The sequence below is a fragment of the Lagenorhynchus albirostris genome, chromosome 19 (genome assembly GCF_949774975.1).
Source record: "Lagenorhynchus albirostris chromosome 19, mLagAlb1.1, whole genome shotgun sequence".
In the NCBI taxonomy this organism is placed as follows: Eukaryota; Metazoa; Chordata; class Mammalia; order Artiodactyla; family Delphinidae; genus Lagenorhynchus; species Lagenorhynchus albirostris.
The window spans coordinates 3,519,345-3,728,193 of NC_083113.1; the positions used below are offsets into that span (position 1 = coordinate 3,519,345).

The 208,849-nt window shown below is 46.5% G+C and overlaps 3 protein-coding genes, 1 long non-coding RNA gene and 1 pseudogene across 5 annotated transcripts; 4 read left to right on the top strand and 1 right to left on the bottom strand.

The window, feature by feature from the left end:
- The first annotated feature begins 78,349 nt into the window (after positions 1 to 78,349).
- On the top strand, positions 78,350 to 199,047 carry ZIM2 (zinc finger imprinted 2). Its single transcript, XM_060130138.1, is given in 16 exon segments — positions 78,350 to 78,548; positions 81,991 to 82,061; positions 84,025 to 84,059; positions 84,593 to 84,722; positions 92,373 to 92,451; positions 93,054 to 93,116; positions 94,859 to 95,338; positions 95,858 to 95,941; positions 96,636 to 96,776; positions 96,859 to 96,968; positions 100,678 to 100,780; positions 101,504 to 101,596; positions 194,112 to 194,213; positions 196,139 to 196,309; positions 196,505 to 196,597; positions 198,191 to 199,047. Coding segments are annotated over 10 exon segments (2,148 nt in total). The 5' UTR covers positions 78,350 to 78,548; positions 81,991 to 82,061; positions 84,025 to 84,059; positions 84,593 to 84,722; positions 92,373 to 92,451; positions 93,054 to 93,116; positions 94,859 to 94,944.
- LOC132509303 (uncharacterized) lies at positions 102,023 to 109,570 on the top strand. The gene is made up of 2 exons (XR_009536950.1): positions 102,023 to 102,202; positions 109,063 to 109,570. It is a non-coding gene; the product is annotated as an uncharacterized LOC132509303 (long non-coding RNA).
- Positions 115,361 to 160,989, top strand: LOC132510018 (uncharacterized). 2 transcript variants are annotated; one of them, XM_060131678.1, is made up of 7 exons: positions 115,361 to 115,449; positions 150,655 to 150,744; positions 151,387 to 151,478; positions 154,489 to 154,594; positions 156,949 to 157,038; positions 159,013 to 159,104; positions 160,807 to 160,989. In XM_060131678.1, the coding sequence occupies exons 2-7, from the start codon at positions 150,675 to 150,677 to the stop codon at positions 160,987 to 160,989; spliced, it is 633 nt and encodes a 210-aa protein (XP_059987661.1). In that variant the 5' UTR covers positions 115,361 to 115,449; positions 150,655 to 150,674. The 2 variants fall into 2 exon arrangements, 1 of the variants encoding a protein (XP_059987661.1); XR_009537214.1 differs by lacking the exons at positions 150,655 to 150,744; positions 151,387 to 151,478; positions 154,489 to 154,594; ... (1 more) ...; positions 159,013 to 159,104; positions 160,807 to 160,989 and adding exons at positions 120,282 to 120,371; positions 121,005 to 121,096; positions 133,957 to 134,019 and having other exon boundaries at positions 115,392 to 115,449.
- LOC132509233 (uncharacterized) lies at positions 168,184 to 177,511 on the top strand. The gene is made up of 6 exons (XM_060129951.1): positions 168,184 to 168,253; positions 168,895 to 168,986; positions 171,404 to 171,509; positions 173,847 to 173,936; positions 176,117 to 176,208; positions 177,329 to 177,511. Exons 1-6 carry the CDS (start codon positions 168,184 to 168,186, stop codon positions 177,509 to 177,511), a joined length of 633 nt encoding a protein of 210 aa, XP_059985934.1.
- Positions 199,048 to 207,477: 8,430 nt separating the features above from the next.
- On the bottom strand, positions 207,478 to 208,447 carry LOC132510187 (olfactory receptor 2G6-like; annotated as a pseudogene).
- Between the last annotated feature and the right edge of the window lie 402 nt (positions 208,448 to 208,849).

The following is a 208,849-nucleotide window of genomic DNA, read 5'->3' on the forward strand; positions in this document are numbered from 1 at the left end:
TATATAGTAGGACCTTGTTGATCATCTGTTTTATATATTAGGGTGTACATGTTAATCCCAACCTTCTAATTTACCCCTCTCACCCCCTTTCCCCTTTGGTAACCATCAGTTTGTTTTCTATGTCTGTGGGTCTATTTCTGTTTTGTAAATAAGTTCATTTGTATCATTTTATTGAGTCTACATATAAGCGATATCATATATTTGTCTTTCTCCATCTGGCTTACTTCACTCAGTATGATCATCATTCAGAAGATCATCCATCGATCTTCTTTCTTTGAGTGTTTACAGCTCTTGGTTATTGTTTAGAGTTCTACCAGCCATAATTCAATTAACAAGGGCAGCTTTAAGGAGCGAATGTCTGCTGCAATCTGACGTCCACTCCAGGGATTTCTAACCTTCCGTGGATAGTTTTTTTCTACTAGCCTAATTAGATTTGTTGTTCCCTCTCTCAAGAAGCATATAGACGTGACAACTATATGCTGGCGTTTTTCTTAAACCCGTACATGTTTACCTCTAGAGCCTGGAAAATTCCAGCCTCGGAAGCTCTCTGCCTCTTCCACCGCTCTGTCCCCTCCCAACCCAGCCGGCAGTTTCCATGGCGACCGATAAGCCTGCCGCTGTAACTGCAGGTACGCAGAGAGAACAAAGCAGAGCTCCGGCTGATGATATTGCCTGGTGGGGGTATGGGGAAGAGTTCCGGAGGCCTGATGCTCACCATCCCCCAAGCTGTGGATCCTCCCAGACTCCCTCTGCAGAACCGATTTCGTTCCAGACCAAGTTTCTGGATTCCAGAGCAGCTTTTTTGTTTTTTTGACTTAACATTTTTTAAAAATTTCCATTGAGATAGAATTGAAATGTAACACTGTGTAGGTTTAAGACATGCAACATTTCGATTTGATACATTTATGGATTACAATAGGATCACCACTGTCCTGTTAACTACCACCTCTATCACATAGCATAATGATCATTTCTTTTCAGAGCAGTTTCTTTTTTTTTTTTTTGCTTTTTTGGTTTTTTGTTTTGTTTTGTTTTTTGTTTTTTTGGGTGAGCCATGCGGCTTGCAGAATCTTAGTTACCCGACCTGGGATCAAACCCTCGCCCCCTGCAGTGGAAGTGCTGAGTCCTAACCACTGGACCGCCAGGGAATTCCCTCAGAGCAGTTTCTTGTCGACTAAAAAATCCTAGCCATGTGAGAAAAGCATGATTTGGAGAATTTATTTCTCCTGGGGCAAAGGTGGGCGATGAATGGGGAGGATGGAGGGATAAATGAGGAGGATGAGTGAAATATGGACCAACTGTCATCTGTCTATACAATGGAGCATAGCCCCCTGGGCCACCAGCAGCAGCAGCATCTAGGAACTTGTTAGAAATCCAATTTTGGGGGCCCCTCCTCGGACTTTCATGGACCCACCAGTACATCTGATGCTCCCTCAAGCTTGAGAACCATTGGTCTGTACTACTGATGGACACCTATCGGGGTTGGTAATATTTTCCCTGTTATTATCCCATTAGTAATGAAAGACCTTAACATGGAGTTCACCGGTCTCTGGAGTTCTGTCCACATTAAGCCCAGGGATATTCACTCTCTGCACTCTCCCTGCCACACTCACATCTGCTTTCTGATGCCTCCAATTTCTTTCCATCCCAAACCTCCTGCTAAGCTCCTCATACACTCAAATGCCAGGGGCTGGGAGAAAGTGGGGGGGATGGGGAATGACTGCTTAGTGGGTTCAGGGTTTCCTTTTGGGGTAAATATCTTGGTTGTAGATAGAGGTGGTGGTTGTACAACATTGTGAAATCACCAGATACCACTGAATGGTTCTCTTTAAAATAGTTAATTTTATGGTATGTGAATTCCACCTCCAAAAAATTATAAAACACAACTTCAAACTCCACACATTTCATACTTGGGCACATCATTTACAAAACACCTAGCGGATCAGAAAGTCAGGTCATGATTCTCCTTCGACCAGTGCTGTCTAATAGAAATATAATTCAAGCTGTGTATATAAGTTAAAATTTTCTAGTACCCATGTTTTTGAGGAAAAAAAAAAGGAAGTTAAAATGAATGCTAGTAATATATTTTTTAAATATAAATTTATTTATTTATATTTTACTTTTGGCTGCGTTGGGTCTTCATTGCTGCACACGGGCTTTCTCTAGTTGCAGCCAGCGGGCACTACTCTTTGTTGCAGTGCGTGGACTTCTCATTGAGGTGGCTTCTCTTGTTGCAGAGTATGTGCTCTAGGCACTCGGGCTTCAGTAGTTGTGGCTAGCGGGCTCTAGAGCGCAGGCTCAGTAGTTGTGGCGCATGGGCTTAGTTGCTCCATGGCGTGTGGGATCTTCCCGGACCAGGGCTCAAACCCATGTCCCCTGCATTGGCAGGCGGATTCTTAACCACTGCGCCACCAGGGAAGTCCTAGTAATCTATTTTATTTCACTCACCATGCCTGAGAACTGTCCCTCATGTGTCCTCGAAAAAAACAGGAACATCAATGCTAACTTCACCTCTTCACAGCCCTGAAGCCAAATGCTCCCCAAATCTTGCTGACTCTGCCTCAGAAATACGGTTTTCACCAGCCCGCCCTATTTATCTCTCCATTAAGCGACTGCAGAAACAACCCTAACTGTTCTTCCTTCTCAAAGAAAATCTGGCCAAACCACCACCCGCTAGACTTTTCAGCTGATTCCTGTTGCTCTTAGGATAAACTCCACCCTCCTCAGAACAGTCTCCAAGCTATAGGGACCCCAGATTCTCTCTTTAGAGGAATTTGGGGGTACCAGCTATGTGGGAAGGGGCTCTGTGGAATTTTCCTCAAAGCTGGGTCCACGCAGAGTTCTGAATCATTAGACTCGACTCGTGGGCTGGGGCAACTTTTCCTGCAAAGTGTCACATAGTAAACATTTCAGGCTTTGGGGCCACATGATCTCTGACTCAACTACCACTCACCTCTGCCACTGGGGCATGAAAGCAGCCATGGACGATAGTAATAGATGGGTGTGGCCGTGTTCCAGTAGAACCTCACCATGGACACATCTTTCCATCTTCCCGATGGTCCCATCTCAGCCACACCTCCGTCCTCTCTCTCCTGCATCCCCAGCCATCTCTTCATTGGTTTCCTGCATCCACCATCCCTGGTCTTCAGTTTATGTTCCTCACAAGCATCAGAGTAGATACATCAATGGACACTTAGCTTGCATCCATGTCCTGGCTACTGTAAATAGTGCAGCAATGAACATTGGGGTGCATGTATCCTTTCGGATTATGTTTTTCTCAGGATATATGCCCAGGAGACAGATTGCTGGATCATATGGTAGTTCTCATTTTAGTTTTTTAAGGAACCTCCATACTGTTCTCCATAGTGGCTGTTACCAATTTACATTCCCACCAACAGTGTAGGAGGGTTCCTTTTTCTCCACACCCTCTCCAGCATTTATTGTTTGTAGATTTTTTTGATCATGGCCATTCTGACTGGTGTGAGGTGACATCTCATTGTAGTTTTGATTTGCATTTCTCTAATAATTAGCGATGTGGAACATCTTTTCATGTGCCTCTTGGCCATCTGCACGTCTTCTTTGGAGAAGTTGGAGTTTGGGACTGACATGTATAGAGTGCTATATTTAAAATAGATAAACAACAAGGGCCTACTGTATAGCACAGGGAACTCTGCTCAATATTCTGTAATAAACTAAATGGGAAAAGAATTTTAAAAATAATAGAAAAAAAATTATAGAGGTTCTTCAATGAGACTGAATTATATCATAAATTATAATAATAAACTGGAGAATCAAATGTCAAAAAAAAAGAGTAGATGTGTGAAAGGAAAATCGGATCATGTCCCCACAGAAGAACACCTCAACAGATGTCATTGCTCTTCAGATGCACACCCAGCTCTTTACGAGGAACTACAAATAGAGGGAACTCTGGAATTTCCACACAGAAGGGGCTTAAGGGGGGCAAGATTGGAGGTTGGGGGGCTCAGGGACCTGCCTTGCAGGGGTGTTTGCACAATGATGTTCGCTGTTACACAAGACGGCCCTTGGAAAGAAAGCAAACAACTCCTTTGAATGCATGTATTTAGGGATTTATAAAGTTAGGTACAGAGGAATAGGAGTGAAAATGTACACACTGTTAGAGTTATTATCCCAATGTTTATGTACCTTAGCTCAACAAACACACCTGGAAGTGGATTGCCGTTATGTGCCAACATTTACAACCATTATCCATAAGGAAAACAGTGGACCACGGGTCATCACGGGCATTTGGAAGAAACACTCAACGCATCTCAAAACAAGAACACAGGATTTTTCACCCCAGAAAGCCAGAGAAAACCCAGTTATGAACATGACCCAGGGATATAATCTATAAACAGATGGCTAATGTTAAGTATTTTTATGGTTTAGAAATGGACATCTCCAGAATACTGGGCATTTGTGCGGTTTCTGGGAAAACGGTTCCTGTCAAAACGGTTCCTGTCCTGAGTTGGATGTCGATGTATATGGAGCTTGGACTTGAGCCTGGCATTTGTAGGTCATTAATCAGGGGAAATTCCATGGTGGGTGGCTGCCCTGGCATTTTATTTGGCAACTGGGACCAAGCTGACATCCTAACGGCTAGTGTTCAGAGATGATTTGCTTTTTCTGAGAAATCATCACCTCCAACGGAACCCCCTTTTGTGTTCAGTTTTTGGTCCAGATCTTGCTTTTATTTATTTATTTATGGCTGCGTTGGGTCTTCATTGTTGCGCGCGGGCTTTCTCTAGTTGCGGTGAGCAGGGGCTACTCTTCATTGAGGTGCACAGTCTTCTCATTGCGGTGGCTTTTCTTGTTGTGGAGCATGGGCTCTAGGGGTGAGGGCTTCCGTAATTGCGGCACGTGGGCTCAGTAGTTGCGGCACGTGGGCTCAGTAGTTGCAGGGCACGGGCTTCGTTGCTCTGTGGCATGTGGAATCTTCCCAGACCAGTGCTCGAACCCGTGTCCCCTGCACTGGTAGGCAGATTCCTAACCACTGCACCACCAGGGAAGCCCCCAGATCTTGCTTTTAGCAACTGGTTCTTGAAGGACATGGCATGTATGTCTAAGCTGAGGATGGAAGGAAGTGTTTACAGCAGGTAAAGAACTCCTTTGCTCACCTCACCATGAGATAACGTAGGTGAATATGTATTCTTATAATTGTGGGATGGGGGAACGTCCCATTAAACTTAACAAAGAAGCCAGCGAATATAAAAGAAAATATTAATAAGTCTGTCTCCCCAAACTGAAAAATTAGAAATCGGGAAACTCCATCATGAATAAGACTTAATGAACAACTGAGCAAAAATGTCACAAAATATACATTCAAAGCATATCTATACAGGCACAAGGAACTCAGAGTGTGAAGAGGTCAAAAACGGGGGAGAAAGAACTTCAAAATAGAAGAAATGTAGGCAAAGGATATGGAGGGAGAGAAAGAGAAGAAGAAAGAGATGGAGAAGGAGAAGAAAGGAGAAGAAGGAGAAGAAATAGGAGGAGGAGATGGAGAAGGAAGGAGGGAAGAAAAGTCAAATGTTGAAAAACACCTCCTTACTTGGGACCCAAAACTGGACATCTAAACCAAAATGAGGTGTTGTTTACTCCCATCAAACTGAGAAAGATGAAAAAAGCAGCAACATTCAGGGTTGCTGAGATGTGGAGAAACAGAAAAAGCCTTAGGCTACTGGAGGGTGTGTGTGTGGTTGGCACAAGCCTTTCTGGAGAACATAGAGCAATAAGTATCAGAGTTAAGAACAGACAGAACTAAACACATACAAGCAAGCCCAGAACTACAAGAATATTTACAGTATGACATGTCTGTAGGGCACCGATGCAACATGAGGTCAAGAAAATTGGGGGCAAAAAGTATATATAACCACGCACAAGAACACTAAGTGTGAATATGAGGTAGTGTTTTACTGTCTGAAAAAGTAAGTGCCTTCCTTTAAAAATAGAATTTGTTTTTGAAGAACATTTAGTATCGTGATATATTTAATGGGAGAAAAATCAGGATATAAGCCTTTACCCAGAGCAGTCTCTCAACGTTCATGCTATTGACGTTGACTTCCAGATGATTCTTTGTGGGGGAGGGCTGTCCTGTGCATTATAGGCTGTTTAGCAGCATCCCTGGTCTCACCCGGCATATGCTAGTGGCACCCACCTCCCCAGTTGTGACAAGAAAAACGTCTCCAGACATTGCCAAGTGTCCTCTAGAGAAGCAAAGTCTCCCTTGCTTGAGAACCACCAATACAGACCCTAATCCCAATTTCGAGTCAAAATCATACATTCATCCATCCATTCTTTCTTTTATTCATTCACTTATACATAATCTAGAGCTGTCCAATAGAAATGTAGTGCAAGCTACATACATAATTTAAATTTTTCTAGTCGTCACATTTAAAAATGTAAAAAGAAACAGGTAAAAATAAATTTAATGGTTTATTTCATTGAAACCAACCTATTCAAGGTATGATCATTTCAACACGTGGCACTGGCCACATGTGGCTGGTGGCTCCCATATTGGACAGCACAGGATTACAAGTATTATTGAGCAGCTCTGTGCAACAAGAACTCTGTGAAACAGACGAATACAGTGGGGGGGGGAAGAAAGACAAGTTTACTGTGTTCCAGAAACTTCCATTTTAGTGGGAGAAACAGGCACAAAGAAACTACCACTTGACAATGCACTTTGACAATATATAGAAAGGTGAAAGAGTGCATTCCTACACGCACCTCAGTGTTCACAGCAGCACTATTCACAATAGCCAGGACATGGAAGTGAACTAAGTGCCCATCAACAGAAGAATGGACAAAGAAGATGTGGTACATGTATACACAATAGAATACTATTCAGCCGTAAAAAAGAATGAAATAACGTAATTTGCAGCAACATGGATGGATCTAGAGATTATCATACTAAGTGAAGTAGGTCAGACAGAGACAAATAGATGATATCACTTACACATGGAATCTAAAAAAATGATACAAATGAACTTACTTACAAAAGGGAAATAGACTCACAGACCTAGAAAACAAACTTACAGTTACCAAAAGGGGAAAGGTGGCGGGGGCGGGGGAGGGATAAATTAGGAGTTTGGGATTAACAGATACACACTACTATATATAAAATAGATAATCCACAAGGACCTACTCTATATAGCACGTGGAACTATACTCAATATTTTGTATATAACCTATTTGGGAAAAGAATCTAAAAAAGAATATATATATATATTTATATATATATGTAAATAGCTAAATCACTTTGCGGTACAACTGAAACTAACACAACATTGTAAATCAACTGTACTTGAATTAAAAATTAAGGACAACAACAACAAAAAGAGTGCATTCCCAACCCCCATCAGCAATTCCGCGCTGAGACCATTCCCTAGAGAAACTCCCCCCATTTAGGCAGGGTGACACGGAGAAGAGTGTTCATTGCAACGTACCCGAATTTGATAAATCTTATTTGAGTGTCACCTGTGTGACAGGTGTGGCCTGGGGACGTGCAGCCTCATTTGCAATACTGAAACCTAGAACCAATCTAAATGTCTTCACGAGGAAACTGGGCATATAAAAGAGGGTAAATCCATACACTGTCATGCTGTGATTCACCTTCAGGGAAGGGATAAGAGCTACACAACATAACGTCATCTTAAAATAAAAGGGGGCTTCCCTGGTTTCACAGTGGTTAAGAAACCACCTGCCAATGCAGGGGACACGGGTTCGAGGCCTGTCTGGGAAGATCCCACATACCGCGGAGCAACGAAGCCCGTGAGCCACAACTACTGAGCCTGCACTCTAGAGCCCATGAGCCACAACTACTGAGCCCGCGTGCTGCAACTACTGAAGCCTGTGTGACTATAGCCCGTGCTCCACAACAAGAGAAGCCACTGCAATGAGAAGCCCGCGTATTGTAACAAAGAGTAGCCTCCACTTGCCGCAACTAGAGAAAGCCTGCGCACAGCAACGAAGATCCAACACAGCCCAAAATAAATAAATTTATTTAAAAAATAAAATAAAAGGGAAGAAATTGGGAGATTGGGATTGACATATACACACTACTGATACCATGTATAAAATAGATAACTAATGAGAACCTACTGTATAACACAGGGAATTCTACTCAGTGCTCTGTGGTGACCTAAATGAGAAGGAAATCCAAAAAAGAGGGGATATATGTATTCGTATAGCTGATTCACTTTGGGGTACAGTAGAAACTAACACAATATTGTAAACCAACTACACCCCAATAAGAAATAAATAAATAAAAAGGAAGCGCATTAGGACCTATCTGCAGAACAAGGCCATGCACACAAGTGTGGGACATGGTAAATTACCACTTGTCATTTTTAGCAACAATACTTATTTACGTAGGAAGGATCTAAAAGCATGCACAGGAATGGCAGTTTCCAAATATGGTTGGTGGAGGGAGGTGGGTAGATTTCCAGGGGAGCACAAGGACCCTCAACTACATTTGTGTCAAATTTCTTTTTTTTTGAAATTTTGTTTAATTAGTGAATTAGCAAGACCTCACTTTTTTTTATAGTAAGAGCTTTTATTTATTTATTTACTTGCTTACTTAATTTGTTTTTTGGCCGCTCAGCATGCGGGATCTTAGTTCCCCAGCCAGGGATCGAACCCGCGCCCCCTGCAGTGGACTCGCGGAATGCTAACCACTGGACAGCCGTGGAAGTCCCTGGGTCCAATTTCTCTTTTAAAAGTGTTCAGAAGCAAATATGGGGAAATGTAAAGTTTTGATAAATCCGGGTGTTACATTTGTTATGTCATTCTCTGTATTTCTTCTGTGTGTTTGAGATGATAAGGGTAAATAATAGATAAAATGGTTTCAAGTTGTGGTGAGGATTATGCCAGAACCAAATCAGTATGTGAGGAAGCTCATCTAAGGAAGTTAGAGGCCCGGCCTTGGCGGTCAGGCAAAGCTGCTCTGATGGGATGAAAACTGGAGGAGAATGAGGGGCTGGTAGGCATTCTGAGTGCTCCAGGCAGAAGGAGCGGGGGGCAAAGAGTACTGGGCACTTAAGGAAATGAAAGAGAGGACCCGTGTAGCTGTACTTTCGTGAGGGGGGGAGAGAGCCAGAGGACATGTGGGTCACGGCAGTCTGGGTTTTACAAAAATGTAAAACAATACCTTGTTTTACAAAAAATAACACCACAATATCTCCCAGCCTACAGGATCCACTGCAGTGTGATGGTAACATTCTCCCCATCCAGATGTGTGGTCCACATGAAAAGATGCTCAACATCGCTAGTTATTAGAGCAATGCAAATCAAAACTTCACACCAGTCTGAATGGCCATGATGAAAAAACCCACAAAGAACAAATGCTGGAGAGGGTGTGGAGAAAAGGGAACCCTCTTACACTGTTGGTGGGAATATAAACTGGTACAGCCACTGTGGAGAACAGTATGGAGGTTTCTCAAAAAACTAAAAACAGAGTTACCATATGATCCAGCAATCCCACTCCTGGGCATATACCCAGAGAAAAACACGGTCCAAAAGGATACATGCACTCCATTGTTCACTGCAGTGCTGTTTACAATAGCCAAGACATGGAAGCAACCTAAATGTCCATCGACAGAAGAATGGATAAAGAAGACATGGTACATATATACAATGGAATATTACTCAGTAATAAAAGGAATGAAATAATGCCATTTGCAGCAACATGGATGGACCTAGAGATTGTCATACTGAGTGAAGTAAGTCAGACAGAGAAAGACAAATATCATATATCACTTATACAGGGAATCTAAAAAGAAATGATACAAATGAACTTATTTACAGAAGAGAAACAGACTCATGGACTTAAGAGAACAAACTTATGATTACCACAGGGGAAAGGTAGGGGGAAGGGATAGTTAGGGAGTTTGGGACTGAAATGTACACACTGATATACTTAAAATGGATAACCAACAAGGACCCAGTACCCTAAATGGGAAGGAAATCCAAAAAAGAGGGGATATACGTATATGTATAGCTGATTCACTTTGCTGTATGGTAGAAACTAACGCAACATTGTAAAGCAACTATACTCCAATAAAAATTAATTTTAGGGGCTTCCCTGGTGGCGCAGTGGTTGGGAGTCCGCCTGCCGATGCAGGGGACGCGGGTTCGTGCCCCGGTCTGGGAGGATCCCACATGCCGCGGAGCGGCTGGGCCCGTGAGCCATGGCCGCTGAGCCTGCGCATCCGGAGCCTGTGCTCCGCAACGGGGGAGGCCACAAAAGTGAGAGGCCCGCGTACAGCAAAAAAAAAAAAAAAAAAAAAAAATTAATTTTAAAAAAAGAATTAATCATAGGTTCCTGACTGGAGAAACTGGGTTTATGGCAGATAAATCAGATGCACTTTGATGTGGATGTGGGGTGGATTTGCAATTTTGGTTGGGGGGTGGTGAGGATGCAAGAGTTCCACTTTATAAGTGGTAGGTCTATGTATTACCTACACATTGCAGCAAAATGAATTCCCCAAAACTTGGTGGTTTGGAACAGTAAAGTTTCTGTGGGTCGGTCAAAGATGCCTCGTGAGACTGCGGTTATCAGACGGCTTGACGGGCTGGGGGATCTGCTTCCAAGGTGGCTTGCCCCCTGGCAAGGTAGCGCTCACTCCGGGAGGGAAAGCTCCGCTCCTGTCCACCTGGGCTTCTTCCTGGATCTGCGTGCGTGTCCTCATGAGATGGCGGCTGGCTTCCTTCAGAGCAAGTGCTCCAGGAAGCCAAAGCAGATGCGGCTGAGCACTTTACGTCCCAGCCCCAGAAGTCATGCACTGTTGCTTTCACAGGATCCCACGGTCCCAAAGATCAGGGAGGAGGAGACCACATGAGCACAGGAATGCAGAGGGCAAGGCTATTCGGGGACCACCTTGGAGGCGGGCCACTGCAGCTTCACACCCTTGACAGAAATCAGAATGTCAAGTCGGTGAGTGGATAGGTGAGATGAGGGAGCATGTAGGATGTCAAAATGGGAAGACGGGGCATATGGGTGGCACACAGAGCCGCAGGGCCAAATGAAATCCCATGAGGAGAGGATGTGGAGGGTCCAGGACACAGCCCTTCAGAGAGGTCAGGTCAAGCAGAAGGAACCAGCCCAGGTCCATGAGCAAGGAGGTCCAAGTGAAACGGAGCAGGACCCTATGGTCCTTCCCATCCCCCCATGTCCTCAGCCTGCCTTTTGCGTGTGAAAAAACTTAAGCCAAAGAATAAGTTTAATCAGAGAAGTGAGAAAACGCAGAAACAAAGGAAAACAGACGGAGACCAAATAATAATAGTTTAGTCATTAAGCAAAGTCAAGGACCTTTAGCCCCTCCCCAAGGGCTATAGATAATATTCTGAGCCATATCCTGCGAGTTGTCTTATAGATACTGAAACCCCACCAGGTAGAAGAAGTTAATTATATGATGACCAGACTGTGGCCATGACATAAGCTGCCATTCCAAGAATTTGCCTCAAAGAAAACGGAAACAAACCGGCAGCCAGAATAAAGCAAATTTCCTTTCCACCAACCTGGCCTCTTTATTGGCTTTTGAGCAGTGAGCGGCCTGACGCCACTTTAGGTTACACAAGGAGCTGGGAGGATGATGAGGAAGGGGTCACAGAAGAAAGATGTAAAGAGTTCTCTAACCACAGCGGGTGGTGAGGTTTTTCCAACACTGAGAAGCTGAGTAGGGCGAGGGCAGGGAACTTGCAGCTGGATTTAGCAACAGGGGGTGCTGGGCGGTGGGATAGCAAGCAGGAGGGAATGGGCGGGGCGGGGCGGGTGGTGGGAGAGCTTGCCTCCAGGAGTTGCCCATGAGTGGCTACAAGGCGGGCAGAGATGGGAAGGCAGAGCCAGAGGCCTCCCAGGGGCAAAGCTGTTTTCCGGGCGGGAGTCACAGCGCCCCAAAGTAACACTCAGACCTGACCAGGGCCGTGCAGCGTGAGGTTCCAGCCGGCAGCTGTGGGGACCCCTGCTGCGCTGAGACGGGAGGAACGCTGGGGTGAGGGTGGGGGCTGGGGAGGGTGGAGATGGCGGGTGGAGCAGGACGGCTGCGCCAGGGGAGCTTGTTTTCACAAGCCTCCTCTCTCCTTCCCAGCTTAGCCCGCTCAGTGCCCCTGCCCCTCCCCCCGCCACCCCAGAGAGGGAGGAGTGGCAGCTGGGGCGAGGACGTAGCCTCAGGGAGCCCCGCTAAGCCCCTCCACAGCTCCACACCCGAAGACAGGAGGGCTCCGGGCCTGCCGCTCCCCTGTCCTCAGCTCACCGGGATCTGTGACCCCTCATCCGCCCAGACGCCAGCCTCTCTTCTCCTGAAGGCGACAGCAGCCCTGCTTCTGCCCTCCCCTGTACCCCACTCATGGGAGCAGCAGGCTTCTGAAGGGAAGCTGGACCAGGAGGTCCCCATTGCTTTAGGGCTGAGAACATCCTCTTTCCCGAGGCCTACAGGGCCCTGCGTGACACACCTGCGAAGTGCTCTGCCCCAGAGCACGCACAGACACGGGCACACAAACACACACAGAGACACACACACACAAACACACCCAGACACGGACATGCAGACACAACAGAGACGCACACACACACACACACACACACACACTCAAACACACACAGACAGGGACACACAGACACAGAGACACACATAGACACGGACATGCAAACACACATGGAGACACACACACAAACACACACAGACACGGACATGCAAACACACACAGAGACACACACAGACACGGACGTGCAAACACACACAGAGACACACACACACAAACACACCCAGACACGGACATGCAGACACAACAGAGATGCATACAGACACACACACACACAGACACACACAGACAGGGACACACAAACACACACAGAGACAGACACAGACATGCAAACACACACAGAGACACACACACAAACACACAGAGACACGGACACACAAATATACACAGACACGGACATGCAGACACAACAGAGATGCACACAGACACACACAAACACACACAGTGACACACAAACACACATAGACACACAGACACGGACATGCAGACACAACAGAGACACACACACACACACAGGGATACACAAACACACACAGAGACACACACAGATACAGACATGCAAACACACAGAGACACACACACACAAACACACACAGACACAGACATACAAACACACACAGAGACACACACAGACACAGACATGCAAACACACATAGAGACACACAGACACACACACACAGAAACACACACAGTGACACACAGAAACACATACACACACACACACACACACACACACACATCCCTGCCTCCTTCTCAGCACTCAAGCCTCACCCCAGAGGTCAGTCACAGCCCAGAGAGACCATCCCTGACCCCACACCCATGCCCCACCCCCACCTCAGCCACTGTGTCATTTCCTTCACTGTTCTCATCACTGTCTTAAATCCCATTCCTCACGACTACACCGTTATCCTTGACCTTCTCCATTGAAAGTTCTGCTTCGTGGGGCTGGGGCCCTTCTCTGTCTTGTTCACTGTTGTATCCACAGCCAGTACAAAGTAGGTACTCAGTTAGCAAATAAACTGGGGCATGCCTCAGTTTACCCCCAAATAATACCCCCAAATAAACGGGTATTACCTCTCAGAACCTAACCCAATTAATTTTCGGGTCCTAGTTTTCACAGACAAGGTGTGTGTTTATGCGTGTGTGTGTGTTCCTCATTTCTCTCTCTCACTAAAAAGTAAACACCCAAAATAATTGAAAACAGGTGTTCAAACAAAAAATTGGTCCATGCACACTCGCGGCAGCATTATCCACGATAACCAAAAGGTGGAAACAACCCATATGTCCCTCAACGGATGAATGCATGAACAAAATGTGGTCTATCCACACAATGGGATATTATTCAGCCATATAAAGTAATGAAGTTCTGACACACGTTACAACGTGGATGAACCTCAAAAGCATCACATTAAGTCCGAAAAGAAGCCAGTCCCAAAGGATGCCATATTGTATGAAACCATTTGTACGTAAGGTCCAGAACTGGCCAACCCACAGAGACAGAAAGTGAATTGGTGGCTGCCGAGGGCGGGAGGGTATAGAAGGATAAGCGGTGACAGCTAAAGGTATGGAGTTTCTCTTTTTAGCAATGACAGTGTTCTAAAATGCATTCTGGTGGGAGTTCCCTAGCGGTCCAGTGGTTAGGACTTGGCACGTTCACTGCCGAGGGCCCGGGTTCGGTCCCTGGTCTGGGAGCTAAGATTCCACAAGCCGCGCGGAGAGGCCAAAAATAAAAATTAAAAAAATTTTAAAAAACGGATTCTGGTGATGGCTGCACAGCTCTGTGAATCTACTAAAAACCACTGAATTGTTCTCCCACGAACATCAACTCTATCTCCCCCTGGAAGTACTTCAAACCCATAAAACAGTAGGAAACCTTACGTAGGCAAGGAGGCTGTGAACTTGGAGTTCTCACACACCGTGGTGAGTGTTACAAGTTGGGCTATTTCCTCTAACTTTTTAGAGAAAATCCCAATTCTATAGCGATATCCCCCCATAGCAAACCCCTCCCCCCCAAAAAAAACTCCACAGGATTTCTTTTTCTGAGGAGAAAATGTAACAGAAGTCAGAAGTCAGAGCAGGGCTTTCCAAAAGAAATATAATGCCAACCCCACATCTAAATTTTAAATTTTCTAGTAGTTACATGTTTTAAAAAAGTAAAAGTAGGGAATTCCCTTGTGGTCCAGTGGTTAAGACTGCACTTCCACTGCAGGGGGCGCAGGTTCCATCCCTGTTCAGGGAACTAAGATCCCGCATACCACGTGGTACAGCCGAGAAAATATGTATGTATATAAAGGTAAACAGGCCAGATTAACTTAAAGAATACATTTTATTTCACCCAACATCTCCAAAGGAGTATAATTTCAATATGTCATCACTATAAAAGACATTACTGAGGTACCTTCCGTTATTTTTGTCATGATACATCTTTGGATCTAATGTGCATTTTGTACTTATGGTGGAGCCTATTTCAAGTCTGATAATCCACAGGTCAAGAGCCCAAGAGCCACGCGGGGCACGTGGTTGCCATGTTGGATGGTGCACCCCCAGAGCACTGAGAATGCTGAGTGTCCAAAATCAGAGGGGCCTACGCTCTACAGTGTAGGGGAGGGAAAAATCCTTCTGCCACCGCCTTAGGTTCCCACCTACCGCTGGGGCTTTGTCAATGAGACTGGCCAAAGGCCGGTTAACAAGAGGAAAGCAAACAGACGTTTAAGAGCAGTGCATCTTGCATGTACACATAGAAGCACTGGGAATGGATGGGTAACCCAGAGGAGGGTTAGAACCTGGGTTTAAATACCAACAAAGGAAAAGAGGTTTGGGGCTTCTGTCGGGGGTGGGGGGTGGGGCGGAACAAGTTATGGCCAAGGTGACCAGGGAAAGTATCGCAGACAAGGGTTGTTTAGTTAAGGTTGTTACGTAGATTTTTTTAAAATTAATTTTTATTGGAGTATAGTTGATTTACTATATTGTGTTAGTTTCAGGTGTACAGCAAAGTGGATCAGTTATACATATATTCACTCTTTTTTAGATTCTTTTCCCATATAGACCATTACAGAGTACTGAGTAGAGTTCCCTGAGCTAGACAGTAGGTCCTTATTATGTTATGCAGATTTAGGTTGAAGCCTCCTCCGTTGATACGAGCTATCAAGAGGGAGACATCTTAATATGAGCTATGCAGAGGGAGACAGGAAAACTCATGCCCTGATTTAGAAGCTTTTCCTGCTTCTGCTGTTTCTCAATGGCTTTAAACTCAGAATAATCCATATGCCAAAGAGGCATGGTTTTGGGGTGGCGTATTCGGGTCCCCTCAATAGCCACGTAGCCATTGTGTTGATTAGATCTCATACCTAGCAGAGAGTAGTCCTGTAGTCAATACTTTTTTTTTTGGCCTCACCACGCAGTTTGTGGGATCTTAGTTCCCCGACCAGGGATTGAACCCAGGCCCTCGGCAGTGAAAACTCAGAGTCCTAACCACTGGGCTGTCAGGGAATTCCCAATTAATACTTGTTTTAATAAAGAAATTAACAGAGTATTTAAAAAATGGAAACATGCTTATGAGGTATTATTAAGAAAAACAAAAGTCGAAACAAACTGAAACAGCACAGCCAAAACACTCCATTTTGTGTCCGTACAGGCAAATCAGGGTTTGAATCCCAACTCTGCTGTATTTTAGCTGTGTGACTGGGTTAAGTCATTTCATGCCTCAGAATCTCAGCTTCTTCGTCTATGAAAGGAGAGGAAATCTACTTCCAGCAATTTTTTTTTTGGAAGAATAAATAAAAGAACGCCTGTTAGTGCTTAGCACAGTGCCTGCTTCATGATAATCACTCTGTAAACGTCAGCAGTTACTGTAACCATGTGAAGATACAAACTAAAACCTGGAAGGAAGCATTTAACGTGGAAAACTTTTATGCTGGGCGGACAGTGATTATTTACCAAAAAAAAAAAAAAACTTATTAGTTTTGATCCGTATAAGATTAGGTGTCGGCAAAGAACTGGAATAAAACTGATCATAAAGTGAGGCTGGTGTGTGATTCTACAGGAAGAAAAAGGAAATGCAAAACATTTTTCATACTGTTCCATCAGGGGATGGTGGTGGAGGGGGCAGGGATACAGCATGGTTTTCAGACACCTCTATTTTGTTGTTCTGTTACAACAAGCTTGCGTTTATTCCGAAATTAAAAGCGGAAGCACAAAAGTCTAGAATAAATATATTTACACATAGAGCCAATTAATTGTCTTTGAATAAAAAAGGCTGAGCTACTTTCTTCTGGTGTTTTCGCCATACCTTCATTTGGAATTTGCTAGTACAATTCACAGGGGGCCCCATGGCACAGACATGGGGAGTCTTGAAAGTTCTTCCTGTTTCTAGATACAAAAAAATAGGTCCCCAAATATTTGAACGGTTTATAAAAGCCAAAAAATGAAGGGGATATATATATACACACACACACACACACACACACACACACACACACACACACACACACACACACACACACACACACACACACTATCAGAAGTCCTAAACAGAGGAACACAACTGGAGTTATCAGATGGTTTTCTACTTATCAGGTTTTAAGAATCAATACGCAAATTTTACCAACGCTTGTGTATTAGCTGTCTTTTTTTCAGGTGTCCATCCTGTAAGACAAAACACCTCCCTATTAAAGAATAAAATCAAATTCCGTTTAGAAAGTTCTTAACCTTTGTAACCAGAACCAGAAGAAACAAAACATGCTTTTCCTTTTATGCAACACACAAGGGTCTATCAATTAATTTGAGAACGACTGTAGGTAGCCCATGAGTAAACAAAAACAAATACAAGTCTCTGTTTTTAAAAAAGAAAGAAAGAAAAGAAAAGGTTTACAAAAATTACAAAGAAAAAAGCTGAAAGAAAAAAAAAGTTGCATGGCTAGTGTCGGCAAACGGATGATGTATTAAGTCTGTTTGCTGCAGGGCAAAGGGGGAAGTACAGGGCTGTGTGTTCAAGAACTTCATTCCTTTGCCTGCCTTCACTGCACTGTGTGTATTGTTGGAATGAAAACTTGTCTGTACCCTGGGGCAGGATTCCATGGCAGAGATAGCATCTGGTAAGGAGACTTTTTTTTTAAATTCTAAATCTCCTGTTTCAACGCCCACCAGCTCCTTCCCAAATAACTTGAATTCAAACCCCGTTTCCGTTCCTTATGAGCCATGGGAATTTCTTTCCTTATCTTACAGTGAACTACATCACACATAGAGAAGAATGTATGAGAAGATGCATCTGGACGTTTTAAAGACAATTATAAAACTAAAGCCCAGCTATGGGACATGCTACTTTTACTTCTACCAGATCTCACGTTTCAGACTGACTGAAAATCAGTTCTCCAAATGACCATTTTTGCTGCATGGCTAATTCCCTAAAATGGCCAAATTTATCAGCTTTATCTACTTAACGACAACAACAAAAAGTGTGTTTCTTTGAACTCTTTCTGACAGTACAGCAATCCCACTTGGAAGAGAGCTTCTGGGGATGGTTGTGATCTTTGAATGATTTGAGGTTTTAGTTTCGTTTTTAGGGTAGTGGAGTTTGAGTTCAGATTTACATTGGCTACAGCTGTTTCGCCGTGGCCAAATGAAAGTTTCGTGTGTTCTGAGGATTTTTATATTTTAAAATAAGAATCTCTGTGATTCAACCAAGAGTATTCCTTGGGTCTGGGATGTCAAGGGTGTTATAAAGGAGAGAACAGGTTTCTATCATCCAATTTATTTTTGTGACTGGCTTTGCCGTTTGAAATTCTCTTAATGTACAGATGTTTCACCCAGCACGATCACATAAATTATGACATGTTTTAAACATTTGAGAGGGGTTCTGTGGCTTAATTGAGAATCACGCCCGCATCTGATGGGTGACTGAGCTGGATCTGCAGATCAGGCTACGAGGCTGAGATAAACCTGCCCAAGTGAAACAAAAACTAGGGCATAACCGAAATTAGTTTCGACCGAAGTGAAACCGAAACAGCAAAGGAAAAAAAAAATTACTCTTGAGGTTGACTCGCGCCGTGTGGCACAGTTCGATGTCATGTTCATAAATATTTAATAGAAATTAGTTGACAGTGAATGCATAATTCTGCAGATCACCGACTTAGCAAACTCCCTTTCCAGCTACCGCCCTGCGCTCACCCCCGCCCCCCCACCGCCTCCCCGAAATGTTGCATCCTTTGCATGTAGCCTTTGCTTGGGGTTGTTGCTTCCACATCTTTTCTCTTCTGTATGGACCGTGCCCTGTCCTCCTCTGCACTAGGTCATTTCCACTAGCATGCAGACATGATGTGATAGCTCCCGTCTTAAAAAACAAGTGCTCTCTAGACCCTGAATCCCTCTCTGGCTTCTGCCCCATGTCCCTGACCCCAAAGCATCTTTCCACTCCTGCCCGCACATTCTCTCCTGAACCCACTGGTACGAGGCTCTTTCCTCCAGCCTACATGACCCACTCTTGTCAAATTCACCAGGACCCTCCAGTTGTGCGAAACCAGTGTTGGTTCTCCGTCTTTATCCCGTCCAATGTCATGACCACGCGTGATGATGTGGAACCATCCCCCTCCCCCCTCCCCTGGGTTCCCTACCCTGCCATCTCCAGCTTCCCCCCGAGAAAAGGAGCACCTCTCTGCTCCTTGTCTTCTTCACCCGCCCTCCTCCTGTTCATCCCCTCAACCTGTAGGGGTGTGTGGGGTTCATCCTCTACTCGCTTCTCTTCTCTACCTACCCCCACTCACTGGGTGGTCTCCGCAGGCCAAGAATTTCCAGTACTAAGCCTGTGCCCATTACTCACCATACTGAGTTGAGTAGGGTCCTCCCCCCACCCCCAAACTCATGTCCAGCTTGAACCTCAGAACGTGACCTTATTTGGAAACAGGGTCTCTGCAGATGTGATTAGTTCAGATGAGGTCGTCCTGGAGTAGGGTGGACCCCTAACTCCAAAAACGGGTGTCCTTGTAAGAAACGGGGACACACAGACCCAGGACACACAGAGATGAGTGCCTGCAGTGACCGAGGCAGGGACTGGAGTGGTGTAGCTACAAGCCCACGGATGGAACAATGTGGGGGCAAACACCAGAAGCTAAGAGAGAGGCACCAGGTGGAGCCCCCAGAAGGACCCAATGCCCCTGCTGACACCTTGATCTGGGGCTTCTGGCCTCGGAACTCTGCGAAAATGCATTTCTGTTGTTTCAAGGCATCAAGTGTGGGGTAACTTGTTGCCCTAGGAAACGAACACTCGCAAACTTGCCTCCTTATCCCAGCCCTCCACTGAGGTCCACACTCTCACAACCACCTTATCATCACTCACGATGTCCACTTGGGTATCTCATAGACACCTCAACACGGATACAATCAAAACGGGACTCTTGACCTCCTCCCAGCCCTGCGCTGTAGACTCAATGTTTGTGTGCCCCCCACCCCTCCCAAATTCGCCAGTTGAAGCCCTAAGCCCCTGTGAGCCAGTGTCGGGAGGTATGGCCTCTGGGAAGTAATGAGGGTTAGATGTGGTGGTGAGGCTGGGGTCCTCCCGATGGGATTACTGTCCTCACAAGAAGACAGAGAGGTGCCAGGGCTCGCTCGCTCGCTCGCTCTACCACGGGAGGACACAGCAAGAAGGCAGCCATCTGCAAGCCAGGAAGAGAGCTCCCAGATGAACTGCATCTGCTGCCACCTTGATCTTGGCCTCCCAGCCTCCACGACTGTGAGAAATCAATGTCTGTGGTTTGAGCCCCTCAGCCTGGGGTATCTCGTTACTGCAGCCAAGCTGACTAACCCACCCTGCTCTTTCCCCCGATCTTCCCACCCTAGTAAATAGCAACCCCACTCATCCCGTTGTTGGGTCTCCTGCCCAGGTGTCATCGCTGACTTGTCTTCTTTCCTTCATACCCCCAAGGGCAACCGATAGCCCGTCTTGTTGGCTTTTCCTTTCAAAACATCTGGGTTCCAACCAGCGTTCACTTCCTCCAAGGAGGAGCTGCCATCCCAGCCCAAGGGGCCACCACCTCTCCCCTGGGCCACTGCAGGAGCCTCACAACTGCTTGCACACTTGCATCCTCTCCCCGGCAAGTGACCCTCCGCACTGCAGCCAGAGCTGCCTTCTCAAAAGGCAAGTAAGGCATCCCCACCCTGAGTTACACCATAGGAAGCTTCTCACAGCGCTCAGACCAAGATCCGAACTCTGCCTGCTCAGGGTACGATCCAGACCCCTCCCATGTGCCCCCGAGGCCCCAGGGGGTCTGGGGCTGCTCCCTGACCATCTGCCTCATTCAAGCCACTCCTGTGGCACTGGACTCCCTCCCATCTCTTGGAAGTCTCCATGTAGAGCCTCCGTACCTGCTGTTCCCTTTGCTCTTCTCGCAGCTGAACCACACCCGAAAGGTCTCAGCTCAGTTGCCGCCTGGCCACGCGCGTAAATGGTGCTGCACCTCACTCTCTACCCCTCAGCCTGCTTTACTTCTCTGGATATCTGGCGTATTACATCACGCTGTTACATTATTATATACTATGTTATTGCATTGTATTGTATTACATTATTATATTACATATATCATATTACTATATTCTGCTACCTTATACATTGTATCAGCATATATTATAACATTACATAAAACATATTCCATTGTAGCATATTATACTATATTACGAATTACATTATATTACATTATGCATTGAATTATTATTATTTATTTATTGGTTTATTTTTGGCTACACAGAATGTGGGATCTTATTTCCCCAACCAGGGATCAAACCCTCGGCCCCTGTATTGGAAGTGTGGAGTCTTAACCACTGGACCGCCAGGGAAATCCCCTGCATTGAATTATTATACACTATATTGTTACATATGACATTATATCATATATCATTATGTTATGCTACATCATTTGTTTTGTTACTTTATACTATTTATTGTCTGCCTTTCCCCACTACCTCACGCTACATGTTTTCATGACCACCTAATGTAGTACCTACACCACTCATGTATTCCATATTTATGCATGCACTTCTTGCCTGTTTCCTCTACTTGGCTGGGAGCTCCATAAGGACGGGAACGTCTGCTGTCTTACTATTTTAATCTCAACACTTAGAAATGCACCTGATAGTAAATGCCCACAAATATTTGTTAAGTGAAATTGATTCCAATAAGTGAAATGTTTCAGATTGGCCTGCTGAGAAAAACCCTGGGTTAAAACACCAAATTAGGATGTTTTAAAATTTTGATCACTTGGAAAACAGGCTTTCAGCAAACAGGCATTCTGTAAGTTAATTCGGGGAGGCATTGCTTTCCCCAAAAGAAGGGTTTCATGAAAAGTTTTGGTTGGGGCACTGAGTTGTAATAGACCTCAGATGCTGATGTGCGTTGCGATCCAGTCCACCCTGTAGACATTTCCAAGTGGGTGAGTGAGGATGGAATGGTTTCAGCAGGTCAGGATCGACACTCAGTGGATGTAATTGTCTGGAAATTTAGGAAGCACTGGCCTGGAACATAGTAGGCATGTAATAAGAACTGTCTGACTCACTTCACTTAGTATGATGCTCTATAGGTCCATCCATGTCGCTGCAAATGGCATCATTTCAGTCTTCGGTAAAATAAATTTTAAAAAATTAAATGGAAATAATAAAAAAAAAGAATTGTCTGATAGCATAAATGAAGAAGGTTAAAGGAAACCTGCCCATGGTTCCCTGTGAAACGACACAGGCTTATAACAGTATGTAGGGACCTGCAAGGGGTGTGCAAAGCTAGAAATAGGCTTTGGAACAGTTTTAAGTAAATAATTAGAAAAGGAACCCTCTTGCACTGTTGGTGGGAATGTAAATTGATACAGCCACAATGGAAAACAGTATGGAGGTTCCTTAAAAAACTAAAAATAGAACTACCATATGACCCAGCAATCCCACTACTGGGCATATACCCTGAGAAAACCATAATTCAAAATGAGTCATGTACCACAATGTTTATTGCAGCTCTATTTACAATAGCCAGGACATAGAAGCAACCTAAATGCCCATCGACAGACGAATGGATAAAGAAGATGTGGCACATATATACAATGGAATATTACTCAACCATAAAAAGAAACGAAATTGAGTTATTTGTAGTGAGATGGACGGACCTAGAGTCTGTCATACAGAGTGAAGTAAGTCAGAAAGAGAAAAACAAATATCGTATGTTAACACATATATATGGAATCTAAAAAAAAAAAAAAGGTCATTAAGAACATAGGGGCAGGACAGGAATAAAGACACAGACCTACTAGAGAATGGACTTGAGGACACAGGGAGGGGGAAGGGTAAGCTGGGACAAAGTGAGAGAGTGGCATGTACATATATACACTACCAAACGTAAGACCAATAGCCAGTGGGAAGCAGTCGCATAGCACAGGGAGATCAGCTCGGTGCTTTGTGACCACCTAGAGGGGTGGGATAGGGAGGGCGGGAGGGAGGGAGATGCAAGAGGGAAGAGATATGGGGATATATGTATATATATAGCTGATTCACTTTGTTATAAAGTAGAAACTAAAACACCATTGTAAAGCAATTATACTCCAATAAAGATGTTAGAAAGAAAGGAAGGAAGGAAGGAAGGAAGGAAGGAAGGAAGGAAGGAAGGAAGGAAGGAAGGAAGGAAGGAAGAAAGAAAGAAAGAAAGAAAGAAAGAAAGAAAAAGAAAGAAAGAAAGACCACACCAGGCCAGGAGGCAGATGTAGAGGCAGAAAGAAAGATGTAGAAAAACATACAGGAAGTCTCTTAACATTACCTTGGAACATTAAAGGGGAACATTAAAGGGGAATGTTCCCCATTAAAGGGGAATTCATTTTCTTTATATGAAAAACACCTAAAACGTTTTTTTTTGAAGTTACAATGTTGTGTTCATTTCGGCTGTACAGCAAAGTGATTCAGTTATACATATGTATACATTCTTTTTTGTATTTTTCTCCATTGTGGTTTATCTCAGGATATTGAATGCAATTGAATACAATTCCCTGTGCTATACAGTAGGACCTTGTTGTTTACCTAATACTTTTGTAATTAAAAATAAAAACAATAAAAGAGCAACTTTTAAAAACATCAACATTTTGAGTTTTAGAAAGCCACTTTGAACGGTATCCCAAGACTGAGCTAATGTATTCCATCTTCATTGGGAATGTGTTAGCACACACTCGAGAGTTCACAGTGTGAATAAGAAGAGGCTTCTGACACCTCGCTATTTTCTGCCCCAAAGTGTCAAATCGTGGGGATAAACTACAAACTACAACAACAGATACTGTAATAAATGCCCTCCCATAAGAATTTGTCCAAAGGGACTTTCTGCTGTCCCAAGAAGAGACGTAAATGGAATTGTCCAAAGTTCACAGACTTTCAAGACCACATTATCACATTTACCCATCTCCTGCATATCAATTTTATTTCCCATGTCTATCTATCAAAAAAATGACACTAATTGGATATTTGCCCTTTAGTCTGTGGAACATGCTATGGGGAATGGGTAATTTTCACTTTTCAAGAAGAAAGTCTGTTATTTTAATTAAAAATAATATAATAAAATGATAGTAAATTGATATAATGTTAAAATATTTTAAAAATGACCTTCTCCCAGTTAGAGGACCAAACCAAATACTGATTCTGTAAATTCTTACTCATTGTGAATGATGACAAAACAAACAACCAGAAAGAAGGCTTGCTTTTTACTTTTATGGAACAAATGAAGGTATGTAAATTAAAAGAATCAAACCTGGCACATGAAAAAAATAAAAGCAAATACTGTTTTACATCATTCAAAAAAAAAGAAAGAAAGAAAAAGAAAACAAGGTTGTCAGAACCTGAAAATTAGAGAGACTGACTAAAAACAGGTCCAGGGAAATAACTGCAAAACAGAGGGTGTATTTAAATCTGTTTACTGTCAGGAAGTGAATGTCTTCCTAACACTGACCACAGGGCGCTGAGGCTCCTAGAACGCAGTTCCGTTGCTTAATTACGCGGCAATGTATATATTTCTTGGAATCCAACCTGGCTTTTCAGCCTGGAGGAAAATCCCATGATAGGTTGATGAACTGAACTTGCCTCTGGAAACTGGGCCATGTGTTAGAAATCAAACTGCGCTGTCTCAGTTTGCACCAACTTTCCAATCCATCCATCCTTTCCCTCTGCTCGGTAGGCACGTGACATGGAGGCTGACACCCGTTGGTGAGGTGCGGAAATGACCCACACAAAGGCAGTGAGAGACCAATGGAATGTTTGATACAAACCACCCAGGACCTTGTGTCTGGCAGTGGGTTCGCCATACCAAAGGCAGCCGGTCATCTGAGGGTCAAGCAACCTGGGTCCCACTCCCAGCACTGCAACTGACCAGCTGTGAGGTTTGCCCGTGGGACCACCCAGCTCTGTGCTAGATGCCAGGGGGCCACGGTGAGGCAGCACCACGCATGGCCCCTGTCTTCCTGGAGTCTAAATCCAAATGGCGGGATGGATAGCAAACAACGGCTCATTCAAGTAAATGTAAATGCCAACCGCCCACAGAAAAAGAATCACGAATGGCTCTTCTACGTGTGAAAAGATGGTCAGCCTCAGCCACAGTAAGAGAAACCCAGAGTAAAACCTTCATGTACCATCTCCCACTCACCAGTTAGACCGAGAAAAAAAACTTGATCACATGCTGTGTTGGCCAGAGTGTGGGGAATTCAGCAGCTCTCATAGGTGGCACTAAACAGACTGCTAAAAAGACACCTGTTTACAGCACAAAAGCTGAAACAAGAAGGCAGAACCTCATGAGGAGTTACTTAAATTTTTTCGCCACTTGGCATAAGTCCGTGAAACCTCGGTGAGCGTTGATTTGGGGTCATAATACATTTTAGGGAGTAGGTGAATTTGCAGACAATGGAATCTGTGAATAACAAAGAGGAACTGTGATTGTTAACAGTGGTTGTCTGTAGGGAAGAGGACCAGGTAGGTGAGACACAAGGATGGGAAGGAAAATTCACTCTTGAATGGGTAGTCTTTTCTCCTTTTTGGATCTTTGTATCAAGTATGTTTACTACGTAACCAAATAAATAAATGAAAGGTTTCAAGAAATTGTAACCGGAATTCCCTGGCTGTCTCCATGTTTCCACTGCAGGGGGCATGGGTTCCATCCCTGGTCGGGGAACCAAGATCCCGCATGCCGCATGCCAAAAAAAAAAAAAAAAAAAAAAAAAAATTATAAAAAGAAATTGTAACAAGGACAAGAATTGGTTAACTCTGGTAAGACTTCATTCTGCCTTCGGTAAAAAGGGGGTGAGGATGTTGACATCAGTGGCTAGTGGTGAGGGTTTAAGAAGAGCAGTTAGGAAAAGGGCTTGGTACAGTGTCTGACCCATAATAAGCATTTGATAAAGAAGAGCGGTATTTTAATGAATTCCCTTCCCCACTCTTCTCCAGATCTTGACTCCTAAGGTGAAAAAGTCTTCAGCCCTGCTCCTAAATATTCTCCAGGCTTCTGTGACCCTGTTCATACCCCTCTCTTTTCTAAATTCTCTCCCCACTTAATCACTGGCTATGCCAGGCACTCTGGTTGCCTACTCCACACCCATTTTGCTCTTTTTTAAAAAAATTAAAAACTCTGATTTTGCTCAGCATGGCAATGTGTTCAGTTACAAATATCCACCTCCCCAGAAATCCCTTGCACATGCATGAACAGATGAGCCAGTTCTGGCCAATGAGACAAGGACAAAAATCCTCTTGGCATTCCTTCTCCAATAAAAGGCAGAGCTTCATGAGGAGGAGGCATTTGGCCTTCCCTCTGACTTTCTGCCTGGAACATGGATGTGATGCCTGGAAGTGCAGTAGCCATCTTGTGACCTTGAGGAAGACAGCCTTACACTATGAAAGGTGAGGAAGAAAGAGAATAGGAAACTGGGTCTTTGGTGAAGTTATTGAGCCATAACAGTCCATCCTGAGTTGGGGAAGAAAAATAAAGCCCTGACTCATTTAAGTCATTGTGGTAGGTTTTTCTCATGTGTGCAATTGAGATAGGGCTGAACTGACATTGCTCCCAACAGAACTCAAGCACAGAGGATGTGAAGGTTCTTCAACCACCTTCCTCACTAACCTTTCTCCACAGATAACTCAGCTCAGGCCACAGTCCAGTCACCAGCAGTGTATTCCAACTTCAGCCCAGATCTCCCTCCTCAGACCCAGCTCCCAAATGCCACCGCCTGAGGCTCTCAGACTTCTTATACTCAGGTCACTGCCTGCATCCCTCCACCCACAAATAGACTTCTCCTCTTGATCCCTATTTGGGGCCCTGGTTACCATCCACTCCATAAAACAGGGCCAGCCTCACATCCAACTTTGATCCGCCCTTAACAGCTCTGAGCTTCAAATCCTGCATCTCTAAACCGAAATGATTACAGGACTTGTTTCACATGGGGTGTGGTGAGGGTTTCGCAACGTCATCAGGCTTCTAGCTGCTTTCCCGGGAACAGAATGTGCTGACTGAGTAAATGCATAGATCCAGGGGGGCTTAGCAGTTAACCGTGTCCTTGGACGCAGCTGCCTGGATACATGTGTGTGCACATGATTTTGGCAGATTTCGGTTGTTCTTAGTTTAAAACTACCGGCAGAGTCTGTGGGCTTTGGTGAAGCAAAAGGAAGATGGGTTGAAATGGATTCAGCATGGTATTTGCATGTGGACTGCGTGCCAGATGCTATTCTGAGTACTGGGGATAAAAGGGTGGACGAGCAGTCAAAAGCCCTAACCTTGTGTTGCTGATGCTATCACTGGGGAGACAGATAGTGAGCAAACCAATTCATTTGGTTGTTGGATGTACAGGGCCAGGCTGTGAGGAGGGCATGAAACAAAACCAGCGGGATAAGATGCTATAGGAGGGTGCAGGGGCTGCCATCTGAATGCAGGGTGGGAAAGCAGTCAGTGAAGAACTGTTGGGGAGATGACCAGGGTTGGAGCAGAGACCTCTAAGAAGTGAGAGAGGGATGGAATTGCCAGATGGAGAAGATAAAAAGGATACCAGTTCAATTTGAACTGGAGGATACCAGTTCAATTTGAATTTCAGATAAACAACAAACGCATGCATTATTTGGGACATACCTATCCTAAAAAATGATCCAACGTTGCCACCCAAACTGAATCAGGGTCCCATGAACCATAAAAAAGGACATAAACATACCACATAAGCCAGCTGTCCCACTCCCAGATGCTTAGTCAAGAGAAAATGACACGTATGTTCATACAAAGACTTGTACATGAATGTTCACAGTAGCTTTGTCCGTAGTAGCCACATACCAGCAGCAACACAAACGTCCATCAACAGGTAAATGGATACACAAATTGTGGTGCAGTCACACAGTGGAATACCACACAGCAATGAAGAGAAATGAATTATTCAGTGGGGAGAGGGAAGGAGGAGGGGCAACATGGGGGTAGGGGATTAATAGGTACAAACTATTAGGTAGAAAATGAGCTACAAGAGGGACTTCCCTGGTGGTCCATTGGTTCAGACTCTGCGCTTCCACTGCAGGGGGTATGGGTTTGATCCCTGGTTGGGGAACTAAGATCCCGCATGTCTTGAGGATCGGCCAAAAAAATAAATAAATAAGCTACAAGGACCTAGAGATTATCATAGTAAGTGAAGTAAGTCAGACAGAGAAAGACAAATATCTTATGATATCACTTACATGTGGAACCTAAAAAAATGATACAAGTGAACTTATTTATAAAACAGAAATAGACATAGACATAGAAAACAAACTTATGGTCACCAAAGGGGATGGCGGGGGAGAGGGAGAGATAAATTAGCATATACACACTACTATATATAAAATAAACAACAAGGTCCTACTATATAGCACAGGGAACTATATTCAATATCTTGTATCAACCTATAATGGAAAAGAATCTGAAAAATATATATACATATATATACTGAATCACTCTGCTGTACACCTGAAACTAACACAACAGTGCAAATTAACTATACTTCAATTTTAAAAAATGGTTAAGAAAAAATAAAATGAGCTACAAGGATACACTGTACAACACAGGGAACCTAGCCAACATTTTATAATAACTATAAGTGGAGTATCAACTTTAAAAATTGTGAACCTCTATATTGCATACCTGTAACTATATAATATTGTATACCAACTGTACTTCAATAAAAAGATTTAAAAATAAAATATTACTAAAAAAGAAATGAATTATTGATACCTGCATCAATGTGTAATTACCTCAAAATAATTACATTGAGTTTAAAAGGCCGGACAAGAAAAAAGTACATGCTATATGCGTTGATGTTGGTAAAACTGAAGAGGCAAACTAAATATAGTGGCACAAAGTATACTTTGGTGGTTACTTAGGCAGGAGGGGTGGGGACGCACAAGGGGAGACTGCAAAGGGGAAAAAAGATAATTTGAGGGTGACAGGTGTGTTCAGTCTTGACTTTGGTGAAGGTTTTGTATACCTATATGTAGAGAGACGCATATGTCAAAACGTACTAAATTATACACTTTCACTATGCACAGTCTATTGTATGTCAATTTTATCGCATAAATCTGTCTTTACAAAATGAGGAGGGTTCATGGTCACACACCCTGGAGTGGTCTATCCAGTGGAAATCCCCACTGCCTCTTCTCCAACCCTCGGGCCCCTGGGATCACCTCAGAGACAGCTGCTGCCCTTGCGTGCCCTCGAGTTTTTAGTTCCTACGTGGAGTATTCTCAGCGTTCTTCTCCTTGTGCTCTGCTGTTCCCCATCACAGGACACAATCAAATAACTCCCAACCTCCACTCATGGCCAGACTTCCTCCCCCTTTTATTTCTTCTTTAATTTTAAGTGTGGTAAAATACACATAACACACAATTTACCATCTTCAAAAAAAAAAAAAAAACCCAAACCAAACAGAATTTACCATCTTAACCACTTTTAAGAGTACAGTTCTGGGCTTCCCTGGCGGTGCAGTGGTTGAGAGTCCGCCTGCCGATGCAGGGGACGCGGGTTCGTGTCCTAGTCCGGGAAGATCCCACGTGCCGCGGAGTGTCTGGGCCCGTGAGCCATGGCCGCTGAGCTTGCGCGTCCGGAGCCTGTGCTCCGCAACGGGAGAGGCCACAACAGTGAGAGGCCCGCGTACCGCAAAAAAAAAAAAAAAAAGTGTACAGTTCTGAGGCATTCAGAACATTCACACTGTTGTGCAGCCATCACCAGAGCTCTTTTCATCTTGCAAAACTGAACCTCCAAAACTTGCTGAACACTAACTCCCGTTCCCCCGCTCCGTCCAGCCCCTGGCACCCACCACTCTATTTGCTGCCTCTGTATCTGACTACTCTAGACATCTCATAGAAATGGAATCCTACAGGGACTTCCCTGGTGGCACAGCGGGTAAGACTCCACACTCCCAATGCAGGGGGCCCAGGCTTGATCCCTGGTCAGGGAACTAGATCCCACATGCATACCACAACTAAAGTGCCTGCCTGCTGCAACATAGATGCAACTAAATAAATAAATATTTTAAAAAAACAATGAGACATGGAATTCTACAGCATTAATCTTTTGCGAGTGGCTTCCTTTACTAGGCAGAATGTCCTCGAGGGTCGCCCGTGTTGTACTGTGTCAGAATTCCTTCCTTTTAAAGGCTGAATAATAGATAACTAATGAGAAACTACTGTAGAGCACAGGGAACTCTACCTAAGCACTGTGGTGACCTAAATGGGAAGGAAGTCCAAAAAAGAGGGGTATATGTATAGCTGATTCATTTTGCTGTACGGTAGAAACTAATGCAACATTGTAAAGCAATTATACCCCAATAAAATTAATTAAAAAAAATAAAGGCTGAGTAATATTCCATTGTATGCACACACCGCATTCCGTGTATCCATTCACCCCTCCCTGGACACTTGGGTGGCTTCCACCTTTTGCCTACCACAAATAATGCTGCTTTGAGCAGGGGTGCACGGATTTTTCGTTGAATTCATGCTTCCCCTTCTTTTTTTGTTTGTTTGTTCTGGTTTGGTTTTGTTTTGGTTTTTTTTTTCAGTTTTATTGAGAAATAATTGTCTACATCACTGTATAAGTTTGAGGCATACAGCATGATGATTTGATTACATATACTACCGTAGAACGATTATCTCAATAGGTTCAGCTAACATCCATCATCTCCCGTAGATACAATATAAAGAAAAAAATTAAAGAATTTTTCTCCTTGTGATGAGAACTCTTAAGATATACCCTCTTAACAAGGTTCTATCTGTTATACAGCTGTGTTTCCCATTCTTTTCAGTGTATCCCCAAAGTGGAACTTTGGGGATCACATGTTAATTCTATGTCTGAGTTTCTGAGGACCCACCATACTGTTTCCTTCTCAACTGCTGGCTTAGTTGCCCGAGTATTGTACTTGGTAGACACCAGACCAACATCAGCCCTCCCTCCCTCCGTCCTCACCCAGAGGGCAGCCTCTCCCATGTTTCTGTCACCATCGCTTCAATCACAGGCTCATCCCTGGCCCCTCTCTCGCCCTCCCCTCTCCCCTCCCTCATCCAGTCCCTTTGCTTCTGGCTTGAAATGTCCCTGTCCCCCCACCCCCATTCAGCTCGCCCTCTTCAGGGCTGTGTCCTCACTTGAAGTCTGCATCTCTCTTGGATCTATCCACGTCTCCCCACCCTCGCTGCCCGCGGCCCACTCTAACCCACACACCCCTGGTTCCTGGGTAGCCGGAGCACCCAATAGCTCCCCAAAGCCTTCCTGAACCTCCGCTTCCCATCATCAACCCACTCTCCTGTCTGGTAGTCATGGCAGCCCATCCACAGAGAGCCTGGCACATAGTGAGCCTTCAAAAATATTCACTTTTTTTTCTTTCTTTTTTTTCCCCTTTTTATTGGAGTAGAGTTGATTTACAATGTTGGGTTCGTTTCAGCTGTACAGCAAAGTAAATCAGTTATACACATACATATATCCACTCTTTTTCAGATTCTTTTCCCATACAGGTTTTGACAGAGTATTGAGTAGAATTCCCTGTGCTAGTCAGTAGGTCCTTATTAGTTATCCATTTAAATATAGTAGTGTGTATATGTCAATCCCAATCTCCCAATTTATCCCTTCCCCCTTTTCCCCCCGGTAACCATAAGTTTGTTTTCTACATCTGTAACTCTACTTCTGTTTTGTAAATAAGTTCATTTGTACCATTTTTTAAAATACCACATATAAGTGATATCATATGATATTTGTCTTTCTCTGTCTGAGAAAGACACTTCACTTAGTATGACAATCATAGGTCCAATATTAATATTTTATATATCTACCTCCATCTCTCCAACATTAAACACATGTGTATCTCTATCAGACATTATACATGTATATATATGGATATATATATATATATTATGTATATACACACATATAATATAGAAATTTTAATATATAACAATTTATATATTTATTATGTATTTATCATATATAAATTCTGATATATATCATAGGTGTGTGTGTATGTGTGTGTGTGTAGAGGGGGAAAGAGATTCATGTAGAAAATTGCTAAAAAATACTTATGTTGGGGTGGTATGATTACGATAGTTTCTTAAAGGTATTTTTAAAGATTTTTTAAAAATTAAAAATATAATATGCAATCTTTGAGAAATCTCAAACTATATCAGAAATGTAGAAAGAAAAATTGTAAAAATCCCTTCCACTTCCACAGGGCCAATAACTACTGACGTTTTCTTATTTTTTCCCTCTTGAAATTTTTTGGTACAAAAGATGCATATGTACCTGTGTACGTGTCCGTGTGCACACGTGTACACACATACACACAGTTTCGTTTCTATGGGAATGGAATCATATTCTACACTTTGTGCGGCAACTTGCCCTTCTTGGTTTTTTTTTTTTTTTTGCGGTACGCGGGCCTCTCACTGTTGTGGCCTCTCCCGTTGCGGAGCAGAGGCTCCGGACGCGCAGGCTCAGCGGCCATGGCTCACGGGCCCAGCCGCTCCGCGGCATGTGGGGTCTTCCCGGACCGGGGCACGAACCCGCGTCCCCTGCGTCGGCAGGCGGACTCTGCCACCGCGTCACCAGGGAAGCCCCCCTTCTTGGTTTTTTGAACCAACAGTCTGTCCTGGACAGTCTTTACCCCACAGTCATAACCACTATTAATGTTCTGTTCTTCCTCCCAGAGGTTTCTTTGTGTGTACAAAAATATAAATACATATAGAAAAGTATACACACATTTTTCAAAAGGAGCAAGTTCAGACTCTATGTACTGTTACTGACCTGATGGTCTTTGCTCTTTGTGACCCCTCAGCATGTCCCAGGCCACTTTCTATCCCCAAACGCACCACTGCATCAACCTCTGGACAGTGGCTTACGACTCCACAGAATGGACACAAGACCACCGGTTTTACCCTTCCCGTATTGATGGACAGAGTATCTACAATATTTTCCAATAGAATGTGCACTTCTGTGAGTCCTTCTGTAGGGTTAGTTACTGGAAGTATGTTTTCTGGGTGATGCCTATTCAAAACGAGGAGTTTTGCCTCCTACAAAATCCCCCTCCAAGAGGTCGTGCCCTCGAAACCCTCACCCGCCCGCCGAGTGTGAGAGTACAAACTCACTCTCGCCCTCCCCAACCCTGGCCTTTGCCGATATTCTCGTGTTTTGGTGACTCTGCAAGTTAAACCCAGCGTTGCATTATTTCGACTTGCAGTCCCTAATCACCCAAGAAGTGGTGCCTCTTCTCCAAACCTTCCTGGCCTTTTCTCTATTAATAATTTTCTTCCCATGGCTTCATCTTAACACTTAGGTGTTGTCCCTAACTGTGTCCATTTCCCTTCCCTCCAATTTCCCTTCTACACAAACCAACTTGTAAAGGATTAAACATTCAACATCAGACACAGAATGGGACAAAATGGCCGCGCGGGAACATCGGGGTAAAAACTAGCCAAAACGGGATCTCAGGAGCGAGATGCGTCAAACAGCCGTGAAGCTGGGGGATGGAAGTCTCTCTTCCATCTGGAACTTGACATCGACGGAACAGCGAGCGCATTGTGAGTCTCCCACAAGGAGCACCTCGTTGCCTGGCTACCCGGCAGCTGGCCTGGCTTTGTAGCTCCGAGGAGAATTTCAGGGTGGGATGCAAGCTGAGGTTCCAACAACAAATAGGCTGAAGGGTTTAACCCCTTCTTCTTGGGGAGCTCGAGCTGAGGGGCATCCTGGGCCCAGGTAGCCCCGGCGGGGTGTTGGGACTTCCAGGACCTTTGATTTCCTTCGTTGCAAAATGTGCTCAGCGGGACCCGACATGGTCGACGGCTAGGTAGAATCCTTGAGATTTGTAACCCACTGGGCACTTCCTGGACCTGGTTTCCAGATGAGGATCTTTCTACTCAGATGTAGGGCTTAGGGATGCTGGTTTAACTCCTCCAACAGAGGGGTCTTGTCAGCAAAATGAGGGCAATAACACCAGTCTTGGTTGGGTTGTGTTGAACTGCACGAGAACGGCCTCAAAAGAGTGGGAAGGGGCTTCCCTGGTGGCGCAGTTGTTGAGAGTCTGCCTGCCGATGCAGGGGACACAAGTTCGTGCCCCGGTCTGGGAAGATCCCGCATGCGGTAGAGAGGCTGGGCCTGTGAGCCATGGCCGCTGAGCCTGCGCGTCCGGAGCCTGCGCGTCCGGAGCCTGTGCTCCGCAACCGGAGAGGCCCGCGTACCGCAAAAAAAAAAAAAAAAAAAGAGTGGGAAGGTAGTGTCGAAATTCCCTGTTTCTCTTCCCTCCGTCACATCTCTTCAAAACACTTACAATGGGTCTGCCCTCCTTGGTGACACTGTGCCCCACTGAACCTGCTTATGACTTTGCCATGGCTCCCCGGAAAGAGTTCAACAAGGAATTTACCCAACCCACGGGGTCCGGCCTCCCAGGTCCCCTCTGCTCACCACACTCTGGCCTCCCTGGTTTTCCTAAAGTTCCTTGATCTTTCCAACATAATTCCCACCTCCAAGCCTCCCCCGCCCCCGTCAGGGCTGGCTCCTGCACACCTCATGGGGCTCGGGTTCAATAGCATTTCCTCGAGGAGGCTTCCCCCAACTCCTCCATCTAAAATAGCAGCTAGGTGGCCAACAAACACATGAAAAGGTGCTCAACATCACTAATCATCAGAGAAACGCAAATCAAGTCTACAATGAGGTACCACCTCACACCGGTCAGAATGACCATCCTTGAAAAATCTACGAACAATAAATGCTGGAGAGGGTGTGGAGAAAATGAACCCTCCTACACTGTTGGTGGGAAGGTGGGAATGTAAACTGGTACAGCCACTATGGAGAACAGTATGGAGGTTCCTTAAAAAAATAAAAACAGAATTACCATATGACCCAGCAATCCCACTACTGGGCATATACCCAGAGAAAACCATAATTCAAAAAGACACATGCACCCCAATGTTCATTGCAGCACTATTTACAATAGCCAGGACATGGAATCAACCTAAATGTCATCAAGAGAGGTATGGATAGAGAAGATGTACATATACACAATGGAATACTATTCAGCCACAAAAAGGAATGAAACTGTGTCATTTGCAGAGACGTGGATGGACCTAGAGACTGTCACAAAGAGTGAAGTAAGTCAGAAAGAGAAGAACAAATATTGTATAATATCGCTTATATGTGGAACCTAGAAAAATGGTATAGATGATCTTATTTGCAAAGCAGAAATAGAGACACAGACATAGAGAACAAATGTATAGATACCAAAGGGGAAGGGTTGCGGGGGGTGAGATCAACTGGGAGATTGGGATTGACATATACACACTACTATGTATAAAATAGATAACTAATGAGTACCTACCATATAGCACAGGGAACACTACTTAATACTCTGTGGTGACCTAAGTGGGAAGGGAATCTAAAAAAGAAGAGATATATGTGTACGTATAACTAGATTCACTTTGCTGTACAGCAGAACTTGACACAGCAGTTTAAAGGAACTACACTCTTTATTTATTTAACTACACTTTTATTTATTTTAAATAAATAAAAAATAAAATAGCTGTTAAACCCAGGCTTCCTAACCCTAACCCTCCGCCCCAGACCCTCCATGCCACTGGGCTTCCTGAACCCTCCACACACATTCTGTCGATCCCAGAATAAAAACCACCACCACCACCATCACCACCGCTGTGTTACTCAGAAGACCATCTCATACTCATCAAGGTGGGCACCTGTTGGTTCCCCCAGCCGAAGTCCACTCCCCCTTCATTCTGATCATAGTGCTTTACCTGGGGAGCCAGACCACCCCCAGACCACTCCGCCCTTGCAGTCTGAGTGGAGGTGACATCATTTCCTGAACTGGGAATGGGCAGATGTATGTCCCAGGTCTGGCCAGTCAGTATCTTAGGGATTGACTCAGGGATGGGCCTGGAACTTTAGCAGAACTAACAGGAAAGAGGCACTGATTCACTGGGTATGTTCAGCTGGTAGGGCCCATGCCTGGAGCTGCTGGTACCCATCCTTGCCACCTTGGAGGGAGGGCCTATGTCAGAAGGAAGCTGGATCAGGGAAGAGCAGACCCCATGGACCAAGACATAAAGACTGCATCTTGATGACATCGTTTGAAATGCTGGATACAACTGTACCTGAAAGCACCTTGGGCTTCACAGATGTTTAGCCAATACACTCCCACTTATTTCGTTTAAGCCAATTTGAGTTCATTTGCCCTTCACTTACATCTGAAATCCGTGCAACAGGTAACCCTTATCCCAAGCCCTTGTCACCACTCAGTTTCAAAACATTAACGTCAACCCCGACTCTTCCCTCCTCTCCATCCCCCATATTCAGAGTTGCCATGTCCCGTGGAGTCCACCCCATAACTGTGTCTCCCACCTGTCTCACATTTTCCATTCTTTTGCATCCATTTCCCATCTCTCACACTGATATACCTCCTGAGTTACAGAACCCTAGTCCACCCCCCATTAGTTCTCCACTGCTTGCTCCTTCCATCCACTCTCCCATCTCAAGAAGGACATCCCAGGACTTCCCTGGTGGTCCAGTGGCTAAGACTTCGCCTTCCAATGCAGGGGGTGCAGGTTCCATCCCTGGCTGGGGAGCTAAGATCCCACATGCCTCATGGACAAAAACCCAAATCATAAAACAGGAGCAATATTGCAACAAGTTCAATAAAGACTTTAAAAATGGTCCAGGGACATCCCTGGTGGCACAGTGGTTAAGAATCTGCCTGCCAATGCAGAGGGCATGGGTTCAAGCCCTGGTCGGGGGAGATTCCACATACCATGGAGCAACTAAGCCCGTGTGCCACAACTACTGAGCCCGCGTGCCTAGAGCCCGTGCTCCACAACAAGAAAAGCCACCGCAATGAGAAGCCCGTGCACTGCAACGAAGAGTAGCCCCCGGCTCACTGCAACTAGAGAAAGCCCACGCACAGCAACGAAGACCCAGTGCAGCCAAAAATAAATTAATTAAAATAAAGATTTGAAAAACTGTCCTCTGTTTAAAAAAAAAAAAGAAGATCCACATCAAATAAAAAATCTTTAAAAAAAAAAGACATCCTCCTGAAACACAAATGTAACTCGGCTACTCTCCTGCTTAGAAACGTTTCTTCAGTGACAGGAGACAGAAATGCTAACTGTTAACGCAAAGACAAAGGAACAAAAATAAGAGTTGTTTACTGAAGAGCTCAGGAGTAGCTGGCTTCATGCCTAGGTGGACCCAGGTCCTCAGAAACGTTCGTCAGAGATCCATCTCCCCCCTATCTCTAGGCGCTGATTTCCCCAGCAGGAATCATCCCCAGCCCTTCCACAGAAATCCTAGGGCTGTGTCTCCTTGCCCAGGTGGAGTCACGTGATCATCCTGGGGCCAATTACAGTGGTTTCTGTTGACCAGGTAGAGGCCACAGGTGTGAAGGAGAGAAGCCAGCCCCACATAAGCCCCCTACGCTGAAGGGGCTGGAGAGAAGGCTTCCTAAAGGAAGAGGGCTTTATTGGTAAAAGAGTGAATACTGGGGGAGCAAAACCTTATACTCACTGCACCCACGCGGAGCACACAGCATCTCTGAGGTCAAGTTCAGGCCCCAGGAGGCTCTCCTGCAGTCTCCTCTGCAGTCATGCTTCACCTTGCCCACCACTGCCACTGCCACACCCTAGTTAGAATAAACGGCCCTACTTCCCTCGACTTCCCTCTCATCCTTAGACTTCTGCACTCTCAACCCTGATACCCGAGCAGGACCCTGTGGGGCTCCTGGACACAAAAGCCCTTCTGTGTCCCCCATTTCTTGATTACAGGAAATGGGCTTCATTCAGCCTCCATGACCTTCCCTGAGTTCCAACTGGCAGGTTCAAACAGTTGCTAATAAGGGAAGGGAGGGGATGTGAGACAAGGGAGGAGCAGCCCTGGGGGCAAGGTCCTGGTTCCCCCTCAAGGGATACACAGAACAATATCTTTGAGCTGTTTTGCAGATACTGAAACCCCCTCCAGGTGGAAGAGTTAAACGATTAAAGGTGGTATGCTGCCCACAGGCATGGAGACCCCAGGGCAGCTGGAACCTGTAGGTTGATGACGCTGACTGCTACTTACCTCCCCACCAACCAATCAGAAGAAGGTCCACGAGCTGATCACGCCCTCCTTGAACCATTACTATAAGACTCCTCACTACCCCCTCCAGGTCAGGACACACAGTTCTGAGGGCATGAGCCCGCTGTGGCCCCCTTGGCCTGGCAAAGCAATAAAGCTATTCTTTTCTACCTCACCCAAAACTCTGTCTCCGGGAATCAATTTGGTGTCAGGGTCCAGAGGCCGGATTCAGCTTCAACCCCAACGCTCATTCCCCTGTTCCCCTCTTTTCAACAAGTTCCTGCTCAGCTTTGTGTCCTCATCACATACGGTACCCCTCCAGGAAGGTGGTCCTGAGACCCCCACAAATGAGATTCGGTGTCCGAAGTGGGTATGAGTGGGTTGACCTATGTAGCACTCCCTGCCTCACTGGGGGCTCTAACCCTGTTTCTTATTCTGGGGACTGCTTTCCCTCTACCCACCAAAGGAGACCTGTTGCAGTGTTCTGTGTGCCCTGGACACAGGGTGAGAGTGTGGCTTAAAACTTGGGCAGGTGAAAACCTTTCTTCTGGGGACCAGGGAAGCAAGGCTGGTCCTCGCAGATGGATGACCAAGGAGTAGCACAGTTGTGACCTCATGGGGAGGCCTTACATGACAGCACGCTGCCAGCGCTCAGACTCAAGTGGTAGAGAGACAGCTGCTGGCTGCTCTCCATCACCCCGAGGACAGCTGCACCCCTACCTTCCCTCCCCGGGATATGGTTACTGGAGCCAAGAAATGCCCCCCCTTTGTCTAAACTAGTTTGAGTTGGGCAGAGGGCTGGTTCAGTGCTGTCTCTTGACTCCATCGAGAAGGAAGGGGTGATAAACTGTCAGGTGCTTATGGGAGGTGAGACTCAACGGTTGGGTCTGTGAACATGGAGATTGCTGGAGGCCTTTCGGTAGGACAGTAGAGATGAAGGATCGGAATGGGGTGAAGACGGAGAGGGGGATTTGGAGGCAGAGAGGGACTGCGGAGCTAGCTCAAAGGGAGGGGAGAGCAACGGCACAGCAGCTGAACAGGGATGTGGGGTCAAGGTGGGCTTTGTGGGCTGGGGTCTACTATGACAGCGTGTCTGTGGACTGACAGGAATGGTCCAGGAGAGGAGGGAGTCTCAGTGATGCAGGAGAGGGGAGAGTGCAAGAACAGAGAGGAGGCTGGGGTCCACGGGGACAGGGTGGCCTGGAGAGGAGCACAGCACCAGTGGAAGGAGGGCTCCCAGGCCCAGACGCGGGTACGAAGGCGGTGTTGGAAGAGTGTGCAGTTCCCTCTTGACTCAAACAGTGGGTTAGGAGCCGTTGCCACACCTTCAGTGCTGGGCTTCCAGGAATAAGGAAGCAAGCACTGTGCAGGGGCCGGGAACCAGGGCTCTCCCTCCCAGACCACCCGGCCCTGCTGTGTACAAGCTAGTGGACAAACTACCCCCTCCCTTCAGGACCCACTTTCCCTACATGGAAAAAAGGGATTTCTGAAGGCATCCCTCCCAAGGATTATTGTGAGAACACATTGTGAGAATGCTTACTTTGGTACTTATCGTTTTTATTTTTATTTTAAAAAACATTTTTTTTCTAGTTTATTTTTTGGCCACACTGCACGGCATGTGAGACCTTAGTTCCCCTACCAGGGATCGAACCTATGTCCCCTGCAGTGGAAGCATGGAGTCCTAACCACTGGACCGCCAGGGAAGCCCCCTTTGGTGAATGTTACTTATTGCGAGAATGAAACAGTATTCAATGAAATTCAGGAAGACAGGTATCAGCAAAGTGCAGGGCTTACAAAAGGACTATGTCCCTTACCTACTGTACGGTATTATTATTACAATAATCTTATATATAATGTAGAATTAAATATATAATACAATGTTATATGTAATAATCATATACATAATTATATATGAATACACTGACCTTAACATATAATTATGTAATAATCAACACTAATAATACATGATGAGCATATTGTAGACTGCCCATCACCTGTTGTAGAATCCACAACAAGGTCCTCATTTCAGCTGACCCTGTGGAACAGTGCTTGGTAGGAATAAACTGGCGGGGAAATGATTAACAGGGACTTGGATATGTATTTGGAATCTGGGAGATGGGGCTACATACAATATGCAATCATCTTCCAGCAGAAGCTAACAGAAGCCTTTCTCCTAGACGCCCGGGAAAATGGAAGACGCTGCGTTATTTCCAATATATGTCTTTGGCTTGCTGCATTAACCTTAATTCTGGCATTTTTACTCCCTCCTGCCTTAAACAGTATTTCTACTGGTCTCTCGGCCTGGGGATCCCGAGGGTTTTCTTAAACCCCAGGACAAAGCGCCTCGGAGAGATTGGGATGGGAAGCCTTTCATTTGCAAAGTGGTAGAAGAGCCACGGTGAAAGGAGAACCCTGGAGCGCCTCTCTGGGAAACCGCTTCTCTCTCTCTTTTTTTTAAATCAATCTTTTATTGGAGTATGGTTGCTTTACAAGGTTGTGCTAGCCTCCACTGCACAACAAAATGAATTAGCCATACACATACAGATATCCCCTCCCTTTTGGACTTCCCTCCCATTCAGAAAGAGAAAAGCAAATATCGTATAATATTGTTTATATGTGGAATCTAGAAAAGTGGTATAGATGATCTTACTTGCAAAGCAGACATAGAGACGCAGACGTAGAGGACAAATGTATGGATACCAAGGGGGAAAGGGGTGGGGTGGGAGGAATTGGGGGACTGGGATTGACACATATACACTATTGATACTATGTATAAAATAGACAACTGATGGGAACATACTGTATAGCACAGGGAACACTAACTAATTCACTGTGGAAACCGCTTCTCTTCAACAATCCACCTCTCTTCAGCCTTTCTTCTCCGCTTGGAGGGCGTGCATGCCTCTGGGGTTACAAGTGACCTAATTTGAAGGCCACGGCTCTACTGACCTTAAGGTCCCCAATTCCTCTGGGAGCCTCCAGCCCTGGGCCCCCTCCGTCTTTCCCGGGACACTCCCAGGCAGCTGCACCAGACTGTGGGGCGCCAGGAGCCTCCTCTCCTTAATCCTTCTGGCTGGGTCTGGAGGCCCTTGGAGGGGCCAGAAGGCTTGTTGTCTTGTGTTTTTCCCCTCCATCTCCCACCTCTGCAGAGGGGCGCTGCCTGAGCCCCCAGCCGAGCACCTGAGGTACAGACTTTCTTTTTCTCAGATTTCAATTTTAAAAAAATTTTTTATTGCAGTATAGTTGCTTTACAATGTGGTGTTAGTTTCTACTGTACAGCAAAGTGAATCAGTTATACATACACATACATCCCCTCTTTTTTGGATTTCCTTCCCATTTAGGTCACCACAGAGCATCGAGTAGAATTCCCTGTGCTATACAGTAGGTTCTCATTAGTTATCTATTTTACACATAGTACGAATAGTGTTTATATGTCGATCCCAATCTCCCAATGCATCCCACACCCCACTTCCCCCCTTGCTGTCCATATGTTTGTTCTCTATGTCTGTGTCTCTATTTCTCTTTGCAAATAGGTTCATCTGCACCATTTTTCCAGATTCCACATATATGCGTGAATGTACAATGTTTGTTTTTCTCTTTCTGACTTACTTCATTCTGTAAGACAGTCTCTAGGTTGCATATATACAATGCAAATGCATATATACAATGGAATATTACTCAGCCATAAAAAGGGACAGAATTTCTACACCAGTGAGGTCTAGGGAATGCAATCTGGCAAGGAAGGGAAAGAAAGTGTTACTCCTTCCATATCCAGGAGTGGAGGATGCCTTGACCCTATTAATGTTTTCATATTCAGGAAGGGGATAAGCACAGGGCCTGTAAATGTTTCCATGACCAGGAATGGTAGACAGAGCCCCTGCCTCTACTCCCATCCCCTTCTGGGGCAGGTGACCCAATAAAGCTTGTCTCCAGAGGCTGTTAGAAGGAGTCAGACAACAACGGAAGCTTCTGCCATACTCCCTCCCTTGCAGCCCCACTCAGCCTCAGCCTTCCCTAAGCCCCCACGAGGCCTCGGGTTCCTGCAAACCAGAGGAGGGGAGTTGGGGGTGGAGGCAGAGGGTCTCAGCCCATCCACCCCGCAAACTGAAGGGCAAGATGGCTCCCAGTTTCCAGCCCTGGTGCAGAGCCCTCTGGGGCCCCAGGAGCTAGGGTCCGTCCCTTAGATGCCAGATATCAGGACAGTGACAGGTGGGTCCCCTCTGGAAGCCCCTGTTCTCCCTCTGTGGTGGCAACCAGAGGCATTCTGAGACCCTGCCTGCGACAGTCAGATGTGAACTATAAATAAAATTCTATCAGACACCAACAATGGAGCATTCACTCATCCAACAAGTATTTTGCATGCCTAAGTCCCAGGCACTGTGAAATTCTGGGGAGTCACAGGAGCTCAGGAAGATGTTCCTTTTCCCCTGGAGCGGGTGGAGTAGGGAGTGGGGGCTCTGACAAAGTCAAGGTTCATCCGTGTTGCAGCAGGTGTCAGAATTTCCTTCCTGTTTAAGGCTGGATCATTCCTTTGTGTGGATGGACCACATTTTCTTTATCCATTCATTCATCAGGGGACATTTGGGTTGCTTCTACCTCCTGGCTATTGTGAATAACGCTTCTAGGAACGTGACTGCACAAATATCTCTTTGAGGGATATCTCTTCCCTGGTGGTGCAGTGGTAAAGAATCTGCCTTCCAATGCAGGGGACGCGGGTTTGACCCCTGGTCGGGGAACTAAGATCCCACATGCTGCCAGGGAACGAAGCCCGCGTGCCACAACTGTTGAGCTTGTGTGCCTCAATGAAAGAGGCCACATGCCTCAACAAAAAGATCCCTCGTGCCGCAACTAAGATCCGACACAGCCAAGAAAATAAGGAAAATAAATAAAAATTTAAAAAAAGAATTTAAAAAACCCATCTCTTTGAGATCCTTCTTTCAGTTCTCTGGGGTGCAGGCCCAGAGGTGGGAATGCTAGTTAGTCACTCAGTCTGTTTTGCACGTTCCTTTTGCCCCAGCACAGTGTCTGGCCCTCAGGAAGGTCTTCGGAGGTAATAGCTGTGCCTAGAAAGGGTCTTGGAAAGAGTCCTGCTTCCTTGGCCCTCCCTGTGTACCCAGCAACTGCCAAGAACTCCCAATATGTGATCTCTTTTGAGGTAGGAACTGTTAAGACACCCATTCCACAGGGGCCCAGAGTGGTGAGACCCCTTGGCTGGGAAGAGCCGCAAGAAAAGCAAGGTCGGTGGGGCAGAGGCTGGGTCTATGGGAACTTCCAACGAACGCTAAGGGGCACGGTCTTCATCCTAAGGGGTGCCAGTTGGTTTTTAGCAGGGAGGGTGCCGTACTTAGGGTTTTCTCCGGTGAAGACCCCTCTGACTGCAAGCCCGGGGTGCACCCGAAGCCATCAGAGTGGGGAAGATGGGTTCGGAGCTCTTTGCAAAATCCAGAGACGCAGGTCAAAGATGTGGCCAGGGACTCAGGAGGAAGAGGGATGGTTCGAAAGGCATCTAGATGGACAGCTGGACGCGACTTAACGTGCAAGGCATGGGGCTGGAGAAGCCGTTGAAGGCACCCAGGTTCCCGCCTGGCACACAGTGTGGCTGACCGGTAGCTCCCCTCCCTAAAAATGGGAGCACGCTTAGGTCGAAAAGGTTAGCAGGTGCTGGGCAGGGACCTCCCCAGGGAGGGCCAGCTGCGTGTTTCCCCACTTGCTGGGCCTGCAAGTGTGTCCGTGGATCAGATGACGGCTGTGGGGGTGGAGAGGGCTGAAGGCAGGAAGGGGCAGGGAGGGCTGGGGCCGCGGAGCCCAGACTTCATGGGACACAGCTGTCTGGCGGTGGAAGGGATCGGTCGTTTGGGCTGGCCTGTCCCCTGGTTCTCTCTTTTAGAGAAGATTGTTTTGTTCTTCTCGCGTCGAAAGGGATATTGTGGCTACTTAAGAAATTACATACTCAATACCTTCCAATAATCTATAAGGGAAAAGAATCTGAAAAAGCATATGTATGTATATGTATTTGTATACGTATTACTGAATCACTTTGCTGTACACCTGAAACTAACACAACATTGTAAAGGAACTCTACTTCAGTTAAGAGAGAGAGAGAGAGAGAGAGAGAGAGAGAGAGAGAGAGAGAAAAGACTAATAAAATAAAAATGCAAAGAAAAGAAATTACAGAAAAAATAAAATCACCTACAAGCAGACCAACAAGAGATGAACCCCAGAAATACTTTATTGTTTTCAAAGATTTTTTTTTTTTGGATGTGGACCAGTTTTTTAAAGTCTTTTTTGAATGTGTTACAATATTGCTTCTGTTTTATGTTTTGTCTTTTCAGCCGCGAGGCATGTGGGATCTTAGCTCCCTGACCAGGGATCGAACCCGCACCCCCTGCATTGGAAGGCAAAGTCTTAACCACTGGACTGCCAGGGAAGTCCCTGGAAACATTTTAGAGTATTTTCACCCATTTTTTTCAATGCATATATACTCGTGAAAACCACTTTTAACGAAATTGTGAGGTACCATTCATTCACTCATCCAACAGTTTTTAGCTGAGTGCCTATTACGTGCAAAGCATCGTTGTAGGTGCCAGGGATACAAAAGCGAACAAAACATGAAATTCCCTGCCTTTGTGCGTTTACGTTCTGCTTTTTTTCATCTAAGATTATCTCACAAACCCTGCCCCTCCCCTCAGTAAACATTTTTTAGAGACATGACTTGTAATGACAGCTTACATCTTCATCCTATGGATATACTAAAATGCATTTGCCATTCAGAAATAATTGGACTTTCCAGCTCATTTCCATTTTTTCATAAAAAAAAAAAGAATGAAAATCCTTGTACATGCATTGTTTTGTGCCCTGCCACTTCCTTTCTTACAGAGAATCCCCAGGAGTAGAATTATAATATTTGGTCAGTGGGAAAATAGTTGAAGATTCTTGACAGAAGTTAAAAAAATTCTCCACGATCAGGCAACACAGAGATAATAATGACTCTTAAGGTTTGGGGATATTTATTCCATTATTTTTTCTATGCATACCTATCTATGTGTCTGTCTGTCTATCTGCTTATCTATCTACCTATCTATCTACCTACCTACGTAGACTTTGCCATCATCGGAAACTGCATGTCTGAAATCTCGATATTAACTCATCTTTGCTCTCATCACTGGCCCCGGTCCCTTTAGGTCTTCCCTCCTCCCAGCCCTCACACAATTCTGTGACTTATTGGCACATTCAGTTCACTACAGCCGACTTCAGCCCCTCCTGGTCTAATTTAAATTCCACGGTCCATTCTGACAATAACTGTTAGTGTTTTATTGCTCTGTAACAAACTACCACAAACCTGGTGGCTGGAGAAGGTGCCCGTTTATCACCTAACAATTCTGTAGGTCAGAAGTCCAAGCAGCCTCAACTGGGTCTCTGTTTAGGGTCTCACGAGGCTGAAATAAAGTTGTGGGCCAGGCTGAGCTCTCCTCTGGAGGCTCTGGGGAAGAAACCACTTCTACACTCTTCCTTCACTGTTACTGGTCGTGGTAAGCCAGCCTCCACCCTGGAAGTGGCTCTCCACTAGTCAAGCCTTCAGATGACTGAAACCTTGCCTGACATCTTTTTTTTTTTTCTTTAAAAAATTGGGACTTCCCTGGCGGTCCAGTGGTTAGGATTCTGCACTTTCACTGCTAAAGGTGTGCGTTCAATCCCTAGTCGGGGAACTAAGATCCTGCAAGCCGTGCAGCGCAGCCAAAAAAGAAGAAAATTGTAGTAAAATACACACAACGTAAAACTAACCATGTTAATCATTTTTAAGCATACAGTTCAGCAGTATTGAATACACTCATAACATCGTGCAGCTATCACCACCATCCATCTCCAGAGCTGTTTTCATCTTGCAAAACTGAAACTCTGTCCCCATTGAACACTAACACCCCATCCTCCTCTCTCCCAGCCCCTGGCAACCACCATTCTACTTTGTCTCCAAGAATTTGACGACTCTAAGCACCTAATATAAGTGGAATCATGCAGTATCTGTCCCCTCTACAAGGGTTCCAATTTCCCCACATCCTTGTCCACATTTGTTATTGCCTTTTCTTTTTCTTTTTCTTTTTCGGAGGGTAGCCATCCTGATGGTGTGAGGTGCTTGGGGCGGTAGTTTGCCGAGGAAGGGTTTTAAGCTAGGAGAGACATGACCTGTGTTTTCATGTTTGTCTGATGGCTGTTCGGTGACGGTTGTGCAGGGGTGAGAGAGGATGCCATGATAGAAATTTACTGCCCGCGTCGAGGGACAGATGGCAGTCGGCTCCAGAGCAGTACGATGGGGATAGAGAGAAGTGGAGAGATTTGAGATAGATTTTGATGGTGGGGATAGAAAAAAGACGGCAGTGAGGAGGGAAATTTATGCCTAGAAATCTCACTACAACACTCACACAAGGCCCAGTGTCCAGGTGAAAATTGCAGGCCAACAGCTTTCCATGGAATTTCCCCTGATTCGTGAGCTGAAAGCCCACCTAGAGTCCAAGCTACTAAGTTAGCCTAGGTACCCCACTAACACAATTGGCTCTATAGTACTGTACTGTAATAGGTTTATAATACTTTTCACGCAAATAATACATAAAAAACAAACACAGGACTTCCCTGGTGGCACAGTGGTTAAGAATCCAGCTGCCAATGCAGGGGACACAGGTTCGAGCCCTGGTCCAGGAAGATCCCACATGCCGCGGAGCAACTAAGCCTATGCGCCACAGCTACTGAGCCTGCGCTCTAGAGCCCGTGAGCCACAACTACTGAGCCCACGTGCCACAACTCCTGAAGCCCACGCACCTAGAGCCTGTGCTCCACAACAAGAGAAGCCACTGCAATGAGAAGCCCGCGCACCGCACGAAGAGTAGCCCCCGCTCACTGCAACTAGAGAAAGCCCATGCGCAGCAACAAAGACTCAATGCAGCTAAAAATAAATAAATAGGGGCTTCCCTGGTGGCGCAGTGGTTGAGAGTCTGCCTGCCGATGCAGGGTACACGTGTTCGCACCCCGTTCCGGGAAGATCCCACATGCCGCAGAGCGGCTGGGCCCGTGAGCCATGGCCGCTGAGCCTGCGCGTCCGGAGCCTGTTCTCCGCAATGGGAGAGGCCACAACAGTGAGAGGCCCGCGTACCGCAAAATAAATAAATAGATAGATTTTTTAAAAACACAAAAAATAAACATTTTTAATGTACAGTGCCTTGAAAAGTACAGTAGTACAGTACAACGGCTGGCATCCAGGGGCTGGCATCAAGTGAACAGGCGAGAAGAGATACTGACTGGAGGAGGGAGGGGAGGTGGGAGATGGTAGAGCTGAAGGATCGTCAGCCATAGGAGACGGAGGGCGAGCCGCAATTTCACTCACGCCTGACGTGGATGGCACAGGTTCTTGTTCCTTGCTGGGTTCAGTTCTATCTACCCTCTTGAAAAAACGATCCAGTGATGTCTGGGTAGTAGTTCTTTTTTTCTTGTCATAGATGACGTGGAAGCACTGGATTGCATTCTGAACAGCCACTGCAACCTTCGTGTACTGTTCTACATCTGGGTCCTGTGCCTCAAAAATTAACATTGCCTCCTCAAATAAAGAAAACCCCCTTGCCATTTCCTGTGTTGTGAATCTCTTCTTAGCAGTACCAGCTACATCACCGCTGCTTGCTTTGAACAACCTGGGCTTGAAATAAAGATACTGTACTACTGTACTCTATACAGTACTGTACAGTAAAGTACCCAAGACCACAACCACTTGTAGAGGATGCATGCACATGACAATGTACGCCAGACACGTGAACTAACTTACGTGTTTGGACATGCGAACGCACGTACGCATCTTTGAAGGTTCGCAACTTGAAGGTTCGTACGCAGGGGACTTAATATATATGGAGACTGTGGCCGGGAGAGGCTTGTGTTGACATCCATGCTTCTGCCTGTGATAGGTATTTCCCTTCCCCAAGAGATGTGTCGGTGGGGCTTGGATTCCCAGAGACTTTGGAGGTTAATGACCAGCCAAAGGTCTTGCTCCCTGAGAACGAGAGATCAATTCCTTCCAGGGAAGGAATGCCAGCTCGTCCAGGACAAGTCTGGGAGCAGCACGGGGGGCATTTCTGCTTCTCTCATCCTCCTAAGTGCCCCTCTTGAAAAAGGACTGGGGCCCCAGGAGGCAGATTTGGGCAGAAGATCGGAAATGGGTAAGAACAAATCTCTCCTGTAAGTGTGGGCTGGGCTGCCGCCCCGTCTGCTGGGTCACAGAGAGGCCAGGGTTCCTGCTGCCGCCCTACCCGGGCCTGAAATGCCTGGGAATCCCAGCGTGAATCGTTCATCATGGATTGTTTTGCATTAGATGTGATTTTCTTAAAAAACATTGTATTAAAATATTGTATATCTTTAAACAAATTTTTCTAAAATTTTTTTGGAGTATATAGTTGCTTTACAATGTTGTGTTAGTTTCTGCTATACAGCAAAGTGAATCAGTTATACGTGTACATATATCCCCTCCTTTTTAGGTTTCCTTCCCATTTAGGTCACCACAGAGCATTGAGTGGAGTTCCCTGTGCTATACAGCAGGTTCTCATTAGTTATCTATTTCATACATAGTAGTGTATATATGTCAATCCTGATCTCCCAGTTCGTCCCATCCACCCCTCCCCTTGGATACTTGGTATCCATAATTTTGTTCTCTGCATCTGTGAGTCTATAATAGTGCTTATATGTGGAATCTAAAATATTATGCATGTTGATTACTGAGGGTTTTTTTGGTGCCTCCTTAAACTTTGGGAGACTCACCTAACCCCGCCTGGGCCCTTAATTGGTGCGAAGTGCAGAGTGCTGGTTCCAGCCCTGTGGAATTCGCCGCACGGGTTTTTACTTTCCAACTGGGAGGACAGGACATGTAGGGAGAAGTGACCCCAACTCTCTGGGGCTAATTAACACCTACAGGCAGAGGCTAGAGTGTGATGGATCCACACGTTCACTATTCTCCACTCTACTTTTGCTCAAGGAACATTAGATTCCCCAAGCTGAAGCTGACCCAGGTGGGAGGGGCAGGCAGGCAACCAGTGCGCATTCCAGGAGACAGAGAATTTATGGGAAACGCATTTGGCTCCTACGGAGAACTCATGGCATGTGTCCAAAAACCAGGGATAATAAGGACTTCGTATCTCCCACTGGAGGAAAGAAACATGTCCCCGGAAAGCACAGAGAGCTTAGAAATGCAGAAATCACCTGTTACCATGTATGTCGTTGTGCGTTCACTCTGTCAAAATACAATGAGACTACTACTCTGTTATGGGCTGAATTCTAATCCCCCCAAATTCATGCACTGAAGTTCTAACCCCCATCACCTCAGAATGTAACTGAATTTGGATTTAGGGTCTTTAAAGAGATAGTTAAGGTAAAATGAAGTCATTAGGGTGGGCCCTAATCCACTGATCAGTGTCCTTATAGGAGTGAATAGGGACGCACAGGGGGAAGACTGTGTGAGGACACAGGGAGAAGGCGGCTGTCTAAACGCCAAGGAGAGAGGCCTCAGGAGAAACCAACGCTGCTGACACCTTGATCTCGGCCTCCCAGTCTCCAGAATCATGAGACAATACACTTCTGTTGTTTAAGCCCCCCTAGTCTGTGCTGCTTTGTTACAGCAGCCCTAGCAGACTAATACGACTTAACATCTGAAATGAAAGGACAGGGCCGAGTTTATTTTTCACCATGACAAGGGCGAGCTGTGATAGTCAGGCAGTCTCTCTGCACAGAATGGACTGATTTCATGCAGAGTTTGGCTTTCGGAGGTTGGCGGGCCTTTGGAGGCATAAACAGCTTCACGTTGTCTGTAGGACTGTGGTCTCTCAAGTGAGACCCATGTTGATTGGTTGGCACCCAGAGGCGTGTTTATCAGAGTGAGTCCGTCCTTGATAGGCTCTTTCCCTGGCTGACTTTCCAGAGCACAGTGGTGACACGTATTGTTTGGCTCGCAAAAGCGCGTTCTCTGAGGCAAGTTGCCATGGATCAGTCGAATGGGTTTTAAACGGATTCTGATGGCGGCTTGCTCTTCCCTGGCTGGAGAACCAGTCTGTCTTTTTTTGAAGCTTGTGGGAACTTTCTTACATGCTGCTTGCTGGATGACGGTGGCCCACAAGGCTGTCAGCTCCCTGAAAACAGGAACGTGATCTGAATTGCTCATCTAAACGCACGCCGGTGCCTGGAATGTGACAGGCAAAGAGTAGGCACTCAGTACATGTTGGAAATTATGATCATTCCCTGGTCAGTGTGCCTTCCTGCGTGCATCTAGGCTCCTTGAGTGAGAGCGGCCTGGTGAAGACGTGCACATCTTGGGAATTCCCTGGCGGTCCAGTGGTTCAATCCCCCGTCGGGGAACTAAGATCCCGCAAGCCGAGAGGTGTGGCCAAAAAAAAAAAAAAGTGCACATCTTCAGTTTCTATACCTAAAAGCAGAAGAGGAGGAGCCTGAAGGAGAAGGCAGGGCCAAGAAGCCAGGAGAACAGAGGTTCAAAGAAGGCAAGGGAAGAAAGTGTTTTCAAGGAGGAGGAAGAAGTCGACGGTGTTGACGGCTGTGATGAAGCCACATAACCGAGGACAGACAGTGACAGCTGGATCTGACTACAATGGTGGATTTTGAGCAGAGCAGTTGCAGGGGCGTGGGGGTGGGTGGAAACCTGTTGAGAAGGAACTGGTGAGAGAGTGTGTCCTAAAATATGGTGTATTAATAGAAAATCTGAGGTATGTAAAGGCCAGCGGATCAGAAGATGACTTGTCATTAATGAGAACCTACTGTAGAGCACAGGGAACTCTACTCAGCGCTCTGTGGTGACCTAAATGGGAAGGAAATCCAAAACAGAGGGGATATATGTATACATATAGCTGATTCACTTTGCTGTACAGCAGAAACTAACACAAGATTGTAAAGCAACTATACCCCAATAAAAATTAATTAAAAAAAAAGATAGTTTGTCAGAAACAGACTCACAGAAACAGAAAACAAACTTATGGTTACCAAAGGGGAAAGGGTGGGAGGAGGGATAAATTAGGAGTTTGGGATTAACAGGTACACACTACTACATATAAAATAGATAACCAACAAGGTCCTACTGTATAGCACAGGGAACTACATTCAATACCTTGTAATAAACTATAATGGAAAAGAATCTATAAAAGAATCTATCTATATATATATCTGAATCACTTTGCTGTACACCAGAAACTCACACAACATTGTAAATCAACTATACTTCAATTCCAAAAAAGAAAAAAATAGTTTGTGACTCACAGATCCCAAGAGGAGGGGGCACACCGGGCCATGGCAGGCCACACAGGGAAGCACCGAGGCTGCCCAGGAGGCGGAGGGAGCGAGGGGGGACCGTGAGCAAGAGCCTTTGCTGTGGTTTCCAAGGGCGGGCGGGTGCGGGTGCGGGTGCGGGTGCGGGTTGGGGGGGCAGCGGGCGACTAGAGGAAGCCAGCTTAGGAGTGGCTAGTTGGAATGGTTTCAGCGGGTTCTGAGGCCCAGGGGACGTCCCCAGTCCTCTGGTACCTGGCTCTGGGGTGATGAGAGCAGAGGAAGGTGGCCCAGGATGTGAGAGGCGGACAAGGGAGCAATTAGGGGTGTGTGGACCCTGGATTGTATTTGAAGAGCATGCCCCCAGGGAGAGGACTTCTCCTGGGGAGGGCAAGAGGGTGCAACGAAAGAGGGAGGAGCCCAGCAACGGGACCCAGGTATATCATTGGGTCGTCCAGAGCAGTGTGTCTCACTGGTTATCCTTGGATCCTACTTTTCACCAGTTTTATTCCCATTTTCAGGGGCTGACAGTCTTCTCCCTTCATGTTCTAATAAAACAGCTCAGTGTCCTGAAGCTCTTTGACCATGACCAGCACAGAGGAAGGGCCTGGTTATTGCCATTTGGAACTAAATTCCAAAATATATCCTGAATGTAACCATAAGAGAATGGGAATATTTCCAGTGTTATTGTTTGTCAGCTCACTGTGTCTATACTCTCTCTCTGTGTGTCACACACACGCATGCACACACACACACACACACACACACACCCCAAAACATAAGTACGTATTGATGAACATTGTCTATTTTTTGGAATGGTAATAAGATGTAGACATTCATAAGGGGATGCAAGTGTAGCTTCCAGTAGAATTCAGGCACACCCTGTGTTCACCTATTTTTAAGCCAGTTGCCACCCCATGGATCTTCCAAACAGAACTTGGAGTCTCTGCTCCATGCAAGCCTTGGTGAGGAGGGAGTTGAGTTTTCAGTTCAAGAACTATAGGAATCTTTTGGAGGATTTTAGGTAGAAGAAAACACAGTCAGATTTTCATTTTTAAAAGGCTATGGAGAACCTAGGCCAAAACATTCTCTGACATAAATTGTAGCAATATTTTCTTAGATCAGTCTCCCAAGGCAAAAGAAATAAAAGCAAAATAAGCAAATGGGACCTAATCAAACTTATAAGCTTTTGCACAGCAAAGGAAACCACAAACAAAACAAAAAATAACCTACAAACTGGGAGAAAATATTTGCAAATGATGCCACTGACAAGGGCTTACTTTCCAAAATACACAATATCAGAAAACAAAAAACCCAATCAAAAAATGGGTAGAAGACTTAAATAGACATTTCTCCAAAGAAGACATACAGATTTCTCCAAAGAAGACATACAAAAAGCACATGAAAAGATGTTCAACATCACTAATTATTAGAGAGCTGCAAATCAAAACTACAAGGAGGTATCACCTCACACCAGTCAGAATGGCCATCATCAAAAAGTCTACAAATAATAAATGCTGGAGAGGATGTGGAGAAAAGGGAACCCTCCTACACTGATGGTGGGAATGTGAATTGGTGTAGCCACTATGGAGAACAGTATGGAGGTTCCTTAAACAGCTAACAATAGAGTTACCATATGATCCTGCAATCCCACTTCTGGGCATAGAGCTGGACAAAACTCTAATTCAAAAAGATACATGCACCCCAATGTTCACTGCAGCACTGTTTACGATAGCCAAGACATGGAAGCAACCTAAATGCCCACCGACAGAGGAGTGGATAAAGAAGATGTGGTACATATATACAATGGAATACTACTCAACCATAAAAAAGAACAAAATAATGCCATTTGCAGCAACATGGATGAACCTAGAGATTACTATCCTGAGTGAAGTAAGTCAGAAAAGACAAATATTATATAACTTATATGTGGAATCTAAACAACAACACAAATGAATTTATTTACAAAACAGGAACAGTTTCACAGACATAGAAAACAAACATATGGTTACCAAAGGGGAAAGGGGAGGGGTAAATGAGGAGTATGGGATTAACAGACACACACTACTATATATTAGTATAAAATAGATAAGCAACAAGGACCTACTATATAGCACAGGGAACTATATTCAATATCTTGTAATAACCTATAATGGAAAAGGATCTGAAAAAAATATAACTGAATCACTTTGCTGTACACCTGAAACTAACACAATATTATAAGTCAACTATACTTCGATTTGTTTAAAAAGGCTATGGAGAATGGATTCCAGGGGGTAAAATGCCAGGGAGATAGAATGTGATTTCAGGGACCCAAGCTAATGTAGTGGTGGCCTTCACTGTATTGGAAACAATGAGATCAGGTCTGAGGAAAGAGCTATTTCAGGAGGCAGAACTGGCGGGGCTGGCGGGTGATGGTATGTGCCAGGTGTGGAGGGGAGACTGACAAGGACATTACCCACATTCCTGCCTTGGCCCCTGAGAAGAACTGCCGTACAGTGTCTGTGGAGGGCGGGTCCCCTGTAGGACCAAGGTCGTGTCTAAATGTGCCTTTCCGGGCAGAGGAATTCTAGAAGGAGGTAGAGCCAATTGTGTCCACCCTCTGGGAGGAAAGAGATTACCTCCTGAAAGCAGTGCTGGCTACACAGCTCGTGGGACCCAGTGTAAAATGAAAATTGTCCGAAAAGCATGAAGAAGTGTGCACTGAGAGTATTAAAATATAATGTTGTTTCCTTCCTTCCTTTCATGATCTCGCTCATGACCCGTCCTGCTATGTTCCCTTTGCTAATTGATGTCCTGCCCCCTTGGGTACAGGGATAGTTGTGGGGTGAGTGCAGACCCTCCCAGGCAGTTGGGAGCCCTCTCCGTGATTCAGATATGTGTGCAGAGCCCACCAGCTGCTACGTTCCTCTTCCCATCTGAGCCAGAGTGAAGCATCGTGCCCTGGTCAGGGCAGGGAAGCCAACCAAGTATTTCCCCTTCTCATCCATAACTGGATGGATGGACCATTTCCAAAGGTCTGAATCAGGGGAGGGTAAGAGTCTTGCCCCCGTCCGATTGCCCACTGAGGGCACCCTTCCTCCTCCTCCCCATCGTCTCCCCTCTGTCTATCTCATCTCTCTCTGTCTCACTCTCATAAGGACCTTTGCCTTTGGATTCAGGGTCCACTCAGGCAATCCAGGATGACCTCGTGTCAACATCTTTAACTTAATTACATCAGCAATGACCCTTTTTCCAAAGGTTAACATTCACAAGTTCCAGGGATTTGGATGAGGACGTATCTTTGGGGGGTAACCATTGGACCCTCTACACTGGCCATGCCTGAGAGAGAAAGTGTTGGGGGTACATGGGGGCCATATCCTCCCCCCTTCCCCTGCGCCCCCTCTCAAAGGAGAACTGGGTCCTTGAGAAGGAAGAGCGAGGGGAGGAGAAAGGAGACACATAAGAATAAGACTCCAGCAGGCTCCTTTTTATAAAGTTGCTGCATTTTATAAAGTTCATTCTTGCCCAGGTTGGGGAATGAATGGAAGGAAGGGAGACCAGCAGAGGGGCTGGTACATTGGCTGTTATGGGTTGAATTATGTCCCCCCGACCCCCTCACCGCCAATTCCTATGTTGAAGTCCTAACCCCCAGCACCTCAAAATAGGACCTTATTGAAAATAGGGTTGTTGCAGATGTAATTAGTTAAGATGAGTCACACTGGAGGAGAGTGGGCCCCTAATCCAATATGACTGATGTCCTTATAAAAAGGAGAAATTTGGACACAGAGACACACGCACACAGAGAGAATGCCTTGTGAACATGAAGACAGAGATCTGGGTGATGCACCTACAAGCATGCATTGGTGTTCTACAGGGGATGCCAAGAATTTCCAGCAAAGAACCAGAAGTTAGAAGACTGGCACAAACAGTCTCCCTCACAGTCCTCAGAGGAAAACAAATGCCAAGATCCTGGTCTCAGACTCCTGGCCTCCAGAACAGAGGGAGAATAAATTTCTATTGTTTAAGCCACTCAGTTTAGGATACATTTTTTAATGGCAGCCTGGAGAACTAATACACTTGCCTACCCAAGAGAAATGAGGAATCGACCAGGGAGGTGGGACCAGATGAAACAGAAGTGGCAGGAATCAAGGGTGATATAGGAAGGAGGAGGGGAAGCTGAAGATGCATGTTGGAGACAGGACTGATGGATTTGATGCTGAAGTTGAGGAATAGAGGAGAGTCAAGGATACCATCCAGATTCCTGGTCTTTACAGCTGGTGGCACCATTTTGTGAGTTTGAGAAAATTGGAAAAAGTGGATTTGGGGAGGGGTGGAGTAGGGGGGATGGGCTTGATGAGATCAATTTTGAATTTTTTTGAGTCTGAGGTATCAGTTCCACCTGGGAAGAATGCCCAGGTCATAAGTGGATATACAGTTTAGGAGCCCAGAAGACAGTTTGTGGTTGAGGATAGAAATGTGAAAGGCAGGTGGCCCTTGAAGCCGTATGGGTGTGTAAGATTTCCCAGGGAACTAGTGTGGATGGAGAAGAGCCGGTCCAGGATGGAGCTGTGATGAACTCAACATTAAGGTTTTTACCATCTAGTTGGGAGGACGAATCTCAATGAACAAGACATTATAGAAACCACAGAAGTTATCTAACATCCTGAGACAAAGGTCCTGTCTTGAATCATTCATTATTTCATTGTTTTCTCCTTCACTCTTGCCCAGTAATAGTACCTTTTTTTTTTTTTTTTTTTTTTTTTTACGCACCATGTGGCATGCGGGATCTTAGTTCCCCAGCCAGGATCTAACCTGTGCCCCCTGCAGTGGAAGCACAGAGTCATAACCACTGGACCACCAGAGAATTCCCTAATAGTACATTCTTAAGGTCATGAATTTCTCAGGCTGGTGATGCAGACATCCAGCAAGGGGGCACATCCAGAAGGCGGAAACCAGCCCAGTAAGACATAAGACTGTGTGTGCTCAAAACTGAGTATTTATAATACTCAGTTTATACACAATGTCTGTCCATCCGTCCATTCAACCCTCCGTCCAGGAAAAACCAGATACTTCATGAAGGGAGTGGTGAACCCAGTAAGGCAAGAGAAATTTGCAACAACGTAATTAATTGATGATTTATTTGTCTGTTAACTGTGTTTCTCATGAGGCCAGCAGGTAGCAAACTAATGGCCTATGGGTCAAATCCAGCCCACTGCCTGTTTTTGTATGGCCCATGAGTGACGAATGGTTTTAATATTTTTAAATGGTTGAGAACAAATCAAATGAAGAATATTTTGTGACATGGGAAAATCATGTGGCATTCAAATTTCAGTGTCCCTAATAAAATGGAACACAGTCACGTGCATTTACATACAGATTGTCTGTGGTAGATTTTGCACAAAATGTCAGAGTTGTATAGTTAAAACAGAGACTGTATGGCCCACAGAGCCTAAAATATTTATCTGGGTTTTTTGTTTTTGTTTTTCTTTCGCTGAAAGTTCGCTGACCACTAGATTATAGGTTCCAATAAGAAAAAGACATCAAGTTAGTTCAAAACAAAATCTCCAGCACCTAGCACAATGCCTGGCATGTTACATATGGTAAAAAATATTCCTTATGTAAATAAATGTGCAGATGGGGCTGGCCCCATCTTCCTCCAGCCTTATAAATGGAGCCTGTTGTAGAAGCTCAGAGGACCTGCATTGTTACTGGTTCTTGCCTTCTCTGCTACCCTATTCGTTGTAAAATCTTTAATGGGTGGGATCAAGTCCTATGTATCTTTTCTTCTGCAGAATCTTATCCAGGGAAGATGTCTGCTATGGATTGAATGTTTGTCTCCCACAAAATTCATATGTTGAAATCCGAACCCCCAAGGTGATGGTATTAGAAGGGACCTTTTGGAGGTGATAGGTCATGAGAGTCAGAGCTCTCATAAATGGGATTAGTGCCCTTATAAAAGAGGCCTCACAGAGATCCCTTAACCCTTTGGCCATGTGAGGAAACAGCTAAAAGATGGGACCTCAGTAGACCCCAAATCTGCTTGCACCATGATCTTAGACTTCCCAGCCTCCAAAACTGTGAGAAATAAGTGTTTGTTGTTTATAAGCCATCCAGCTTACGGTATTTTGTTATAGCAGCCTTGATGGACTAAGACAGTGTCAGTCAAAGTTTGAATGGGTTGGTCCAAGCATTTTGCCTCCAGGCAACTGTGTTCTGCAGTGAATCCTGGACAGCTCATAAAACCTCATCATGGCCTGGAGGAAATATTCCTCTGTACAGTACATCTACATTTGTTTCATTCTATGCTCTACAAGAAACCTCCTGATTTAGTTTATTTTGAAGTGGTCAACAAACCCACAATCTTCCAGTCCCTACAAAGAATTTCTTCTCATGCTCCCTTTGTAACTCACTCACAAAAGTGGCTGACATTTATTGAGAGCTTACTTTGCACTAAGTCCATTACAGACATTATCTCCTCTAAGCATCAGAAGAGAGACTTGGGGGGGCACCCTAACTCTCTTGCTTTTTTCCCTAATAGGCAGACAAGACCAGTTTAGCACCCCAGCAAACAGAATGTCATTCATTATAGCCCTCAGGGAAAAGTTCCAGGTGAGTCTCTGAATGGCTCACCTGGAGTCATGTGCTCATCCCTGAGCCAATCACAGTGGTCTCAGCAATAGAATAGAGTGACCAGGCCTGGGTCAAACAATAACCAGTTCTCCGTAAAACAGAGGGCTTCTGTGGCAAGAAGCTGGGGGAGGGAGTTTGGGCAAAAAAAGCATAGAATCTGCAATGATATAAATTATGTTTCTAAATAGATGACACCACCTATACCTCTGGCATTTTCATTTAATTAGGCCAATAAATTCTCCTTTTTATTTAAGTCAATTTGAGTTGAATATCCTGTATGTTGAAACTGAAAGAACACTAATTGATTCATTTACATATATTTCCCTCTTCCTACCATAATGTAAACTCCATGAGAACAGATACCAAGTCTATTTTGTTCATTGCTATAGTTCCTTTGCCTAAAACAGTGCCTGGCACCATAGTAGGTACTTAGTAAATATTTGCCATGTTTGTGATTATCTGTTTAATACCTGACCTCAATCCTACCAGGTTTGTTTCCATGCAGCACAGCATCTTGTTCTGCTTTTTAAATTCACTCTGTATCCCCCAGACTCTAATACGTCTCACACATAATGGGCTCTCAGAATATAGTGATGAATGAACAAATAACAAAATAACAAAAGAAACAAATAAATAACAAAAGAACACAAATAACAAAGGTTGGCGAGGATATGGGAAAAGGGGAACCCTGTATACTGTTGGTGGAAATGTAAATTGGTACAGCTACTGTGGAAAACAGTACAGAGGTTTCTCAAAAAACTACAAATAGAACTACCATTTGACCAAGGAATTCAACTCCTCAGGTGTACATATCTGAAAAAATTGAAAACACTAATTTGAAAAGATACATGTACCCCAGTGTCCACAGCAGCACTATTTAGAATAACCAAGATATGGAAACAACCTAAGTGTCCATCAACAAATGAATGGATAAAGAAGATGTGGTACATACATACAATAGGATACTCTCAGCCATAAAAAAGAATGAAATTTTGCCATTTGCAACAACATGGATGGACTTGGAGGGGATTATGCTAAGTGAAATAAATCAGACAGAGAAAGACAAATACTGTATAATATCACTTATATGTGGAATCTAAAAAATATAACAAACTAGTGAATATAGCAAATGAGAAGCAGACTCATAGACAACAAACTAGTGGTTATCAGCGGGGAGAGGGAAGGGGGAAGGGGGAAGGGGAAAATATAGGGGTAGAGGAATAAGAGGTACAGACGATTATTACACATAAACTAAGCTACAAGTATATACTGTACAACACAGGGAATATAGCCAATGCTTTATAATAACTATAAATGGAGTATAACCTTTTAAAATTGTGAATAACTATATTGTACACTTGTAACATATAATATTGTACTTCAATTTTTTTTTTTGATCTCAAGGGCCAAAATTACTGTGTGGCTTTATTCTTTTTTTTTTTTTTTAATTTTATTATTTTTGGTTGCATTGTGTCTTCGTTGCTGCGTGCGGGCTTTCTCTAGTTGCAGTGCAAGGGCTTCTCATTGCGGTGGCTTCTCTTATTGTGGAGCTCAGGCTCTAGACACGTGGGTTTCAGTAGTTGTGGCGTGTGGGCTCAGTAGCCGTGGCACACAGGCTTAGTTGCTCTACGACATGTGGGATCTTCCTGGACCAGGGCTCAAACCCGTGTCCCCTCCATTGGCAGGCAGATTCTTAACCACTGCGCCACCAGGAAAGCCTATACTTCAATTTAAAAAAAGATCATAAAAAACAAACAAATAAATAAAAGTCTCTCCTGCTGGACTCTAAGGAACAGGAAGGTAGAGACCGTAAGTGTTTTGATAGCAATTGTATCTTCAGGATCTAGCACTGTTTGACACATAGAAAACCAGGTCCCTTGGGGCTTCCCTGGTGGCGCAGTGGTTGAGAGTCCGCCTGCCGATGCAGGGGACATGGGTTCGTGCCCCGGTCTGGGAAGATCCCACATGCCGCGGAGCGGCTGGGCCTGTGAGCCATGGCCGCTGAGCCTGCGCGTCCGGAGCCTGTGCTACAAAACGGGATAGGCCACAACAGTGAGGGGCCCGCGTACCGCAAACAAACAAACAACAAAAAAAAACAGGTCCCTTCTGATAATTATTGGTTGATCAGACTAAATGATCAACCAACAGACTAAATGAATTAATAAGTGTTAAACATGCAAAATGTTAATCTCCCTGTTGCTTGCAGCAGCTTCTGAACTGAAAACCTATGACTCTGTGGAGTCTGCAGAGGTTCACATAGCCAACTTTTTGTTTTTCTGCAGAGACCCCGTCCAAGGACAGATTTTAACACATCATACATATTTCATAAACCACTGAAAGAGCCGGCTTTAGGGCTTCAGGAAGTCCTCCACATCCCCCAGCCAGGTTAGGCTGACGTCAATGGTTCCGGCTTGTTCCCCTTCAAGAGCTCTCATCTCTAGTTAGCTATAGAGGCAGGCTCAGTTTGTTACCATGGAAACTGCAGCTGGAGTGGGGAAGCGGCGGGGAGCCTAAGGAGTGAGCAGAGACTGAAATTTTCAAACTCAGAGGCAGACTGTGTGTGGAATAAAAATACCAGACCAGCACACAAAAATATTCTCAATAACTATTTTTGGGGTGACTGAACGAAAATGCGGGAACTTGGACAAGCAACCTCTTTCTTCATTTGTAAAATAAAAATAATTATCCTACTGCATGGGACATTTCAATTAAGATAATATAAATACAATCTTTAGCACAGGGCTAGGCACTTTTATATCAAAGTTTCTCAAGCACGGTCTTCAGTCGTGCTTCATAATTGGAGGCATTTATTTATAAATTCCAGATGTGCTTTTTTCCCCCTTCTCCAATGCTCTAAGAGGAATGAAATCATCTTCTCTCCCCACCTTAACACGTTGCCTTATCGCTAGGGTGCCAGATAAAATATAGGAAATCCAGTATGGGACATAATAAGGCTAAAAAATTTATGTTGTTTATCTGAAATTCAAATTTAACTGGGTTATCCTGTACTTTTATTTGCTAAATCAAGCAACCCTACTTCTCACACTAGGCTACCTTGTGACGAATGAAAACTTGGTTTTATCAGCCAATCTAGCGGATGGTTCACTTACCCGGAACTCTAACTTTTGGTGCAGCACGCCCTTTTAAAGACTTCTGTGATCTGAGAACTCTTCACTGACCATCCATTCTGTCCCAGGCACCGTTTAGGTGCGGTGGATACTCGTACTGACAAGTGCCTGCTCTCTCAGTTTTCATTCTGTCATGCAATTTCTCTTTTCCCCAGAACATAATGAAATTATTCAAAATATGATCTCATGGAATTCTAAAATTGAAATTTATTTTTAAAAGATTAATCCACTGCCTAGATCAAGATATGAAAGTAATGTGTCTCAAAACACAGCTCACCAAGCTCTATAACAGACACTTGGGTATAGCTAACGGATACCCTACATTCGCCCGTTGCTTTTTATCTGCTTCCGGTTCCTCCGTGAGCTCCTTAAGGGCAAGACTCGTCTCGTTTTACTGACGGTTTCCTAGGCGCCCTTGAGTAGGGGGCCCTTACGGCGCGTCTGCGCACAAAGTTCTTACTCATTGACCAAGAAAACGCCCATTCCTGGGTCCTACCCCTGTCCTAATCCGTGAGTAGGGCTCAACTTAGAGACCTGTGACTCTAAGACAGTAGTGGCTGGAGGTCATAGTTCTACTGACTGTTCTCTACCGAGGGACTGGGCAACTAGTCCACAGCCATAGGAGAACCCCGGAAACTCCGACGCTCTGTCGTGAGCCCAACAGAAAGGCCGGCCCAAGGCGCATGCGCAGAGGGCCTCGGGCCCTCGGCACTATCTCGAACCGCCGTGAGAAGTGATAACGCCCAGTCCTGGGCGTTCGGGCCTGCGAAGTCGGTGAGCTAGCGTCGTGGGGTCTCTCGGAGCGTCGGATTCCCCTCTTTTGTGGCAACTTTCCTGGCGTCCCCGTCAGGCCTCGTGCTGGACTCAGGCCGTAGGAAATGCGCTCCCCGGTGACCGCACAATCTCGGTTCCCTCACCCTCTCCCTTCTGCGGGGCTGCTTCTCAGCTGGGCCCAGCGAAGACCTCCAGCCTCGCCCCCGGGTCTTTTAAACAGCGAGAAACCGAGAAACTGTCCACGAACAGCTGCTGAAGTCCCGGGCCCGCCTCCCTAAGTCTGTTCCACTGCAGCATTTCCTCTGAATTCGGGATTTCCAGTGATTACCATAGACTTGAATAAGAGGAAGCTTGTGAGACGTGTAGCACTGAGTCTAGGAAATGGCCTTCGATAAGAATCGGTTGTTACAGAATATTGAGCATAGTTCCCTGTGGTATACAGTAGGTCCTTGTTGTTTATCCATTTTAAATACAGTAGTGTGTATATGTTAATCCCAAACTCCATAACAATTCTTCCCTCCCCACCATAAATTCGTTCTCTAAGTCGGTGAGTCTGTTTGTGTTTTGTAGATAAGTTTTTTTTTAAGATTCCGTTATTCATATTTGTCTTTCTCTGACTTACTTCACTCAGTATGACTATCTCTAGGTCCATCCATGTTGCTGCAAATGGCATTTTATTTTTTAATGGCTGAGTAATATTCCATTGTATATATGCACCACATTTTCTTTATCCATTCCTCTGTTGATGGACATTTAGGTTGCTTCCCTGGCCTGGCTATTGTAAATAGTGCTGCTCTGAACACTGGGGAGCATGTATACTTTTGGGCCATGTTTTTCTCCTGATATATGCCCAGAAGTGGGGTTGTAGGATCATACGGTAGCTCTGTTTTTAGTTTTTTAAGGAACTTCCATACCGTTCTCCGGTGTCTATACCAATTTACATTCCCACCAACAGTGTAGGAGGGCTCCCTTCTCTCCACACCCTCAGATCAATTTGTGGCACACAATTATTTGCTCCCTGGGAGTTGATAGGAAGTTTATGTGTACCCCCCCCAACGGTATTTTGATAGTTTTGGTACTTTATATTTTCTCAGGAAATTGTGCATGTCCTCAATATTTGCAGATTTATTAGGTTAAAATTAAGTGGTGTCTTGTTAAGAGTGTAGTCTCTGAAGGCAGAAGCCAGGGTTAGAGGCCTGAGCTCTTATCAGCTTTAGTTCCTTGGGCAATGTGCTTAACCTCCTGAGGCTCCAGTTCATCCACAGAATTGGATAACAATGGCACCCTAACTTCCCTGGTTGTCGGAGGATTAAATGGAAATCTTATGTTACAGCACCTGGAATCGTAGGGATAGTTCTATAACTATCAGCTGTTGTTATTTTCATTATGCAAAGTTCTTTCCAATTAAAACAGCTTAGGGATTGTAAACCTCTGTGAACCAGTTAATTCAAAGGAACTGGGAAGCCCTCCACTGTTTTCGAGGCCTTGGAACACGTTATGGAACAGAGAAATTTGTTCCTTGATAGTTGGAAGTTTCCATTCCTACTCCAGTCACCCTTTAAAGCCATGCTTTTTCTTCCTTTTGGGGAGTACTTTTTACACACTCCCCCTCCATTTCACTAAGAGTTTTAAATTTAATACTAAAGAATGGGTGTCCGTAAACCTTTTCTGTAAAGGACCAAATAGTAAATATTTAGGCTTTGTGGGATATGTGGTATCTTTCGGAATTACTTAGCTGAGCCATTGTAGTGTGAAAGCAGCCGTAGATAGTATATAAACATGGATGTGGCTGTGTCCAATAAAACTGTATTTATGGACGTTGAAATTTGGATTTCATATAATTTTCATGTGTCACAAAGTATTATTTTGATTTTTTCCCCATCACTTAGCCACTTTTTAATTCAACTATTTTGTGTGTGGACTGTTCAGAAACAGCGGGCCAGATTTGGCCTGAAGGCTGTAGTCTGCTGGCCCCATAGAATTTCATGACACAGTGACTAGTGGTACGATATGGAGTCAGAAAGACTTGGATCTGGTATGTATTAATTGGTTGTGTTTGGGCAAGTTAACCAGCATTCTAAGCCTCGTGTTCCTCATCTTACAAACAGGTATTATGCTAACATACCTACCTCCTCAGGTTGTTAAGTTGATACAATACATGTGAAAGGCCTTGCATAATGTTGGGTGTCTAGTGAATCAAATATTAGCTATCTCACATTCTTTTTTGAGAATCAGTCGAATAGAATAAGTGCTAGAGGGTGGAGCTAGATGACTTGGGTTTAAATCCTGGCCATTTATTAGCCATGTGACTTTGGGCTGGTCACCCAACCTCTATGCCTCCCTTAACTCATCCCTAAAATAGGGATCATAATAGTACCTACTTCAGACAATTGTCTTGAGGATTAAGTAAGCTAACACTTCATAAACTGCTTCGAAAAATTTCTGGCACATACAAATTTTCAATTAATATTAGCTGTCACTGTTTCACAATAAGACGTATTTGGGGTTAAAACTCCTGTGCTTTGTTGTTAAAATGAAAGACTTTCGTCTCTCTTCCCTGGAGTGGTACAATTTATAAGGCACAGGATTTGTTTCTTGGAAATGAAAAGAAAGTTGCCGGTAAATGGCAAGGGCTTACAGCACTTTTTAAGGAAAGCACTCCCTTGATATTTGCCAAGTTTTTATTATCTGCCTTCCTCTCAAGAATGATCCATTTCATTATGGCTTTCAAATTTAATAGTCTAGAAATGTATCCAGTGATAGTGAGAGCTCAGGCGTCTAACAGATTTGGGTTTGATTCGTGACTCTACCAACTACTAGCATGTAACCTGGGACAAGATACTAACCTCCCAATGCTCACTTCTGATCTATGAGACTTGGATAATAATAGTATCTACCTCACAGAGTTGTTATAAAGATTAAACATACTAACGCACATAAAGTGCTTGGTGCCAGGCCTTGCCCATTGTAAAAGTTTAATAAATGATAGCTATTACTTTTACTGTCCTCCAGGGCACTCTTAAAGTAAAACCCATTTGAGATGGAAAACCATTTGCCAGGTTTTTAAATGGGCAGCCTTCTCTCTTACTGTAGGTTTGGAACGCTTAATAATACAGGAATTTTTTTTGTTCTTAGGAGATTGCCCTTGTGAACCTGTTAGCCATCAGTTTATGTCTTCACAAAAAAGGGGGCCATTTTTTGAAGATTTTCACTGTATTTGCATTAGGATTGTGTTGGGAAGTAGTAGGCATTGTAGACAGAAAGACCGAGGTGTGAATCTCGGCTTTCTCAACCAGTTAGATTATGACCTTGAGTAAATGACGTCCTATCTGAGATGCAGATTTCTCATCCGTAAAACAAGTATATTAGTTCTAGTTTCATTAAGATTATTGGGAGAATTTAACCAGATGCATATTTTTAAATAACAATTTTATCTCGGTGTAATTAATTCACATACCATACAATTCACCCACCTGAAGTGTATAATTCAGTGGTGTTTAATATATTCAGAGTTGTGCAACCATAACCACAGTCAATTTTTAAACATTTTCATTACCCTAAAAAGAAATCCTCACTCTCCATTCCCTTCTGCCCCAGCCCTAGGCAACCATTAATCTACTTTGTCATTGCCTATTCTGGACATTTCATATAAATGGAATCACACAATATTCTGGGCTTTTATTACTGGCTCCTTTCACTTAGCATAATGTTTTCAGAGTTCATCAGTGCTGTAGCATGTATCAGTACTTCATTCTTTTTTATTGCCAAATTCTCTGTTGTATGGATATACTACATTTTATTTATCCATTTATCAAACAATGGGTCCATCAAATGATGGGCATTTGAGTTGTTTCCACTTTTTGGCTCTTACGATAATGCTGCTGTGAACATTCATGTACAAGTTGTTATGTGGACGTATGTTTTCGTGTCACCCAGAAAAGGAATTTCTGGGTCTTGTGGTAACTGCTTAACCTTTTAAGGAACCGCCAGACTGTTTTCCAAGCAGCACCCGGATCTTTTTTTTTTAAATTTTATTTTTATTTATTTATTATTTTTGGCTGCATTGGGGCTTTGTTGCTGCATGCGAGCTTTTTCTCTAGTTGTGGTGAGCGGGCTTCTCATTGCGGTGGCTTCTCTTGTTGCGGAGCACGGGCTCCAGGCGCATGGGCTTCAGTAGTTGTGGCACACAGGCTTAGTTGCTCTGTGGCATGTGGGATCTTCCTGGACCAGGGCTCGAACCCGTGTCCCCTCCATTGGCAGGCAGATTCCTAACCACTGTGCCACCAGGGAAGTCCTACCCGGATCATTTTTAAAGAACTTAACCCAAAGCCTGACATAGAGCAAGTGCTTCATACAAGACAGCTATTTCATTGTAAGAAATATGTTCTTGAAGGCCACTCCTAATTTAGTTGAATAAACTGGCAAGCCTTCTGTCTTTTTAAATGCTCTGGAACAATTTGTACAGACTAAGAATAATTGGCTCCTTGGGCATCTGAAGGACATTTCCAGTCAAACTGAGATTTCAAGTAACTTCTGCTTCCCTAGAAAGTGATACGTTTCTTTAAGGTTTTCCTAATTTGTTGGCATAAAATTATGTTAGCATAGTGGTTGAAGAGTCTGACTCTGGAGTCATTTGCTAGGTATGCAGGTTTCAATGAGACTCCATGACCTTCAGTTTCCTTACATGTAAAACAGGTCATGAGGTCACGTATCTCAGAGATATTTTACGAGGAGCTGCAAATACATATAATGCTTGATGCTGTATCTTGCATACAGGAAGTGCTCAGTAAATATTAGTTTTTAATCTCATAGAGCCTGTTGGGTTGAAAATCCCTGTGCTAGGCTATTAAAATGTTCTAGAGGGGCTTCCCTGGTGGCGCAGTGGTTGAGAGTCCGCCTGCCGATGCAGGGGATGCGGGTTCGTGCCCCGTTCCGGGAAGATCCCACATGCTGCGGAGCGGCTGGGCCCGTGAACCATGGCTGCTGAGCCTGCGCGCCCGGAGCCTGTGCTCCGCGACGGGAGAGGCCACAACAGTGAGAGGCCCACGTACCACCAAAAAAAAAAAAAATGTTCTAGAGAGTCTTAGTACATAGGAATTCTTTGTAGGGTTTTTCCTACTTTTTTTTCCTATTCCTTTGCTAGTCGGTTTTGGTAATTTTTATTTTCCTTGACAGTGTTCATTTTTATTAAAATCTTCATATGCATTAGTCTAGAACTTTGACTAATATTAATCAAGTTAATATTAATGTGTTTGCTTTAACTTTTAATAGGTAATTTATTTGTGTGGCTCAAAATTCAAAACGGAGAAAAGGGTGTACACTGAAAATTTGCTTCCCATATCCCTTCTCTCAGCCACCAGTTTCCCTCCCTGCAGATAACCAGCATCACTAATTTTGTGAATTATCTTTCCAAAGGTATTTCATGCATATTGAAGCAAATATGTATATATTGCATTTGCCTTTTAGTTTAACAAATGAAGCATACTGTGTTCAAGGTTCAGCACCTTGGCTTTCACTTAACAATGTATCTTGGAAATCATTCCATAAGATATTTCTCATTCTTTTTTATGGCTACTGAATATATATGTATTCTATGTATATGTATATATATGTATAATTTATAAAATATGTATCTTTTATCTCCAGCTCTTTTTCTGCTTTCTTATTCATGTTTTACTTTAATCTCAATGATTGTCTTTTTCCTGTTCTCTTTAGATTTATATTTGATGGGCCTTGGCAAAACGAACCAGATAAGAGTGCATGTTCTCCTGGCCTGACGATCTGCATTGTGGAAGCCAGATCACCTCTCCATAACATTCTAATCACGTTCTGAGGTGTTGACATGTGAGTATGTGGGGAAATCATGCCACTTTTCAGGAGACTTGTGTGAGGTTTGAGTGCTGGCTGGTCACCCCTGCGGGGAATTCCTGTGGCATGCCAAAGGTTGTGGTTGTCAGGGATCTCCAGTCTTTAAATGGCCTACAGGGCTTTGCAAGGTCTGACTTCTTGCTCCATCCTTTGTCTTAAGCCAGTCTGTATTCTAGCTGCATGGTTCTCCATACTCCTCTCTGCCTCCTAACCTTTGTACGTACTGTTAATTAGGCGTGAATGTCCTTCTTCAGCACCTGGTCCAGATCAGATTCTCTAATTATACATGCTTATAGCACAGTGTAGATCAGATTCTCTCATTATACATGCTTATAGCACAGTGCATCTTCATCACATTTACTGCTTGTCACTCATCTTATTTGTGTGGCTATTTTTAATCGTTTGGTGTCATCCATGAACCATATACCCCATGAAAGCAGCAACTGCATCTCCTTTATCATTTTATCCCTAGTGTCTGGATGTATTTGATAATACCTGTTTATTCAATGGTTGAATAAATGAGTGTCTACCATTTTGCCAGTTCAGGATTAGAGCTTTCTGGTTGGCAAACCAATGTGAGAAAAAAGCATGTGAATACCTGGTGGCGCAGTGGTTGAGAGTCCGCCTGCCGATGCAGGGGACACGGGTTCATGCCCCAGTCCGGGAGGATCCCGCATGCGGCGGAGCGGCTAGGCCCGTGAGCCATGGCCGCTGAGCCTGTGCGTCCGGAGCCTGGGCTCCACAACGGGAGAGGCCACAACAGTGAGGGGCCCGCGTACCGGAAAAAAAAATAAAAATAAAAAAGTATGTGAATAACCCTGTATTTTTTAAAAAAGTATTTTGATTAGCATGTGATAACTTGACTTCTGAGTGATTTTGCTTCCTGTGAGAGAAGGTGCCTAGTGTCCTCTTGGACAGGGACATGTGAGTAGAACTTCGTGTAGATGAGCCTTCCTGGCATACAGGAACTCTTGTAGTTCTGAACCTTAACCCCATCTGCCAGACTTGACATAGCATTTTTCTTTTCTAACATCAGACTTGTGACAGGGTTCTCCTTTGCCTATCTTTAATCTTATGTGTAATTAACTGTTTGTTTAATATTTGAATTTAGAAGCAGTTTTTGTGAAATAGTTGGTTGCTTTTAATGTGAATGTTTGGTTTTCTGTTATCTTGAAATTCCTTGAGAGGGTTAACAAATAAAAGTAAGTTTACTCTTTAAAAAATTGGTTAGATTTGCATTACTGAGGAACTATACAAATTTGTATACTAAGATAATTACCTATCCAGCACTGAATGTGTACACGAGAGTACTAAATACTGAAGAACTGATTTTATTTTATTTTTTTTTTTTGCCGTACGCCGGCCTCTCACTGCTGTGGCCTCTCCCGTCGCGGAGCACAGGCTCGGGACGCGCAGGCTCAACGGCCATGGCTCACGGGCCTAGCCGCTCCGTGGCACATGGGATCTTCCCAGACCGGGGCACGAACCCGTGCCCCCTGCATCGGCAGGTGGACTCTCAAGCACTGCGCCACCAGGGAAGCCCTGAAGAACTGATTTTTAAATTTATTTTGTAAAGTAGTGTTTATCTTAACCTGACTATTCACGCAACAAACGAGCTCTGTGCGGAAAACTTCCAGAGTTAGAGCTCTAGCAGACCTCTCCCGAATACCCACTCAACATCTTCACTTGCTTGAGCATAAGCATTTCAAATATAACATATCCAAAAGAGAGCTCTAGGTTTTCTGCTCTTCCCCTGCCCAAACCTGAGACTCGAAGACTCACTAAATAACACTTCCATCTACCCAGTCATTCAAACCAGAAATGTAGGAATCATTTGCAATACTTTTTTCCTTTGCCACACATACACAAATTATCAGCAATTTTTGTCTCTTTTGTGTCTTGTATTTGTTCACCTCTCCTTGTCTCCACTGCCACCATGCTAGTTCAGAGCACTGTCATCCTGCCTGGACAGCTGCCTCCTAACTGGTCTTCCTGCTTCCTCTCTTTCCTATCTCTAGTCCTCTAGTTTTCCACACAGCAACGTGAATCATCTCTTAGTGGATTATGTCAGACCTTATTTAAAAGTCTTTAATGGCTCCTTATCACATTTAGGATTAAATTCAAGATCTTTATCTTGGCCTACAGTTCCTAAAGAACTGGTTTTTGCATACCTGTAAAACCTCATTTTATGCCCTTCTACCCCATTCTTGCTATCCTCCAGACATTCTGGTGTCTTTTCCATTTTTTTCCTTTATGGTCTTTGTATATTGCTATTTTATTTGTCTAGAATGTTCTTCCCCTTGCTCTTCCCAGGGCTGGCTCTTTCTCACAATTTAGTTTTAGCTCCTTGTCCTCAGAGAAGCCTTCCCTGACTGCCCTATCTAACCACCATATAAAACCCTCCCCCTCCCCACCTCATTTCAGCATCCTGGTTTTTTCTTCAAAGTCCACACCACAATTTTTAAAGGTTTATTTTGTCAACTTAATGTATGTATCTTCCCAGCTAGACTGAAGCTCAAAGACATATATATCAAATAAATGAATTAGGGCAAGGGCCATTTCAATTTTATTTGCAATGAGCCAAGAACCTGGCCTAGCACTGGTCCTTATATGTAGTAGGTAGTCAAATATTTGTTGAAAGAATGCATGAATAAGCATTCATTGAGAGACTTACATGTATTAAGCTCTGTGCTAATCCATGGGATCATACCACCCAGATAGTAGCCCAATCTAGTATAGATTTATTGTAGACCAGAGGTTCTCAAACTTTTTTGTCTCAAGACCCATTTACACTCTTGAAAATGATTGAGGACTCCAAAGAACTTTTGTTTATGTAGATTATACCTATCAATATACATAGTTTTAGAAATTAAAACAGAATTTAAAATGTATGTTAATTAATTTAAAAATAGGTAGTCCATTACATGTTAATAGAAGCAACATTTTTTAAATTAAAAAAAGACATAATTCCCAAGACAAAAGATTACTGAGAAGAGTGGCATAGTTTTACATCTTTGCAAATCTCTTTAACATCTGGTTTAAATGAAAACAGCTAGATTCTCAACTGCTTCAGCATTCACTCTGTCATGATACCACATGTCATATAGCCCCAGTAAAACTCCATTGTACACTTGGGAAAGAAGTGAGAACTACTGCTATAGACAATTTAGAAGATAATATTTTTGATTGAGATGGTGCTGTGAGTTCTGCATTCACACTTCAAACCAACCTCTTTTAAATATAAACTTGTAATGATCTAGATATATATGACATCTGTATGGATCAAAAACTGAACAGAAAAACAAGGATTTGTGGGGTTAAAGACATGAACCTGCTGGACTTCTGACCTTTAAATAGGCAGAGGTAGTTAACAATTTGACTGCTGTGGATTAATGAGGTCCAGAAGTACCCTGTGCCTATTGAGGTCCCAGGCTCATTGTGTCAAACAGGGGCTGGGGTGATATTCTCCTGACATGAAATGAGACTGCAAAAAGCCAGTAATAGTTACTCAGGGCTCCAGCTTATATTATGAGCAGTGGCAGGAGATAAAAACATGGCCATGCAGAGTGGACCCAGTCTAAGCTTAAATTTTGCTCAGTGACTAATATTACCCCTTTATCACATGGCACAGAGCCCCCAGTTGATGATATAAGACTTGTCTCATGACTAAGTTTCTCAGAGGCAAAGCAGACACTACCAAAAAAAAAGGCTAGATATGGAGGGAAGAGATGGGTGGGGTAGGGGGAGATATCCCATAGGAGAAACACTTAGAAATTAAAATTGCAAAGCACTCAGTTAAACATAGGAAAACTTAAAATAAATAAGACAACAAAGTCAGTCAGGATATGAATTCATTCCTGACAAAATGCCATTCTAACAGTTTTAGTTTGACTTTAAGATTCTTGAAAGATAAAGAACAGTATGAATAAAATGTTCATCCATTTGAGAAAGGTGGATATAAAAGAGTACTGATTAAAAATCTTAGACATGAAAACAAAATAGCCATTGTAAAACACATCAAGGGAAACAGTACATTGGATGCAGTTAGAAAGAGGAGTTACTCAGAAAACAACCCAGAAAAGAATATGAAAAATAGAGACGATAAATGGAGGATAGATTAAGAAGGGCCAATATACTCTAATAGTTTGAGAAAAATAGAATAGAGTTGGAATGACAGAATATATTGGCCAAGAATTCTCCAGAATGGAAGAAAGACCTTCATTGGTCACACAACTCCTGAGCAGGATAAGCAAAAATAAATCCATATGTAACAAACACCTTTTGAAAAGCTACAGAGGGAAAAACCAGTGTTAGGAACATTTAGATTATAGCACACCTCTTCAGCAATGTTAAATGTTGAAGACAATAGAATAATATCTTCAAAATAAGCAGAGAAGATAAGGGTCACTTCAGAATTCCATACCTAGGTAAACCGTCACTCAAAAAATATCTTTTAAAGCCATTGTTAGAAATACAAATAGACTGTCTGAAAGGCTTATTTAAGGATTTATTACAATGAGAAAAAAAAGAACCTAGAGGGAAGGAGTAAAATTCAAGAAACAAGAATAAATTATCAAAATATCAATAAATATAATTAATCATTGACTGTAAAAATTGTGCTTTTAGTTGTTTTAAAAATATATAGCCAAAATTCTAGACAATAACCAGGAAAGTGGGTATAGGAAATTCAATGAATTGCTAAGATATGCCAGGATCCTTTATTATTTTATACTCTTAAAAAATATGTACTTGTATATAAATTAGGAATTTAAAGATAGACAATAAAACAACTGAAATATAATTCAAAGCTTTCAAATTAGCAAAGGGAAAAAAGAGAAGTAAAGAAAACTTGATCAACTCAGTAGAAGGCAAGAAAGGAGAAAATAAGCAAAGGAAAAGGCACATTTAACAAGCAACTATATCAGAAATTTAAAATGTGATCGATTAACTCCTCTATTAAAGGCAGACTTCTAGATTAATTTCTTTGATATCTGATTTAGAGGAAATCATGGACTTGTTCCTACCTAAAAACATGGCCTTGAAATATATAAAGCAAAAGCTAAAAGAATTACCAGGAGCAATGGGTGAAACCGTAGGCATAATGGGAGATTTTATTATAATTATTTAGAACTGATATATCAAGCAGACAGAAAATTAATAAGAATACTGAAAATGTAAACACAAAGAAAGCTTGCTCTTATGAACATAAATAGAAATTGGTACCTGATAGTTAGAGAATGCTTATTCTTTTCTAATACATCGAACAATTAAAAATTGATCACATCCTAAGATCACAAAGGAAATTTTAACAAATATCCAGTAATAACATATAGGCCATATCATTTGGCTATAATGCAGTTAAATTAGAAATCTATAATCAAAAGATTTTTAAAGAACTTGAAAACCTAAACACATTCCTTAATGTGACTAAGAGGAAATCTAATTGAAACAATGGAATATAGTACCAAACAACAATGAAATACATGGAATGCAGTTCAAGTGGTACTTGAAGGGAATGTTACAGCCTTAAATGTACCTGTTAAAAATTAACAAAGGTTAAAGGTAAATGAGTTAAATATGCAACTTAAGTTGCTAGGAAAGAAACTCAAATAAATAGAAGGAAGGAAATAATAAAATAAAGAACAGAAATTAATTAAATGGAAAAGAAGAAAGAATATGGTCAAAAGACCAAAAGCACTTTAAAAGACATAAAATTGTCAAATCTTTAGTGAAACTGATGATAAAAATAAGAATAGATTAAATGATATTAGTAACAGAAAAGGGGACAAATTATTAATTACCAATGAGGACTAGATTAAAAATCAAAAGAATACTGTGAATAATTATGTGCTAATAAATTTAAGTGAGGTGGACAGTTTTCTTGGAAAATATAAATCACTAAAATTGACTCAAGACAAAGCAGAAATATAAGTACAAAGCTAAGGAAACTAAGTCAAAAATATTCCATGCAAAAAGACATCAGATTTAGACAATTTTATAGTGTTATATTAAACTTTCAAAAATCAGAGAATCTCTATTTTTTATGAACTGTTGTAGAGAATATAAGCAGCAAGGTAATAATCCAAATAATTTTATGAGGCTAGTGTAACCTTGATACTGAAATGAAACAAGTATAATAAAGTAAAAACTTAGGTGCAAAAACAAAAGTAAAATATAACCCAGTAGAATCCTCCTGTATGTGTATATAAATCAGACCCTCATAATCATGATTAAGTAGGGATTAGGAACGCAACATGTTTCAACATCAGAAAATTTGCCTTAATTCTCCACATTAACAGATTATATAAAATAAAGTATAATCTTCCCAATAGATAATAAAGTCATTATATAAAAATTGAACTTATTCATGATAAAATTTTTAGAAAACTAGAATTAAAGGGAATTTCCTTAACCCCCAACAAAGACGCTCTACAAAAAAGCTTATTGTGAACATTTTTACTTGATACTGAAAGAAAAGTATCCCCTTTCAAGTCTAGAACAAGACTTATTCCGTATCACCCCAGAACGCATTATGATAGAAATGAGATATAATTGTCAATAAAAATTAAAAATCGTCATTAATAAACAGTTTAACATTTTAAAAAATCCAGGAAAATCTGAGAGAAACTATTAGAACTAACAAGGAGAGGTCAGCAAATTCACTGAATTTAAAAAATCAACATATAAAAGGCAAGAGCAGATAATTCTTCTCAAAAACTCATAACCCAAGACAAATCATGAGAAAATATTAGACAAACTCAAATTGAGAGATTTCCTAAAAATCCTGACTAGTACTCCTCAAAACTGCTAAAGTTATGAAAAACAAGGAAATACCGAGGAGCTGTCACAGCCTGGAGTTGTCTAAGGAGACATAACAACTAAATGTAATGTGGCGTTCTAGATGGGATCCTGGGACAGAAGGAAGACATTTATGGAAAGTTTGTAGTTTAATTACTAGCTTTGTACTAATGGTAATTTCTTCATTTTGACAACGTACCAAAGTTAGGTAAGATGTTAACATCAGGGGAAACTGGGTAAGGAATGTTTACACTATCTTTGCACCTTTTCTGTAAATAAGTTATTTTTAAAAAGCTATACTACTGTTGTAACCCCAAAATAACCAGTTAGGTAAGTAATAGGAAGAAAGACCTCCTAAAGCCAAATAAGATCTTAAAGGGAAAAAAATTACAATGTACTGTTGATGGCTGTAGATGACATGAATAAATGGGTAGCATAGATGATAGGCAAAGATGGGAGGTGTTGATAAAACGTTTTTAGTTCTCTTTAAATTTCTCTATGGATTTAGTAAAATGTCAGTCGAGGGCTAAGAATAACCAAAGACACTTTTGAAAAACAAGCTAGGGCAAGTGTCCTTCCAGATATCAAGATACTGTAAAGCTCCAATAATTAATATGATGTGTAAAATGCATACAGATAAACAGATGGGCCAGTGGGACAGACTAGAGAGTTTAGGAGCAGGTCCACTTGTACAGAAACATGACATATGTCAGGAGAAAAATTAGATCCATACCACAGAACATATATAAAACTAAACCTAAAAAAGTAAAACTTAAGGCTATTATAATATCTTTATGACTTCAATGTGGAGAGGGATTTCTTAAGGTAAAAAATGCAGAAATCTGAAGGAAAAGATCATTAAATTTTACAGCACAAATATTTAACATTCTTCCATGACAAAAGATATTGACGCCTTTTAACCTTATATGGATTTTAGACTTATACTGAAGTGTGATTGGGGTAGGGAATAGGAGGTAATTCAAGCTGCAACACGATGTCTTATTCTCAGTTAAAGAAGATCACCCTGGATGCTGTCTAGAGAATATTGGAGGGAAGGGTTTGGAATGGAATCAGGTAGTCAAATGAGTGGGCTAATATCTAGGGGAAATCATGGTAATTAGGACTATCATGCAGAGGAAAAACATAGGAAAAATTTGGGATGTATCTTGGATGTAGAGTCAGCAGGACTTGCTGACGAATTGGATGTTGATGGTAAGGGAAAGGGGAATCGAGAACAATTGCGAGATTTTTGGCTACTGCAACTGGTGCTGTTTATAGAAATGGGGAAAAGGGAAATTACTATTTGTTTTCAATGTTTTGAGTTGCCCATTAGGCATCCTGGTAGAACAGTCAGCTGTTAAGCAGATAGTTGGATATATGAGACTGGGCCTCTGTGGAGAGTTCCGGGGCAGAGGGAGCTGTTGGCATGCAGGTGCTATTTAAACCATACGGCTAGGTGAGACTGCTACCTAGGGAGTAGACGTTGATGGAGAAGGCTAGTGACTGAGTTCTGAGCCTTGGGAGGTTGAACAAAGCAGAAGCCAGCTAAGAGGACATGGGAGGAAAACCAGGGCAGTATAGTGCCTCTGAAAATAAGATAGTTTTTGTTATCATTGTTTGTTTTAATGAGGATGTTGAATGTTACTGAAAGATCAAGTGAGATTAAGAACAAGTTTCCTAGCCACATGGAGAACTGCTGAAATTGCCAAGCAGTTTCAGGGGTGTGGAAAGGATGGAAGCCCGTGTGGCATGCTAGGGGGAGAGAATGTGCGGTAAGGCTGTTGAGTCGGTGACAGAAGGCCACTCTATCAAGAGGGCTTTTTTGGTGGGGGCAGGGAGAGAGTGCTGAGAAAAGGGGTAGTAGCTGGAGAAGCTCTGAGAGCATGTGATATTTGATGGGAATGAACGACCTGGGATCCAGAGAAAAAGCTGTGTTGCAGATAGAGGTCTTTGAGAAGGAAAGAGGGGATGGGGTCCCTAAATTGCATTAAAATCACCTCCTAAACCATAACCAGACTTGAGGATCCCCTGAGGAGCTCCAAAACAAACACCTCTCTGGGACCCTGGGCACCTGCAATGTTTGACAGCTCCCCCAGGGGATCCTAATGTGCGGCCAGATTTGAAAACCTCTGACCTAAGGGTAGTACCACATTCACTTCTAGTGGTGCCTCTAGAATTTCTATAGAAGCTCCCGGGGAATAATTTTCAAAGGTACAGAGCAAACACAATGTTTTCATTCAGATTTTATGTTTATGTGGCACTGCTGGGTGAGAAGAGACTGCTGAAGACTTGGGGAGTTTCAAACATCCCCCACCCCAAAAGCCAGTAGTTCTTAATGTACCCAGCAACCACTGATTTATAAATATTTATACTTATTAAGTATAAAATTTGAATCTGGGTATCATGTTCTTTGTGCTTAGGTAACCTGCTTTTTGTAATTAACTGTATCTTATGAATCTTTTCCTTTAAAATTAAAAAATTACATTTTAATTGGCCACATAAAATTGCAGTGTATGGCTTTGCCAGAATACAATTTATTTCTTCCGCAGAGTACATTTTTCTAATAAAAAATGCTACGTGAATATGCCTGCATATAATCTTTCGTACCTCTTAGCTTAGTTCGTTTCCCTTAGCTCCTGGAGAGTGGAATAGTTGGATCAAAGGGTGCATCAGTGAGCTTTTTGTAATTCATTGATTCTACTACTGGGAAAGAAATGCATATTTCTGGCCAGGAGATTCAAACAGTATGGACTGGAGACGGGAAAGATCCCTCCTCCATATTCCTTCCCCTCATCCTTTTTCCCTAGAGGTAACCGGCTAACAGTTTCTTGTACACTTTCCCAGAGGTTTTACCTGTGTGTGTGTTCATCCTTAACAAACAAATGCAAACACTTACCGGGTCATGTCTACAAACTTCGGCCACTTGAGTGTTTGACTAACTCTATTGAGTCCTCGGCCGTCGTTCGTCCCGAGCGGCGCTACCTCGTCGTTTCCCGCCGCATACGGGTTTCCTCACGCGTCTGTGTGCCCTGCACGGCCGACGGTCCGGGTGGCCACGGGTGGGACTGACCCAGCCTGTCCCAGGCGGCGACGCGCGAGGCCGCCTCAGGAGAGCATCCGCTAAACCGTGCTGGTCCGGGCTCTCGGTTTTACGTTTCTTTGGGAGTCAGGTCGTGAGTTTTGTCCTGTAGGTCTGTCAGCCATTTGTATTTTCCTGTGAATTGCCAGTTTCTTCCCTTTTTGCCCAATTTTCTGGCTTAGTTTGGTCTTTACCGTATCGGTTTCCAAGAGGTCTTCGTTTATTAGGGAAGTTAGCCCCGTGTCTTTCATGTGTCCCAGGCGGAAAAGTCTCGTCTCCCACTTTCTCGTTTCTCTTTAACTTCAACATACATATTTTTGTCCGCCGGATTTTCATTTTCTTAGACAAATGTATGGGTTTTTTTTTTCTTTTTCTTCAGAGGTTTTGCGTTTGGGAGTCGCTAGCGGGCCTTTCTCTGCGTCACCCCCCTTCTTTGTTTGGGGGTCGCACACTCACTCCCCCTCCCCCTTTTCCAGACCCTTCCTCAGGGCCCCTAGCATGGGCTTCGTTGACGTCAGCCTGCTGCCTTCGCGCCAAGCCGTCGCCACGGCAACTGCGGCCTGATTGGCAGGGCTTGGGGGCGTGGCGAGGGGGGCCCAGGGCGTGTAGCGCTGCTTCTGATTTGCCCGCGCCGGGGCCCCGCCTCTGCGGAGAGCCTGACAAGGAGTCGCGGGCCGGGGCTCGGTGCAGACGCCGGGAGCTGCAGGAGGACGAGGTCGGAGCGGAAGAGTGGACATGTCCACCATGGGCTGGTGGCGCTGCCGGGTGCCCGGGGCCGTGTGGGGGCAGTAGACTGTGCACGGGCTGCGCCGTGGCTGACCTTCGGCCAGGGGCGGGGCGGTGCCTTGAGGTGCGGTGTGGCGAGGTGAGTCCGGCCGCCTCGGCCCGCACATCCGCGTCTGGACGGTGCGCGGGGATGGGATGCCGCAGGTTCGAGACCCTGGTCAGCGGGCCGGGGCTGCCGCACTTGCCGCAGCGGCGCCATCTTGCGCTGCCGGCCGGAGTCTGGGGTGGGGGCTCCCATGCCACCTTTCCTGGGCATAGTGGAGGACAGGGATGGCTGGCCGTCCTGGGTAGGGGGCGGGAAGGCCGCGGGCTCCTGTCACCGCAGTCCGCTGGGGTGGGTGCCGGAGAAGTGGCGGGCCATACCTAACGAGCGCGGAAAGGCTCAGCGCGCCCCCCCCTGCGCCCCGCCCTCCCGTTTCCTCAGCTTGGTCGGGGGGCTGCAGAGGACACCCCATCCCACGGGGTCCCAGATTGGCCAGGTCTGCTCCGGCCGCCCCTGCATCCTTGCCGGTCTTTGGGGGCGGGACTTGCTTGCCGCAGTGGCGGCGGGAGGAGCTAAGGGGCGGGGCCGAGGGCAGTCGTGCTGCGGAATGTTTTTCTCTGGGCGGTGACAGACTGCGGGCCCGCCCACCCTGGCGTCACTTTTGATGTGTCAGATAAGAGTGGCTGCGCAGGCGCTGTCCTGATTGGTTGGTGCGGGCTGGGGTGGGGCCAAGGGCTGGCTTGACTGCAGGTCTCAAAAGAGATCGACTGGTCAAGCCCCGCCTACCTCAGCGCCATCTTTGATGGGGGCGGCTGAGGCTCGCTGCGCATGCGCGGCCTGGTCTTGGCTGGGTGGCCGCAGGGGCGGGGCTGAGGGTAGCGGTGCCCTGTGTTCTTTGCTGTGATTGAAGGCTGCGGGGGTCCTGCTGCCTCACACCTTCTTTGCTGGTCACGGGCCTGGCCGCCGACACTTGCCGCGGACGCTTGCCGCGACGTGCCACCCTGACTAACGTAGGTTTTGAGGTCTGACTTGAGATTGGGCGACGGCTGGTGACTGGGGGGCTGTTTTATCGGCAGGGTCCATGTGGCCCAGAGTTTGCCGACACTGTTGTTGCTGGAGAGCTGTCTGTCCTGAGGGAGAGGGCTACGGGCTATCATTGTGCCCGCTGTTTCTCCTTGGTTGGTCTGGGGGTTGCAGAGCATCACCCCTTCCCCTGTCGTTGCCTTCCTGAACTGCTTTCACCTTGGGATGTTTCTGGCTAGATCTCTTGGCTTGGGGGGGAGGGCTGGGGCGGGGGGTGCCACCCAGCCGTGTTTCGCAGGTGCCCTGTCGACTGGGCTGAGGGGATGGGGCCACGGGCCGTCTTTGGGGACTGACAGTGCTGCAGAACCCCGCCCACTCTGATCCAGTGCTTGTTGGCCGACAGGTGGCGCCGAGGCTTATTGCGCAGGCACTGTTATGAATGAGGGCGGAGCTGCAGGGGGCGGGCCAGGGGAGGGGCTGCAGAGCCCTGCCCACTCTAGCACTGTTGGCCGTCAGGTGGCGCCAAGGCTTACTGCGCAGGCGCCATCTTGAACTACTGTGGGGCTGCAGGGGGCGGGCCGAGGGAGGGCTGCAGAGCCTTGTCCACTCTAGTGCTGTTTGTTTACTGACAGGTGGCGAGCAAGGCTTACTGTGGAGGCGCTGTCTTGAATGACAGCGGTGCTGTCTGCTGGGGTGGGCCCAAGGGAAGGGCTTTTATGCTTTGTATGACTAACAGGGGACTGCAGACCATTTCCCATCTAGCGCTGTGTACTTTGGCCTAGGGGTGGTAGCTGAAGCTTACTGTGCAGGCGCCATCTTGAATGACGGTGGTACTGCAGGGGCAGCCCGAGGGAGGGGCTGCAGACCCTTGCCCACCTAGTGCTCTGCCGGCCGACAGGTGCCAGCCGAGGCCTACTGCGCAGGCGCCATCTTGACTGACACTGGGCCGGCTACAGGGGGCGGGTCCGAGGACGGGGCTGTGGAGCCCTGCGGCCCTTGCTTTCTGCGCATGCGCCATATTGAGAGCCAGTAGGACTGCGGGGCGGGCTGTGTATGGCGTCCTGGGAGATGGAACTCACCCCGCCGTCTTCGCTGCGCAGGCTCCAGGTGGACCACTGCTTGCCACTGCGGCACATCTTGGCGGCCGCGCGACGGCGTCGTGTTCCCTGGAGGGCGTGCAGAGCCTTGTCCCTGGGACTGTGGGACGGGTTTCAACTGCGCATGGCCGGGGGTCACATAGGAAAGTGGGAATTTTAATAGATTTGGGGAAGGGGTGGATCTAAGTGAGAAGGCGAAGGAGAGCGTGGCAGGCTCTGAGGGCGGTGGGAGGTGACATGAAGGAAAAGGCCTCAATCTCGTAGACAGCCTGGAGAATGCGGAGCGCGGTTATGAGGGAGGCGTGGCATGAGAAATGATGGGACGGAGGAGGGGCTGGCAGGTGGGGCGGGGCTGGGAGGGGCGGGGCGAGAGGGAGCAGCCCTGGATTCCTTGTTTGTGGGCGGGACCTAGTTATATATCTGCCCATGACTGACAGCGTTAACATAAACCAGAGCCATAGTCCTGAAGGTGCATCCCCCTCGGGGCCTCTGATTGATTGAACGCATGCTCTGAGGCACAGTGGGGCTTGAAACATGTGTCGTCCACGGGGATCATGTTGACAGCCTCAACTATTGTGTAAGGTTAAGTAATGATACCATTATCTACTGGTAATGTTGATGATAATAGCATTAAGATTGTAATATAAGCTAGTCTTTCATGCTACTTAGGTGTACAGCACAGTAAAATTTCTGGCATTGCATCACTGGCTATCGCATGGCAGAACTGGAGTTTTACTCACCTTTCTAAGGGGTGCCTATATCATTATTCCACAAGGTTTCCATGAAAAATGTCTGTAGATTACTGTTTTCCAAAAAGACGTTAGTTGATCTGTAATTGCCATGAGTTCTGAGGTTGAGTTCTCTGAGCCTCTGCTTTTTTGTGTGTGAAATAAGTAGAAAATTATGTTGTGGTGGGAATTAACAGAGATGCTAAAAGTAAGGTGCTAATAAGCACTGTATGAGGCACTTAATTAGCAGTAAATAATACTACCTTCTTAGCTATTTTTTCCCTCCAATTTGTACCTGCAGTGTGTGTCCCTTGCCTTTAGAAGGATGGCCAGTGCAGCATAGCTAATAAGTGGGAGATTGGGGTCTTAAATAGGATTTCTCAATCCCAAGTCTTTACTGTTTTGCTCTGCTTATTAGAGAAGTTTCTAAGACACTCAGAGATTGGCTTGCACACGATTGACATACCCTCACTGGAAAAAAGCTATGATTATAGCCAGGATACAACATACACCCCAGGGAGCAATGCCGATGGCCCTTCCACCCTGGGAGGAAAAGCTGTTCTTCTTGGTATCATTTTACCTCTACCACTGTAGGAGGCAAAGATGCAGCTGTGTGGGGTCATTTCCAGCCTGGAAATTCAGTAATTGGGAAGTAAGTTCGGTGGCTCACATTTTCTTTTCCTTCCCCAGCTCTACCCTTCTCCGAGACGACTTGCAAGAGGAAGAGGGACTAGGTCCAAACGCTAGGTGGCGGTGTCCAGGTGAGCTGAATTCCCTCCTCGCAGTGCCACACCCATCCTTGGACTGAGCACCTCCTTCCTCAACCTGACACTTTCCTACTGTACACGTGTTCCATATGGCCACACGAGCACCCTGTGTGCTCTCTGAGAATGCACAGGCTCTTCTGGTGGGTCACGTGTTCACCAGATTCTCCTTGGTCTTCGCAACATTCAGCTACTCCTTCAGGCCTGCCCTTTCTTTCTTATTGGGTGAATAAAGAAACATGAGAAATTCATTGATTCATCTATCAAACATGGCCCCAAGTGGAAAAGGAAGTGTTTTCCTGGAGCTCATAGTCTTTTGGGTAATGAAAGACATTGAAAAAATAATTGTGTGATTCACGCCTTTGAAAGAGAAGGTTCACTTCAGGCATTAACTTAATCTGGGAGAGGCCATGTAGGGTCTCCCTGAGAAAGTGAGGGACATTAAGGCTGAGCCCTGAAGCGTGGTGGATGGTAGTGTGTCGTGAGAAGAGCAGTCTTAAGGGAGCTGGGAGTCCAGGATCTAGTCTAGACTAGAAGCCTAGAACAAAGGAAAGAAAAGAATGGTGTTTGAGATGAGAAAAAGGTAAAGTGGAGCTGCACTGTGAAAGGCTTTGCAATCCGTGGTAGGTAATTGGGCTTGATCTGAAGCACCATGGGAAGCCATGGCAGCACCATGATAATCAGATTTGTGTTTTAAAAATATCATGTGGTTGCAGGGTTCAGAAGGGGAGGGTAGAAACAGTGGGTCCAGGAAGACCTCTTCGGATCTGAGTGAGAGATGGTGGCTTGGGTTAGGGTCACAGAAGAGGGATAAGTGAATTGGATGGATCTGAGAGAGGTACTGAAGAACCGGGGACTCAGTAGGTCTTGTACTCTTTGTTCATGGTTTGCTCACTGATTCAGACCATACTCAGTGAATCATATCATGGGGGGAAGTGAGCAAAACAGCCAAATATTGCTCATTCTGTCAGCAAGCATTGATACTGTGCCTGATCTGGGACGTGATCATGCTGGACTTCGGGTCTCCGGAAGTGAGTGACATAATACCTGGTCTCAGTGTCTATTGAATGAGAACTCCAGTTAAGTGGAGAGTAAGAAAACATGCTTACCAAGATTGGTGGGCATGCTGATGGCATGTTACCACCCAGGGAAAGACTGACATGCTGTCCCAGTGAGCCACCGGGGGTGGGTTGGTTTTTTCTGGCCTTGGTGAATGCTTCAGACAGCAGTCCAGTGTCTGGACTCAAGCCTTTGGAGACTCAGAGGCCCTACTTCACCTGAGGACTCATCTTACATCAGTAGATCCACGTTAACGAAGCTAAGCCATAATGAATTATTGGTTTATGTCGGAAAATAGTGTGACCAAATACGACGTTCCTGTTTTCTCAGTTTTGGTAATTGATTCATGGTGGGAGAGCACTACCACAGGAACCTAGATATTCAAAAGTACGCATGATCAGCACATTCTCTCCCTGTAGGCAGACCTACATGGGAAAGGAAGCCATAGTGAGAGCTCGCTTGGTGAGTATGGAATCAGAATGAGAGGATGTGGAAAAGCTTTGGTTGCGCTGGCCTGTAAGGTCACCTGGGGATACCATCTGGTTGCAGTGAAGCTCTTGCTAGGGTCACCAGGACACCAGAAGCCCCTTGTCTGCAGCCCCCGCTCTCCCCAGTCTCCATTCACATTAGGTCTGACCAGAGTAGCGTGCTCTCTCCTATAGATGGTTAAATGAACCATGCTTTGTGGTCTGCCTTTTCATGCCCTCACCCCTTTAAAAAAAAAAAAATCTGATCAGCCAGTCACTGATGTAAAAATTGGTCAGATATGTCCTACTGGCACAGAAGAGGTTTCATCTCTTTAAAGTAACTCTTTTTCTTGAATCATTTGGGGGCTGACCATAAAACTAAACTCTTAGTTACTGTTTCCTCTTTTTTGAAATTTTTGGGGAAATTCCTCCAGAATGGACAACGATAAGGAACTTTTGCTGCAGAGTGGTAAGTGCTCAGTTTATATGATGGAGGTAAGCCCAGGGCGACGTGGCGATTATCTGCGAGGAGCCACCTGAGAGTCCAGAGGGTGGAGTCATGGCTGGTACGGTAGGGGTAGTGGTTGTTTACTCCATGCTCACATTCCCCTGTGAAATTGTTACCCAAACAGCCTCTGTTGTCCACATGTACCTGTTCATGGTTGACTAGACCACACTGGATGCATCAGCCTAGAGCAGTGGTTCTCAAAGTACAGCTCCTGGTGTGCTTCCTGGATGGCTGTTTCCTGGGGAGCCACAGACCTCCTAAATACCCACCCCGGAAAGGCTGGTGCATTTCTCCCAGTCACCCCAGGCTTGAGAACCACACCCTAGAAGGCATCGAGCTGTAGTGTGCACTCATAATGTCGGAGTGGGGGTGAGCAGAGGCACGGGCTAGCCCAGCTGCTAGTGTTGGGAACCTGAGCTGGGAGGTGAGGCGGGCCCAGGCTGGGACAGCACTTCCCTCCACGTGGTGCTGAAGGAGAGAATGTCGGTTTGCAGAAAGAGGCAGGAGAAAGGAGCAAACAAGAGCAGAGAAGAGACCGCACACCCTGCTGTCCCTGAGAAGCGAAGAAAGTAACGTCCTCGGTTCGTGACTTTAAAGCTCTCAATTCCAGCCCCCTTTAATGAGGTAGGTAGAATGAGAGAGGGGCTGAATCTAGGTGCACCGTGATGAGGCACCAAACTAAGTAAGTAGAAACGGGCTTGGAGAAGAGACCATGAGCTCTTCTCACTCGTGGTGGGATGTGGGGAACCTGAGGTCACACGGGGCCACAGAATTTCTTTACCTCTCCTCGCGCATCCGGCCACATTTCCAGCCACCACTAGTTGAGTTCCTTCCAGTTCAGTTGAACACTTGACCCACTGATCCTTTGATTGAGGCCAAAGACCCCCCCCCACTTGTGGCAGGGGTGCCTGATGACTTCCATCTTTGTTTCAGATGAATTAATTGTGAGACTGTGCTTTTGTTTTCTATGCATTTTTGTGAAATAGAAGTAAAGGGCTGTAAAATACTCAGAGAATGGCATAAACACCTCCACATGGACCACAGTGGCAACACTTGTCCATCAGGCAGGACCACTGCCCTGTGGTTGGGGTCCAGCTCTTGCCCGAAACTAACTCTGCATACAGTGCTTATGACACACACATTTCATGCTTAGATGTCCTGTGCATTTAAGAACAGGTCTTTGGAGGTTGCAGAACAGCTGGAACCCCGTAAGCCCCTCTGCCCGGTGTGGAGGGTCAGACCTTTTTCTGACCAGCTGTCCTTGTTTGTCTCCTCTCCTTCCCCCTCCTTGGAGTTAGTGGCTTCCCTTGGCCCCTACGACCAGTGTCAGGCTGGGTCTGTGTGTGTCCCCATCTTCGCCCCCATCCTCTGAATGTGGTCAGACCTTTGGCTTTTAAAATCCTGCCCTTGGGTACTACTTGACTCACGCTGGGACTCCTGCTGCAGAGAGAGTGCGGAGGGAGATGTGGGAGCTTCAGTAACTAGGGTGTGTGAGAGCCCATCTCCAGGCCCGGAAACAAAGCTGATGGGTTTGCCACGTGGCCAGAATTGAGTGTGAACAGTGAGACCGAGAGGACAGCTGGCAGTGAGGTCAGGGTCTAGGTGTGGCGCCCCAGCAGTGGTGTTCTGGCCCAAAGGGTGTGTGGGGAGTGGAGGACTCCACGGGAGCACTGTGGGTGGTCGGAGAGAGGGGGAGCCACGCAGGGGAGGGGGTGCTGATGCGCAGTGACTGGCGCAGAGGAGAGGACAGACAGACAGCAGCTGAACTTCCAAATTTATATTCAGGTATTTTTTTCTGATGGTGAACTTAAAATAACATTCTAAGTTGAAATGCAAAATGAAGTATCTTTTATTAATCATTTATTTTTTCGATTTTCCCCGCTTTACGCATGGTCTTCATACAAGTTTTTATGGAAGTTTTCTTCCAGTTTGGTTTTGTATGTACTTCCATACGTTTAAGCACCTATGTAGTTTTTTGTTTTGGGGGGTTTTTTTGCGTAAATGAGATCATGCCCAATTCACTAACACTTGAAACTCAGGCTACCAGAGTGAAGTATGTGGGGTGTTAGGCAGTAATATTTGGTTGTGGGGGAGTGCGTGGTGTGCCACCTGGCGAGCTCGTATCACGTGCCCATCACGTTTACAGTCTCCATTATATGCATGTTTCTGTGTGTGTGAACGTAATATTGTGCAGCTGTTTAACAACATCTACAATAACTTCTGTATAAATACATCTCCATCTGCAGCTTTGATTTCTAAAACTTCACTTTATTCCATTGTGTGGACATCCTCATTGTTTTCTGTGTACATATAAATGAGTATATTTGCGGTAAGAATGCCACATATGCTGTATAATTTTATGCCCTTGTATTTTCATTTAATGCTTTAGACATTTTTTACATTGGTCATTTCCATCAAGTGTAGATAAACTGGTATATCCATAGAATGGAAGACTATGTGGCCTTTAGAAAAAATGATATAAATCTATATGTACTGGTTGGAAAGATGTCTATCAAAAATTACTGGGTTTAAAAATACACACAGAACTCCTGGTATGATCTCGTTTTGGTAAAAATAAGATGTTATATGTACAGACTTTAAAAGGTTTAGTATAGGAACAAATGTGATCACTGGATGTGGCTTGCAGTTTCTACGTTGGATAATCTGTAATGTTTGAATGTTGTGCTGTCTTCTATGTTTGTAATCAGAAAATAAAGCTACAAAGTTTCTTGGCAACATGACTTAATGTTACATGACATTTTCTTAAAGATTCTATCTGTTTTCATTTCTTCTTGCATGATGAAATTTTGGAGGAATGCTGTCTTTTGAAGGCAATGATTTATTTTTCTGAAAACAAAGTATGTTTGTCATTGGCCTTAGTGGCCTTTGCCTTCTAGAGATGAAATACCGAATTTCTTGGAGGAGAGGCCAGACACCGGCACTGATGTTATTGGTCTTCCCTAATGTCAGACAGAGGCCTGCTCCAACCTTCTTAGAGATCCATACTCGAATAGCTGGTCAGAAATGGAAGTGTTGGCTGATTTTTCTTGCCACTTTCCTTAAAAAGACCCTTTATCATTTACTCCTAAGGAAGTTCCTAGTTCGTATTTAAACAGTTAATGCTTTTCTTGATTTAAAAGTCTTTCTTTACTATAAACTAAATTCCCACATGTGTATATACTTTCACATGAGTCAGATTCTGGAGTGTATTTTGTTCCATCAGTGTATTTATCATTGCACCCCCATCCTTGTGTTGGAAAGAATACTTCGTGTTCTTATATGTTTGGGTCACTTTACAGACAATCCCCCACCCTTGCTGCACACATACCTTCTTGTTCAGAATTGTCTTGATATTTCTGTACATTTAGTCTTCTGGAGAAACTGGATTCTCAGTTTGTCAAAACTCCCACATTTTATTGGATTTTAACTTATATTCAAGGGAGGATTGACAACAATTTTCATGGTCCTGTGCAAAAACATGTCTTCATTTATTTAGGACCTGCTCTGTGTCCTTCTGTACATTAAAAAAATTTTATTTGGAGTTGCAAATACTTCACTGAATTTATTAATGAGAATTGGTTTATTTATTTTGCTATTCCTGGAATTTTTTTTCTTGCTGTATTAACTGCCAAGGTTTTTGAATTCAAAATAATGCTTTTTCCACATTTATACCTTTCACTTCTTTTTTATCAGTTGCATTAGCTAGGACTTCCAAAATAGTGCTGAATGGTGGGTATGGTGGAGGGCTTCCCTACCTTTAGTGTTTAATGCTTGCTTGCACTTGAGATAAGTCTTTATTGTGTTTAGATGGTCTCCTAGTCTTACTCTTTGCTAGGGACATACAAGGAAAGGTTGAAGTTTGCAGATGCTTTGTAATGTGCAACAATGCTCGTGGAATCCCCTTCCCCCTCTAATCCCTTATATAACAGCCTACCCTAATGGGATATCATCCTTGTATTCCTGGAATAACCTTTCATGGTCAAGGGCTACTATTTAGACTTTTCTAGATTGGATTTAAATGTTTTTGCATCTAAGTAGAAAAAAACCCAAACACAGTTTGTTGAACACCCTCTACATGCCAGTCCTGTGAAGGTAACAATACAGAGATGAGAAAGGCGATGTAGTCCTTGCCTCAGGGACTTTGAGGGCTGACATAAGGACAGGTGCTCCCTTTCTCTGTTGGGCTGTGCGTCCCCCAGCACATCTTGATTCTGTGATGGCCTTTCTGGGCCGTCCTTGGACAGGCATCCCCCTCGGCCTCAACACTGCCTTTGGTCATGCCAGGCAAGCCCGCGGATGACTCTTCCCTGATGCTTTCTTCCTCTCAGCCACACCCGACACGTATCTTCTGTCCTCTTCAGTGGTAGGCATGGCTGTTGCCATGGAGGCAGGAGCTGGACTGGGGAAGTGGGGGCGAAGTGGGAAGAGCAGTTATGCTTTCGATTGGCCAGAGTCGCTGTCACAGGAGGAGTTCACCTGGGTCTTCCAAAGGGTGAGGTGAGTATGGGGTCCTGGCAGGTGCTAACTCAGCAATGGCCTCATTCCTGGGTGCCCTTTGGGCTGCCAGCGGAGGACAGGGTGAGTCGGGGCTGAAGGCTGGGTCACTCGGCTCCTTCTGAGGGGCCACCTGCAGTCAGGTAAGCCTGTAGGAGAACATTGACCAGTGCTTCCTTTCCCTGCTTTGCCTCTGGTTGCTGTGCAGGGATCTGCCCTGTGTTAGGGCCGCCATTGCATAATAGCACGTTCCCGGATGTGCTCCTTGGGTGACGTTATGTCACCTGCCATCACTCCTGCAACATATTTGAGAGTAGATGTACATACAAGGACTTAGTGGTGGTGGGCAGCTGACTTTGTAGCTTTTTTTTTTTAACTTATATTTTTATCTACTTGACTGTCTTTGTCCTTAAGTGGAGACTTGCTGTTTCAAAAGGAATAGGCATTTTTAATGTTTTTTAGATATATGCCAAAATGATATCCAGAAATAGGATTCACACTTGTACCAGCCAGCTTCCCACCAACACTGATTTTTATTTTGAAATAGTTGCCCATTTGGTAAGCGTAAAACGTGTTCACCGTAATATTTTACATTTCTTTGATTTCTGATACAGATGTTGGCTCCTGTCACTGATTTTAGGAGCTGTGTATTAATGTCCTTTATTTTCATGAGGAGCCACTTACTTTTTTCTCACTGCTTTCTAAGACCTATTAACTGTCATCTATGCTGCAAAATATTTTTCCCCCTCCTTTTCTGGTTTGCTTTTATTCTGATTAGTTTTTATAGCCTGGAAAATGTGTACCGTTTTTATTTTCACGTCTGCTGCGTAGCAGTCAGTGGTCTCTGCCATGGAATCTGCTCGAGCATTCTCCTTCCTGTCCCTGTTCTTCACTGTTGTAAACAGTGCTTCTGTGAACACCCTTGTGAACTGTGTCTCTGTGCTCATGGGCACATAGGTCTGTCAGTTCGAGTTCAGAAGTGGAATCGCCAGGATAGCGAATGGCATTGCATTTATGTACTAATAGTTGCTAGAGTTGTGAGTGCTGTTTCAGCTTGGAGCTGCAGTTTCCCTAAGTACTTCTTGGGTCTGAGGAGTTTCAAAGTTGATTTTTGGGGGTTTTCTAAATTGCCTATCATATCATCTGCAAACGGCCAGTTTAGGGTGTGACCTTGGACTCAGACCAGGGTGGGGGTGGGGTGGGGTGGTGGACAGGGAGGGGAGGAGACCCCTCAGCGTTAAGGTGGTAGTGCTGCCAGCACCCACTCAGTGGGCAGCACGGTCTCGAAAGACCTCCACTAGTGCTTTTGTTTATCATTTTGTTTTAACTGTGAATTTATTTTTTTGACTAGTTAATACATGTCATGATAAAATAAAAACAAAAGGGGAATATACAATGAGAAAGTTAAGTCGCCCTTCCTCCCCTGGCCCCCAGTTCCCTTCCCCAGGGGCAATCACTATTAATCACTATTAACAGTCTCTTCTGTGTCCTTCCAGAAACCGTCTAAGTAAATGACATCTGTTTTTATAATTCCTTAGAATGCTATGCACATTGGTGTGTCCCATTTTGCACTTAACTGCCTTAGAGGTCGTCTCATATCCATTTATTTACAATTGCCGCATTATTTTAAAAGGTTTCATAATCATAATATAAACATACCATATTTTGCCCATTGTCATAACAGTACTTCAATGAATATGTTTTTGCACATATGTCATTACATATCTCTGGGATAAATTCATAGTAGAGTTAATAGGACAGGATATTACATTTTTTAATTTTGATAAGTAACCAATTTGCCCTTTATAAAATTTGCAGGATATGTGTATCCAGTTTTTTCTTCACACAACATATATGTTATCTATCTTTATGATTATTCTGTTCCCAAGGCCCTTTCTTCCTCTCAAATGAATTTCCTCTGCCATTGTGGGAAGGAGTAGGTAAGGTCCAACTGTTTTTCAGGTTTTTCTATTAAAAATCTTTTCTTTTTCAACGCCCTTGCAGACCAAGGGCTGTTTCGTCGGCCTGGTCAGAAAATCTTGAGCACATTTAACAGAGATCACATTTGTTGACTCTAGTCCTGAATTTGAATTGAGAAAAGGACTAGGTGAATTTTCAGCATACAAGTTGGCATCTACCTTGTGACAGGATATTTATGGGTGTTCACATGGTCATATTATCAATGAGCAGGAAGTCCTCCGTCTCTTTTCTGTGCTCTGGAAGGGTTTTTATAACATGGTAAATACTTCGCTCATGGAAATTTTATGGGAAGTTGCTCCTTCGGTCATTTCATCTTTTTAAATTTCTTCCCTGGATTTTCCTCTGCTTCCTGAGTCAGGTTTACCAAATATTTATATTTTCTTAGCAAAATTGTTGCTTCCTTATCAAACTTTTTAAGCCTTACAGTTCTTAAGTATAATTTTTACCTACTGGTGCTTTATGCTTCAAACACATGCCTAGTGGGAAGAAAAATTAATGTGATTAGAGAAGTATGTATACAAAGTCAAAGTTGTCCCTGTTTCCCAATTTTATTGTCAGGTTAGAAGATCCTGTCCCTGCTCCAGGATTATAAAAATTAATCTTTTATTTATTTTGATCTTAGTTTTAGCATTTTCATATATGTTGTGACCTCTTTCCCCAAGTGAATGATTGGCTAGATCTCCTGTTACCATTATTATTTATTGAAGTAATCTATATGCATTCCTTACTATTTTTTAATGCCACTTTCATAGAGTTCCACATACTCAATTGTGTACATACAGTAAACTTATATTACAATTCTTAAATGAATCAGTCTTCTTGTCTTTTTTGGTCCTTTTTTAGGTGGTTGGTTTATTGCTTTGGCTTTGATGGTATAAACAAGAACATCATTTGTTACTTTTTTGTCGTCTTTCTGCCTTTAGGCATCATACTAGAAAAGAACTTTCTTAACCCTGAGATTATATTAAGATACTTCTTTTTTGTGTGTGGTTTGTTGGCCTTTTGATGTATGAACTTTCAAAATATTGATCCAAGTGAAATTCTTCCAGGTCAACTTTAGAACCATTGTGAAGTTCCCCAACATTTATATTCTTTGAAATTCCACTAGGTCGTATAGGGGGTATTTAGAGCTTTCATATGCTAGATCCGTATATCTTCCATGATTATCCTATGTCTCTCTGGTTATTGCCTTTTCTATTGCCATATAATGTATAAGTTTGTTCCTATGGGTGCTGTCTTCTTCTGTTAAATCTTTTGTATTTTTACAATGGAGTTCTTCCCATTTTTTCAAATTGGTTATTGTCGGTCCATATTTAGGGAGTCTGTTATAAATGGGTTTCTTACTAAATTATTATTACTATTATAAGGTCTGTTTCCACTGATTTGCAATATCTGAGTGGACGGTCTTACATAAGAGAGTGATAATTTTATATCTTTCTTTGTTCATGCCCCAGATTTTCTTGTAATTGGCTGAAACTCTGTAGAATGATGTTCATTAGCCATAGTGTTAAGACTGTTATGTCTGCTTTTATAAGTGAGTTTGGTCTGCAGTTTGCTAGTGCTCTCTTTGTCTTAGATGTTTTAATTATTCTGGTTTCATAAAGAAAATTTGAAAGCTTTCTGCTTCTTGTCTCTGGTTGGTCTATATGACATGGGAATGGGCCTTTTCTTGAATATGGTATATAAGGCCTCACTCCCAATGCTATCTTGGTCCACAGCCATTTGGAGAGTGAATTCTCTGACACTCTTTACATTTCTTCCATGTTTACTTGTCCATGTATTTCTTTAAAATGTCTACAGGTCCCTGGCATTTTGACTCTGTTCCTGTGGATAAGAACACTTGTTCTGAAGTTCCAGAAAGGATCCTATTCCCAAACAGGTGATTTACATACCCAAGGGTGTCCTGTGGCCTCTGAGAGGTGGGGCTGCTGTCATCTAGGGGACTGGAGTTCTCTCTGGAATTGGATGCCACAGAGCAGGCTTGGGCTCCCTGCCCGCCCCTCTGTCCCGCACAGGCCTGCTGGCTTTTGAGGGCCCTGCTCTTGTCACGGCAGTCCCTCTTAGCCAGTTGTTGGGTAAACTCGACTGTGTTCTCTTGTCCCAGCTGTCTCATCAGCTCTCCAGAGCCTGGACGCTTGCCCTTTCTTTCCCCTGCCCAGCAGGGTGTTATCTAGTGTCCTGTTTGTCGTCTGAGGAGGGCAGGGCAGGCAGGGCGGGAGTGGCAGGGTCTCCAGGGTCTCCGAATGGAGGTGCATCTGTGTAGTTGGTGCTGAAGCTCCAGAGGATGATGCAGAGAGAGCGGGAGGGCAGTTTACACGGGGCGGAGCGGAGCCCACCACTGTCTGGAGAGAGTCCCCTGCATTCATGCCCAAATGATGAAGGCTACTTTGAGACTGAATAATTGAAACACCTTTTGTTTTCTCTTTAGACATTAAAAAAAATTCTTTTTAACTTACTGGTTTTTCCTTTTAAAACAAAAAGAATTTTTGCTGCATGTGGTTTTGTTCTTCTCTGGAAGTAAAGCCAGAAGTACAAAACTGTCAGGTAAGTTAATTCACCCAAACCTAGATTTCTTTCCTGTATTGCCTACTTTCTTGCTCCAGTTGTGGCTGACCACTAATAACAAGGCTACATAATAGAAACCACATGCAACTAAAATGGTTTAGGTGAAGGGAAACGTATAGCCTTAGTTGGTTACGTTAGAACAAAAGGAAAAGGGAAAATCAGCTTTTATACTTGGTCTAAAAAGTTTTCTTAAGAAGGGAGGGAGCAGATACTAAAAGACAAATAAGGAAATAAATGATACAGAGGATTATCAAAGTAGAAAGCTGGTTCTGTGGAGGCAAGCTAGATATTTGAAAAGATTGATAAAAGCAGGAGGATGTGCAGGGGTGTGAAGAAGTCCTATGGTCGCTTAATCACTTTCTCACCATTGATATGAATAATAGGTGTTTATCACCTGTGTAGGGTTTCAGTGGGTTCACTGGTACTTCCTTTAACCTTCCCCCTCTGTGCTAGGCAGCGCTGTAAGAGAGCTCCACATATACCGCACAGTGGTTCCCATGCCTGTTTGTCGGGAATACCAGGAAGGGGCTGGTAGAAAAGTGGACAGGTGAGGGTAAGTGAAATGCCAGGGTGTTCTTTTGGAAACAGTGCTGCAGAGCTTAACCCAGAAACTGCACTGTGCTTCCGCAGGCCTGTAGTAAGAATGCATGCCTGTGTCTAAAACCAATTTTAAAATGGGTTTGCGTACATTATCTTCAACATGCTCTATCAGTGTTGATACCTGACTCTTCCAGTGATGGAAAAGTTCGTCTCTCATCCCTTTACCAGAGTTTACAGTGGGGGCATAGGCACGTGAGCTCAAATATTTAAGACTAAATGCAGCAAGTGCTTGGAACACTAGTAGAGGAAGTGAGTCTCGGGAAGGGTCCCGGAGGACGTGGTGTTAGCACGAGCCCAAGGCTGGGCTGTGGGGCAGACGCTCCTCAGAAGGGTGGGCACTGCTGACGCAGGGGTCCTGAGCTTTCCTGCAAACTCAGATGCTGTCCAGCCACTCTGGCCAATAGAACTTGCTCCCACGAGGGAGATGTTCTGTGTTGTGCAGAAGGGTAGCCACTGGCGCTTGGAATGTAGCTGGTGTGACAGAGGAGCTGAACTTTTAATTTCGTTGAATTTTAACTTAACAGCAGCGCGGGTTCAGGGAAATTATTAAGAGCACTTGCAATCGCATTACCCAGAGCTGAGCACTTGTAACATTTTTATGTGGTCTTCTACCTTTCACATGTTGTATGCTGTTTTAACAACCATGTTAGGGGAAGAAATGCTCAGAAATGGCAGAATTGAGCCCCTCACGACCCCCTTTCCGTTTTTGCTAAGAAAAAATACCGACATCCCATTTTAGTAATGGCCAGCACCTTGGGCGTCCCCATGTGCTGTGTGCTGGGTGGTTAGGCCTTTTAGGTGTATTGGCTTATTTAAGCCTCACAGTTCTAGAAGGGGTGTAGGTCTGTTGTTCCCATTTTGTAGATAAGGGGACAGACGGCAGGACGTGGGCTGTGTGGCCCAGGGTCACAGAACCAGTTAGTAGCAGAGCTCACTCCTCACACGGGTGTGTGTGGTGCTTTAACGCCTGCCTGTGCATGTGTCTGTGTGTTGGGGTTTGATGCCTCTCTTCTGCCCTTGGCCTGTTCACAAAGCACTGTTGGTGCCCTTGTCGGGCAGCCCCACACTGCTGCCTGGTCCTCGACTTCTGGGACATGTGTATGTCTCCTTACGATCCGCAGGTCCCTGAGTACTGACTGTCCCAGGCTGCCGCGTCTTTCCTGTTGACTCATGTTGGGTTCCTCCAGTGAAAATTTTCCTTAGAGAGATGCTGCCTCCAAAGTACTTGTCTGCCACCAAACCCAAGAGGTCTTGGGCCCCAAATCTGTGTGAGCTAGACAGTGACTTGTCTCAGGAGCCGGATGCCGCCATAGGAGAAGCCGCCACTGACTCTGAATTCTTTCATCAGAGGTTTCGGAACTTCCTCTACGTGGAATTTGTCGGGCCTCGGAAGACCCTGCTCAAACTCCGAAACCTCTGCCTCGATTGGTTGCAGCCGGAGACTCGCACCAAGGAGGAGATTATCGAGCTCTTGGTCCTCGAGCAGTACCTGACCATCCTTCCAGAAAAGATCAAGCCTTGGGTGCGTGCAAAAAAGCCAGAGAACTGCGAGAAGCTCGTTACTCTGCTGGAAAATTACAAGGAGATGTACGAACCGGAAGGTGAGCGGGAGAGGAAGGCGGAGCTCCCTGGGGTGCCCCGCGCAGTGCCCCTGATGTTCTAGGCCGATCGTCCTCTTCGCGGGGAGTGGGGGACTGCCCTGCCATAGGACGTAGGTGGCCTCCCGGCCTTTCTGCCCACAGCGCGCCAGTTGCACCTCCCTCCCCAGCTGTGACAGCCCAGTGAGAGCCAGTGCCCCGTGTCCCCACGGAGCAGAATCCCTCCTGGTTAGGATGCGAGAGGGAAGGAGACCGTGGGCCTCTGACCGGAAGGGAGCCTGCACACACCGCGCCCTGGCCCAGGCTCTGTGGAACCGGGGTGGGGGCAGGGGGCACCCCAGCAGGTTGTACCTGGCGCTGCCATCGGGAGGGTCACAGCCTCGTTCCTGCCCGGCAGGAGCGGAAGGGCGGGGCGAGAGGGTCTGACCACTGCAGCAAGGGGTGGGGGCCAGCCGGGGGGGCTACTTAGAGGGGACCGGCGAGCACAGACGAGACCTTAAGTCGTGTGTGGTGCCCTCTCAGACGACACCAGCAGTGACGCCCACAGCGAAGGCAGCATGAGCCGGAAGGCAGCAGAGGCCCCACCGCCACACTCCGCCTGCTGCAGTGAGTAGCCCGGTCGCCCACGCCGTCCAGGCCGCGCAGGACTTCCCTGGGGCAGGGCTGCTGCTCAGAGGTCTGAGGGGGAAGGAAATCAGTGAGGATGGAAGGAGTCATTCTTACGTCGAAGCAGACACGTGTGTGGCATTAAATACAACTGTTTCTCTTAATGATGAGAGAAAATGTTTAAAGCTATGTGAATTTTGCAGTAGGCTGTTCCAGGTTGTGTCCACAGCCTCCCAGGAGGGGCAGAGTTCATCACCCCTTTGCCTCCAAAGCTGTTTTATTTGTTAAAGGTTCTTCGGTGAACTTTTTGAAGGAGCGTTGCTTTTGGGGCAGGTGGGTGTTTCATTTCTTTGGGGTAAAGTTACGTGCACATTAAGACTGACTGGGGTAAGCGAGGCGGTGGAGGGTCTGAAGTCCATTTTCCCGAACGTGGACCGGACCACGTGGGAGTTGGGAGACCAGGAGAGCCTGAAGGGGGAACCAGCTCCTCAGCTCAGTGTTAGCCCTGACTGAGACCAGGCCCACCTAGGCGAGGCCCCAGAAACAGTGGTCCGGGGCCCGGGTGTCGGGTTCCACTTGGGACCCCTGTTCAGGATCCGTCTCCTAGCATCCCTTCCAGAGGGGTATGTGCACGTGAAGTGAGCGCACTCGTGTCAGGACACGTGGTCAGCTCCTGAAATGTCTGCTTCCTCAGGTGACCGGGACTGGGACCGGGACTGGGACCGAGACTGGGACCGAGACTGGGAGCGAGCCCACGAGCGGGAGCACCGGAAGGGCAGAGGCAGGGACCTGGAGTCCCGGGCCCGCTGGCCGTACGCCCGGAGCCCCAGGAGCAGTAGGTCCTCCTCCGACTGCTTCCCAGTGCGCGTACCAGGTTGACTGTGCCTTGTTCCCTCATGATGCCTGTTGTCTTCCAGGGTTTCATCAGCGGGATCTTTCCCTTCCTCTGATGGAGAAAGTGGCTTTTGCAAAGGAAAGAGAGCACAAACGTCGGGATTCTGTGATGGATTACGAGACAAGATCACAGGTATGCTTAGGTCTCCACTCATTCTAGGAAGGCTGTCTTCATTTCATGGCAGAGATGCCTTTCTTTCCCGAGAGGCTGAGTTATCTGCCCGCTGGAATCCTACCTGGGTTGGGGAGAGCCCCAGCGACTCCCCAGGAGCCTGTCCTGTCCCCAGGGGTGACTGGTGGCTGGGGAACTGCTGCCTGTTTTCTGGTTCATCCACGGGATCAGAGGAGCACTTTTCCGCTCAGCGTTTGTGTCACGTGGTGCGTCGTCCGCAACAGCTGTTCCTCCTGGGCCAGGGAAGCCCATCGACCCTGCAGGTGTTTCTGGTCCTCAGTAGGGAGCCAGGAAAGTTGCACATCCACAGAGCAGACTTGGGGGGAAAGCAGAAGGCCCCGGGGCCTGGAAGAGCTGGGTCTGGAGCCTGGCTCTGCCACCTGCTAGCTGTGCAGCCTCAGACCATTAACGAAGCCGAGCCGCGGTTTCCTCATCTGTGAAGTGGGCGGGCTTGTGAGGAATGGGTGAGAGTCACACGTAGACGGAAAGGGCGCAGTGCGATGCCTGGCACGAGGGAGGCGCCAGGGCATCACTGGCTGTGGGTACAGGGAAGACGGGCCTTGAGAGAGAGGGTCACGTGTGACAGCAGCGTGGAGGAGGGTGCGGGGCCTGCGGCCCTGGGCGCATGATGGTGACCAGGCGGGACCCGTCCTGGGAGCCTCCTGTCTTGTAACAGGAGGGTGTTCAGCAAGCATGCGGGGAGTCTCTGTAGAGAGAGATGCTGTGCCTGACGCTGGCTGTCCAGCTCGCTCTTAAGGAAGAGACAGGGTAGCGGACTGTCACAGGGACAGGACCAGCTGGCCAGGTGCCCCCTGGGGCGGGGGATCCCAGGTGTTCAGGAGAGCCCGGCGCAAGCCCCGAAGCGGCACCAGATGAAAGCCAGAGTGGGTGGAATGCAAGGGCAGAGGTGCAGTCTGTCCCCAGTGCCCCGAGATGCGGTAACGGTACTCCCTGTGGCGGGGTTTGAAAGGTGGGGTCAGGTGACAGAGGGCTCTGAATTCTACCCCCAAAACTCTTGTCATTTGTCCTGTGTCCTGGAGGCAAGCCAGAACGCGCAGGTGTGTGAGAAGGAGGGGGATGGCATCCCGTTACTGAAAGCAGAGCTTCTGCAGCAGCAGTACCGATGGGGGAGGGGATGTGGAAGGGAGGGAGGGGATGTGGAGGGTGGGCTGGGTCGGAGGTGACCCCGGTGCTCCAGATGTGTGTTATGACCTTGTCCCAGGGAGAGGCCTCTATGTGTGGGACACACTTAGTTTGTCACTAATTTTGGTTTCTTATTTGGAGAAACCAAATTGACCAAATTTTAGGAATGCAGATAAAAACATTAAATCGTAGAAACTCTGAAGAAGAAACCTCTTTAGTGTGCATTTGCCCCCATGAAGTGATGGATGTCAGGGGTTTCCAGTTAACTGCTCTGTGAGCCTGGGACCAAGCGTTCACTCATCTTCAGGGAAAACAGGAACTGCGGGTGTCCTTATTTGGGGGTGTTAAAGTACTCTTATGAAATGAAGGTGATAGCAGATTGGCAGTGGGATTGTGTCTTATTTTGCTTTTCAAATGCCCATCCTCGCTACTGGAAAGCGTTGGTCCCCTGTGTGTGGTCCAGAGGTCTGGGAGCCACTGGTTCCTCCTACCTTGGTGTCATAGAAATAACAAACAAAGTTCTCATCTTCCTTCAGCACGCATTGTTCATGTGTGTAGGTCATGTGAGGATGCAGCAGTGTGGGTGCTGTTCTCTGGACAGCATCTATAACAGGGAACGTGGCGGTGGCTTGTGCCACCTTAGATCCGTGGTTGATCACAGATACAAAGAGAACAGCTGCTTAGGGCTACCCACTTGAATAGGTCAACTTAATTTAAGTCAAAGCAGCATTTTTCTTTCCTAGCAACAACGTAGTCCAAAATTTAACATACATTACATTTATGTTACTCAGATTAGGCAAGCGGAGAGAAATGTATGAGCAATGCCCCTTCCCTTTTGCCATCGCCCTTTGGCGTCTGTTAGCACCAGGGCTGGCGCCCTTCTGGCACCCTCAGCCCCCCGGGGTCTTGACCTCATCTGCTCTCTGGCAGCCCGCAAGTTAGGAGTTCTGGTTCCCTCCCTCTCCCACCACAAATACATCTGTGCTCCCAGCGGGCTTCTCCCGCTTTGCAGTAATCCAGGGCTGAGGCCTTAGGATGGAGGCACTATCGGCCCCGAGCCCAGCGGGGTGCCCGCTCTGGGGAGCCGCCCTCTGACAGGAGGAGACAGGCTCCCACCAGAAAGGGTGGCCGGTGGTGGTCCCAGCCGATTTTGCAGTGAGTGCTTCCTGATCTTTTGTAGTGTGTTGTCCTAAAAATCCTAAGGCCTGGCCTGGTAAGAGTTCGTTTTTGAAGTTCTGCTTAGTGTTGGTGGTGGCCTTTTGCTTTTGAATCACTGCACATTGGCAGTTGTCTTACAAATGAGGCTTTCCTCATAGACCCCAGTGCCTGTGCCTGTTTATTTTTTTCAGTAGGCGATGCACCTGATTGTGTCTTTGTGTGTGTGTGTGTGTGCATTTGTGCATGGCTGTAATATCTGTGCCACTTTCCAGAACTGTAGCAAATTTAATATCAAAATATCTTTACCTAATAGTTCAGTAGTGACAACAATTTACCTTTCCCTTACACGATTTTTCTCCATGCTTAAACAACAAATCACATCGCAGGACATCCACTCCCACAGTGCTACAGGGCAGGCTGATGCCCTTCTCCCCATTTCACAGACGAAGGACCTGAGGTTTGGAAAGACGTCTGCTCCCAGGGTTGCTCGGTCGTAAACGGTGCATAAGCTCCTTTGACCCTGGAGTCTTCTCTGGCCCCACAGCCTGCGGGCTTCCCACGGCTCCACCTCGCTCCTTGAGTCTGTCTCCAGGCTCCCTGGGACCACGACTCCCCGAAACTAGTGACGTTCTAGTGCAGCAGTGAGAAGAGGTCCTGTGAGGTCCTGTGCAGGAGGCTGTCCCGCGTGATGTGGGGACTCCTAAGATGCTTTGCAAGGGAATGTGCGTCAAAGCAGAAAAGGCAGCTGGGAGAGGAAGGTGCTCTGTGCTTAAGGTCACCCCCGGGTTCTTCAGAACTTGTCCATACCCAGAAGGGCCCACAGTGTACGGCGGAGGCGGACACAGGACACAGCGGGCCTGGGGATGGAAGCCGGTCACTCTGCTGACCAGGTGTCTGGAAACGCTGTGTGCAGTTGACACTGATCCTGTTGAAGCTTCCCACCCCTGTCCGGGCCAGAGTCCCACCACCACTCACCACCCCACCCACGGCCTCTGCGGTCTTTGCTCACCGTCCCAGCCCACCCTGAGCTGTCCCCCCGCTAAAGCCACTTAGCGCTGACTCTCTGTACCCCACTTTGTTGTTTACTGTTCTCTGGTTGTTTCTCTCCAAACAAATGATAAGCTGCATGAGGGCAAGGCATATGTGTCCTACGTCTTTGGGAGCTTCCTCAGAGTGTAGCACCAAGGTAGGTGCCAAGGAGGTCCCTGGTAGAACCTGACTTGGATCATTCGGAACCCCAAGCGGTGTGAGCACTTGCTGCACACCGTGTGCGCGTGTGTGTGTGGCTCCCATGCCGCCAGCATTGTCCCGTCCTTGTCGCCCACGGGAGTGGACTCCACTGAGGAGAGGTGTGCATTTGCTGTTGCAGGATGCAGTGTCGTACCAGGATGTGGTGGCCCTCACCGAGGACCGGAAGCCCCAGAACCCGGTTCAGGACAACATGGAGAACTACCGGAAGCTGCTCTCGCTGGGTGAGCGCTGCTCTTCCGGCCTGGCCCCTCAGGCTGCTGCACGGAGTCAGGGTCCACAGTGTGTGTGGACTCGAGGGGTCAGAGGCCCTCAAGCGGCTCCCAGCAGAGGCATAAACGATGAGGCTGTGTTTTACGAATCCTCTGGCTTTGGGGGAAGAGTGTATAGTGTGGGGTCAGGGAGCCCAGGAGACAACTCTTGCCCCCAAGAGTGCTGACCCTGGAAATTTAAATACTCATTTCGGATGGGGTTCCAAGTTCCAGTTTGGATTCCCCTGGAAGACATCTGGCTCAGGTCCTAGTAGGCGGTTGGCTCTGCAGGAGTGTTGTGTGGGCAGTGGAGCCTTGAGGAGCTCCCGTGTTTGGAGACCAGGTGGGGAAAACAGGCACGAGTAGGAGGAGAGCCAGGAAGCCCAGTGAAAGGATGTCAGGACTGAGGAGGTGGTTACGAGAAGGGGAAGACTGAAAAGAACGCAGTAAATTTAGAAGGCACTCGGAGGTCTCTGTACAAACTTCTAGGTGGAGTCAGGAGCATTAACTAAAATTCAGACCAGCAGAGGCTAAGGAATGAATAATAAGGAAATGAGACTGCAGACAGAAGACATGGTAGGGCTTGGATATGGGCCCCTTCACACTTCGTGGCTGAGAGAAAGACAGACATCATTTATGGTGATGAGCCTTGGTCCCCAACTCGAGTGTGAGATGTTGTGTTCTTCCTGTGGACAGGGGTTCAGCTTGCCGAGGACGACGGCCACTCGCACATGACCCAGGGCCACTCGTCACGGTCAAAGAGAAGTGCCTACCCGAGCACCAGTCGAGGTGAGCGCGCAAGGCCCCGTGGAGTGGCGCTTGCACCAGTGAGATGGGAGCCGTCCGCACACACTGACACATGATGATACACAACTGATGCACAAAGACACGAGCATTGTACAGTTTATCTTCACACCACCATCACGGAGGTCCCAGTGTTACTTTGCACAAGTACGGGGACAAGGGAGCATTTACATCTGGGATTTCTTTTCAGGTCTGAAAACTATGCCTGAAACCAAAAAGTCAGCCCATCGGCGGGGGATCTGTGAAGATGAATCTTCCCACGGGGTGATAATGGAAAAGTTCATCAAGGACGTTTCGCGCAACTCCAAGTCGGGAAGGGCAAGGGAACCTAGCGATCGGCTGCAGAGGTTCCCCAGGAGGCCAGACAGTGACTGGAAGGAAGTTCCATTCAACAAGAGGGAGTCGGTGATTCAGGAGAGGGGCCATGAAGGGAATGCCTTTGGGGGAGGAGGCTTTAATTTGAACTCAAACCTTGTTTCCAGAAAGAGAGTTCTTGAGAGAAAAAGGCGCTATCATTTTGACACAGATGGGAAGGGCTCCATGCACGGTCGGAGAGGTGGTGCAAGGAAGCGGCCCTTTGAGCGCAGCGAGGTGAGGAAGGCCGCTAGCGGGAGCAGCCTTAGCGCGCCGCCCGTCCCCCAGTTGCAGCCCTTCGACTTTGGGGCGACGCCCTATGTGTGTGATGAGTGCGGGAGGTCCTTCAGCGTGATTTCAGGGTTTGTGGAGCATCAGATCACGCACACCAGGGAGAATCTGTATGAGTACGGCGAGTCCTTTCTTCATAGTGTGGCCGTCAGTGAGGTTCAGAAAAGGCAGGCCGGAGGGAAACGCTTTGAATGTAAGGAGTGTGGGGAACCCTTCAATAAGAGCGCCGCCCTGGCTGAGCATCGGAAAATTCACGCTAGAGATTGCCTTGCGGGGTGTAAGGACGAGGAGTACGAGGAGCCCTTCATGCCCAGCCCAACCTTCAGGGAGCTCCAGAAGATATACGGGAAGGACAAATTCTATGAATGCAGGGTGTGCAAGGAAACCTTCCTTCATAGTTCTGCCCTGATCGAGCACCAGAAAACCCATGGCCGAGATGACAAAGGTAGTGAGCGTGGGGAAGCCTTCAAACCCAGCCCAGCGCTTAACGAGCTTCAGAAGATGTATGGGAAAGAGAAAATGTACGAGTGCAAGGTGTGCGGGGAGACCTTTCATCACAGCGCATCCCTGAAAGAGCACCACAAGATCCACACCCGAGGAAACCCATTTGAAAACAAGGGCAAAGTGTGTGAGGAAACCTTCATTCCTGGTCAGTCCCTTAAAAGACGCCAGAAAACCTACCCAACGGAGAAGGCCTACGACTTCCAAGATGGTGGGGATGCCTTTAGGCAAAACTCAGACCTCATCGAGCATCAGAAAATTCATTCTCGGAAGAACCTCTTTGAAGGCTGGGGGTACGAGAAGTCTGTCATTCACAGTGTGTCCTTCCCCGAATCTCAGAAGAGTCACACTATAACAAGGCCACCTGAGGATGAGGAAGACGAGAAGGCATTCACTGTCAGCTCCAATCCTGATGACAGCCGGGAAGCCCTGTCCTACGAGAGGAACCCCTATGAGAGGTCTTTCATTCACAGCTCAGCCTTCCCTGGGGCTCATAAAAGTCACAGCAAACCGAGAGTGATAGCAGAGGCGACCGTTCAGAGCTCGGGTGCCACCGAACACTGGAAGGTCCACGCTGGGGAGAGTACCTCTGAAAGAAAGGGGTATGAGAGGTCCGTCATCCACAGCCTAGCTGCTTTCAGGCCTCCCCGCGGTCGCGGTGGAAATGAGCTCCTCGGCTGTGACGAGCAGCGGGAGTCCTCCGCTTACCTCTCAGACCCTTGTGGCCAGCCGCAGAAGACCCTTGCCCTAGAGAGCCCCTACGCAGGGGGTAAGAACAACATCTTCAAGGGCTCTTTTGTGCACGGTGCGTCCCACACTGTAACTCAGGACAGTCTCGCTGGGGAGGGCCCCAGTGGATGGAAGAAGGATGGTGAACCATCTGTCCCCAAGTCAGATGTGCGCGAGCATCAGAAGGCTCGTGCTAAGAAGAAGAACATCGAGCGTAGGATTTATGAGACCTCTGTAATCCACTCCCTGCGTTTTGGTGAATCTCAAACGTTTCACCCGAGAGAGAAGTTTTACGAATGTCCGGAGTGTGGAGAGTCCTTTGTTCATAGCTCCGACCTCACTGAGCATCAGAAGATTCACGATAGAAAGAAGCCCTCTGGAAGTGAAAACTACATACGATCTGTCATTCGCAGCATAGCCTCCACGGATCCTCAGACCAGTTATGCGGGCCAGTCAGCACAGATGAGTTACGCTGAAGAGCCAGCTCAGACCAGTTACGCTGAACCACCAGCTCAGACCAGTTACGCTGAACCACCAGCTCAGACCAGTTACGCTGAACCACCAGCTCAGACCAGTTACCCTGAACCACCAGCTCAGACCAGTTACGCTGAACCACCAGCTCAGACCAGTTACGCTGACCCACCAGCTCAGACCAGTTACGCTGACCCACCAGCTCAGACCAGTTACGCTGAACCACCAGCTCAGACCAGTTACGCTGAACCACCAGCTCAGACCAGTTACCCTGAACCACCAGCTCAGACCAGTTACGCTGAACCACCAGCTCAGACCAGTTACGCTGAACCACCAGCTCAGACCAGTTACGCTGAACCACCAGCTCAGACCAGTTACGCTGAACCACCAGCTCAGACCAGTTACGCTGAACAGCCAGTCCGCAATGAATGTAAGGAGTGTGGGGAGTGTTTTGCCACTGTTGAAGACCTTCGCATACATCAGAAAATCTATGCCCGAGAGAAATTCCATGGTGGGGAGCTGTTTGGAGACTCTGTGATTCAGGGTGTGGGCCTTGATGGACCTCGACAGGAAGAGCCTCGGCAGGAAAGGCCAGACGAGCCAGACGAGCCTGAAGACACCATCTATGGGTGTAAGGACTGTGGGCTGGGCTTCGTGGATCGCACAGACCTCAAGGACCATCAGAAGGTGCACGGCAGAGAGTACCTCATCGACAGCCGCGAGTACGCGCATTCTGTGACGCACACCCATTCTGTCAGCGAGTATCAGAAAGATTACATTGGAGAGCAGCTTTATGAGTGCCCGGCATGTGGGGAATCCTTCGTTCATAGCTCATTCCTTTTCGAGCATCAGAAAATCCATGAGCAAGACCAGTTTTACGGCCACAGGAGGTATGATGAACCCTTTATGCAGCCCTTGGTCATTAGCCCGCAGCGGCCTCGGGCCCCACAGAAGAGTCCTCCTGCTGGGACGTCCCTGCAATGCCAAGTGTGCGGACAAGACTTCATCCACGGCTCTGTCCTTAACGAACACATGAGAGTCCACGCTGGAGACAGCCTGCTGGAGCAGGGCCAGGGAAGCACAGATGCGGTCAGCCCAGGCTCGGCCCCCACAGACCTTCAGAGAGACCAGGCCAAGGACAAGCACTATGAGTGCGCGACCTGTGGAGAATCCTTCCCCAGCCAGGCCGACCTCCGGGAGCACATGAGGATTCACGAGAAGGACAAGCCCTACGACTATGGGGCCACCTTCGTCCATACCTCCTTCCTCACCGAGCCCCCCAAGAGAGATTCACCCTTCTATGAGTGCAAGGACTGTGGCAAGTCCTTCATCCACAGCACAGTCCTCACGAAGCATCAGAAGCTGCACCTCGAGGAAGAGGAAGCAGCAGCAGCCGCCCAGGAAGTTGAAGCCAACGTCCTCGTTCCACGGGAAGTTCTGCGGATCCAGGGATCAAATGTGGAGGCCGCAGAGCCGGAGGTGGAGGCCGCAGAGCCGGAGGTGGAGGCTGCCGAGCCCAACGTGGAGGCCGCCGAGCCCAACGGAGAGGCCGAGGGGCCGGAGGGGGAGGCCGCCGAGCCCAACGGGGAGGCTGAACAGCCCAACGGGGAGGCCGAACAGCCCAACGGGGATGCTGATGAACCAGACGGGGCAGGGATCGAAGACCCAGAGGAAAGAGCCGAAGAGCCAGAGGGAGATGCGGATGAGCCGGATGGCGCAGGGATCGAGGACCCAGAAGAGGAAGGTGACGACCAGGAGATCCAAGTGGAAGAGCCCTACTACGACTGCAGGGAGTGTGGCGAGACCTTCACCTCCAACTCGGCCTATGGTGAGCACCTGAAAACCCATGCCAGGGTGATAATATTCGAGCCTGGAAGCGTCTACGGGGAAAGCTCCCACTACACCGAGCACGCCAGCACCAGCAGCAATGACAGCGGCAGGGCTGATGACAAGTACTTCAAGTGTGACGTCTGTGGGCAGGTGTTCACTGACCGCCTGTCCCTGGCCAGGCACCAGAACACCCACACCGGCTGAGGACTCGGGTGTCAAGGTTGGAAAACCTTCACTAGGACTGGACCCTTACTAAACTACAGATAATTGGAACCAACCCACGATGATGTCGGAAGGAGGCTTCCCTTGGCGTATACACACCTGACTTTGAACATCAGACAACTCAGCCTGGAAAGAAACTGAAGGTGGAGACTCCTTCGGACTTAGCTCTTCCCCATCAAACATCGGCATATGCATGTGGGAAAGCCATAGCACACGTCTTACCTTCCACCCGAGTAACTGCATTGACGGAAAGCTGGAGGGGTTTTCAAGGCTACAGAAATGGCCCACATCTGTAAATGACACTCCTGGAACCTATATATAATGAATGTTTCCTGAGATGTATATAGAATAGCAAATCATAGCAAACAGTACTCATATTGGGACTTAATATGGTATCCAGTTACAGTTCACTTGCAGAGGTACCTTCCTTACCTGGTACTCTTTGATTTTTTTTTCTTTTTTTTCTTTTTTTTTGGAGGAGGAAGAGAGCAACAAATTAGAATATATTTGTAAGCATCTTAGATCCTTAGAAAGATTTATTGTGCGTTATTTGAATCCTATCCATATTTTTTTGAGTAATTGACTGTGTTGTTCCTTACTCTTGAATATTCCCGTAAAGGTGTAGGCATGAAAGATAAAATGTCTTTTCCGCTTTGCTGTTTGAAAGGGGAAGTACTTGGAGCTTCCTTTTCAGCCATTTCGTCTACACTAACACTTTGGAACCTAATGCTGTGTAAGCCTTTACGATACGTGGATTGGCCTTTTGTAACCCCAAATTGATTGGTTGCCACCTTGTACTTTGCAGAGGTTCTCATGCAAAAAATAGTTCCAAGTTTTGTTATTTGTTTTTAAACCAACTTGATGTCTGTAGGATAGTGAATTCACAAAAGCTGAAGCTTCTCCCTGTGCATCTTGCGTCTTTGCCTTTCAAGAGTGGTTGCAGCCATCCCTAGATCGCGCGCGTGCCTGATGAGGTTGAGAACCGTGGGGGCTCTCATGTAAGTTAGGACGGGGCTGCTGCCTCATCACTCCCTTTGCGCGCTCCCTGCCTTAAGCGACAAGTAGCAACGGGGCTTCGTCCGTGTGTGCCGCTACAACTCAGTTTTTGCACCCTGGGCGCCCAGGGGCGAGTATCCTTAGAGCTTTCTAGCGTGAAACTTAATTCTCGTCTTTACCTGTCTGACCCTAAACCCCGTGTCTAACTTGCATTTAAAAAAAAAAGCTTTCTTTACAGTCAACTCGAGCTTAACGTGGACTCAGGTTCCCTAGCAGCCTTAATTTGTTTCGTTGCCATCTGTCCCTTCCTCTTAAAGAGTGCCCCCCTAAATAAGCAGTTGTCACCTATCCTTTAGAGCGTCACGTCTGTCTAGTCGCCTCAGTTGCCCGTGTGATCACAAGTCGACCTCGTAGCTCGAGGTTTCCTGTGTCCTGTTCTGTGGACCACCTGTGCTCCCTTTGCTTCCCCGCCCCTTGCGTAATGACTATTAAGAACTCTTTTTGGCTTTGAGTTGGCTGGAAAAAAAAAAAATTAAAATTAAAAAAAAATTTTAAAGAGGATCTGGTAGATTAAGGGAGCAGAAGATAAGAGCTGGATTATTTGGGCGAGCAAAGTTAAAGTACCTGCTGGGGAAATGTGTTTAAATCTCCCTCTCCTAGGTTCGCACGGTTAGGGCTCGGGGAGAGCATATCGCAGCTGGAAGGAATGCCAAAGTCGAAGGAGGTTGGTAGGGTGAGAGCAGGAAGCAGAAAAGAGTAAGCCAAAGAAGGGGGAGTCCTGATAACGTCTCCAGACCTCGGAGGGTGAGGAAGCAGTTGGAAGCAACATCAGGAGCGGGGATGGGAAGGCCAGGATGGGAAGAATGAATGAGCAGGGTATCCTGGGCCTCTGAGAAGAAGGGGCCGTTTTGATGGCATGGTGTAGGCGAGGGCCAGCTGCATGTGAAGACCTGAGGTTGGACACCTGAGAGAGCTGAGGGACAGTGAGGCACGGCCTCAGAGGAGGACCCTGAGGTGGGGGCCGGCGTCAGCAGCGTCGGTGGGGTGAACCTGTGTTCACCACTGTTGGCAGTATTAACTGGTAGAACCCTTCAGAAAGCCACTTGCCAAATGTCAGGGTGTCCGTTCCAGCCTTTGCTTAGTGAAACATTAGGAACAACTTAATGCCAAAAATAGGAGGACAATTAAGGGAACTTGTCGGTGGACTCCTAATGCAGCTGTTTAAAAATGATAATCATGGAGAGTTATGTAGCAACATGGAAATATATTTACGGAATACTAAGTGGAAAAAACAGGACACAGAATTATATTTATACTACAGTTATAACTGTTTAAAAATGTATGCTTATAGTCAAAAGCTGTCGTGGTGGTGGTGTTGTAGGCTTATAGTCGAGCATTATTTTCTTAAATTCCTTGAATGTTCTTCTTCGTAGTGTTACTAAAAAGTTTATAATCACGTTTCCATTGTGAACATAATTTGAACTCATTATCAGGCACTTGGAAAATACAGAAAAGTGGAGGGAAAAAATCCATATACCCCCCATCCAAAGACAGATATACTCCTCACTGTATTGTTTATCCTCGTTTCTGTGCACAGGTTTATGATGATAACTGTGTCAAATGTGTACTCAGAATAACTGTTACCTTTGTGGAATTATGGTTAAACACTTTCATCTTAATGTTTTCAGATGTTCCTTACAGTAGTGTCCTGATAACAAAGCTTATTATGTTTGTTTCCATTACAAGTATAATACGTACCCAGAGGAATAATTGGAAAACACAAAGTAAATTAGAAAAGTCGCCCATATCCCCAACACCCAACAACTACTGTTCACATCTTGATCTGTTTTCTCCATCTCATGTCAGTGCACAAGCTTGTGATTATGACAGTGTTGAGTACATGTGCATAAAGTCTAAAATGAAAAAAATATGGAAAATAATTAAAAGAGTACTGTCGTTATGGGATTACGGTTAAACATTTTGTCTCAGATTCCTTGAATGATCTTTGGTGTTTTGGTACTAAATCTTACGTATGTATTTTTCCATTACAAATATAGTACATACTTATGGCAGACTTCGGGGAGATTCAGCAAAGCAAAAGAAAAGAAATTCATCCATATTCCTGACACCCAACAACCATTGCTGTTGACACCTTGACCTGTGCACAGTCTGATGACTGCGGTGTTTGTGATGAGTATGCAGAGGGTCAAAGATGGGAAGAGACACAGAAAGCAGTGAGGAAGTGGTGTGTGGTCATTGTGGGATTACAGTTAAGTATTTTGTCTCGGTTACCTGGGACAGGCTTTCTCACAGTGTTTTGGGAACCTACCTTTATTACATGTATTTCCATTATAAACACGGTATGTGTTCATTACAGAGACTTGGAAGTTACAGAAGTGTAGAAGAGAAACTCGCCCATATTATCATCATCCAAAGACTGTGGTTAACATCTTCATATATTTTCTTCATCTTGTTTCTGTGCACAGGTTTTTGGTTTGTTAATATGGTTGTGGTCGTTCTATCTATCTGTAATAGTGTCAACAATAAAAATAAAGTTAAAAATAAGATACTTCTCAGTCTCTTCTTTTGTCCATTGTAAGTGTTTGGGGTGGTTAAAAATCCCAAAACTTAGCGTCTCCTTAGGCCTTTAGGGTTAGTTTACAAATCTTATTCCAGTTTTAATTATTGCATATATCAAGAGTTACTTCTAAGGGATCTTTTAGTATTACACAATCCCACATTTTTAACTGCACGAATAAAATTAAAACGTATATTCCAATAGTGTTTGTTTTGTTTTTTTTGCGGTACACGGGCCTCTCACTGTTGTGGCCTCTCCCGTTGCGGAGCACAGGCTCCGGAAGCGCAGGCTCAGCGGCCATGGCTCACGGGCCCAGCTGCTCCGCGGCATGTGGGATCTTCCCGGACCGGGGCACGAACCCGCGTCCCCTGCATCGGTAGGCGGACTCTCAACCACTGCGCCACAAGGGAAGCCCTCCAATAGTGGTTTTTTTGTTTTTTTGCGGTACGCGGGCCTCTCACTGCTGTGGCCTCTCCCGTTGCGGAGGTGCAGGCTCAGCAGCCATGGCTCACAGACCCAGCTGCTCTGCGGCATGTGGAATCTTCCCGGACCGGGGCACGAACCTGCGTCCCCTGCATCGGCAGGCGGACTCTCAACCACTGCGCCACCAGGGAAGCCCCTCCAATAGTGTTTTAAACTTGATAATAACCGCAACAAGTATGCTTCAGTTACTTGAGTCTGCATTTAAAATTTTAATCCTATATAACATTTTCTCAAAAACAAGAATGATCCTGTAACATAGAAAACACGTTGCTGTTGTGGAGTCTCTTTAAAGTGTCCGTCCCTCACTCTTCCGTGAGGTTAGATGGTTACCCCTGGTGGTGCCTGACTGACTCCAGGGTGGTCACAGCGTCGGTGATCCTTCTACGATAAGGGGCACCAGTGTCAGTCAGGGTGCGAGGGTCAATTCTCTTTTAAGACTACGAAAGGAAGTCTAGGAAGGGAAGGAAGTGAGGGTCGTTGGAGTTGCTGGACGGGCATTTAGGGAATTCTTTTCTCCACCCGCACCTCACTTGCAGGGGTAACTATGCCCCTGCCATGTTTATTCCCTGAGGTTTGACCCTTCCCTGGCCTCAGCTTGTTGGTACCCATGGGTTCCCCGTGTCCAGTCAGACTCGGACTGAGGGCCACCGGGGTGGTCACACAGGCTGGGGCTGGGTGTGTTGGTGAACAAGGCCACGTGCCAGAGGGAAACTTAGTTCCTGGTGCTTCACCCACCCCAGTGCCTTGGGGATCCTGGCTGGACTGCCTACCTTTGGGTTCCCTAAGAACTCCTGCCTCATTACAATAATCGTCCTTGCACTTGAGCTGGCTTTGTTATTAGTGTAGTGTTTTGCTGTTTTCAGCAGCCCCAAATCATTTCCCCTTTCTGGGAACCACCGAGTCTTGTGGGAATGCCACAGTGCCCTGCCCCTTCCCTGTCCAAAGGCTGAGCCCTGTGCCAATCAGGCTCCCTGAGCAGAAGGGCACACAGAAGTCATCCCAGTGGCAGCACTGACCATACATGAGTTCCTGCTACAGAGAGAGCCAAGAGCTGTTCTGGTAACTGTCCTTCCTGAGGCCTGATTGTTTAGTTCTTCCTTTGATTCTCTGAGTACCCATTATCCTTCCAGGCTATTCCTTACTTGCTTTACTTGGCCATAGATAGTTATTTATAACCCCAAAGAGTCCTAACTGATACAGAAATGGATGCAGAAATGGGTTGGAGATAATAAACCCTGAGGGAAATTGGGATACTTGGAAACATTCAGTATTGGGCCTTGGAATGGGAAACTCAAAGACCAAGGCATGTGGCCTTAAAATATTTAAGTACTGCCCATGGTCGGTCATCTGGACTCACCTGCTTCCTGGGGTGAAGGGCTTGATAGCAGCTGTCACAAACAAATCCAAAGACTATGAAGGATGTCGTCAGGGAGCTCAGCTCCGTGCTCTGTGGTGACCTAGAGAGGTGGGATTGGGGGTGGGGGTGGGGGTGGGAGGCTGAAGACAGAGGGGATATATGTATGCATATAGCTGATTCACTTTGTTCTGCAGCAGAAACTAACAACACTGTAAAGCAATTTTACTCCAATTTAAAAAAAAGACTATGAGGAGTGTCGAGATCAGAGGTACAGGTGGGTTTCTACCTTTAACCTGCAGGGCTCTGACTTTGGTCAGTTAAACCCATAGCCTTGTCCTATTCCCAATGTGAAAAGCTTGGGCAGCCCTAGGGAAACACGATCCTGGCAATCAGAATGGTGGGTCTAGGAGACTCGGAAACACTGAGACCACCCTGAAGCTCCAAACCCTTGAAAACACTCCTCATTCACCACTTCCGTCCCACACAGAGGAAGTCGTGGGGGCTGCCCGTGGGAGGGGCAGCCGTTGAAATGCTCTCTGATGTTCTTGGCAATGGGAAGAAACTGAGTATTGAAAAGGGGGCCGCTTCTCAGAGGAAGCATGGCTGGTGTAATCGGATCCTGGGGGGGCTGGGAGTCCTGACACAGATTCATGGATGTGATGCCCCCACAAAGGATTTATATAACAAAATAAGCCAAAGTCTAGGTCCAAAAGAGGCTGACTAGGGCCACCATACTGGAGTCACAACGTCCTTGAGTCTGTTTATAGACAATGTCACTAGAGTCCAGGGACCCTTGAGGAAGGACTCTGTTAAACATAACACCTGTGCCTTATGGAGATAATCCATTTGTTGATAAACAAACCTTCCAAGGACCAGTGGATGTTGCATCTAAACAAACACTCATCCTTGGGGTTGGGAGCATTGCAAGGTGAACAGCAATTAAGATGTAATGTGCTGTCTGCAGGCAAGCCAGCTCCCGAGAACTGGGCTCTACATCTCCTAGTTGTACCTTCCTAATTCTTCACTTGGTTTAACTCATTCCTCCCCTGGGAAGGCATGAGTGAGGATGAAGCCAGGACTGGTACTATGTCCACCCTCCAAACAGCCAGACATCTGGGGGTAGGTTGATCACACCAAGCCCCTTTCATCACAGAGAGGGCAATGTTTTATCCTCAATGGAACAGTGATGTGTTCTGGATTTAGATTTTCCTTTCCCTCCCCACCAGCCTCTTCTCAACATCTGTGGGCTTCCTGTGTGTTTCATACAGCACTTAGGCACCGTATGTAGCAGTCATCCATCAGAATGATGCTCATGACAAGCAACCACAAAACCTCGATGACACCCAATAAATGTTTATTTCTCTCACATCTAGGATCAAGTCGGTGAGAGGGCTCTGCTTACCTTGGCTGGGCTTGTTCATGTGCCTGGGGATTGGCTGGCTGTCAGCTGACGTCGGCTAGCAATAGCTGGGGTTGGGAGACTCAAGCAACTCCCGTCCTCCTGAGACTAGTGGACCACCTCCTATGGTGGTGGCAAAACGCAAGAGAACAAGTGGAAATACCCAAGGTCTCTTGAAGCCTAGACTTGGAACTAGTATACTGTCACTTTCATCTCATTCTGTTGGCCAAAGCAAGTCCCTTGGGGTGGGGAATATACTCCACCTTTAGGAAAGGAGTTAAAGCCACATGACAGAGAGGAGTGAAGAATCAGAGACATTAATGGAACCTCAATACCTTGCTGTTAACCAAGGAATTCTCTTCCCATGATTTATATCCCACACACCTGTATAATCCCTAAAAAACATCCTAGGTATATCCTAAGGAAAACTAAGCCATGGTCTTCGATGAGAGAAGCCACCATCTGACTTTGGAAAGCTGTTTTGCCAAATGTGACATATGCCCCAAACCTACTGTCTGTAGTTGGAAGACAAAAGTCCAGGAACAAAGAATTGAAAACAGAGGTGTACTTCCTTCCATTGCATCTCATTACCCAATCTCCAAATTCTTGTTTCAGGGAGCCTATTGATTTAGAACTCTTACTGCCCAAGGGAACTTCTACAGATGGAGACACAACAGTTCCATATAACTGGAGCTAGACTGTCCCCTCGCCTTCTGGGGTTCCCTCTCTGACCACTAGACAAATAGGCAAAAAGAAGGTTATGATGATAACTGAGGTTGGCCCTAATTAACAAGTAGAAATATGGTCGGTCACTGCTTATTTTGATTATCTCTTGTCATGTAACAATTCCAAAACTTAGTGACTTAAAATAACAACCAACAATCATACATTTGCTCACAGTTCTGCAGACTGGATTGGACCCAGCTAGGATCTTCTGCTGTCTTGTCTACAGTCACTCATGTGTTATAGTCATATATCTGGAGACTCAACTAGGGCTCCCTGAAGGGTTGGCTTCTCTCTTGCCTCAAGGTGAGAATTGCTGGCTGGTGAAGATCTCTCTAAGTCAAATCCAGCCCATAAAGACTGGAAGAGGTAGCTACTTGTTCAAATGTACAGAACAAACCTACAAGGAACATGAATAATCAAGAAAACACAGCACAATCAAAGTAAGAAAACAAATCTCCAGTAACCAACATGGTAGAAATGGAAATCTGTGAACTGTCTTACAAAGAATTAAAAATAATCATCTTTAAAAAGCTCAGTGAGTTACCAGAGAACGTGGGTAGACAACCAAATGAAACCAGGGAAATTATACATGAACAAAATTAGAATATCAACAAAGAGAAACAAACAAGCAAAAGAACCAAGTAGAAACACTGGAGCTAGAGAATACAATAACTGAACTGAAAAATTAATTAGTGGGGTTCAGAAGCAGAATTAATCAAGGAGAAGAAAGAATTAGCATACTTAGGGGCAAGTGATTCAAAATTTTCAGTAAACAAAGCTACAGTAATCAAAACAGCATAGTACTGGCACAGAAACAGACACAGAGATCAATGGAACAGGACAGAGAATCCAGAAATAAACCCACACACTATGGTCAATTAAACCATGACAAACGAGGCAAGAATATAAAATGGAGCATCAATAAATGCTGCTGGGAAAACGGGACAGCTACATGTAAAAGAATGAAATTAGAGCATTCTCTAACACAATATACAAAAATCAACTCAAAGTGGATTAAAGACCTAAATGTAAAACTGGAAACCATAAAACTCCTGGAAGAAAACATAAGAAGAACACTCTTTCGAGCCCTGGTCTGGGAAGAGCCCACATGCCGCGGAGCAACTAGGCCCATGAGCCACAACTACTGAGCCTGCGCATCTGGAGCCTGTGCTCCGCAACAAGAGAGGCCACAACAGTGAGAGGCCCGCGTACCACAAAAATAAATAAATAAACAAATAAAAATTAAAAAACTAGTCCCAATACCACTATTACACTTAAAATAATTTCTTAATATCTCCAAATACCCCGTGTTCAAATTTCTCCATCAGAAACGGCAATCTATTTTAAAAGTGCTATTTTAAATCTATTTTTTAAATTACTCATATAAAATGAGCATAAACTTGTGATCTTGTTGAACGCAGTTTTTTTTTTTGTTTTTTGCCTTTCATTGGATGCACGTAGCTCTTGGCTGCACAAGGCTGCAGAGGGGTGCTGGAAGTTTTGAGGCAGGGTCTCTAGGGACCTCTATGCTATTTAATACTTTGCCTCCTGGTAAGGGGATGAGGTGCAGAGCGTGAAGGCCCCCTCCCCCCCACGCTCCCTCCATCTGCAGGAACCCAGGGCTGGGGTGAAAGGAGTGAGGCGTGCCACTTCTTGCTCCCACCTCCGCCACTCTGGCGTCCCTGGACCGCCCCCTTCGGTCTCGGGACTACATTTCCCAGAGGTCCTCGAGCCCCACCCGGGCTCGAGCTCCTTAGCAGACACGGAGCGACTAGCGCGGCGAGGCGCGGTGCCTTCTGGGACAGGTAGTTAGGTGGGCGGCTCTCGGAGCGCTTTGGTCCAGGTTTGAGTTCCGCCCACCCGCATTCGGCTCGGAGGGAAGGCAGACAGTACGACGAGCGGTGAGTTTTCGGCAGGGAGGATGGGAGGTGGGTTGGGAGAGGAACAGTGTGTGTGTGTGTGTGTGTGTGTGTGTGTGTGTGTGTGTGTGTGTGTGTGTGTGTGTGTGTGTGTGTGTGTGTGTGTTGGGGGGAGGGCTCTGTATCGGCCAGTGGAGGAAGCGGGGATGGCTCGGCTGCGCGCTAATGGGGGTGACAGCGGGCGGGTCCTCGGCCACCCCTTCCTGACCTGTTGTGTCTCTGAGGGTGAAGGGTCTGGGCATGGGTGTGAGTGAGTGACTGGCTTGCCAGCAGGTGACTGTGTCAAGGTGGGGGGTGTGGCTCTGCGGGGGTCCGGGGAGTATGTGGCCTTGTCTGTCCGTCCCAGGGCGGGAGATTTTAATGGGATTCCACACTGCACGAATTCTGACTTTGTGAGGCGTCTGTGTGAGTCTGCGTCTGACTCTGCGGAGTTGTGCCCAAGGGTGTGCATTTTTGTCTGACAGGTGGAGTCAATGGGTACTTAGGTGTGTGTGTCTCTGTGTGGGTGTGTGACTGCAGCGGAGTCTGATTGTGTGTCTGAATTTGGGGAGCTCATGTCTTCACTATGTGAGGGGCATGCTAATCTGATGGCGGTGGCAGACGGTTATTAAGGGGCCTCCAGGACCCTGGAGGGGTCAGTTGGGAGTTAAGGGAGCCACTTACGAACTTGGCCGGCTGGGGGCATGGTTGAATGATTTGGAGGGAATACCTGAAGCAGTTTAGGGGGCGTTGGAGCTGCGGAAAGAGGGTTCTCGGAGGACGCATATGAAGTTTTGGGAATGAGAAGGGCTTTTGGAAAACGGCTTTTGAGCCAACAGTGGTTATGCACATAAGTGTCCGGCTGTCCGGGGGGCTGGGAGCATGAATGGTCCGCACATGTGAAAGGAGGCAGCTTCTGGGCAACGGGACCTGGGTCTGTCCTGGGTGTCAGCCAGAGGGAATCATGTGTCTGGAGGGTGATTTTGAGTTTTGAGATGTGGCTGCAGGTGTGTTTGTGTCTTTATGCCCCAGTGTCCAACGTGTTTATCTGAAAACTGTGTGTGTGTATATGTCTGTGTGGGTGTGTCTGCGTGGGTTACCTGTGATTTGAAGTTGTGTGAATCTGAATCTGCACATTTGTAAGTGGGGAGCAAGTGGGTTTTATTGTTTTTAAAAGGCTTGCAAGGCTGAGGGGGTGACTCCGATTTTCCAGGTGTGTGTGTGTCTGTGTCTGTGTGTCTGCATGCCTGTATTTCTGTGGATGGATTTCTGCATATTTGTCTGTCTGATCTGCTAGGAGGTCTCAATTTTTTCAAGCCTACAAGGCTGAAGGAGTGATTCTGAGGTTTAAAGTGAGCCATTGTGAGTAGGAGTTGGGGGGGTCCAAAGGGGAGTGACAGGGGGCATCTGAGGCGAGAGGCTACTGGGGGGTTGGGTCCCCAGGTGAGACTGAGGGGGGACCCTGGGGTGTCAGGCAGAGGTGGTCTGAGTATCCCATAGGGTGCCCTTTGAGCTTTAAGTGTGCAGACGTGTGTGTCCTGCGTGTGTGTGTGCCTGGTGTGCCCAGTATCTGAAGCTGTGTGTACATGCACATTTGTGTGTGTGTGTGTGTGCGTGCACGTGCCTGAGTGTTACTGAGCCTCAGGTTGTGTTACTGCCCATTTGTGTGTATTTGAGGGTCTACAAGTGGGTCTTAATTTGTACAAGTAGAACACCGAGGCCAAAGGGGTGTCTCTGAGTTTCTCAAAGTATCCCACTGTGAGTAGGAGTGTGAGTCCTGGGCAGGAGGCCACCTCGTGGGAGGGAGTCATTGTGCGCCTGATGACCCTGCAGGACCCACCCTGTCCCCCAACCACCCCCAAGGGGTCCCCAGGCCCCAGTGCCTCTGATGCGTGAGCCTCTGTGCCTTTCCTAGGAAGGCCTGGCCTGGGCAGTGGGGGAGGAGCGCTGGGGGAGCGGACGGATTCTGAGGCCCAGTAACAAGGATAGTGATGCTGGCAGGCTGGGGGCCTTCGTGGAGGAAGAGGCCCCCAACCCTCCCCCCTAAAAATACAACTGTAGCCAACACTCTGACGCCTGTGCTGGTGTCAGAGACTGTTTTAACCACCTGACTTGTGTTCGGGGGCGGGGGTTGGGGGTTTGTGCGTATCACTGAGCAACTCGGTTCCGTTCATTCACCCAAGTTTGTCTACCGCCTCCTTGGGCACCTCTGGAGCCAGTGCTGCTCAGGTGCCAAGGAGAAGCACTGAGCAAGCCCGCCCGCTCCTGCCCAGCGGCCCAGGCAGAACCTAGGTCGGGAGGTCAGTCCCGAGGCCACAGCTCTGAAGGGTCCCTGTCATCAGGGCGGGGACAGTTTGGGGCCAGGGCAGCGCGGGGTCGCGCTGCAGAGTCTCCTCGGGGATGTGCGGTTGCGTTCGCGGCAATGGGGCGCAGGAGCTGCTGCCTAGGAGCCCCTGAGACCCGATGGTGCCCGCGGTGGGGCCCGTTGAGGAACCCGCATCACCCCTGAGGGCGGTCGGGATGCTCAGATCCTTGTGAGCCGCGGGGTGACTCCAGGTCAGGGTTCCTCTGGCCACTGGGAGGAGGGAAGAGTGGAGGGGACAGAGGAGGCTGGGGTGTCAGTAGTAGGGGTGGTGGGGACTCCATCCAGGACAGGTGGAGGAGGAGCCTGGGTCCTGGTCCTGAGGTTTTAGGGGGTGGGACGGGCAGATGGGGGACTCTGTACTTGGATGGAGGAGGCCGGGGTATGGGGGGAGGGGATACTTTGGGAGAGGTCTTTTCGGGATCAGGGGGCCAGGTACGGAATTGGCCTAAAAGAATAACCAGAGGGCCATTCGGGGGGCGTGGAGCCCCTCCTGCAGGCTTTGGGGGGCGCCTGAGGAAGCTTATGGAGATTTACTTAAGAGAAGGACACTTGGCAAAGGGCTGTGCAGCCTCCAGTGATTCTGCGCGTGCACTTGCTTCGCTGCGGGTTAGGACTGGGGGCATGCCAGGGGCGCCCATCTTAGAGGGGCACCTCTGGGGGTTGGGCCATGGGTGAGACTGGGGATCAGCCCTTGGTGTCAGCCAGAGGGGAATTCTGTTGGAGAGGGTGACTTGTATTTTCAGGTTGTACATCTGCCGTTGTGTGTGTCCCAAGCGTGTGTGTGTGTGTGTGTGTGTGTGTCTGTGTGTGTGTGTGTGTGTATCTACTGGTGGGTCTCAATTTTTAAAAATAGGTCTGTGGGCTCCAAGGGTGTCTCAGAGGTTTTCAGAGAACATCATGGGGTGTTGGAGTGTGCGTGTGAGTCCCTGATGGGGGATCACCAAGTTCCTGGGGGATCATCGTGTGTCTGATGGTCCTGCCGGGCCAGCCCTAACTCCCCAGCCACACTTGAACTGGCAGCCAGGCCCTTGTGCCTCAGCTGCTCTGAAGCATGAAGCTCTGTGACCTGGGGATCTTCTTCCATAAGGTTCTGTCTTCCCTGGAAGACCTGGCCCAGAACCAGGCCCTGGACAGGTGGGGGAGGGGCACTGCAGGAGATCAGAGGTCAGAGGCCAGGTTGGAAGGTCGTGGCATCAGGGACAGTGATGCAGGGAAGGTGGGGGTGGGAGAGGAGGTGGAGGAAGAGGCCTCCTAACTGCCCTCCCCCCCACCAATAACAACAGAGTTGGATCCAACACATAAACTGCCTGACTGTGTGTCAGGCTGTGTTCTCAATACCTGACATGTGTTTAATCATATTCAACCCTCCTGTTTAATCATTCATTGTCCTTATGTTTATGGAGGGGACACCTGACAGCACAAGAGGTTAAATACCCGCTGAATCGGGGCTTGTTAGGTAAAATACAGGATGCATACTTAAATTTGAACTTCAGACAAACAAAGAATTACCTTCCAGTGTAACCATGTCCCAGATATTTCTTGCCTCTACTTAAACATAACTTGGCAAAATAAATAAAGGGTGATTTTTTTATGTAGACCCGTCCCGTGCAGTGTTTGGGAGCTACTTATACTAAAGTATGATTTGTGTATCTGAAATTCAAATCTCAGTTTGCTGTGTATTTCTTGTAATCTTGTTGTTAAATCTGGCGAGCTTGATCCTTGACGTCTCTCAGCTCGTGACTGGAAGGCTGGAACCCCCCAGTGCACCCTCCAGACACACTGGCCCAAGTCCTGCCCAGGGTAAAGCTGGGGTGGAGGCGGGGTCCCAGGACCCCACAGCTGAGCCTGCTGCTAGGCACCCTTGCTGCAGTGCTGGCCGCTCGCTCCCCAGGGGCTGTGGTGAGGGGTCTGTGGACCAGCCCCCTCGTCTTCACAGCAGTCCTGAGAGGCCATCCCTTGAGCATCCTGTACCAGAAGAGGCCCCCGAGGACAGGGAAGAGGGGTCCTGGTCTGAACCATTTGGTCAAGCTGCAGTGTAGCCTTAGGACACAGCTGAAACACAGCACTGGGAATGCTGGCCATGAGTGCACTTATTGAGTGCCTGCTGTATGTCAGACACCACAGGCCCTTCTGATATAAAGTTAACTGAGCTGCACCTTCAGGCCCCAGCACTTTGTGTCATAATTTTTCTATTCTTAAAGAGGCATAAACCCCACACCCATGATCCCTGCCCTTGCCCTTGGCAGGCACCACAGCAATTGCTCTCCCCACATCACACACTGGGCCTTGGAAGCCACTCTAGGAGGGAGGCATTGCCAACACTTCCCCTTGGATGTTGGGGACCTGGAGACTTGGGGAGGGGATGGAGCTGCCTGAGTCCATCCAACATCTGAGAGCGGTGCTGGGGTTCACACCCAGGCCATCTGGGTCCCCAGCCCAGGCACTGACTGCTCTGGTCTCCTGTCCATAGGGAGCACCTGTCGTGTCACGATGCTACCTCTCAGCACCATCGAGGGCCAGGAAACTGAGGAGGTGCAGACCAAGCCGCCGGAGAAAGGAGGTGAGACACACATGGGGTGGAAAACTGTGGGCAGGTGGCAGTAGGGAGGGTCTCCAGGGCACGGCTGATGGGGAAGTGTTGACCCTGAAGACTAATCCCAACCCCAAATAGCTCCCACTGGCTCCTGCTGGGGAGGGAGGGCCCTGAGGGGCACCCAGGATGGAACCTCCCTGACATCACCTGATGTCAGTGCGTCCTGTCTCTCCCCTATTCAGAGCCTACAGCAGTGTCTCCTGGGAGCTGAATGAATTGGAGCTTCTTTTTGTGGCCTGGACACCCCTGTTGTCTTACCCCCAGCCCCTTCACTCACTGACATTCCCCGTCTGTTCCCTGTGAGACTACAGGATGCAATTTAATGCATGTCTGCAGGCACTGCTGTGCAACGTCCCTAACCTTTCTGTGCCTCCGTTTCCTCATCTGTAAAATGAGATGATAATAGTAGTTATTTCAGGGAGTTATAATGAACAACCAGACAAGCTAATAATTGTAAAATGCTTAAAAACGTGCCTGCCACATCGCAAGTACTCCTCACATATTAGCTCTTGTCAAGGGTTCGTGATGAAGATTTTATTATTATTGTTTCTCAAGCCTCAGAGGGCAAGATGGCCTCATGCCTCTTTCCTCCTCCCTCAGCCCTGCCTTCTGAGGTTCCTGATGATCTGCTGAGCAATCCCTCCAAAACGGAGGGAACGATGTCAGCCAAACTCCTGCCGATCTGTCCCATGGTAAGCCTGTTTGCTTCCTCCCTTTCACCAGAAGCCCTTGGGTCTGAGCTCAGGCACATCTGCCACCCCCTCTGCCCAGCAGAGACCCTTGGGTGGCTCGGTGCCCCTTGTACCCTTGAGGATGTAGCCCCAGCTCTGGGGGATGGTTTTCTTGGAGATGCTGCCCTCTTTCCTGCCTTCTTTTCTTTCCTAATTCCTGCCTCTGCTCCAATGTCACCTCCTCCATGAAGCCTCCCTTGCTCACTTTGGCCTCATTTCTCTCTAACCCCTTGCTTTGCTCAGTTTCTTCAGCGTTATTATTGCTACCTGAGAGCACACCTGTATCTGTGTGTTCATCATCTGTGTTCCCTACTCGAGTGGTGCTTGGGGAGCAGCAACCTCCTCTGTTGTTCAATGGCATATCCCCCTGCCTAGAACAGATGTAACCAGTGTTAGGCATTGTATACACATGGGCTGATTAAGTGAGGGAATGAGTTACGTAAGGGTCCCTCCTGCGTAGGCAGCTGTGGCTTTGTCCACCTGGACACCATTCCTCCTTCTGCTACTAACACCCTTGATTTTTCTTGGGGGACCACCTGTCTCCATGCCCTTTGGATGGATCTGATCCCATCCTCAGACCAGCTCCAGGTATGCCCCTGACCAATCAGAGCCAGCAATGCCAAGGTTCCCTATGATTGGTTCCAGGCTGGGCACGTGGCTCAACCTTGGCCAATGAGGCGTCTGCTCTGTGTCTGGGATTCTTAACAGGTGGGAGGGGAGTTTGGAGCGGCCCTGTTGGGGAACCAGGGGTGCCACGGGGAGAGGTCAGGGGAGGCACAGGGTGAGGATGCTCGCAAGAACACGTTTCCTATTAGTGCCTGCAGCAGTCCCAGGGAGGACTCTCTAGAAATGTTATTAGAAAAGAATGTAAGAGTCACAGATTTTGCAAAGCAGTACAAAGATCATCCAAATGCACCAATTGTTAATATTTTGTATTTTCATGTACTCTCTAATATATATATTTATATATACATTCCTCAGTCTATCACCTTAGATATAGAATATACTCTTACATAAGTGTGGGACTGTTGCAACATTCAGGCTTTTATCCTTATGCACACTTTCATCTGATCTATGTCCATATTCCCGTTTTGTGAATTAGCTACATACTACCTTTTCTTTTTTGTTCTTTTCCCCACAGCACAAGGTCCATTCTGGTCCAGGTATTGTGCTTAGTAATGTATCTTTAGACCTCTTTAATCTGGAAATCTCCTCAACCTTTCTTGCCTATGACAACTTTGAAGACCAGAGTCACCCCACCCCATATTGTTTTATTTATTTATTTGTTTGTTTATTTATTTTTTAACCATTTCCCCATGAATGAGATTCAGGGTAGCTATGATCTCTGGAATACCACCTACGTGATGCCCTGTCCTTTTCTAGACATCACATCTAGGTGCACACGAGGTCTGTCTGCCATCATTGCTGATGTACTCGGAAGAAATACTTGTCCGATTTCTCTACTGAATACTTTCTGGTTTTGTTTTCTCCATGCAACTAGCTAATAAGAGGTCAGTTGGGACACATTTTTCATGAAGCAAAAATCTTAGAAGTGGACAGCATTCTGTTTGGCCCATTTTGGGTACTTTGCCCACCACTGAACCAATCATCAGCTGAGGGGATGCAGGACCCTAATTGCCCCAGCCTGGGTCCCATGACCATGGGAGTGTGTGGAGTAGAAGGTCCTTACCTTTCCCCAAACTCAGAGAACAGAAGTATGGATGAGGAAGTGATTCTCAACCAGAGGCAGTTTGCCCCCCTGCAGACATCTTCAGTGTCTGGAAACATCTGTAGCTGTCACAGCTGAAGGGGTGATGCCGCTGGTGTACAGCAGGTAGAGGCCAGGGATGCCCCTCAACTTCCTACAATGCACAGCGTGCAGCATCCCCTGCAAAGGATGGTCCCGCCCCACAATGTCCGTAGAGTGGATGTTGAGAAACCCACACTAAGGACATTTTGGGGAAGAACTGTTTTGCAAAGATGAGGGCACTGAGTAGAAGAAAACCCTCTCACTAGGCAGCAGGCATTGTTAAAGATGCTTTTCTTGGATCATCCTGTTCAATCCTCACGACTCCCCTTTGAGAAAGCACTTATTTATACTTCATTATACAGAAGTGTAAACTGAGGCAGGGGAAGGTCAGGTCGCTTGCCCCAGGGTCCCCAGCTGTTTGTAGCCAAGTTGGAATTCAGCCCCAGGTGGGCTGCCGCTGAGTGCACGTGCTCAGCCCTCACACTTGGGAGAGGGGATGCTACCCAGGGCACTAACGTTCTCCTCTTTCTTCTGTGTTCTCGTTCCTTTAAGCCAACTGTTTGCTTCGCCTATTACTTGGAAACGGATGACTCTGACTCTGATTCCCAGTTTCCTCCTGAACCTTCGAAACCTGGCTCGAACTGCACCTCCCCTTCCAAGCCTGGTGCAGAGTACGAGGAGATCCAGGCATGGGAATGTCCCCTGTGCTGCCTCAGCATCCTCTGCCTTTCCTAATACCCGAGGTCCCTCTGCTTCCCGCTCTAGATCCCGTGCTCCCAAAACATGCATGCTGGGCTACTGTGATGTAAAATTCCAAAATATAGCTGCTTAAATATGCCAAAATTGATTTGTCCTCCGTGTTGGTGGTCTGTGTGTAACCTCTCAGGGCGAAGGTGTAGACACTCTTTGGAGTTGGGCAGCCAGGGTCCTTTGACCTTGGTGCTCTGTGCCACATGTCTGGAGAGGGCTCACCCCCACGTCCCATCCACATTCTGGCTCAGGGGAAGGGGAGAAGGATGAGGGAAGGGGAAGACACACTTTAGTCCTTCAAAGGGCAACTCCTACAAGATGCCGGATCACTTTTCCTCAAACCTCATTGGCCAGAGCATAGTCACATGACCACATCTAGCTGCAAGAGATGCTGGGAAGTGCAGTCCTTAGCTGGGCAATCCTGTGCTCACCTAATTGCTTCTATTATTATAGCAAAGGAAAATGGCTATTGTGTCCCTACTGATTGGGTCTGTTAAGTTAATTTATCCTCAGCACCAGACTGTAATGAATACACGAGTGAGTAAGTGTATTCTTCAGTTCTGTATCTCTCTCCCCTTGACTAGGATCTCCTCCATTTTTACACAAATATTTAGAATAAGGAATATTTCGGGACTTCCCTGATTAAGACTCCAACTCCCAATATAGGTGCAACGGGTTTGATCCCTGGTCAGGGAACTAGGATCCCCCATGCGGCATGGCATGACCAAAAAAAAAAAAGAATGTTTCTTGAGCACTGACCATGTGGTAAGCCCTGAGCTCATTTCTTTACACTTTTTGATTCCCTTAGTCCTCACAACCACGTGACAGGTTCTGTTATCTCTCTTTCCAAGACAAGAGAACAGAGGCACAGAGAGTTCATGTCACTTGCTTCAGGTCACACAGATCATAAGTAGCCAAGCCGAGATTCACACCCAGGCAGGCTGGCTTCAGAGTCTCTGCCCTTAACCATCATGGTAATAACTTCACACATGTGGACACTGGGACTTTCCCAGATGGTCGCACAACTGTGAGTGGAAGAGCATCTTCCAACATTCATACCTTCCAAGATTCATAGCGTCCATTCACTTACCTCTTCAGATATTGCATAAATACTTGGAATATGCATGCAGCACTTACGTTTAGACACAGTAATGCCACTTAACTGCAACAACAACAAAATCCACAGAAATTGTCGACTGAAGTGAAAATGTACAATGTGAGAGCTGTGAGTTTCCATTTTGTTTGGGGTTTACTGAGGACTATAGCCCAGGAGACAGCCGCTCTGCTCCACAAGGTAGGTAGGAGGTCAGGTTCTGTGTGATTTTGGAGAACGTGTATGCGCAATGAAGCACACCGCTTGGTAGAAGGGTACCGTTAGTCACAAGGAACACATATGTCACTTATGATTTTAGCCCTTTTCTAAGTATGAGAAGATACAAGAATAGAGGTTTTTAAAATTTTCTCCTGAAAACATCTAACTCTCTGAAAGCCTTTCTGCCGGTTTTCCCAGAGCATAGAGTACCTCAGCCTGATCTTCACGCTTAATTACTTTCCAGATGTATTGTTGGTATCAACTGAAGTGGTTAATGACTTCACTTTTGTAGAAATGGGTGGTGGGGAACCTTCTTTTGTTGGCAGTGCCTTCCTCTTGGTCATAAATTCAACCAAGGTTTGGGAGGCATTTTATAGCCAAGTTCTCCCTCAGCGCTAGTAAGGTTTGTTGCTAGCTCAGGCGCGTATTTAACCGCTAGCCCATTCAATGTGTTATTGCTGGACTATGCCCTGTTAATGGTAGCCATACATGTCTCTGGACCACCTATCTTACTAGTCCCTTATGATCCAGGAAATGGTTCCCTCTTGTTGCTTCTTCCCGTATCTAGAATTACACTATTACGATCACTGATCTCACGTGGAACTATATATTTGATCAGTTGTTTCAAGGCGCCTAGGCATCATTATATTTATTGGAGGCTCAGTCACACAATTCTATTTTATTTTTTTAAATATTTATTTATTTATTTTGGCTGCATCAGGTCTTAGCTGTGGCACCTGGGATCTTTGTTGCAGCATGCAGGCTTCTTAGTTGCGGCACGCATGCGGGATCTGGTTCCCCGACGAGGGATCAAACCCGGGCCCCCTGCATTGGGAACGTGGAGTCTTACCCACTGGACCACCAGGGAAGTCCCAGTCACATAATTCTTAATGCAAGAAATAACAATATTGTAAATAGGCAAAATACAAGCAATATAGCTAGTAGCGTCATAAGTAAATGTTTAAGACAAGAAATTCCAGTAGGTGCAGCCCAGTATATCCCAGGTCGTTTGTCCCTGTCTGTTACATACCAATCACTAACTTTAAGAGAAATGATATATTAGCATCGTTCATAAAGCACCCAGCCCAATTCCCTGTAGTCATTAAGCTGATTATCCTTAGTATGATTTAATTTTCCTCCACATAAGGGAAACCCTTAAATTTCAATGACCATACCCTGATATTTGCAATACAAATTCATCCTGTAACTGAGGGACAGTCCCTCCTAAAAAACAGAAAGTTATATTCTTTGACTGAAATTTTCCTCATTGCTCTGATTGAGCTTGAGTAACTTTTAAAGATGATTCATTTAAAAAATTTATTTTATTAAAGTATAGCTGATTTACAATGTTGTGTTAATTTCTGCTGTACAGCAAGTGATTCAGTTACACGTATATATACATACTTTTTCATATTCTTTTCCATTATGATTTATCAGAGGATGTATTTATTTATTTATTTATTGCTGTGTTGGGTCCTCGTTGCTGCACGTGGGCTTTCTTTACTTGTGGCGAGAGGGGGCTACTCTTCACTGCGGTGTGCGACCTTCTCATTGCAGTGACTTCTCTTGTTGTGGAGCACGGGCTCTAGGCGTGCAGGCTTCAGTAGTTGAGGCATGTGGGCTTAGTTGCTCCATGGCATGTGGGATCTTCCCCGACCAGGGCTCGAACCCATGTCCCCTGCACTGGCAGGCGGATTCTTAACCACTGCACCACCAGGGAAGCCCTATCAGAGGATATTGAATATAGTTCCCTGTGCTATACAGTAGGACCTTGTTGTTTATTCATCCTATATATAACTTGCATCTGCTAATCCAAAACTCCCAATCCATCCCTCCCCCAACCCCATACCTTTGGCAACCACAAGTCTGTTCTCTATGTCTGTGAGTCTGTTTCATAGATAAGTTCATTTGTGTCATATTTTAGACTCCACATATAAGTGATATCATATGGTATTTGTCTTTCTCTTTCTGGCTTACTTCACTTACTTTGATAATCTCTAGGTCCATCCATGTTGCTGCAAATGGCATTATTTCATTCGTTTTCATGGCTGAGTAGTATTCCATTGCATATAAGTACCACATCTTCTTTATCCACTCATCTGTTGATGGACATTTAGATTGTTTCCATGTCTTGGCTATTGTGAATAGTGCTGCTATGAACATTGGGGTGCATGTATCTTTTTGAATTATAGTTTTGTCCAGCTATATGTCCAGGAGTGGGATTGCAGGATCATATGGCAACTCTATTTTTAGTTTTTTGAGGAACCTCCGTACTGTTCTGTATAGTGGCTGCACCAATTTACATTCCCACCAACAGTAGGAGGGTTCCCTTTTCTCCACACCCTCTCCAGCATTTGTTATTTGTAGACTTTTTAATGATGGTTATTCTGACCAGTGAGAGGTGGTACCTTATTGTAGTTTTTATTTGCATTTCTTTACTAATTAGCGATGTTTAGCATCTTTTCATGTGCCTGTTGGCCATCTGTATGAAATATGATTCATTTTTATGGCTATGGTCAGAGCAAGTAGTTTGATTGGCTAAGTGAGGGGGTCCCATCTTGTAATATGAGTAGTGGCCCAAATAAAGCAAAGACAGTACAAAAAAGAAAATTACAGACCAATGAATAAAGGTGTAAAAATCCTCAACAAAATATTAGCAAATTGAATATGATAATATATAAAAAGTATCATACACCAGGATCAAGTGGGTTTTATTCCAGGGATTCAAGCATAGTTCACTATCTGCAAATCAATCATTGTGATACACCACATTAACAAAAGGAAGTCTAAAAGTCACATGATCATCTAACAGACACCAAAAAAGCATTTGGCAAAGTTCAACCTCCGTTCATGATGAAAACTCTGATGAAAGTGGGTATAGAGGGAACATACCTCAACTGAAAAAAGGACATTTATGACAAACCCACAGGGAACATCGTACCAGATGGTGAAAGCTGAAAGCATTTCCTGTATAATCAGGAAGAAGACAAGGATGCCCACCCTCACCACTGCTATTTTACATAGTATTGGAAGTCCTAACCACAGCAGTCAGACAAGAGAAGGAAATAAAAGGCATCCAAATTAGAAGGGAAGAAGTAAAGCTGTCACCATTTGCAGATGATGTGATACTATATACAGAAAACACTAAAGTCTCCACCAAAGCTATTAGAATTACAACAAGGTCCTACTCTATAGCACAGGGAACTATATTCAATATGTACAGCAAAAATTAACACAACATTGTAAATCAACTATACTTCCATAAAAAATAAATTAAAAAAGCTATTAGAACTAATAAATGAATTCAGTGAAGTTGAAGCTTACAAGATTAATATACAAAAATCTGTTGATTTTTATACAATAGTAATGAACTATCACAAAGAGAAACAAGAAAGTAATCCTGTTTAAAATGGCATTAAAAAGAGTAGAATACCTTGGAATAAAGTTAACCAAGGAACTTAAAAACCTATACTCTGAAAACTATAAAACATCGATAAAGGAATTGAAGATGATAAAAAGAAATGGAAAGGTACCCCATGTTCATCATTGGAAGTATTAATATTGTTAAATGTCCATACTAAACAAAGCAAACTAGAGATTTAATGCAATCCCTATCAAAATACCAAGGACGTTTTTTCACAGAACTAAAACAAATACTAAAATTCATATGGAACCACAAAAGATCTTAATTGCCAAAGCAATCTTAAGGGAAAAGAATAGAGCTGGAGTAATAATGCTCACTGACATTGGACTATACTACAAAGCTACAGTAATCAAAACAGCATAATACTGGCACAAAAACATACACATAGATCAATGGAACAGAATAAAGAGCCCACAAATAAACCCGCACACATATGGTCAATTAATCTATGACCATAAAAGGGCAAGAATATGCAATGGGGAACAGAAAGTCTCTTCAATAAGTGGTGGTGGGAAATTTACACACTACATATGAAAGAGTAAAATTAGAACATTTTCCCACACCATATACAAAAATAAACTCAAAATGGATTAAGGACCCAAGTGTAAGACCCAAAACCATAAACTTCTGAAAGAGGACAAGGCAGAACACTCTTTGACATAAATCAGAGCAATTTTTTTTTTTTGGATCAGTCTCCCAAAGCAGAAGAAATAAAAGCAAAAATAAACAAATGGGACCATATTAAACTTAAAAGCTTTCGCACAGCAAAGGAAACCATCAACAAAATAAGGACACAACCTACTGAATGGGAGAAAATATTTGCGAATGATGTGATGGACAAGGACTTAATTTCTAAAATATACAAAGAGCTCATACAACTCAATATCAAAAACAAACAAACAACCCAATCAAAAAAAGGGCAAAAGACCTAAATAGAGATTTCCCCAAAGAAGACATACGGATGGCCAACAGGCACACGGAAAGATGCTCAGTATCGCTAATTATTAGAGAAATGTAAATCAAAACTACAATGAAGTATCACCTCATACCGGTCAGAATGACCATCATCAAAAACTCTATAAATAATAAATGTTTATTATTATAAATAATAATAAGTGTGGAGAAAAGGGAACCCTCCTGTGCTCTTAGTCGGAATGTAAATTGGTGCAGCCACTGTGGAAAACAGTATGGAGGTTCCTTAAAAAACTGAAAATAGAGCTACCATATGATCCTGCAATCCCACTCATGGGTATATATATATATATATATATATATATATATATATATATATATACACACACACACATATATATATTAAAAAAAAGAAAACACTAACTTGAAAATATACATGTACCCCAGTGTTCATTGCAGCATTATTTACAATTGCCAAGATATGGAAGTGACCTAAGTGTCCAACCCCACATGAATGGATAAAGATGTTATACACATATAACATCTCACACACACACACACACACACACACACACACACATATATACACACACACACACACACAAAATGGAATACTACTCAGTCATAAAAAAGAATGAAATTCTGCCATTTGCAACAACGTGGATAGACCTGGAAGATATTAGCCTTAGTGAAATAAGTCAGACAGAGAAAGACAAATACTCCATACTATTACTTATATGTGGCACCTAAACAATAAAACAAACAAATGAACATAACAAAACAGGAACAGACTCACAGATGTAGAAAATAAACTAGGGTTTACCACTGGGGAGGGGAGGAGGGGCAAGATAAGGGTAGGGGGTTAAGAGATACAAATTACTATGTATAAAATAAATAAGCAACAAGGATGTATTATACAGCACAGGGAAATATAGCCATTACTTTGTAATAACTTTAAATGGAGAATAATCTATAAAAATATCGAATCACTATGTTATTCATCCAAAACTAATATATTATATATCAACTATAGTTCAATAAGAAAAATAAATAATGGCCCCAACAGAAGTATAACTTCTTTCTTCTAGAATAAATTTCTTAAGGGCTATCCAATTAGAGTCTTGCACGGGAGAAATCCACCAAGATAACCCAGTAGTAGATGCAGTGGATGTGGGTAACTGACCATAAACCCAACGACTGGAATAATCTTTAAACTCTGCATAGGATTGTGCTAATGATAGCAAAACATTTCATTCACATGCAAAAGTCCTCACAATCAAAAAACAGTATAAATAATCATACGAGTCAGGTCTGGCATCTTGGGATAGCCGTCTACTTCTGATGCCATCTTCTTTTTGTCCTGGTCTGAATATAATTTCTCCTGTGTTTGAGCATCGTTGTGAGATGAGGTTGAGGTCAGCAGTCCTCTGCATAGACCAGTCATATTCCACCTGCAGTATCTACAGATTTGGATGGTTTCCTCTCTTCTCAAGGACTCCAACGTGTCTTGAGATTCCTCCACCTACTAGGAAGTATCCTTCCTTATTTACCTGGTAGTGTTGCTGGGAACTCTGAAGCAAGGTGCCAGGTTATTTTTCCAAGGGGCTTTATGGCTCCATAAAGTTCACCTTGGTTCTTTAAAGCTGTCTAGTCATATCTGATTCTGTGCATATTCTTAAATATGACATGCCAGTCAAAGCAATGGTAATAAAACAAGTGTTTCCATTTATGTCCTGTTACAAGGAGAATAGATTCTTATTGAACTTATGCAAATAACTATGTTGTCATAAAACTAAGAATACTAAGAGTTTCCAAATGCTGGAAGGATCAGGTAGAGAGAAAATATAAATGTTTCTGCTTACAAAGGTGTAATTTACCAAATTGCTGTCATAATTAGTTGAAAGTGAAATGCTTCTTTATGTCTAGAAAACAAAAATTAGAAGCCAGTGATATTTCAGACAAAAAGCCATAAAAATTAAAAACATATTCATCCCTTCACTGAGTCCTATGGAACTAATCCTTGTTGATCTTACTCTTGTGTTAACAATTTATGAAGTCATCAGGTTTTCCATTTGAATTCTTTAATTTCTTACCCAGTTCAGTGGTATGATTCGAAAGTTATCAGAAATCTGTATCTGTCAAAAAGACATTTCAATGTAAACAAATTAAACATAAAGTTCAAAACAGTTTCTCAGCCCCGCCAGGCACATGTCAGTGGCCAGATGTGGCCAGAGGCTACCGTACTGGACACTGCAGATACAGAGCATTTCCATGGGCACAGAAGGGTCTGTCTCAGGACTGCTTTAGATCTCTTACATTATCAGAATTATTACACACCATTGCCCCCAGAAAGTGAGGATGTGGGCTTGGTGCTGTGAGACACTGAAGAAGCACAGCCAGACAGAACATCTTATCAATGGCTCTTGGAGACTCCTGGCTCCATGGACGGTCCTCTGGGCAGTTTGAGTCTCAGGGTGGCCAGTGCCCTGCCCGCAGGACAACCCCTCTGCCTGGGGCAGATTAACCAGTCGGTTGCTGATAATGTTGGCTAAATGCTAACATTTCCTGGGCACTTTCCACCTGTCAGGTATGGTGCTGAGCACTTTACATAGATGATCTCATTTACCCTCCACCAGAGTCCTAGGAAATAGGAACTAATATGATCCCCAATTTGTAGGAGAGAAGAACAAGCTCATGAGAGCTTTTTAAAAAAGATCATTATTTCAGGTTTTGAACATAAATCAAGGCTCTATGGCTATTTTTTATATTACACTTTTTCAACTTCACGGGATTCAAATTTTCACAAACTATATCTTTAAAAAATAAAGTATAGCTGTTTTCATTTCTGCCCAAACTGCCCCTTTTCCAGGAGCGGCTTGGCTTCACCTACTGCAGGAGCCGGCACAGAAAATTCTCTTGGTCAAGGGTGGGCAGACTCTGGCCATCCAGCCACAGCCTGTTGTGTAAATAAGGGCTGTTGTCACAAGTACACCCATTCCTTACCTAACGTCTGGGCTGCTTTCATGCAAAGTCTTTTAGCTGCGACAGAGACTTATTGGTTCAGAAAGGCTAAAATATTTGCTATGAGACCTTTGACAGAAAAAGATAACTGACTGCTGCTTCTGAATACATAAATAAGATGTATTTACATAAATAAGATTGAGCCAAAGGGTGTGCTAGGGACTGGATGTGGAAGACCAAGGAGTGGTGGGCGTCCTTTTTTTTTTCCTTTTGGCCACACTGTGCAGCATGCAGGGTTGAATCCATGCCCCCTGCATTGGGAGCACAGAGGCTTAACCACTGGACCACCAGGGAAGTCCCTGTGGGGGGCGTCTTGAATGACTTCATGAATTCTGGCTTGAGCCACTGGAGGTGCCGGGTTCCAAGTTGAGGATGACTTGGGAGGGACAGAAGTAGGATGATAAGGGTTCATTTAATTTTGGACGTGTTAAGTTGAATTATAGCCAAATAAGCCTTAGCAAGCGCAGGGAGTGTGCATTAAATCTACAAATATTTAATTGACCTTCGTGTCTGTCTGGTTTTTCAAATTACCTTAATATTCACCCATTCCCTCTTGTCCAGGAATCTGGCACTGCCCAGTGAGTTCTGATCTGCAGGTCAAGCTTGAAACTTGATAGTCAATTAAGTCATTCATTCATTTATTCCAAAATCTTTTACTGACACCATAAATAAAGTCAAAATTTGAATAAGAAATGGATCAAAAGTACATTCAGTACACATTACAGAGGAAAGATCAATATCCTTAATATATAAAGAACACTTACAAATAGATAAGAAAAAGACCAATGACCCAATCAAAAATTGGTGAGATATATGAAAAGGTAATTCATAGTAAAGAAATGAAACTGCTTCTAACCATGTTTTCACCCAGCAGTTGGTAAAGATTAAAAAATATGTTCAAAAAATAATAAAAAAATGTGTTCATATACTGACTTGGCCTCTCCAAATGCATTGTTAGTTGGGTTCTCATCTGGCCCTCTTTGCATAGAGCACTTTGGCAATAGCTGTCCCCAAATTTGAAATGCACATACGCGCTGATGCAATTCTTTCAGTTCTAAAACCTATCCTGAGAAGCTTCCAGTTGTGTGCAATGACACATTTTCAAGGAAGGTCATTCCAGTAGTGTTATTAGTAAGAAAAAACCAGAAGGCACCCAACTATCCAGTCTTAGGAGACTTGGTTAAACAAATCATGGTAAAGTCATTCAGGGGAATAGTCTACCACCATCAAAAAGAATGAGGCAGTTCTGTATGGACTGATATGGCAAGATTTCCAAAATATATTCGTTAGCTAAAAAAAGAAAACAAAAGCAAGAGTGTGTATAGTAGGATATCATTTATGTAAAAAAAGAAACAGGTGGCTAGTGGCAGATGAAATATATTTTTTATATACACACGTGCATATACATGTATAATTAAACCTATAAATTAACATATAATTAAGCATACAAATAAATGAATAAATATTTATCTCTGAAAGCATAGATAAGAAATCAGTTAATGCCAGTGGGGATTAGTCTAAGGAGGGAACACGGTGGGGAGAGCTGGAGGAGAAGGAGACATACTCTTTTCCATATGTTTTATCCTGTTGGAAGTTTTCACCACCCTTGCAGAAACCAAAGTTCCTCTACATCCACTTCCCCTTTCTTCCAGGACATTAGAACCCTGAATCTCAGCTGGGATATTGCTACCTGAACGAAGGACAGCATTTCTCACCTATTGTGCTGGTAGTCCGTTTGATTAAGGTCTGGCCAGTGAGGCATAGGGTAAGGACCATCCTTACCAGACAGCCCAGGTGGGGTGTGTTTCTGCACCTGTGTGCCCATCCGCAAGTGAGTCTCAATTGTTACCAGCAGACCTGGGAGGCTGAGGCGTTATCTCGGGGGTTTTGAAGGTATGCCATTGTGAGTAGCAGTGAGTGTGTGGGCGTCTGGGAGAGGGGTCACCGCTTGCCTGGGGGTCACTGTGCTTCTGATGATACTGCAGGACCAGCCCCCAGCCCCCAGTAACCGCTTCCCCCGACCCAAGCATCCAGGCCCTTGTGTCTCTGCTGCTCAGAAGCATAACTTGAGGCTCTTCCCTGTCAACCCGCACCTCCCTTCTCCTGGAAGACCTGGTCCAGGACAGAAGGCTAGACTTGTTGGGCAGGGGCGCTGGGGGGAGGACGGCTATCTGGGGCCCAATTGGAAAGCCCAGCAACAGAGACAGTGATGGAGGGAAGCTGGGGTCAGAGAGGAGGTGCAGGACCAGGATTTCCAGTCCTCAAGCCCTGACAACATTATACTTTGTTTCAGGCGCTGTTTCAGTCACTGGACCTGAGTATCTATGTGGACAGGAAAGGGGCGGTGGTCGTGAGCGGCTCCTTTCGCGCTTTTGTCTTGCGCGTCCCCGGGCACGTTTTCTGGACCCCCTGCAGGATGCCAGGGACCAGCACTGAGCTAGCCCGCCCCGCCCCTGCCCCCCGGGAAGCCCGCGCCAAGTCACAACCCGGGAGGGGAGGGCAGTCCCGCCGCTGCCGCTCTGAAGGGTCTGCGCCATCTGTGCGAGTGCGCAGTAGGGGGCGGGGGGCGGCGGGGTGGCGCTGTGGGGTCTCCGCGGGGAGGGCTGGGGCGCCCAGCCAAGATGCGCGGGTGCGTTCTTGGCAATAGGGCGCAGGAGCTGCTGACTAGGAGCCCCTGAGACCAGATGGTGTGCGCGCTGTGGAGCCCCTTGAGGAACCCGCGTCTCCCCTGAGGGCGGCCAGAGTCCTCAGACCCTTCTCAGCCTCGGGGCGACTCCTGGTCCGAGGATTTCTCGGGCCACTGAGAGGACAGAAAACTGGAGGGGACCGAGGAGGACTGGGCTGTCCGGGTTAGGGGATGGCTGGGACTCCTTCCAGGTCAGGTGGAAGAGGAACAGGGTTCCGGTCCCGAGATTTTAGGAGGTAGGAGGGTCAGATCTGGGGACTTCGTAGTTTGATGGAGGAGGCGGGAGGTATGGGAGTGGGACACTGGATAGATCAGTTGGGGGTCGGGGGCTAGTTACCGAATTGACTGAATAGAACGTAGGAAAATGACTTGGGTGGGGGGGAGTCCAGAGGGCATTTGGGGAGTGGGGAGGGTCGGGAAGCCCCTCCGGAAGCTTTTGGGGGAGCCAGAGGAAGCTTGTGAGAAGGGCGCTTGGAAAAGGGTTTTCGAGCCTCCAGCGATTTTGCGCGCCCGTGCCTGCCTGAGGGTGGTGGCTGGGAGCTTGCCGGGGGCGTGCATCTTGGAGGGGCAGCCTCTGGGGTATGGGCCCTGGGTGAGACCTAGGGTCGGTCCTGGGTGTCAGCCAGAGGGGATCATGTGTCTGGAGGGTGATTTTCAGCTTTGAGATGTGTCTGCAGATGTGTTTGTGTCTTTATGCCCTGCTTTCCAAAGTATTTGAAAATATGTGTTTCTACAAGTGTGTGTGTGTGTGTGTGTGTGTGTGTGTGTGTGTGTGTGTGTGTGTCTGTGCGTCTATGTCTGCCTGGGGTGTCTGCTGTTTTGAGCTCTGTAAATCTGAATCTGTACGTTTGTGTGTGTGGATCTGTGAGTGGGTGGCATTGTTTCTAAAAGGCCTGCAAGCTGAGGGGGTGTCTCTGATTTTCTAGGAATGTCTGTGTCTGCAGTGTGTGTGTGTGTGTCTGTGTGTGTGCACGACTGGGTGTTGCTGAGCTTTTGGATGGATTTCCGCATATTTGTCTGTCTGATCTGCTAGTAGTTCTCAATGTTTTCAAGCCTACAAGGCTGAAGGAGTGATTCTGAGGTTTAAAGTGAGCCACTGTGAGTAGGAGCTGGGGGGCGTCCAAAGCAGAGTGATAGGGGGCATCGGAGGCGAGAGGCTACTGGGGGGTTGGGTCCCCAGGTGAGACTGAGGGTGGACTCTGGGGTGTCAGGCAGAGGTGGTCTGAGTATCCCATAGGGTGCCCTTTGAGCTTTAAGTGTGCAGATGTGTGTGTCCTGCGTGTGTGTGTGCCTGGTGTGCCCAGTGTTTGAAGCTGTGTGTATATGCACATTTGTGTGTGTGTGTGTGTGTGCGTGCACGTGCCTGAGTGTTACTGAGCCTCAGGTTGTGTTACTGCCCATTTGTGTGTATTTGAGGGTCTACAAGTGGGTCTTAATTTGTACAAGTAGAACACCGAGGCCAAAGGGGTGTCTCTGAGTTTCTCAAAGTATCCCACTGTGAGTAGGAGTGTGAGTCCTGGGCAGGAGGCCACCTCGTGGGAGGGAGTCATTGTGCGCCTGATGACCCTGCAGGACCCACCCTGTCCCCCAACCACCCCCAAGGGGTCCCCAGGCCCCAGTGCCTCTGATGCGTGAGCCTCTGTGCCTTTCCTAGGAAGGCCTGGCCTGGGCAGTGGGGGAGGAGCGCTGGGGGAGCGGACGGATTCTGAGGCCCAGTAGGAACCCCTCAGTAACAAGGATAGTGATGCTGGCAGGCTGGGGGCCTTCGTGGAGGAAGAGGCCCCCAACCCTCCCCCCTAAAAATACAACTGTAGCCAACACTCTGACGCCTGTGCTGGTGTCAGAGACTGTTTTAACCACCTGACTTGTGCTTGGGGGCGGGGGTTGGGGGTTTGTGCGTGTTGCAGAGCGACTCGGCCCCGTTCATTCACGTGAGTTTGTCCACAGGTTCCCTGGGCATCTCCGGAGCCAGCGCTGCTCGGGCGCCAAGGACAAGCACTGAGCAAGCCCGCCCGCTCCTGCCAAGGGGCGCAGATAGACCCGGGTCTGGAGGTCAGTCCCACGGCCGCAGCTCTGAAGGGTCGGCGCCATCAGGGCGGGGGCGCAGCGAGGGGCGGGGTGCGGGGGGAGGGTGGCGGCCGGATGGCGCTGCAGGGTCTCCGCGGGGAGGGCGGGGCACCAGGCAGGATGCGCGGGTGCGTTCAGGGCAATGGGGCGCAGAAGCTGCTTTCTAGGAGCCCCTGAGGCCCGATGGTGCCCACGGTGGGGCCCCTTGAGGAGCCCGCGTCTCCCCTGAGGGCGGTCGGGATGCTCAGGTCCCCGTGAGCCGCGGGGCGACTCCACGTCCGAGGATTTCTCTGGCCACTAGCTGGAGAGGAGACTGGAGGGGACAGAGGAGGCTGGGGTGTCAGTAGTAGGGGTGGCGGGGACTCCGTCCAGGACAGGTGGAGGAGGAGCCCGGGTCCTGGTCCGGAGATTTTAGGCGGTAGGACGGGCAGACGGGGGACTCTGTACTTGTATGGAGGAGGCGGGAGGTATGGGGGGGCGGTGCTGTAAGGACACTGGAATGGTCCGGGGGCGGTCACGGGGCCAGGTACAGAATTGGCCAAAGAGAACATAGCAAAACTATCTGGGGGGAATCCAGAGGGGAGTTTTGTGGACAACTTGGGGCAGGGAGCCTTTTAGAGGCGTTTGGGGGTCCGCTGAGGACACATATGATGATTCGCTGATGAATAAGGTGATTGCAAATGCAAAAGTGTTTTTGAGCCTCCAGTGATTCTGGGGGCTCATGTCTGGCTGCAGGGGGGGCTGGGAGCGTCCTGGTGGCATAGAGGGGCATCTGCGTGAGAGTAGCGTGGGCCCAGGGTGTCAACCAGAGGGGAATTGTGTTGGAGAGGGTGACTTGTATTTTCAGGTTGTGCGTCTGCCGTTGTGTGTGTGTGTGTGTGTGTGTGTGTGTGTGTGTGTGTGTGTATCTACTGGTGGGTCTCAATTTTTAAAAATAGGTCTGTGGGCTCCAAGGGTGTCTCAGAGGTTTTCAGAGAACGTCATGGGGTGTTGGAGTGTGCGTGTGAGTCCCTGATGGGGGATCACCAAGTTCCTGGGGGATCATCGTGTGTCTGATGGTCCTGCCGGGCCAGCCCTAACTCCCCAGCCACACTTGAACTGGCAGCCAGGCCCTTGTGCCTCAGCTGCTCTGAAGCATGAAGCTCTGTGACCTGGGGATCTTCTTCCATAAGGTTCTGTCTTCCCTGGAAGACCTGGCCCAGAACCAGGGCCTGGACGGGTGGGGGAGGGGCGCTGCAGGAGATCAGAGGTCAGAGGCCAGGTTGGAAGGTCGTGGCATCAGGGACAGTGATGCAGGGAAGGTGGGGGTGGGAGAGGAGGTGGAGGAAGAGGCCTCCTAACTGCCCTCCCCCCCACCAATAACAACAGAGTTGGATCCAACACATAAACTGCCTGACTGTGTGTCAGGCTGTGTTCTCAATACCTGACATGTGTTTAATCATATTCAACCCTCCTGTTTAATCATTCATTGTCCTTATTTTTATGGAGGGGACACCTGACAGCACAAGAGGTTAAATACCCGCTGAATCGGGGCTTGTTAGGTAAAATACAGGATGCATACTTAAATTTGAACTTCAGACAAACAAAGAATTACCTTCCAGTGTAACCATGTCCCAGATATTTCTTGCCTCTACTTAAACATAACTTGGCAAAATAAATAAAGGGTGATTTTTTTATGTAGACCCGTCCCGTGCAGTGTTTGGGAGCTACTTATACTAAAGTATGATTTGTGTATCTGAAATTCAAATCTCAGTTTGCTGTGTATTTCTTGTAATCTTGTTGTTAAATCTGGCGAGCTTGATCCTTGACGTCTCTCCGCTCGTGACTGGAAGGCTGGAACCCCCCAGTGCACCCTCCAGACACACTGGCCCAAGTCCTGCCCAGGGTAAAGCTGGGGTGGAGGCGGGGTCCCAGGACCCCTCAGCTGAGCCTGCTGCTAGGCACCGTTGCAGCAGTGCTGGCCGCTCGCTCCCCAGGGGCTGTGGTGAGGGGTCTGTGGACCGGCCCCCTCGTCTTCACAGCAGTCCTGAGAGGCATCCTGTACCAGAAGAGGCCCCCGAGGACAGGGAAGAGGGGTCCTGGTATGTACTACTTGGTCAAGCTATCCTGTAGCCTTAGGACAGGGCTGAAATATGGCACTGAGAATGCTGACCATGAATGCACTTATTTAGTGCCTACTGTATGCCAGACTCCAGAGGCCCTTTTGATACTCAGTTAACTGACACATTCACCTCCAGGGTCCCAGCACTTTGTGTCATAATTTTTCTATTCTTAAAGAGGCATAAACCCCACACCCATGATCCCTGCCCTTGCCCTTGGCAGGCGCCATGGCAATCGCTCTCCCCACATCACACACTGGGCCTTGGAAGCCACTCTAGGAGGGAGGCATTGCCAACACTTCCCCTTGGATGTTGGGGACCTGGAGACTTGGGGAGGGGATGGAGCTGCCTGAGTCCATCCAACATCTGAGAGCGGTGCTGGGGTTCACACCCAGGCCATCTGGGTCCCCAGCCCAGGCACTGACTGCTCTGGTCCCCTGTCCATAGGGAGCACCTGTAGTGTCACGATGCTACCTCTCAGCACCATCGAGGACCAGGAAATGGAGGAGGTGCAGACCAAGCCGCCGGAGAAAGGAGGTGAGACACACATGGGGTGGAAAACTGTGGGCAGGTGGCAGTGGGCAGGGTCTCCAGGGCACGGCTGATGAGGAAGTGTTGACCCTGAAGACTGATCCCAACCCCAAATAGCTCCCACTGGCTCCTGCTGGGGAGGGCGGGCCCTGAACTGCCCTCGGTAGTTCTATCTTACATGATGATAGGACAACATCAAAACTAGCCCATGGCTATTGGCACAATCCATGTGTATTTTTCCATGTATTTCATCACATGTGTAGTGGCCTGTAACAATCATACAGGAGACAGAAAATACCTGACCATTTCCTGCAGAGGCATCCCCACAGGCAGCTGCATATCAGCTGTCCCTTCCTCCTGGACATGGGCTCCCCAGGGTGCCCCTATCTCCAGAGCCCCCTGTTGTCTTACCCCAGCCCCTTCACTCACTGACCTGCCCTCTCTATTCCATGTGGGCCTTCAGGATGCAATTTAATGCATGTCTGCAGGCAATGCTGTGCAACCTCCAGCAAGTGTCCTAACCTCTCTGTGCCTTCGTTTCCTCTCTAATGTTGGATTAATATACTACCCATCTTAGAGACTTATTATGAAGAACCAAATAAGATAATCCATGTAAAATACTTAAAAGCATGCTTCACACATAGCAAGTACGCCACACATATTAGCTCTTGTCAATGGTTTCATGATGAAGATCTTGTTATTACTGAGTTTCTCAAGCCACAGAGGACAAGATGGCCTCACGAGTCTTTCCTCCTCCCTCAGCCCGGCCTTCTGAGAACCCTGGTGGGGCACCAAAGAAGCCCCCCAGAAAGAATGCAAGAGTGTCAGCCAGACGGGTGCCGATCTGTCCCATGGTAAGCCTGTTTGCTTCCTCCCTTTCACCAGAAGCCCTTGGGTCTGAGCTCAGGCACATCTGCCACCCCCTCTGCCCAGCAGAGACCCTTGGGTGGCTCGGTGCCCCTTGTACCCTTGAGGATGTAGCCCCAGCTCTGGGGGATGGTTTTCTTGGAGATGCTGCCCTCTTTCCTGCCTTCTTTTCTTTCCTAATTCCTGCCTCTGCTCCAATGTCACCTCCTCCATGAAGCCTCCCTTGCTCACTTTTGCCCCATTTCTCTCTAACCCCTGCCTTCCTGAATTTTTTTCAGAGTAATCATTGCTACCTGAGAGCGTACCTGTATCTGTGTGTTCATCATCTGTGTTCCCTACTGGAATGGTTCTTGGGGAGCAGCAACCTCCTCTGTTGTTCAATGGCATATCCCCCTGCCTAGAACAGATGTAGCCAGTGTTAGGCACTGTATACACACGGGCTGATTAAGTGAGGGAATGAGTTACGTAAGGGTCCCTCCTGCGTAGGCAGCTGTGGCTTTGTCCACCTGGACACCATTCCTCCTTCTGCTACTAACATCCTTGATTTTTCTTGGGGGACCACCTGTCTCCATGCCCTTCGGATGGATCTGATCCCATCCTCAGACCAGCTCCAGGTATGCCCCTGACCAATCAGAGCCAGCAATGCAAAGGTTCCCTATGATTGGTTCCAGGCTGGGCAGGTGACTCAGCCTTTGCCAATGAGGCGTCTGCTCTGTGTCTGGGATCCTTAACAGGTAGGGGCGGAGTTTGGAGCGGCCCTGATGGGGAACCAGGGGTGCCACGGGGAGAGGTCAGGGGAGGCACAGGGTGAGGATGCTCGCAAGAACACGTTTCCTATTAGTGCCTGCAGCAGTCCCAGGGAGGACTCTCTAGAAATGTTATTAGAAAAGAATGTAAGAGTCACAGATTTTGCAAAGCAGTACAAAGATCATCCAAATTCACCAATTTTTAGCACTTTTTCTATTTTCGTGCATTCAGCCCTGATACACACTTTCATCTTATCTCTGTCCACATTCCAGTTTTGATAGTTTGCTACATGCTGTCTGCTTGGTGTTCTTTTTCCTCCTACACAAGGTCTGGTCTAGGGCAGGTATTGTGCCTAGTAATGTATCTTTACTTCTCTTAAAAGCTAGAAAATCTCCTCAGCCTTTCTTTGCCTCTATGGCACTGAAGATTTTGAAGTCCAGAGTCACACCCCGCCCCATATTCATGTTTTATTGGGTTTATTTTTTACTATTTCCCCATGAATGAGTTCCAGCATAGCTATAATCTCTGGAATACCACCTAAGTGATGCCGCGTCATTCTCATGACATCACATCGAGATGCACCCTAGGTCTGTCTGCCGTCACTGGTGATATGAATTTTGATCCATTCAACCGAGATGCTTGTCCCATTTCTCCACTTAATAATTTCTGATTTTCTTATTTCTCCATGTAACTAACTAATAAGAAATCATTGGAGAGACACTTGTAGATGAACCAAATAACCTAGAAGCAGAGACCGTTCTGATTGGTCCTTTCAGGTCCTGTGCTCACCACTGAACCAAGCATCCGCTGAGGAGATGCAGGACCCCAGTTGCCCCAGCCTGGGTCACATGCCCATGGGAGTGTGAGGGGTTGAAGGTCCCTACCTTTCGCCAACCCTGAGAACAGAAGCATGGGATGCAGCAGTGATCCTCAACCAGAGGTGTTCCCCAGGGGACACCTTCAGTGTCTGGAAACACTCTTGTTTGTCACAATTGAAGGGGTGATGCTGCTGGCATCTGGTGGGTAGAGACCAGGGATGCTGGTCAACGTCCTGCAATGTCCAGGACATCCCCCCCGACCCCTGCAAGAAGGATCTGGACCCACAGTGTCAGTAGTTTGGAGGGTAGGTAACCCGGAAATAGGGGAAAGGACGATTCTGCACAGGTGATTACACTGAGTGGAGGGAAAGCCTTCCTGTCCACCCTGAGCCTCCCAGCCGGGAGTGCCAGCCTGGTGAAGCTGAGAGCACAGACTCCAGAGTCGCAGTGCTGGCTTCAAATCCGGCCTCAGCCACCACGAGCTGTGGGACCCGGAACCAGTTCCTGAACTTCTCTGAGCCTCGGTTTCCTCATCTGTGAAATACGGCAGTAGGAACACCCCCCTCACAGGGTTACTACGAGGATTAAGTGAGTTCACATTTGCGCTATGCTTACAACAGTGCCTGGGATATAAGTATCTGTCACATGAATGATGGGAGATGTCTGTCCCCTGAGGAGGTTATATACTCACTTCTAATCCTGACTGCCTGATATCCCCCACCTCTATGTCTGATCATAAAGAGTGAGAAAACTTACTGGTCCCTCCCTACCTCCGTTACCTCATCTGTAGGATGGAGAAATAAGAACAGAGGCCACCTCATGAGGATTAAATGGAACCTGACATGTCATTCATGCAGCAGAGTAAATACTCAATAACCACTGGGTAGAAATAATAGTCCTCTCAGAAATTACTGCAGCTACATACTGCCAGCACCGTGGGAGACACTTTATATTGAGAGGAAGTGTTTAATTTTTTTAGGAAAGCAGATGGTTTTAAGAAAGCAGCAAAGCAAACGTTGTCACAGCTAACGGGTTTCCAGCTCTCAGTAAGTGGCAAACATTGTTAAATTTAAAGATCCTTTTCTAGGATTACCTTGTTCAGTCCTCACACTCCTCTATGAGAGAGCAGTTATTTTTATTCCTTTATACAGAAATGTAAACTGAGGCCAGGGAAGGTCAGGATGCTTGACCCAGGATCCCCAGCTGTACGTGGCCAAGTAGGAATGCAACCCTAGGTGGGCTGCCCCTGAGAGCACGTGCTCAGCCCCCAAACTAAGGGTGACTGGACACTACCTAGGCACTAACATTCTATTCCTTCGTCTCTGTTCTCTGTCCTTCCAGCCAAGTGTTTGCTTCACCTTTTACATGGAATCGAATGACTCTGACTTTGAATCACAATCTTCTTCTGAAACTTCGAAACCTGGTTCAAAGCGCACCTCCCCTTCGAAGCCTCGTGCAAAGTACAAGGAGATCAAGGCGTGGGAATGTCCCCTGTGCTGCCTCAGCATTCTCTACCTTTCCTAATACCTGAGGCTCCTCTGCTTCCCACCCTAGACCCCGCGCTCCCAAAACACACTTCCTGGGCTACTCTGGTGTAAAACTCCAAAATACAGCTGCTTAAATATGCCACAGTTGATTTCTCTCTGATGGTGATTGTGTGTAAACTTCCAGGGGGGAAGTGTTACAAACTGGTGGATTTGGGCAGCCAGGGTCCTTCAACTTTGTTGCTCTGTGCCACCTGGCTGGAGAGGGCTCACCCCCCACACCCAGTCCACATTCTGGGTCAGGGGAAGGTGAGGGGAAGAGGGAAGGGGAAGACACACTTTAGTCCTTCAAAGGGCAACTCCTTCAAGATGCCCAGATCACTTTTCCTCAAACCTCATTGGCCAGAGCATAGTCACATGACCACATCTAGCTGCAAGAGATGCTGGGAAGTGCAGTCCTTAGCTGGGCAATCCTGTGTCACCTACTAGCTTCTATTATTACAGCAAAGGAGAATGGATATTGTGTCCACCGCTGACCAGGTCTCTTATGTTAATTTAGCCCCGGCACCAGGCTGTGATGAATACATGAGTGAATAAATGTACTCTTCAATACTGTCTCTCTCTCCCATTGACTAGGATCTCCTCCATTTTTACACAAATATTTAGAATGATGAACCTTCGAGCACTGACCATGTGGTAGGCACTGAGCTAATGTCTTTACACATTTTGATCCACTTAATTCTCACAACCATATGGCTGGTTCTGTTATTATCCATCTTTCCAAGAGAAGAGAACAAAGAGGCACAGAGAGTTCATGTCACTTGCTTCAGGTCACACAGATCACAAGTAGCCAAGCCAAGATTCACACCCAGGCAGGCTGGCTTCAGAGTCTCTGCCCTTAACCATCATGGTAATAACCTCACACATGTGGACACTGGGACTTTCCCAGATGGTCACACAACTGTGAGTGGAAGAGCATCTTCCAACATTCATACCTTCCAAGATTCATAGCGTCCATTCACTTACCTCTTCAGATATTGCGTAAATACTCGGAATATGCATGTAGCACTTATGTTTAGACACAGTAATGCCACTTAACTGCAACAACAACAAAATCCACAGAAATGGTCGACTGAAGTGAAAATGCACAATGTGAGAGCTGTGAGTTTCAGTTTATTTGGGGACTTACTGAGGACTATAGCCCAAGAAGCAGCCTGTCAGAGAGCTCTGAGGAACTGCTCCAAAAGGTAGGTAGGAGGTCAGTTTCTGTGTGATTTTGGAGAAGGGGTCCATGCAGTCAAGCACACATCTCAGCACAAGGTTCCTGTTGGTCATGAAGAACAGACATCTCAGTCAATGATTTTAGTGCTTTTCTAAGTATGGGAAGATGCAAGAATCTTGGTTCATAGTATTTTTTTCCTGAAAATATCTAATTATCTGAGGACCATTTCTGCCACTTTCCCCAGAGCATAGAGTGCCTCACCCAGGTCTTCACCTTGAATTCCTTTCAGGGTGAACTGTAGGTGGTATGGAATGGTGGGCAGCATCCTTTAGTTGGCAAACTTCAGGAGCAAAGCCACAAGGGGTCGTGGAGGTGTCTCTGCTGAGGTTTCTGGGCTCCTCCAGATGCCTGGTGGATGCTGGTCCTCAGCTCACCCAGGCTGGCTTCTCTTGGGACACTGGGGAGACCTGGCCCTGCTCCAAGTATCTTTCATCCTCCAGCAGGCTTGCCTGGTCATGTTCATCCTCATGGCAGGGGTAAAGACGCAAGAGAGAAACAAATACCAGTTTCACAAGTACTTTTGAAGCTTCTGCTTGAATCACATTTTGCCAGCATCCCTTTGGCCAAAGCAATTACATGGCCAAGTGCAGATTCAGAAGAGGAGGGCACTAAACACTTAGGGGGCTGCAGGTTTGGACATGGGGGAGGGTAAAAAACTGGGGCCATGTTTGCAACCTACCACAAGGCAGGATTGTGATCATATCCCCAACCTGCATTGGCTCCCACCTGTTAGAACACAAGAGGATTCACCAGCCAGGCACCTGGGAGGGAAGCCAGGAATGTGGGAGAACCTTCACCTGCCAGGTGGCCCTTCTCAAGCGTCAGAAAAGTCTCTGGGACGATATGTTATCAGTGTGAGGGATGAGGAAAGACTTCCTGCGTATGCCAAGTGTTCAGAGTCATCAGAGCATGCTTCCCAGATAGAAACCCTACAGGTGTCCTGAGTATGGGAAAGCTTTCCCCAAGACCCACCTCCTAATAATCACGGGAAATTCCACATGGCTGGGAAACCGTGTGCATGCACCAAAGGTGGGGTCCTTCGGGCAGGTCTCCTCCCTGACGCACCACCAGAAAATTCATGTTGGAAAAGACTGTAAACTCTCCCAGTGTGAAAAGACCTTTAGCTGGAATGCACGCAAAACCCCCCAGTGCAGGTAAAATGAGGGAACCTCTGTGGGTGGAATTTTCCTTCATTTCTCCTCAGAAGTTTTCTGGTAGATCAGAAGTTCTCATTTGGGGTGATACTCCACTGCCCCTCCTGGAACTTCTCCACAATGTAGGGATATTATGGTTGGTCCAACGTGGTGGTGCTACTAGGCTCTAATGGGCAGGGGCCAAGGATCCTCTACACCTCCCCCAATGCACAGGCACAGCCCCTGCACAAGGAATGTTCTGGCCCCAAACGTCAATAACGATACTATGGGAAACTGCATTTGAGAAGGAATTCAGTTTAATTTTCTTGCCCACAGCAAAGTAACCATGAACTTCATATGGCTACTTCAACGTAAAGGAGTCAAACATAAATAAAATTCGGAACAGAGTTTCTCAGCGTCTCCAGGCAAGTTTCAGTGGCCAAATGTGCTCAGGGGCTACCATACCGGACACTGCAGGTGCAGAACATTTCCACGGGCACAGAAGGGTCTGTCTCAGGACTGCTTTAGATCTCGTAGGCTATCAGAATTATCACAAACTGTATCCCCCAGAAAGTGAAGATGTGGGCTTGGTGCTGTGAGACACTGAAGAAGCACAGCCAGACAGAGCATCTTATCAATGGCTCTTGGAGACTCCTGGCTCCATGTACGGTCCTCTGGGCAGTTTGAGTCTCAGGGTGGCCAATGCCCTGCCTGCAGGACAACCCCTCTGCCTGGGGCAGATTAACCAGTCGGTTGCTGATAATGTAGATAAATGCTAACATTTCCTGGGCATTTCCCACCTGCCAGATATGGGGCTGAGCACTTTACGTAGATGATCTCATTTACCCTTCACCAGAGTCCTAGGAAGCAGGAACTAATATGATCCCCATTTTATAGGAGATAAAAGCGAGGCTCTCATGAGCTTTTTCAAAACACTATCGTTTAAAATTTTCTACCAGATTCAAGACTATGTGCCTATTTGTATCCTATGCTCTTTCCATTCACAGTATTCAATATTACACTATTTTTTCAATATTATTTTCATAAAATATTTCTTTTTTTTAAAGACATGCCCGTTCAGTTTTCTGCTCAAACTGCCCTTTTGCCAGAGAGCAGCTTGCCTTTATCTACTGCAGGGTCTGGTACAGAAAATTCTCCAGGTCAGGGATGGGCAGACTCTGGTCATCCAGCCCACAGCCTGTTGTGTAAATAAGGGCTCTTGCCACAAGTACACCCATTCCTTACCTAACATCTGGGCGGCTTTCATGCAAAGTGGAGTAGCTGCTACACAGACCCGATGGCCCAGAATTCTAAAATATTTGCCATGACATCCTTGACAAGAAATGTGACTGACCTTGCTTCGTATAGATGCCAAACTGAAATCAATACGGGTGGAGGAGAGAGAATGGTTAGAAAAAGGAGGGAAAATCGTGAACTATCGGAACTGTGATGCACAGTGTAAAAGATATTTTGTGTTTGAGTCCAGGGCACAGGCTGCATACATGTGTTCCTCCGTGTGTGGCGTGTGTTTGTTCACATTCGAAGAACAAGTTTAGAAATACTACGTACTCTTATTTCCTGCACAAGTAATTCTCAACCACTAAAAACCTGCCCAGGGCGACCTTCTAAATTGCTTTCCCTAACGAACGAGGACGAAGAGGCCCCCGACCCTCCCCTCTATTAACGGAATCGCAGCTAACACGCTGACGCCTGTGCTGGTGTCAGAGACAGTTTTAACCACCTGACTTGTGTTTGCGGGCGGGGGTTGGGGGGTGTGCGTGTCGCTGAGCAGCTCAGCCCTGTTCATTCGCGCGAGTTTGTCCACCGCGTCCCCGGGCATCTCCGGAGCCAGCTCTGCGCGGGCGCCAAGGACAAGCACTGAGCAAGCCTGCCCGCTCCTGCCCAGCGGCCCAGCCAGAAGCCGGGTCCGGAGGTCAGTCCCGCGGCTGCAGCTCTGAAGGGTCTGCGCCATGCGGCGGGGGCGCAGCGCGGGGCGGGGGGCGGGGGGATGGTGCCGCGGGGTCTCCGCGGGGAGGGCGGCGCTCCCAGGCAGGATGCGCGGGTGAATTCTGGGGAGTGGGGTGCAGGAGCTGCTGCCTAGGAGCCCCTGAGACCCGATGGTGCCCGCGGTGGGGCCCCTTGAGGAACCCGCGTCTCCCCTGAGGGCGGTCGGGATGCTCAGGTCCCCGTGAGCCGCGGGGCGACTCCAGGTCCGAGGATTTCTCTGGCCACTAACTGGAGAGGAGACTGGAGGGGACAGAGGAGGCTGGGGTGTCAGTAGTAGGGGTGGCGGGGACTCCGTCCAGGACAGGTAGAGAAGGACAGTAGAGAAGGTCCTGGTGTTGAGGTTTTAGGGGGCAGGACGGGCAGACGGGGGACTCTGTAGTTGGATGGAGGAGGCGGGAGGAACAGGTTTGCTCTGCACACCAGAGAGGCCGGTCGGGTATCGGGGGTCAGGTAACGTACTGGCCAAGTAGAAAATCGGAAAATGATACTGCAGGGAGTCCAGAGAGTAGTTTGAGGGATGAGGAGCGGGGAGCCCCTCCGGTTGTGTTTGGGGGTTCGCTGAGACGCACAAGAGGTTTGCAGATGAGAAGGGCCTTTGGAAAACAGCTTTTGAGCCGCCAGCGCCTCTGTGCGCCTGCGTGCTGCGGGTGGGGGCAGGGAGCCTGTTTGGGGCACGCATCTTTGAGGGGCAGCCTCGGGGGCATGGGCCCTGGGTGAAACTGGGGATGGGCGCTGGGTGTCAGCCAGAGGGAACTTGTGTTGGAGAGGGTGATGTGTAATTTCAGCTTCTGCGTCTGCAGTTGTGTGTGCCCCGAGTGTGTGTGTGTGTGTGTGTGTGTGCATGTCCAGGACTGCCTGTGAGGAGGGCATTCAGTACTGACAAGCACGCCTGCCCACCTGAGTGGCGGGGGTCTCTGTGTCTCCCTGGAGTGTGTCTGCAGGTGTGCTTGTGTCGTCATGCCCTGGTTTCCCCAGTGTTCTTCTGAAAATGTGTGTCTCTAACAATTGTGTGTGTGTCTATCTGGCCGGGTGTTCCCGCCCTTTGACGCACCTTGTATTTGCACGATTATGTGTGAGGGTCTGTGATGGGTCTTGTTCTTTAAAAAGGCTTAGAGGGAGAGGTTTGACTCTAAGTTACCAGACAGTGTGTCCTGAGTGTGTGTGTGTGTTTAATCGTATTTAATCCTCAGGCTTAATATTTATAGTCCTCATTTTCATGACAGCACAAGAGGTTAAATAACCCCTGAATCAGGGATGGCAGGTAAAATACAGGACACCTGCTTAAATTCGAATTTCAGATAAATAATGAATTACCTTTTAGTATAAGTATGTCCTGAATATTTCATGGGACTTACCTACACTTAAACATAATTTAGCAAAATAAATAAAAAATGATTTTTATGCAGACATGACCCATGCAGTGCTTGAACATCCTTACGGTAAAATATGATTTGTGTATCTGAAATTCAAATCCCAGTGTGCTGTGTATTTCTTGTGATCTTGTTGTTGTTAAAATCTGGCGAGCTTGACCCTTGAGATCTCTCGGCTAGTGACCGGCAGGCTGGACCCCCCCAGTGCACCCTCCAGACACATTGGCCAAAGTACTGCCCAAAGTAAGGCTAGGGTGGAGGCGGGGCCCCAGGACCCCACAGCTGAGCCTGCGGCTAGGCACCCTCGCTGCAGTGCTGCCCCCTCCCCAGGGACTGTGGTGAGGTGTCTGTGGACCGGACCCCTCGTCTTCACAGCAGTCCTGAGAGGCAGTCTTAAGACTTAAGACTTAAGCCTCCTGTACCAGAATGGGGCCCCTGAGTCCAGGGAAGCGAGGTCCTGGTCTTAACCGTTTGGTCAAGCTGCCTTGTAGCCTTAGGACAGGGCTGAAATATCGCACTAGGAATGATGGCCATGAGGTGCACCTGTTGAGTGTCTGCTGTATGCCAGACACCAGAGGCCCTTTTGATACTCAGTTAACTGACATTCACCTTCAGGGTCCCAGCTTTTCGTGGCATAATATTTTTTCATTTTTACTTATTTACAAAACAGAGACAGACTCACAGACTTAAGAGAACGAACTTACGGTTACCAGTGGGGAAGGGATAGTTGGTGAGTTTGGAATTGACATGTACACACTGCCATATTTAAAATGGGTAACCAACAAAGACCTACTGTATAGCACAGGGAACTCTGCTCAATGTTATGTGGCAGCCTGGATGGGAGGGGAGTTCGGGGGAGAATGGATACATGTATATGTATGACTGAGTCGCTTTGCTGTGCACCTGAAACTATCACATTGTTAATCGGCTATACTCCAATATAAAATAAAAGGTTTTTTAAAAAAGGTAATATTTCTTCATTGTTTAAATGGTCATAAACCCCACACCCATGATCCCTGCCCTTGCCCTTGCCAGGCGCCATGGCAATCGCTCTCCCCACATCACACACTGGGCCTTGGAAGCCACTCTAGGAGGGAGGCATTGCCAACACTTCCCCTTGGATGTTGGGGACCTGGAGACTTGGGGAGGGGATGGAGCTGCCTGAGTCCATCCAACACCTGAGAGCAGTGCTGGGGTTCACACCCAGGCCATCTGGGTCCCCAGCCCAGGCACTGACTGCTCTGGTCTCCTGTCCATAGGGAGCACCTGTGGTGTCACGATGCTACCTCTCAGCACCATCGAGGGCCAGGAAACGGAGGCGGTGCAGACCAAGCCGCCGGAGAAAGGAGGTGAGACACACATGGGGTGGAAAACTGTGGGCAGTTGGGAGTGGGGAGGGTCTCCAGGGTAAGGCTAATGGGGAAGGGTTGACCCTGAAGACTGATCCCAACCCCAAATATCTCTCACTGGCTCTTCCTGGGAAAGGAGTGTCCTGAGGGGCTCCCAGGATGGAACCACCAGACATCACCTCCTGTCAGTAGGTCCTGTCACTGCCCTGCTCAGACCCTTCAGTGATCTCTTGAGAGCTGAATGAATCTGGGCTCCTTTCTGTGGCCTGGACACCCCTGTTGTCTTACCCCAGCCCCTTCACTCACTGACATTCCCAGTCTGTTCCCTGTGGGTCTTCAGGATGCAATTTAAGGCATGTCTGCAGGTGCTGCTGTGCAACCTCCAGCAAGTGTTCTAACCTCTCTGTGCCTTGGTTTCCTCATCTCTAAAGTGGGATGATGAGAGTAGCCATTTCAGAGAGTTATTATGAAGAACCAAAAAAGATAATACATGTAAAATACTTAACTACATGCCTGGCACAAAGCAAGTACTCCACATATATTAGCTCTTGCCAGTGGTTTCATGATGAAGATTTTATTATTATTGAGTTTCTCAAGCCTCAGAGGGCAAGATGGCCTCATGCCTCTTTCCTCCTCCCTCAGTCCTGCTTTCTGAGAACACTGATGATCCGCCAAAGAAGCCCATCAGAATGAAGGGAACGATGTTATTCAGAGTCCTGCCGTTCTGTCCTGTGGTAAGTCTGCTTGTTTCCTCCCTTTGGCCAGAGGCCCCTGGGTTCTGAGAAGTCAGGTACATCTACCACCATCTCTGCCCAGCAGAGATCCTTGGGTGGCTGGGTGCCCCTTTGTCCATCTCTCATTCCGGATGTGGCCCCATCTTGTGGGGGATAGTTTTCCTTGAAGATGCTGCCCTCTTTCCTGCCTTCTTTTCTTTGCTAATTCCTGCCTCTGCTCCAATGTCACCTCCTCCATGAAGCCTCCCTTGCTCACTTTTGCCCCATTTCTCTCCAACCCCCTTGCCTTGCTGAAGTTTTTTCAGAGTAATTATTGCTACCTGAGAGAATACCTGTATCTGTGTGTTCATCATCTGTTTTCCCTACTAGAGTAGTGCTTGGGGGCAGGAACCTCCTCTGTTCCTCAATGACATACCCCTGTGTGTAGAACAGATGTAACCAGCGGTAAGCACTGTATACACATGAGCTGATTAAATGGAGGAATGAATTAGGGAACGGTCCCTCCTGCGTAGGCAGCTGTGGCTTTGTCCACCTGGACACCATTCCTCCTTCTGCTACTAACACCCTTGATTTTTCTTGGGGGACCACCTGTCTCCATGCCCTTCGGATGGATCTGATCCCATCCTCAGACCAGCTCCAGGTATGCCCCTGAGCAGTCAGAGCCAGCAATGCCAAGGTTCCCTATGATTGGTTCCAGGCTGAGCAGGTGACTCAACCTTAGCCAATGAGGCATCTGCTCTGTCTCTGGAATTCTTAACAGGTGGGAGGGGAGTTTTTGGAGCGGCCCTGATGGGGAACCATGGGGGCCCCGGGGAGAGGTCAGGGGAGGCACAGGGTGAGGATGCTCGCAAGAACACCTCTCCTATTAGTGCCTGCACCAGTCCCAGGGAGGACTCTCTGGAAATGTTATTAGAAAAGAATGTAAGAGTCACAGATTTTGCAAAGCAGTACAAAGATCATCCAGATTCACCAATTGTTAACACGTTTTCTATTTGCATGTTTTCTCACATATATATCATATACATATACATTATATATAATATACATATGTATTCCTCAGTGTGTATGGCCTTAGAAATAGAATATTTTCTTTGGTAAGTGTGAGACTGTTGTAACATTTGGGCTTTTAACTCTTACATGCACTTTCATCTAATCTAATGTCCATATTCCTGGTTTGTTAGTTTAATACCTAATGTTTTTTTGACGTTCTTTTTCCTCTTACACAAGGTCTCGTCTAGGCTTTTTAGTAATGTATCTTTAGTCTCTTTAAGCTGGAAAATCCCCTCAGCCCTTCTTTGCCTCTTACAACACTGAAGATTTTGAAGACCAGAGTCACACCCTGCCCCATATTGATGGCTTTTTATTTTGTTGTTTTTGTTGTTGTTTTGACCCATTCCCCCTAATGAGATTCAAGGTAAGCTATGATCTCTTCAATACCACCTAAGTGATGCCCTGTCCTTCTCAGGACATCACATCTAGCTGCACATGAGGTCTTGCATGTATGAGAAGGAATTCAGGTATAATTTTCTTGCTCTGCAACACAGTAATCACCAACTAACTGCATGAGACTACTTCAATGTAAATGAATCAATCTTAAAAAAAATTCAAAACACGGTTTCTCAGCTGCTCAGGGCAGGTTTAAGTGGCCAGATGTGGCCAGTGCCTACCGCACTGGACAGTGCAGATACAGAATATTTCTATGGTCACAGAAGGGTCTGTCTCAGGACTGGGTTAGATCTCTTAGGTTATCAGAATTATCACAGAGCATAGCCCCCAGAAAGTGAGGCTGTGGGCTTGGTGCTGTGAGACACTGAAGAAGCACTTCAGACAGAGCATCTTATCAATGGCTCTTGGAGACTCCTGGCTCCTTGCATGGTCCTCTGGGCAGTTTGAGTCTCAGAGTGGCCAGTGCCCTGCCCGCAGGACACCCCCCTCTGCCTGGGGCAGATTAACCAGTCGGTTACTGATAATGTTAGATAAATGCTAACATTTCCTGGGCACTTTCCACCTGTCAGATATGGGGCTGAACACTTTAATGATCTCGTGTAACCTTCACCAGAGTCCAAGAAATAGGAACTAATATGATCCCCAATGTATAGGAGAGAAACCCAAGGCTCATGAGAGCTTTTTTAAGGTTGTTATTTCAAATTTTGTACATCATCAAGACTCAATGGCTGTTTTTATATTACACTCTTTTCTTTCTCAGGATCCATATCTTCATAAAGTATTTCTTTTTTAAAAGAAAAACAACAAACTGTATCTATTCACGTTTCTGTCTAAACTGCCCTTTTACCAGAGAGCAGCTTGGCTTCATCTACTGCAGGAGCTGGTACAGAAAATTCTCTAGGTCAGGAGTGGGCAGACTCTGGCCATCCAGCCACAGCCTGTAGTGTAAATAAGGGCTCGTTAGCACAGCCACGTCCATCCTTAGGTAGGGTCTGGGCTGCTTTCCTGCAAAGTCCAGTAGCTGTGACACAGCCTGTATGGTCCAGATAGGCTAAACTCTTCGCCATGACATCCTTGACAACAAAGGTGACTGGTCTTGCTTTGAATAGATGCCAGACTGAAGTCAATACGGGTGAAAGTGTGAGAATGTTTAGAAAAAGGAGGGAAACTCTTGCACTACTGTGAGTGTGATACAGTATATAAAAGATATTTTGTGTTTGGGTCCAGTGTACACGCTACATACATGTCTTTCTAGGTGTGTGCGGCATATATCTCCTCATATTCAAATAAGAAGTTGAGAAACAGTACTTACCCTTATTACCTGCATAACTGATTCTCATTCTGTTAAAACCTGCCCATGGCGACCTCCTTAACTGGTTCCTCTAACGAATGAGGCCCCCGACCCTCCTCCCTAAAAATAAAATTGCAGCCAACACTCAGACACCTGTGCCGGTGTCAGAGACTGTTTTAACCACCTGACTTCTGTTTGGGGCCCGGGATGGGGGAGTGCTTTGCGTGACGCTGAGCCACTCAGCTCTGTTCATTCCTGCGAGTTTGTCCACAGATTCCCTGGACATCTTCGGAGCCAGCGCTACCCGGGCGCCAAGGACAAGCGCTGAGCGAGCCCGCCCGCTCCTGCCCAGCGGCCCAGACAGAAGCTGGGTCCGGAGGTCAGTCCCGAGGCCGCAGCTCTAAAGGGTCTGCGCCATCCGGACGGGGGCGCAGCGCGGGCCGGGGTCAGGGGGAGGGGAGAGGGGGCGGCCGGATGGCGCTGCGGGGTCCCTGCGGGGAGGGCGGGGCCGCCTGGCCAGGATGCGCCGGTGCGTTCGGGGCAATAGGGCTCAGGAGCTGCTGCCTAGGAGCCCCTGAGACCCGATGGTGCCCGCGGTGGGGCCCCTTGAGGAACCCGCGTCTCCCCTGAGGGCGGTCGGGATGCTCAGATCCTTGTGAGCCACGGGGCGACTCCAGGTCCGAGGATTTCTGTGGCCACTGGGAGGAGGGAAGAGTGGAGGGGACAGAGGAGGCTGGGGTGTCAGTAGTAAGGGTGGCGGGGACTCCGTCCAGGACAGGTGGAGGAGGAGCCCGGGTCCTGGTCCTGAGGTTTTAGGGGGTAGGACGGGCAGACGGGGGACTCTGTAATTGGATGGAGGAGGCGGGAGGTATGGGGGTTGGTCTGCACGCCTGAGAAGCCAGTTAGGTGTCAGGGGTTCGGTTATCTCACTGGCCGAATAAAAATATAGGAACATGACTTTGGGGGGAGCCCATAGAGCAGTTTTAGAGGAGGAGCGGGGAGTCCCTCCGGAAAGGTTTGGGGGTTCACTAAGAACGAATAACAAGGTTTGCAGAGAAGCGCGCTTGGAAAACAGCTTTTGAGCCTCCAGCGCCTCTGTGCGCCTGCGTGCTGCGGGTGGGGGCAGGGAGCCTGTTTGGGGCGCGCATCTTTGAGGGGCAGCCTCGGGAGATGGGCCCTGGGTGTCAACCAGAGGGAAATCGTGTGGGAGGGTGATGTGTAATTTCAGCTGGTGCATCTGCAGTTTTATGTGTCCCGAGTGTGTGTGTGTGTGTGTGTGTGTGTGTGCGTGCGTGTGCAGGATTGCCTGTGAATGGGGCGTTCAGTACTGACAAGCAGGTCTGCCTGCTTGAGTAGTGGGGGTCTCAGATTTCCCTGGAGTGTGTCTGCAGATGTCGGTGTGTCGTTACGCCCTGGTTTCCTCAGTGTTCATCTGAAAATGTGCATTTCTGTGTGTGTGTACCTGGCCGGCTGGTCCCACTCTATGATGCACCTTAAATTTGCACGATTATGTGTGACAGTCTGTGATGGCTCTTAAGCATCTTAAAAAGGCTTCAAAGAAGAGGTTTGACGCTAAGTTACCAGATAGTGTGTTCTGAGTGTGTATTTAATCATATTTAATCCTCATGTTTAATCATTTATTTTCCTCATTTTCATGGACGGGAAAGCTGACAGCACAAGAGGTTAAAAAACCCCTGAATCGGGGCTTGCCAGGTAAAATACAGGATGCATACTTCAATCTGAATTTAAGACAAATAATGAATTACCTTTTAGTATACGTATGTTCCAAATATTTCATGGGACTTGCCTATACTTAAACATAATTTAGAAAACTAAATAAAAAATGACTTTTTATGTAGACATGCCCCAGGCAGTGTTCGGATATGCTATACTAAAAAATGATTTGTGTATCTAAAATTCAAATCTCAGTTTGCTGTGTATTTGTTGTAATGTCTTTTTGTTATATCTGGCAAACTTAATCCTTGAGATCTCTTGACAAGTGACTGGCAGCCTGGAACACCCCCAGCCCACCCCTTCCAGACACACTGGTCCAAGCCCTGCCCAGGGTAAAGCTGGGGTGGAGGCGGGGTCCCAGGACCCCACAGCTGAGCCTGCTGCTAGGCACCCTTGCTGCAGTGCTGGCCCCTCCCAAAGGGCTGTGGTGAGGTGTCTGTGGACCGGTCCCCTCATCTTCACAGCCGTCCTGAGAGGCAATCACTTAAGCATCCTGTACCAGAAGGGGTCCCAAGGCCAGGGAAGCGAGGTCCTGGTCTGAACCATTTGGTCAAGCTGCAATGTAGCTTTAGGACAGCCCTGAAATACAGCACTGGGAATGCTAACCGTGAGCGCACTTATTTAGTGCCTGCCACATGCCAGACACCACAGGCCCTTTTGATATCCAGTTAACTGTTATTCACCTTCAGGGTCCCAGCTTTTTGTGTCAAGATATTTCTTCTTTTTCTTAAAGGGGCATAAACACCAGACCCATGATCCCTGCCCTTGCCCTTGCCAGGTGTCATGCCATATGCTCTCCCCAGATCATGCACTGGGCCTTGGAAGAGCACTAGAGGCAGGCATTGCCAACACTCCCCTTGGATGTTGGGGACCTGGAGACTTGGGGAGGGGATGGAGCTGCCTGAGTCCATCTGACACCTGAGAGCAGTGCTGGGGTTCACACCCGGGCCATCTGGGTGCCCAGCCCAGGCACTGACTGCTCTGGTCTCCTGTCCATAGGGAGCACCTGTGGTGTCACGATGCTACCTCTCAGCACCATCGAGGGCCAGGAGACGGAGGAGGTGCAGACCAAGCCGCCGGAGAAAGGAGGTGAGACACACATGGGGTGGAAAACTGTGGACAGGTGGGAGTGGGGAGGGCCCCCCGGGGAGACCTGATGGGGAAGGGTTGACCCTGAAGACTGATCCCAACCCCAAATATCTCCCACTGGCTCTTCCTGGGAAGGGAGGGTCCTGAGGGGCACCCAGGATGGAACCTCCCCGACATCCCCTCATGTCAGTGGGTCCTGTCTCTCCCCTGTTCAGAGCCTTCAGGGGTGTCTCTTGGGTCTCCTGAGAGCTGGAATCAATCTGGGCTCCTTTCTGTGATCTGGTCACCTGCCTGGACTGGCCCTGCATCCAGCTACCAGGTCTAGGGGCTACGAGGTCATTTGTTTGGGATATGATGGAGGCCTGACCCAAGCATTTAGCTGAGGGGATGGGCAAGAGTGGGGTAGGTTGTGGACCCTGCTGGTGGCTTGGTCTCATGAGTGAGGGATTCTGGGTCTGTTGGGATGCTTCCTTTCTGAAACATCTTACTTTGCAATAATTTTATATTCACAAGAAGTTGCCATAGTAGTACATAGAAGTTCCATGGACACTTCATCCCATTTCCCCCAGTATCTTTATTTTATATGATGATACTACAACATCAAAACTAGCCCATGGATATTCACACAATCCATGTGTGTTTTTACTTGTGTTTCATCACATCTATAGCTGTGTGTAACCATCATACAAAACAAGATACAGGCCACTTTTTTAGCTACCTACTCCCTTACCAGAGGTAGCTACTTTCCAGCTTCTTGTCCAATCTTCCAGAATGTTCTATGCTCACTCATACAGACAAGGATGTGTATCTGTTACTATGTATTTATGTCTGATGCACTGTGTGTACTCTATATGCCACTGCCGGTTCCTATTTTGTCTTCTTTCATTTAATTCTGATCTGACACTTGGTATCTTCCAGTCCCAGTCCCAGTGCTTTCCAAGCACCCAATCACTCATGCTTCACAACTCTGTGAGGTAAGGACAGTGATTGCCCCCCTTTGCAGATGGGAAATCTGAGGGGTGACAGGGATGAATGATTAGCTCATGCTGGGATTTGAAGCGTTTGGCCTCGGGGTCTTTGACCTTAAGCTCTGTGTCCCCTGTCCATCTTGGGGACTCTTCCCCACAAGATGACAAGTTTGTGTTCCAGCTGTCTGGCATTCCATGGTCTGTCTGTCCTGTCCTGTAGTTTATTTAACCTGGTTCCTGCAGGTGGCCATTCGGGTTATTCCCAGTCTTTGAGGAAGACAATAAATGCAAGTAGAGATAAGATTATAGTTGGGTCATATTGCACACAGGGGAATATACCCTGGACAATATGTTTAAAAGGGGGAATGGCTGCATCAAAGGAGGATGTGCATTTGTAATTTGGTGAGTTTGACTGAATGGTCCTCAGTAGAGAGGCGGATTTCCATTCCCAGCAGGAGTGTAGGAGTTTCTAAGAAAATATCTGGATTTGTTGGTAGCTTTGAAATATCAGGAGACTTCACTCTAAATCAAGACATCTGTCTTCTGTGGGGAAACTAGACAATTTTCTGGAGGGGCATCCCCACAGGCAGCTGCATATCAGCTGTCCCTTCCTCCTGGACACGGGCTCCCCAGGGTGCTACCATCTCCAGAGACCCTGTTGTCTCACCTCAGCCCCTTCACTCACTGACATTCCCTCTCTGTTCCCTGTGGGCCTTCGGGATGCAATTGAATGCATGTCTGCAGGCGCTGCTGTGCAACCTCCAGCAAGTGTCCTAACCTCTGTGCCTTGGTTTCCTCATCTCTAAAGGGATGATAGTAGCCATCTCAGAGTTATTATGAACAATCAATTAAGCTAGGATGCGTAAAATACTTAAAAGAGTGCCTGACACATAGCAAGTACTTAACACGTTAGTTCTTGTCAATGATTTTATGATGAAGATATTATTATTGAGTTTCTCAAGCCTCAGAGGGCAAAATGGCTCATGAGTCTTTCCTCCTCTCTCAGCCCTGCTTTCTGAGAACCCTGATGAACCACGAAAGAAGTCCACTGGAATGAAGGGAAGACTGTCGTTCAGAGTCCTGCCGATCTGTCCCATGGTAAGCCTGCCTGTTTCCTCCCTTCAATCAGAAGCCCCTGGATTCTGAGAGCTCAGGCACATCTGCCAGCCTCTCTGCCCAGCAGAGATCCTTGGGTGGCTGGGTGCCCCTATGCCCCCAGGGATGTGTCCCCATCCTCTGGGGGATGGTTTTTCTTGAGGATGCTGCCTTCTTTCCTGCCTCCTTTTCTTTCCTAATTCCTGCCTCTGCTCCAATGTCACCTCCTCCATGAAGCCTCCCTTGGACACTTCCTCCCCATCTGGATCTAACCCCCTGCCTTGCTGAATTTTTTTCAGAGTAATTATTGCTACCTGAGAGAATACCTTCTATCTGTGTGTTCATCATCTGTCTTCCCTACTAGAGTAGTTCTGTGGGGGGGGGGGCAGGACCCTGCTCTGTTGTTCAATGACATATCCCTGTGCATAGAACAGATGTAACCAGTGGTAGGCACTGTACACAGGTGGGCTGATTAAATGGAGGAATGAATTAGGGAACGGTCCCTGCTGAGGCAGGCTGCTATGAATTTGTCCACCTGGATACCATTCCTCCTTCTTCTGCTAACACCTTTGATTTTTCTTGGGGGACCACCTGTCTCTATGCACCTTGGATGGATCTGATCCCATCCTCAGACCAGCTCCAGGTATGCCCCTGACCAATCAGAGCCGGCAATGCCAAGGTTCCCCATGATTGGTTCCCGGCAGGGCTCGTTGACTCAACCTTGGCCAATAAGGCATGTGCTCTGTCTCTGGGATTCTTAACAGGCAGGAGCGGAGCTTGGAGAGGCCCTGATGGGGAACCAGTGGGGCCACGGGGAGAGGTCAGGGGAGGCACAGGGTCAAGATGCTCGCAAGAACGCCCTTCCTATTAGAGCCTGCATAGTAATGTATCTTTAGTCTCTTTAAGCTGGAAAATCCCCTCAGTCTTTCTTTGCCTCTTATGACACTGATGAGTCTGAAGATCAGAGTCACACCTCGTACAATGTTGATTGCTTTTTTGGTTCTGTTTTGTTTCATTTCTTTGCTTGTTTGTTTTTTATGCTGTCCCTCTAATGCCATTCAGGATAAGCTATGATCTCTGGAATACCACCTAAGTGATGCCCTGTCGTTATCAGAACATCACATCTAGATGCACCCTAGGTCTGTCTGCCATCGTTGGTGATACGAATTTTGCTCCACTCAGCTGAGATGCTTGTCCCTTTTCTCCACTGAATACTTTTGATTTTTGTTTTCCCCATGCAACTAACTAATGAGATATCAGTGGGGCGACACTGTAGATGAACCAAGTAATCTAGAAAGAGAGAGCATTCTGATTGGTTCATTTCGGGTCCTGTGCTCACCAATGAACAAATCATCAGCTTAGGAGATGAGAACCCTAAATCTCTCAGCCTGGGCCACAGGCCCATGGGCAGTAGAAGTTCCCTACCTTTCCCCAACCACAAGAACAGAAGTATGGGATGAGGCAGCTATTCTCAACCACAGGCAGTTTATCCCCCAGGGGACACCTTCAGTGTCTGGAAGATTTTTCTTTGTCACAGCTAAAGGGATGGTGCTGCTGGTACCTGGTGGTAGAGGCCGGAGATGATGCTCAACATCCTGCAATGTACAGGATGCCCCCCCTGACTACAAAGAATGATCTGACCCCAAAATGTCATTACTGTGACACTAATGTTCTCTTCTTTCTTCTCTGTTCTCTTTCCTTCCAGCCAAGCGTTTGCTTCACCTATTACTTGGAACCGGATGACTCTGACTCTGATTCCCAATTTCCTCCTGAACCTTTGAAACCTGACCCAAATTGCACCTTCGTTCCTCTGCCTGTGTTAGAGTTTCGTGAAATCAAGGTGTGTGAATGTCCCCTGTGCTGTCTCAGCTTTGTCACTGCTTCCTAATACCTGAGCTCCCTCTGCTTCCTGCTCTTGACTCAGCACCCTGGAATCATGCATGCTGGGCTACTGTGATGTAAAGTCCCCAGACACAGCTGCTTAAATAAACCGAACTTGATGTCTCTCTCATGATTGTGGTCTGTGTGTAAAACTCCCCCAGCCGGCGTATTGCATTCCCGTAGAGTTGGGCAGCCAAGTTCCTTTGACCTTGGTACTCTGTGCCATGTGGCTGGAGAGGGCTCACCCCCACATCCCATCCACACTGTGGCTCAGGGGAAGGGGAGGAGGATGAGGGAAGGGGAAGACACACTTTAGTTCTTCAAAGGGCAACTCCTACAAGATGCCCAGATCACTTTTCCTTAAACCTCATTGGCCAGAGCATAGTCACATGACCACATCTAGCTGCAAGAGATGCTGGGAAGTGCAGTCCTTAGCTGGGCAATCCTGTGTCACCTACTAGCTTCTATTATTACAGCAAAGGAGAATGGATATTGTGTCCACCGCTGACCAGGTCTCTTATGTTAATTTAGCCCCGGCACCAGGCTGTGATGAATACATGAGTGAATAAATGTACTCTTCAATACTGTCTCTCTCTCCCATTGACTAGGATCTCCTCCATTTTTACACAAATATTTAAAATGATGAACATTTCTTGAGCACTGACCATGTGGCAAGCCCTGAGCTCATTTCTTTACACTTTTTGATTCCCTTAATTCTCACAACCATATGGCTGGTTCTGTTATTATCCATCTTTCCAAGAGAAGAGAACAGAGGCACAGAGAGTTCATGTCACTTGCTTCAGGTCACACAGATCATAAGTAGCCAAGCCGAGATTCACACCCAGGCAGGCTGGCTTCAGAGTCTCTGCCCTTAACCATCATGGTAATAACTTCACACATGTGGACACTGGGACTTTCCCAGATGGTCGCACAACTGTGAGTGGAAGAGCATCTTCCAACATTCATACCTTCCAAGATTCATAGCGTCCATTCACTTACCTCTTCAGATATTGCATAAATACTTGGAATATGCATGTAGCACTTATGTTTAGACACAGTAATGCCACTTAACTGCAACAACAACAAAATCCACAGAAATTGTCGATTGAAGTGAAAATGCACAATGTGAGAGCTGTGAGTTTCAGTTTATTTGGGGACTTACTGAGGACTATAGCCCAGGAAGCAGCCTGTCAGAGAGCTCTGAGGAACTGCTCCAAACGGTAGGTAGGAGGTCAGTTTCTGTATGGTTTTGGAGAAGGGGTCCATGCAGTCAAGTACACACCTCATTACAAGGCTACTGTTGGTTGGGATGAACGGACATATCAGTTAACGTGTTTAGTGCTTTTCTAAGTATGGGAGAATCAAAGAACCTTGGGTCATATTATTTTCTCCTGAACATATCTAATGTCTGAGGTGTAACCAAGCCCAGGTTTGGCCACTTGCCGCTCATAAGCTAATAGTTCAAGAGGCAAGTGTCAATAGAAAGGAAAGGTGCTTTAATCAGGAAAGCCTACAATCTGGGGAGATGGTGGACTCATGTCCAGGGACCAACTCCAAAGATTCTGCTCAGCCTTGACAGTTTTTAAAGGGAAAAATGGAGGAATCTCAGTGAATTATCGAGGCAGGAGGTTGGGTTCTGCATCATTCTCCATTGCATGCGGAACTGGCTGAGTCTCTCTTCAGATGTTATCTTGCCCTCATGATCTGCCTGCAGGATTGCTTAGGGGCGCTATTGGGGGTAGAGAGCCAGTCATACTTCTTTTTATCTAGGAAAAGAATCGACAGGTTAGACAAGGCATGATGTGCATTCAGGAGAGAATAAGTCAGGAGTGGGTTTCAATTGCTTAGTGATCTCATTCCTCTGATTAGGTTCTTTTAAGGTTAGAGGGGAACAGAAATGGACAAACAGGAAAGGGCCAAAAAAGCTGCATTCAGAGGGACCTTTCTGCCACTTTCCCCAGAGCACAGAGTGCCTCACCCGGGTCTTCACCCTGAATTCCTTTCAGGGTGAACTGTAGGTGGTATGGAATGGTGGGCAGCATCCTTTAGTTGGCAAACTTCAGGAGCGAAGCCACAAGGGGTCGTGGAGGTGTCTCTGCTGAGGTTTCTGGGCTCCTCCAGATGCCTGGTGGACGCTGGTCCTCAGCTCACCTAGGCTGGCTTCTCTTGGGGCACTGGGGAGACCTGGCCCTGCTCCAAGTATCTTTCATCCTCCAGCAGGCTTGCCTGGTCACGTTCATCCTCATGGCAGGGGTAAAGATGCAAGAGAGAAAAAAATACCAGTTTCACAAGTACTTTTCAAGCTTCTGCTTGAATCACATTTTGCCAGCATCCCTTTGGCCAAAGCAATTCCATGGCCAAGTGCAGATTCAGAAGAGGAGGGCACTACACACTTAGGGGGCAACAGGTTTGGACATGGGGGAGGGTGGAAAACTGGGGCCATGTTTGCAACCTACCACAAGGCAGGATTGTGATCATATCCCCAACCTGCATCGGCTCCCACCTGTTAGAACACAAGAGGATTCACCAGCCAGGCACCTGGGAGGGAAGCCAGGAATGTGAGAGAGCCTCCACCTGCCAGGTGGCCCTTCTCAAGCGTCAGAAAAGTCTCTGGGAGGATATGTTATCAGTGTGAGGGATGAGGAAAGACTTCCTGCGTATGCCAAGTGTTCAGAGTCATCAGAGCATGCTTCCCAGATAGAAACCCTACAGGTGTCCTGAGTGTGGGAAAGCTTTCCCCGAAGACCCAACTCCTAATAATCACGGGAAATTCCACACGGCAGGGAAGCCGTGTGCATGCACCAAAGGTGGGGTCCTTTGGGCAGGTCTCCTCCCTGACGCACCACCAGAAAATTCATGTTGGAAAAGACTGTAAACTCTCCCAGTGTGAAAGCGCCTTTAGCTGGGATGCATGCAAAACCCCCCAGTGCAGGTAAAATGAGGGAACCTATGTGGGTGGAATTTTCCTTCATTTCTCCTCAAAAGTTTTCTGGTAGAGCAGACGTTCTCATTTGGGGTGATACTCCACTGCCCCCTCCTGGAATTTCCCTGCAAGTCTGGGGATATTTCTGGTTGTCCAAAATTGGTGTTGCTACTAAGCTGTAATCGGTAGAGACCAAGGATCCTCTAAACATGGTGCAATTCACCAGAAAACCCCCTGCACAGAGAATGTTCCGGCTCCAAATGTCAATGTCAATAGTATCATTACAGAGAATTGCATTTGAGAAGGAATTCAGGTATAATTTTCTTGCTCTCCAACACAGTAATCACTAACCAGCTGCATGAGACTACTTCAGTGTAAACGAATCAATCTTATATAACATTCAAAACAGAGTTTCTCAGCGGCTCCAGGAATGATTCAGTGGCCAAACGTGGCCAGTGGCTACGGCACTGGGCAGTGCAGATACAGAAAATTTCCAAAGTCACAGAATGGTCTGTCTCAGGACTGCTTTAAATCTCGTAGGCTATCAGAATTATCACAAAGTGTAGCCCCCAGAAAGTGAGGATGTGGGCTTGGTACTGTGAGAGACTGAAGAAGCACAGCCAGACGGAGCATCTTATCAATGGCTCTTGGAGACTCCTGGCTCCATGCACGGTCCTCTGGGCAGTTTGAGTCTCAGGGTGGTCAGTGCCCTGCCCGCAGGACAACCCCTCTGCCTGGGGCAGATTAACCAGTCGGTTACTGACAATGTTGGATAAATGCTAACATTTCCTGGGCACTTTCCACCTGTCAGTTATGGTGCTGAGCATAGAAGATCTTATGTAACCTTCACCGGAGTCCTATGAAATAGGAACTAATATGATCCCCAATTTGTAGGAGAGAAACCCGAGGCTTATGAGAGGTGTTTTTAAAGCTTGTTATTTCAACTTTTGCACATATATCAAGAATCTATTCTTATTTTTATATTACACTCTTTCAATTCACAGGATTCAAATTTTCATAAAATATATTTTTTAAAGTATATATGTTCACATTTCTGTCCAAACAACACTTTTTACAGGAACTTCTTGGCTTTGTCTACTCCAGGGTCTGGTACAGAAAATTCTCCAGGTCAGGGATGGGCAGACTCTGGTCATCCAGCCCACAGCCTGTTGTGTAAATAAGGGCTCTTGCCACAAGTACACCCATTCCTCACCTAACGTCTGGGCTGCTTTCATGCAAAGTGGAGTAGCTGCTACACAGACCCGATGGCCCAGAATTCTAAAATATTTGCCATGACATCCTTGACAAGAAATGTGACTGACCTTGCTTCGTATAGATGCCAAACTGAAATCAATACGGGTGGAGGTGTGAGAATGGTTAGAAAAAGGAGGGAAAATCGTGAACTATTGGGACTGTGATGCACAGTGTAAAAGAAATTTTGTGTTTGAGTCCAGGGCACAGGCTGCATACATGTGTTCCTCCGTGTGTGGCGTGTGTTTGTTCACATTCGAAGAACAAGTTTAGAAATACTACGTACTCTTATTTCCTGCACAAGTAATTCTCAACCACTAAAAACCCTGCCCAGGGCGACCTTCTAAATTGCTTTCCCTAACGAAGGAAGACGAAGAGGCCCCCGACCCTCCCCACTATTAACGGAATCGCAGCGAACACGCTGACGCCTGTGCTGGTGTCAGAGACAGTTTTAACCACCTGACTTGTGTTTGCGGGCGGGGGTTGGGGGGTGTGCGTGTCGCTGAGCAGCTCAGCCCTGTTCATTCGCGCGAGTTTGTCCACCGCGTCTCCGGGCATCTCCGGAGCCAGCTCTGCGCGGGCGCCAAGGACAAGCACTGAGCAAGCCTGCCCGCTCCTGCCCAGCGGCCCAGCCAGAAGCCGGGTCCGGAGGTCAGTCCCGCGGCTGCAGCTCTGAAGGGTCTGCGCCATGCGGCGGGGGCGCAGCGCGGGGCGGGGGGCGGCGGGATGGTGCCGCGGGGTCTCCGCGGGGAGGGCGGCGCTCCCAGGCAGGATGCGCGGGTGAATTCTGGGGAGTGGGGTGCAGGAGCTGCTGCCTAGGAGCCCCTGAGACCCGATAGTGCCCGCGGTGGGGCCCCTTGAGGAACCCGCGTCTCCCCTGAGGGCGGTCGGGATGCTCAGGTCCCCGTGAGCCGCGGGGCGACTCCAGGTCCGAGGATTTCTCTGGCCACTAACTGGAGAGGAGACTGGAGGGGACAGAGGAGGCTGGGGTGTCAGTAGTAGGGGTGGCGGGGACTCCGTCCAGGACAGGTGGAGGAGGAGCCCGGGTCCTGGTGTTGAGGTTTTAGGGGGCAGGACGGGCAGACGGGGGACTCTGTAGTTGGATGGAGGAGGCGGGAGAAACAGGTTTGCTCTGCACACCAGAGAGGCCGGTCGGGTATCGGGGGTCAGGTAACGTACTGGCCAAGTAGAAAATCGGAAAATGGTACTGCAGGGAGTCCAGAGGGTCGTTTGAGGGATGAGGAGCCGGGAGCCCCTCCGGTTGTGTTTGGGGGTTCGCTGAGACGCACAAGAGGTTTGCAGATGAGAAGGGCCTTTGGAAAACAGCTTTTGAGCCGCCAGCGCCTCTGTGCGCCTGCGTGCTGCGGGTGGGGGCAGGGAGCCTGTTTGGGGCACGCATCTTTGAGGGGCAGCCTCGGGGGCATGGGCCCTGGGTGAAACTGGGGATGGGCCCTGGGTGTCAGCCAGAGGGGAATTGTGTTGGAGAGGGTGATGTGTAATTTCAGCTTCTGCGTCTGCAGTTGTGTGTGCCCCGAGTGTGTGTGTGTGTGTGTGTGTGTGTGTGTGTGTGTGTGTGCATGTCCAGGACTGCCTGTGAGGAGGGTGTTCAGTACTAACTAGCAGGCCTGCCCACCTGAGTGGCGGGGGTCTCTGAGTTTCCCTGGAGTGTGTCTGCAGGTGTGCTTGTGTCGTCATGCCCTGGTTTCCCCAGTGCTCACCTGAAAATGTGTGTTTCCAACAATTGTGTGTGTGTCTATCTGGCCAGGTGTTCCCGCTCTTTGACGCAGCTTGTATTTGCACGATTATGTGTGAGGGTCTGTGATGGGTCTCATGCTTCTTACAAAGGCTTACGGGAAGAGGAGTTGACTCTAAGTTACCAGACAGTGTGTCCTGAGTGTGTGTGTGTATTTAATCATATTTAATCTTCATGTTTAATAATTTATAGTCTTCCTTCATGGAGGGGAAAACTGACAGCACAAGAGGTTAAATAACCCCTGAATCAGGGCTTGCCAAGTAAATTACAGGATAGTTTCTTAAATTTGAACTTTAGACAAATAATGAATTACCTTTGGGTATAAGCATGTCCCAAATATTTCATGGGTCTTGGCTATACTTAAACATAATTTAGAAAACTAAATAAAAAATGATTTTTATGTAGACATGACCCATGCAGTGTTTGAACATACTTATACTAAAAAGTGTGTTGTGTATCTGAAATTCAAATCTCAGTTTGCTGTGTATTTCTTGTAATCTTGTTGTTGTTAAATCTGGCGAGCTTGATCCTTGAGATTTCTCGGCTAGTGACTGGAAGGCTGGAACCCCCCAGTGCACCCTCCAAACACACTGGTCCGAGTCCCGCCGAGGGTAAAGCTGGGGTGGAGGCGGGGTCCCAGGACCCCACAGCTGAGCCTGCTGCTAGGCACCCTTGCTGCAGTGCTGGCCACTCCCCAGGGGCTGTGGTGAGGGGTCTTCGTCTTCACCGCAGTCCTGAGAGGCCATCACTTGAGCATCCTGTACCAGAAGAGGCCCCCGAGGACAGGGAAGAGGGGTCCTGGTCTGAACCATTTGGTCAAGGTGCAGTGTAGCCTTAGGACCGGGCTGAAACACAGCACTGGGAATGCTGGCCATGAGTGCACTTATTGAGTGCCTGCTGTATGTCAGACACCAGAGGCCCTTCTGATACCCAGTTAACTGACATTCACTTTCAGGGGCCGAGCACTTCGTGTCATAATATTTCTTGTTTCTCTTAAAGGATCAGAGACCCCACACCCATGGTCTCTGCCCTTGCCCTTGCCAGGCACCACAGCAATTGCTCTCCCCACATCACACACTGGGCCTTGGAAGCCACTCTAGGAGGGAGGCATTGCCAACACTCCCCTTGGATGTTGGGGACCTGGAGACTTGGGAGGGGATGGAGCTGCCTGAGTCCACCTGACAACTGAGAGCGGTGCTGGGGCCATCTGGGTGCCCAGCCCAGGCACTGACTGCTCTGGTCTCCTGTCCATAGGGAGCACCTGTGGTGTCACGATGCTACCTCTCAGCACCATCGAGGGCCAGGAAACGGAGGCGGTGCAGACCAAGCCGCCGGAGAAAGGAGGTGAGACACACACGGAGTGGAAAACTGTGGGCAGGTGGCAGTGGAGAGGGTCTCCAGGGCACGGCTGATCAGGAAGGGTTGACCCTGAAGACTGATCCCAACCCCAAATATCTCCCGCAGGCTCTTCCTGGGGAGGGAGGGCCCTGAGGGGCACCCAGGATGGAACTCCCTGACATCACCTGATGTCAGTGCAACCTGTCACTGCCCTACTCAGAGCTGCAGGGATCTCCTGGGAGCTGAATGAATTTGGGCTCCTTTCTGTGGCCTGGACACCCCTGTTGTCTTACCCCAGCCCCTTCACCCACTGGCATTCCCTGTCTGTTCCCTGTGGACCTTTGGGCTGCAATTTAATGCATGTCTGCAGGCACTGCTGTGCAACCTCCAACAAGTGTCCTAACTTCTCTGTGCTTTGGTTTCCTCTTCTCTAAAGTGGGATGATGAGAGTAGCCATCTCAGAGAGATATTATGAACAACCAAATAAGCTATGATGTGTAAAATACTCAAATACGTGCCTGGCACAAGGAAACTACTCCACACATATTAGCTCTTGCCAGTGGTTTCATAATGAAGATTTTATTATTATTGAGTTTCTCAAGCCTCAGAGGGCAAGATGGCCTCATGCCTCTTTCCTCCTCCCTCAGTCCTGCTTTCTGAGAACACTGATGATCCACCAAAGAAGCCCATCAGAATAAAGGGAACGATGTTATTCAGAGTCCTGCCATTCTGTCCTGTGGTAAGCCTGTTTCTTTCCTCCCTTTGACCAGACTCCTGAGTTCTGAGAGATCCCGAACTTCCTTTGCCCAGCAGAGACACTTGGGTGTCTGTGTGCCCCTTGTCCCTCACTCATCCCAGTTGTGGCCCCATCCTGTGGGGGACAGTTTTCCTTGAAGATGCTGCCTGCTTTCCTGCCTTCTTTTCTTTCCTAATTCCTGACTCTGCTCCAATGTCACCTCCTCCATGAAGCCTCCCTTGCTCACTTTGGCCTCATTTCTCTCTAACCCCTTGCTTTGCTCAGTTTCTTCAGCGTTATTATTACTACCTGAGAGCACACCTGTATCTGTGTGTTCATCATCTGTGTTCCCTACTCGAGTGGTTCTTGGGGAGCAGCAACCTCCTCTGTTGTTCAATGGCATATCCCCCTGCCTAGAACAGATGTAACCAGCGTTAGGCACTGTATACACATGGGCTGATTACGTGAGGGAATGAGTTACGTAAGGATCCCTCCTGCGTAGGCAGCTGTGGCTTTGTCCACCTGGACACCATTCCTCCTTCTCCTACTAACACCCTTGATTTTTCTTGGGGGACCACCTGTCTCCATGCCCTTCGGATGGATCTGATCCCATCCTCAGACCAGCTCCAGGTATGCCCCTGACCAATCAGAGCCGGCAATGCCAAGGTCCCCCGTGATTGTTCCAGGCTGGGCACGTGGCTCACCTTTGCCAATGAGGCGTCTGCTCTGTGTCTGGGATTCTTAACAGGTAGGGGCGGAGTTTGGAGCGGCCCTGATGGGGAACCAGGGGTGCCACGGGGAGAGGTCAGGGGAGGCACAGGGTGAGGATGCTCGCAAGAACACGTTTCCTATTAGTGCCTGCACCAGTCCCAGGGAGGACTCTCTGGAAATGTTATTAGAAAAGAATGTAAGAGTCACAGATTTTGCAAAGCAGTACAAAGATCATCCAAATTCACCAATTGTTAATATTTTTCTGTTGGTATGTTTTCTCTTGTAAATATAATATGTATATTATATGTATATAATATGTATGTTATATATATATGTATATATTCCTCAGTGTGTATCACCTTAGAAATAGAATATTCTCTTATATAGTGTGGTTTTAAAGACCAGAGTCACACCCTGCCACATACTAATGTTTTTTGCTGTTTGTCATATGTTGTTGTTTTTTACCTTTTCCCCCAATGAGATTCAGGGTAGCTATGATCTCTGGAATACCATCTAATTGATGCCGTGTCTTGCATTTGAGCAGGAATTCAGGTATAATTTTCTTCCCACCAGCACAGTAACCACTAACTGCATGAGGCTACTTCAATATCAATGAATCAATCTTAAAAAAAATTCAAAACACGGTTTCTCGGCCGCTCAGGTTTCAGTGGCCAGATGTGGCCAGTAGCTACCGTACTGGACATTGCAGATACAGAACATTGCCATGGTCACAGAAGGTTCTGTCTCAGGACTGGGTTAAATATCTTATATTATCAGAATTATCACACAGTGTAGCCACCAGAAAGTGAGGATATGGGCTTGGTGAGAGCTTTCTTATTTTAAGGTTGTTATTTCAAATTTTGTACGTAATCAAGACTCAATGGCTGTTTTTATATTACACTCTTTTCTTTCTCAGGATCCATATCTTCATAAAGTATTTCTTTTTTAAAAGAAAAACAACAAACTGTATCTATTCACGTTTCTGCCCAAACTGCCCTTTTACCAGAGAGCAGCTTGGCTTCATCTACTGCAGGAGCCGGCACAGAAAATTCTCTAGGTCAGGAGTGGGCAGACTCTGGCCATCCAGCCACAGCCTGTAGTGTAAATAAGGGCTCGTTAGCACAGCCACGTCCATCCTTAGGTAGGGTCTGGGCTGCTTTCCTGCAAAGTCCAGTAGCTGTGACACAGACCTGATGGTGCACAAAGGCTAAACTATTCGCCATGACATCCTTGACAACAAAGGTGACTGATCTGGCTTTGAATAGATGCCAGACTGAAGTCAATACGGGTGAAAGGGTGAGAAAAGTTAGAAGAAGGGGGAAAACAAACTGCTGTGACTGTGATGCACAGTGTAAAGGATATGTTGTGTTTGGGTCCAGCACACATGTGCTTCTATGTGTGTGGCATGTGTTTCTTCATATTCCAGTAAGAAGTTTAGAAACAGTACTTACCCTTATTACCTGAACAACTGATTCTCTTCCACTTAAAACGTGCCATTGGCGACATTTTATATTGGTTTCTCTAACCAATGAGGATGAGGAGGTCCCCGACCTCCCCCAATAATGAAATTGAAGGGAACACTCAGATACCTGTGCTGGTGTCAGAGACTGTTTTAACCACCTGACTAGTGTTGGTGGTCAGGGGGGTTGAGGGGGTGTGCGTGACGCTGAGCGACTCAGCTCTGTACATTCCTCGGAGTTTGTCCACAGATTCCCTGGACATCTTCGGAGCCAGCGCTGCGCGGGCGCCAAGGACAAGCACTGAGCAAGCCTGCCCGCTCCTGCCCAGCGGCCCAGCCAGAAGCCGGGTCCGGAGGTCAGTCCCGCGGCTGCAGCTCTGAAGGGTCTGCGCCATCCGGGCGGGGGCGCAGCGCGGGGCGGCGGGATGGCGCCGCGGGGTCTCCGCGGGGAGGGCGGCGCTCCCAGGCAGGATGCGCGGGTGAATTCTGGGGAGTGGGGTGCAGGAGCTGCTGCCTAGGAGCCCCTGAGACCCGATGGTGCCCGCGGAGGGGCCCCTTGAGGAACCCGCGTCTCGCCTTAGGGCGGCCAGGATGCTCAGACCCTTCTGAGCCGCAGGGCGACTCCAGGTCCGAGGATTTCTCTGGCCGCTGGGAGGAGGGAAGAGTGGAAGCGACAGAGGAGTTTGGGGTGTCAGTAGTAGGGGTGGCGGGGACTCCGTCCAGGACAGGTGGAGGAGGAGCCCGGGTCCTGGTCCTGAGGTTTTAGGGGGTAGAACGGGCAGACGGGGGACTCTAGTTGGATGGAGGAGGCGGGAGGAATAGGTTTGCTCTGCACACCACAGAGGTCAGTCAGGTAACGAATTCGCTTAATGGAACATAGGAAAATGATTTGCGGGAGAATCCAGAAGGTAGTTTGGGGGGTCGGGAGGGGCAGGGAGTCCCTGCAGATGGGTTGAGGGTTCACTAAGGACGCATAAGAAGGTTAGCAGATGAAAAGGGCACTTGGAAAACAGGTTTTGAGCCTCCAGTGCTTCTGTGTGCCTGCGTGCTGCGGGTGGGGGCGGGGGGTGTGCTGGGGCGATTATCTTAGAGCAGCGGCCTCTGCGGATGGGCCCTGGGTGAGAATGAGCGTGGGCCCTGGGTGTAGGCAGAGGGAAATTATGTTGGAGAGGGTGATGTGTAATTTCAGCCTGTGGGCCTGCGTTTGTGGGTGGCTAGAGGGTGTGTGTGTGTGTGTGTGTGTGTGCGCGCGCGCGCGCGCGCGCGCGCGCGTACGTCCAGGACTTTGTGTGAGGAGGGCGTTCAGTACTAACTAGCAGGCCTGCCCACCTGAGTGGTGGGGGTCTCAGAGTTTCCCTGGAGTGTGTCTGCAGGTGTGCTTGTGTCGCCATGTCCCGGTTTCATCAGCGTTCATTTGAAAATGTGTGTTTCCAACAATTGTGTGTGTGTCTGGCTGGCTGGGTGTTCCCACAGATTGATGCCTCTTGTATTTGCATGATTAAGAGTGCGAGTCTGTGATTGCATCTTACACTTCTTAAAAAGGTTTACAGGAAGAGGTGTTGACTCTGATTTTCCAGATAGCGTGTTGTCAGTGTGTCTGTACGTGTGTGTATTTAACCATATTTAATCCTCATGTTTAATAATTAATTTTACTCATTTTTCTGGAGAGGAAAGCTGACAGCACAAGAGGTTAAAGAACCTCTGAAATGGGGCTTGCCAGGTAAAGTACAGGATGCTTACTTAAATTTGAATTTCAGACAAATAATGAATTACCTTTGGGTATAATTATGTCCCAAATATTTCATGGGACTTGGGTATTCGTAAACATAACTTCGTATATCAAATAAGTGATTTTTATGTAGACATTTACCATGTGGTGATTGGGACCTATCATGCTAAAATATGATTTGCCTATCTCAAATTCAAATCTCAGTTTGCTGTGTATTTGTTGTAATATTGTTGTTAACTCTGGCAAACTTGATCCTTGAGATCTCTCAGCTAGTGACAAGCAGGTTGGAATCCCCACAGTGCACCCTCCATACACACTGGCTGAAGTTCTGCCCAGGGTAAAGCTGGGGTGGAGGCGGGGTCCCAGGACCCCACAGCTGAGCCTGCTGCTAGGCACCCTTGCTGCAGTGCTGGCCTCTCCCCAGGGGCTGTGGTGAGGGGTCTGTGGACCGCCCCCCTCGTCTTCACAGCAGTCCTGAGAGGCAGTCACTTGAGCATCCTGTACCAGAAGAGGCCCCCGAGGACAGGGAAGAGGGGTCCTGGTCTGAACCATTTGGTCAAGTTGCCTTATAGCCTTAGGACACAGCTGAAATACTGCACTGGGAATGCTGGCCATGAGTGCACTTATTGAGTGCCTGCTGTATGTCAGACACCACAGGCCCTTCTGATACCCAGTTAACTGAGCTGCACCCATGATTCCCAGCACTCTGTGTCATAATATTTCTTCTTTTCCTTAAAGGGGCGCCATGGCCATCGCTTGCCCCACATCACACACTGGGCCTTGGAAGCCACTCTAGGAGGGAGGCATTGCCAACACTTCCCCTTGGATGTTGGGGACCTGGAGACTTGGGGAGGGGATGGAGCTGCCTGAGTCCATCCAACATCTGAGAGCAGTGCTGGGGTTCACACCCAGGCCATCTGGGTCCCCAGCCCAGGCACTGACTGCTCTGGTCTCCTGTCCATAGGGAGCACCTGTGGTGTCACGATGCTACCTCTCAGCACCGTCGAGGGCCAGGAAACGGAGGCGGTGCAGACCAAGCCGCCGGAGAAAGGAGGTGAGACACACATGGGGTGGAAACCTGTGGGCAAGTGGGAGTGGGGAGAGCCTCCAGGGTAAGGCTGATGAGGAAAGGTTGACCCTGAAGACTGATCCCAACTTCAGATATCTCCTAGTTGCTCTTCCTGGGAAGGGAGGGCCCTGAGCGGCACCCAGGATGGAACCTCCCTGACATCCCCTCGTCAGTGGGTCCTGTCTCTCCCCTGCTCAGAGTCTTCAGGGGTGTCTCTCAGGAGGTGGAATCAATCTGGGCTCCATTTTGTGGCCCGGATACCTGGCTGGACTGGCCCTGCATCCAGTTGCCAGGTCAGGAATTGCAGGGTCAGGTCATTCAGGTGGAATATGAAGGAGGCTTGACCCAAAGAGTCGGCAGGAGTGGGGTGATTCCTGTGAAGCCTGTGGATCCTGCTGGTGGCTTGGACACATGAGTGAGGGCTGTTGGTTTTGCTGGGATGCTTCCTTTCTGAAACGTCTTACTTTGCAATAATTTTATATTCAAAAGAAGTTGCCATAATAGCACATAGAAGTTCCATGGACACTTCATCCCATTTCCCCCAGTATCTTTATTTTATATGATGATACTACAACATCAAAACTAGCCCATGCATATTGGCACAATCCGTGTGTGTTTCTACTTGTGTTTCATCACATCTATAGCTGTGTGTAACCATCATACAAAACAAGATACAGGCCACTTTTTTTTTTTTTTTTTTTTTTGCGGTACGTGGGCCTCTCACTGTTGTGGCCTCTCCCGTTGCGGAGCACAGGCTCCGGACGCGCAGGCTCAGCGGCCATGGCTCACGGACCCAGCCGCTCGGCGGCATGTGGGATCTTCCCGGACCAGGGCACGAACCAGTGTCCCCTGCATCGGCAGGCGGACTCTCAACTACTGCGCCACCAGGGAAGCCCAATACAGGCCACTTTTTTAGCTACCTACTCCCTTACCAGAGGTAGCTACTTTCCAGCTTCTTGTCCAATCTTCCAGAATGTTCTATGCTCACTCATACAGACAAGGATGTGTATCTGTTACTATGTATTTATGTCTGATGCACTGTGTGTACTCTATATGCCACTGCCGGTTCCTATTTTGTCTTCTTTCATTTAATTCTGATCTGACACTTGGTATCTTCCAGTCCCAGTCCCAGTGCTTTCCAAGCACCCAATCACTCATGCTTCACAACTCTGTGAGGTAAGGACAGTGATTGCCCCCCTTTGCAGATGGGAAATCTGAGGGGTGACAGGGATGAATGATTAGCTCATGCTGGGATTTGAAGCGTTTGGCCTCGGGGTCTTTGACCTTAAGCTCTGTGTCCCCTGTCCATCTTGGGGACTCTTCTCCACAAGATGACGACTTTGTGTTCCAGCTGCCTGGCATTCCATGGTCTGTCTGTCCTGTGTTCTAATTTATTTAACCTGGTTCGTACAGGTGGCCATTTGGGTTATTCCCAATCTTTGAGGAAGACAATAAATGCAAGTAGAGGTAGGATTATAGTTGGGCCATATGGCGCACGGAGGAGTATAACCATGATAATGTGTTTAAAAATTGAAATGGAAGCATCAAAGGGGTGTGCATTTGTAATTTTGACGGGTTGACTGAATGGTTCTCCATAGAGAGGCCGATTTCCATTCCCAGCAGGAGTGTAGGAGTTTCTAAGAAAATATCTGGATTTGTTGGTAGCTTTAAAATATCAGGGGATTTCACTCTAAATCAAGACATCTGTCTTCTGTGGGGAAACTAGACAATTTTCTGGAGGGGCATCCCCACAGGCAGCTGCATATCAGCTGTCCCTTCCTCCTGGACACGGGCTCCCCAGGGTGCTACCATCTCCAGAGACCCTGTTGTCTCACCTCAGCCCCTTCACTCACTGACATTCCCTCTCTGTTCCCTGTGGGCCTTCGGGATGCAATTGAATGCATGTCTGCAGGCGCTGCTGTGCAACCTCCAGCAAGTGTCCTAACCTCTGTGCCTTGGTTTCCTCATCTCTAAAGCTGGATGATGATAGTAGCCATCTCAATTTAGCTATGATGTGTAAAATACTTAACTGCGTGCCTGGCACATAGCAAGTACTCAACACATGTTAGTTCTTGTCAATGGTTTCATGATGAAGATCTTATTATTATTGAGTTCTCAAGCCTCAGAGGGCAAGGGGGCCTCATGCCTCTTTCCTCCTCTCTCAGCCCTGCTTCCTGAGAACCCTGGTGAGCCACGGAAGAAGTCCACTGGAATGAAGGGAAGACTGTCATTCAAAGTCCTGCCAATCTGTCCCATGGTAAGCCTGTTTGTTTCCTCCCTTTGACCAGAGGCTCCTGGGTTCTGAGAGGTCAAGTACTTCCACGACCCTCTCTGCTCAGCAGAGACCCTTGGGTGGCCAGGTGCCCCTTGTCCCCCCCAAGGATGTGGCCCCATCTGTAAGGGATGGTTTTCCTTGAAGATGCTGCCCTCTTTCCTGCTTCCTTCTCTTTCCTAATTCCTGCCTCTGCTCCAATGTCACCTCCTCCATGAAGCCTCCCTTGCTCACTTTTGCCCCACCCCCCTGCCTTGCTGAATATTTGTCAGATAATTATTGCTACCCGAAAGCATACCTTGTATTTGTTTGTTCATTCTGAAGGGGTAGGAACCTGTTCTGTTGTTCAATGACATATCCCCCCTGGCTAGAACAGATGTAACCAGCGGTAGGCACTGTACACATGTGGGCTGATTAAATGAAGGAATGAATTAGGGAACGGTCCCTGCTGAGGCAGGCAGCTGTGGCTTTGTCCACCTGGATACCATTCCTCGTTCTTTTGTTAAAACACTTGATTTGTGGGAGGACCATCTGCCTCCATGAACTTTGGATGTGTCTGATCCCATCCTCAGACCAGCTCCAGCTATGCCCCTGACCAATCAGAGCCGGCAATGCCAGGGTTCCCTGTGATTGGTTCCAGGCTGGGCACGTGACTCAACCTTAGCCAATGAGGAGTCTCCTCCATCTCTGGGATTCTTAACAGGTGGGAGGGGAGTTTGGAGGGCCCTGATGGGGAATCAGGGGGGCCGTGGGTAGAGGTCAGGTGAGACACAGGGGCAGGATGCTCGCAAGAACACCCTTCCTGTTAGTGCCTGCAACAGTCCCAGGGAGGACTTTTGAAGAGGTTTTCTTATTAGGGAATAGTGTGAGAATCAAAGACTTTATGAAAACAGTACAAAGGTCATCCAAATCCACCGATCGTTAACACATTTTCTATTTGCATGTTTTCTCTAATATGAATATATATAATACATGATGTTGATGGTGCTCAACATCCTGCAATGTACAGGATGCCCCCCTTCCCCGAAAGAATGATCTGACCCCAAAATGTCATTACTGTGACACTAATGTTCTCTTCTTTCTTCTCTGTTCGCTTTCCTTCCAGCCAAGCGTTTGCTTCACCTATTACTTGGAACAGGATGACCCTGACTCTGATTCCCAATTTCCTCCTGAACCTTTGAAAACTGACCCAAATTGCACCTTCGTTCCTCTGCCTGTGTTAGAGTTTCATGAAATCAAGGTGTGTGAATGTCCCCTGTGCTGTCTCAGCTTTGTCACTGCTTCCTAATACCTGAGCTCCCTCTGCTTCCTGCTCTTGACTCAGCACCCTGGAATCATGCATGCTGGGCTACTGTGATGTAAAGTCCCCAAATACAGCTGCTTAAATAAACCGAACTTGATGTCTCTCTCATGATTGTGGTCTGTGTGTAAAACTCCCCCAGCCGGCGTATTGCATTCCCGTAGAGTTGGGCAGCCAAGTTCCTTTGACCTTGGTGCTCTGTGCCACGTGGCTGGAGAGGGCTCACCCCCCCATATCCCGTCCACATTGTGGCTCAGGGGAAGGGGAGGAGGATGAGGGAAGGGGAAGACACACTTTAGTCCTTCAGAGGACAACTCCTACAAGATGCCCAGATCACTTTTCCTCAAACCTCATTGGCCAGAGCATAGTCACATGACCAATCTAGCTGCAAGAGATGCTGGGAAGTGCAGTCCTTAGCTGGGCAATCCTGTGTCACCTACTAGCTTCTATTATTACAGCAAAGGAGGATGAATATTGTGTCCACCGCTGACCAGGTCTCTTATGTTAATTTAGCCCCGGCACCAGGCTGTGATGAATACATGAGTGAATAAATGTACTCTTCAATACTGTATCTCTCTCCCATTGACTAGGAGCTCCTCCATTTTTACACAAATATTTAGAATGATGAACATTTCTTGAGCACTGACCATGTGGTAGGCACTGAGCTAATGTCTTTACACATTTTGATCCACTTAATTCTCACAACCATATGGCTGGTTCTGTTATTATCCATCTTTCCAAGAGAAGAGAACAGAGGCACAGAGAGTTCATGTCACTTGCTTCAGGTCACACAGATCATAAGTAGCCAAGCCGAGATTCGACCCAGGCAGGCTGGCTCCAGAGTCTCTGCCAACAACCACAAAGTCGAAGCTGTCGACTGAAGTAAAAATACACAACACGAGAGGGGTGAAGTTCAATTTTACTTGGGGACTTACTGCGGATTAGAACCAGGAGATAGCCTCTCAGAGAGCTCTGAGGAACTGCTCCAAAAGGTAGGTAGGAGGTCAGTTTCTGTGTGATTTTGGAGAAGGGGTCCATGCAGTCAAGCACACATCTCAGCACAAGGTTCCTGTTGGTCATGAAGAACAGACATCTCAGTCAATGATTTTAGTGCTTTTCTAAGTATGGGAAGATGCAAGAATCTTGGTTCATAATATTTTCTCCTGAAAATATCTAATTATCTGAGGGCCATTTCCTCCACTTTTCCCAGAGCATAGAATGCCTCACCCGGATCTTCACTCTGAATTCCTTTCCGGGTGAACTGTAGGTAGGACTAGAGAGTGGGGAGCATCCTTTAGTTGGTGAATTTTAGAAGCAACAGCCACAAGGGGTCGTGGAGGTGGCTCTGCTGAGGTTTCTGGGCTCCTCCAGATGCCTGGTGGACGCTGGTCCTCAGCTCACCTAGGCTGGCTTCTCTTGGGGGACTGGGGAGACCTGGCCCTGCTCTAGGTAACTTTCATCCTCCAGCAGGCTTGCCTAGGCATGTTCATCCCCACGCAGTGTTCAGGGCACAAGATAGAAACCAATAACAGTTTCTCAAGCACTTCAAACTTCTCCTTAAGTCACATTTTGCCAGGATCCCATTGGCCAAAGCAATTTTCATGGCCAAGCACAGATTCAGAACAGGAGGGCACTGCACACTTAAATGTCAAATGGTATGGACATGGGGCAGGGTGGAAAACTCTGGCCATTTTTGCAATCTACCACAATGCAATTCTGAACACATTCCCAACTTCCAGTGGATTTCCATGTCCTCTCCTGGGCCGCGTGGGGGACCAGTCCCTCCGTGAACAAGGATGCTGTCTGGAGGTACAGGAACCAGTGATCTTCAAGGACGTGGCCATGTCCTTCCCCCAGGTCCTGCTGGAGCTGGTTCAGAAGGACCTGTACAAGGACATGTTATTGACAACTGTGGGAATCTGAGCTCCCTGTGTAAGGACGGCCTCCCCCAGTTCAGACAGGGCTCACCGGAGCTTGGTGGTCTGGTGATTCCAAAAGGCTATAAAGTTTCCAGAAGACACGGATGAGCTCCAGCCCCGGACTGGCCTCTAGCACTGGGATTTTGATGGTGTTGGCTCTGCTCCTGGTCTCAAGACAGCTTCCAGGAGCCCCAGGAGCACCAGTGCTCTAATTCACTTGCAACAGGAATGGTAGACTATTTTGGTGCTTGTATTCGCCCCAGGAGTCTGACCTGATCTGATTGGACCTGGCTTCATCACATGACCACAGCTAACCAATTACAGTGGCCAGAGAGATAAGGTATGAGCTGATTGGCTGATGTACGCAATGGGGTGGGCTCTGCTGCCTGGGAACTACTTGGATCTCCATCCTTAGAAATTTGAGCTGGTGGGTTGGAAGGTGTGGGTAGGTCAAGGTGGATGTGGAGGCTGGGGAGGGAGTTTCCCCCACGTTCTCTCTGGAGGTCCTTTTTTATCACACGGTTGGTCTTTCTATGCAAACATTTGGTCTGGGTTGCATGCTGGGAGGCATCTCACTCTTCGTTCCTTCTTTGGAGCAGGGCATCAGGTTTTCAAACCAAAGTTGACCACCAGGTTGGAGCAAGGAGATGATCCTGGTGTCAGGGAGAGAGATGTCCCTGGAGCCCCCCAGCGAGGTGATGTGGAATCAACGTGAGCAGGAGAGAGAGCACTGCAATCTCCATGGGAAATCCTCCCTATACGCCCCCGGGGAGGTGGGACTAGTCTGCAGGACAAGTTTCCTTCCAGGATGGCTTTTCCATTCCTCCAGCCCGAGAGATCCTTTCCACTCTCATGTTCTCATCCCCACCCTTCTTCCTTGTCCTGCATCCTCTGTATCAGACTCCTTGGGTGGCAGGTGACAGAAACCCTGACTCAGGGCCTTGGCACTGAGTGTTTCCTCCATCTGCAGGGCCCCTCCTCCAGGGTTTTTCTGCTGCTGCTTCAGCCAGCACCTTTTAATTTTCCTCCTTGTATGCATGTAGTGGGGCCTTCATAGTTTACAAGATATTTATGGCAGTTCTTTCGTGCTGGCTGGTTTTAAGATTATCACCAGTTTACAGCCCTCTGTTACTTAGGAAGGCATCCACCCATTTCTGAGTAGTAAAATTATCACCTATCAGCTTCTTCGCCTCAAGAATATAGGAGAACATACAGAGAGTTTTCTCATTCAGATAATACACACATTTCATAAGAATCCCAAATAGTAACAAGGTGTCTTCATTATAAAAACAAACAAACAAACAACCTCTTTCTCACTCCAGCTTCTACTTCTGAAGTTCTAACTTTGTTGATATTTATAACCTATCCAGCTTGAGATATTTCAATAAATTAAAGTTTTGTTTTCCAAAACCAGATTCCAGTGGTACAAGTACACATCCATCAGAATGACTAGAGGAAAAATATGAGAGTTGGTGAGGCTGTGAAACCCCTGGAACTCTCATGCATTGTTGTGGAAGGGTAAATTGGTGCAGCTCTTCAGAAGAGAAAACTAGTGGCTGTCGTCTAGGAGAATTGCACCTATACACGCTCCGATCCGAATAACTCCACAGTGTGGCTGGGGGTCACTGTGTGTCTGATGATTCTGCAGCCCCCTACCCCGCCCCCCTCCCCGTGACCCGGGCATCCAGGCTGTTGTGTCTCTGCTGCTCAGAAGCATAACCTGCGGCTCTTCCCTGTCAACTCGCACTTCCCTTCTCCTGGAAGACCTGGTCCAGGACTGGGTCCAGGTGGGGCGAGGGGGAGGGGCGCTGTGGGGAGGATGGCTGTTTGAGGCCCAGCTGGAATGCCCAGAAACAGAGACAGTGAGGCAGGAACGCTGGGGTCAAAGAGGAGGTGCAGGACCAGGATTTCCAAACCCTAGTAACGATAAGTTGTAGCCAGCATGACAACTTTGTATACTTTGTTTCAGGCACTGTTTCAGTCACTCGACCTGAGTATCTATGTGGGCAGGGGAGGGGCAGTGGTCGTGAGGGGCTCCTTTCGCGCCTTTGTCCTGCGCGGTCCCCGGGCACGTTTTCTGGACCCTCTGCAGGATGCCTGGGACCAGCACTGAGCTAGCCCGCCCCGCCCCTGTTCCCCGGGAAGCCCGCGCCAAGTCACAACCCGTTCGGGAGGTCAGTCCTGCCGTTGCAGCTCTGAAGGGTCTGCGTGTGCCCGGGGCTGGAGGGCTGATGGGGGTCGGGGCAGCAGTGGGATTGCGCTGAGGGGCTGCAGAGGGAAAGGGAGGGGGCTCTCGGGGAGGGGGCTCCCTGAGAGCGCGCGCCAAGTGCGTTCAGGGTCTGGGGGTCTCAAGGGGCGCTGCCTAGGAACCCGGGACCCGTGTGGCGGGCGCGCCGGCTAGTCACGTTGAGGACCAGGGAGTCACCCCAGGACGGCCAGCAGTTCTTGGTCCAGTTGAGCGCACAGGCGACTCTGATTCCCGTGGATTCCTCCTGCCACCTAGAGGAGAGAAGACCGAAGGGACAAAACAGGACGCTGGGTCCAGCAGGGAGGGGGACAACGGGGGCTCTGTCTTCCTGACTGGTGGGGAGCACGGGTCCAGGGGGTATGGGGACAGCGACAGGGACAGTGATGCAGGGAATCTGAAGCCCCGGAGAGGATGTGAAGGAAGCCATCTCCTGATACTCACCCCCTAATAACAATAAAATTGTAGCTAACCCATAAATTGCCTGTACAGGTCTCATACACTATTTCAGTCACTTGACATGTGATGTGGTTCAGGATACCCTACGCCTAAACGTGGCACCTGGCATATTGAAGCTGAAGGGGTTTGAGAAAACAGCCAAAGCAGGAAATTCACTCTCACCTCTCCTTTCCCCTTCTTCCCTGAAAGAGGTCATAAATCCCTCATGGGAGACGTGCCCTCCCTATACCAGGAGGAAAGGAGCATCCTTAACGCCAAAGAAAAAGGAACGCTTCCAAGAAGAATCCTAACACACAGGCCTTGCTAAGTTTCCACCAGGTTATTACACTTACCTCCTATTCCTTAACCTCTTATAGTCTTCCACAACTGTCCACGCCCTATCAAACCTAGCATAAAATACTCAGGTCTATTTCTTTGGGTCTTCATTTCCTTAGGAAGGCTCTTGTGTCATGTAAAAGTTATATTAAAACAACTTGTAGGCTTTTCTCCTGTTAATCGTCTTTGTTAGTTAACTTTCAGACCCACCCAGGGACCATAAGAGGGTAGAGGAAAAAACTTTCCTCCACTACGCATGTACTTAATCATATTTGATTCTTATATTTAATAAGTTACTGTCTTTTCATTCTGGAGGGACAAACTGAGGCTCAGAGAGTTTAAATGACCTCTGAGTTGTAGATTTCCAGATAAGGAGGGCACTTTTGGGGAATCCCCCCACCAGGAGTTTGTGTGTTCCGACTTTGTGAGACTAGGCTTGACCCTGCAAGAGTCTGCATGTGTATACCTAAAAAGTCATCGCCAAATCTCAGGTCATAGGTTTTTCTCTTATGTTTTCTTCCAGGAGTTTTCAAGTTTTGGTTTTACATTTAGGTGTGTGATCCATTTTGAGTTAATTTTTGTGATGGGTATAAGGTCTGTGTCAAGAAATATTAACCATTATGTCATCATCATCATCACTACCATGAACATCATTATGCATAAAATAATTATTGCACGTTTCAGTATGCTTTCCCCGCATATCTTGAGCCCCTGCCCGATAAATATTCTTTAGTTAAATACAAATGGCTCCTAAACACAGGAAAACATGTTCTACCTTGCTCATGAAAAAAGAAACATAAACTAGAACTGCCTTGAGTTTCTCAACCTTGGTTTTGGAAAATTTGGAAAAGCATCATATAACACTGAGAATGCAGGTTTGCTCACACAGGCTGGTGGGGGTCTAAGCTGCAACAGTGTCTATGGAACGCAATTTAGAAATCTCTATCAAAATGACACACACATGTGCACTTTGCCTCAGCGATTCCACTCCAGGGGATTTATCTTCCTAGCAGATTTACACATCTCGGAATCGCTGAAGGTCAAAGTTATGCACTGAATACTGGTAGCAAAGGGCTGAAAACAACTTAACCACCCAGTAGTCAGGAATGGGTTAAATAAATCAAGTCACAACTATACAGCAGAATCCAAACAGCTGTTCAGAAACAGTGGGCAAATTCTCTTTGTACTGATATGAAAAGCTCTCCAAGGTATACTGGTAAGTAAAAAATGAAGGCACAGAATACTGTGCAAAGTCTCCCACCTTTTGCATAAAAAAGGGAGGAAATAAGACCATGAGTATTTTTGCAAACATAAAAATATATGTATTATTTTTGGACAAATATATAATTATACCTAATAGTGAATCTATGTATCATCATAATGATAGGTGTGTTATATATTACTTAAGTACACATTTTATGTTACAGTATATATCATATTGTGCAAGTGTCATACATTGTATTATATCTTTACATTTCAAATTTATTTATAAGATATATATTATATTTATATTTAAAATAGTGTATATTTTAAAATATATTTATTTGTATTACAGATATATATGTACAGAATATGTATTATAGTATAGATACACGTTTATAATATATATCAATGATAACCAGACGCATCTGTGTGTATAATGCACAAATACATATACATATATATCTACTTATATATACATAAAGAAATTGTGGAAGGACGCTGAAAACGTTCATGCTTTCATAATTATTCAATATAATTATTCATAAATATTTAAATAGTTGCACTGGTTACCTGGGTGTATGTGGTTTATGACATTAAAAAGTTGGTGGGTGAACACCACACACTAAAATAAACTCAAAATGGATTAAAGACTTAAATGTAAGGCCAGACACTATAAAACTCTTAGAGGAAAACATAGGCAGAACGGTCTATGCCATAAATCACAGCAAGATCCTTCTTGACCCGCCTCCTAGAGAAATGGAAATAAAAACAAAAATAAACAAATGGGACCTAATGAAACTTAAAAGCTTTTGCACAGCAAAGGAAACCATAAACAAGACCAAAAGACAACCCTCAGAATGGGAGAAAATATTTGCAAATGAAGCAACCGACAAAGGATTAATCTCCAAAATTTACAAGCAGCTCATGCAGCTCAATATCAAAATAACAAACAACTCAATCCAAAAATGGGCAGAAGACCTAAACAGACATTTCTCCAAAAAAGATATACAGATTGCCAACAAACACATGAAAGCATGCTCAACATCACTAATTATTAGAGAAATGCAAATCAAAAACTACAATGAGGTATCACCTCACACCAGTCAGAATGGCCATCATCAAAAAATCTACAAACAATAAATGCTGGAGAGGGTGTGGAGAAAAGGGAACCCTCTTGCACTGTTGGTGGGAATGTAAATTGATACAGCCACTATGGAGAACAGTATGGAGGTTCCTTAAAAAACTACAAATAGAACTACCATACGACCCAGCAATCCCACTACTGGGCATTTACCCTGAGAAAACCATAATTCAAAGAGAGTCATGTACCACAATGTTCATTGAAGCTCTATTTACAACAGCCAGGACATGGAAGCAACCTAAGTGTCCATCGACATGAATGGATAAAGAAGATGTGGCACATATATACAATGGAATATTACTCAGCCATAAAAAGAAACGAAATTGAGTTATTTGCAGTGAGGTGGATGGACCTAGGGTCTATCCTACAGAGTGAAGTAAGTTAGAAAGAGAAAAACAAATACTGTATGCTAACACATATATATGGAATCTAAAAAAAAAAAAAAAAGGTTCTGAAGAACCTAGGGGCAGGACAGGAATAAAGACACAGACATAGAGAATGGACTTGAGGACACGGGCAGGGAGACGGGTAAGCTGGGATGAAGTGAGAGAGTGGCACGGACTTATATACACTACCAAATGTAAAAGAGATAGCTAGTGGGAAGCAGCCACATAGTACGGGGAGATCAGCTCGGTGCTTGGTGACCACCTAGAGGGGTGGGATAGGGAGTGTGGGAGTGAGATGCAAGAGGGAGAGGATATGGGGATATATGTATATGCATAGCTGATTCACTATGTTATACAGCAGAAACTAACACACCATTGTAAAGCAATTATACTCCAATAAAGGTGTTAAAAATAATTGGTGGGTGGCACACACACACACACACACACACAAACGGTGAGCAGACTTTCCACTGCATACTGCTTATTTAATTAAAAAAAATTTAAACCATGTGTTAACTATTGAAAAAATTACTAAAGCATTTACAGGAAGGTCTTCCGTCCCCTCCAATCCAGCCTGGTTCTCGCGTGTCCCCCAGTGGAGCCGGCCGGAAGCGGCCTGCGTTTCCCGCGCAGCCCTCCGGCCGCCCCACAAGGCGCATGAGCAGGCCGCACATAGCGCATGCGCCGCGGGTTTGGGCGCCAAGTCTGAGGCCGAGCGTTTCAGTCAGGCGGCGGCGGCGGAGGCGGCGTCGGGCTAGCAAGGTGAGCGCGCGCTGTCCCGGGTCGCACACTGCGGGAGGCACGTGGGGGCACGGAGCGGGCTCGCGGGCAGTGGAGGCGCGGGCCTACCTGAGGCGACTCTGGGGGGGCCGGGACCCTTCACTGGGAAGTTGACGGGAAAGGCGCTAAATAGCGGCCCTGAGGGGAAGAGGCGGGAGGCCGCGCGGGCGGTGGTCGGCTCTGAGGAGGACGCGGCGGCCTCCCTGCCCCTCACGCCTCGGCCTCCTGCCAACGACCTCCTCGGCCAGAAGGCTTTCAGGCCTGGACGGTCTGCCCGCCCCCGCCCTTCGCAACCAAACACCCTCCTTTCCCCTTGAAGACCTTCGCCCACCCCTCCCCTTCGAGGACCCCCCCTTCCCCTCAGAACATCCTCCTTCCCCCTTGAGGACCCTCCCCCCGCCCTCCCCCCAGAACCCCTCCTTCCCTCTTGAGGACCCCCACCCTCCCCTTCGAGTACCCCCCAGCCCTCCCCCTCCAGGACCCCTGCCCTCCTCCTCAAGGACCCAACCCTGGCCCTTCCCTTGCTAGAGCACCCTCCCTCCCCTTGAGGATCCCCCCTCCTCCTCAAGGATTGCCCCACCCCCCTGCCCTCCTCAAGGACCACCCTCCCTTTTGAGGACCCCCCAGTCACTCCCCCCCGTAGGCCCCCTCCACTCCGCATCCAGACCCCACGCCCCCTTAAGCCCCCACCTCTCCCCTCAAGGCCCAGCTCTCATACTTGGCCCTGCCTTTGTCCCGCCCCTCTGCCCTAACTCTCTCCCAGCTCCACCCCCTTTATCTACCTCAGCTCAACTCCTTCATTCTGCTCCTCCCTACCTCTGTCCCACCTTTCCTCTCTGTTTTTCCCCCTTGCTCTGGTTCCACCTCTCCTCTCCCAGTCCCTTACCTTCCCTCTACCTCAGCACTGTCCCCACTTCTGCTGCTCTACCTCAGTCCCACTCTGTGTCTGTCCGCTGTGCCTTGGCCCCTGCCCCTCCTTGCTGCTCCTCTCCCCCATCTCAGTCCCACCCCTCCTGTCTGTGTTCCTTCCCCTTGCCCCATGTCTCCTTCTCCCTCAGCCCTGTTCCACCTTCTCCTCCACTTCTGTCCCAACCCTCCTCTCCGTATCCTTCCCCTCTGTCCTGGCTCTGGACCCCTCTCTCTCCTCAGTCCCGCCTCTCTTTTCTGCTGCTCCTTTACCTGAGTCCTGCCCCTTCTTTCTGTGTGCCTAGCCCGTGCCCCGGCACACCCCTCCTTTCCCAGACTGGCAGCTCTTTTCTGCGCTTCCTCTTTAGCTTGCCCCACTCCTCAGCTCTGCCCCTGCACTCTGCCTTGCCTTGCTTTGCTCCCTTTCTCTTGCCTCAGCACCTCTCTTCTGTTTGCTCCCTTCAGTCCCTGCTTCCTCCTCCCACCACAGCCTCTGCCCACCTGGGATCTCTTGGTCTCCGCCCCCTTCTCCCTCCACTCTCATCCCCATTTCTCTGGAAGTTCTTCCCTACTCAGAAATCAAGCAACCTACCATCACTCATACTTTTTTTTTTTAGGAACTCTTGAGCTTTTTTTTAGTGTTTAACATATTAGCTGCTTTTGTCACTACCTTCTAACATGCTTCCCTGGAGAACCGGGTTGCGGGGGCGTGGGCGTGGGGGTGAGATAGAAGGGGCTATTTGGGTAGAAAGGATAGAAAGTATAAATACTACCTTTCTCCTTTCAGGAAATTTACTTGCTGCCCTCTTTCGTTTCAAAATTCATAATATTTTTGCATTAACTTACATAATACATCTATTTTCGTCTTACTATAAAACATGTTTCTTAATAGTAGACTTAAAAATTGATTCTTCAGGATGGTATGCCTCGTGATTTTCAGCTCCCACCTTATTTAAACCTTACAGCAACATGAGAAAAAAGGTCTTTCTTCTTTTTCCTTATTTTCACAGATGAGAGAAGCTAAATTTATTTATTTATTTATTTTTAATTAATTTTTGGCTGCATTGGGTCTTAGTTGCTGCATGTGGGCTTTCTCTAGTTGTGGCGAGCAGGGGCTACTCTTGGTTGCGGTATGCGGGCTTCTCATTGCGGTGGCTTCTTTTGTTGCGGAGCATGGGCTCTAGGTGCGCGGGTTTCAGTAGTTGTGGCACACAGGCTCAGCAGTTGTGGCTCGTTGGCTCTGGAGCGCAGCCTCAGTAGTTGTGGCGCACAGGCTTAGTTGCTCCGCAGCATGTGGGATCTTCCCGGACCAGGGCTGGAATCCATGTCCCTTGCATTGTCAGGTGTATTCTTAACCACTGCACCACCAGGGAAGTCCCGAGAAAAGCTAAATTTAGAAAGGTGCTACTAATTACCCACGTTTCCACATCATTTTGTGTAGATGGCTAATGTTCCAAAATGAAGAAACCATTTACTTCCCGTATGTCAAGTAAATATTTAATAATGAATGTTTAAAGTGGAAATGAAATTATTCTTCTAAGGAACTTTTTGGTGAATGGAGAAATCAGAAGTGCAGTTATGAATTATTTTAAAAATAATCGAAACAGGAGTGGTGACTTCCCCTAAATTTGATATATAACCAAAATTAACAGCTTTCAATAGTCAGGAAAGAATGAAATAAATTAGGCATTTGTTTCAGGAGATTCCCAAAGTCCCACAAACAAACTGATAAAACTCTAAAGGAACCAGGAGTAAGAAAATAATAAAGATAAGTGAAACTAATACGTGAGAAAACAAAAATAATGGCATTGGAAGTAGCAGGTACTTGGGATGAGTGGCAATAATGAAAAAAATAGCAGTAATTAACAAAAAAGACAAACTAGGAATAAAGCAACATTGATTATAGACAGGATAAAGTTGTGTACTTAGGATATTTCAAATTCTCAATCATGTGTTAATATATTTCAACTTCAAGCAAATGGATGATTTTCCTGGAAAAGTATTTTTTAAAAATTGGATTCAAGAAATAGAAAACCTGAGCAGACCAATGAGCATTACAAAGCACCGAACAAAGTTATTAATTGGTTGACATCAGAGAGCCTTTTGCCCAGATGGCTTTAGTGGTATCAAGAGTTAAAAAATAAAGTTTGAGTAAAAAAAATGTTAGGAAGAAAAACAATGTGCCAACAACTACTGAGGTATGTGGTTAAAAGTTGGATGCTAAGGGATGTAGGATTAGGATAAGACTGAGCTCCAAAAGATAAATATTTAAGGGAAGCAGAATCAAGAATTTATGTAAAAGAGAGAAAAGGAGGGATGCTGAGGGTGCCCTCTGAGGAGACAGAGCCATGAGCTTCTTTTCAGTACCTGTGTCCTGGAGGGCCTTGACTATTCAAGGTCTTGCTTTCCCTCTTTGGGCCAGGAGAAAGGATTGTGACTCTCTGCTCTAGCTTTGGACCTGGCTAGTCTTGGGAGGCAGGCTGGCAGGATTTCACAGTCATTTCCACTACTCCTTTCTCAGGATCCTTCCCTGGAGGCTGCAGACCTAGAAATTCAATTCAGGGGGCCTCATACATCCCAAGAAGGAAGCGATAGCAAATTTAATAATTGGTGGTAGGTGGGAAAGGTTTTAGAAAAAATTATACTCTTCTCATACCTTATCCCAGACTAAATTCCAGCTAAAGAATTAAAATGAAATGTTTAAAGAAATAAGAAAATATATTTAAATATTTAACTGATCTCTGAATGGGTAGTGATAAATTGGACTTTGAAATATTAAAATTCTATGAAGACTAAAGAGAAAGTGTGGCATGGTTGGAATTTTTTTTTAAGCAAATAGGTCAAAGAGTGAATATCCTTTATTTATATGGAGCCTTTACCAATCAGCAATAGGAAAAAAGGGCAAAGGATAGGAGCAATGTATAATTGGCCAATAAATCTGAAAAAAGTAGTAAGCTCTATTATTAATCAAAGGAAATGCAAAATTAAAGAATAAAATATATCTTTAATTTGTCTTATTGGCAACAGATTTTGAGAAATGATAATGTTCTTGGCTGGCAGAACTAGTTACATAATTTGCAGGGTGGAGTGCAAAATGAAAAAGTGGGGCCCCTTGTTTAAAATATGTAAAGTCTCAAGACAGCAACAAGAGAGCATTAAATTAAGCTTGAGCCCTTCTGAGGCTCTGTGTGACTGCACTGGTTACATGCCCATGAAGCTGGCCTATTGACGTGCAGGGTGGGTATGTAATCTTATATATTGAGATTGGAAGAAGAAATTGGTGGAAGCCTTTGGGAGGAAAATTTGGCAGATTGTGTTAAGAACTTTTTAAAAAGTTCATACCCTTTGTCCAGGTAATTTCACTTTTAGGAATCTGTCCTAGAAGGGAAATATCAGAGATGTGGACAAATACTTAGTTTCAGTGGTGTTCACTCATTATGATTTATAATAATGAAAACCAAAAATGCCTTCAAACAGAAAAACTGCTTGTCATATAAATCACAGGTGCATGTTTTTTAGTGGAGAGGAGAAAAGAAAAAAGGAAATGTTTCCCCCAAGTGGCAATTTTGTTCGTGATTTCATAGAGTGCAAATTTTATAGAAGAAAAGTATTTTTTATTTTCCTGATCACAGAAGATAGAAGGTTCATTGTAGGACATTTGAAATTAGGAAGTAGTTTTGAGGGAGAAAGTATAAAATCACCAGTAAAAATAATTTGTAGTCTCACTGCTCATAGATAACCCCTTTGGTGTGGTATTTTGGTTTACTTTCCAGTTTTTTTTCCTGTGCTTTATATGGTTGAGTATACATTCTATATTCAGGTTTGTTTCCTGCTTTTTCACTTAATATTACAACCTAGATATTTCCCCACGACTGTAACACAGCTAAAAAATTTTTAGTCAAATATAATACAGAAAAAGGCACAAACCATTAGTATATAGCTCAGTTTTCACAAAACGAACACACTGTGTCCATGTCATGAGTTCCTGGATTAAGAAAATAGACCATTACCAGCTTTCCAGAAACGTCTTATGTTGTCCCCTCCCAGTCATTACCACTGCCCCCCGAATCTCAGTCCCAACTGTTACCACCCTTCTGACTTCTAACACCTTAGACTTGTTTTGCTTGTTCTTGACCTGTGTACAAATGGACTCATGTAATGTGGACCTTTTTTTGAGCCTGATTTCTTTTACTCAACAGCAAGATGCATCCATATTCTCAATTCTGTTTAGAATTCCACTGTTATGAATATACCATTCTGTGGTTCTGTCTCCTCTCAAACGCTTAACTATCATCTGAGTTTTTCATTTTGAATATTCTGGAGGGTGTGTAGTGATATCTCATTGTGGTTTTAATTCAGATTTCTCTGATAACTAATGAAGTTGAGCCCTGTTTCATATATTTACAGCCATTTAGCTGTCTTCTTTTGTGCAGTACCTGCTCAGATCTTTTAACCTTTTTGCTCTTGTTTTGTTTGCCTTTTTCTTACTGATTTGTATGATTTCTTTATATATTTTGCATATGAATCCAGTTCTTTGTAGGATGTATGTTTTGTAAGGATCTTTCCTCATTCTGTATTAACTCATTTAAATTCACTTTTTTTTTTTTTTTTTTTTTGCGGTATGCGGGCCTCTCACTGTTGTGGCCTCTCCCATTGCGGAGCACAGGCTCCGGACGCGCAGGCTCAGCAACCATGGCTCACGGGCCTAGCCGCTCCGCAGCATGTGGGATCTTCCTGGACCGGGGCACAAACCCGTGTCCCCTGCATCGGCAGGTGGACTCTCAACCACTGCGCCACCAGGGAAGCCCCAAATTCACTTTTTTAAGTGACATTCTTCTGTGATTCATCAGTTAGTTCAGTTCATTGTGGTTTGGGGTTCAAGCCTCTTTTCCCTTCACTGCCATTTCTGAAATTTTTCTAACCTGTGCCTGTGGATCTTCTAGACCTGGTACTGTGACTGAGGCAGCATCCTGTCTGTAGATGTGCAAATCTATGTGAATGTTCATTTAGACATTTGTGTGAAAAGAGCTAACTTCCTTTGCTTCAAATAACCTCTGCTGTCCAGTCCTAACTGTAGAAGCCATTTGTGAGTCTCTCCGTGTAATTTCTGGAGGTCCTGAGGTTTCTGAATCCTTTCTTCATCTGGTACAACTCTAAACACCATCTTCCACAGCAGTGTGTTCTGAAACAGCCTGCCTTTTAGAGTATTTCCATCCTTTGAAGGGCCAAGCTGTAAAGATGCTGCACATGACAGGTTTTGGATATCTTGAGGAATCCCCAGCTCATTCATCTACACGATCAAGAAAAAAATCCAGAAACCATCTGCATAAGAAACCTAGGGGCTCTGAAAGTTTCTCACCAAAAGTTTAGGCATTTTCAATACCTGTCAGTGACTGGGCCTCACCAAGCTGTGAGCCAAATCCAGGAGCTCTGCTGGCAATGGCTGGCAATGGCTGCAGAGACCCACACCAAGGAGCAGATGATAGAGCAACTGGTGCTGGAGCAGTTTCTGAATACTCTGCCAGAGGAGGTTCAGACATGGGTGAGGTCAAAACAGCCCAAGAGCAGCAAGGAAGCAGGAAACCTGGGGGCAAACTTGATCCAAGCGTGTGCGGAGAGAGGTGAGAGAGGAAAGAAGCAACTGGCTGTTTGCATTTATTGAACATTTGCTGTATACCTGGCATGTAATAGGGAGCTTAATAAAGATTTGTTGAATGACTGAACAAATGAATTTTATAATCCAGTCTAATCTGCCTAATCTTGTGTGAAATGGAAGAAATTAGGGGTTTGGCTTTTGCTTATTTATTATTTCTCTAGGAGTACCCCTTCCCTCCAGCTTTGTTCCCCCTCCCTTCCACATTTCTTATTAAGCCTGAACTTCAGTATCAACACAAAAGACCACACAGCCAAAAAAAAAAAAAAAAAGAGGGCATAAAATGTGGGAGATATGAGGCCTGGAAATTTAACTTCTGTTAAAATTTGACTTGTCTCTTAGAAACTCAAGTTACTAGATTGGAACTAAGGGCATTTCAATAATGAGAGAAGAAAGCTGTTCACTCCTAATAGTCCTTTGAATAAAATTGATACTAAAAACAAAGTATTGTTTGGGTATATATAGAGAGAGACAAGGAGAGAAAGACAAGGGAACAAGACTTGGGTGTGGACCAGTGCGATGGGTTAATTACATTTAAAAGTATAAACAAATTTGAAATAAACATGAGGGTCATGCATGGCTGAATACTGATGTATCATGAATTAAGGATTCTGATCAGTCCTGTGCACCTGCATTCCTTAAAAGAATTTTGAAGATGTTAATAGTGAACATGTTGGACACTTAAAATGTACTACATTCTAGGTATTTTATAATATTCATTTACTTCTCTTAATAGCCCTTGAAATAGGTATTACCCTCCTTCCATAAATGAGGAGACAGAGGCACAAAAACGTTGAATGACTGGCCCCTGGTCCTACGGTTAGTAATTGGCAGTCAGGATTCAGCTGGGAGGCTGGCACCAGCGTCTGTGCTCTTAATCACGGTGTTACACTGCCTCCAGTGGACATGTGGGATATTGTCCCACGTTGGTTTTAAACTTGGCCAAAGGCACAGCCTTTGATGGAGCTGGAATCCAGGGGAAAGGAAAGAGCTCTCTAAGATATGAGAAAAAAATTACAGATTAATGAAAGATACACTTAGAAAGAGACTGCAGGCAAGGAAGGCCTTCAAGGTTCAAGTTTCTGTAGGGAAGGTGGTGGTTGTATTCTAGATCAGTGAGTGAAAAAGATGTAGGGAAAGCTTAGTAATAAGAGTTGCCATTTTAAAAAAATGCATGCTGTGTGCTTTACATATGTAATGTTTAATCCTTACAGGAACCCTTAGAAGTAGAGGTCTTATCATTTTCATGTTACAACTGGGAAACTGAGGTTCTCTGGTAACTGAATGGACGGTGAGGCTAGGACCACTGATATAAATAAAGAGGAACTCCTGCTTTATTTTGAAGGTACTGAGAAGCAATGGAAGAGTTTAGAGGTGGAAGATAACCAGAACTCTTTTCTGGAACTTGCCATATTGAGCTGAGAAATGATTTCTGTGGTCTTTCTCTTGTCATAGGAAGTCCAGGACTGCTGCTCCGTCCCGTGGCAGGACAGGATGGCGTGGGGGTGGCAGGCTACTCTCTGTGCCTATGGGCGCTGCCTGACTGGACTCAATTCCATGGTCATTTCTGCTCCCTTCTAGGTTTCCCTGCTCGGGACTCTGTCCTTGCAGAAAAGAGAAACACCGAAGAACAACAAAAGAAGGGCACAACGATGTTTGACAGTATACCATCTGCTAGATCTCAGGTGAGTCGGGCTTTCTTCTGATTTAGTTCTCCAATATGGGGACCTCACCTTCCTGATTTCCAGACATTCCCCGTCTAATTAAACCACATCCTCATTTCCTCAAAGTCTTTATATAAACATCACCTAACTGAGCCTCTTCCTGGCTTTCGTATAAAAAATGTTCTTCTGACCCTTTGTATTCCCCTTCCCTGCTTTATTTTTCTCTGTCACACTTATGACCACCCCACATACTATATCTTTAACGTTGTTCCTCTTTTCCTATCTTTTGAATTAATTTTTCATTGTTTAGTATTCCATTTTATCTCCACTTTTGGCTTAGTCAAAACCACCCTCATGTGGTTTGTACTGTTATTATGCTCCTTTTTATATATGAAATAAATGGCAGCTATTACAGGGACATGATACTGTTGTGAGGTGTTTTTTTTTTAATTTGCTCAATGTTCTTGTTAAATCACATTTTGAAACCTAGAAGAAATTAATATGCTACACTTCCTTTAGAACCAGAAAAGAATTCATGGGAGGGAGGTGACGATTAGGAAAAAAATTGTCTAAAAATGCTCCTTGAGGGAGAGATGGGGGGAAAAAAGTTGAGAAACACTGTCCTAGATGATCTATTCCTGAGAGTAGCCCTCTGTCCTTACAGTGTCCATGTCAAGGATCCCAAGTGAAGATGCCCACAGGGACTACTGAGGTAATATAAACGAATACCGTATGTAAGTGGGTGGATTATGACAAACTGGGGGGGCACCTGCCCCATCTAAGGGGAAGCTATGACTCGGCTTCAGCTGATGGTACCGTGTGAGAACGTGGGTCCCGATCCCCAGATCTCCTGATTTTCTTAAAGAGAAGCCAAAAATCCAGTTAATAATTTGAAATATACAATTTTTTTGGTGTTGGCAGCTAATATGAATTTTGAAGAAAGAATTTAAAAAAACACACGTGAGCCAAATAAATCCCTCTATAGGAGCTGGGCAGCCAGTACATGCCCTCGAGTTTAAGTCATATGTTCATTGATCTGCATAATGTTTCCATAAAAACACAAAAGATGTATATTAGTAAAATGGGTATCATAGTCTTATGTAGTCTTCTAATATCTGCTTTTTAAATTCACCCTTCGGTTACCAAAATTGTTGCATGTAACTGTAGTTAATTAGTTTGTATTGCTGGAATACTATTCCATGGTATGACTATACCATAATATATTTATTTCTTCTACTATAAATGAATGTTTGGGTCTTTTCCATATTTTGGATGTTATAAGACAGATGTTATGAACATATCTATCTCCAAGTACACATGAGCAAATATACCTAGGAACAGAATTTCCGAGTCCAAAGTGGTTTACTAATTTACATTTCCCTTAGCATCTTATAAGAGGCCCCAAGGGTCCACATTTAAGACAATATTTTGTATTGTCAGACTTCTTAATTTTTGTCAGTTGAATGGGTATAAAATCATACTTTGTCATTTTGAAATGTATTTTCTTATTTATTAATAAGATCGAATATCTCTTCATATTTATGAGCTCTTTGTGTTTTATGGATGAGTCACTGAGGCTTAACCTATCCATTCTCATAAAGCTTGTTAGAAAGAACCAGACCCAGAATCTAAACCCAACTGTCTCTGATTCCTGAGGTTGAGGTATACTGCTCGGCTTTTAATTATTTGCATTTTTTCTTTCTTTATAAAGTGACTTAAAAGGATTTTTCTCCTGCATCCCAAATCTGTCAAAATTAGCAGCAGGAACTATCTCAGAAATGTTCTCACTTCTCTCAGACTATAAGACAAAGAAAGGCATCTTTCTAAGTCCCTAGAAATAATCTAAGTGGATTAGAACACTTGGATTAGAAGGTTTCTGCTGGTCTGAACATCTGCTTCATGGTCAGTCCCCTCTCATCAGGCACCTTTCCCCCTCCTTGGGATAATTCCTAGATTTCAATCATTTAAGAGTGTGTCTGGTATTTTAGGGGCTGGTGACTTTCAAGGATGTGGCTGTGGACTTCAGTCCAGAGGAATTAACCTACCTTACTGCTGCTCAGAGGAAACTCTACCGGGAAGTGATGCTGGAAAATTATAGGAACCTGGGCTCCCTAGGTAAGCTGTGATGACCAAAATTGTCTCCAGACATTGCCATATGTCCCTAGTGGCAAAATCATTGGAAACAGGCTTCATTTTTCTTCTGTTTAAATTTGCATTTTCCTTATTATCTCACCGTCTTTATAACCCAGGTTGGGAGTTCCTGTGGGTACAGGACAGAACCCCCAAGTTATGAGTCTCCTTCTTCAACAGGGTACCAGTTCCCTAAACCTGACATTATCTCAAGGCTGGAAGCGGAGGAGTCACGTGCAGTGGAGGAAGACAGCAGTACAATGATATGTCAAGGTGAGTAGTGAGACAGGAATCGTGGGAAGACAACCCCGGTCAGCCAGGAGGGGCCTGGGAGCTGTTCCCCAAAGCCCTCTCAGCTCAGGGCGAAGGTTGGTAAGTGCTCTCACCTCAGGGGTTCATGCCGCTTCCCCACATCACATGCACTCAGTACTTCTTTCATCTCCTCTCTGAAGCTCATCTCTTCCTGCAGCATGAGTTCCTCTCCTGCGCAGCTCCAGGGAGGCCAGTTTCCCTTTTCTCTAGTGTTCCAACATGAATGAATGCATTCATTCATGCCTTTCCTCTGGCAGCTAGAAATCAGGTCTTTCCTCTTTAACTGAGACAAGCAAAAAACCTTGGCGTGATACCTTTTTCCAGCCCCACTCAGGGGGTTGCCTTTATAAAGCACAAACTTTTGACCAGCTTCTTACCACCCTCAAAGGAAAATCCAAACTTTTAGCAAAACATTTAAATCCATCCCAATCTGGCCTAAAATTCACATCCCACCCTCATCTCTCACAGATATTCCAAGTAGAAACCTGTGTTGCTGGCTCCCCAGGACTGTGTATTTTCACAGTTCAGTGTCTTTGCTCAGGATGTTTTATAAGCTTGCCACCCACTTCACTGCTTACTGAGCCCTAATGCCATCCCCTCCGTTGAGTTTTGCCTGTTCCTAAGTGGAATCAACCCCCACCCCCATCTCTTCTCCTGTAGTCATTTATAGCTTGATTGGGGTCCTTTTTACAGACTTATTATGACCATCTGGTTGGATAATGCTTTGCTCAAAATAGACATTTAATAAATGGTGAATTGAAGGGAATGGGGTAAGATTAGAGATTGGGAGCCAAGAAAAGAGTTAGAATCCTTTTGCTTTATTCTGAGCAAGAGGTTGTTGGCCTGTTTACTCCAGTGTTTCCCTAATGGTCCTGTAGAACTATGGTAATAGGCGTTCTTTAAAAAAAAAAAAAAAGTGTTCCATGATGAGATCAGTTAGAGAAATGCTGCATACTATATTTCCCCTCTTCGGAATTTGAGATGCCAATTAAAGGTTCTGAAGAGTCCTACAGGATTGAAAGCTGCTTGACTTGGATCCTATGATATCTCCCACGTTGACTTGACAGTGGAATCCCTTTATTGCCACAGCTATTAGTTGCTTGGAATAGTAGTAATTTGCCAAGCATGGTCTGGATGCAGACAAACCCCAATCCCAGCTCTTTCTCTGGTTTCCTCCTTGTTCTCCTGTCTGTGTCTCTGGCATCTTTGTCAACGTTCAGTCCTCCTGGATGGTCTCTTTTCTGCCTCATCCTCACCCTTCCTTGCTTACTGTCCTTTCCATCCTCCCATTCTCTCCTTAGGTTCCCAGAAAACTCTCAAACCTCTTTAAGAACTGTTCTGCTATGTTTGGTCTCTTTCTTCTGTTTCTACTACAATGATGTGTCTCTCTGAGTAAAAATAGTAGAGGAACTTTTACATTGCTTTTAGATTGGGAGAAAAAACCTGAAACCAAGGATCTAACTCCAGAGCAAAGCCTGCCTATAGAAAAATCATCCTCAGGGGCAGGAAGACAGGATTTGGACGTAGGTAACTTCTGGTGTGTCTGTGCAGAAGAGTCTTCTCCCGATGATCCATTGGGTTTGCACCAGGTCAAACAGGAGAAACTTTTGAGTCCGGTAAAAATGAATGACCCCAAGACCCTTCCTCAGGAAAGAAGCCATGACCGTGATCAATTTGAGAGACGCTTAGATCTTACTAAACAGTCAGAGGGTCTTCTAGGAAAGGATCCCCAGCAACGCACTCCTCCTGGAATTTGCACCAGTCCCCAGCCGGTAGACAGCAGGCCTTTCGTCCAAGAGAACAAACACAACAGACGTGAATTTTGTGAAAGAAGCTTTAGTACCCAGTTGGCCCGTGAGAGACACGAGCAGATCCATACAGGGAAGAAACCCTTTGAATGTAAACAGTGTGGAGAAGCCTTCTACTTCATGGCACACCTCACCAGACATCAGAAGACTCATTCACGTGAGAAGTCCCCTGGGTGCAATGAAGATGGAAAGTCTTTCACTCAGCGTGCAAATATCAATGGCTGCATAAGAATTCATAGTCAGGAGGACTACTATGAATGTTTCCAGTGTGGCAAAGCTTTTATCCAGGATGTGCATCTTTTTCAACATCTCAAAGCCCATGAGGCAGCAAAAGCCCTTCCACCCACGTTGCCCCGAAACAAGACACATTTAATTCGATATCAGCGGAAACGTAACCATGTCGGAGAGAGAGCCTGTCAGTGTTGTGACTGTGGCAGAGTCTTCATTTGGAATTCCCATCTCATTCAGCACTACAGAATTCATGCTCAAGAGAGGCCTTACCAGTGTCAGCTGTGTGGGAAGTGTTTCAGCTTACCCTCCTGCCTCACTCAACATTATCAACTCCATTCTCAAGAGAAACCGGTTGAGCGCAGTTACTGTTGAAAAACCTTGACTCAGAACATTCTCAACACTTTTGACCTTCCCCTGGAGAGAGACCCTTTGAGTGCTCTGAATATGAGAAGGTCTTCCACCAGCCCTCACACCTTGTTAACAACTTGAAAATTTTTCGTGGTGTGGTCAGAAAACAGAGAATGGTTGCAAGAGGTTAAAACAATCTTTTTGCAAAGGGAGAGTCAGCACATGTGTCAGTCACCCAGGCAAAAAACCTTACAAAGAATATTTTTGTTGCATAGTAAAGAAGCTAATAGATTTTGCCCTTCTTTGGTGTTATCCATAGAATGGAGAACCTTGATTTTGACATCCTGACAGAAAACTTGCAACTGGTAGTTGGGCTCCAGACAGGAACTCTGTTGGCTAAATTACTACAGAAGTGTTTACATACAGTATCTTTACCACATGGGATGTATCAGCAGAGGGCATGGTAAAAAGATTTTTGAGGTGTGCCTATGTTGATTCATCCACAAAGCTGAAGTAATTGGTAATATGTTTACACAGTACTTGATTTACAAAACATTGCCAAATATATTTGATCTTTTAAGGAATGCTGCATTGTACCTAGTATGAGGATATTTATTTCATTTTTACAGGTGTAGCAAACTTGAAACTCCAAGTTGTCATTTGATTTAACCTGGGTTGTAAGTGATGGAGTAAGAACTGAACCCCAGTGTGGTTTGGTTAGGTTTGGCTTTTGAGATTCCATGAGATATTTATTTTATATCTTGATGCTCAACCCAGGTTTGTTTTATTCCTGCCATACCCCTCTGAAGAATAGGTACAGTACTATACTGACTGCAGCCGTCTTCCTTTTTAGTAATCCCAACATTATTTCACATTAAATCAGATGGGGACACTTGTAGTATAAGGGGTTCAGAAAGCTTTTTTTTTTTTTTTTTTTGGCGGTACGCGGGCCTCTCACTGCCGTGGCCTCTACCGCTGCGGAGCACAGGCTCCGGACGCGCAGGTTGAGCGGCCATGGCTCACGGGCCCAGCCGCTCTGCGGCATGTGGGATCTTCCCAGACCGGGGCACGAACCCGTGTCCCCTGCATCTACAGGTGGACTCCCAACCACTGTGCCACCAGGGAAGCCCCTGATATCTTTTTTAAACCTAAAAAATCTAACCTTCTCTAAACATCAGTATTTTTTTCCTGCAGTTTTTATTATTTGTAAAATATACTTTAACTATTATTGAATTTACTTTGATGTATTATGTGAAGAAAAAAATTATCCCCCATTGTTAATTGCCCCAACATCAATTTTAGTAAGTGATACATAGTCATAATATTTTGTTTTATAATACAGCTCTGTATCTGGATCATCCACTTTGTTTCATTGTTTTGTCACCCTATTATATCATAGATCTGTATTCTTTTTAACTTTTATAGCCTCATGTGAGTTTTCTATCACTGTGCCTTTAAGAAGTTTATTTATGTGTGTTATATTTATATGAGAAAAATGAATTTTATTACCCTTCCAGATGAAAAGTTGTTCAACAATTAAAAACAGCCTTTTGATGATTATTGAAGTGAATTTATAAATGAATTAGGAAGAATTAACATTGTTACATTTAAACTTAGCATCCAGGAATATGATATTGTTCTTTTATGTACTCAAGCATTTTATCAGCCAGCAAAGTAAGTTCCCCTTAGTTATTCCTACATACTGTTGCAGTTGTAGGTTTCTTTGTGTAGGGTTTTTCTTTTTTTGTTATAATTCTCAAAAATCCAGCATCCCAGAAATGGGGTTCCTTCACTGTTGCCCCACTACATGCATTCAAGCTTGCCAAACCCTACACTTCCAGCAGTTGGGGGCCACAGATGCTCTTAAAGGAAAATGCAGAGAAGCATAGCAGTAAGTATGTGCATACACACACACACACACACACACACACTCATGAATACCACCACCTCAGAAGGGTCAGCCATACACCCACCTGGGCCCCAGCTTTGAATCTCCTACCACTCTGGGTCTAGGGCTGGTGCCCAGACCATCTGATAGTCAGGTCTTCTCCAGGTGAGACCCTGAAGGAGGGATGAAGTACAGGTACATTGCCATGGTACCCAACCCACTTCAGCCTTTCAGGTGAAGAGACCCATTTGGATTCATTAACTATAGGTGTGTGGGTTTTGTTTTTTGTGCTTTGTTTTGGGTTGGGTTTTTTTTGTTGGTTTTTTTGTGGGGTTTTTTGGGTTGTTGTTTGTTTGTTTTTTGGCTGCACTACGCAGCTTGCAGGATCTTAGTTCCCCGACTAGGGATCGAATCCACTCCCCGTGAAGTGGAAGCACGGAATCCTAACCACTGGACTGCCAGGGAAGTCCCTCCCCATAATTTCTCTTTTTAATATGGTATAAGATATGTGTTTAATAAACCCAAAATCTTTAGTGTTTCTCTAAAGATGACAAAGTACGTAAATTTAGACATGTTTAGCAATGAATGTTTCAGTATTTTTATCTTAACTGAAAATGATCTGGATGTTCAGTGAATTCCCATCATTTAATTTAATTTAGGAAAACTAAAGTTTCAAGTTATCAAACATCTGGAGAAATTAATTTTAGGTAGACATACCATAAAACAATCATTTTTAAAGAATTCATGTAAAAATTTTAATCTCATTGATCTCTATTTCATTACCTATGAAAATATCATCATACCAAGTTAATTTTCTTGCTGACAAATTTTGTAACAAAGATAACATGAACTTACTTTTAGTAAACCTAGGAACAATTAAAGTATTAATACTTAATGCTGATGACCCTAAAGACGTGTCTATATTAAAGCAACAACTTAGGCTTGTTTTCATTTATTAAAGAGTAATTCTATATCACATGATCCTTTAAACATTTGGATTACTATTTTGTTACATTTAAAAATATTAATTTGTAAGTGCTTACTTTTAAGTCAATAGAGCTCTTTTACAAATTCATATTGATAATATCATCTGTAGGTAGAAACAGATCACATTTATAACATACATAAACATACATACATCCAGATAGACACAGAGATCTCATAGTTTTCCTGCTTGAGTTTTAAAAGTCCATTTTTTTTAAGGTATTAGTTTCTACTAATTAAGCCAAGGCTGTAGTCTCAGGCAGCATGGGCTGTGTTTGCATTTCAAGGACATGATAAGAGTTATAACTTCAAGCCTTTTTCTAGGAGTACTTTTGTCTCTGAGGGTCAGAATTTTGAAAAGATGTTTTATCAAGCCAGCTGTGTTTAACTGTGCATGCAAAATTAGTTTTGGAATGTCAAAAAAAATTTCATCTTGGCCAATTTAGGGTTAGGTAAATACTGTAAGTATTGGCTCCGTACCAATTGTAGAAGCCAGCGGGAGCTCCAGTGGGTGGCTGCCTGTCCAGGAGCTGGGAGGCTTTAGAAGCACAATCTCCTGCTTTCTTCTGGTTTCATTTTACTATAAAGTGCAAATCTAAATTTAAATTTCCAATTTTAAGCCACATTTAAAAAGCCAACCCAGTTCACTGCAAAATTCCTTCCAGGCCTTCCTGCCTGGACCTTCCCCCAGGTCCTCTGCCTAGGACACCTACTGGCACCCTCTTAAGACTCCAAGTCTTAAGATAACAGCTCAAATAAAAGTCGTGGACCATCACTTAATATAAGGAGACCCAGGTATCAGGAAAAACTCACCAAATCACCTGAAGGGTGCTGTGAAGCCAGAGGGGCTCAAGGGGCCCATGCTTGTTACAAGCGTGGTCTAAAGTAGACTCCAGGTGACCTCAGGTGGGTTCTTCTGATATCCTGCTAACTACGCCAAAGCAATGTTAATGAAAATAATAATCTGTAGAAGAATAGGAAAGAGTTTTGTTTATTATAGAAAAGAGTTTTTATTTTTATAAGCCAAACTGAGGGCCAACCTGAAAGCCATCTTCCCAGATTACTCTTGAGAAGCTGCTCCAGTTTTCAGCAGTTTTATATATTGTCAGAACAAAGAACATTAAACAAGTCAGGGTTATATTTCTTCAACATTTCAAAAACAACACAAACAGATCAGCACATACACAGCGAGTCAGTATGGCCTTGGCATCCGGAAAGGGAGTCTTTATCATTAAAGGAGGAAAAGGAAGAGAGGCACTTAATCTTTATTTTTAACATGGACATTCTTTACTTCTGGTCAGTGTGCCCTTAAATAATTAAAGCAGATGTACAACGTATATACGACAGGCCACAAACAGGCTATTTTAAGTAGCATAACATTCAAGTTAACTCAGGTATAAGCCTGAATGACTTCCCTGTATCTCAACGTGTGAACATTTCTTTTATCAACAGCCACCACAGGGCCCTGCATACTAGTGGACAGCCACCCTGGGATTTCCCCTGCAACATTCAGGATCACCCCTGAAACCTTTGGGCCCCACATGTGAGCGGACAGCCCCCACAACTTTCCATTTCCCATCCTGTATTTCCCGACATCTTGGTGCTCACAGGAGTTTCCTCGGTCTGCTGGCTGGCTCTGCCAGTTGTTGGGCTGCACCCCACAGGCCTCAAGGCCTGAACTTGCCCGGCCTCAAGACCGAAGAAAGAGCCCGGAGTCAGCAACAGAGACATCAATGGTTTAATGGGTTGGGGCGCTTACACGTCTGAAGCAACACCGCACCGTGTGTGGCAGATGGCGGGCAGGATATGGCGTCTTCACTCCGTGGCGAGGAAGGGGAGATTGCCAGTTATGGGGGAATTAACATCAGGTGGGCTCATTGGTTACCAGGGAAACCAGCAGAGGAGTACGACCCTCACGGCCCATTTGATAAGAACCATCATCAGCTGGGGCTTGGGGCAAGTGTAGGAAAGTCAGTCATGTGCGTGAGTGTAGGTGATGCAGGCACTGGTCCAGCAGGGATGTAGAGAGAGCAAGAAAACAGCCACCTTGAGTGGCCTGACCATACAGTATGCCTTCTAGGATTCTGTCCTGATTCATGGATGACAATGCCACTAGGTGGGGTGAAAACTAGGGAAGATGCAGGTGTGGAGGATAAATGAAGAGCTCTGTGTAGGTATGTGAAGTCTGGAGTGCTTGCTACATGTCCATTCAATGTGATTCAACGATGGTCTATCCATTCACTAACCAATTGTTTATTGAGCTTCTATTATGTACAGGGAGAATCTGGTCTGGGTCAACTGTGTGCTGGAGCATGCTAGTACCAGCTCACAAGAGCTAATTGTTAAACGTTCAAGAATGTTGCAAATCGGTCATTAAGCTATCAGTAGCTTGGCATTAGCTGTGGTGAGATTGTTTACACCATGGAAATTGACAAATGCTATTTTTTTTTCCAGAGAGTTGATTTATCAGCACCACAGTAAATAAGCCAAAGTAATGTCTGTGTTCATGCAGCCTTCATTCTAGTGTCAGGGACAAATTTTAAACAAATGATTATAGAATAATTAAAATTGCAATGCATATTTTGAAGAAATGAGAGTGATGAGAGTATAGAAGGAAAAATGGGCTAAGTTGGCCAGCAGGGGGTGATAAGGAAGTAATGCTTGAACTGTGACCTGAAGGGTGAACAGCATGTTTTAACATGGATCAGGATGTGTTCTATTGATGAGGTGTCATGGTTTGATTGGCAGTATCTTTTTCTTCCTTAGTAGAACTTAAAATAATGGAGTATCTTTCAATGAATGGTGGTTTAGATTCACTAGCAGGTATTAATCTGATTCAGGAAGGGGTGTCTGAACTGGATTTGTGGGGCCCAAAGATTCCAGGCAGGTGTTGCAGAAATGGCCATGGAGATAGGAAACCACCAAGGCTCAGGGATCCCAGCCCCCGGACCCCAGCTCACGCCAGGGAAGCTCTGATTTTTGTGTTTTGCTGTTCTGCTTCATATTCGTTCAGAAAAATACACATTGAACACCTAGTGTGTGCCAGACACTACGACACACAGGCGATACAGTACTGAGGAGACCAGAGCGCTGCCCTCATGGGGATTATATCTGAAGGAAGGGGATGGGGATTCGGGGCAGAGCAAACAAACTGAATAATTAGGTAATTTCAGAAGGATGATAAATGCAATGGAGGTAACAAAACAGGATGCAGGCATGATGAGTCACCTGGAGGAGATCTGCTTTGGATGGCAGGGCCACAGAAGGTCGTTCGGATGAGGTGACCTTGGAGCTGATGAGTTGGCCACTCAGGGGTCTGGGGGTTACACCAAGCGCCTTGATGTTTTCTGCCTCAGACAGTATATCTCAGGTAATCGTGGGAGTGACACCCGTCACCTTTGCTGTATTCTATTTGCTAAAGTTAAATCACAGTTTCCTCCCACACAAGGGGAAGGGATTATACCAGGATGGGACTCATTGGCATGCGCCTGCCAACCCCAGGAATCACCAAAGACTTGCCTGATCTGGCTGGCTGGTCACATGCCAATTTATGTCTCTCCCAGGGATTATGCATTTGATCAAGAGGTTGATGTTCTCAAGTAAAGGAGAGCTCTTCAACCCTCAAGGATATGTTGGTAGCACTGCAACCCTCTCCTAAAAACTCCCAAAGAAATGTCTCAACAAGGTAAGATTTTTTAAAGTCCTAGAGAAATACAATCCAATCTCTATCATTAAAAAGCAGAACACCCCCCCCCTGCAAAGTAGAACCCCAAATGGTCTGGACCAAAAATATTGGATCCTTTCTCAACCCTCTGAACTTTGGGTAGATTGCCTATCCTATCTGAACTTCATCTTCCACATGTAAAATGAAGAGGATTTTATAAAGAGTGATAGAGATAATGTATAAAAGTGACTAGTACAGGTGGCCTGGGAAAAAAGGGAAGAATTGGAAGCATGACAATAGGTGGAATAAAAAATAGTGGCTTGGGGACTTCCCTGGTGGTGCAGTGGTTAAGAATCCGCCTGCCAATGCAAGGGACACTGGTTTGAGCCCTGGTCCGGGAAGATCCCACATGCTGCGGAGCAACTAAGCCCATGTGCCACAATGACTGAGCCTGCACTCTAGAGCCTGCGAGCCACAACTACTGAGCCTGCGTGCCACAGCTACTGAAGCCTGTGCACCTAGAGCCCATGCTCCGCAACGAGAGGCCACCGCAGTGAGAAGCCCACGCGCCGCAACGAAGAGCAGCCCCCACTCGCCGCAACGAAGGCCCAATGCAGCCAAAAATAAATTATTTTTAAAAATGGTGGCTCATCAAGAGATCAGATGTGGAGGAGTGATTAAAAAATAGTAAATATTGTTCTCTCCATTTTTTTCTGGAGCTTTATCTGAGCACATGGCACCCCAGCTGGAGACAACATTTGCCAGCATCCCTTGCAGGTCAGAGTGGCCATGTGACTAAGCACTGGCCAATGGGATGTCAGCAGAAGTGATGGGTACAACTTCCAGGTCACATCTGAAAAGCACTCTCCTTGCCCTCTACTTCCTCTGTCTTCCTTCCTGCAGCTGGACTGAATGAGTTGCTAGTAAGCCTTCTCCTACCACGTGGATAAGGAGACTGTATGGGATGGTACAGCAATGAGATGGGAGGAACCTGGTCTCAGGATAACTTTGTGGTGTAGAGACACCCATGTTTACAGGAAAGAGAAAAAAAAACCTTCTGTATTATTTAAGCCACTGTTGTTTGGTCTGTTAAAGCAGCTGAACCCAAAACCCAACCAATACAGTGCTATCAGGTAAACATTAGAGAAAGAAAAATGTATCCCTGATGTTCTCTTAGGAAGGAGCCACATGAAGACCATGTCTCTGCAAGTACAATATGGACTGTTTTTCTTCCAGAATAGTTGCTTCTTCTGATGAACTCACTGACTTGCATTTCAGACAAATATTAGATGGAAAGTGTGTACCACTAAGCATTAGAATCATTTTGAGCAGGTCAAGGTGTGATCACTTGTGGGAGGTCCATGGAAATGGATGAGCTGAGCAGAAATTCCCCTAGTGGACTCACACTCCAGGATACAGGGTCATTGGTGGGCTTTGGGATGAAGTGACCCCTTACCACAGTTGTCGTTCAGTACCCACAGGGGATTGGTTCCAGGACCCACCAGGATACCAGAAGGGATGCTCAAGTCCCATAGTCTGCCCTCCATACCCACAGGTTCTGCATTCACGGGTTCGACTAACCAGGGATTGTAAACAGAGCACACGATCCACGGTTGGTTGAATCCGCAGATGTGGAGCCCGTGAACACCGAAAGTCAACTCTTTTTTAAATTTTTCTCTCCCTCTTTCTACCTTCCCCTGTGTATGTACAGTACCATTTGCCTAAATTAAATGCACCTTGGACACGTCTCCATTTTATCCAGCTGCCTACTGGGGCTTCCTGCATGAATCAGCATCAACGTTGTTGTCAACTTTTTGGGCCACCCAGTGTGTTCCTGGTGGTCTCTGGAGACATTAACACCTCCACTATGACCACAAGGAAAATCCTGTGAGGCTGGATTTCTGGGTCACTCCATGTCTTAAGGTGACACCTGAAGATACAGCTTCTGCAGGGATCCCTTCATGTCCTTGTTCTTCAGGCTGTAGATAAGCGGATTTAGGGTGGGCATGAGGATGCAGTAGAAGACGGCAGCTAGGCGCCCTTGCTGTGGGGAGTATCGCGTGGTGGGCTGCATGTAGGCAGAGCTGCCAGTGCCGTAAAACAGGAGGACGGTGGCCAGGTGGGAGGAACACATGGAGAAGGCCTTCCAGGGGCTGGCTGCTGAGCGGATCTGAACCACCGTGGCCAAGATGCGCACACAGGACAGGACAGTGAGGCTAAAGCAGCTGATGATGACGCAACCGCTGGCTGCAAATCCCGCAGTGTCGTGGACACCTGTGTTGGCACAGGCTAGGCGCATGAGTGGCGGGATGTCACAGAAGTGGTCAATCACGTTGGGGCCGCAGAAGAGCAGGGAGAAGGTGTTGGTTAGGGGAGGGCAGAGAAGAGGAGCCCACTGCCCCAGGCTGCCGCCACGGAGACGCAGGTCCGGGGCCTCATGGCTGCCCCGTACACCAGGGGCCGGTAGGTGGCCAGACAATGGTCAAGCGATGGAGGTGATGAGAAAACACTCTGCGGACTCCAGGCAGACAAAGGCAGAGTTGGGACATGTACGCATGGAGGGAAATCTGCCCCGAGCCCAGCAGGGTGGCCACCAGGGCCCGGGGCAGGGTGGTGGACACGGAGCAGATATCCACCAAGGAGAGGTGTTTGAGGAAGGAGTACATGGGCGTGTGCAGGCGGGCATCCAGCGTCACGGCGGCGACGATGGAGATGTTCCCCAGAAACGCGGCCGGGTAAACCAGAAGGAAAGCAGCAGCACTGAGCAGCTGTATCTCAGGGACTGCTGAGAAACCCAGAGGAAGAAAACGGGCACTGCCTTGAGATTGGTCATGTTGTGTCTTCAGAAAAGCTCGCGAATGGCAGGGGATGCTCAAAAAGCAGTGCATGGGGCTTCGCTGGTGGCGCAGTGGTTAAGAATCAGCCTGCCAATGCAGGGGACTGGTTTGAGCCCTGGTCTGGGAAGATCCCACATGCTACGGAGCAATGAAGCCCGTGCGCCACAACTACTGAGCCCGTGCTCTAGAGCCTGTGAGCCACAACTACTGAAGCCCACGCGCCTACAGCCGGTGCTCCACAACAAGAGAAGCCACCGCAAAGAGAAACCACCGCAAAGAGAAGCCCATGCACCACAACGAAGATCCAACACAGCCAAAAATAAATAAATTTATTTTTTAAAAAAAGTAAAGGAATAATCATGACTCTCTTTATAAAGCACTTTCTCGTCTGTTGCTATGTTTAATATCCATAAGGACTAAGGACCTCCCGGGGATAGATTTCACCTCCATTTT

Coding starts and splice junctions, on each gene's coding strand:
- LOC132509233 (XM_060129951.1), top strand. CDS start 168,184: ATGCTACCTCTCAGCACCATCGAGGGCCAGGAAACGGAGGCGGTGCAG. Junction 168,254..168,894: donor CAAGCCGCCGGAGAAAGGAG/GTGAGACACACA, acceptor CTCCTCCCTCAG/TCCTGCTTTCTGAGAACACT. Junction 173,937..176,116: donor CAAGCCGCCGGAGAAAGGAG/GTGAGACACACA, acceptor CTCCTCTCTCAG/CCCTGCTTCCTGAGAACCCT.
- LOC132510018 (XM_060131678.1), top strand. CDS start 150,675: ATGCTACCTCTCAGCACCATCGAGGGCCAGGAAACGGAGGCGGTGCAG. Junction 151,479..154,488: donor TCCTGCCGTTCTGTCCTGTG/GTAAGTCTGCTT, acceptor GTTTGTCCACAG/ATTCCCTGGACATCTTCGGA. Junction 159,105..160,806: donor TCCTGCCGATCTGTCCCATG/GTAAGCCTGCCT, acceptor CTTTCCTTCCAG/CCAAGCGTTTGCTTCACCTA.